Source organism: Canis aureus, chromosome 29 (assembly GCF_053574225.1).
Source record: "Canis aureus isolate CA01 chromosome 29, VMU_Caureus_v.1.0, whole genome shotgun sequence".
NCBI classification, from domain to species: domain Eukaryota; kingdom Metazoa; phylum Chordata; class Mammalia; order Carnivora; family Canidae; genus Canis; species Canis aureus.
In genome coordinates this window covers 27,955,753-28,243,422 of record NC_135639.1, presented here as the reverse complement: position 1 = coordinate 28,243,422, position 287,670 = coordinate 27,955,753, and the positions used below count along the sequence as shown (strand labels likewise).

The 287,670-nt window shown below is 44.5% G+C and overlaps 5 protein-coding genes, 2 long non-coding RNA genes and 1 pseudogene across 29 annotated transcripts; 5 read left to right on the top strand and 3 right to left on the bottom strand.

Annotated features, from left to right (window-relative positions):
- The first annotated feature begins 14,309 nt into the window (after positions 1–14,309).
- Positions 14,310–30,701, top strand: SCD (stearoyl-CoA desaturase). Its single transcript, XM_077877993.1, has 6 exons — positions 14,310–14,782; positions 15,275–15,560; positions 19,845–19,975; positions 21,846–22,051; positions 23,503–23,735; positions 26,633–30,701. Exons 1-6 carry the CDS (start codon positions 14,756–14,758, stop codon positions 26,830–26,832), a joined length of 1,083 nt encoding a protein of 360 aa, XP_077734119.1. The 5' UTR covers positions 14,310–14,755; the 3' UTR covers positions 26,833–30,701.
- A 12,597-nt stretch (positions 30,702–43,298) lies between these two features.
- LOC144301250 (uncharacterized) lies at positions 43,299–71,205 on the top strand. 2 transcript variants are annotated; one of them, XR_013368063.1, is made up of 6 exons: positions 43,299–44,196; positions 45,743–45,801; positions 61,417–61,502; positions 61,951–62,035; positions 70,070–70,222; positions 70,452–71,205. It is a non-coding gene; the product is annotated as an uncharacterized LOC144301250 (long non-coding RNA). The 2 variants fall into 2 exon arrangements; XR_013368062.1 differs by having other exon boundaries at positions 69,459–70,222.
- LOC144300732 (small ribosomal subunit protein eS25 pseudogene) lies at positions 59,401–59,772 on the bottom strand (annotated as a pseudogene).
- A 17,263-nt stretch (positions 71,206–88,468) lies between the features above and the next one.
- Positions 88,469–148,607, bottom strand: SEC31B (SEC31 homolog B, COPII component). Of its 19 annotated transcripts, XR_013368057.1 has the most exons (31): positions 148,125–148,601; positions 145,720–145,806; positions 145,256–145,379; positions 138,194–138,389; positions 137,885–137,980; positions 136,799–136,942; positions 136,325–136,467; positions 135,390–135,489; positions 135,136–135,297; positions 134,472–134,606; positions 130,562–130,792; positions 128,548–128,622; positions 128,187–128,285; positions 127,730–127,829; positions 126,844–127,022; positions 126,452–126,578; positions 125,916–126,061; positions 125,050–125,223; positions 124,378–124,539; positions 120,194–120,371; positions 119,474–119,785; positions 119,148–119,206; positions 118,697–118,843; positions 118,270–118,389; positions 117,747–117,818; positions 114,429–114,489; positions 111,179–113,060; positions 110,711–110,902; positions 103,429–103,539; positions 91,567–91,677; positions 88,469–89,612 (listed from the first exon to the last, which is right to left on the bottom strand). XR_013368057.1 is itself a non-coding variant. In XM_077877983.1 (27 exons), the coding sequence occupies exons 2-26, from the start codon at positions 145,796–145,798 to the stop codon at positions 114,451–114,453; spliced, it is 3,399 nt and encodes a 1,132-aa protein (XP_077734109.1). In that variant the 5' UTR covers positions 145,799–145,806; positions 148,125–148,601; the 3' UTR covers positions 109,011–113,060; positions 114,429–114,450. The 19 variants fall into 19 exon arrangements, 12 of the variants coding, with proteins under 12 accessions (XP_077734109.1, XP_077734108.1, XP_077734106.1 ...); XR_013368055.1 differs by having other exon boundaries at positions 110,711–113,060; XR_013368058.1 differs by lacking the exon at positions 110,711–110,902 and having other exon boundaries at positions 112,054–113,060.
- Positions 89,313–114,701, top strand: WNT8B (Wnt family member 8B). Its single transcript, XM_077877992.1, has 6 exons — positions 89,313–89,902; positions 108,903–108,936; positions 109,726–109,864; positions 110,731–110,856; positions 111,592–111,734; positions 111,943–114,701. Exons 1-6 carry the CDS (start codon positions 89,835–89,837, stop codon positions 112,486–112,488), a joined length of 1,056 nt encoding a protein of 351 aa, XP_077734118.1. The 5' UTR covers positions 89,313–89,834; the 3' UTR covers positions 112,489–114,701.
- A 2,584-nt stretch (positions 148,608–151,191) lies between the features above and the next one.
- On the bottom strand, positions 151,192–155,806 carry NDUFB8 (NADH:ubiquinone oxidoreductase subunit B8). 2 transcript variants are annotated; one of them, XM_077877978.1, is made up of 5 exons: positions 155,645–155,806; positions 155,260–155,386; positions 153,859–153,958; positions 153,296–153,451; positions 151,192–151,378 (listed from the first exon to the last, which is right to left on the bottom strand). In XM_077877978.1, exons 1-5 carry the CDS (start codon positions 155,727–155,729, stop codon positions 151,286–151,288), a joined length of 561 nt encoding a protein of 186 aa, XP_077734104.1. In that variant the 5' UTR covers positions 155,730–155,806; the 3' UTR covers positions 151,192–151,285. The 2 variants fall into 2 exon arrangements, with proteins under 2 accessions (XP_077734104.1, XP_077734105.1); XM_077877979.1 differs by lacking the exon at positions 155,645–155,806 and adding an exon at positions 155,603–155,625.
- HIF1AN (hypoxia inducible factor 1 subunit alpha inhibitor) lies at positions 155,766–239,422 on the top strand. Of its 3 annotated transcripts, XR_013368051.1 has the most exons (10): positions 160,740–160,958; positions 161,225–161,475; positions 164,289–164,437; positions 166,309–166,454; positions 167,258–167,364; positions 167,782–167,845; positions 168,082–168,192; positions 169,024–169,203; positions 228,281–228,385; positions 238,415–239,422. XR_013368051.1 is itself a non-coding variant. In XM_077877976.1 (9 exons), exons 2-9 carry the CDS (start codon positions 160,782–160,784, stop codon positions 169,066–169,068), a joined length of 1,050 nt encoding a protein of 349 aa, XP_077734102.1. In that variant the 5' UTR covers positions 155,766–155,885; positions 160,740–160,781; the 3' UTR covers positions 169,069–178,516. The 3 variants fall into 3 exon arrangements, 2 of the variants coding, with proteins under 2 accessions (XP_077734102.1, XP_077734103.1); XM_077877976.1 differs by lacking the exons at positions 228,281–228,385; positions 238,415–239,422 and adding an exon at positions 155,766–155,885 and having other exon boundaries at positions 169,024–178,516; XM_077877977.1 differs by lacking the exons at positions 160,740–160,958; positions 228,281–228,385; positions 238,415–239,422 and adding an exon at positions 155,867–155,885 and having other exon boundaries at positions 169,024–178,516.
- An 18,355-nt stretch (positions 239,423–257,777) lies between these two features.
- On the top strand, positions 257,778–261,047 carry LOC144300815 (uncharacterized). The gene is made up of 3 exons (XR_013367590.1): positions 257,778–258,049; positions 260,122–260,433; positions 260,834–261,047. It is a non-coding gene; the product is annotated as an uncharacterized LOC144300815 (long non-coding RNA).
- Positions 261,048–287,670: the final 26,623 nt, after the last annotated feature.

The window sequence follows — 287,670 nt, the reverse complement described above, 5'->3', positions numbered from 1 at the left end:
GGAGCAGCGTGTGCACAGAATGCTCTTCTACACGCCCAGCACTTCTGAGCCATGACAAGACCAGCTGTCCATCACTGAAGCATCTGGTCTCATTCAAAACTTTTGCACTGGCCAGGGAGCCAGGACTGGAATGCAGGTGCTGGCGACTGGCCAGGGAGCTGGCCTGACCCTGAGACCAGTGGCCAACAGTCTTCCTCCCAGGCAACCCCAGGTGCCTGGAATGTTCCTGAGAAGCCAGTCATTGGTACAGAACTCCTTATTTTCCCCTCTTCTCAGAGGAGGGATCCTGGGAGAGTATTTGGGGAGGCCCGCGTGTGGAAGGAGGCTGGGAGAATGCATGTCCTGCCTGGTGCAGAGCTTACTCTCATTCATGGGAGGGCACCCACAGGCCCGGAAAGACGGGGAGGGGGTGGGGTGGGGCGGTGTCGTCATGAGGGACACGTCGGTGAGGTCGGGGCATCTCAGGGACCCAGGATTCTGGGAAGGGACCTGGATTTGGGCTCTAGCATCACACACGGGGGAAGGGGAGGGGGAGGAGCTCAGCCCCTGGCTGCTGAGACCAGGGGCAAGTCACTTAATGGCTCCCTCTCTCCCCTTCCTCGCCTTTAGAAGGTTGGAGCGGACAACCCACCTCGCGGCTCGCAGTAAGGGTCACGTTAAAGGGTCCCTGTGACTGGCTGTGGTAGGAACGCGGCACCTGGTGGTTATGTGCGCTGCGCGCAGCGGTCCTCTGAACCCACGTGCCTGCTCTTCCTGCCTCTGTCCTTTAGGCGATCCCCAAGGGGCAACCTGGCGACCCGAGGGGCTCCCCAAACGTCCCGCGCACGCACGTCCCAGACGCGAGGGCACAGGGACGATTCCCCCTCCCGCCGCGCGGTGCCCGGTGGGGCCTGTCCCCTGCCGGGCGCGCCCAGGGGCAGAGCGGAGTGCGCGCGTGCAGGTCCACACACGCGCGCACACACGTGGACCTGGTGCGTGTGCGGGCCGCCGGCCCCGGGACCCGCGAGCTCCCGAGCGCCCCGAGGCCGCGGGATGCCGGGCACAGGCCCAGCGGCCGGTGGAAGCCGAGCGGAGACGGAGAAAGAGAGGGGAGGAGGAGCGAGCACTCGCGGCCGAGGGAACAGCAGATTGCGCCGAGCCAATGGCAAGGGCTGGGGAGTCCCATACCCCGGCCTTTGTCCTGTGATCTTTGTCCCCAGGTCTCAACTAGCAAGCAGTCAGGGAAATCTCTGGCCCAGGCCCTGATCCTAAGACCTTTCTCCCCAGGCCTCACTCACCTATCAGTCCCTGGTCAAACACTCTGCCCAGAGACATCACCTGCTTCTGGTCACACCATGTGCTCTGTGGACAAACCCCCTGGACAGAAGATTGGTGGAAATAACCCTACAGAGAGGACTCTATGCTGGTAGCACACCTGGGCACTCCAGCATGGGTGCGCACATACCCACACACACACACACATTCCTGTTGCCCTGTGCAGAACAGAGGAGAACCTCCAGGGAAGCGCTGGAGAGAAAGGGAGTCCGAGCTCTACAGTTAGGTGGATGCCAATACATCTGGTAACAGAGGGGGCTGGCTGGAGGAGTGACTGCCTCTTCTCCGCCAGGGTCACTCAGCAGAGGAACTGAGACACCATCTGTCTCTTGGAATCTAGGAAGCACTACACTGGAGGATCTTGTGATCAAAGTAGAGATTTTCCCCTCTGTGCTTCTAAACTCATCCACTGCCCTTCTCCATGGTCACTGATTTTTTTTTAGAGATAAATATTATTTACTTATTACAGACACAAAAAGAGTGACCTGGGGGTGGGGATGGGCTGGGGTGGATAGGTTACCCACTGAGCATGCAGTGTGACACAGGATTCTATACTAGGGCTTCCAGATCATGACATGACACATAACTAACTGAGTCATCCAGGCAATGTTCCATGTTCACGAAAAATGGCCTCATGGGATTTAGCACCACCATCTCCTCTAACAAGTCTTCTCTGATTCTCCCAACCTGTTCTTGTGTGTGCCTCTTCTCACTCTGGGCCAAACGCCATCGTCCACTCATAAGGATCTCCTCCACCATGTGACTCACCCAAGATCAAGAGCTCCTTATAGCCTCAGCACTTGCCACTATGCCTCTCAGGCCATGTGGTTTCCATAACCATCCCCTGAAGGAGAGAACCAATATAGTCATGGAGGTCTGAGAGCCCCAACCCTTATTTCACTCAAGCACATCCAGAAACCAGTGGTGCCAGGACAGGATCCAGAAGGGCAGACCAGCCTGGGCCCCTCTCCTCTGGGAAGGAGGAGGGGAGTCCACTCACACTAGCCATCCTGGATGTCTGCTACCTGTGACTCAGCTTGGGCCAAGGGACAGGGAAGATTCCAAAGCCCAAGAGGTTCATTTCCCCATCTCTTGGCACAGAAATCGGTCCAGGCAAATGCTGAGCCAGATGCAGGAGCTGGCTTGCATCCCTTCCCCATAGTGACTATATCCCGGGGGAAAGCCTGAGGTCAGAGTTGTGAGGACATTGTGTACAGTGCTGGCCTCCTGCCCGGCTGCCACGATGCCATGGGCAGTGTGGATGGACAAATACGTGGGGCTGGTTGGATCACAACTTGTCTCAGTGTGCTTGCTTATTTGAGCAAGCTGACACTTTAATCTCAGGACCTGGGGGGCTGAAGCCACAGTGTCAGGGAGGAGGCTTGGGTCTAGTACCTATAGGTCATGGGGGAAGAGAGGGGCCTGGGGACCTATGGGTCATGGGGTAGGGACTTAGGTCAGGGGAATGTATTATCTTTACTTATGTACACTCAGAGTTGACTTAGATCTGTGTTTTAAAGTGTCAAAGGGTGAGGAAAGACGAGGTAAGAAGGCCAGAGCCAGGGGGCAGCTGGGCCAGGGGACAGTTGTGAGTGCCTGAGTGCCTCTGGGATTCCCAGCCAGTCCTTCTGTGGGCCTTGCTCTCCAGGCTCAGAGCCTTATGGGTATTGCTGGCCTGTCCTTGCAGGGAGCCTGGAAGGGCAAAAGGAAGGGAAGGTCCAGTGGGCTGTCCAGGCTGCATGAAGATCTGCGAGCACACCTGCCCTCAGCTCCGCAATCCCCATTTGACATCTGGCTGGGGACAGTCACAGACTCACAAGGTAGGGGTTCCACAAAGACCACCGGACCCTATCACTGAGCTGCAGCTCCATCCTGCTCTTCCCTTCTGCAACCCGATGTGCCATGCGTCCATGAATGTGTCCCCAGGCTCCCTCTCCCTGAACCGGTCAAGAAAAGAGAAGAGGGAGGCCAAAACTGTCCCCAGTGCTGGGGCCTGTCCATGTCCTGAATCAGCATTCATGAAAATCACACAAGATTTCCTGGGATGAAGGTCACTCGTGTGCTGAAAGCCTATCACAGGGGACCTCATCCTGCCCCAAACACCTGGGAGACCAGAGCTGGATATATTGACCTCCCACCTGGGAGGGAAGCACATGATGAGCCAAGTCTGCTGGCCCCTGTTTCACAGAAGAGAATGGAGGAACAAGGCATTGAAAGAACAAATCCAAACTAAATTGGAAAAAATAAACAGTCTCTGAGGAGCACTGTGCTCAGTAGGTTCAACACCTGCCTTCCACTCAGGTCATGCTCTCAGGGACTGGAGATGGAGCCTACATAGGGCTCCCTGCTCAGCGGGGAACCAGCTTCTCCCTTTCCTGCTGCCTCTCCTTGTGCTCCCTCCCTCCCCCCCTTCCTCCCTCCCTCCCTCTCTCTCTCTCTGTCTCTCTCTCTCTCTCTCTCTCTCTCTGTCAAATAAATAAATAAAATCTTTAGAAAACAGAAACAGGCTCTGGGATCTGGCTAGTTTCCCTCCTCCCGAGTGTCAGCTTATAACCAGAGTGTCATTCATCCCCTTGCCGAGCATGGCCTGGGGAAAGAACCTGAAACCTACAAACAGTGTGAGTTTTTGATCATCCACAAAGCAATGCAGGGTCAGTATCATGATGCCCAGGACTTGGGGTCTTCAGCCCGAGTCCAGGAAGCAGAGACCAGCACACAGTGTGTGCCACACACTTCAGAACCCCTGGCCAGGCCATGTCACAGTCAAGGAGGGACTGGCCCCAGTCTTGACAGATGTAGCAGCTGGTTTGGCAGCAAAGAGTGAGTCACAGCCACAGGAGGTGGGACAGGGCTTTTCCTCTTGAAGGCCCAGGAAAGCTGTGGGAGGGGGCTACCCTCCCTCCCCCCAGGCCTCCTGCCTGGAAGGCTCCCCTTCCAGGCTTCCCAAGGAAGTCTACCCCCCTCACTGAGCTGCTTACATTGGGAATCCCAAAGCCATGCTTGGGGCCATGAGGTCATTATAGGGAGGCTGATGCCACTCTGAGAAGTGCCTGCACATTCGGGAGGCATAGCAGTCCCCCTCATCTCCTTCGACTGTGACCTGCTGGGAGTCCTGTCCTTTCTTTGTCAGGGAGAGGAATTTTGACAGACAATCAACCTCTTGGTGCAATCAGTGGTGGGAAGTTGCAGCAGAGTCCTCTGACCACTCAGCCTTCCCTCCATCAGGTGTCCCTCTGAGACAAAGATCAAATAAAGGCAGCAGGGCAAGTGCTGGGGGTCATTTGGCTGCCAGGATTCTGATGGGAAGCAAAATCAAGTAAGAGGGCACAGAATTCCTCCTAAGAAAGATCCTTATTCCTGATAGAGGTCAGGAAAGCTGAAGTCAGGTGGAGAGACTCAGGCTGCTCTGGTGAGCTCTGCCCTCAGGCTGTCCCCTGCAACTGTGTGCAATCTAGACATCAACCTCGCCTGATGGAAGTTCCAGCTACTCTGGGCCAAGCTCCGAAAACATCCAAGAGGGCGAGTCTGGATCACACTATTTGTTCCTCAGAGGGGTGTCAGGAAAGTCATAGGCCGGTGGGAACTCAGCTAGGAAATTTGTAAGGCCCAAACAGAGAAGCAGCAGCCTCACAGGGCAAGAGGACAGCAGAGGGACAGAGAGAGAATGAGAGAGAGAGAGAGAGAGAGAGAGAGAGAGAGAGGGAGGGAGAGGAAGGGAGTTATGAAGGGAGGGAAGGAGTAAGAGGGGGAGAGAGGGAGAGAGAGAGAGAGAGAGGAAGGGAGGGAGGGAGGGAAGGAGTAAGAGACAGACAGAGGGAGAGGGAGAAAGAGAGAGAGAGAGAGAGAGAGGAAGGAAGGGAGGGAGGGAGAGAAGGAGGAAGAGAGGGAGAGAGGGAGAGAGGGAGCTTTGGGTTCCTGTTGAGCAAAGGTGATGCCCAGAATCTGCAAAGCTCCTGCATTCAGTAGAACTATTTGCCTTAAATTCCCTTATCCTTCTTCCCACCCCACATCTGACCTTATATGTTCATTTTGTTCCTTGTCTCTCCCACCACGATGTAAGCTCCAAGAGGGCAAGAACATGGAGCTAACTCGCCAGTGATACCAGCTTCCAGAACAATGTCTGCCTATTCAATAGGGGCTCAATGGGTATGTATTGTATGTTGAATGACTGAATGAAGCAAACAAATTTTAGGACTCCCTTTCCTGGGTACATACTCTGCTTCCCAACCCTTCCTAGCTAAGCTGAGGTAAAATGACCATACGCTGAAACGAGCACCTCCTAAGTGTTCAGTTTGATGATCTTGACAATTGTATAGACTCAGATAACCAGCACCCAAAACAGGATATGGAACACATCAGTGACTGACTCAAACCTTTCCCCTGGCCCATATCCCAGTCAAGTCCCCCTATCCTGGGCAACACACTCTGACTTTTCTCACTGGAAGTGAGATGTTCCCGTTACCAGATTTCATCTAAGGGGATGGGCCATTACGTCCTTTCGGCGGCTAGCTTCTTTGCTGTGCATGTTTTTGAGAATCATCATGTTGCTGCACGTACCTGCTGTCCATTCTCTTCCATTCTGAGTGTCCGGGCTGGATGAATGGTCCATCAGTTGTTTATCTGCTCACCTAATGGCAGACTTTGGGATGGTTCCCATTTGGAGCAACACTGCATGAAGCTGCGATGGATTTTCTTCTACAAGTCTTCTTGTGGACATGGGTTACACTTCACTCGAGGAAATCCCTAGGAGTAGAGTTACTGTTCCTTAGGATAGATGAATGTTTGACATTGTAGAAAACGCCAGACTCTTTTCCCGAGGGGTGGTACCATTTCGTGCTCCCGCCAGCAATGTATGAGAGCTCTGGTTCTTCCACTTGCTCACCAACGTTGAGTCTCCTCAGTCTTTGTAAATTCAGTCATTCTAGTGAGGATGTAGGGTTATCCCACTGTAGCGTTTCTTTAAAAAATAGTTTTATTGAGATACAATTTGCATACCATACAGCTTACTCATGTAAGTTGTACCACTGGCGACTTTAAGTACATTCACAATGTTGTGCATCCATCAGCACAGTCTATTTTTGAACACGGTCATACCCCCAGAGAGCACAATACACTCCTTAGCCATCACCCCCCTTCTCCAATCTCCCTCATTACTCCCCCCAAGCCTTAGGCAACTCTTAATCTACTCCATTTTTATGGATTTCCCCATTCTGGACATTTCATGGAAATGGCATAATACAGTGTATGGTCTTTTATGATAGGTTTCTCTCACTTAGCATTATAGTTTTGAAGTTCGTGTACATTGTGCCGTGCGCCAGTGCTTCATCATCATCATCATTATTATTGCTTAATGACAGTCCTTTGTAAAACATGCCACATCTTATTTATCTGTTAGTCATCTGATGGAGATTTGGGTTGGTTCCCCTTTTTCTATTATGATACTGCTGCTATGAATGTTTGTGTACAGGTTTTTGTGGGGACTATGTTTTCATTTCTTTTGGGTAGACACCTGAGTGGAATTGCTGGATCACATGATAACTCCAGGTTTAGCCTTTGAGGAACTGCCAATATATTTTCAAAAGCGACTGTACCATTTTACATCCTCAACAGCACTGTACGACGGTTCCAGTTTCCCCACGTCCTCGCCAGCACTTGTTACTATCCTACTCTCCCTTTAGGATGGGTATAAAGTATCTCATTGTGGGTTTGACTTACATTTCCCTGATGGCTAATGGTATTGAGGGTCTTTCTTGTGCTTCTAGGCCACCTGTGAGTTTTCACTGGAGAAGCGTCTATTCAATTTTTAATTGGGTCATTTGTCTTTTTATTATTGAGTTGTAAGAGTTCTTCGTATGTTCTATACATAAGTCCCTTAGTCAGATATATGATAAGCAAACATCTTCTCCCATCTGTGGGTTGTCCCTTCTTTTTCTTGATAATGCCCTCTGAAGCACACAGGTTTTTAACCTTGACAAAGTCCAAACGATTTACTTTTTTCTTTCGTTGCTTATGCCTTATGTGTACTAAGACCGGTGATGTTGAGCGATTTTGATGTGCTTATTGGTCCATTTCTGTATCTTCTTTTGTAAAGTGTCTATTCAAATCTTTTGCCATTTTTCTTATCAAGTTATCTTCTTATGTACTCTGACATAGGTCTCCATTCCCTGGCTTGTTTATTTGTTTTCTTAATATTTTTTTGATACCAGAAATTCTTAATTTTCACGCAGTCTAATTCATCCTCATTTTTCTCATAAATGTTTTCTCGTTTTCTGTGTAGAGATCCTGCAATATTTTGTTAGATTAATTCCTATGTATCTGATATTTTTTACGTTATTTCAAAGAGTATATTTTAAATTCTATTGTCCACTTTTTAATAGTATATAGAATGAAATAAATTTTTATTTTGACTTTGTATCCTTGACCTTTCTGAATTCTCCTTCAACTTTGGCTTTGTGAGTGTGTGTATTCCACTGGGTTTTCCATATGCACAATTGTATTTACTGTAAATAATGACCATTTTTCTTTTCTTTTTCTTTTCTTTTTCTTTTTTTTTTTAAATCTCTATGACCAATGTGGGGCTCCAGAGTCCCATGCTCCACGAACTAAGCCAGACAAGCGCTTCCTTTTCTATGTTTTGTCTTTCAATTTCTTTTTCTTGCCAATTGGACTAACAAGGATTTTATGCACAGAAGTGGTGAAAGCAGACATATTTCCTTGTTCTCCCATCTTAGAGAAAAGGGATTTCGTATCTCACCATTAAGCAGAATATAGCTGCAGGCCTTTTGTAGATATATATTTTTAAGATTTTATTTACTTATTCATGAGAGACACAGAGAAAAACAGACATAGGCAGAGGGAGAAGAGGGTTCCTCGCAGGGAGCCCAATGTGGGATGGGATCCGCAGACCGGGATCACGCTCTGTGCCAAAGGCAGATGCTCAACTACGGAGCCACCCAGGCATCCCTCTGGATATTCTTTAGCAGGTTAGGGAGGTTTCCTTCTGTTCCTCATTTTCCAAGAGTTTTTTATTTTGGAGCTGAGAGATTTGTCCCTCCCATCCTCCTGCCCCCACTCCAGGCTGTAACAGTGCTGAACCCTCCTAGTACTTACTTCTGACACAGCAGTATGACCCCCATGCACAGTTAACTCCCTTACTTTTAGCAACCAGCTCAGTGCTTCACTTCCCTCTTACTAGGCCCAGTGAAAGAAGACAGCAGGAGCCTTGTCTCAAAGAGCTTGGACGTTGATAGGAGAGATAAGTTACATGCGGGTAATTATTCTCAAGTCTGTGGAAGAAGTGCCAAAAATGATGGAGCTCTCTGGAAGACACAAGTGAAAGAGATAGAGCATATCCTGCAATGGTGAAGATCAGGGGAAACTTTAAGAAAGGGATGGAGCTGAATTTGCCTTGAAAAGTGACTAATATTTGGACAGGAAGAGTAGAGGGGAAGAAAAAGCTGGGGAGAGGGATGGGAGCATATTTAGAACCAGCAAGGGCAGTTTGAGGAAGGTGTAACATATACCAAACAGGCAATAGGAATTAAGGTTGGAACAGGAAGGTGAGGGTCAAATCATGGAGCACTTTCAATAGGTAAAACTAAGGAACCTAGATGTAAATGAAATAATAATTGCAACTTACTATGTGTCCAATAGTGTATTGATCACTTTAATAAATTACTTAATATTCACAACACTTTTGCAAAACAAAAACTATCACCCTTTTACAAATGAGGAAATTAAAGCTTGCAGAATGAAGTGAATTGTCCAAGGTTACCATGCGTCACAGTAAATTTGAGGACCAGGATCTCAGCCTAACATTTTTTCCCTCCCATCTAAAATGTTGCACATAGTTGAGATCACATAAATATATTAAGCTTTGTCCTCCCTCATTAACATTATAGCATGAACACTTGCCATGTCATTATAAGTGCTTCTTGGGATTCCCAGGTGGCTCAGTCAGTTAAGCATCTGCCTTTGGCTCAGGTCATGATCTCATCAGGATCCTGGGATCAAGCCCTGAGCTAGGCTCTCCACTCAGCAGGGAGTCTGCTTCTCCCTCTCCTTCTCCCTTATCTCACCTTCCCCGGTAATGTGTGCTTTCTCTCTTCTCTCTCTCTCTCTCTGATAAATAAATAAATAAATTAGTTAATTAATTAATTAATTAATTAATTAAATCTTTAAAAATTGCTTCTTACACAATATTTTATTGATGTTGGCTGCATAATGCTGCATCATTGACAGTTTTTTAAAATAATTTTTAAGGATTTATTTATTTGAGAGATAGAGAGCACTCACGTGGGGGAGAAGGAGAGAACCTCCAGCAGGCTCCCTGTTGAGCATGGAGCCATATGCAGGGCTTGATCTCACAACCCTGATCTCACAACCTGAGCCAAAACAAAACAGGCACAGGCCCCTCAACCAACTGAGCCCCCCCCAGATGCCCCAATACTTTTTTAAATATTATGCTTTGTAACTTTTTTTTTAAGAGTTAGAGAGAAAGAAGCTCGAGCAAGGGGCCGCAGAGGGAGAGAAACAGTCTCAATCAGGCTCCAAGCCCAGTGTGGAGCCTGATTTGGGACCTGATGCAGGGCTCAATCTCACGACCTGAGATCAGGACCCAAACAGAAAACAAGAGTCAGTCACCAAACCTAGTGAGCCACCTAGGAGCCCCCTGTGGTGAATATGTATAAATCAATTTATCCTCCTACCAGCAGTCTAAGAGAATGCTTATCTCATCTCATCCTTCCCAGTTATATTGAATATTCTCAAGTCTTTGGTACTGACAGATACGTATCATTATTTTGTATTGAATTGAATGATTCGTGAAGCACAAATCTCCAAGTATTTGTTTGCATGTTTTCCCTAATGAAGTGCCTATTCAGGTCCTTTGCTACTTTATCATTTTGAGTTTCAGTGAAGTTTATCAGTCTGCATGAGCCTTTGTAAATAAAGTCTGTTAATATTTTGCTGTTATAACTGTTATAACTGTTGGGACAATTTGTTTCTTTTGCTGACTAAGGAATAAGCTTAGAATCCAAGTCAGTGTGTTGGTTTGACCATTGTTATTTGAGAGCCACAGTGTGACCAGTGCTTCAGGAGTGCATGTGATCTCTGCTCCAAGGAGGAACAAATTCCTAGTTAGGAAAACAGAATAAAAATATTCTCAGATTATTAACTTGAGGTAGCTGGGTTTTTTTTCCTTTTCCAGTTTAAACACCTCTAAATCTTATGCTAGCAAAGAAGAATGGAGTGGTGATTGAAATACCATTTAATTTAGGGGCACCTGTGTGGCTCAGTCACTTAAGTGTCTACCTTTGGCTCAGGTCATGATCCCAGGGTGCTGGGATCAAGCCCCATGTCAGGTTCTGTGCTCAGTGGGGAGTGTGCTTGAGGATTCTCTCATTCTCCCTCTGCCCCCTCTCCTTACTCATGCTCTCTCTTTCTGTCTCTCTCAAATCAATCAATCAATCAATCAATCAATCAATCAATCTTAAATAAAAAAATAAATAAATAAAAAAAATAAAAAACCTTTCTTTGTCCATGTATCACCAAGCTGTGCTGGTTAAGAGAACCTCAGGATTTCTAGGCTCAGAGTACCAGGATCCCCAGAGAAGTGAGAGTGAATCACAGACTTTAGCAAGCACAGATTGCATTTCCAACTGGGTCCCTAATATGAACAATTCTGTGCCTATACGAACCAGATGCAAGAACACTTGGGAAAGGCTGAAGGAACAGGGAGACCATTCTCTGTGACTTCCTGCAATTGACATCTTACTTATCTAAATGACTACAGGGATCTGTTTCTTCTTGTTCTCTTGAAGAATCAACATGAAATTTTAAAACTGCCATGGGGGATCCCTGGGTGGCGCAGCGGTTTGGCGTCTGCCTTTGGCCCAGGGCGCGATCCTGGAGACCTGGGATCGAATCCCACGTCGGGCTCCCGGTGCATGGAGCCTGCTTCTCCCTCTGCCTGTGTCTCTGCCTCTCTCTCTCTCTCTGTGACTATCATAAATAAATAAAAATTTTAAAAAAAAACTGCCATGGTACCTTGTGCCCCTTTGCTTAGAGGAAGAATTAGAACTGCATCCTCCACCCCGCAAGTTTACTTTGTCTTACACACTAAATATCTAAGTCAGTATTTAAACTCTATTGTATCCAAAGATTGATCACAGGGGTAGCCCCGGTGGCGCAGCGGTTTTGCACCACCTGCAGCCCAGGGCGTGATCCTGGAGACCCTGGATGGAGTCCCATGTCGGGCTCTCTGCATGGAGCCTGCTTCTCCCTCTGCCTGTGTCTCTGCCTCTCTCTCTCTCTGTCTCTATGAGTAAATAAATAAAATCTTTTTTTTTTTTTTTAATTTTTATTTATTTATGATAGTCACAGAGAGAGAAGGAGAGAGAGGCAGAGACATAGGCAGAGGGAGAAGCAGGCTCCATGCACCGGGAGCCCGATGTGGGATTCGATCCCGGATCTCCAGGATCAAGCCCTGGGCCAAAGGCAGGAGCCAAACCGCTGCGCCACCCAGGGATCCCAATAAATAAAATCTTAAAACACACACACACACACACAAAAAAGAAAAACAAAGATTGATCACATACTTATGTGTAACTTCCAATTTGTTACTAATACTTCTTGATACTAAAGTTCAAGCTTTTCCCATATTACTCCTACCATGCAGCTATGTCTTGTAGGCAGTAGCAAGCTATTGAGAGCGGTTTGTTTTTTTTTTTTAAGATTTATTTATTTATTTATTTGAGGGAGAGAGAACATGAGCAGGAGGGGCAGAGGGAGAGAAAGAATCTCAAGCAGGCTCCAAGCTGAGCCCAGCACAGGGCTCGATCTCACAACCCTGAGATCAGGACCTGAGACAAAACCAAGAGTTGACACTTAACCAACTGAGCCACGTGGGTGCCCCATAAGATACTAAGAGTTTTAACTTCGTGGGTGACACAGTGAATTCCACATGATATGCCCTGGGTGAACTTTAGGGAGGAAGCCCAAGCTAGGAAACCAGAGGTCACCTTTCTATCATAGGTATCAACAATGACATGGGCTCTGACCATTTCTCCCTGTAACTCTTTCCATAATCCAGACCTTCCGTTCATTCCCAAAGGTTCCCCTACAGGGCTGCGTCTTGTCTTTAGAGAAAAATACAATAGTCTAGTTCTACATTTTGTCTTGGCAGCCCTCCCCTTTTTTTCCATGGCAGAAAAAGAATGATCTAGCTCCTGGCCTAAGTAATAATGCCAGTAGAGGTCCAGGGTCTGGATGAAACAGGGTCACATATACTTAGGCAGTTAAGGAGAAGGAAAGCTGGTCTCCACGGTAGAGCCACTTTCATGCACAATTAAGCGTACGGCCCTAAAGAAACTCTGGATCTTCTCCCTTGAAGAGTAACCCTGTGGTTGTAGAGGAATTAAGTAAATAGACATTGCAGACCAAGCCTGAAGAGGAGCAGCGTGTGCACAGAATGCTCTTCTACACGCCCAGCACTTCTGAGCCATGACAAGACCAGCTGTCCATCACTGAAGCATCTGGTCTCATTCAAAACTTTTGCACTGGCCAGGGAGCCAGGACTGGAATGCAGGTGCTGGGGACTGGCCAGGGAGCTGGCCTGACCCTGAGACCAGTGGCCAATAGTCTTCCTCCCAGGCAACCCCAGGTGCCTGGAATGTTCCTGAGAAGCCAGTCATTGGTACAGAACTCCTTATTTTCCCCTCTTCTCAGAGGAGGGATCCTGGGAGAGTATTTGGGGAGGCCCGCGTGTGGAAGGAGGCTGGGAGAATGCATGTCCTGCCTGGTGCAGAGCTTACTCTCATTCGTGGGAGGGCACCCACAGGCCCGGAAAGACGGGGAGGGGGTGGGGTGGGGCGGTGTCGTCATGAGGGACACGTCGGTGAGGTCGGGGCATCTCAGGGACCCAGGATTCTGGGAAGGGACCTGGATTTGGGCTCTAGCATCACACACGGGGGAAGGGGAGGGGGAGGAGCTCAGCCCCTGGCTGCTGAGACCAGGGGCAAGTCACTTAATGGCTCCCTCTCTCCCCTTCCTCGCCTTTAGAAGGTTGGAGCGGACAACCCACCTCGCGGCTCGCAGTAAGGGTCACGTTAAAGGGTCCCTGTGACTGGCTGTGGTAGGAACGCGGCACCTGGTGGTTATGTGCGCTGCGCGCAGCGGTCCTCTGAACCCACGTGCCTGCTCTTCCTGCCTCTGTCCTTTAGGCGATCCCCAAGGGGCAACCTGGCGACCCGAGGGGCTCCCCAAACGTCCCGCGCACGCACGTCCCAGACGCGAGGGCACAGGGACGATTCCCCCTCCCGCCGCGCGGTGCCCGGTGGGGCCTGTCCCCTGCCGGGCGCGCCCAGGGGCAGAGCGGCGTGCGCGCGTGCAGGTCCACACACGCGCGCACACACGTGGACCTGGTGCGTGTGCGGGCCGCCCGCCCCGGGATCCGCGAGCTCCCAGGGCTCGGCCGCGCGGCGGGGCGCGGGGCGGGGGGCGCGGGGCGGGGGGCGGAGCGGGGCCATTGTTCCGCAGCGGCCCCGGGCCCGTGCCGCCGGGGCCCCCGCCGACCCCCGGCTCGGAAGCCCCGTCTGCCCTCCCGCGCGGCTCTGGGGGCCGGAAGGCGGCGCCGGGCGCGCAGCCGTGGGCCCCGGGGCTGCCCCGCGTTGCCGAGGACACTCCCCAGCCCACCCGGCGGCGGAGCGCGGCGGCCAGGCCCTGCCGGGGCCCCCCGCCGCCCCGCCTCCCGGCCCCGGCCCCGGCCCTCGCCCGCGCGCGCAGGGACAGCTCCCGAGCGCCCCGAGGCCGCGGGATGCCGGGCACAGGCCCAGCGGCCGGTGGAAGCCGAGCGGAGACGGAGAAAGAGAGGGGAGGGGGAGCGAGCACTCGCGGCTGAGGGAACAGCAGATTGCGCCGAGCCAATGGCAAGGGCTGGACGAGGTGGCACCAAATTCCCTTCGGCCAATGAGGCGCCGGATTCTACAGGAGCCCATTAGCATTTCCCCAGGGGCAGGGGCTGGGGCTGCGGCCGCGGAGCCGCGGGGTGTCTGCAGCATCCTGTTTTCGCGTCCGCAGCCCGCCGCACGCCTCGGCTCTGTCTCCTCCCCTCTCCCGCCCAGGCTGGTCTCCCACGGCGAGCAACTCCGCGCACTTTGCCCCTTGTTGGCAGCGAATAAAAGGGGTCTGAGGAAATAGGGGACTCGGTCACCCGCTGCCAGCTCTAGCCTTTAAATCCCCAGCCTGGGTAGGTCCGGGCACGGCGGATCGGATCCCGACACGAGCCGGCACGCGCGGCGCAGGGAAGGTTCCGAGAGCGGCGCCGCGGGTCACCGCGCAGAAGCGGGCTCGGGAACCGAAGTCTACTCCGCGGGCGGGCTGTCCCGGACTCCGCTGTGCAGTCCCAGCCGCGGGAAGGTGATCCCCGCCTCGGAGAGCCCAGATGCCGGCCCACTTGCTGCAGGAGGAGGTGAGCTCCAAGCAGTTCCCCCCAGACCGCGGCTTCGCGGGCGCTGGGGGGACGAGAGCGTTGCGACCTCGGACTGTTAGCCATCTTTTGCGAGTTGCACTGCCTTCAGTTGGTTGGGAGTGTGCATTGTAATTTGAGCACTTGATTCCTCAACTTTTGTTTCTTAAGCTTTAAAGAAAAACCCGGTCGTACTTTATGTCCGTGTGCATGCGGGATTTCCTTTGTGTGTTTTTAGGAGTGTGAGTATTTTACTCTTCCTTGCTATACTGCGCCTTCACCTTGAGGTTGCACCACTCTTCGCAACCTACCCGCCTAGTTTCCGGGGACTTCCTTCCCTTCCAGCAGAGATACCCGGCTCTCGGTTAAGGAAGGCTTGGGGGGCAGGGTCTGTGTCCACATGCCACCCTTCCCCCAGCGTGATTAGAGAGTGAATTGGCAGGGACTGCTGCACGTGTTCTCCCCTTTCCTGACTCTGCTTCGTCTCCCCTCCAGATCTCTAGCTCCTACACAACCACCACCACCATCACAGCGCCTCCCTCCAGGATCCTGCAGAATGGAGGAGGCAAGTTGGAGAAGCCTTCCCTATACTTGGAAGAAGACATCCGCCCTGAAATCAAAGATGACATCTACGACCCAACCTACAAGGATCCGGAGGGCAGACCAAAGCCCAAGGTTGAGTATGTCTGGAGAAACATCATCCTTATGTCTCTGCTGCACGTGGGAGCCCTGTATGGGATCACACTGATTCCCACCTGCAAGACGTACACCTGGCTCTGGGGTAAGAGATTCCCTTGTGCTTCTTTTTTTTTATTTTTATTTTTTTAAATATTTTATTTATTCATGAGAGACACAGAGAGAGGCAGAGACACAGGCAGAAGGAGAAGCAGGCTCCATGCAGAGAGCCTGATGTGGGACTCAATCCTGGGACTCCAGGATCATGCCCTGGGCCGAAGGCATCGCTAAACCACTGAGCCACCTGGCCTGCCCTCCCTTGTGCTTCTGACCCAGCCCCGGGGGTACTCCCTACTTATTTAATAGGGTGGGATCTTACATGGAGCAGAGGCAACAGCCTGTCCTGGCCCAGGGTTTCCCAGCCATGTCTCTTGGTGACCTGACAATGCTGGGCTGGGAATTGAGCCTGAAGGGGGTGGGGGGAAGAATGGAGATGCAGGAATGACAATTCTGGGGTCCTTCAGTATGGATGTTGGGGAGGGAGCCCTGAGACCATGTGCTGCAGGCCTTGAAGTGAGTAGACCTGTGCCAGAGAGTCAGCTTTCCCTGAAAGAGCATTTCTGTTTCAAATCATTTGCTTGGCCGTCTGTCCCAGCCCTGCCAGCCACAAAAGAATCGAGGCCAGACCTGGGAGGCAAGGGAACGGGGTGCGGTGGGGGGGCTAGAGCAGCAGTCTTAGGGAGAATATACTGAGCACAGTCAGAGCATAGCACCACAAACTGCTCAGGGAAAGAGTTAGTAGAAGAGGGAGGAACAGAGAAGGGGTTATCCACAAAATTATTTTGCCCTGGCCCTTGGCCCAGCCGGCTCCTTTGTTAAACAGACAGACGAGAAAGGCTCCTGTATAACCCAGGTTACACAGATGTGTTGCCCTGTGACTCCATTAAGTCTCCAGGGAACTAGACATGCCAACGAATGAGAATGTTCCGAGACTAAGATGAGCTGGAGGAAATAGTTCATATTCTTATCTAGCCTGCTCCAGCCCCTCTCTCCTAATGTCCTGAAGTCTTCCCCCTTGCCAGGGACCACCAGGCCAGGTCAGAGGAGAGAGCCCTGAGCAGCCCTAGCCTCCAGGCTGCTGCAGTAAGGGAGACAGTTCCCGGTTTGTCCCTGACCTGCCCTTAGCTCAGCTCTTTCAGGGATCCATGGGTGTGGGCTGATGGCAGAGCCCTGCCCCCTGGATACACACATGTGCTTTGCAGGCATTTTCATCTGTGCCACCAAATGCCTGACTTGGGAAGGGGGAAAAGGAGGGCATGGAGCTCCAGCATCCCTGGGAGGGGGGGCGGGGGGCGGGGGAGGGCTCCATGTTGCCACTTTCTGAGGATAGTGAGCCAGAATTCCCCTTCAAAAAACAACTTTAGGGTTTCCAGAGCAGCTTTGGGTATGGGGTGCTTGCCGACAGCTGCACTCTTGGAGAATAGTTGTGTCGAAAGGCTGGTAGGCCAAGCGTTAGCTGATTCCCGCACGACCTCTTTGTTTTTGTTTTGTTTTTAAGATTTTATTTATTTATTCATGAGAGACATAGAGAGAGGCAGAGACATAGGCAGAGGGAGAAGCAGGCTCCATGCAAGAGCCCGATGTGGTACTCGATCCTGGAATTCCAGGATCACAACCTGAGCCAAATGCTCAGCCGCTTGAGCCACCCAGGTGACCTCTTTGACCTAAGGTGGTAGGATCTGGTCACTGGACCCTTGTCTTGGAAAATCTTCTCGATGCCACAGAGAAATGCAACTGGGTAGATCCTGTCTCTTTGGGATCTCAATTTTTCCAGGTACAAACTGGGACAGCAGTACCTTCTTAGGATTGGGAAAATAGTTCTCCTGAGGTTACATGTGTGTCGTTGCCAAGATTGGCCAGGCCTAGGAAGAGCTCTTATATGTGGGAGGGGAGGGGGATGTGTTCTCCACCCCCTCTGAGAAGCCAGCAGAACTTTAGCTGTAGCAGGAGAGGTGGGAGAGGTCTCAGAGCAGGGATAAGGATCCCCCAAGGAGACTGGATTCCTCTCTCCACCCCTTTTGTCACCCACAAGCCCCTTCCAGCCTCAGGACCCCTGTAGGCGTTGTTAAGCCCAGAGTTTGGCCAGACTGCCACCCATAGTTCCTCACCCTTTGCTGCTGGTGGAGGGGGCAGAGTACGAACCCCAAACCCAGGCTTCGCCTACTACCTTTTTGGTGCTATGCCCATAGGTGTGTACCATGCTTTTGGACAGAGAAACATAGCACATGGGAACTGGATGGTGACTTTTTTTTCCTGGCCGTGGGCCACATGGTGGATGACTTAGTTGACCGAAGAACCAGCTGGATAAAGGGAAATCAGAACTTCTCCATCTTAAGGAACAAGTGGGATGGTGGGATGGAAGAGGGTCAGAGATCCACCTTCAGAGTTTAGTAGTTTGGCCTCACCTCTTCTTGTTTTATCCCTAAGGAGAGTGTTACATTAGCAACTGGTTGTGATTCCAGTATTTCTCATGACCATGAGCAATTTTGAGGGCCTCTCAGAAGAGCCCTTGGGGGGGGGGGGGGGGGCTGAAGAGAGATCTCTGGCAACACTGAGGGCCAATGAATAAAACTTCTTAAGTCTCTTTCTTAGAGCCAAAACTATGAGACTTTATTTAGGCTGACAATTTGAACATTAATAGAGATGTGGATCTCCAGCTGACTTGAGGTCTTCTGTTAGATACTGATAGAAAAAGGCACCAGAGTATATGGGCTCTTTTCCCAATGCCCCTGTTAATATGAGGATCTTATGTGCTTTCTGAGTCAACTTGCCAGGGCCCTCTGTGGCATGAAACAACCCCAGTAGCTTCCTTGGTTCTGAGAACCAAGCCCAAAGCTATTTTTCTTCCTCCTTGGTGATTGGTGGCCTGTGGCTCAACTGTCATTTTTCCAAGTGTGGATACAGGTAGATACTATATCTGGAAAGAAGTCACCACATGGCTTAAGGTTAGCAAATCACCTGAGGCTCTAATCCAAGCTCAGAGGGAACATGGGTAGAACTTTCACAGGGACAAACTCTGGCTCCATGGCTCTCTTCTGGATCCTGTAGGAGGAATAGGGGAGTGTGGAGGAAATAGGGTTCAGGGGTGGGAGGAGTGGGAGGGGCGGGAGGAGGGGTTGGTTGTTTAGGAAACTAGTATCTATGGCTGGAGAAGAACACAGAACAATTTGTTACAATGTGCAGTGTCTCCAACTGCAACTAAGTTCTGTGGCCACTGAGGATCCATTGTTTCTAGCTGCTTCCCTAGGAATGAAACATTGTCAACAGTTACAGCTCCACCAAGGCCTCAGCCCCTGCCTGCTAGAGCCAGCAGAGCAAGATGGGTGTACCCAGAAACCCACTTCCCAGTTAGAGTACATGATCTAGAGATTATGTCCTTCAGACTTCCAGGAAGGTGAGGCAGGACAGTGTTGGGGTGTTCTACCGAAAATGTAAGAGAATATCCCACCACTACCTAGAATTAGCCTTGCCAGAGGGAGTATAGGCTGACCAAGGCATGTGGCAAAGGAGAGACATGGGAACCATGTGCAGATCTTGGGGAGGTGGTTGGGATAGTTAGAACACAAAGTGTTTATTGACAGAAGACTTGGTTTCAAATCATGGCTCCATTTCTTACTAGCCACGTGACCACAGATAAACCCTTCAACCGCTTGGCATGTATTTCTTCAACTGCAAAGTAAAGACGCTAAACCCCATTCAAGGTATCCCATGAATCAGAGAAGACAGAACAGAATCCTTGGCAAAGCTTAAGATACCACACAGATACAACTTATGTACAGGGCAGATTTCCCCCCCACGTGGGCCATACTGCCTGCTAAAATATTTAAATACTTTCAGACTAGTTGGTAAATAGCCATTGTTCAGAAGCCTGTGAGTGTCCCAAAGAGCCCAGGGTCCCTTGAATTGGCCAGTGCTCAGACCGGACTAGCTTTCAAATCTTTTAATACTACCTGTGCTGCTGGGTACTAAGCTTTTCAAGAGTGGTCTGTGGTCCTTAAAACTTTGGAAGAGGTTCGCTGAAGGTCAGAGGAGACAGGACCTGGGATGAGGTCCCTCAAGACGGAGAATGACAAGTCGCTGGGTGAAAAATGCCCTCTTCTCTGTTCGGCCTTTCTGAAGTGCCTGTTACTCAGCTAATTCCAGAGGGTGGGAGGTGATGGTATTTTTTAGGTAGTAGAAGCAAAGGGATGGAGGAGACCAAGACATCTCTGGAGTTCAGGGTGAAAGCAAGCCTCACTCAGAACCTAAAGAACACACAGACTTGGACAGGAAAATATCACGTGAACGCCTTCCCATATGAGTAACTACCTGCACTGACTTCTCCTGGCAGTGTTCTCCTACTATCTGATCAGCGCTGTGGGCATCACAGCAGGGGCTCATCGGCTGTGGAGTCACCGCACCTACAAAGCTCGGCTGCCCCTGAGGCTTTTCCTGATCATTGCCAACACGATGGCATTCCAGGTGAGAAGCTGGCTCTGCCCAGCTCTTCTCTCTCTGCTCTTCTGATGCTCCAGGGGCGGGATGGAGAAAGAAGCTCAGCATCTGGAGGGGAGCCACAGTGGGCAACATTTCACTTTTCTCCCCCCTTACTGTCACGTCAAGTACAGGCCCAGGCCCTAAGTCCACTCTGGAAGGGGGCAGTAGGAGATACATAGGCAATAGTGTTGATGTCACGGGATGAGTTTTGATCCTAACATCCCTCTGTTATCTCGCAGTCTTGGCCGTTGTGGTCCTTTATCATCATGGGCCACGGTGCCTAAGCCAGGAACTGACCCTGGTTTCCTGGGCAGACACGGGACACTAAGTTCACTATTTTAGGTGAAAAGCTTAGTTAGGATTCCCCCACAGTGGGATTGAAGTTGATGTTTCATAGACTCTTGAACTCTGTGTTCTCAGATATCAGAGCAAATGATATAGCCCTATAGCACTATGTGCCTGAGTATTTTAAGCCCTTGACATAAACTACCTCATTAGATCCTCACCACAGGGACACCTGGGTGGCTCAGTGGTTGAGCATCTGCCTTCAGCCCAGGGCGTGGTCCTAGAGTCCCGGGATTGAGTTCCACGTTGGGCTCCCTGCATGGAGCCTACTTCTCCCTCTGCCTGTGTCTCTGCCTCTCTCTATCTCTGTGTCTCTCATGAATAAATAAATAAAATCTTTAAAAAAAAAAAAAGATCGTCACAACAATCTTAGAAGGTAGGTACTATTACCCCCATTTTACAGATGAGGAAATTGTGTCACTGAGAAGTTAGGTAGACCAACATTATGGTCCTGTTTCAGGCTGCCAGGCTGGCTAAATCAAGTATTGAGTTTTTTTGTTTTTTTGTTTTTTTTTTGGTTTTGTTGTTGTTGTTTAAATTACTTAATTAATTTGAGAGAGACAGATAGCAAGAGAGAGCAGGAGTGGGGGAGGGGGAGGGGGAGAGGGAGAGCAGGCTTCCCGCTGAGCAGGGAGCCCGATGCAGGGCTCCATCCCAGGACCCTGGAATCATGGCCTGAGCCGAAGACAGACACTTAACAGACTGACACCCAGGCGCCCCATGTATTGAGGTTTGTTGAGGCAGAAAGTTTATAGCGGAGAGAATGCCGAGAATTGGGAGAAGGGAATTCCTAGTTGTTAAGGGCTAGCAATGGACAAAAGGTGGCCTGTGGTGTGGGGCTTAGCTGGGAGCAAGAGGAAAAAGAAACCAAGTTGATCCCTTTCTTCATGGCAGTGTCCCAGGTACTTGCCACAGTCCCATAATCCCCTCTGTCACAGCACTTCATACCTTGAGAGGGCTCTTGATGTTGTCTTTATGTGGGGAAAAGGAAGAGATTGAGCACATTCTTTAAGGGATGAAAAGAATCTTAGAGGAGCCCAGAGGTCATTTGGAAATGTGGTCAAGATCAGGATTTCTATACCTGGCCATGATCTATATGCAAGGCATCAGAATGGAGTTCCCTGCAGCTTTACCCATCAACCAGAACCTGGGATGCAAGGCTGCCTGCCTCATGTTCTCCATGCCCAGGGTTTGGCACCCCAGGGTGTGGACCTTTTCCAATGTATTTTCTTGAAGAATTGCAGCGTGCTTTTCTAATGAAACTCTGAGCTCTGTATGAACTGTCTCCATTCTGTCTACCATATAACCTTCAAGAAGCTAATCCTATTCGTGTGGCCCTGGGACTTTAAATTGCTTTTCCACTTAAGCTTCAGTAGCAAGTTGGGGGCATAGAGGGGGTATTTTGTGAGTTAGGCTGTGAGCCATGGGCCCTTAGAGTTGCCTGTCCATTGGAATTCCCCTAAGAGAGTACCTCTTCCCTGGCCTTCATTCATCTTCTCTGTCCCTCCAGAATGACGTGTATGAATGGGCCCGAGATCACCGTGCCCACCACAAGTTTTCAGAAACAGATGCTGATCCTCACAATTCCCGGCGTGGCTTTTTCTTCTCTCACGTGGGTTGGCTGCTTGTACGCAAACACCCAGCCGTCAAAGAGAAGGGTGGTTTGCTAGACTTGTCTGACCTAAAAGCTGAGAAGCTGGTGATGTTCCAGAGAAGGTGAGTGAAGCGATAATGGAGCTGGGCATCTAAGTGTTTGGGGAACCCCCTTTTTTCTCCTAGAGCTTATAAACCTAAGCTGAGGAATTTACTGGGTTTGTATGTTCCAAATTAAGTTTAAAACCCTAACATTTAGTAGCCAACATGCCCATGGTTATGGACTATTGTTCTTTCTTTCTCTCAGGGCTCTCTGAATTAAACCAATTTAAATCCAATAAATACTTATTGACTTAGGGACAGTCGCAGATACAAAGATGATTGTGTCACAGTCCTTACCTTCAAGGAGCCTGTAGACTATTGGGAAGCAGAGGGAAAACTAAGGACCTGAATAACTATGACACGTGGCAACATATTTTCTATGCCAACGAGAGGCACAAAGGAAAGAGATTATGTGGTGAGGGAACATTGGGGAAGGGTTTATGAAGAAGGTAGCTTTGGAATCCACTGATGGATAGAGATTCTCACAGGTGTGTATGGGGAGGGAACATACAAACATAACAGAATGAGCATGAAAGCATGTTCCAACAATAAAGGCCTTTTGCTTGAAGCATAGGGTGTGGTCGAAGTAAGGCCAGAAAGAGGTTGATGCTATTCCTACAGAGGCTTAATAGCAGATTTAGGTTTTAATTCACTAGGCAACAGGAAACCATTACAAGTTTTTTGAGCAGGAAGGTGTGCTTTAGAAAGGTCACTCTCGGGATGGTTGAGAGAAATGGAGCCAAAGAGGTGAGAAGCAGGGCCACAAGGTAGATAGGAGCTAATGGGGATTTGTGCTTGGGAAGCAGCAGCAGGAATGGAAAGTTTGATGCAGGGAATACTAATGATATGAGTATAAGACTTGGCTGTTGAAGAAAAGCAGGAAATCCGTTCCCTAGGAATGTCAATGGCACAGTCTACATTTGAGACAGTGAAGAATGGTGTAGGGCCTCCAGAGGGTCTGCGCGCATCAAGGACACTCTGTGCCTCTCTGAGGAAGGAGAAGAATGATTTTGGGGTGGCTGGCGGAACATAGAGGCAAGGCACAAAACCTAGACTCTGCAAAAAACATGAACGGGAAAGAGAAAGGAACCTAAAGGCAGAATGGAAAAAAAGCCTGCGAAGGAGGACTTGGGTTATAAGTTGATAATTTGGACCTCACCTGTTTCACCAAGGTGGTATTATGCTATAGTCAGAAAGAACAATGGATTCAGAGGCTGGAGACAAGCCTTCTAATCCTTGCTCCACCAGTTCCTACCTGTGTGATCCTAGAAAAATCAGTTAACCCCATGTTACCTCATTTTCTAAAGACTGGGACATTCTTCAAAGGTTCCCACCCCCATTCCCTCTGGCTCTGTCTCCTGCCACACTGTACTTGAGTAGAAGGAAAGATAGCCCCACCAGTGACTGAGGAAAATCAGATGGGACTAAGAGTCCTTTCTACCCTGACACGGAGTCTGGTCTCTTTGATGTAGGTACTACAAACCTGGCATCCTGTTGATGTGCTTCATCCTGCCCACCTTTGTGCCCTGGTATTTCTGGGGTGAAACTTTTCTACACAGTGTGTGCGTTGCTACTCTCCTGCGTTACGCCATTGTGCTCAATGCCACATGGCTGGTGAACAGTGCTGCCCACCTCTACGGATATCGCCCTTACGACAAGAATATTAGCCCCCGAGAGAATATCCTGGTTTCCCTGGGAGCTGCAGGTAAGTCAACAGACCACAGCGAGACCCTTTCTGGTGGTCTGCTGGTGAGGGTTTTAGGCGAGGAGCCAGAAAAACCAGATTAACCTGTTTTATGACTTCTTTCTGTCTGGTTTTCCATTACAAAACTAGGGGACAAATTATAAGAAAGTTGGGCAACAGGTCTTATGTAGAAAGGAAAGGGTAAAAAACAACGGGGCATTTGATTATAGATTCCAGAACCTTTGCAAATGCTATGTATAATAAACCCCTTTGGGTGTTCCTTTTTCCAGTCCTTTCTGGGCTGGACTGAAAGTCTTGCGTGGGGGAGGGAATGCATAAATGGAACAACAGGATCATCTGGGTGGGCAGTGAGCCTAGGATCTTATATTTAAATACCCTATATAGGGGCACCTGGGTGGCACAGTCCATTAGGCATCCAACTCTTGGGTTCAGCAAACAGTCATGTTCTCAGAGTCCTGAGACCAAAGAAGTGCTTTGATGTCATTCGTATTGGCACCACCAAGCACTTGTTTGTGGCCCTTAACTGCCACATACCAGTCTTATCTCTTGTCCTTTCTTTTTCTCTCTCCTGCTTCTATTCTGTGCTAGGAGCACCCCCTTCCCCACAACAATGGCTTAGGGAACCACCAGTAAAGCAATTACTTTGCTCACAAGTACCTGCTTCGCTGATCTAATGCTGACTCTTGATGAATTTATTTCTATCTTTCCAGTCCCACTAGCCAGAGCTGAAGACAACAGGCTTTTGCCATCTGTCTCCATTCTTTTTCTGTCACAGTTTTCAACTAAATATAGACCTTGACCAAGGCCTGGAATCTGTTTTCCTTAAGCAGACCCTATGGCCTTTCCTCACCAGTGATCAGTGCCAGTGGTCATCCAGGATATCTAGGCAACCTCACTGTTGCACATGTTTATGCACACCATGGCCTCACACTCACTTTCTCTCTTTAAAATCTTCCTCTAGACTTTCAACCCCAATCATCTCTACTATCTGGACTAAGGCATTTTTTTTCTCCTTTACACCTTCATGCATCTCACCTTCCCCCATTGTGCCTGTCCTTACTTTGAACCACATTTGAAATCAATCTCCTCAACTCTGTCAACGTGAGATTTTCAGAGACATGGAAGTTTCTGGAATGAGATTTGTCCTGTGCCACCACGGGATCTAGAGCAAGCTTCCCGGACTCCAGCCTCTTTGTGAGCATCAGCACTGAGAGGCTGCCAACACCTTCATCTCAGTTACCATTCAGCTGTGCTCCCTGTCATCTCCCTTATCACCTCCACCTTCATTCTCCTGGAGCTTGTTTCTCTGCCACTCCCATCTTTTCTTCTCAAGTTCCCTGCCCCATGGTCACATGATCATTTTCTCTCTGCCAAAGCTGACCTCCCTTGAGCCTTTATTGGGCTCTGTCTTGCTGCCCCAGTTGCAAAGTCTTGTCCTTCTTCCATCCGTGGACCTTCCTCTTTTTTCTCTTCTGGCTCTGTGTGTATCTGATTGTAGTTTAAATCTGATAAGTAGAGGCCTGGTTAGTGCTTCTATGAAGCCCTGGTACAAAGCCACTTATGGAAATTAGTAATCCTGTCAGTACCTTTGGCCTTGTGGTTATCCCAACCTCCTACTCAGTTCACACTGAATAATCAGGTGTCACAGAGAGAGGACATACCTTGACTTGCCCTGGATGGTGTCATTTACTCTGTAGGACGTCCTTCACTTGCTTGTTATTAATATCATTACTACTCTCCTGGGGTTCTTTGATCTTCAAAGGGTTCCCCGTGCTCTTCTTTGAGCTATTCTTAATCCAGCTTTTCTCCTGGCTTTTGAAGGGTCGGTATTGTTAATTGTTGTATTGTTAATTGTTGAATATGATACAGAAAGAAGAGTCCTGCCAAGGGTTGGAGAATTCACTGTCTGTGGAGTTTCTAAAGTTTTACCTCTTACTGAAATTCTCTTGAGACCAGGATTTCTTTGTTTTCCCCCAGTCCAGCAAAGTGAGCTGCTCATCTCAGAACCTCAGAGGTTAGAGAGAATCGCTAAGCCTCTTACTTCTTATTCTGTCAGAGATTCTGGGTTTTTTGTTGTTGTTGTTGTTGTTTTTTAAGATTTCATTTATTTATTTATGAGAGAGGCAGAGACCCAAGCAGAGGGGGAAGCAGGCCCCATACAGGGAGCCCGACTCAATCCTGGGACTCCAGGATCATGCCCTGATCTGAAGGCAGGCGCCCAACCGCTGAGCCATCCAGGCGTCCTGAGATTCAGTTTTATTAGCATTCTTGCCTCCCCCGCCCCCAACCAGAGTCAAAGTTCAAAGAATTAGAAGCTGGAACAGTCCATTCTGAACCAGTAGTAGCTTTCTGAGGAAATACAGGACCCTGCACTGGGCTTTTTTCCTTCTGACTTTGGGATCTTACTATCCAGTTCTGTCCATATTGTTCCCCCTTAGGTGTGGTACTAGTGCAGTGGTAAAAGATGTTCTCCTTTGCTCATCATAGTAAGGAGCATGGCAAAAGTCCTCTATTCTGGACTCTCTTCTCCCTGCCCGGACCTCAGGGTTTCAGATCAATATTTAGTGAAATTTCCAATCTGAAATCCATCCCCAGCCTTGGCAATTTCTCTGTAGTTAGCTTATCCTCTGGAAGAAATTGCCAGTCCTCCTCTGACAAAGGCTCCTAGAAAGGCTTGGTGGCCAGGTCTACTCAGTCATTTCTTAAGATGCCTCAGGGGACCAACCTGACTCAGAGTCATAGAGATTCAGAGAGATTCATTCGTTCGTTCAACAGCAGCAAGTTTCTGCTAGGTTGGAGGTCCTCTGCTAGGTAATCAGTGTGCCAGCGTGCCGAGACTGAAAAGACTGCAACCCACTGCGTAGCTCCATAACTTTTATCCTTGCTTTTTGTTCCAGGGGAGGGCTTCCACAACTACCACCACTCCTTTCCCTATGACTACTCTGCCAGTGAGTACCGCTGGCACATCAACTTCACCACCTTCTTTATCGATTGCATGGCTGCCCTCGGTCTGGCTTACGACCGGAAGAAAGTATCCAAGGCTGCCATCTTGGCCAGGATTAAAAGAACTGGAGACGGAAGCTACAAGAGTGGCTGAGTTTTGGGTCCCTTGGGTTCCTTTTCCAAAAGCCAGCCAGGCAGAAGTTTAATGTTCTGTTTATTAACTACTGAATAATGCTACCAGGATGCTAAAGATGATGATGTTAACCCATTCCAGTACAGTATTCTTTTAAAATTGAAAGCCAACAATTCTGCCTTCATGATGCTAAGCTGATATTCTTATTTCTTCTCTTATCTTCTCTCTCTCCTAGTCCATTGTCCTTTTCTTTGCTTTGTTCTTATCACCTTCCTTTCTCTCCTCGCTCATTGCCTCCCAGGCAAACAGCTGGTCATTCAGTGGTGGGTGTCCAGCTTCCAAAGCCTAGACAACCTTTTCTATAATCCAAAATTAATGGTCTTTGTCCCACATAACTCTTTCCTTGAGCTGTCCTGAGCTTTAGGGTGGGTGGCTCATGCTAGAGGTATGATAAAATCTTCTGGGAAGGCCCCTGTTAATGATCTTCAACTCAGGCTTTTGTGAGTTGGAGTGGAAAATAACTTTATTTGGCACAAAGCTTCTAAAGCAGGTAAACTGTCAGGGGAGAGAGCGTGCATGGTATGATTGAGAAGTAAAGATGGGGTGAGATGGGAAACAAGGCAGAAGTTCAGGCTGTGATTGGACACACAGTTGGTGCCTAGTGAGGACCTCAAGCCCCATCAGACAGCATGCCTCCTTTCTCTCCTGACTCTGACTAGGGAATGGCCATAGAGCCTGGCAATGCTAGATTACAAAAGCAAATCTCAATGTCCCAATGTAGTTTAGGTTGGGGATAAAGAAGAAGCATTTAGTTTGTAGTCAAAGTGGTCTTTGCTGGGGAAGGATTTTTTTTTTTTAAATAACAGGAAGATTTCTTATTCCATATTACAAGAAATCTTGAGGTTGGTTGTTTCCAGAATTGGTGAATCTAGCAGATCATGGAATCATCAAAATTCTTTCATCTTTCTGCTCTGCCATCTTCGGGACATTGGTCAGCTCCATCATAGTAATAACGTGGCTGAAGCATTTCCAGACATCCAAAAAAGGAACATGTTTGTGGCATAGTGGTGAGCATGGCTGTCTTCCAAAAAAGGAAGGATTTTAAGAAGTGGAGTTGGGTCCGACATAAAAATAATATACATTCACTCTGCTTGGAACATTAAAGTAATTCACTTAGGGTATTTCCCTCTGGAGAAGAGGAGAAATTAGGTGGGTTGTCTACTTTCCTCTCACTGCTGGACAGGAGATGGAGAGTTCAGGGGCAGGGTCTGTTGGCAATTCCTAAGAGAAAACTTTATAAAAGAAGGGCTCTGAGAACACATTGCCAGAGGATTCAGAGGGTTACTAAGAAAGTCAATGGGTGTCCTGATTTGGAAGCTGGTTATACAAGCAAGTAAATGTTCAGTTCATTCATTAATTCCATTTCTCCTTGGGATGAGTAAAAACTAGAAGGCTTCTCCCCGCAGTGCTGAACCATTTCTCCCATTCCTTCTCTGCTAACTTTTCACCTAAAGTATAGGACTGCCTGGGGCGGGGGCGAGGTAGGAATCTAACTACTGTGGTTTTTGATTCCTGGCTCTACCCTTTCCGTCCATTTTCTCCTACCAGTTCTATCTCCTTCCTCCCTGATGTGTTCTTCTCTCTCTGGACAGGAAGCCTGCTTTGTATGTATTCCGAGGCAGTGATGATTATTGCCCACCGGGCAGCTCCCTCTCCTGCAGACAGAATGCTCAGGGTCACTGAACCACTGTTTCTCTTTATAAAGTTGAGTTAGCTGCCACTTTCACTTGGCCTCCAGAGTCTCTCCACCTACACCCCTGTGCGCCCCTGCCACACTGATGACTCAAGATGAGGCTGGCAAACGTTACTAGAAACATCCCTGGCTCAGGCACTCTCTCTCTCAGGAGGCACAGCCAGGCCACATGCTCGTGTTGTGCCAGTGAGCCAGCCACGGAGCAAAAAACGGTTTGTTTTTAACCTCCTCTGTCTGGATCACAACATGAGAGTATGCTAGATGCCCCCTGCTTGCTCAGTAAGCCTGCCCAGCCCTAGTCCGTGCTCCCAGCGGACAGTGCAATGCTTGTAGAAGTAGGAGGGAGCCTAGTCTTCACTGGGAAGCACAAGAAGCAAAGGAAAGTCCCAAAGTGCCTCATGCAAAAGGAGGCCCTGTTCCCTGGAGCCAGGGTGTATTACGAAGCCGAGACTTGGGATCTGAGATGCCATGAACTTTGCTGAACAGCATCTCTGTTTGGCAAACTAACCAGCATTCCCCACCACCCAGCCTAGGGCAAATGGTAGTGTAGAAGAGGTCTGAAAAAAAAGCACCAGTGTTTTGAGAACCTTGGACTACTCATGTCCCTGTACCTCAGTCATCAATGCAAAGGCCTGGCTTTACTCTATGAAAGATTGGAAATCTACAATACCAAATGTCCTGTGCATTGTTGAGGAATAGTGGAAAGAAAGAAGGCCTTTCTTCCTGTATTAATTGAATAGACAGAGGCTACAGGGGTTCCCTGGACTAAAGGCATCCTTGTCTTTTGAGCTGTTCCTCTCAGTAGAAACAAATCTAATGGAAGATCACGGCGTAGTGTAGATCTGCTGACTTGTGTACCTATCTCTTGGAGATCCCTGTTGGGTAGTTTTAATTCCACAGGTTAGCAGATGCCTGCTTTCTAATTTTGGACCAAAAACAAGCTTATCTTTCTATTCTAATCACGTCCCAGGGATCTGACCCATAACATGACCCTTCACAAGACTGGACAAGGGCCTCAGGCTGAGGGCTCCTATGACTATGACAATGTGGAGGTGGAGGGGTGTCTACTGAGTAAGGAACACTTATTTCAAGATTCTAAAGCTGAGTTCAATTGACACATTAATGATCCAGAAACTCAAGTCTGAATTTCTAACAGTCCTCACTTCGTGGGTATGCTGACAACTTATTTGGGTGCCTTACATCTGTTCTAATCAGTGTTGTATATGAGCCTACTTCCGCTCCCTCCTCGCTCCCCCTGTGGAGTTCCTTTGCACCTGCGACCCTACAGAAGTGGTTGGTAGAAAAGGGGGCCTGGCTGGAGAATTATCAGTATAGCTATTCACAGGATTTCCTTCTGGGCTTTTTTTTTAGGGCTGTTTTTCTTAAGTGCCCACATTTGATGGAGGGTGGAAGTAATTTGAATGTATTTGATTTATAATTCTTTTTAGGTTAAAAGATGGTGTAGCATTTAAAATGGAAACTTTCTCTCCTTGGTTTGCTAGTATCCTGAGTGTATTCTCTGTAAGTATAGCTCAAATGGGTCAGTGTGAAAGGTTAACAAAAGCAAGATGTCAATGTTACGTGGGTGGTTAAGGCCAGGGCCTCCCCTACCACTGTGCCACTGACTTGCTGTGTGACCCTGGGCAAGTCACTTAACTATAATGTGCCTCAGTTTTCCTTCTGTTAAAATGGGATAATAATACTGACCTACCTCAAAGGGCAGTTTTGAGGCGTGACTAATGCTTTTTATAAAGCATTTTGGGATCCTTCAGCAGAGGAATTCTTTTAAGTCCTGAGTATTTTTATAGTAGCAGTATCCACCGTGAACTTATGTCCACCGTAAACCACGTGTCCTATCATTAATCGATATTCTCTCTGAGAGATTGGATAAATCCATTGGATAAGTGGTGGATAACTAGCCAGACAAAATTTGAGAATGCATAAACTCATTGCCATGGAAACAATACACAGGATACCTTTTCCTTAATTGGGTGGGATTTTTTCCCTTTTATGTGGGATAGTAGTTATTTGTGACCTAAGAATAATTTTGGAATAATTTCTATTAATATCAACTCTGAAGCTTAGTTGTACTGATCTGAAATTGTGTTTGTTCATAATAAAAGTGAAGTGAATCTGATTGCACTGTGTCTGGGTGATTTTTGGCTGCGATTCAAAATTTCCTGGAACTTATCTCTATGGTCTGCCACACTGTTGATGCCCTGTTCCTGTACCTTTAAGGATAAAAAAGAAGTAGATGCTACACTAGTTGACTCATACCCCAGTAACCCGCCCTGCCCTTCCTAAGGGTAACTTTAGGTTAAACGCAGCCTTGGCAGCAGGAAATCAGGAGTCTGCTGCCATTAAGTCCAACACATTTACACCAGTTGGCACTTTGGCCCTGGGGAAATGCCAGGTGTCTGGTGTGTCACATGGTCACATGGACCCAAGACAGAGAGGAAGAGAACAGCAGGAGAGGCACTCTCTGGGAAAGCAGATCTCTGCCTTGCAATCCAGGCTGGGCAGTCCAGGTTATTCATCCAAAGAAATGTGAAGAAATGGGGGAATTAAGTGGCTTCCTGAAAATGCTGATTAACAGCAGCAGGAAGGAGGAAAAAACAATCCAAGGGAAGGTTTATAAATTCCCACAAAAAAGAGGGCCCCCTGATCCTAAAGTGGGAAAGCCTTTAGCCTTTACCACTTACCTGAGAATCACCAGGTAGAAAAGAGAATGTGGACATTTTACAGTTTGAAGAAGCTCCATCTTCCCAGTAGGAACGACCTTGACCATACCCAGACCTCTTAAGAGTTCCAGAGAACCAGCTCCCCTTGCTTGCTAATGTAGGTTGCCCTCACCTTGGACAAGAAGCAAGATTCAGAGTAGTTCTGAGCATGCAAAATCAAGTCTATGTCATTGAGGCCATTTCAGACCTTTATGTATATAACTCGAGTTACATAAGAACTTCTCTTCACCAGTATCTGGCTTTCCACCCCTCTCCCTCTATGTTGTTTAAAATGTTCAGGCAGGACTATTGTTTCAGTTACTCTATAAATGTACTGTTCCTTCTAAGTATCAGCTTTTTTTCTGATTAACTGGCATCCAATCTAAACAATTTGTCCTTACTGAACTCTGCTGTTTTCTTTTCCTTTCTTCCTCTCTGCTACCTGGCTGTCCTAATTAAACATGCTTCTCTGCTTCCTCCAGGCAGTCTGTATTTTGTATATTTGCTAATTCACCCTGTGGCAGTCTTCTGATTCCTGTCTGCAAAAGTTCTAAGAAGGGGAAAGGGGAGAGTTCTTAGAGCTTGATCAGTATGTTCAGTTGAATTCAAGATTGAGAGAAAAGGAATATATAATGAACTTACCTATAAGGGTGAGTTGTAAAATGAGAGCTCCCAGGGGCAAGGTAATGAACTCTTTCTTCTTGACATGTTTTGTGTGGGGATGAATAAAGAGGTTAAGACTCTATATAATAACCAAGGTTTAACCATGGGACAGGATGAAATAATTTAAGATAATGGAGAAGAGCATAGAGATAAGATTTCTGATGCCCAGTGGCCACCAAGTTTTCTCTCTTCCCTAAAGGAAGAACCAAGATAGTCTGTCCCTAAAAGCATATGCCAGGGCAGAAAAAGAAAGGACATCCAGATTGGAAAGGAAAAAGTAAATCCATCTCTGTATGCAAATGACATGATTTGGTGTATAAGAAAATCCTAAAGAATCCATACAGAAAAAACTATTAGCTAATAAATTCAGCAAGGTAGCAGGATACAAGATCATACCTAAAAATCAATTGTATTTCTATAAACTAGGAATGAATAATAAATGAAGAAAAGAATTCCACTTATAATAGCATCAAAAGGAGTAAGATAAATAGATATAATTCTAACAAAAGAAGCCCACAAGAATGGTACATTGTTAACTACAAAATGTCATTGAAAGAAATTAAAGAAGGGGTGCCTGGCAGGCTCAGTAGAGCATGTGACTCTTGATCTCACGGTTGTGAGTTCGAGCCCCATGTTGAGTGTAAAAATTACTTAAAAATATAATCTTAAAAAGAAAGGCTTAAAAAGATCTAAATAAATGGAAAGAAATTTCATGTTCATGAATTGGAAGATGGAAGTTGATAATACTCCCCAAATTTATCTACAGATTGAATGCAATTCTTACCAAAATTCCAATTGCCTTTTTTAGCAGAAATTGGCAAGCTGATCCTAAAATTCATATGGAAATTCAAGTGACCCAGAATAGTCCAAACAAACTTGAAAAAGAAGCACACGCTGGAGGACTGACTTCAAAATTACTTCAGAGGCTCAATAATCAAGACAATGTAGTACCAGCATAAGGAGAGATATATACATCAATGGAGTAAAATTGAGAATATAGAAATATACCTATATATTCATAGTCAATTGACCTTTGACAAAAATACTTAGACAATTTCAATGAAGAAAGAATAGTTTTTTTCAACAAATGGTATTGGGACACCTGAATATCCACATGCAAAAGAATGTGGTTGGCCTACTACCTCACATCATATATAAATATTAACTCAAAATGGGTGAGCCAAAACTATAAGACTCTTAAGAGAAAACAAATGTGTAAATCTCTATTACCTTGGTTTAGGCAATGGTTTCTTAGATAAAATACCAAAAGCCTAAGCAACAAAAGAAAAAAAAAATTGGACTTGATCAAAATTTAAAAATAAAAAAAAGGTACTATCAAGAAAGTAAAAAAGACAGTCCACAGAATTAGAAGAAATATTTGCAAATCTATATCTGATAAGAGACTAGTACCCAGAATATAAAAGGAAGTCTTACAGGAACACCTGGCTAGCTTAGTAGGTAGAACATGTGACTTGATTTCCAGGTTGTGAGTTTAAGCCCCACATTGGGTATAGAGCTTACTTTAAAACAAAACAAAAAGGAACAATTTAACAATAAAAAGACAACCCGATTTTAAAATAAGCAAAGTATTTGAACAGACATTTCTCCAAAGAAGATACACAAATGACCAATCAGCACATGAAAAGCTGCTCAGTATCAGCTCTCAAAGAAATGCCAATCATTACCACGATGGGATACCATTCACACTCACTAGGATGGCTATAATGAAAAAGACAGTTAATACCAAGTGTTGATGAGGATGTAGAGAAACTGGAACCCTCATTTACTGCTGGAAGGGAATCTAAAATTATGCAGCTGCTTCAGAAAACAGTTTGGCAGTTCCTCAGAAGGTTAAATAAAACATAGTCACCGTATGATCCAGCAATTTTATGCTTAGTTATATACCCCCAAAAATTGAAAAGATGCCCACATAAAAACTTGTACATGAAAGTTCATGGCAACATTATATACTATACGATAGCTAAAAAGTAGAAACAATCCAAATGTCCATCAAGAGATGAATGAGCACAATGTGGCATAGCCATTTTATAGGATAGGATTCAGACACACACACACACACACACACACACACACACACACGAATTACTGATGCCTCTACAACATGAGTAAACCTTGACAACATTATTCTAAGGGAAAGAAGCCAGACACAAAGGACCATGTACTATATGGTTCCATTTATGTGAAATGCAGCACAGGCAAATCCAGAAACAGAAACAGACTGGTGGTTGCCAGGGGTTAAGGGTAGAAATGAGGCATAGGTTTTGGTGGGGGGGAATGATGAAATGATCTAAAGTTAGGTTGTGATGGTGGTTGCACAACTCTATGGATATGCTAAAAACCACTGAATCATACCCTTAAAGGGCAATTTTTATGGTCTATGATTATATCTCAATAAAAAAAAGTATGAGAAAAAGTTCTGTTTTAATGTTTTTACCATTAATTATAAATGGCTGAGATTCAAACTCATGTATACTCAAAAAAGGCACTCCATATTTTATTAATTATATAGTGATGTGGTCTCTATTCTCAAACTGCAAAGAGACAGAGACACCACCAGTCACACAAGAAAAGGCATACATTATAAACTAAAGAGTCTAGGATGATATTCTTGCTAAAACAAAGTACTTGAGAAAATTCATATACCATATTTAAAGGGGTTGAGGCCAGTGCATAAACACAAATCTAACAACCTTTTGATGCAGGAAATCCAAATTCTGAGTCCACCAGACTTACACACACAACGATACAACATTTACCATATAGCTAGGCATGGTGCTGAGTGCCTGATAATGCATTACCTCCCTGTATCGAGAGTACATGCTATTTTTACCCCAATTTTACTGATGAGGTAATTGAATTTATTTGGAAAGAAGTTTAGCTGTGAGAGAGTGATTAATGGTGCTGTGATCCAGCTCCAGAACTGTGGTCATTAATTACTCTCTATTGGGTGTGGAGTAGATGACAAACCAAAGCCCAAAAGCATAAATTGCATATATTCAAGAGTACGCCCTGTAATATTCACTTATATTCAGAAGCAAATCTTGGTTTTAATGGCAGGGAGCTCAATTTAGGCAAAATCAAACTGCAGATGCATCTTTGTTCCAGAAGAACCCAACTCACTCCACTTCATGACCCATTTCAACCACACCTGAGTTAAGCTCACCTCTCAAATCACAGAAACATATGTGACATTTCCTTTACACTTTTCCAAATCGTACTCCACCCTCCTGTCAAGGTTTGAGATCCTTAAGGGCATCTTCTTGTTTTAGAATATCTCCTGCACCTAAGCCGTCAGTGGTTGATAAACTTACTGAAAGATCACATGTTTTGTTTTAAATTCTGCCTCTGCCACAAACTGTTGACATGTCCCGGGAGTAGGAGCTGTATTCTGTGACCTGTAGTTAACTTTGTGTGCCGCGGGCAGGCAGGCAAAGTGCTGATTCTTGTATACCAACTTTGAGGCAAATACCACAGCCTTAATTGCAGGCTCCAGGGAGCTGAGATTCTATACTGGGTTGCTGGAGGCAGCCCTCCCCCCTACTTTTCAGGACCAGGCCTGCTGGCCCTCCCTGGCCTGCTACACCCAGGCCACAGATAGCGCACAAAGGCCAAGTGTCTGCTGTGCTGACTCATGGCTGTTCTCCGTCCAGGCTAGGACAGTCTCAGGGGGGCCAGGGGCCTTCTCCCTCCCGGCCATTTCCCAAAGAAGCAGTTAGTAGCCAGGACCATATCAAGCCTTAAAAAACTGTGACCAACCAGAAGAAATAAACACCACGGAGAAGTGAAAGTGAAAGGTGGGGGGGCGGGTGCCAAGCTGCTCATTAACAGTCCCATATCTTAGGGAATTCTGGAAAGCAGTAAGGATTCACCCTGTATTCTTTTTGTTTGTTGGTCTTATGTGTCTATATTTTTAAATTGAAGTAAAATTCACGTCATTAAATTAACCATTTTAAAGGAAACAATTCAGTAGCATTTAGCCCACTCACAGTATCGTGCAACCACCACCTCTAACTAGTTCCAAAGCATTTTCATTACTGAAAAAGAAGACTTTGTACCTGTGAAACAATCACTCTCCATTGTCTCCCTTCCCCCCAGTCCCTGGCAGCCACCAGTCTGCTTTCTCTATCAATATACCTATTCAGGATATTTCATATAAAGGAAATCCTACAATATGGGACTTTCTGGGTCTGGCTTCCTTCTCTTAGCATAATGCTTCCAGGGTTCGTGCACACTGCGGCCTGTGTCAGGACCTCATCCCTCTTTATTGCCAAATAATATTCCATTGTACATAATCAGTACGACTGGTTTCTCTGTTCCGCTCTTGATGAACATTTGAGTTGTTTCCACCTTTGGGCTATTAAGTGCTGGAGTACCTGCCTTGCATTCATATGCGTATATTCCTCGGAGTGGAGTTGCTGGCCATAGGGCAATTGTGTGTGTGTGTTTAAGATTTTATTTATTTATTCATGACGCATAGAGAAAGGCAGAGACATAAGCAGAGGGAGAAGCAGACTCCCTGCAGGGAGCCTGAGGTGGGACCCGATCCCAAGATCCCAAGACCCCGAGATCGCAACCTGAGCCAAAGGTAGACCCTCAACCACTGAGCCACCCAGGTGTCCCACGGCAATGCCGTGTTCAACTTTTTGTGGAACCACCAAATTGTTTTCCATAGTGACTGCAGCATTTGGCATTTCCACAAGCAAGGTGTCAGGGTCACCCTTTATTCTTAACATCTGTTCCTTTCCTCTTCCGTACTTCCCACCAAGCCAGTGTCCACAGACTTTCCTTTCCTCTAGATGGGGGGGAGTGGGGGAGGGAGTTGCACCTCTAATGGCAAGGCTATCATCAGGGAGCACTGCGCAACAGGGACCTCCCTTGCCTTAAGCTATGATCCTACTCTTGTCTTTTCCACAAACAGGACACTGTGACCAGGAACAGGCAAGGACAGGCTCCCATCACCCAGAGGCACACCCACGAGAGCCATTTAAGTAATCTCATAAAACCACCCTCCTGCGCCCTCCAACACCTCCCATCCCCGCACAGAACATTCCATCAAATCGTCTGCGTCGTCAAAGCTGAGCGCAGAAAGGACGCGTCCCGGTGTGGAAGCTGCCCGCCCTGGCCCCGACCTGCAGGCAGCTCTGGACCGTCGGCTCCAGCGCGCAGATCTGGGCAGACGCAGCGCCTCGGCCGCGTCCCGCCCGCCCAGCCCCCTCAGCCAACGAGCCTGCCCGGCCGGGCCGGGCGGTGGCAGACGTGAATGGAGAGGAAGAGCCTCCTTCCACCCCCTCCCTCCGGGGTTACTGCCGGTCACAGAGCTATTTACATTTACAACAGCCCGACAGCGCCTGATCAGGCCGCGGCCAATCGGCGGCCCCCAAGCTTGTCTGATCGGTCTGCGCCAATCAGGAGGCGCTGTGCTTGCGGCCACTCCGAGTCCAGGCCCGCGTCGCCTCTTTTGGGGAGGGGAGGCTGACTCAGAGCTCGGCTCTCCTAGGCCTCAGTCTGCCGTTCTCAGGAATGGGGAAAAAGACCGAAAGAGCGAGCGTAGCTGGCAAGACGTCTTGCCCTATAGAGCTCCCGGGGAGTTTTACACAGGGATGGAGAACACCGCTCTGTTCCTTACCAGCCAGGCCCGTGCCTCTCCGCTGCGAGGGGATGCGAGGACAGATTTGAACCTCCCTCACTGCCAGCCCCTCCCTAATTTAGGGCTACCCTTATGGGCTCTTAAACCCACGGCTGGTTTTGGAGGTGGTGTGAGCCCTCGTTAACCGGGACCGACCGGTAGGCAGAGCTAGGTTTGATCTCGTCTGCAATCGTGCAAACACCTGCCATGTATGAAGCAGGGCGCAAAGACTCCGCAAGTCAGGCTGAGGATTGGGTAGTCACAGGGTAAAGCGGGAGCGCGAACGTGTTCGGGGTACAGTTCCTGGCTGATGTAACCCGAGCATAAGGGAGGAGTGGGAGAGTGGGAGGGGAAGACCAGAAATCCGGCCCCGAAAGCTTAGGCTTGCTTCTGCAAGAGATTGGGAGCCAACGGGTACTTTCAAGCAGAAGAGGAAAATCCTCTCTGTTTCAGAAAGTTAACTGGTGGGAACATAAAGAGCAGATCCAAAGAGGACCAGATTAGGGCCTGGGAGATTAGTTAGCAGGTCATGGAACCTAAAATCCAGGATAGTCCTAGCAGAAATAGGTAAGAAGGGCACAGGCTGGGAGGCATTTTGGAGTCAAATCAGTAGCACTTAATTGATTGGAAATGTGAGATGAGAGAGGACTCAAAGAGGACTTTCAGGTTCCTCTCTTCAGTGACTGCAAGAGTTAGCACCTCCAACTCACTGACATTTACAGAGGTGGGGGTGGGGAAGGGGCAGAAGGGGATCTAGGGGGAGAGAGAGAAAAGAAACAGATTTGAAAAAGGAACAGGAATTCAATTTTTGACATGTGAAGTTTGAGTTACCAGAAGAACATCCACCTGGAAATAGTTCCCAGGAGATGGTAGGGAATAACCATCTTGGTCTTCAGAAAAGAAACAGAGATGAGATCCAAAGAGTGTACGGTGAAACTAGAAAGGAAATGATCCCCCAGGAAGGGATTACAGGTAAGAAGATTCAAGGACAGAATCTTGGGAAGTACCAACACTTAACAGGTAGAAAGAGGACACAGAGTTAGCAAAACAAGAAATATCAGATATGAAGAAAACTAGATTAGTATAATAGAAATTTAAAAAAATAATAGTTCTAGGGTGTCTGGGTGACTCAGTTGGCAGAGTATCTGCCTTTGGCTCAGGTCATGATCCTAGGGTGCTGGGATCCTGCCCCACTTGGGGCTCCCTGCTCAGCAGAGAGCCTGCTTCTCCCTCTCCCTCTGCTGTTCCCCCTGCTTGTGTTCTCTCTGTCAAATAAATAAATAAAATCTTTTATTATTTTTTTTAAAGATTTTATTTATTTATTCATGAGAGATACAGAGAGAGAGGCAGAGAGATAGAGGGAGAAGCAGGCTCCTCACAGGGAGCCTGATGCGGGATCACACCTTGAGCCAAAGGCGGACGCTCAACCGCTGAGCCACCCAGGTGTCCCAAATAAAATATTAAAAAAAAAATCTAGGACGAGGGAGCTTGGACATTGTAAGAAATAGATATCTGACAAAAGGACTTTGGTTAAATAAATTATGAAACAGTAATTTAATGGACTATGATACAGACATTAAAATCATGTTGTAAAACTATGAATTGCTATCAAAAGATGTTTAACACATCATGTTAAGAGAAACATTCAAGTTAAGAAAATAGTATATACAAAATTATCCAATTAAAAAAATACATAGGTGACTACAAAAGGGCATAAGGACACTTAGGGTGAAGAAGCTGTTCTGGATCACGACCCTAAGTGTGAGGCTGTATACAATTACCGAAATCCTCAAACCACAATGCCTTACAAAGGGTTTGGGGTGGGGACTGTTGATGGTATCACTTCATGAGTTTGTTCTGGGAATTAAATGGTACAGTGCCTGGAATACAAGAAGGACTCAATCAAGAGAAAAGGAAGGGTAACCCAGAACCACTGCATGGAGGAAGAAACACTGGACCCAAGGCCTGGAAGGATGACTACAGTGGCCCTCCAAAGCAAAACCCAGAATAAACACACACACATCTCCTGGAGTAGGTCCAGACAAAAAAGTGGAAGAAACTGAGTGCTTTTAGTAGTACTGTTAGACTGAAGAAAAGGAAGAGGGACATGGTATAGATGAGAGGACTTGGAGACTTAATATATGCACAGAAGAGAGAAACCTATTGATTCTTGCTCTGGAGGGTGGGATAAAGGAGGGAAACTATGCTGCAATGAGTGTAGCCTGTGTTATTATGAAGGATACTGCTATGAATACTCATATATAAGTTTTTGTGTGTATGTATGTTTTCAATTATTTTGGATATAGATCTAGGAGAGTTGCTGGGTCATACAGTAACTCTATGTTTAACCCCAAGGAACCCGATATAGTTTTCCGAAATCACCATCTTATATTCCTACCAGCAGTGTGTGAGGGTTCCAATTTCTCTGCATCCTTGCCAACACTTACTATTATCTTCCTTTTGATTATGGCCATTCTAATGAGTACGAAGTGGTATCTCATCATGGTTTTGATTGGCATTTTGCTAATGACTAATGATATTGAGCATCTTTTCATGTGCTTATTGGTAATTTACATATCTTCTTTGGAGAAATGTCTTCAAATCTTTTGCCCATTTTAAAATTGGATTATTGGGAAACCCGGGTGGCTCAGCGGTTTGGCACCTGCCTTATGCCTGGGGTTCCTGGAGTTCCGGGGTCGGGTCCCGCCTCCGGCTCCCTGTGTGGAGCCTGCTTCTCCCTCTGCCTGTGTCTCTGCCCCCCGCCTCTCATGAATAAATAAATAAAATCTTTAAAAATAATAATAAAAATTTAAAAAATAAAATTGGATTATTTTTTAAAAACTGTTGCATCATGAGTTCTTTATATATTCTTGATGCTAGTCTCTTATCAGATATATATTATGCAGATACTTCTCTCTTTTTGTGCTTTGTGTTTTTACTTTCTAGGTAGTATCTTTTGAAGCACAGCTTTTAAATTTTTGATGATGTCCAATTTACTTTTTTTTTTTCAATTTACTTTTTTTTATTACTTATACTTTTGATGTCAAATCTATGAAATCATCACCTGATTCAAGGTCCCAAGGATTTACATTTAACTTTTCTTTTAAGAGTTTTATAGTTTTAGCTCTTACATTTAGGTCTTTGATCATTTTTGATTTAATCTTTGTCCATGGTGTGAGGTATCTCCATAATTTTAAGAGCGTAAACAGGTCCTGAGAGCAAAATGTTTGAGATTCAGTGATTTACTTCTTTGAGCCTCAGTTTCGCATCTTTAAAATGGTGACTATATTTGACTTACCATCTCCTAATGCAACTATGTCAAAGGAAATGATAGAAATGATTGGACATGATAAGCACTCTTCAAATATAAGCCATCATTACTGCCAACATTTATGTTGTCTGTCAACCTGTTGAAAATCCTTGAGCCCTTCTTAATCTCTTCCTGTCACAGCACTTTGCTCATACTAGACACATAGCAGATCCTCAGTAAATATTTGTTGGTGAACAGACTGATATAGCATAAACAATCTTGCCTGTGTTCTCAGGGAGGTAGAAAGAGAAGAATTTACTTTTTTGGCAGTCACTCCTCAGCCACTTCCTGCTATCAACTGGTTAAGCTTGCAGTTAACTTATAGTCGTTTTCACTTGAACTGTTATGCTAAATCTTCTATATGTTATATTTATGAAATTTAGTTTTTTGAAAAGAACTATGGGACTTTAAAATTATTTCTGGTAAGTTTCATTTATTTGCTAATCCTAAATTTGGAACCTATTGAGAGCATTTTGAATCCTAATTCTTTCTTCTGAGATATTAAATATCTGTTCTAGCTTTAATTGAAGATAGAATAAGCACTCCTCCCCTCAAATAAGAGGGATGTCTAGGTCAGAGCCAAGGACAGCATAAAATGTTTTGTCTTCTTTTCAATTAATCTAAAATGAGACTTTCTTCTCTCTTGAGTACTGTGCAATGAATGGATGAGCCCACCTGATCTACCACATTCACTCCGTCCTCCAACCAGTTCCCTTATTTATGTCATAGACTGGCCTTAGACTCAGAGCCAATAGAATAGTCAGTGATGAGAAAGGAAAAATAAAATATTTGAGAATTTTGTAGATTAAGGGTAATATTCTGTACAAAAATTAACTATTGCTGATAGGACCTGTCTTTTTTTTCTTTTGGATATTAGTTTCTATTGGTTGAGCAGATTATACTGTAATCGGCTTTATTTAATTTATTTTTTAAAATTTTATTTAAATTCAATTACTTAACATTCAATGTATTACTGATTTCAGAGGTAGAGGTCAGTGATTCATCAGTCTTATATAATAGTGCTCATAACATCACGTGCCCTCCTTAATGTCTATCACTCAATTACCCCATCCCTCCACCCACCTCCCCTCCAGGAACCCTCAGTTTGTTTCCTATGATTGAGAGTCTTTTATGGTTTGTCTCTCTTTCTGAATTTTTCCTCTCTTCCTGTCTTTTATCCATGGTGAAGGCAACACAGTGAGGTGAAAAGGTAACAAAAATAGTTACCCACGTGTTGAAGAGTTATCAGGTGTGGGTGTTTGCCAAAAGCAGACAGACCCTGAGGCCATTCTTGACTCTAAAGGAGGAGATCTTAGAGAAAGAAGGAGAAGGTACATTTAGAATCAAGGGTTTTGAAATCAAGACACTCAGTGAAATGTAAGGAATGAAATGCATGAGGAGAGACAATCTAGTTTTGATGTTTGTAACTTTAGTAGAAAACCTTTAAATTGCCTAGAGTTGTACACCAATAATAGATTAAAAATGACCCAGGGCTCCTAACAAGATCCTGAGACAACAGATCCCAGACTCAACCAGTGTCTCCCTTTCTTCTCTTCGTGCCCTGGTTTAGGTGTTGAGGTGTGGCAGTTTTGGGGAGAGGTTGGTGAGATATAAGATAAGGCAATAATCGTGATTGTAGATGTGGTGGTGTAGGGGGGAATGTCCCAATGGGCTTTGTTCACTTGAAAAGTCTCTATACTATAGTCTCTTTACATTTTGTTTTTATTTTATATGTAAGTTACACGTATACATAGTTTAAAGGGTCAAATCATTTTATAAGGCTTATTTTGAAAATAGCAATACCCCATCCACTTCTCTTTACCATGCTTATAAGGCTACTTATGGATTTAACTTTTTTATACATTATTTAGTGACTCCCACCATGGAAGATGAGACTTTCACCTTCTTCACAACCACTGCTACTCCCACCACCACTGCCACTCCCACCACCACCACATACTACTCGTTCACATAGGTATGTGCATGCTTCACTTTTCCTGTCCTCCCAGTACAGTTGTGTTTTAATTTTTGATTGTATCAATATTCAGTGTTGATATTACCATGACTGTGTAAATACTGTTCATACATGAGCCACATAATACATCCATGATGATTTCTCTCCTGCACGCTTTTTTTCTCTGAACCTAATGTTTGCCTATTTTTTTTCTTTTAGTTTTTCTAGGCACTTATCATTAATTCAATCCAAACTCCCTACCAGTGGTCTATATCTGTTATTACATTTGGTTACATTGGGCATTCTACCAATCTCATCTTCTAAAAGAGATATCTCCTGGAACCTTCTCACCAGCTCCACCCTGGACTGGCTGCTCTCCAAGCCTGCTGCCTAGCTTTCATTTGGCCAGTTCTCTTCAGCATCTTTCTAGAGTCTCTTCTCTTCTACTTTGGATTTCCTGCTCCTGGATCCTTTGTGTTTCTCTTTCTTGGTTTCTTTTGATCTTGGAGAAGCCCCTGCTCTAATAGTCTCATGGAAAAGATTGTTCTTAAGATATTCCCTTTGTCTTCCATTTTCCAAAATGTCGTGATAATATGCCTTTGTATGGATCCATTTTCATTCAGTATCAAGGCCTTGGAGGACTCTTTCAATCTAGAAATGCTTGTCCTTCCATTCTGAGAATTTTTAAAAATTATTTCCTCCCTTTTCATCCCCCTCTTTCTGTCTCAGCTCCAGAATTGATCCTCCATTTTTAAAAAAAACTTTCTCTTTTATTTTCCATGTCTTTTTCTTTTGCTTGGTTTTCTAGGAGGTTTCCTCAATTTCATCTTACAAACCTTGTATTGAGTTTTTAAGATCTGCTATCATACTTTAATTGGCAAAAGTTCTTTTGGATTTTCCTTTTTATTGCATCTTATCTTGTTCCATGGATGGAATGGTTTCTTTTTTACCTTTGAGATTATTAATGATAGTTTGAGGGAATATTTTTCTTCTCACTGCATAGTCTCTTGTCCTCTGAGTTTTTTGTTCCTGTTTTCTTGTTTTGGCAAATCTGTTTCTGCAGATAACTGATGACCCTTGGCTGTCTATTCATGTATCTAGTAAGGCACCAAAAAGACAATCAGAGGCTCTGAGCATGTGATAGGGCACATTCGAAGCAAGCAGATCTTTGTGTTCCTGACTAGACTGTTTCTTTGTGTCATTCCAATACTATATCATAATTTTTTTTTCTGTAGGCTGTCAGAATCTGCAAAGAAGCTTCTCTCAGTCTCCTGCTTGAATATTTCAGCCTGGCTGCCAGCATTTTAGAAGCTGAAAGAAGAGAAGAGACTGAGGAATGTAAGCTTCAGTGTATATTCTACTTAACCGTCACTTTTAAAATATAATACTTTGTAGTTTCTGTCTCCTAGTTAGATCTGGACTGATACAGCACTCTGCCCTTAGAAGGATCTGGTGTTCCCCAGTCAAGAGATTCTTGATTACAATCCTACCAATGAATAAAGCTCCAGTGTTTTGCCTGGAGTCTGGGGAATCTCGTCACAACAGAACAATTACCCTGACCTTAGCCATACCTTTACATCATTCCTTGCCCACTCCCCAATTCCAAAGGTAGCTGGTACCACCAAATCTTGACTCATTTTGGATTCTTCAGTGTAAATCACATTGCTTCTTGGGTATCCCCACTGCCTGCTTAAGCTTTAGCTTTCTGGGTTCTACTAAGGCAGTTAATCCCTCAACTGCCTGTTTTCCAGTTTCCAAAGTCTTGTCATGATCCTTTTTCCCATTTTGACCTTCTGGGATTATGCCTTAGAAAAAAAAATCCCCTTCCTGTTGATTTACTAGGGTTTGGAAAGGGAGCAAAGGCATGTGTTCAAAACTTCTTCCTTGTCTTGAAACTCTGCTGCAGCTTCTCAGAACCTATTTATTGGGTGCCTCATATAGATTAGGTACTTTTTAAACACTTGGGATACATCAATGAACAAAACAGAATATCCCTGAACTTGTGGAATTTGTATTCTACTGTGTGTGTGGAGGGAGAGATAATAAAAATTAAACCTAAATATATATATTACATAATAGGTATTATATAGGTAAACTAAAATGTGCAGGAAGCAATGGAGAATTAAAAGTAATGGACAGGGGAACAGACTGAAGAATTTAGAGTGATCAAGGTAGGTGGCACTGAGAAAGTATAATTTGAGCAAAGGCTTAAGGGAATTACAGTCATAAATATGTATATTCCTTTTTTTAAAATTTTTATTTATTTATGATAGTCACAGAGAGAGAGAGAGAGGCAGAGACAGAGGGAGAAGCAGGCTCCATGCACCGGGAGCCCGACGTGGGATTCGATCCCAGGTCTCCAGGATCGCGCCCTGGGCCAAAGGCAGGCGCCAAACTGCTGCGCCACCCAGGGATCCCCTAAATATGTATATTCCTAATAGGATGTGTTTCTACATATTTTCCACAAGTTTTACCCTCTCTTTATTCTTAGGCTGAAGGTAGACCGATGTCTTCTCTTTATTTTGCACCCTCACTGCACCTGGCATATAATTTTGCAAAGGATGTAACATCACTGTCTTCCTAAGTGCCTGGAGAGACATTTGAACCTAGGGGCTGACTTGCCATATTCCTTTAGTTAAGACACTATCGAAATCTCAGTATCTTCATTGTATGTGGAATAATAATAAACTGCTGGATCTCCTTCTCTTCCTGGAAGCTAGTATCTGCAAGCTTCTAAGATTAGTAAAGGAAACATACAATGAAAATAGAGGTATTATAATAACATTTTATTTTATTTTATTATATAATAACATTTTAAGTGATGAATAAATGACAGCCCACGTTTTTTGTTTGTTTGTTTGTTTGTTTGTTTTTCTTTTGGCAGGGAGAAAATATTCAACTTATCCTGGACATTAGATTAGATTTACGTCAGGGTACATTGAGGTAAGTTTGACCTTACCATTCCCATTCACCCATCCTCAAGCCTCAACCCACTTTTTTACAGGATGACTTCACAATCAAATGGCCAAGTAATGTTCTTCTGTTAAGAGTCACAATACAAGGAAATCTTAAGTGAATATTTACATGCCTGGCACTATGCTGGTGCTGTTGATACTCATATGCCTGATGAGACATAAGTTATTAGCCCTATTTTCTTTTCTCTTCTTTTATTTTTTTTTTAAGTAGGCTCCATACCCAGCATGGAGCCCAACTTGGGGCTTGAACTCACAACCCTGAGATCGAGACCTGAGCTGAGATCAGGAGTCGGGCACTTAACTAAGCCACCTACACACCCCCAAGTCCTATTTTCGAATAAGGACTTTGAATCTCAGGAGATAAAATAACTTGTCTAAAGTCACACTGCTAATAAGTGGCATAACCAGAAATCAACTCATGTCAGTGATTTCTGAGCACAAGCCCTTTTTGCACACGACATTGTCTTCTTAGGACAGACTCCCAGAATTGCATTTTAGAACATTTTATGATTCATCAAATGCAGATACTAAATTGAAGAATTTTTGAAATGTGAGCAAACTAAGCTTACAAAAATAAACCAAATGCTACTTTATTTAGTAGGTGTTTTAATATGGGTTCTCCAGAGAAAGAACCAATGGAATATCCATCTTTCTCCTCTCTCTCTCTCTCTCTCTCTCTCTCTCTCAATAGATAGATTTACTATAAGGAATTGGCTCACATGATTATGGAGGCTGAATAGTCAAGATCTACAAAAGTCAAGACCTGCAGTAAAGAAACTAGAGACCCAGGAGAGCTGATGGTATACTTCCAGAGTCCAAAGAAGGGAAGACCCATGTCCCAGCTTGAAGACAGTCAGGAAAAAAAAAAAGACTTCTTTCTTACTCAGCCTTCTATTCTATTCAGGCTTTCAGCAGATTGGATGGAGGCCCACCCACACTGGAGAGAGCATTCTTTCTTACTCAGTGTACTGAGTCGAATGTTAATCTCACTCAAAAAAATCTTCACAGAGACATCCAGAATAATGTTTAACCATATATCTGGGTGCCCTGTGACCCAACCAAGTTGACACAAAATTAGCTATCACAGTAGGTAATAAATTTAGAAAATTTGTTTCTCTAAGATAAACTATGGGAAAAGAAATAGACATGGTTTTTTTAATACATGGTGTAAATACTTTATTTGTTGCATTGATGTATCTGTTGAATATTGTGTGTTCTTTACATACATTTTTAAATGGTTTGGAAAAATTCATTGGCAAAAGCATAAATATCTCTTCAGAGCATGTGGGATGAGGTTGGGGGGCTGAGGGTAATCCTGATTTCTTCCCGTCATTTTGAGTGCTGTCAAAATAGTATTTTCAACTCCAATGATTTTCATTTTACCCTCTAATACACTAAAACAAATAATATAATTTCAACTTAGAGCCTCCAAGTCCAGGTTCCTTACATTCCTCATTTTCAAATCAATTTAATTAAATTTGTCTTTCCTATTGGTCTAACATGCAAGTGCTACATGAATTATGAATATACAAAATCTGCCCCAATAGAGTCAAGGCCCTTATAAAAACTCCCTGGATTACATCTCCTTCCCTACCTTCCTGAATTTAATATTCATTCTTCCCAAGCATTAAAAAGAATGCTGTTTTACAGTATTTTAATCTTTACATAAAAGACAACATAGCAATTCTCCTGCAGCCTTGGGTTCTTTTTCTCCATTCAATACTAAATTTATCATATTCACCCATATTGATATACCTGTAATAATTCACTATATGTAACTGATATTAATATAATACAACTAATGTTATTCATTACTGATCTATAGTTAACTATCTATAGTTATCCATTCTCCTCCTGATGGACATTGATTTGATTCCAACTTTTAGCAATGAACATTCTATATCTGTCTCATTGTGTAAATGAGCAAAAGTTTCTCTAGAATTAGAATTTCTGGGTCACAAAATATGAGCATCTTTCATTTTATTAGATGTTGATAAATTGGTTCCCCCAAAATGGTTGTACCAATGTATAGCCTCAGCAGCAGCACAGAAGAGTTTCCACTGCTCCACTTAACTCACCAACACTTGATAGTGTTGGACCCATTTTCCAACTTAACTTTTGTAGCTTTAACTCCCACTGCTCTCCTTCATGCATCTTTGATTTCAGCCAAATTGTAGCATTCACTCACTCACTCACTCACTCACTCACTCACTGTTCATATCCCTGAATGTATTCTGTAATTTATTTCCCTTCTCCCTCCAATAATTACTGAGTAGGTATCCTGTGTCAGAAACCCTGCTAAATGATAGGAAAACAAACGTGAAAAGACATGGTTCCTGCCCTAAGGAACTTTACAGTTTCCTGGAGACTTGTAAACAACAATTAGAATATAATTGTCACAATGAAAGTTGGTACAAATTACAGTATGCAATAAGGCAGAATGAGCACACAAATCTACCTTTGTTTGGGGCAGGGGAGGGAAGAGGGACAGAGAGATAGAGGAGAAGGGGGAGGAGATAGTTTGGCCACGTTTTTACCAAGGCCTATGTCTTCCCAGAAGATCTCATCCGGTACCTGGCCAGCTCAAAAGTCAGCTCCCTACAAAATGTCCCAAACATTACATCGTCTTGCAGTGTAGATATTTGTATATGTATTGCTTATCTCCTCTGCTACATTATAAACTCATTCGCAGATGTTATTGACCTCTTAGGAATCTATGTATCTCCCATACAGACTAGACTATTGCTGACACACACTGTGTATTCAGTAAATGCTTGCTGAGTGAAAGACTGAAACAAAGGAGTAGAGGCTACATCATTTGGCTCCCATTTGCACAGATACTTGACCCTTCAAACATTTTAGGTAATTGCTAAATCAGACTACTTATTGCTATTGTCAAAGGAAGACTTCAAAACAACCAAACAAACAAATTCTTTTTAAGGTCATCTGCCCTATTCCATGGTGCAAAAAACATGTTATGTAACATTATACAATCTGGCCAACCAAGAGGGCTTTCTCTAGTCTTCTGTTTCTTGCTTCCTTAATAAACTCTACATTCTCCTTTCAAAAGATTTTGCCAACACTAATTCATTACCACTGTACCCATCAGCAGAATGAAAAATATTTGCATATCTCTTTGGTATAGCAAGGGAAAAGAGGTCAGAAGCAATTCAGGACTTGGAAGCTATTGGCTTTTATATTCTCTGTATTAGGAGTCTCCTTCTTTCTTTTCCAAACTGCGCCCCCACTTTGAAATAGAGAATTTGACTGTGCTCCAGGATTTTGTGAGAAATATATCCTGGCTATTATCCAACAGATCTGTATGAAATATTTCTCCCCAGAGCTTTTATACATGTCTTCTTAATGATACTATCTGTATAGATAAACCAGAAAGCTATGAAAACATAGGTGAAAATATTTGTGAATAGGTGTAAAATTATATAGTCCTCTATGTTAAAAACCAACCAGCAGAGCAATGTACAGAATTGTCTTATCACAGTATATTATACACCTGAAACTAACACATTGTATGTTAATTATACTGTAATGAAATTTAAAAACAACAACAACAACAACAACAAAAACTAACCTGCAACCTTCTGAGATTTTAGGTTGGCAGAGTGACCCCAAAGAGCAAACATCAAAGTTCCTTAGATTCTTTTGCCACCTGAGCCACGCTTGTCACTTGGACATATCTGTGGAAGCCAGGTTTGGAATCAAAATCTACTATCAGGTCTACATTTATTTATTTATTTATTTATTTATTTATTTATTTATTTATGATAGTCACAGAGAGAGAGAGAGAGAGGCAGAGACACAGGCAGAGGGAGAAGCAGGCTCCATGCACCGAGAGCCCAATGTGGGATTCGATCCCAGGTCTCCAGGATCGTGCCCTGGGCCAAAGGCAGGCGCTAAACTGCTGCGCCACCCAGGGATCCCCAGGTCTACCTTTATAAAGAATTGCAATGGGAAATCTTTCATTAAGGAAGATAAAAGGCAAGTGCTTGCATATCATAGTAAGAATCTTTAGATTTCCTTCATGAGGGAAATGCCTTTTGAATCTTGTCTTAGGAGACAAGATAGGAGATTCGGGGGGCGGGGGGAGGATTCTTTTCATGAAGACATTTTCAATAACAATCACAATACTTTTTATTTTCTTAAAACATTTTATAGAAAAGGCTATTTTTGCAATGATTTAGTTACCACAAGAATCAGGAAGAAACATACAGGAATCCACTGGTTTCACTCTGGTAATGGAGGACCAGTATACACGATCTATGAAAGTTTCCAAACTTCAAGATGAGTATAATCTTTCTTTTTCTTTTTTTTATGGTGAAAAAATTTATATTTAGATTTATCACCAGCTGGACTCAGTTTAGATGGTCCCAATTTTGTTGGCAACATCCAAAGCATCATAGTCAGGAGCCAGTCGAACATATGCTTTCTTCTCTCCATCAGGCCTGATCAAGGTGTTGATCTTGGCCACATCAATGTCATAAGGCTTCTTCACAGCCTGTTTGATCTGGTGCTTATTGGCCTTGACATCCACAATGAACACAAGCGTGTTGTTGTCTTCTGTTTTCTTCATGGCTGACTCAGTAGTCAGGGGGAACTTGATGATGGCATAGTGATCAAGCTTGTTTCTCCTGGGGGCACTCTTTCAAGGATAGTTGGGCTGCCTTCGGAGACGCAGGGTCTTGGGTCGTCGGAATGTAGGTGACGTGTGGATCTTCTTTTTTTTTCTTTTTGGTGACTGTGCATGCCTTTCAGCACCGCTTTCTTAGCTTTCAAAGCCTTTGCTTTGGCTTCCGCTTTGGGAAGGGCAGGGGCTTCCTTCTTCGCCTTCGGCACCATCTTCGTGAAAGGCGAGTATAATCTTTCTATCGTTACTAGACTTATATGAAGAAAGTGAACCTCTTCATAGTTATCCAATAAGGGACCTTATAAGGATGTAGTGTGGGATAAAGAGGATGGTGAGTCTCTTCAGCCGGGTATGGGCTCTGATTCAGTGGTAATAGGCTGGTGCTGGCCAAAGGTAGATGACTGCTTGGGGCAGGAATGAATGGAAACTGCCTCTGCTCCTTCTGTCACTACTTCTTACTTTCCATCTTTTTTTTTTTTTTTTTAATGTATTCATGAAAGAAACAGAGAGAGGCAGAGACATAGAGTGAGAAGCAGGCTCCTCACAGGGAGCCCAATGTGAGACTTGATGCCAGGACCCCGGGATCACTGACCTGAGCCAAAAGCATATGCTCAACCCCTGAGCCACCCAGGTGCCCCTCTTCCTTTCCATTTTGTGAGCATATGCTTCTCTGTTCGTGATCAGTATATTTATCCCACTCCACCTTTTGTCTGGAAAAAATAGACACCAGCCCCTCAGACCCCTGACTTTAACACTGAAGAGTTTACTTTCAATTATCTCTGGCTTTGGAAATCTATACTTCTTTCTCCTCAGCCTGGTAATTAAATGAGTGACTCAATAAAAGTAAAAGGAATAGGTCAGGCTTTTTTTGATTCCAGTAAAGGGTATACTTTCTTATCTTTTGTATTCACCAGGCAAAGCCAATAAATTGTTAAAAATCCTGTATTTGTAATCCTGTGAGGCTACAACTGACTTAAGCCCAGATTAAGATAAAGTGTCAAATTCAACCTCAGACAGACTAGGCTATGCCAGAATTTTGACACTAACATAGAAAAGTAGAACGCTTCTCTGGTTCAGCTAAGCACCCCTGCTCCCAAACTCTCAACAAAATTAAAATTCTAGAATCTTAGAACTGGATGGGACCTTTGTCCTTGTGATTACCCTTCAGTCTTGGTACCCATGAGTCTTGCCTCCAAAAATGTCCCTTTATGTGAAGTGGGACTCTGGTGAACCAGAGTTTTTTGTCTGTTAACCTCTTTGTAATCAGAGAAAACACAACTAACTGGCTGAGATTGTTGTCAGTACATGGGTGTGGCTGGAAAAAAATACCCTCTGTGACCAATAGTTCTTTCTTCACTGTACTCTGCTTTCATACTGTTTCTCATGAATAAAACATATTCACATGACATTTTGTACTTTTCTTTCCTGATTCAGTCGATGCAGATAGCCACTTCCTCCTGGGCTGTACGAGAGAGGTATCAGCTCTGTGTAGCTAGAGATTAAGTAAAAGATGTATGAAAAAGCTACAGAATTTACTTAAGACCGCATGATGGGATCCACTTAGAAATGAGGTGAAAAGTCAAAAGTCCTGGACTCTGGTTGATAAGTTGGTCTGCTTTCTTCCCTACAAAAAGCTCATTCACTTTCCAGGACAAAAGAAATCCCTTCCTCTTCCTTTTAAGTTAAAAAATATCATTACTTATTGATGCCTGTTCCAATGGCAGGCACTGGGTACACAGCATATACAATACAGTTCCTGCTTTCACAGAGCTCAAGGTCTCACAGAGCTCAAGATAGGAAGCAAAGACTAACCACCTTAAATGTATCATAGTGTTAGGAGAGAAAAAAGAGCATCACGAGAGACAATAAGAGAAGAAAGGACAGAAGGAAAGAAGGAAGGAAAGGAGAGAGAGAACCAGAGCCATTTCAAACCTAAACTTTTTACAAAAATACAAACTTGTGGGTTAGTTTGAAAACAAGAGCCTTCATATTTGATCCTATTAAGGTGAACATGATATTTGTTGTTTTATAAGGTACATCATTTGGAAGGTCACATACAACAGGATCAGTGAAGTTCAATCTGAATAAAGTCAAGACAGAGACGTGCTCCTCCTAAAATGTCAAGAGAGAGTCGTGGCTCATCTAACCAGGTCATGCCACCTCCAGTCACTGACCTCTCTGTTCTCTAGAGTGGTTGCTTGGCACGTACTGTTTTTTCCCATAGCTGAATTATTCCTCTGCCAACTTGGCTTATGAAATGTTTACAAGCAGTTTAAAATATTGTGTTGAAAGGCACAGATAGGTTCAGAGGGCTTTTAAATCACACTTTCCTAATTTCTTTTCTTTTCTTTCTTTCTTTTTTAAATGAATAGGTAGAAACAAAGGTTACTGGGAGGATTTTTAATAGGTTCACCTCTAACATTTGCAGAGTAACCTGTGAGAGAATAAACAAAGGTCCATCTACTGTGTTTAAATATTGAAAATGTATAAATCAAGCTAACAAACTTAAATAAAATCGGATAAAGAGATATTTTTTCCTTTTATCTTTACATGTGCCTTTATCCTCTAGAAGGCTGGATTTCGGTTTGAAGTTCCATATGAGGAAGTGATGGTATGGAAAGAGCTGCCCCCAGGCCCCAACCTCTGGCGCCTTTCTTTCCCTACCCCCAACCTGTCCCTGCCCCATTCAGGTGAACCCTGTAACTCACCTAATTCTGTTCCAGTCATACAACCTTCAAACAGCCATCTGTGAGGTCTGGCAATGTGTGCACAGGTGGTGCGGTCCACTCTGAGAGGGAAGACATGGGCAAGTGGCCCATGCAGGCTCCAGAAGTGGGTTTAGGGCTATCTGGACAAGAAATGCTAGGGTTCTAGGTCCCCAGAGCTTAGTCTAGAAGAAGGTGAACATAGATCCATAGTGGACACATCCTCTCAGTCCCATGGATGCCTCCACATGTTGATAAAAGTATCAAATGCCACTCTCCCCCGCAAATCTGGGACTCAGGATGGGGATTCCTCTTGTCTGGGTCCAAGTACACACCAACTTTCAAATATTTCATTTACTTTTATTAAAGTAATAAAGTTTATTTTCATTTAAATAATACATGTACATCAAGCAGATCAAATAATAGACTCGTTTATAATGGAAACCAACTCTCTCTCTCTTCTCTGCAGCCACTCTTCAGAGGCAACTGCTTTGAACCACCAGCAATTCTAGCACTTCCCTCAAGATTGTCAGATTACATTTTCACCTCTACTTATTAAGTTATCAACTGTAGGCATTCTTGTTTTTACATAAATAATCTTAAAACTCCACAAAAGTTGCAAATACATCACAAAGAACTTTTTTTTTTCTGAACCACTTGAAAATAAGTTGCCAGTATGATACCCCATTGCCCCTGGATTTTTTTTTTTTTTTTTGTATTTCTAACAAGCAAAGGCATTCTTCAATATAACCACATTACAATGATCAGAAATCATGCATTGCATATAGTTATCATGTCTCTATAGTTTCCTTCAATCTAGAATAGTCTTTGGATTTTCATGATCTTAACTCTTTTGAAGATTAGAGGTCACCTTTATTTTGGAATATCCTTCAGTTTGGGTTTGTCTAATATTTCTTCATGATTAGATTCAGGCTGTGTGTCTGGTTAGAGTAACACATGAATGCACATGAATGCATATGTGCACATTCAAGTGGCACATTATTTAGATTCATCTCATTATAAAGGATATTAATTTTGTTCATGCTATTAAGGTGATGAAGGAAGGGTAATATTTAATAATTATTCTGTGGAGAAATACTTTGAGACTATTTCAATATCCCATTCCTCAGCAAATGAACACCCTCCTAACCATACTTGAGGTCCAACATCCAGTGTCATGTGGCCCTTGCATGGATACCCCCTTACCTCCTTAGACTCCAGCTCCCCACTTCAGACACCACTGACTCTCCCTTCCCCTAAACACTCCCACCATGAAGACATCTATCTTGCTTTCCTAATGGCTTTTGGATTGAAATGTTCATGAAAGGAAAGAAGGGAAGGAAAGGGAATACAAAGAAAGGAAAAAGGACGAGAAAAGTAGAGGAGGAAAAAGAGAAACAGCAATTCTGATTTATTCTCATTATGGAGAATATGGGAATAATCCGAATTAATGTTAATTCAACATTAGAAAACTCTTCTTTTGCATCTGAAAATAAGTTTGCCTCTTACACTAACCTTTAATTATTCTTCTTTTGTCTCATTGGCAAGATTAACTCATACTGTGATACTCATTTAAGTGGAAAAACTGAGAAAGAGATATGTCTAGGTCATATGGCAAATGATTTGCTGAGCTAGAATAAAAAATTTGTGGGCCAAGTATATCACCATCTCACCTCCATTATTTCACCTGCCTAATTCCTGCCTTTTGTTTAGAAAGTATAGTTAGAGTTAATGGCTATACACTGTGTCTTGAGGGCTACTTCAAGGTCCCAAATGTCTCCTGGAAAAAAGTGTTCCCCATTGATCTGTAATATCTCCATTCTCCTTTTCTATCACATTTTGTCACACATTTTGGGAAGTTAAAAAAAATTGGGATATAGCCTTCAGGTAGTCTTTATTTAAATGTACATTTATTGCTTAAAAGACAGCAAGCTTTAAAGAAAGAATCCTTTACATACTGTATTTGTGGTTTATGTAACAAGTTCAGTCAACAAATGCCTATTGAATATACCTCTTGGGCCAGGTACCGAAATGGATCTGGCGATAAATGAGACAGACATGGTCCTTGTCCTCATGGAACATCATAGTACAAATATGATGAATGTCACAAAACCAGAAACCACAGGGACTTTGGAGAGGGCACAATGTGAAGAGCTAATCTGGATAAACTTTCTGGCAACCTGAAGAAAACAGGAACTATTTAAATGAAACGTTAGTGGGAGAAGGGACAGCAGAATGCTCTATGCAAAGTGAAAGAAATGTGTTAATGGTCAAAAAGAGTAGAGAGCAAGGAGGAAGCTTGGCCAGAGATAAGGTAAATTTATAAGGAAGGAAGGAGTAGGCATAGAGGGCCTTGGTAAGACATATAGACTATTCCATTGAAGGGCTTTAAACAGGGAAAGACATGAAGATTTGCATGTTCAAAAGACCACTGTGGATATAGTGTAGTGAGTAGATTCTGGGCATAAGGATATACACAAGAAACCTGTTCAGAAGCTATTTCAGTAGCCTAAGAAAGACAGTTTAGTGGTGGTGGCACAGAGAAAGGAAGGCAAACTGAAGAGATATTTAGTAGTTCGAACTGGTAGGATAGATAGAATTGATGGGTGATACAATGTTTAAGGAAGGAAGAGTCAAAGATGACTCTTTGTCTTTCCCATGGTGGTGTTCATAATGATTATGACTAGTTATTTGTGCAATTGTTTATTTAATATCTGCCTTCCTCACTGGATTAGAAGCAACCCAAGGACAGGGACCAATCATACTGAATGTCTTATTCCCTTGTATGCATGGTCTACATAGTATGTGGCACATAACCGTATTTAAAAGCTATTTATTTGTTAAATTATATTTTTACTTATGAGCAAATGGGTTTCTGGTGGTATCATTCACTGAGTTAGGGACATGGAGGACGAAGAAGTTTAGAGAATGAGCTTTGGCTCTGCCGAGTTTCAGGCACCTGTAAAACATTCAAGGAGAACTGTCCTCTAAGCATTTGGAAATAGAAGTCTAAACCTCAGGAGGGAGAGACGGGCTGGACATATATAGGAGTCATGAGCGTAGGGAAAGCAGTCAAAGCCAGAGTATAGGAGATAGCCTAGTTAGCAAGTTTGGAATAAGAAAAGAGACCAGAGGAGAACACTGTGGACAGTAATATTTAAGGGCTCTGCAGAGGAGGAGCAGCCAACAAAGGAGATTGAGGAATAGCCAGAGTGTTCTGGTGCCTGGAGGTAGGAGGGAATTCAGAAGAAAATGGAGTCTGAGGGTTAGGGGAAGAACATCTAAGAAAGAAGGAAGAGTCAAGAGTCTCTGATGCCTCTGAGAACTCAAACACGGGAGGCACTTGGTAACCAGCTTTAGTAGAGTGGTAGACAAAAGCCAGAGTGATTTAAGTGGAAATGGGGTGGGGGGGGAATGGATTTAGCCAACACAACCAGAGCCATAATACATTTATCTGATTAGTTGTCATCTTTCAAAAACAATTATGCTCCAGAGAGGATAAAATGAAGAACCTGAATTTTTAAGAAAGGAGTGTGGAACATGAGTGGACTCAGGTCCCTGATGAGGCAATCACATGGTGGTTCAGGGGAACAAGGAGGTCTCCAGAGTGAGTGCCTACAAGTGGGAGGGGAATGGGATAGATAACAAATTTCATCATTTTGCCTGAGGTCAGCCCTAATCCTCACCTTCAAAGAATGTCAAGGGATTTACTGTCAGGACTTGGTTAGCCAATGGAACTCCACCTCTCACAGAGATTTCACTAAGGCCCTCACTCAAATAGCAAGATAAAGTTCTATTGAGAAACTTTAGGACATTTCTCTAAGCTTTTCAACTTCTTTTCTGCAAAGAAGCTATCTAATGGAGAGCATGAAACATTTTAAAAACAGCAACAGCAAAATCTCTTTTAGCTGAGAAACTGAAGTTAAAATTTGGCTAACTTCTGGCCCAGGGATTTGATTTGTTGTGTATCATCATTCTTGCCCTTTATCTAGTTATAAGGATGTTAACAGGACTAATAAAACCATTTGTGTGAAATGCTTAAAACAAAGTCAATGATAGAAATACAAGGTGACATTTCCTTTCCTAAGGGCTTATAAATTAAATATTAACCTAAAGTGTCATTTATTACTAGAGGGTTATACATTCGGTCCAATTGCTAACTAGAAAAATGGAAAGATAAATGACATTCTGCCTCCAATTTTGAAATTTCTAGGATTATAAGGTCATGAAAAGTTGGCATGAAAAACAGCTTTCCAATCCTTAAGTACAGAAAACCAGACCCTTGGACAGCCCTGGTGGCTCAGCGGTTTGGCACTGCCTTCGGCCCCGGGTGTGATCCTGGGGACCCGAGATCGAGTCCCACATCGGGCTCCCTGCGTGGAGCCTGCTTCTCCCTCTGCCTTGTGTCTCTGTCTCTGTCTGTCTGTCTCTCTCTCTCTCTCTGTGTGTCTCTCATGAGTAAATAAATAAAATATTAAAAAGAAAAAAAAGAAAAAACCAGACCCTCACCACAGCCCTGATCTCGGCAGACCCCAAGTGACCTTGAATCCTAATGCACTTTAGTTGGGAGAGTGTGCAGTCCACCGACTGCCTGAGCCAGCTCTCAGTTCTCTGCTCCCTAAAGGCCATCTCTTCCCAGCTTAAGGGGTCAGGAAGAGTCTCCTCTTCCCTGTGTTCTCCACATCCAGTTGTTTTGCCACCTTGTAATCTCTCCTACCATAGAACTTCTTGTTCGGAAGAGGTTTAAATTGATATGAATAGAATTTGAGTGCAGAGGGGCGCCTGAGTGGCTCAGTTGGTTAAGCGGCCAACTCTTGATTTCAGCTCAGGTCATGATCTCAGAGTCATGGGATCTGCTGGTGTCGGGGGTCTGTGCTCAGTGTGGAGTCTGCTGGAGAGTCTCTCCCTCTCCCTCTGCTCCTCCCCCCACTCTCTCACATAGTTACTCACACACACACACACACACACACACACACACAAATAAATAAATCCTAAAAAAAAAAAAAAGAAGAAGAAAAAGAAAAGAAATCTGAGTGCAGAAAGTTCAGGAAGTCAAATTTCTAACGAAAGCAACATATCTATGGCATATATAAGACATTAATAGGAGTGCTAATTCAGAAATTAGGCAAAATTGGGAATAAAGAAGTTATAGGAAAGCTGTCCTTTCAATGTACTTTGGTAATGGCAAATGTGTTTTTGTGTGTATGTGTTTCTTCCCAAGCTCTGTCCCCAGGGCTCACTAGTGATAATGAGGATTAAGGGGCTTAGAAGCAAACTCCAAAATACCCAAGGTGGGAGTTTCAAAAAGACAAGTCTACATTTCCTTTTATTTTCACCTCTCTCTTTTTCTCCAGTTAAGTGTTTCTAGATACCATAAACTCCTTTCTATTATTGCTTCCATCTCTCATTACAATTTAGAAAAGGGCCCTTAATTAAGTCTGTCCCTAATATTCATTCATTTGACAAAGACTTGAGTTTCTTTTGTTTTACACCATTGTGCCAAGGGCTGCAGCTACAATTGTGAATTATAATTGATCCTCAACTTTAAGGAACTTATGGTATAAATCCAATCAAGTGACTTTTCGAAAAGAAATTCGAAGATTTCTGGTAACCTAAAGCATTTTCTAGAATATAAAGGTGATAATACCTGGATCTATTTTTGTAGCTATGTACATCTTCTGATTTTGTATTAATGAAACCATAACTCCAAGTCTAAATACACCTGTGTATTCAAATAACCTTACACTGTTTACACTGTTAAATTTTAAACCGGTCCTTAAGTAGAGGGCTTTTGCAATTCGTTCATTCTTGGATTCGTTTCTGAGGTATTTCTTAATACACTTACACTGACGCACTTATCAGAAGATTTAAGCATACCACCAATTTTGAGAGTCAAGGGCAGATCTGTTAATAAGCACAGGATTTGGTGTCCATGAATGTTCTCTTTTCCCTAGTTCCTTTTTTATTTTTATTTTTTTAATTTTTATTTATTTATGATAGTCACAGAGAGAGAGAGAGAGAGGCAGAGACACAGGCAGAGGGAGAAGCAGGCTCCATGCACCGGGAGCCCGACGTGGGATTCGATCCCGGGTCTCCAGGATCGCGCCCTGGGCCAAAGGCAGGCGCTAAACCGCTGCACCACCCAGGGATCCCCCTAGTTCCTTTTTAAAAACAAAATAAAGTTTTCTTTTTCAAAATGTGCAGTTGGTATGGGATCTGTTCATGCCTCTTCACCAGGAGCTAGGATATCTCCAGGTTTGGTGTTTCTGACATAAATGACTGGAAGTCTGTGCTTTGAAACCAGTTTAAGAAGTCCTTTTACTAAAGAGCTTCTGAAGGGCTGCCGTGGCTGGGGGACCATGAATCTCCCATCTCTGAGACAACAGCCAGGCTTATAAGCTTAGAGTTGGGAACTTCCTTGCAAAATTTGTCATATGTCGCTTTGTCAAACAAGAACTTTGCTTTTAGACCATTTCTTTTTGGCCTTCCCCCCGGATTTGTTCACTAGGTCTTTGTCTTTCTTGGCTGACTTTCTGGCATCTCTCTTCTTCTTGGGCTGCATGGTGAAGAGAGAGCAGCTGCTACCCCCCATGGCCTCACTAAGATGCTGGAGGGAAAAGGACTCTTCTCTCTAGTTGGGATGGCTTTGTTTGTCTTGAGAGATGTGTTGAATTATAATATAGAATTCCCATTTAACAAACAGCTTTGCAGAGCTGAGTTGTGATGTCTTCTACTTTGTTAACTAATTTGACTATCTGAAAAGTGTTTTTACAATTTAACATCTGGCTACTTACTTCTCCCATGCTGGCTGTTTAAAACTGAGAAACAAAGTGAGACAAAAGTTTACAATGTCATACCATGACAATTTGACAATATTTATCTTTTCCTTTCATTTTCTCATTATGAACTCAGTAATTAATCTGTAATCTTCCTACCACCAGTCTTAGTGATGCTGAGTAGATGAAGAAAGAATTTGAAATCAAGTTATCTTCTGTGGAATAAACATTGCAATTTCATTTCATTCTTTAATCCTTCAAACATTTATCTAAGGCCTTCTCAGGGACAGGTACTGTTGTTCGAGATGTTGAGAATACATAAGTGAACAAAACAGACAAAATTCTCTGCCCCTAAGGAGCTACCATGTTAGTGGAGCTTGCATTCATTTAACCAAAACTCCTAAATAACCAATTTTGAGACTGGACTCTGCACTTTTAGGAGCAAGGGAATCAAATGACAGGAATCACAAATCGTTTGAATGGTGAAGTCAAAGGGCCACTGGATTTGCAATCAAGTGACATTGATTGTAGTCTAGTTGTACTAATCCTCTTTGCTATTTTCTGGGTCTTAGCTTTCTCATTTCTTAAATAATGGCATCGAATTTCATGATCTCAAAAGTCTCCTCTGGATTGAATAGTCTATTATTTTGCAACAGGTAACATGGATTTACTTACATAAGGTGAATGGACATACAGTGATTTGCACAGCTCATAGAGATTTATTTTTTTCAAGTATAGCAATATCCGGGAGTCATCTTAAACTTTTATTCCTTCTGTAGCTACAATTCAGTATAGAATTATAAATTATGTTCAGAGTAATGATCCTGAGGTATTGCAGGATGCTGAATCAGTAAGAGAAGATTTAATTATGTTCATTAGACTACTTATTAAAGCAAGAAAATACCCTGAGGCAATTTAGAGATATTTCAAACAAAAAGTGTCTTTTCATCAACCCATAGTTAATCAGAAACCCAATTACCCTGTATTCTGTATTCTAAGATTTTACTGGTTTTAGACTTATTTATTTTTCTTTACAACTGTGACCAAATCACTGATTCAGATCTCAGTCATTTCACATTTATACCACTAAAATCAATGGATCACTCTTCCCTCAAACAATATAAAAAGCTACCAAAATAATCACTTCAGAGACAGAAAAAAAACAAGAAATAGATATGAATAAAGTAATAAAATTCTGAGTTTTGCTTTAGAACACTCCAGATGTACTCTATAAGGTATACATGCAATTAAAAAGCAAGGAAAAAAAAAAAGAAATAAAGCAACAATTTTCCAAGTATGCTGATATTTTGATAAATCTTAATGCTTTCTAAATTCCAAATATCTATTAAGTATTAAAATAGAATAAGGTTCTCTGGAAAATGTAATTCATCGGTGAGAGTGTCAGCAAGACTACTTGTCATTTGAGGCTGTCTGTTTTTCTTTTCTTTTCTTTTTTTAAGCTTTATGCCCAACATTGGGCTTGAACTCAAGACCCTAAGATCCAGAATTATTTGCTGTACTGACTGACCCAGCCAAGTGCCCCAAGGTATTTCTCTTTCATTCGCTATATTTAAGAAGCTAAAGCAAAAGCAGAAATCTTTCAAATCTTAGTGGACACTAACCTAGCTCAACTGTTTTTTGTTTTTGTTTTTAAGATTTTATTTATTTGAAAGAGAGAGAGAGCACTAGCAGGGAGAGGGGCAGAGGGACAAGAAGACTCCCCACTGATGGGGAGCCAGATGACCCGGGGCTCCATCCCAGGACCCTGAGATCATGACCTGAGCTGAAATCAAGAGTTGGCCCCTTAACCAACTGAGCCACCCAGGCGCCCTAAACCGGCTCAACTTTACAAAATAATAAAGCAAGATTAAAATGATTTTGGTATTCAATATTTGATTGTAACATTCAGGAAGAATTTTAAATGTGGCCTATTAAATCTGCAGACTCATCCATCAATCTGAACCCATCCTGGAAATTACAACTTTCTTTTACAGGATATTCCTTGTACCGTTCCACGTGGTCTTCAACTGGTGAGGAAGTCTTACTTCTCCCTATACTGACCATGAACATCTTCTCATGGTATGTATAGTATAGTATAAATTACTATCATTTATAATCGCATTTTCACTTAAAAAAAATCAACAACTAGACTCTAATTTCCTCTTTATTTCCATTTTTCTTTTCCTCAACTACTTCCTTTCACTGTCCAGTTAAGTCAGTCTTTTAGAAACATTACTTTTCTCTTTCTCTCTTTCTCCTTTACTTCTTGCTCTGTCAACACACCTTTCCTCATCATCCAACCTAAACATTTATATTGAGCAAGTAGAGCACGTCTAACAATGTGTGAAGCGAGAATTTGAGGGATATCAGAGATCTAGGCTTTGAGCTTGCAGTCAAAGGCTTACATTCTAGGTAGGAAGACAGCAAACTGTCAGAGCAAACAAAACTATGAGGAAACCATTACACTAAGCCATGCTATCCTGGCTACCAGGATAACTTTAGAAACCCTTGGTTGAGAAAACCTAGAGGCTGAAGACTCAGTCATAGAGAAACAAAGTCATGCCACCATCTACCAGGAAATCTTATGCAAATCTGCAGAGATCTGAAGACTTCTAGAGTTACCTCTGAACTCTGTAGCCTATGTACAGCTATTAGAAAACAAGCAGGTAATGCAATCAGGTAGACTGGTGGATTTATATAAACTTTAGCACATCTTTTTCTAATGGTATTAATGTAGCTAGATGTCACTAAACATGACTAAGCCTTGGAAAAACATGTCTGAGTATAAGTATCAGAAAAATGTGAGTGTATGTGTGTGAAAGAAAGAGACAGACAGAAAGAGACTTAGCCTGGTAAGAATCAGTCAAAAGATGCATGATCAGTGATCCAACCTGTTCCACCAATATAAACCCATGTGTCATTGGGTGGAAATATCACCTAACAAGAGGCTTGATCTATTAATGCCTGACTTATATGTACCATTTTAAAATATAACTACGAGACATATCTTATATCAGGTACTACCCCACATATACATGTTCTTATATATTTTTAAAATATTTTATTTATTTGAGAGAGAGAGAAAGAGAAAGAGCACAAGTAGGGGGAGGGGCAGAGGGAGAAGCAGGTTCTCCTCTGAGCAGGGAGCCTGACATGGGGCTCCATCCCAGGACCCTGGGGTCATGACCTGAGTGGAAGACAGATGCTCAACCGACTAAACCGCTCAGGCACCCAGACACGTTCTTATAAAGTCACACATTGACTTGGGGATTACCATAGTCTCATCCCTACCAAGACTGTCATTGAGGTTGACTTTTAACCTCAGCAGAAGGCCTGTGCATGCCTGTGCACTGAGTGTCTCCCAAGTTTATTCTAGTTTCACAGCATGGAGGGTTTTGATTTCTGATCTGGCAAGGATGTTCCACTCCATGCCTTCTAGGGGATGTTTACTGAGATCCACCCACAGGTGAGGGAAAGAAACTTCCTCACCTAAAAACATAAGGAAGTGGTGCACTCTGCAGGACAAAGTGGCAATTGCAGCCCTAGCGATTTTTTTTTTTTTTTTTTTTTTTTTTACGACAGCGACCTGCACTTTTTGTAGCACTAGATTATTTTTCTCCACCATGTGGCGCTGCTGTTCTCAGTGTCACTTTCCAGCTAGTTTAGGGTAGAAAAATCCGGGGACAGGGAAGAGAAAGTACAGGGTGGGGGCACAAGGGATTAGGAAGTGGGAGAGGTTAAGAAAGGAAGCCAGTTCTTTCTGCCAGACAGAACTTCCCTAGCACCTCAAATAAGATCCATTGCAGTAAAGAAAGTCATTCCCTAACCCGAGTATCTCATTTTGGATCATTTAATTCAATAGTTCTCAAAGCTGGCTGCCCAACAGAATCACCAGGGGGAACACTTTAAAAGATTCCAATTCCCAGATTCAATCCTACCCAGAGAAACTCTGACTCATAAATTTGAGGAAGGGTCCAGTCATCTGTCTTTAAAAAGCTCTCCTGAAGATCAGTGGTGGTTCGTCTACACAAAATTTGGAAGGGAAAAAATAGTCTAAGAGGAATCAGTTCTTGCAGGACTCTGCAAATAGCACTTCTATTTTTCAGTTCAATAACAGCAAATGGTGAGAATCTATTCCATGCCAGTGATTTCTCTAAGAAATAAGAGCACTGTTTAATGAGTAAACTCATCTGTATCTTTTAGACGCTTACTAAGCAGACCTCTGTTTGGCATTTTCTCTTGCCCAATTTTGGCAAAAACTCTGACTCCGCAGATTCATAGTTCCCTAGCACCAACCCCCCACTGTCTTCCTTTTATGTACCAATCATCCCAGTTAGGGAACAGGGGCGATCTGGCTATTTTTGGCATCATTCAGAACTGAGTTTGATTCCTCATTTAACAAGTCATCAATGATGGGACATTTAAAAAGGTAATCTAACCTTTCTGAACCTTTATTTATAATAGGAGGTGGTCATACCTGCCTCTGACATCTGTTATAAAATTCCAATGAGATTAAAGTCCTTAGCAACCTGCCTGGTACATGGCATTTAATAAATATAATTTATTAATAGTAGCAGTAACCTGCCACCTTGATCTCTAGAACTTGTCTTAAGCACCTGTGTCATCTAATGACTCTCCATATTCATGGTTTTTCCACATCCCAAAGCGCTGTTTTAAAGAGAACTGCTGGCCTTGTCTCTAAGAACCTGTGAAGAAAGTCCAGTAGGGAAAGTGTGCTTCCCACCCCAGAACTGGCACAGGTAGACACAATAACTATATTCATCTATCCTAATTCCTTTTCTTTCTTCTTTCTTTCTTTCTTTCTTTCTTTCTTTCTTTCTTTCTTTCTTTCTTTCTTTCTTCCTTCCTTCCTTCCTTCCTTCCTTCCTTCCTTTCTTCCTTTCTTCCTTTCTTCCTAAGATTTTACTCATTTAGGGCAGCCCCAGTGGCTTAGAGGTTTAGCGCCACCTTCAGCCCAGGGTGTGATCCTGGAGACCCAGGATCAAGTCCCATGTCAGGCTCCCAGCATGGAGCCTGCTTCTCTCTCTCTCTCTCTCTCTAATAAATAAATAAATAATATTTTTTTAAAAAAAGATTTTACTCATTTATTTGACAGAGAGAGAGCAAGCACAAGCAGAGGGAGTGGCAGAGGGAAAGGGAGAAGCAGGCTCCCTAAAGAGCAGGGAGCCCAACGTGGGGCTCAATTCCAGGACCCCAGGATCACAACCTGAGCCAAAGACAGATGCTCAACCGACTGAGCCACCCAGGTGCCCCTCTAATTCCCTTCCCCCCCCCTTCTCTCTAGCTGTTAGAATGATATAGATGGAACTTACCTGAGCATGAGTTTTCAGACTTTGGTGAGCAATAGGATAATCAGGAGCATATATAAAAAGTGCAGTTTCCTAGGCTACTCGGCAGGATCCTGATGTGGAGCACAGGGGTCTTCACTTTAACCCCTAGCTCACATGACAAGATATATACATATATATATCCCTTCGGGAGTGGGGCCTTAGCGCTTCCTCTGCAGAATACAGGTCTCAGGGAGGATGGACTGTGGTGGAAATCAGTCCCAAGATGCTAACACACCTCTGAGTTGGTATTGCCCCTTGGGTCCAGGTACAATCATTAGAATTGCCTGGAGCAAGTTTAAATATACACATCTTGTCAGAAAGCTGCTGGGCTACATTGCTTTGTATCTAGCAGCATCCAGGCCTGAGGCTGTGGCCACTTGACACCAGGAGCCATTTAGTGCTGGTTTGGATCTTGAGCAGAGAAGCAAGTCCTCAGGGAGCGGGGTTTGGGAACTGATACTGAGTGCCTGCAGCATCTACTCTGTCTTCACCATTTAGAACTTGTAACTAAAATATTTAAATAAACTGATTTTAAATGCAAATTAAGGACAAATATTCTCAAAAGGAAAAATAATCACAAATCAAATCACATGGTGTGCCTTAAATGTAAACAATGTTTATATCAATTATATCTCAATAAAACAGGTGGGGGGCCTAAGAATTACTTAGTCCCACTACAAATTGAAAAGCTCTCAGAGACCATGGAGATCACACACATGTTTGAAGAGGCAGAGTGTAGGGTAAAAAGGTGTGATGCTGACCCAACAGAATTGGAAAGTACGAGTTTCTTTCTTTTTAGAAATTAAATTATAATGCACTAACTGAAATAATTTTCTAGATAGAGAAAATCTGTCTTGAAGCACAGAAAAGTGAAAGGACTTGCTCAATGATACTTGAGTGGTGGTAGTGTTGGGCCCAGAGCCTCACTCTGTGATTACTCTGGTCGCCATGCATATTATTTCACAAGTGGACTCAATAGCCTCCTTCTTCTTTGGCCCACTAAAGCTCATACCCAGTTAGAGAAAAAAAAAAATAGCATTGAGGAAGTCCAGCTCAGAGGATTACTCTAGCCTAGACTATTCGACCAAACAGAATTTTCTTAGAGAAAAGCAGTAAAAGCTCATGGAGGGGGCATTCACCCTGGGGCCCTGAGCGCCCAGCTTTGTCAAACTACAGACAGGTACTATCAATTACTTTGTGATAGATCTTAACACTCCTTAAATGTTTATTTTCAAGGCAACCAAAAGCAGTTTGTATCCTTCCTGAGAGAACTATCCACCTGGTAATGGTGATCAATAACAAAACGATCAGACTCTATTAGTTCTTAAAGATGTCTCCAACATATCATTAAGTGGAAAAACCAAATTGCAATAAAAATGTAGACTGTAGGGCATCCCTGGGTGGCTCAGCGGTTTAGCACCTGCCTTTGGCCCAGGGTGTGATCCTGGAGACCCAGGATTGAGTCCCACATCGGGCTCCCTGCATGGAGCCTGCTTCTCCCTCTGCCTGTGTCTCTGCCTTTCTCTCTCTGTATCTCTCATGAGTAAATAAATAAAATATTTTTTAAAAATGTAGACTGTAAAGCAGTGGGGGGAAATACATATAAACATATGGTGAAGGGAGAGAAAAATGTTTGGAAGGATATATACCTCGTAACAGTAAATACCTCCAGAGAATGGGACTGGGGGAGAGCATTCTTTTTATTTTATATATCTCTAAATTTAAAAAAAAATAATTGGAATGTCTCATTTTGTACATCTTCTCAAAAATCAAATATAGATATTAGATAAGTAGCAGTGATGACAACATAGTTATTTAATCTCGCTAAATCCCCACATAAAAACTGAGAGCAACAGAAGGCAAAACCAAAATCCATGGACTACATTTTGCAAAGCTAGGTGACAAGGTACCTCCATGAAAGCCAAGCAGGGGAGAGCAAATTAACAATAGTCACAATATTTGCATAATTTCAGCATCTGTGTGAGAAAGCACCAAGACATCTGATAGACACCCCAAAATGGAAAACCCCAAAATAGCCAAGAGGAAAGGGAGGTGAGTCAATTTGAGAACAGGAGATTAAATTGAGAATTTGGCCTAATCCTATTAGTGGATGAGTGCATGGGACCCAAAGTAAAATCTGAAGTTGTTAGAGCAATCTAACTGACCAACCAGGTTTCCATTCCAAGACATGGCCACACACTTAGAAAAACTTCTGAGGGTAGAATAAAATTTAAGCAAGACTAGGATAACAGACTCAAGGAAGGGAAGGTCCAGACCAACTGGGGGAGGGAATGATGTCAGGAAGCTGCAGTCAGCAAGCCACCATACTTTTAAACTATACTTGTATCTCCTAAAATTTTAGGAAATCAAACAGCACATAAAAATAAACAAGAGAGGGGCACCTGGGTCGTTCAGTTGGTTAGGCATCTGACTCTTGATTTCAGCTCAGGTCATGGTCTCCGGTCTCATGGTTATGAGATTGAGCCCCCATCGGGCTCCTTGCTCAGCATGGAGTCTGCTTGAGATTCTCTCTTCCTCTGCCCTTCCCCCAGCTCAAATGCCCCATGCACACATTCTATTTCTAAAAATAAATAAATCAACCTTTAAAAAAATTAATAACAGGAAAGTATCAAGGTTAAATCTAATAAAAGAAGGTATTCTTTTGGAAAGGAAAGGAAAGGAAAGGAAAGGAAAGGAAAGGAAAGGAAAGGAAAGGAAAATAAGAAGCAGAATAACATTTCTACAGATAATGTAAGTACACCAGAAAGACTACAACTGTTAAACTCCACTTCAAAACAAAAGAAAACCATTTAAAAATAATATAAGACATAAAAGAATAATAGAAACCAAAAACAGAAAAACTCAGAAATAAAGTGATAAAACCCGTGGAAGAATTAGAAATAAAAGAAAAATTCCACAATGATTAAACAACCAGGAACATCACAGCAAAAAATACCACCGATGATGCCTTAATATAAAGAAAAGTTGAAAAGGAGGGAAATTAACCCCCCCCCAAAAAAAAATCAGGGCATCTGATTGGGTGGTTCGGTCAGTTAAGTGCCTGACTCTTGATCTCAGCTCAGGTCTTGATCTCAGGGTCAGGAGTTCAAGCCAGCACTGGGTTTCATGCTGGGTATGGAACCTACTTTTAAAATTTAATTAATTAAAAAAAAAGAAATAAACATAAAAGAGAAAGTGACACATACCAAAGGTAAAATAAGAACATTCAATGTAGGGATAATGAGATAACCACACTCTTATAATTGGGAGAGACTCCAAGTATATTGGGAGCATAAATGTTTAGAAATTCTTAACGTTTTAGCTTAAACTAAAAAAGAGTAAATGTTTGTTTAATGTTATTGAAGTTGTTTCACTAATTAGAATGCAAACCCCCTTTTCTAGAGAAGGTATCCTTCAGCTAATTATAAAAATGAACACTCAGGTCTGAAGAGTAAAATGGGTCAGGATCTCTTCCATCCAGATTATATGGGTCCTTATGCAATGTGGGGAGCCCTCTTTAAGAAAAAAAGTACAAAAAAGCCTTCTCTTCTGCAAATTTTACAAAAACATGGCAGTTGAACTGGGCTCTAACTTAGCATGGGAAGCTCTAATTTAGCATGGGAAGTCCACCTCTGCCCATGCCTACTTCTAATACCAGAATAGGATGTCATCTAGCTTTTTTGAATGATTTTTTTTCAAAAATACTTTATTTTTCCAGAGCAGTTTTAGGTTCACAGCAAAATTACAAGCAAAATACAGAAATTTTCCATATACCCCTGTCCCCACACATGCGCAGCTCCTCCCATTATCAACATCTCCCAGCAGAGTGGTACATTTGTTACAATCAAGAACCTACACTGACACATCAAAATCACCTGAAGTCCATAGTTTACATTAGGGTTTATTCTAGGTGCTGAATAGTCTATGGATTTGCACAAACATATAATGATACGTGTTTATCATTATGGCATTGTGCAGAGTAGTTTCACCGGCCCCCCAATCTCTGTGCTCCACCTGTTCATCCCTCCCCTCCTTCCCACCAACCTCTAGCAATCACGTATACTCGTCTCCATAGTTTTGCCTTTTACAGCATTTCCTTTATTTCCTTTTTTATTTTTTAAAAGATTTATTTATTTATTTATTCATGATAGACACAGAGCGAGAAAGAGAGAGGCAGAGACACAGGCTCCATGCCGGGAGCCCGACGCGGGACTCGATCCCAGGACTCGATCCCAGGACTCCAGGACCGCGCCCTGGGCTAAAGGCAGGCGCCAAACCTCTGAGCCACCCAGGGATCCCCCTACAGCATGTCCTTTAGCAGATTGCTGTTGCTGACACAGAATAGCTTGCCTTTATTTTAAACTTTATCTTATTTTCATTTTTTTATTGTAGTAAAAAATATATAACACAATATTTACTATCTTAACTTTAAAAAAAAAGATTTATTAATTTGAGATAGAGAGAGAGAGCATACTCACAAGAGAGCACAAGTAGAGTGGGGGGGGGGACAAAGGGAGAGGGAGAAGCAGGCTCACTACTGAGCAGGGAGCCTGATACACAGCTCATTCCCAGGACCCTGGGATCATGACCTGAGCCAAAGGCAGACACTCCACCAACTTGAGCCACCCAGATGCCCCCATCTTAACTATTTTTAAGGATATAGCTTAGTAGTGTTAAGTACATTCACATTTTTGTGAAATAGATCTATTCTCTTTCCTCTTGCCCCAAACTATCTCCTTTTTTGTACTCTTTCTCTTAACAGCATCCTCATCATTCAGATGCAAAAATCTCAGAACCAATGAACAATCTCTGACAACTTCTAGTCCGCTTACTCCAATCAGTTCCACCTGTAAATTCAGTTGATTGAGTCAGCCTCCAAGATGTTTCTCATCTCATCAGTCTCTTCCTTTCCAAGGTAATAATTGCAAGGGTTTTATAAGTGATTCTCCTATCTTTAGGATCTCTCCCCAGAAACATTTTTTTTACCCAAATGAACATTTTTATAAAAGTTTTTAGTCATATTATTCCTCTGTTCAAAAAAGCAAAACAAAACAAAACTTCAGTGACTCCCCCTACAAAATAAAATGTTGTCCTTAGCCTATCATACCAGGTTCTGCATAATGTATCACAACTTATCTTTTTAGCTTCATATCCAATAAGCATGGTGTGATTTCAGGCAACTGGCAAGAGGAAAAGAGCCATTTTAAATGTACAAAACAGACAATACATCTCCACTGAGATCATTCCATAACACTACTGTGACACCGATTTTATCAGTGCTTTCATTTCAAAGAAGGCCTTTCCTATCCCCAAACAATGTAAGAGTACATACCATTGTGAAATCACAGGCAATAAAAGTAAAATGTTCATATACGTCTTGCATGTCTGCATTATTTTTCTTTTGGAAATAATAGAAATACAACTCCTTTGGAAAAATCATGGAACCAAAGTACTGAGAAAAAGTCTTCTGATCTGTCCGTTTCTCTTTATGTCCGCTGGACCATCCTTGGTCAAACCCCATCATCTCTCACCTGGACTACCACAGTAGCCTCCTAAATTGTTCTCTCTGCTTCTATTCTACACCCCTTGAGTCCATTTTTCACACAACAACCAGAATACATTTTCCTTCAATATAAGCCATACATGATACTTCCCTGACTTCCCATTGCCCTTCAAATAAAATCCAATCACTTTGAAAGCCCTTTCTGATTTAGTTTTTTCTACCTCTATGACCTCATCTCAAACTATTCTGCCCTTTTTGCTTACTATGGTTCAACCATACAGGTCTTCCTTGTGCTCTGTACACCTGCCTAACCTGTTCCTAACTCTTTCACTGGAATGCTCTTCCCTGATTTATGCCAGATGGCCCCTTCTTATCTTTCAGATCTCATTTCATAAATCGCCTTCTCTGAAATGCCTTCTATGACCACACCATCCAAATATGCCTTTTGGGGCACCTGGGTGGCTCCGTCAGTTAAGTATCCAACTCTTGATTTCAGCCGAGATTGTGATGTCAGAGTCCTGGGATAGAGCTCCAAGTAGAGCTCTGTGCTCAGCAGGGAGCCTGCTTGAGATTCTCTCTCTCTTCCTCTCCCTCTGCTCTTTCCCCACTTGTGTGCATGAGTGTGCATATGCATTCTCTCTCTCTAAAATAAATAAATAAATAAATAAATAATAAATAAATAAATAAATAAATAAATAAATAAATAAATCTTAATAAATAAATAGGCTTCTGGTAATTTCCTATTAATTACCTTGTGTCATAGCATGTATCATCTGAAATTATTTTGCCATTTGTCCATTATCTATCTCCTCCTCCACCTCTGTAATAGAAGTTCCATGACATGAGTTGGTCTCTGTTTTCTTTACAACTGTATCCCTGTCCATAGACCATTTCTAGCATAACACAGGCACTCATTAAATACATGTTGAATGAATGAATGAATTACCTTCAAGCAATCTGAAAGCAGAGCAGCCTGTTCTCTCCTTAAATATCTCCAGAGAGGATTCCACCACTTTCTGAAAATTAATTCCAGGATCCAATAACTTTTAGACCTAAGTCCTTCCTAAGGCAATTGCTGTCTCTTCTCATTTGGTCCTCAATGAAATCATTAAATTGCCTTTTTATAGTCGTAGTAGATTTGTTATTGGCCCTCTTTTTTTTTTTTTAAAGATTTTATTTATTTATTCACGACAGACAGAGAGAGAGAGAGGCAGAGACACAGGCAGAGGGAGAAGCAGGCTCCATGCACCGGGAGCCTGACGTGGGACTCGATCCCGGGTCTCCAGGATCGCGCCCTGGGCCAAAGGCAGGCGCCAAACCGCTGCGCCACCCAGGGATCCCCCTCTTTTTTTTTTTTTTATGATAGCCACACACACACACACAGAGAGAGAGGTAGAGACATAGGCAGAGGGAGAAGCAGGCTCCATGCACCGGGAGCCCGACGTGGGATTCCATCCCGGGTCTCCAGGATCGCGCCCTGGGCCAAAGGCAGGCGCCAAACCGCTGCGCCACTCAGGGATCCCCTGTTATTGGCCCTCTTAACACTAGTGCTACTTCTCACACTTTCTAACACTGTTTTCTTCTGTCCTTGTCAAAATTCCCTGTCTCAAGTTTCATTTGTGAGCCCAATACTGAATATGAATATTACTGCTTGAACATGCCTATGTAAGGAAATCTCAACTTAAAAAGAGTAGTCCTTACATCACCCCACCTCTTTCTTGATCTCTTTTTCTACAGATTCTGCATATGAATTCATAAGGGTCTTTTGTGAGGATGCTTGGACCTTCTCAAGAATCTGTAGGTGCAAATGAGAAGTCGCAAAATAGCTAAAGGACATAGATCCTAGAAAAGCTCCTCAAAATGACTGGCCCACATGTGTTTTGGCCACCTTCATAAAGCAGGTCACAGGTACAAGATCTGAAATCCCAACAATCCAGAGGATGGTTGAATGGGTAACTGTAAAAAAAAAGGGGGGGTAACTGTTAAATCACACTTTAGTGGGAAGATTAAAAAAGGGCTTTGGGGGTAAATCTCAAAGTTGAGATGCAGGAAAAGGAAAAGCAAGGATCTCGTCTTGGCTGAACTAAAGGGAGAACGGACTTTTTCATACTTGGGTCAAGATGACTAGGGGTACTGGAGGATATTGAGACATCAGATGTGATGATAGCATCAGCCATCCATGCTTGCATAGCCCTCTGGGACAATTCAAACTCATGTATGAGGAAAAAGGCAACCAAAATTATTGGTTGCACAATAGATTCCAGTAAGTCTTTGTATGAATATAGACAAATGTATATAGAAATATCAGTTACAGAATATGGCCTGAAATGAACAGAAGTCATAATGATAAAACAAAACAAAAAAATCATCACCTCTTGGAATGTGTTCACAAATTTTCTCACAGTATCCAGGTGAGTGACAATCCTACTGGCAAATGAAGAAGACAAAAAGGATAAATACCCTAGCCTAGTGTATAAGACCAAGACAAAAGGTGGACATGTAGTCTACTGAGAGGTAACAGTACTTACCTAAAGATGTATCTCGAGTCTCAACTTATTCTGCAAGAAGCAAGGCTGACACTTAAAAATCTCATGAAGTGACGAGGAGTGGGGAGAGAGACTAAATCCATATCAGCATGAAGAAACAAGAAAGAACATCACTCTTCCATGAGAAATGTTAGGGTGATTTGCAAAGATAAAAAGCAGCCAAGAGGGCAGCCCAGGTGGCTCAGAGGTTTAGCGCTGCCTTCAGCCCAGGGCGCGATCCTGGAGTCCGGGGATCAAGTCCCATGTTGGGCTCCCTACATGGAGCCTGCTTCTTCCTCTGCCTGTGTCTCTGCTTCTCTCTCTGTGTGTGTCTCTCATTAATAATAAATAAAATATTAAGAAAAAAAGCAACCAAGATAGTCACATTTAGATGGGTGAGGTAGCAAGGGAAATAAAAACACTCTAAGGCTGTTATCTTGTTTGAGAAAAGGATACAGACACTGATACCCTGATATGTCAGTAGAAAAATATAAATTAGGGGGCACCTAAAACCACCAAGGGATCCTTGGAAAAAGAAATGGCTGTTCTTTTTTTTTTTTTTTTCTTTTCTTTTTTTAACGGTTGTTTTAAGACTGGGACAGAAAGTACACAAGATAAGCCTGCAGCTTCTTGTAGTTATGGGAAGTAAGACAGTGCTCAAAACAAACAAGCAAACAATAACAACAAATCCACAATGATGGATGTATGTCAAAGGGACACAAGAGCCAAATGAAAGAGCTCCCAGCAGCCAAATGTGAAACAACTTGAGCAGAAAAATAAATAAAGCAATAATGACTTTATAACCCAAGGTATAAAATTCATATCTAACAGTCCTTGCTGATATAAATAAAAATTGATTGAATGAATGAACAAATAAATACATAAATAAATAAATCCCATCCCCCTTGTAGAAGATTTCCATATAATTTATATAACTATTCCACCTTCAAGAAGTAGATGAAAACTCCCCATTCCTTAAGTGCAGACTGCAAATAGTGATTTCTTTCCAAAGATTACAGCATGGAAAGGTGGGGCAGGTGATGAAGAACAACCTTACAATTGAACACGAATACTACTAACAAACAGTACCTCAGTCAAGTGATCAAGGTCAACATCAACAGTGATAGTCATGTTGACAGTGTATGTGTTCTTAATATGTGATGAAAATGGCACTTCATCCTCTGTGGTCTTCCTCCTTCAAACCCTTATCTCTAATATAATCATCAGAAAAACATCAGACAAATTGGAACCAAGGGGCATCTTACAAAATACTTGACTACTACTTCTCAAAACTGTCAAGGTCATCAAAAACCAGGAAAGTCTGAGAAACTATTTCAGCCAGGAAGAGCCTAAGGAGGCATGAAGACTAAATGTAATGTGGTATCCTGGATGGGATAGTGGAAAAGAAAAGGGATATTAGGTAAAAATTAAGGAAATCTGAATAAAACATGGACTTTAGTTAATAGTAAATATCAGTATTGATTGGCTAATTGTAACAAATGTACTGTACTAATGAAAAATGATATTAGGGGAACCTGAGTGTGGAGTGTATAAGAATTCTCCATATTATCTTTGGACTTTTTCTGTAAATCTAAAACTGTTCTAAAAAATAAAATCTAGGGACACCTGGGTGGTTCAGTTGGTTAAGTGTCCACCTTGGGCCCAGGTCATGACTCCAGGGCCCTGGGATTGAGCCCCAAAGCCGAATCACTCCTTGATGGGAAGTCTGCTTCTCCTTGTACCTCTGCTACTCCCCCTGCTTGTGCTCTCTCTTTGTCAAATAGTAAGTAAAATCTTTTAAAAAATAAAAATAAAAAATAAAATCTATTCTAAAATTAAAGGAATGATAAGCAGACACAAATACAAGAATGAAAAATTTGAATAATTAAACCATTAAAAAGCTTGATCTAGAACTTCCATTTCTGTTAGTAAGGCAGACTAATACCCTGAACAACTACAGTGAAAGCCTCTAAATATGCGAGATAAAATATTTTTAAAAGGGGCACCTAGGTGGCTCAGTCAGTTAAGCATCCAACTCTTGATCTCACTTCAGGTCTTGATCTCAGGGTTGTGAGTTCAAGCCCTGAGTTGGGCTCCACTCTGAGTGTGGAACCTACTTTAAAAAAAAATAAAATAAAATTTAAAAATACATCTTTATAATTATATACATATTTAAAATATCTTTAATAAATGAATTCTATGAGTCAGCAAGATAGTAAGGACCTCTTGAGGGCCAGCTGCTCAGACTGCTCCCACATGAGTAAGGGGCCAGACATGAATCCTAGGAAAAGGCCTAGACTGTACCAAAATTACCCAAGTACCACTTGTATCAGCAAGACCCAGTACCACCAGCTGAAAGCCTGGTATAGTTAACGGTAAGTCCTGAGAACCAGGATATGCTCCAGCCTAGGCTGCAAGGACCTGTCTTGTCTTAGCTTGGCTGTCTCAATAATCCAGCGTGCACTGAGGTGATGACTCCACAGCCCAAAGTTGGGATGCCAGCCCTTCTTTGGCCTAGGACTTGGGCCTCAGAAGGAGCAGGCAGTTGAAAGTTGGCCTCTCCCCTGTAGAACCAAGTTTCGGATATCTTCCCAATTGTATACCCCACAAAGACTTTGTCAGAAGAAAGAAGGAAAGAAAGAAAGGGAGAGAAACAGAGAGACAGAGAGAAGGAAAGGAAAGGGAAGGGAAGGGAAGGGAAGGGAAGGGAAGGGAAGGGAAGGGAAGGGAAGGAAAGGGAAGGAAAGGAAAGGAAAGGAAAGGAAAGGAAAGGAAAGGAAAGGAAAGGAAAGGAAAGGAAAGGAAAGGAAAGGAAAGGAAAGGAAAGGAAAAAGAAAAGAAAAGAAAAGAAAAGAAAAGAAAAGAAAAGAAAAGAAAAAAGAAAGAAAAGAAAAGAAAAGAAAAGAAAAGAAAAGAAAAGAAAAGAAAAGAAAAGGAAAGAAAAGGAAAGAAAATGACTGTTGTTAAAGAAGTTACTGCCTGTGTTTTCTTCTAGGATTTTTATGGTTTCAGGCCTTATATTTAGGTCTTTCATCTATTTTAAATTTATTTTTGTGTATGGTGTAAGAAAGTGGTCTGGTTTCATTCTTTTGCATGTTGCTGTCCAGTTTTTCCAACACCATTTGTTAAAGAGACATTCTCTTTCCCATTGGATGTTCTTTCCTGCTTTGTCAAAGATTAATTGACCATATAGTTGCAGATTCATTTTTGGGTTTTCTATTCTGTTCCATTGATCTCTGTGTCTATTTTTGTGCCAGTATCATACTGTTTTGGTTACTACAGCTTTATAATATAACCTGAAGTCTGGAATTGTGATGCCTCCAGCTTTGTCCTTCTTTTTCAAGATTGCTTTGGCTATTCAGGGTCTTTTGTTGTCCCATACAAATTTTAGGATTGTTTATACCAGCTCTGTGAAAAAATGTTGGTGGTATTTTGATAGGGATTGCATTAAATGTGTAGATTGCTTTGGGTAGTATACAACTTCTTTATAGCTATGTCTCCTGAGGCAAGAGAAACAAAATAAAAAACTACTGGGACTACATCAAAATGAAAAGCTTAGGTACAGCAAAGGAAACAATCCACAAAACCAAACGGTAACCTACGGAATGGAAGAAGATATTTGCAAATGACATATCTGATAAAGGGTCAGTATCCAAAATATATAAAGAACCTATAAAACTTAACACCCAAAACCCCAAATAATCCAATTAAAAATGGGTAGGAGATATGAATAGACAGTTTTCCAAAGAAGACATATGGATGTCCAACAGAGACATGAAAAGATGGCTCAACATCACTCATCATCAGGGAAATGCAAATCAAAACTATAATGAGATATCACCTCACAGCTGTCAGAATGGCTAAAATAAAAACACAAGAAACAACAAGTGTTGGAGAGGATATGGAAAAAGGGGAACACCCTTGTACAGCTGATGAGAATACAAACTTGGGCAGCTACTCTGGAAAGCAGTATGAAGGTTCCTCAAAAAGTTAAAAATAGAACTACCCTAAGACCCAGCAATTCCACTACTAGGTATTTACCCAAAGGATACAACAATCCTAATTCAAAGGGATACATGCACCCTGATGTTTATAGTAGCATTATCTATAATAGCCAAATTATGGAAAAAGTCCAAGTGTCCACCAACTAATTAATGGATAAAGAAGAGGTGTTCTTGCACACTTTCTGTGGGTCAGAAATTAGAAGTAGCTTAGCCAGGTGGCTCTAGCTTAGGGTTTCATAAATATCCTAAGAATATTGGTCAGTAAGGCAGTCATCTGAAGGCAGGTTGGGGGCTGGAGAATCTTCTGAGGTGGCTTACTCACAGAGCTGGAAATGGATGCTGGCTGCTGGCAGGAGGCCTCTCTGCCACATTGACTCTCCCAGAGGGCTGCATAAGTCAAACTGCCATTTCCTTAGTATCCTATGACACAGGCCCTGTTCAGGAATTGAGCTGTGAACATCCGTAGATAGAGATTGTCTGGGGGCAATCTTGGGAACTGGTTATCACAACACCATGCTGAATATCTTATTTTATGGTAAAACATTCAAACTATCCCCTTTAATTTCATGAACAAGACAAAGGTTGCCACTACCATCACTTCTATTTAACATAGGACTAGAGGACTTAGCTGACATAGAAAAGAAAAAAGAAACAAAAGGAAGAAATAGTCACTATTTTCAGACTATATGGATGTATCAACATAGAAAAAGGCAAAAGATACATATACCACAAAACATGGGAATTAAAATGAATAATGTTTCTGGATACAAAGCCAATGTATTAAAAATCAGCTGAGTTTTTATATATCAGCAACAATCAGTTAGAAAATGAAATTTAGGGGATCCCTGGGTGGCTCAGCGGTTTGGCGCTTGCCTTTGGCCCAGGGCGCGGTCCTGGAGCCCTGGGATCGAGTCCCGCGTCGGGCTCCCGGCATGGAGCCTGCCTCTCCCTCTGCCTGTGTCTCTGCCTCTCTCTCTCTCTCTCTCTCTCTCTCTCTCTATGTCTATCATAATAATAAATAAAATCTTAACAAAAAATAAAATGAAATTTAAAAAATGATTTCATTTACAATGGCATAAAAAATATGACATACTTAGGAGTAAACCTAACAAAATACATCTATGACCTTGGTGGAAAATATTATAAAACTTCACTGAAAAGCATTATAGAAGACCTGACTAAATGGAGGGCTTTATCATAGTTGTGGACTGGAAGATCAGTGTTGGGAAGATGCCAGTTCTCTCCAAATTGATGTGCAGATCTGATAAATTTCAATCAAAATCCTGAAAATGTTGGGAGGAGAGAAGAATTGACAAGGTGATCTGAAGAACTAGATGGAGGGACTTGCCATACAAAATATAAGGAATTATAAATCCCTAATAATTAAAAATGTATCTTACTGATTCAGAGACAGACAATGTAACTAATGAAATAAAATAGCCCATTCATAAATGGAACCTTGGCTTATGATAGAGCTGATAGTGAAGAGCCATGGGGAAAGGATGATAGCTTTTTGATAAATGGTACTTGGTGACAGATGAAAAATAACTAAATAACTACCTTATCCCATACAAAAAAAATCTAGTCTAAGTGAACCAGGAAGCTAATGTAAAGAGTAAACTATAACATTTTTAGAATACAGTATCAAAGGCTATATTTACAACTGATGGGTAGGAAAATATTTCTTAAACAAGACACAAAAGGCACAAGTTAATAATAATAATAAATTTGTTTGACTCTCAGATGCCAACAATTCTATAATACACTTAAGAAAGGAAAAACATTGCCAATTAAATTATGGGGCAATGTTTTCTTACTACTTAGAATTTGTAATGTTACATTATTAAAAACATTTTTAAATTTTATTTTTTTCTAGATTTTATATGCAAGCACAAGAAAGAAAATTTGAGGGCAATAAAATAGTCAAAATATTCCTAAAATGTTTTCATATTCAGAGCCTGATCTTAGAAACAGTTTTTGATTCCATTCTTGATAGATATATTCTCCACACAGTAGCACCCTCTACCATTAAGACCCCTGGTGATAACCACCTTCTTCTTCTTCCTCTCCTCCTCCTCCTCCTCCTCCTTCTTCTTCTTCTTAATTGAAGAGTATTTTGCTATGATATTGGATATTTATTTAATAAGATCTGTTTTCAATGTGCACCCTTCTCTGCGATTAGCTGTGAAGAATTTGTTGTGTCAGTCTTTGGGTCGTTTTCTGCGGGTTATTGACACTGATGGGGTTGTTATCGAGTTGTATCAGTAGGACAGGTGAGCTTTGGGTCATCCTACTCTGCCATCTTCCCTGGAAGTCTGAAGTGCTTCTTCAAGAGTGCTACATACTGTCTTCAGGATTTTCTCCCAAGCCACTGGCACCTATTTTGCAAATTTTGACATAATATTTCCTTGATTTACAAGGTCTTATCAACAGAATATTTCAGACAATAATCAGGACTTGTAGTCATTTTCTGTAGTCTTTAAATAGTCTATTGTTTGATGGAGCGTCTGGATGGCTCAGTTGGTTAAGCATCCAACTCTGGATTTTGGCTCAGGTCAGGATCTCAAGTTCTTGAGATTAAGTCCCATGTCAGATTCCGTGATGGGAGTGGAGCCTGCTTAAGATTCTCTCTCTCCCTTTCCCTCTGCCCCTCCGTCCGCTCCCCCTCTGTCTCTTAAAAAAAGAAAAAAGAAAGAAGAAGAGAAGAGAAAGAAGAGAAGAGAAGAGAGGAGAGAAGAAGAGAAGAGAAGAGAAGAGAAGAGAAGAGAAGAGAAGAGAAGAGAAGAGAAGAGAAGAGAAGAGAAGAGAAGAGAAGAGAAAATACCTGTTAGAAATGTCAAAGAGCTGCAGTTGTCCAGTATGAGATCAGGAGTCCCACAACCAGGTCCCTGAATGGGCAGGTAAGAACAACTATATCATGACTTACTGCCTGTCTGGCAAGCATGGAAGACCCATCAATTTTAAGAAATGCTGTATTAGTTTCCTATGGCTCCTATCACAAATTGCTGCAGCTGTGGGGCTAAAACAATGCACATTTGTGGAGGCTGGAAGTCTTCAATCAGTTTCACCAGGCCAAAAGCAAGTATGGGCAGGGCCCTGTTCCCTCCAGAGGCTCTAGGAGAAAACCTATTTCCTTTCATTTTCCATTTTCTAGAGCTGCATTCCTTCGCTCATAGCCTCTTCCTCCTTCTTCAAAGCCAGCTGCAAAGCATCTTCAAATTTCTCCATACTTTCATTGTCATGTCAAATCTCCCTTCTGTCACTGCAATCAAACTTCCCTCTGCCTATCTCTTATAAGGACACTTGCAATTACATTTTAGGGCCCTCCCAGATAATCCAGGGTAATCTCTCCATCTCAGAATCCTTAATTTAATCACACTTGCAAGTAACGTTAGCCATATAAGGCAACGGTCACAAGTTCCAGAGTTTTATTTTTTATATTTATATTTTACTTAAATTCAATTTTTCAACATATAGTAGTATAACAGCCAGTGCTCATCCCATCAAGTGCCCTCCTTAGTGCCCGTCACCCAGCTACCCTCCTTCCCTTCTGCAACCCTTTGTTTCTTTCCCAGAGTTAAGAGTCTCTTATGGTTTGTCTTCCTCTCTAATTTTTCCCCACTCAGTTTCCCTCCTTTCCCTGATAGTCCCTTTCACTATTATATTCCACAAATGAGTGAAACCATATGATAATTATCTTTCTCTGATTAACTTATTTCACTTAGCATAATTTCCTCCAGTTCCATTCATGTCAAATGGTAGATATTCATCCTTTCTGATGGCTGAGTAATATTCCATATATATATATCACACCTTCTTTATCCATTCATCTTTCAAAGGACATCATGGCTTTTTCCACAGAAGTTCCAGGGTTTTAGACATGGATGTCTTTGAAGAACACTATTCAGCCTACCACAGATGATAAATGTGAAAAATGTGTATCTATGAATTGACAAGATATGATAATATCAATAATAGCTAATTTGCTTTTGGGGCAACTGGTGGTGCAGTTGGTTGAACTTCTAACTCTTGGTCATAATCTCAGGGCCATGAGATCAAGCCCGAGTCAGGCTCTGTGTTCAGCATCCTGAGTCTACCTGAGATTCTCTCAGTCTCTCTCTGCCTGTTTGTGTTCTTTTTCTAAATAAGTAAGTAAGAAGGTAAGTAAATACAGAAATAAATAAATCTTTTAAAAAATAGCTAATTTGCTTTCTTTTTTAAAAAAAGATTTTATTTATTTATTCATGAGAGACATAGAGAGAAAGAGAGGCAGAGACACAGGCAGAGGGAGAAGCAGGCTCCATGCAGGGAGCCTGACGTGGAACTCGATCTCGGGTCTCCAGGATCCCAACCCTGGGGTGAAGGTGGCGCTAAACCTCTGAGCCACCTGGGCTGCCCCCCAAGTACTGTTCTATGAGTTTCACATATAATTACTTATTTGTTAAGTTCGACACGAGAGACTACCTTTACAACCTGGGGGCAAGGAAGGATTTCTTAATTAAGATACAGAGGCATGAACCATTAGTGATAATGATAATAATAGTAATGTGTATAAATTACTGTCAGTAATAATACTAAATTATTACATTTTAATAAGACAAGACATAAAGAATATAGTATACATCATTAAAAGAGGAAAGAGGGCAGCCCCAGTGGCGCAGCGGTTTAGCGCCGCCTGCAGCCCAGGGTGTGATCCTGGAGATCCTGGATCAAGTCCCACCTCAGGCTCTCTGCATGGTGCTGCTTCTCCCTCTGCCTGTGTCTCTGCCTCTCTCTCTCTGCGTCTCTATGAATAAATAAATAAAATCTTAAAAAAATAAAAATAAAAAAATAAAAGAGGAAAGACAATCTAATAAAAAAAGTAGGTGAAAGATTTCAACATATACATCATAAAGTGCCTAAAGGGGTACAAAATGCTAGTTGGAGTGTAAGTTGATGCAATTGCTTTGGAAAATAACTTAACATCATCTTGTAAAATAGAAGATGCACCAACCCTATGATCACAAATGCCACTTTAGGTATATACACTAAAGAAACTGTTGGAACGTGTGTACCAAAAAACATGTATAAGAATTCTCATAGCGCCACTGCTAAATACTAGCAAAAGGTCTGACACAATCCAAATACTATCAACAGTAAAATGGATAAATCTATGCAACTGAATACTCCGTATCACATGGAAAATAAATTCATTACAGCTACACATAACAGCATGGATAATCTCAGGAATGTAATGTTAAATGAAAAAAAGCAAATTGCAGAAGAATACATACAGTACACTTTCATTAGTATAAGTTCAGAAAACCAAACCAAACAATCTTGTTTAGGAATAAAACATGGGAACAGCAAAGGCATGCTAAAAAAAAAAAAGTAGTTTTCCCTATCAATTTTTCTTTCTTAGGCTTGGTATATTTCTTCCAATCTTGGCATCCAGTGGAAATGGCGCAGTAGAGTAAAAAGGAATGGGTTAATCAGGATCCTGGGTTACTGATGCTTCCTGCCTTGCCTTTCCTTTTTTTTTTTTTTTTTAAAGATTTTATTTATTTATTCATGAGATACACAGAGAGAGGGAGAGAGAGGCAGAGACACAGGCAGAGGAAGAAGCAGGCTCCATGCAGGGAGCCTGATGTGGGTCTTGATCCCGGAACTCCAGGATTATGCCCTGGACTGAAGGCAGGCACTAAACCGCTGAGCTACCCAGGGATCCCCCTTGCCTAGCCTTTCCATTTAAAGACTGAGAATTCTAAGTAGAGGTCATTTACTGTGAAAGAGGATCACTTCCACAAGTTACGTTATTCAGCATTAAACTATCACAGGCAGGAATCAAGTAAGTTGCTGTCATCCTTTCTTGGTTGTACAAAAGCTTATGTTCAGTCTTGGCCCCTTCCATCCACTCTTACAGGGCTTCTAGATTCTCTAAGTCATCTATTTTAGGAAGCACTTTGCTATCCTATACTTATCTTTTCTACCATCAGCATTCTTCTTCTTTTGAAAAAAAAATATGTGGAATATTCTCGAATACCCTGAGAAGCTCAACTTGGCAGAGATACCATTTCCTCTTTGTCATTTCGCTTCTCATCCAAATTCTCAGGTAAAGAAAACTATCTCAGCTGGATAATACCAGCTTATAATCATTTGTGGTGGAAATGGCAGAAGGCTGCTGTGTGGCACAAAATTGCTCCTGAATATCCCCCACTGGAGGTAGGATAGCCCATAAAAGCAGTCATTATAAGCTGGGTAGACACTCCAAAGTGTTCTACTAAAGCTATTATTTATAACAGTTCAGTGAATATCCTTGTATGTATGTCCTGATAAACACTGTCTGATTGCTTTCTTAAGATAAAATCATAAAGTTGGAATTATTGGATCAAATGTATTAATATGATTGAAATTTTATTTATTTTTAACTTTTTTATGATTGAAATTTTATTTTTTTGAAGATTTTATTTATTTATTCATGAGAGACAGAGAGAGATACGGAGAAAGAGAGGCAGAGACACAGGCAGAGGGAGAAGCAAGCTCCACGCGGGGAGACTGACATGAGACTTGATCCCAGGTCTCCAGGATCACACCCTGGGCTGAAGGCGGTGCTAAACCACTGGGGCTGCCCTGATTAAAGTTTTAAATTCATATTATCAAATTGCTCTCCAGAGCATTGGATTAATTCACACTCCTACCATCAGTGTGTAAAATGACCGTTTGACAAAACACAATATTCTTGTCAAAGCTGGGTCTCATTTTTTAAAAAATATTTTATTTATTTGAGAGAGAGAATGGGAGGGAGAGGGAGAGAGAATCTGAAGCAGACTCTATGATGAGAACAGAGCCTGATGTGGGGTTCAATCCCACAACTGTGAGATCATGACCTGTGCTGCAACCAAAGATCGGATGCTCAATCAGCTGAACAACCCAGGTGACTTGCATCTCATTTTAGAAAAACTTTTGCCAGATTTTTAAAAATTTTATTTATTTACTAGAGAGAGAGAGCATGAGTGTGGGAATGGTAGAGGGAGAAGCAGACTTCCCACCTAGCAAGGAGCCAGACATGGAACTCTACCCCAGGACTCCAAGATCATGACCTGAGCTGAAAGCAGACACTTATCCAACTGAGCCACCCAGGCACCCCAAATTTTTGTCAGTTTGATAAATGAAGGTGGTATCTCACTATTTTAATCTGTCTTTTCTCTTATAATCAGTAAAGCTGAATTTTTTCATCTGCCTTTTGGATATTTTTATTTCTGAACTTTGAAGAGCTTACCCACATAAGTTAGCTGTTTTTAAATAGGGCTGTTTTTTTCATCCTAATAGTTTGTAAGAGCAACATAGATGTTGAAAATATTTCTATTTCTGGGCAGCCCGGGTGGCTCAGCGGTTTAGTGCCGCCTTCAACCCAGGGCATGATCCTGGATATCCCGGATCAAGTCCCATATCGGGCTTCCTGCGTGGAGCCTGCTTCTCCCTCTGCCTGTGTCTCTGCCTCTCTCTCTCTCTCTCTCATAAATAAATAAATAAATAAATAAATAAATAAATAATCCTTTAAAAAATAAATAAAGAGGGAGAGAGAGAGCACCATACACACGGATGGGTGGGGGTGTGGGTAGAAGCAGAGGGAGAGGGAGAGAGAGAATCTTAAGCAGGCTCCATACTTGAGTGCAGAGCCCAACTCAGGGCTCAATCTCACAACGCTGAGATCATGACCTGAGCCAAAATCAAGAATTGGACACTTAACCAACTGAACTACCCAGGTGCCCCTGCCCTCAACCTTAAGAATAGATTTTTAAAAAATACTCTAGAGAACAACAGATTAAAATATTAACAAATAAATATTGAAACTTAATAAGCATGAAGCGCTAAGCAGATATTCAATCATAGTGGCCTTTGTTATATTAAAGAGCTAATTCCATCTTCTTCTATTCACTTAACATGGTTCAGTATTTGTCTCTTCTCACTTGGTTTTCTGCAACTGGCCCTAAATTGTCTCTGCCTCTAGTCTCATCCATGCCATCTTCCATCATTGTTAAAAAATAGTCCCTTTGGTACACAAATTTTATGTCACACATCTGCTATCACCCTTTGGTGGTTTCTGGTTGCCTTCAGGATAAAATCCAAACTCCTCAGCACAAAGTCCTTCCCCACCTGCACCTAATTTTCTGGCCTTCCTTCTATTTCCATGTTACACACACTGCAGCCAGAGAGAATTACTTATAGTTCTCCACATGTACCCTGTTGCTTCACAAATTTGTTATTCCTTCTGTGTAGGACCTCCTTTCCTCCTTGTGACTATTGATGAACTATTATTTATTTTTTGGACTCAACCAAGTCTTTACATATGCTCAGAAACCTGTCTGCTCGCCCCTGTTTCTTTAGGTACACGGCCATTATGCTTCCATAGCACCTCTTGCATTTCTTTCCCTTAGCACTTCTGAGTGTTTACTGGTCTGTTTCTTCCAGACTATAAATGTGGTGACAGATATTATAATTCAGGGTTTTACAGAGGGCTTGACACATCATAGACCATTAAGTTTTTGCCAATTAGACAAATGAACATTTCTATGTTTTCTCAGGAAAAAGTACAACAAAGCAAATGTGCCATTATCAAAGTTTTAAATAGGGATTTAAAGATACAGAATAGTGTTAGGACATTAATAATCATTTAAAAGAGTTTACCACTCAGGTGCCTGGGTGGCTCAGTTGGTTAAGCATCCAACTCTTGATTTTAGCTCAGGTCACGATCTCCAGGTTGTGGGATCAAGTCCTGTGTTGGGCTCTGTGCTCGCGAGGAGTCCGCTTGAGATTCTCTCTCTCTTCCTCTCCCTCTTCCTCTGCCCCTCCCCTGGCTTGCTGTCTCTTTCTCAAATATAAAAATAAATTTATTAAAGAGCTTACCACTTAGAGTACTTAGTATATTGTTTTTCTGCCCTGTGCCTTTATCTCCACATTTTTAGGTCTAAAAGGATATTAGCAAGCAAACATCTTATCTCTGGATAAACAAGGGTAGAAGAAGATTCAGAAATTTGATTGTAAAATGCTTCAATATATCAGTTGTTAGTATAAAATTCCAGGAAACCTAAAAAAATCTTTTCAAATGTCTACAATGTTAAAAGTTATTAAACAATGCAATAGAGTTCATTTTTAGAGGAATTATGCAAGTGCAGTTTATTTTACATAGAACCCTCTCTTTGAGGACATCGAGAGGAAATTCCAATCATAGGATCTGTAGAGATGAGAGATTGAGAAAATTACAAACTTCAAAGTTGCTAACAGGCTAGATCTTAAATGTTTTCCCCATGAAGAAGAAATGATAATTATGTGAAATGATAGAGGTGTTAGCTAACACTACAATGGTAATCATATTGTAATGAATCAGACCAACACATTGCACACCTAAAGTTACACAAGGTTATATGTCAATTATGTCTCAATTTTCAAAAAAGAAGGTTATAAAAACCCATAACACACAAACCAATCAACCAGAAACAGACTCAGGAATACAGAGAACTAGCTGGTGGTTGCCAGAGGGGATAGGGAGGGGGAGGGGTTGTATGGGTCAAATAGGTAAAGGGGATTAAGAGGTATGAAAATATATGCACATATATAATCCATCACACCTAAGACATTGAGATAACTCTATTCTCCAGGAGCATGGTGAGCAAAGCACAACATTTAAATAAAATAAAATAAGATATAACTATGTAAAAAAAAAAAAAAAGAGCAACAACACCCAAGTCCAAATTGGAATAAATTTAAAAGTTGTCAATTCTTTTGCTAAGCTGAAAACAACCCAAATGTTCTGCAAAATAAGAGCGCCAACAATTTATGTACAACAATTTATTCAGTCTTGCTCCTTAAAAAAAGAAAAGAGAGATCTTTAGGCCCTACTATAGAAAGCTGCATTAAATATTATTAAATGAAAAATAAAATAAAATAAAAAATAAATTTAAAAAATATATAAATATTATTAAATGAGAAAAGCAACTTGCAAATATAATTTATATAATCCCATTTGGGTAAACATTTTTATATACATATTTATATTCATTTATGTATATTTTAAAACCTATAAGATCATCTAAAACTTAACAGTTGTTATACTAGAGTATAGAATAGGAGGTGGATCATCAAAGAGGATTTACACTCTCTATATTTTTATCACATTTAAATTTTTACAGTGAGAATGCATTAATTTTGTACAACAGGTGTGGGAAGTTTTTCACATAATTAGGAATTAGTTCCCTAATAAGGTAAATGGAAAGAACCTTGTCCCTATTATCAGGGAAGAATCAAGATTGAAATTCAGGAATCATTACTCTTTACCTTCCTAGGACTTGGCTCTAGGTCTTAAATAGACTTGGCTGCTCGCTTTCTTTTTTCTTTTCCTTTTTTTTAAAAAAAGATTTTATTTATTTATTTATTTATTTATTTGAGAGAAGGAGAGAGAGAGAGAGAGAGAACAAGGGGAGAGGGGGTACCAAGGGAGAGAGGAAGCAGAATCCTTGCTAAATCAAGGAATGCAGACTGAAATCCAAGAGCATGACCTTACCTGAGCTGAAATGGAGAGTCAGATGCTTAACCAACTGAGCCACCCAAGTGCCCCTGGCTGCTCCCTTTCTGAATGACAAAGGACAGAAAGACCTACAGAGGGTACAAACTTTCAGTTGTAAGTAATAAGTTCTGGGGATCTAATGTACAGCATAATGACTATAGTTAATAATACTGTATTGTGTACTTGAAATTTGCTAAGACAGATCTTATTTTTCTCACCACATAGACACACACACATGTACACTCACACATGGTAACCATGTGAAGTGATAGATGTGTGAATTAACTTGATTGTGACAATCATGTCATAATATAATATATACATATATCAGACCATCACATTGTATACCTTAAATTTATACAATTTTTATTTGTTAATCATATCTCAATATAGCTGAGGGAGAAAAGAAGAGAGAGTGAGCAACCTGAAGTTGAGTGGAAGTCAAAACTGACCAAGTTCATCTCACCCTTAGGAATCCCAAATACAGGCCTGGTCTGGAAGATTCCAGGTGGTCAACAAAGTTACCCAGTCAAAATATCCAGCTCAAGAGTCCTTAGTCATCCAGCCTGAATAATTTGACAATAAATTAATTTGATAATTCTTTATTTTCTAGTTGAGTTTTCCAGTGTAGATCTGGCTGGGAAGGGTTCTGAAAAGGGAGCAACAAGGATAAAAAGAAGAGAACAAAGACAGACCATTGCCTCTGGGGAACCCTCAGGAAAGGTGATGTGGATGCCAAAGCAGAAGACATGGCCATATGGAAGTAAGTTGGGAGCCCTTCGAGGACCCCAGCACTGTGACTGGGGTGACTCTTCCTCCCTAGTGGACAGAAGGGACAGCAACTCAGAGATGTGTGAGCAAGAAGCTTCAGTGCCCTACTTGCTTCACCACCAGAGTTTTAAGAGGGTAGGGTTTTGGCTGCCTATTGAAATCTCAATCCTTCTTTGTAGTTCAAATTCTACCTTCTTTAGAAAACCTTCCCTAAATAAGCCTATATGACTTATAGTCAGTTTGTAGCAACTTAATACCTTATTAAATTACATTCTTATATTACTTACCTTCCTGGGCTGTCAAGGTCTCTAAGGGCAGAAATCATGTTTTGTTTTTTTTAAAAAAATAATGTAATTTCATGTCCATTTAATGTCCACAATGCCTAGTGTAGGGTTGAGAATGCAATAGGTGTTCAACAATTGAGTGTTCCATGGAAAAGATGAAAGGAAGAAACCATCAGGTTCCCTAAAGTATCCTAAGCTTCTTTCTAACTTATAGAGGTGGTTGGGTTGAATCCTCACATTCTCAAATCAGGGGGCTGAGGTTCACCCAGTACATAGTATATTTTTCTCTGAAGAAAGCTACTCTGAATGCAGATTAGGTCTCAAAGCCCTACAAAGGACATCGGGGAAAGCACAGTCCTTTCTAAATCCCCTTGGGGACCAGGCTCTCCTCTCTGTGTCTGGGTCTCTGTGAGTGTGCATGGGTGGGGGAGGTTGTGGTGGGAGGGAGGGCATAGGCAAGAGGGAGGACAGAAACTCCAAGCGGTGATTATGTGGAGGGGATTTGCTATGTCTCTTTTCCTCCCCCGCTTCTTTCTTTGTCCTCTTTCTCCGTGTTCCTCTCTTTGTCCCCTTTTCCTCGGTCTCCTTCTTCTGCATTTGTCTGGGAGGATCCTGGAGTGTTCTTTTGATCGACTCAATCTTTCTCTAGCACTTGAGTTCTGATTGGCTGAAGGACTTAGAAGGGAAAAAAAAAACTTTAATTAAGTAGATAATCTCTTCTTTGGAAGTTTGGCAGCTCCATTTCACCTCCTCTTAACTCTGTTTGGGATCGCTTACACACCACGAAAGTTGGGGCTTGAGGGGAATTCCATCCCATTACCACGGAGGAGTATATTTCCCCATCTTGTCTGTCTCCTAAGTTTTTAGAATTTTCTATCTCTGCTACTCCAGAGGATTATGTTGCTTACGAAGCCTTCTGTGTGCATCTTCCTTTTGACCTGTATCCTCCGACTTGGCTACACCTGGTAAGTAACCTGGACTTGTACGTGGAACTGAGACTAGGTCAATGTATGTAGTATATGGTAGAGAGCTCTTTTCATTTCCCTAAATGTAGAAAGATTTGGGATCTCTCCTAGGAAAAACTGTTCTATAGAGTAGAGGCTCTTCCTAAATTTATGGCTGATTTCAGCAAATCTTTAGGACACTGACCAATAAAGTAAAGATTTAAAAATAGATTAATAAATTGCTGTAACACAAATAATTCTAAGTAGTTTTGGGGAAAATGGACAGTACCCCCCCTTTCTCTATAACCAAATCCTGATATCAGCATTGTGGAGAAAAGGAAGGTGGTTCAAAGCAAGTTCTACTGTGTTTGAATCTGATGAGATGAGGTGAAGGCTGGAGACAAAATGCAATGGAATCTTATTTACTTTGCACTTTCTGACTTAACTTTACTTTTTGCAGAATATTCCAAGTAACTGCTCATATCATCATGTCTTAGAAATAAAAATTAGCTTGATCTGTTGAGTTAGTATTGGGTTAACAAACACATTTTAAGTGAAATATTTTAGGAATCTAAACTTCCTACAATTTTATTTGATGTATACAATTCACAAACATTTCTAAATTACTCAGAAAATGAGGTGATGTTGTTGAAAGTGCTTTGGAAACTATAAACCACCTCACAAATGATAGATGATATTATTGTCAGTTTTATTTAGCTCTTGGAAACCACATAAAGTATCTGCACATGGAAATGTTTTTTTTTTTTTTTTTTTTTTTTTATTGGTGTTCAATTTACTAACATACAGAATAACACCCAGTGCCCGTCACCCATTCACTCCCACCCCCCGCCCTCCTCCCCTTCTACCACCCCTAGTTCGTTTCCCAGAGTTAGCAGTCTTTATGTTCTGTCTCCCTTTCTGATATTTCCCACACATTTCTTCTCCCTTCCCTTATTTTCCCTTTCACTATTATTTATATTCCCCAAATGAATGAGAACATATAATGTTTGTCCTTCTCCGACTGACTTACTTCACTCAGCATAATACCCTCCAGTTCCATCCACGTTGAAGCAAATGGTGGGTATTTGTCATGGAAATGTTAACAAGCAACTACGCAATGAGATACAGAAAAAAGACCTGGGAAGTGCAGGTTACTAGGGTATATGGAGTTTTCCCCCCAATTGAGATATATAAGCTCAGTCTCTCTCTTTATCAGTTTGCATTTTGACCGTCTGTTTAACCAAGGTATGAATCCAATTGCTACATAAACTGTTGAGGAAGCAAGGACAGGGATTTCTTTGCTGAAATCAGCTTCCTGTGCCAAGAGTATATTCTTATCATAAATGAGTATAGCCGTCTTTATTACAGAGTTGGTAAGAAATACACCAAATTTATATAATGATTGGCAAGTAAAGGCAGTAATTTGCAACACTTCTGATTACAAAATGAACCACCAAATAATTGGTCAATTTTTAATTGGCATTTTAATTAAATATTTCATGTTTTAAAAAAGTATTTTTCCCCCTCATGAGAACAAAAAGACAAAAGAGAGCAGAGACTATTTCAGAGCATTTCTACTGATGCTCATGGTATTCTTCAGCTGATTCAGTATCAGCAAAAGAGAAACACGAGATTCCTTTCCCCAGTCACCAGGGCAGTGTGAAGAATTGTTCTATAAAAAATACCTTTACTGTGTGTTCCTTCCCTGCTGGAGGGGGTCATGTTCATTTCATTCCGATACTGACACAGCCACAGTGAAAGGTGGCTGGGTTGCTTGTCTGTCCAAATTCAAGTGTCTGGATTCAAAAAGAAAAAAGAAAAAGAGATGTGAAAGAAAGTTCTAATTTGAAAACAGGGTTTAAGAACCCCTTCTCGTCTTGCCTGACTTAGAGGAGAAAATGTACAAATCTCCTGTATAATGCAATTAGATTTTAATTGCTTTTTCTCTATAAGCCCCAATTTGAATTAAACATTTGTACTTTGCCAAGAATCTGTTTTTGGTAGCATTTGAGGAGTGATTTTTAAATTTAACATTAAATCTTGATTATTCTTATAATGGAACTATCAGGGTTCTGCACAAGGTCATCTTCCCCTTTTGTGCCACGCAGAGAAATTTGACCAACCACAGCCTTTCAGATGTTTCTCTTAATACTTCATTATCAACCTTTTATGTAAGGACCTCAAAAGCATTTAACAAATAGAGAACCACAATTTCTGCTTGGCTGTTCAATTGTAGGCTTGCCTGAAATTACTGTCAAAAAAGTCCATCAACAGAAAGTCTTGGGCTGGAAAGGAGGAAATAAAGATGTCACTCACAATATGCAGTTTTACTGGGGTTCTCAAGGCAAGATGACTGGAAAAATTTTTAAAAAGGATTCTCCACCATTTCTTCTTGTTGGAACAATTCTGCAAATTATCCTTTAGTAACTTAAGAAAAATATTTTCTTTGAGTTTGCTTTCCTTAATCCCAACGGCTCCCCAAAAAAAGAATGGGAACGCGTGATACAGCCAAGCAGATGGTGATGGTTATAATGGTGGCCAGAGATGAGCCAATTTGACTTTTCATCTCCAGTACACTCACTCATCTGGCATGAATGGGCCTAGAACGCATTTTTCCTTAACTTTTGCCTTCATTTCATTTCAAATGATGTCTCATAATGATCCTAGGTTTTCTCCGGTTCTGTCCATTTCTCTTCTCTTCTCTCTCTATCTCCCTCTCTCCTACCTCCACCTCACCTGCCCAATTTGATGACCAGATCAGAAGGATGCACTGGAAGACAGAGGTTAACTATGGCTCTGCTCTCATTCTTTACAAAGATCACTGCTTCTACTTATTTCCAAAGGATTTAAACAGAGTCAATTTCTTTTCTTCAGTGGTGCAAGAATTTATCAAAAATCTTTGGGTTTTAAGGCAGCCTTTGAAAAACATTATTCCTTGGTTCTGTACATTTATGTATTTAGAGTAACCTTTCTATGAATTTCTCTGAAATTTCACCTGATAATTACTTGCAGAACCCCTGATTAGCAAGGGCTTCATGTAAGGGGGTTGTCTTGCATCCACACTCTCTCCGGGCATCTACAGTTAAAATTATTGTTCTCGACATACATGTGCTACTATTTCTAAAATGTATATTATGAACAATAAAATGCAAACTTAAAATTACTGAATTCATGATAATTTGTTGTCATGTTAAGTTTCTGTTAAGTTTTTCCCACTAACAGATACAAAAGAATAAGTGCAATCAAGTGAGGATGCACTAACTTTTGTTACATTAAAAAAAATTCTCATCCTCAGAGAGGCTGGGAATCTCCGAATTTAGGGAAATAAAAGGTAAGTGAAAAATTGCTTTGGAATGTGGAAAATAATATGCAAATATCATAATTACATACTATTAGCTTCTCTGATCAATAAATTCATAACCCATGAAAAAACTTGGGATTCATGGGGTAACTCTGAAGGGGATTAGGTTAGTAGCTGCACTGTTGGAGGTCCTTATAAAGGCTTGAGACATGATCACAGAAGTTTAATTTCCAGTTTTGTCATTGATTTGTCAACAACTTAAGCCCTACATTATTCCTTTCAGAGTCTCTATACTTCCTGCCATGAATAATAATGATTGGTTAGCTAATAATAGTCAATCAGTTAATGATATTTATTAGTATCATCATCATCATCATCATCATTTACAAAAGCTAAGAGGTCCTGAGAAGAGACAGCTTTTCTTAATGAAACCAGTTTGTATAAGCAATAAGGCAGATGCTCTGTGATACGTTTATTTTGTGTGTGTGTGTGGATGACAATATGACACAAAGAAGGATCTCCTTTTTGTGATATTATGTAAACAGAGATATTAAAAAAGGAGTTTCACCTAACTCTGGGAAACGAACTAGGGGAGGTGGGCGGGGGGTGGGGGTGACTGGGGGACGGGCACTGGGGTAGGCACTTGACGGGATGAGCATCGGGTGTTATTCTATAAAAAGAAAAAAAAAAGAAGGAGTTTCAATCCAAACCCTCTCTCTTCCATGGAAAGAATTTACTTTTTTCTCTTTTTCCCAGCTGGGACAATTGGTTTAATGCTATATATTGGGCAATACTATTTTCTCTTGGGACTATAAATACAAATCCCTTTTTCCTGGGCTCTATTTACTCTTAGCTTTTTTCTTTTCCAATTGATAAGATCAAATTCTCTTTCCTCTACTGGGTGTTTACTATTATTAAAATCAGGACATTTAGGAGGATCCCTGGGTGGCTCAGTGGTTTAGCGCCTGCCTTCGGCCCAGGGCATGATCCTGGAGTCCTGGGATCGAGTCCCACATCAGGATCCCTGCGTGGAGCCTGCTTCTCCCTCTGTCTGTGTCTCTGCCTCTCTCTCTCTCTGTGTGTGTGTGTGTCTCATGAATAAATATATAAAATCTTAAAAAAATAAAATCAGGACATTTGGATGAAATGTTTTTCGGCTAAAAAATTCCAAAGATTCCATAAGAACCTTGCCATTTACTCATCTTTGAAGACTTAGTTTAGGTATTCCCTTCTCCTGGAAGTCTTTCCAGGGTAAATTAGCTACCTCTTCTCTCTGCCCCCATTATATCCAGTGGCAGGTTAAGCCATCGTGGCACCTAATACATTTTATTGGAATTCTGCCTTTGAATCTGTCTTCTTCACTAGCCCAGAAACTCCTCTAGGATCAGACATCTTGCCTTATTTGTCATTGTGTCTTTTATGTGAAAATTAAGCAAAATTGTAATAATGGGTAACTTGCAATATAGGCAGGCACCATTCTAAGTGCTTTACAAATCCTTATACTGATCCTCCAAAGTAGATACTATGGTCATCTCCATTTTATAGGTGAGGGAACTGACACCCAGAGATCTTAAATAACTTGGCAAGATCACCTAACAACTAGTAATGATCCAGGTGGCATTTGAACACAGAAAACATGGTTGTCAAGGCCCCAAGCTGAACCACTATGCTCACTGATGAATGTGTTTTGAACTGAACTTTGCATACAAAATATTTTACATAAGGGAAGAGCCATGACAGGAAACTTTAACCTTAATTTAAGCTCAGACTTTTCTTAAGTTCAGCAACTTCTGTAAGTGGGTATCAGTTCTCAGAAGTAGAGCTTTTTCATATTTTCTAGTTTAAAAGTAGAAGTTTCCATGGTTTACTTAAGTCCTTACTTCTGTATCACTATAGTCTTCTGAAAAAGGGTAACTTAGGATTAGCTTTAGCTCTGCCCCATATCCTGGGACAAAATCTATCTCAGGAATAATAATAAAGTGAACCAACAGTTAGTATATGTTCAGTCTGTAACTGGCCAAATACACAGAGCTTGTAGCGGTAAGACAGGAATTTGAATCTATGGCACTCACAGCTTTTACCACTAAGCCCTCCACCTTCAGACAGGACCTTGCTTTGTTTTCCCTGCCCACGTTTGTAGCTCAGGAGCCAGAACACTGGACCACTGACCTTTCTGGCATGCCCATCCCTCTTTCTCTGGCATTCAATTCTTCTGAGGATTTTAATGATATTAACAGTAGTCTGATACACATTTAGAAGTCTGACATTAAGAAACAAAAGCTTATGTTAAAAAATATTAGTTCTGTTAGCTTATTTAAATTATCTCTTACACTTATTTATCCAATGAATTTATATTATTTCATTCTATTATTTCATTCATCTCACTTCAAACTGTCTGCAGACTCTTCTATTTGGAGTACATGTGTAGAGTACTATCTTTTGCTAAAAACCTCAAATCCCCCCCCCTCTTTTTTTTTTTCATTGTAGTAGGTTGTGCTTGTTTGGAGATCATTCAGAAAACTATCTGTACTCTGTGCTTATGATGTTCTGATGTTAAGATTTTATGTATAGCAGAAGAAAGCTAGTTCTGATGATATTTTCCTAAGGATAAAGACCCGTTTTTATAGCACATCTTAGGATTTGCAGGAGTCCAAGAATTATTGTGGTGTCCTCCATTTCATTGTTTTTATGTAACAGCTTTTAAAGAGACACTTGGAATCTTTAGAGCTGTTTTGCCTTTTGATTCCCCTTACATTCAAAGTAAGAGTCAGTGGCAAAAACAAATTCCCCAAGAACCCTAATTCAAGCACGTGACAGGCAGATGTAGTGAATAAACATACAGTGTTGGTCTAGAGAGGAAAGAAGAAAGAAAGAAAGAAAGAAAGAAAAGAAAGAAAGAAAGAAAGAAAGAAAGAAAGAAAGAAAGAAAGAAAGAAAGAAAGAAAGAAAAGAAAGAAAGAGAAGTAACTCTGTTCTGTCTCCATCAGAAAGGCAGAGAATTCATAGGCCTTGAAGAGAGAGGTCAATATAATTTTTCTTAGGATAAACCCTTGCTTTTCAGAAAGCAGATTTTTTATCCTAAGTAAAAGACTAGCCTGGGGGAGACTGAGCTCAATTCACATAAATAACATTCCCCATTGCTTGCCACTAAAATATACCTACACTCTGAGGGCCTCTCAAAAGAAACTACCATTCACTCTGGACAGACTCTCCAGTCTCATTATAAGCCAAACTTTTATGGCTTGTTTTTCTCAATCTTTATTGTAGGCCCTTGTTATTGATTGTATCATTTCTTTGTATGCTTCTAAGGTCAGAGTTATCTTTAAGCCAAGAGCAATCAGACCATAAAGGAATCACTTAAATTCACCATTACCTGACCAGTCCAAATTCAGTTTTGGTTGTTTCCCCAACTTCATCATCCCCTGGAACCAGCACAGTATGAGGCTGTGTTCCAGTCATCCTCATAAGGTCCTGTAAGTGGGCCAGTAGTTCAGTCTTTCTGTACCACTCCATAGAGGAAATCCTTAGGTTTTCTAGGCCACACTTAAACGATCCTGCATTGTGAGAAATTTCCTCTTCGTTCTCTTTTGTTGCCATAAATCTCAGTCTTTTTCCTTTACTCAAGCTCCTCAGGCTCACCATATCTGACTTTAAAGATTCTATTACACACCAGTAGCCAGGATAATAAATAGTGAACCATAGTATCTCGTTTGACATTTCTTCACCTTAATCCAAGGTATCTGGTGGAGCCAACATTGCATACATGGTTGGTTCAGAAGTAGTTCATTATTTAATTTTATGTTATGGAAAATTTCATTTTTTCTTAAAGATTTTATTTATTTATTTGAGAGGGAGAGGGAGCATGAGCAGAGGGCAGAGGGAGAAGTAGACTCCTGCTGAGCAAGGAGCCTGATGTGAGGCTGGATCTTAGGCCCCTGGGATCATGACCTGAGCCAAAGGCAGATGCTTAATTGACTGAGCCACCCATGTGCCCCCTAAATTTCATTTTTTTCAACAGAGAGAACAGTATATACAATGGACCCCCTATAACTCTGCTTTAATAGTTATCAACTGCTAGCTCATCTTGCCTCATCTATACTTCTGTAACATTTTCAACTACATATCTTTCTCTTTGTCTAAATCTTCCAAATACTACCAGAGTTCAAAATTGGAAGAAGAGGAATAGGAAAAGAAATCTCCTATCTTGTGTCTGAGAGATCTAGAGTCAGTGATTAGAGTGACTCTTGGAGAACATCATATATATATGGCCAACTGTCCTTGGTGAGAAAAATCAAGAATAAAAATTAGTAAAAAAAGAGAAAATTCATTCAAATATATATTTGAGTTTATTTCTGTTTGAGCTGTGGTTGATTAGCAAAGGCAACAGAAGTTGATAGTTGCGTTGGATTGAGGACAGATCATTTTTACCTTCTATTTAGATTTAGTTCCATTAAATAGTAAAAATGATAAAGTGCCAAAACTTGTCAATTTCTCACCTTGAACTGTGTTCACTTGTTTTGTAGGATAATTCTTAGAGTTACCATATACACCTATCTTCTTGATCCTGAAATAAACTGGTATTGTATCCATCAATGCAAATAAGAACAGGAATATTTTCTAAAGTTCCTTTCTACAGGGACCAAAGTAACAAAATCAACAAACAAAACAAAATTCTCTGCCTCCATAACGATCCCAGAAGAGGTTCCTGTAATCCCAGGCTTTCTGGGAATAGTAGCTTGAGCTATTCCTTAGCAGCTTTCCCTTAGAGGCCACAGAACAGAGAAAGCGTACAGCCCATTCCCAGTTAGAATCCTCATTTAAATGCTAAGTGTTGAAGTGCTTTTTTGTAGCTCAGCGTTTCTCAGCCATTTGTTACAATACAAAACGAAGGAAGGAAATAAGGACAAGGAAAGACAGCCTATCATTTTATAAAATATCCTGGAATACAAATGACATTTTAGCTTCAGAGGAAAAGATTGCCCTTTCAAAATTTGTGATTTGCTCAGGAAAGAATCTGCCTAGGATTGTTTTATAGAGATCTATGATACAGAGTTGTCCCATCAGCTATTACAGGGTGTTTACCAGGAATTATTGGCATGGCCTGGATTTGAGATGTGAAATTTTATTATAAATTTTAATATGACTACTACTAAAACTGGTGCATCTGCTTAACTTTTTTTTTTTTTTTTTTTTAGCTAAGTGGTTTACAAGACTTTTATAGTATATTTTAGGGCACTACATTATAATATGGAAAATTCATATTTATAAAAAAGTTTGAGAATTATTTATAGGCCTGAATTACCTTGGAAGAAAGAGATATAGATATGAGAATAAGAAAAAAACTACATGTTCTTTAAATTTTTTTATACTTATCTTTAGAAAAAACCTCCACGTGGCCCCAGTCTTCACTGCAATTACATCTTTCTTTCCTTTCAATGCCATCCTTCCTCAGTGAGTCTACATTGGCTGCTTTCATTTCATAACTGCTCATTTGCTGTAGTCTCATTTCTGTTCCTTTGCTCTACTGAAATAGAGCTCTCCACTCATATCACCTTTGTCCCTTTGGGCAAATTTTTAAATAGAAGGCAACTTGTCTTTGAAATTCTGGATATTTCTCTTCCCTTCAAAACTTCAGATATCTGTGCCTTCTACTTTCTAATCCCTTCCCCCAGCTAAATGGGAAAGAACCTGATTTCAATTATTTAGACTTTACAATGGATAAGAATTAGTCCATGCTGTTCACTCCTTAAAAAATTTTTGCATCTTAAATTTAAGTTTTTCTAATTGTACAACGAATTGCTCTTAGCTTAAATATCCTTGGGTATTATCGGAGGGGGTTAGCGAAAATTTCAGACCAATGGAATATTATTTCACAGTGATTAGTAAAGTTTGCCTTCTGTGTAATTGTGTGTGTGTTGGTGTGCATGTGTTCTGTGAGTCAGATGCTGTAGAAGATGGAGAGAATCGCACGGAAACTTGCTCAGAAAGAACTTCTTTGGGCTCTCTCTGGCTCGAGACATCTTGTGAGTTCTAGGTGAAAAGCTGGCTGTCACACATTCATTCTAAGAGAAGTTGCTTCACTGAAGCACCTTCTAGTTACAGCTCCAGGCAGCTCCACCACTCTGGATTCTCCCTTTAACTTTTTTTTTTTTACCCCTTTCCCATTCTCTCCTCATGCTAGATCACCAGACAGAGATCAGCATCTGCATTCATTCACTGCCACTTCTCTTTTTCCCCATGCTATTCCCCCCAAGTTGTAATCAGATGGTCTCCCCTGAAGTAAGCCAGCTAGAGTTTCAGGATCCAGAGACTCTCTATGGACCTCAAAAGATGAGATTAAAGGGTAGGGAGAAGCCAAACCTATTATTCAAAGACTTGTGAGGAAAGTGAAGGGAGGGTGCCAAACAAACAAGGGGACCAGAGTGCATGGATATGAAAGTTTTGGGCCCTGAGAGGAAAACACTAAATTCTGGAGATTCACATTCAGAATTTTACTTTTTAAAATTATGGCAGTGGGGTGGGGGTGGTGGGGGCAGTGCATCTGGATGGCTCAGTGGGTTAAGCATCTGCTTTCAGCTCAGGTCATGATCTCAGTGTCCTGGAATCGAGCCCTGCATTCGGATCAAGTCCCTGCTCAGCAGGGAGTCTGCTTCTCCCTCTCAGTCTGCCCCTTGGCCTTCTTGTGCTCTCTCTCCCTCTCTCTCAAATAAATAAAATCTTAAAAAAAAAAAAAACCTAGACAGGTTTAAAAAAATATATGTGTGTGGAGAAGGAAAAAAGGGAATCCTAACTTAAATCTAAGCTACTACATTAACCACTGGGATTCTAATGTAACCACTGGGCACACTTGGCAAACTAGAAGCTTGCAAGAAGCTTGCTGCATGGAACTGGGTTCTTCACTAGGAAAGGATCCTTATACTGAGGGGAAATAGAGTCTAGCACAGGAACTTGACCTGATAACCAGGTCTGGTCATGCAAAGGAAGTAAATCTGAAGACAATATAGTGTTTGGTACTGCTGGTCCTGTGTCCATCTCTGTCCCAGACTATATAGAATCAGGCATGTCTTCTTACCACAGCTGCTAAACTGCTAACTATACAATGTGATGTGCTATAGATGGCCTCACGGGCTATGCTGGTTTGGAAAACATCCCCAAATAGGAAGAAATTGTTGAAACTAATTGGACAGCAGTTTAAACTGCTCAGCCACAATTAGACATAACTACCAAAGAGTGGGAACTTGCAATTTTCTGTGAACTTCCTAAAGTGGTAAAATAAATTCCTTCAAATGGTATCAAACAAAGAGGAGCTTTGAAAATTAGGGTGTATGGATCTATGGATCATAAATGTTAGGTAAGAAAACACAAAGAAACAAAAGAAACTTGGAGACTTTCCAAGAACAAAAAGAGAAGCTATGGTATTTGTATTTGGGTTGATCCAAAGTCCCTCCCCTCCTGTCCCAGATCCCTGGGAAAAATTTTTGCTGGTGATCAGGCTGATTATGGAATAGGCAATTCAGGGGGCAATATAGCTCATGAGAGAAGCTGCATAATGCTGAAAGCTGTGGGTGTTTGAGGAGCTATAGTGCCCTAGATCAAAGAATTTTGAATTGTGGTTAGAGTGTGGCTGATTATATCCACTGAGGTGTTGCATGGTTATCTATGGATAGAGCAGAGAAGCAATGCGAAAATGACACAAAAGTCCACAGGACTCTGCTTTAGCATTACCCATAGCTTCAAAACTACAAATGTATCTGAATCTGGATGGTTGTTTAACAAGAGATAAAAAAATTTAGTAATTAGAAGAATAGCAAGGACTTAGACACACACTGAAATGAAGGGGCAAGAACTTGTAAATGTTGACAGTAGAGGAGCCAGGCAGAAAGCAGTAAAAACAGAACAAGAGGATGATTTAACTAACCAGCCTAGATGGGAGAAGTGACAGCAAGAATGTATGCTGAAACATTATCATGAGAGCTGAAAAGGAATGATAGAGACAGATCATTTCTCTCCCAACTTCTTACTGTGGATAAATTATCTTGGGAGAAGGATGAGTGGCATTAGAAGCTTGTAGGAAAAAGTACAAACCAAAGACTGAATTACAAACTCATCGATGACAGTGGGTTGATGACAAGAATGTGGAGGTGGTCTAAGAATAAAAAATCATAGCTATGGCACTGAAGACTTCCATGAATGGGGTAGTTAGCATGTTTCCTAGAGGATAGCTGGCCCCTAGACAAACACTTAGAATCCCTGTGGGCACATTCCACCCCCAAAATATTTTATTCCTGGTATGAAAAAGGTAAACATAGACAGGTCAGTTATAATTGCTAGGGGAAAAACATAGTACCAAGAAAAACTGCAGGGAAGGAAAGAGATACCCATGATTTTAAGGCTCAGTGCAGTCAGAGACCTGGCTCGTCAAGGCAGTGACCAGAGAAAGCTGTGAGAGCTACCAAAACCAGAAGGTACTCCACCCAGAAACAAAACAAGAGAATGTCCACCAATTTGTTACTGTTAAAATTGGAGCAGCCATTTTCTAGAAGACTGAAGCAGTATTTTAAGATTTCCAAGCCCTCTGTTTATTACTTAGGTATTAGATGCCTGTTCTCCCTCTGAACCAATGTTTCTCAAAATAGACTCTGGGGGTCATCTTAGGAATGTGTATATTGAGATTCCTCCCATCCATTTCCCCCATCACCACTGCCCAACAAGAGTCTCTAGAACTGGGGCCCAAGAAACTTGATGTTTAATAAGCTCCCCAGAGGATTCTCATGGACTCTACCAACTAATCCATGTGGACTAATTTTCAAATGCCTACACTGAAGTCTATTCTCCAAGTCTCTGACATTCCAGATCATGTATGTATGTATGTATGTATGTATGTAACATTTTATTTTTATATACTTTTATACTTTATATATTTAAATTATAAATGTATTTCTATATAAGTGACATTTTATAGACTTACATTAGTTTGCAAAGAACCATGGCAGGGAAGTCCTATACACCTTTTCTCCAGCCTTTCCAGTGCTAATATCTTATAACTATAGTACCTCTTCCATAAAGCTTATTTAGACTTGACAGTTTTATAAACACCAAAGTATGCACTCCATAGACTGATAGAACAGTTAAAAAAAAAAAAAAAGCCAAAGCAAGTCTGACACCAAGAGACAGAAGGTGGGAAAAGAATCCAGTCCTGTCTAGGCCAGGCACTATGACCACCTGATAGTTAAAGGGAATTGGTGGAGCATGATTTTTGCTTACACCCTTGACCACTGGGACTCACAGAAAGGCCAGGAGCACATCTGGGGAGATGTCTTCACCAAAGCCACCTTCTTCAGACATCTGGAGACAGGAGCTGGGCTAGCTTCAGTCATAATCTTATTGAAGAATTGTCCTGCTTATCTGGCCAGACTGTAGCCCCATCTATTTGCTTTTGAGTCAATGGAAACTGCCAGCTCCCAAGGTAACAAAGAGTCTCTCCTCAGTCAGAAAGTGCACTGGTACTTATTTCTTTAGGGAATTGTCACAGGGATGGAAGAGGTCCAGTGTGGGTAAATCAACAATAGTCAGTGTGCGAAGGCCAAGGATATTGCTCTTGAGTGGACAAAGGCAATTTTAGCATGAGGTCACTGAAAGCTAAACCCAGAAAAGGTGTCAACAAACTGTAGTTGATACTTTTCTTAATCACCCATTTCTTCGTGAGGACGGCACCCTTTGAAAGGAGCATCCTTTGAAGGGGCTCCAGGCTGGGCCCACCACTTGGATTCTGCATATATGGGAAGGTCGAGAGAATTGGCAGGGCTGAAGGCTCCAGAAGCTTATCTAACTGAGTGATTATGGAGTCTTTCTGGGATAGCATTCATTGTAAGGGAAGGGAATCAAGAAGATCCAGAATGAAGATTGTCAAAGTGTAAGCAAGCCCCTCAATTTTAGTCCAGCAAAGGAGGTTGGAGGGTAACTAGGAGGGCATGTTACAGGCAAATCCTGAAAGAACTATTTTACTAAAACCCTATAAGACCTTGTACACAAATGGCAGTTTTGACACCTAAGTGGAAAAGCAAAACTCTAAAATGGGTTAAAAAGACATTTGTCCCTGTATTTAAAAAACCTAATTGTTGTTTTAAGAGAAGTTAGGTTCACAGAGAACTTGAACAGAAAGTATAGAGCTTCCACAAATCCTCCCCTTCCCCCCTACACATTTTCCCCATTATTAACATCCTAAATTAGTGTAGCACATTCCTACCTTTTATGCATTGAACCCGGCCTAAGCAGCAACAGGCCCTCTCCAAAATGTGCCCAGGGGATGTGGTGGTACCCAGATAAAGCAGAGACAAAGCCTGGTAGATACAGGTGCCTGTCAGACATACAAACAAAGGGAAGGTTGGAGCAATGGAAGAATGGAAAAGCAGCAGAGACAATGTAATATTAACTGAGTTTGTTTATGAGTGTGTGCAAGACATCACTAAGACCTCCAAGAAATACTAATCAAGAACTTTTCGGGGATCAGGGGTACTGGATTAGCAGGTGGAAATAAGAACAAGAGAAATATGGGTTGTAGAAAAGCATAGCAGTGAAGGAATACATGCTCCAGAATCACACCGACTAGCTTCCAGTCCTGGCTTTACCACTTAACTAGCCGTGTGATGCTGGTTAACCACTGTATATTTTAGTTTCTGTTTCTGTAAAATAGAAGACATGATAGTTTCTACTTCTACAATTGTGACAATTACATGAGCTTAAAACATGTGAAGAACATAAAGCATTTTGTGTGAACAGGATAAGCATCCAGTAAATAGTACAGTATCTACCCCATGGGGTTGCCTTGGAAATTGAAAATGATGATACAGGTAAAGCACTCTTTCAGAAGAGACATACTCAAATGTCAGCTATTACTGTGTGACAGAAATTAAATTTTATATATCAGTATATATAGGAAGACTGTCAAAAGGAGAAGAAACAATTACACAATTTTTATTTGGCAGTATAAAAACAAAACTGCAGTTATTTATGTAAATTGCTTACCACTTAGGTCTAATTACTATGAAGCACAATAACAATTACACATAACATTAAGTGTGTGAGACTGAATTTGCTAAAACTTTTGATTATAACACCAACCCCTGTGTACATATGCTCAGCGTTCACTGTCTGTTGCTCTTGTGGTATGATCATCTGCTAATGTAGCACGGTCATCTGCTCCCAGTGTTAGAGAATTGGGAGCACTGGTGTGCCAGACGTCCTTCTCATATCCTCCCCCAGATCTTTTTCAGTCCTTATTATCCTACAATTTTCTGTTCTTTCTGATGATCCTCCCTTCCATCTTTTTTTCAAAACCCTATAATTCAATCTGTTTTTAAAGAGCACTTATTTTGTTCAAGGTATTATAATAGGAGCTGGGGGGGGCGGATACAAGGATAACTAACCTCTACTTACAGTTGACTATTAGGGAATAAAGGGAAACCTTAATGTGAGGCAGAAGAAAGTTGCTGTGAGTCTTCAAGAAATGCTGGTTGTGGTTTTTTTTGTTTTTTTTTTTTTAATTTTTTTTTTTTGGTTGTGGTTTTTGAACTAGATACTTATTTAAACATAAGTAAGATTTTATACAGAATTGATTACTCTGGACATTTTATATAAATCGGATCATACGATTTATGAAGCAGAGAAATAGGATGGAGGGAGTTGTAATTTTAAATAGGATGATCAAGGAAAGCTTTAGGGAAAAAGACACACTGGATTTAAAGGCTGAATGCAGGTGAAGAAACAAACTACTTGGACATCTGAGTAAAAAGCATTACAGGCAGAAAGAGCAGCAAGCGCAATGGCTGGTGGCTGGAGGGTGCCTGGTATATTGGAGGAACAAGGAGACCCATATGGCTGGAGCGAAATAAGGGGAGAGTAGTAAAAGATTAGGTTAACAGGGGCCAGGTTGTGTAGGATTTTATAAACCATGCTAAGAGTTTGACTTCTGCTCTACGTGAATAGGAAATCATTAGCGGATTTTGAGCAAAAAGTAGCAAAATCCGATTTATATATATATTTTTTAATTTGTTTATTAGGGCACCTGGGTTGTTCAGTGGTTGAATGTCTGCCTTTGGCTCAGATAGTGATCCTGGGATCAAGTCCCACATCAGGCTCCCCATAGGGAGCCTGCTTCTCCCTCTGCCTATGTCTCTGCCCCTCTCTCTGTGTCTCTCATGAATAAATAAAATATTTTAAAAATAAATAAATAAATAAATAAATAAATAAATAAATAATCTATTTATTTGAGAGGGGAAGGAGGGGCAGAGAGAATTTTCAAGCAGACTCCCCACTGAGCATGGAGCCCAATGTAGGGCTCCATCTCATAACCCATGAGGATCATGACCTGAACCAAAACCAAGTCAGGTGCTCAACCAACTGAGGCACCCAGGCACCCCTGATCTGTATTTTAAAGGGACTGTTCTTTTTTTTTTTTAAGATTTTATTTATTTATTATTTGACAGAGAGTGAGCACAACCTAGGGGAGTAGCAGGCAGAGGGAGAGGCAGAAACAGGCTCGTCACCAAGCAGGGAGCCTGGTGTGGGGCTCAATCTCATGACCCTGGCATCATGACCTGAGCTGAAGGTAGATGCTTAACAGACTGAGCCACTCAGGTGACTGATCCTTAAGTGGAACAATCATTTTGAGAACAAAATGTGGGAGAATAAGGGTGGAAGCAAGGAGAACAGTCAGTAGGCTTTAACAGTAATCCAGGCAATGGAGTGTGTGGCTATCTGTCAGTAGAGTATGCAACTCTTGATCTTGGGGTTATGAGTTTGAGCCCCACATTGGGTGCAGAGATTGCTTAAAAATAAAATCTTAAAAACAAAATCCAGGCAAGAGACAGTGATAGCTTGGACCCAGTGATAGCAGTGAAGGTGTTGAAAATTGATTACAGTCTGAATATAATTTGAGCTGGAGTTGGCAGGATCTGTTGACAGAATGAATATGGGATATGAAAGAAAGGAGTCAAAGGTGACTCCAAGGTTTTTATCTGACAACTAGAAGGAGGAACTGTTCCTTAGTTAAGTGGGGGAAGACTACAGAAGGGGCAGGTTTGGGATGGTGGCAGCAAAGGTCAGGAGTTAAATTTGAGATGTATTACGTTTGAGATGCCCATTAAATGATGAAGTGGAGATGTCAAAAATATAGTTGGATATGCAAGTCTGGAGTTCAAAAAAAGGTCTGAGAATTGTTAGGAGGGTAAGGCACAAGCCTTGTGAATGACACTCAATCTGTGTACTATCTTCTGCAACTGTCCATATGGGGAATGGAAAGCTTATACCCCATCTAAGAGCATGCTGACTGTACCATGTTCTATAGAGCTGCCTCCACCTGGTAAACAAATTTTATATCTTTCACTCTTTGTTACCATCTTGCCTTCAATCATAGAACTGTCCCTAGGTAATACCCGCACAAACACTTAAATTCCTTCCTCTTTGGCTCTCTTTCCACTTCTTAACATCACACACTCAACTATGCTTTCTGTAATCCATATTATGTTTTATTCCCCAATAAAAAAAATGTTGCCATTGTCTCGTTAATTAAGAACAAGATCCTGTGATGTCTGGGTGGCTCAGCGGTTGAGTGTCTGCCCTCAGACCAGAGCTTGATCCTGGGGTCCCAGGATTGAGTACCGCATTGGGCTCCCTGCATGGAGCCTGCTTCTCTCTCTGCCTGTGTCTCTGCCTCTGTGTCTCTCATGAATAAATAAATAAAATCTTTAAAACAAAACAAAACAAGATCCCCCTCCTTAGGTGTTCACAAGGACATACAGTTATTTTTAAAGTGAGTTATAGTCAACATATAATATCAGTTTCAAGTATACAACAGAATGATTCTATATATGTACATACTACAAAAATGATCATTACAGTAAGTCTAGCTAACACCTATCCCAATTCTTAATACTGGATAGTCTGGATATGAGGAAACCAGTCATAATGGTTCAAATATGTCTGCAAATAACTCTGGGGTTAACAAAGGTTAATTAATGGAAATGTCCACATAAGGCCTACAGTCTTGTCCCATGGCAGGTGTTCAATTAAATCCAATTGATTAATCATTTCAGCTCAACCAGCAGATCATACAAATCTTGACATATAGGATCTTGAGGAAAGAATCCTCTACTGTCTCCCCCCATGGCTCCCTGTGATTCCAACTTAGTATCCTCACAGGGTATCTCTTCCTCCAGGCTCATGGTAAAGGTTTCTCTTTTGTCTGCCACCTGGTTTTTGTTTTGTTGCTATTTTCTCTCCTGACACTCTATCCTCTTGAATGGGAACTAGCCTCCATCTGGCCTGGTAAGGTTCAAAAGTCTTTGCAAATTATGCCTAACATAAAGATTGCTTTTATGAGCCAGAGCAAGACTCTCTGGCGTTACCCATTATAGCTACACCCATCCCCTGTCCCTAACCCCTGGCAACCACTCATCTATTCTCTAGCTCTATAATTATGTATTTCACAATTGTTACATGAATAAAATCATGAAATATGTATCCTTTTTTTAGAGACAAAAAAGGAGAGAGCATGAGTGGGGGGAGGGGAAGAGGGAGAGAGAGAACCCCAAGCAGGCTCCACACCCAGTGGGAAGCCCTACACTGGGCTTGATCTCACGACCCAGAGATCATGACCTGAACCAAAATCAAGTCGGACGCTTAACTGACCAGTCACTCCAAAGTATGTATCCTTTTTAAATTGGCTTTGATCACTCTGTATAATTTCCTTGAGGTTCATCCAAGTTATTGAATGTATCACTGCGTAATGCTCTGTGGAATGGATGTACCACAGTTATTTTATCCACCTACCCTTGGAAAGATATTTGAAGAGTTTCCAGTTTGGGGGTATATAATGAATGCATTGTTATAAGCATCCATATACAAGTTCCTGAATAAGGATAAATCTTCATTTCTTCATTTATCCTTATTCAGAAATGCTAACTTGAATGGCAAGTCCATTTCTTTCAGAACTGAAATAAACTATTTTCCAGAGTCAGATTATTTATTTTTGGAATTTAATTATCAGTTCCTAGAAAGACATTCTGTTTACCTCTTTCTGATTAGAGAACTATCCTTCTAAGAGTCCTATAGAGCCAGATGGACTTGGATTCAATACCACTTTAATCACTTATTAGCTGGGTGAGCTGGAACAATATATTTACTTTTTATGAGTCTCCAATTCCCTACTTAAAAAATAGGAATAATGGCCAAGACACTAAGAATTTAATAAGATCAACATGTAAAATCCTCACAGTAGAGTGTCTGGTACAAACTAGTGAGTTACTGCTCTCTTTTCCCAACCCATGGCAAAATAATGATCAAATATTACTCCTGACATTTTTGGTATTTGAAATTTTAAAAATCAAAAGAAAACATAATGTTAGCTCCTTTTTTAAAAAAGTAGGCTCCATTCCCAGGTTGGAGACCGATGCAGGGCTTGAACTCATAACCCTGAGATCAAGACCTGAGCTGAGATGAAGTCAGACCCACTGAGCCACCTAGGCACCCAATGTTAGCTCCTTTTGTACATATTCTATTAGATAAATTATCTTTAATAGATTCTTTATGCACCATTTTTCCTTGGCAAGACCATTTTCATTTCTTCCTATCAATTATGTTTACTGAGGTAATCCTTATAATGCTTGGCAACAGAAATGAGTTGGTATATCCCCATTATGATCTGTGGTTTTTCTCTTCTAGGTCAGTGAATAATTTCCTGATGACTGGTCCAAAGGTAAGAAAAAAAATCCTTTGATTTATTTGAATTTCACTAACTTTAGCTTCTTGACTGAAGACTATACATATCAATTTCTTTTCATTATATCCACATTTTTTATTAGCTGTGTATATTACAGAATGAAAAACCATGCAGAGAGAGGGTTAGAGATGCACCCAAAAGAACACAGCAAACTAGTGTCAGGGCCAAGGCAAGAACTCAAGAGTACTGATTCTGAATTTATGGACAGAATTTCCAGAGCCAGAAAAGTCAGAAGCCTTTCCTGGTGTCAGGTTGCAGCCACACATCCTTCTCAGTGCAATGGCAGGACACAGTTTTCCATCTTTAAAATGCTGTAATTGTATTCCATGATCCCTCAGGACAGACAGTTCCAGTCTCAAAATGTTCTTTTTTAAGACAGTAATGGGATGAGAACAGCTGAAAATCCATGAAGTACGGATTTGGTCTCATTTTGGAGAGGTAGAATAGTATAGTGAATAAAGGCTAGTGAGGTCTAGAGTCTGGCAACACTGAATTTCATTCCTACGGTTATCATCTGCTAGCTCTGGGACCTTGAGCAAACTGCTTTACTTCACCTCTGTAAGCTTCAGGCTCCTAATCTATAAAAATGGTACCTATTTCACGAGGTTATTTGTGATGTTAAATGGGACAGCATATTTAGAGTGCTTACTCCATCATTATTTTAGGAGGGGAGAGTGGGCATGAAAAGAGATGCTTGGCCACTTTGGGGCAAATGCCTCCCAAGTTCAGCTGGGAGTCTGAATTTTGACCCCTGTGTTTCTGTAGGCTTACCTGATCTATTCCAGCAGTGTGGCAGCTGGTGCCCAGAGTGGTATTGAAGAATGCAAATATCAGTTTGCCTGGGACCGATGGAACTGCCCTGAGAGAGCCCTGCAGCTGTCCAGCCATGGTGGCCTTCGCAGTGGTAAGGAAAGCCTTGGCCACAGTTCCCTGGACCCCCTGGCCACAGGTTAGAGCCCAACTCTTCAGGGATGGCCCCCTGCTGCTTCTATATCCATATTCTAGTCCTCACCTGGTCTCTACTCTCAGGTGATCTTGTCTCTGGGATCTTCTCTGTCCCTTCTTTATCACCTCCTTCCTACTTATAAAGCTTTTCTTTCTTTCTTCCCAAAACCCTCACTGCTCAATGAATGGACCTTGCCTCATCCCCAACCTTAAGCCATCCTTGGCCTCCCAGTTGGCTAAAGGCTTCCTCACAATATAAAAAGCATCAGGAGGTAGGTGGGAGTATTAATTCTTCAAGCCTCTTAGCCCTCCCTTCAGCAGCTCAGCGGAGAGGTACAGGATGAACGGGGACTGACTTGGACACCAGATTCCCAAGAAGAAGATAAAGAGTGGCCATGCCACTAAATGAAATAGCTGCCAATCAGAAGTTCTTTTCAGGACTAGCTGGCACGTGCCTCTCAGGCTTTAGTATTTTAAGAAAAAAGAAACATGGGTTCTTTACAACCTGGCCTTCAGATTCATCTCCTTCCCCATTTCTTCCTCTGGCTCTTCACCACCTAAGTCCTTTACAACCATGTATGTCAACAATAATCCAGCCACCTAGTCACAATGTGTGACCTGAAAAGATGGGAGGGGAGAAGCATAGCACTGAGACCAAGGCTGGAACAGACCATGGAAGCAAGTAAGGTATATTATAAGGGTGGGGAAACAGGATGGAGCCGGAGATGGAGAACATAATGATAGCATTAAAGGCAGATAGCATGACTGGTACTTCTTTGAGTTGCAACCCCTCCCTCTAACTCACCCATCTTTGGTTCCTGCCAGCTAATCGGGAGACAGCATTTGTACACGCCATCAGTTCTGCTGGGGTCATGTACACTCTGACTAGGAACTGCAGCCTTGGCGACTTTGACAACTGTGGCTGTGACGACTCCCGCAATGGGCAGCTGGGTGAGTAGTGGTACTGTGGGTTGCCAGGCCAGGCCAGCAAAGTTCACTATGCATGAAAAATTTGGTGAGTAGTTTGATGGGGTGAAGAAGAGTTGTATTCTTCTAAATCTGAAGAAAATCAAGGCCAACCAGTTTAAGCCGAAACCCTAGAGTGACAAACTAGGCTCAATGTAGCTTGGGGCCCTCCTCTCCCAATTGAGTGGTTTCCTTACTTTAAACACGATAAAGGAACAACACCCTGTGGCTTCAATTCTGTTACTCTCTCAGAATAGAGAGAGTATTATTCCATATTGCCTGTCCCTGTTTCCTTCCCACTCCTTACCTCCACTGTCCTCTCGAATCCTCTCTGTCCTCCAGCTCAATTTCCAATTTGTTAATATTTCTATTGTGCCTCTCTCTCCTCCACAATGCTGGCACTTTCCCTTCTGTTTTCCTGCCATTTTGTGGACATCAATTGCTGATCAGGCATATATACACTCTGCTCAAAGGCCAGCAACAGGGGCATGGCACTGGCAGCTTGCAGAGAATCCACTCTGCACTACTAACCTCGTGGAGTCCTGAGCAGAGGATTGGCTGAGGCTGGAAGTGGAAGTGCAAAAGTGGCCCAAACAAATCTAAGCTGAAACTGATCTGGAGACAGGGCACTTGCCCAAGGCCAAACTCAATTAGAAACAGTAGCCCAGGAGCCCAAGCTCGCCTGTTCAAAGACCTTTCCTCCCCTTGCACTCATCCCAGGTGGCCAAGGCTGGCTGTGGGGAGGCTGTAGTGACAACGTGGGCTTCGGAGAGGCAATATCCAAGCAGTTCGTGGATGCCCTAGAGACAGGACAGGATGCCCGGGCAGCCATGAACCTGCACAACAATGAGGCTGGCCGCAAGGTGAGTCTTGTAGCCCTTGGGGTTAGGCAGCTGGCTCCATCCTCTACCAGCCCTAGGTGTGGACAGCTCTTGAGTTCATTTAACAGATTGGAAAAGTGAGGGACAAAGCCCGTGAGCCATATGGACTAGCTAGACGCCTCGCAACCCCACAGAGGCCGACTCCCCACCACTTAGTCCCTGGCCAGCTCACTCCTGGCTCTCTCCCCAGGCGGTGAAGGGCACCATGAAACGCACGTGTAAGTGTCACGGTGTGTCTGGCAGCTGCACCACGCAGACCTGCTGGCTGCAGCTGCCTGAGTTCCGCGAGGTGGGCGCACACCTGAAGGAGAAGTACCACGCAGCTCTCAAGGTGGACCTGCTGCAGGGCGCTGGCAACAGTGCTGCCGGCCGGGGTGCCATCGCCGACACCTTCCGCTCCATCTCCACGCGGGAGCTGGTGCACTTGGAGGACTCCCCGGACTACTGCCTGGAGAACAAAACGCTAGGACTGCTGGGTACTGAAGGCCGAGAGTGCCTGCGGCGTGGGCGGGCCCTGGGCCGCTGGGAGCGCCGCAGCTGCCGCCGGCTCTGCGGGGACTGCGGGCTGGCGGTGGAGGAGCGCCGGGCCGAGACCGTGTCCAGCTGCAACTGCAAGTTCCACTGGTGCTGCGCCGTCCGCTGCGAGCAGTGCCGCCGGCGGGTTACCAAGTACTTCTGCAGCCGCGCCGAGCGGCCGCGGGGGGGCGCGGCGCACAAACCCGGGAGAAAATCCTGAGGGTCTCCTTTCTCCCCACCTCTCCCTCATTTGTCCTTGGCTTCTTTTAGAGACCCCAGTAATAGAGGCACCTAGGGAATGCTCCCCGCCCCCCTATCCTGCCCTGCCCAGGGATCCCAAGAAAGAGAGACGCTGCAGTCTCTCCAGAGCTCTCCACTTTCCAACTCTTTCCCCCAATTCCTCTGAGATCTCAAACTCCATCTGAGTCATCCTCATAGTCCACACTTAGGTCTGAGGACTCCCAGTCCTGAGATTTTGAGCTATTGATCTTCCTTGGACTAGGATGAGAACAGGCATCCCTCTTCCCCTTCCCAGCTGCCCTAATGCCTGACCTAGCCTCTGGAGCCTTAGGAAACCAGAAAAACACTTCCCGGATATGCAGGGTCAGGGTAAAGCCATGCTTTTCTCTTTTTTACAATTTCCTGCACCCCTCCCCCATTTTTCTGCTGCCAGGTCTCTACCATAGCCACATCTTTTTTCTGCAGAGCTCCTCCGGTGCTACTGTTAGTTCCCTGCTAACTGTTGGCAGACACTCCAGCAATCTCTAATGCTTTTTCTCTTGTTCCCCTTTCCTGAAAAAAAAAAAAAACTGTGACAAAACTGACCCAGGAAAAAGCATGTCTTTGGGGACTATTTCCTAAAGGCAGGGCCTGAAGATGGAAGAAGTGGGAACCCTAGAGGGCCGAGTTGCTCGTGATACTATGTCTTCAGTGGACTTCACCAGTCAGGCTGTGATCTTCCTAGACAATCACCTGAAGAGCTCCAGACATAATGTCTAGGAACTATGTAAGGGCAGATTACCAGTCATTTTCTATCCCTTAAAGGAAACTTCTTGCTCAAAACCTATTTCTTCCTAGCAACCAACTTTACCTCTCCTCCTGCCCCAAAGGATCCTTGTTCCTCTGAGCCAAGACTGAGCTAAATAAAGCCAATTTCCCATTCAGACCCCAGTTTGCACCTCTAAAAGCAGGTCATAAGGAAGGAGAAGCTGGACCCTTCCTTTTCACAAAACTGGATCTCAAATAGGCAGGATTCAGAGCATTGGATACTTTTCTTCAATAGGTAAACTTCCTGCAATGAAACTTTCCAAATGGAAGCTCAGCACCTTGAACTTTAATTTATTACTGGCACTGTGGTATGTGCCTTCTTTTCTAGGTATTGAACTTATTCTTGGGGACGTAAGGGAGGGTGGGTGGAAGATACGTCTAGGCCCTCTCTTCCCTCCCACCTTGCCAGAACATGCCTTACTCCCCCCATGGCCTAAGTAGTTATGCTGGCCTGACTGAGGCTAATCTGCCAACAATTAATGAATCATCTACGTAAATCTTACACCAATACATTCACTCAGTAGCTATGACTCACTGCTTGTGGTGCTTGAGACAGAAGCAGTATAGCAGGGACTTGCTTCTTAAAGAGGGCTCTGGAAAGGGAAGAGTCAATCCCTGACAGACTCTCTGTAGCCAAGGAGTTTCCCAGCCATCTCCCTTCTCCTAAGCTGGTCATGGCTCTGGACACAGAACTGCTCTTTAGGAGAACTGCTCAGATGCCAGACCACCTCATCCTACCTTCCAGAGTAGAGAGAACACAGAGATGTGGCTCTAAGTAGGTGGGGGGAGGGGGAGCTGAGGCTTTAGGGGCTGACCCATGAGAGTGGAAAGACTCCCTTTATATTCCAGATTGGGACAGTGGCTGTTTTCCTGGTCAGACCCCAAAACCCTGGCCTCATCCCTACACATCCTCTGGTCGACTAACACTTACTGAGGAGAGAGGTTACCTGCCCTTCCTCACAGGGGACACACTTCCCTTCAGCGTGTTCTGGTGCTTCATTTCCAGTTCTATCAGCAAAAGGCCTTTTTTGCTCCATCCCTCAGCTTTGATCTGGGCCTTTTGAATCTCCCAATGTGTCCTTCTTCCCTAATCAAACAGCAGCATATACTAACCTGGCTGTCCCACTTGGCAGAATTACTTGACAGTGTTCAGTAAGAAAATCTGGCAAGACAGCTAGAAAATATAAAAGTACAGAGTTGTAAAGGAAAACTGCATTCTCCAAGAGGTCTCTCAGCATAAAAGTAGGAATACTATTGTGCTTCATATTTGATCATTCCAGGTCAGTACTTGAAACCTGTCATGCTGCCAGAAAGTTCTTTCATAGGTTGTTGTTCTGTATTCCCAAATGGATATGATTGATACCAGATTCATCTGAGTTCTATAAAGAAAACTTTATTGAGCTACCTTAGATCTGTATTGCTTTTTTTCCTCTCTTGTATTATCCATTCATTCATTTGGTCATTCAACAAACACTGGTGGGCAAACAGAGTGGTGAACAACACAACAACCTCCCTGCATTCATGGAGTTTAGGTTCTCTCTTATACTCAACCACCAGGGCTGTGTTCCCCTTTGCAAACATGGACAACTCCAGAACAGTTGCTTGGGAGGACACTTTGGAGGTCAGCTAGACAAACCTTTTGTTTTACAGACTAAAAGTGATGCTAAAAAAGATGTCTGTCTTTGTTCAGCCAACTAGTAAGTTACCATGGGGTACATACTGGAACCCTGGTCCCTTCCCTCCTCTTGTGTCCTCTTTAAGGCCCATCTATCTCCACCAGAGAGAAGCAGAAGGAGATCCTGAGAAGTGACAAGGACACTGGGTGGGGGAGGAGGGGCGCAAAACACTGTCCTTCCTGTCCCTGGCCTGTGAGCCTACACACAGGCAGGGCTTTCTTTCCTTGAAAAGAATCCCAGCCTCAACTGGCCTTAGCAGCAGGTTAGGGCAAAGACAGAGCCAGGGTCGCGCTCAGCCCTGGTGGTGCTGGCGGTGGTGGGAGGGGAGGGCAGGCCAGGGCACCCTCCTATTGTGGGTCTGGATTGGATGCTTCCACTCATTCATTTCCTTTTAATTAACCCGCATTCCTGGAGGAGAAATATTTATGTTGGCTCCCATAGAGGCAATCCGCAGACTGGAAAGAAGGGGGAAGAAAGCCTGCCTTAGCAAAACAATATCTCTAAAGAGCTCAAGAAGAGAAAATAAGAGAACAAAATGCCATTAAAATAGCCTTCTACCCCCACTGGAGTCAATGAAAACTTCATTTCACATGCTAATCCCCCCACTCCGCCCCTTCTCTTCTCACAACACCTTTCCCGAAAGTGTTTGGGAAAAGTCTTCGCAGTCAGTACACAGCTCCCTGCAGCTCAGACTTCTCCTTGTGTTAGTTCAGGGCCCCAAGTGGGGCTCTCGCTCCAGCAGCGGCTTTTTTCTCCCCCCCTTTAATTTAAACAAAGACTTCGGAGTTCATCAACCTCCCACTGAAATTCACAGCTGCTGAACAAACTAATCCCCTCTCCCTGCCTTTCTTCCCTTCAATGGGCTCTTGGCTTCAAAGACACTTTGGGAAAGGACTTTGCTGGGGCTCACACTGCTTCATCAATAGAAGTTAGTGCAAGTATTATCTGAAGAGCAAGTGGCTTTACAAACAAATACTGCCTAACAATCCCTTCCTCCCAAACACACACATCTAGCCCACAGACATGATGGGATCTACAACAGGATTAGAGATAGTACCCCCGGCTTCACACCCAGCCCCTTTGTGTAGCTGAGCTCAGCCCTGAAGTGTTGTGGGGAAAACCCTAGAGCTGAACGTCAGGCACAGATGGAGACAGACAGACACACACACACACACACACACACACACACACACACACAGCAGAGTGGCCACAGAAGCTGCAAGGCTTTCTCCTTGCATCCTCCTTTCTTCAACTTTCTAGACTCCCCATCTGTCCTCAAGCCTCTCTCCTGCTTTATTGGGGTGCAGGGAGCACAAACAAAGAGGCTAGGAAGAAAGATAAGGGCAAAATAGGATCTAGAAGAGATAATAATTGGAAGAGGACTGAGGAAACCAAAACAAAGCAGCTTTATTGCCCATTAAGTACATCAGTGCTTCAAATACAAAGTCCAACCATGAAAAGTACAGCAAGAGAAGGCAGCCCTGAGACATGTAGGGGCTGAGGAGAAGGGCCTCCAACCCTTGAGGAGCAGTGCTAGAAAAGTCTTTTGTTAATATGGCTCCAATTCCAGAACTGGGCTTATGATCACAGAATGAATGGTTGAGGGCCTTGGGCCAGGGCCCAGACAGGTCAAGTCAGGACCATTCCCTGCAGGCAGTGGTCCCTCTGCTCCTGTTTCACAGCCTAGGACAGCTCCCAGCAAAAGGCAGTGCATCCTTTCTATATTCCACCTAACCTAGCCCACCCTTACAATACTGGTAGAAGAGAAGGTCCTTGTAAAAGGCCAAATTTCCTCCTTTTCTGCTCAGCACCAACCCCTCATAACCTTGACTTGTTCAAAAAATCAACAAGAGTTTACTCTACCCCAGCCTCTGGGGCCCAGAGTATAAAGGACCTGGAAATATTAAGTCAGAGCCAAGAAGGTAAGGTCAGGCTCATAACCCAGAGAAGGGAAAAAACAAAAGTCCCACAAGATGGGTACAGCAGAGGTAGACTTGGAGGTACTGATCCTGCTCATCTCAGAAGCCACTTAAAACAGAATATCCCTAGGAGAGAAGATGAACTGTCTTGGGTCCTGTCAGAGTACAGCATCAAGGCAAGTGAGGCGCCAACTCTGTGTCTGCCTCAGAGGCTGAGAGAGTCTTGGCAGATTCTAGAAAGCCAGGCATAAAGGGGTGGAAAGCAGGCACTCTGCTAGTTTAGAGGCAAGCCCATAGCATCATATACCTGGCAACAAGGGAAGAGGGGTGGGGAAAACAAAAAATCTATTCCAAAATTCCCCCTTTTCTGCAGGGAGGAGTTAAGTAACAGCAGAAGTAGGCTCCTCGCAAGAGAGGCTGCCTGGTTTACACGTGCAACTTATGAGCAATGGTGAGGACAGACTTCAGGACAAGCATGAAGCTGGAGACCTCGCTGAAGCTGCTGCAGCCCACCACCTGGGCATGCACCGCAAGGCCCTGCTCAAAGTTTCCTGCGTCCACACATCGGGCAACCTCATGGAGCCCAGCCAGGACATGAGGCGAGAGCTGTGGAGGGATGCACGCTTAGGTCAGGGAGCCCAACCCAGCCCTTACCCTGGGAGCATGGAAGGGTAAGAGATGATTTAAGTTCTGGAGCCCAGTCTGGGCAAAATGTGTATGCATGTATTTTGTGGGGAACCAGGTCGGTGAGACCTATGGGAGAGGACACTGGGGTCCCTTTGGCCATGGTGATGGTGGAGGGCAGGGGGCAGAGGAGTACCACTAAGTGTACTTACTGTGCCCTGGCAGAGCTTATCATATAGACATTCTAGACGTTGGGCTGCATTATCCAGCTTCCGTTTTGTTTTCTGCAGGGAGGAAAATGGATTCTGACTCCAACCCCTAAGACTAACACTACAAAGGACTATAAAGAATCACAGTGTATCAGAGCTGGAACCACTTAATGCTATTGCTTTCATTTCACAGGAGAGGAAATGAAGGCCCAAAGAGGATAAGTGACTTGCTTAAGTTGACACAGCCGGTGCATGAACGGCAGGTCTCCTGACTCCTAGTTTCACCCTCCCTCCAGTGCCCCGTACTGCCTTTCCAAGAGGTAAGCCTCAATGTTGCTGGGGCCCTAATACCGGCTTGCTAGGCTCAGACCAGACAAGCCCCTCCTTGCCCCCAAATAAGTATAAGATGCAAACAGGCCCAGAGACCATGAGAAAAGAGTCAAAAAAGGAATTGATCTATAGCTCAGGAGTCCGGGGAACAAGCTAATGGTGTGAGGAGGACATCATGGGGAAGGCTCAGACTTACTAAATCAGTGGCAGACAGGGAGCAGCACTGTAGAAGCTTCTCAAAGCTGGTCTTCAGGGACTGATGCTCTGGAGGCAGCTCCTTCCTTCCCACCTTCTCAGGAGGCCACTGCTGAAGTTGCTAAGGAAGGAGCAGGGAGACAGGATAGACGGGTAAGCTGACCTTCTCATAGCTGCCCTATGGACTAGTCCTCAGTGAGTCAATGTCACGCTGCTCCCACTCAAGCAGAGCACAGCTGGGGAGTGGGGTATATCCCTCTTCTCTGCAGTAAGGACATTTGGCACCTGCCCACACCCGTTCCCCAGTACAGAATCTGCCTCCCCCCCCCCGTTGAGGAATGAGGCCCAGCCACCATGCTCCCTGTTTTTCTACACTCAAGGAAAGTTGGTGAGTTTCCAAGAGGAGGGGAACATGCTGCTCCTGTCACCTGCAGGCTGAGTTCTCCTGGTGCTCCCGGAGGAGCATGGCCCCCAACAAGGACAGAAGGCTGTGAAGAAAGGACCCCTCGTGGCTCAGGGGTGAGGCTCACAACTGGAGCAGTAATCGGTGCTGGGGGCATAAATGTCCCTGGCAACTAGAGACAAAGAAAGAAAGGCATATGAGTCTAAGTTGAGCGACTTCCTAGACCCTGCTTTGAGAGAGTAGCAGAAGATCTGAGTGAGCAAGGGAACAGAGCAGCATGTCGGGAACCAGGAGAGGGAGAGACTGATACATGTATGCAAGAAGGAAAGAGGAGAGGGATGAGGGGAGAAGAATGAGTAGAGAAAGGGACAGGACTGTGTGTGTCCCTGACTAGGGGATGGGCTAAATGCTGGAAGAAACTAGAATACAGGTCATTGGTGAATGTATGAGGGGCAGGTAGCAAGAGACACACTGACCTCTTTCCTCTGGAGGTTTGCCCTGGGCATTAGGGCATTTTTCAAGGAATCTTGAGGTCCTGCATAGCACAAAGATAACATAGCACATGAGGTATATAGGGGTACAGTTAGGAGCACTTGAAATCATCAGTCTGAAGATCAGCAAGATCATTTTAGTTGGAGTTGATCACACTTCCCTCTGCAAACCAGCCATACTCTCAGTTGACATTCTCCAACCCAAGGCCCCCAGTTCATTGGCTTAAGGAGAGACTCCTAAGGTGGTAGTGGAGAGGGAAAGAAAAGGAGGCAATGACCCAGAAGAGAGAAGCCATGGAAAGAAGACTGACCTTGTTGAGCACTCGAGGGGCCAGTGGTTGGGAGGACGCTAGAGCATGTAGTACCTGGCCCTCCTGGAGGATGTGTCATGGGGAAATTGACAGGTGGGGCTAGAGACTGGAAGCTTGTAGGGCTGACACCTGGTAGTCTCACAGGAAGCAGAGGGAATAGTTGGGTAGTCTCAGCTATAGAAGTAGAGCCAGGCTGTCTGATGTTTGGAGTTGCCATGGGTGGAGGTAGACCAGGAAGAGGCCATGTTCCAGGGAAACCCATGGGGTTAGGAACTTGGGCTTTTTGCCTTAACAGAGGTGGCTCAAATAAAGCTGAAAAGGAACAGAAACAGGTCATTTGCCACCAAACTTCACCTTGGGAGAGACTCAGAGCATTTCAGGTAAGAATAAGGCAGCAATAAAACAAACCTAATAATGATAATAAAAAATTAATATTTGTGTATGGAGATCTACCATACACAAAGTACTTTTAACTATTCCTCACTTGACCCTAAAAGCAATCCTGTGGGATTGAAATGACCAACATAACAGCTACTCTCACTTTTCACAAGAAACAGAGTGCCTGAGTCTGTTGCCCATAGATACAAAGCCAGTAAGTGATAGTACTGGGGATTCAGAGCTCCTCTCACTACAATGTAGACGTAATGCCCCCCAAATCCATTCTGGTCATGCCAACTCTTTGCCTCTGTGTTCTGCCCAAACAAATCTTCACTTACTCACCAGGCCTTACACCAGGGCACAAGGGCAAAGGCGGGGCTTCCTGGGGCCCAGGTGCCTTGTAGTCACTTATATTCTGAGTTTGGGAGATTTGATAAGGGCTAGGATGGGAAGGAGTCAAGGGTGTCACTAGTGATGACTGAGGTGTGAAAATCCTTGGCCTTGGAGCTGAAATTGGAACCTGTGAAGAGAAAAAAGGGTCAGCACTTGGAAGGGAAAAGAAAGGTAAGTAACTGAAAATAGAAGAACAGAATATGAAACAAAAAGCTAGCTCCTAAAATAAAAATCAACAAAACTGATAACTCTATAAAAAGCGACAAAGATGAAGAGAGAAGACGCAAATCATCAAGATCAGGGATGACACAGGGAATATTACAACAGTCCCTGCAGCCATTAAGGAGATAATAGAGGAATATAAGTAATAAAGTTACAAATTATTGTTAATATGTATTATTAACAAATTATGTTTTTGTTTTGTTTTTTTAATTTTTATTTATTTATGATAGTCACAGAGAGAGAGAGAGGCAGAGACACAGGCAGAGGGAGAAGCAGGCTCCATGCACCGGGAGCCCGACGTGGGATTCGATCCCGGGTCTCCAGGATCGCGCCCTGGGCCAAAGGCAGGCGCCAAACCGCTGCGCCACCCAGGGATCCCAACAAATTATGTTAATAAATTTGACAACTTTGAAGAAATGGCCAATTCCTCAAGAACCACAGACTACCAAACCTCAGTCAAAATTAAATAGACAACTAGAATAGTTCTAAAATTATTAAAGGAAGGGACACCTGTGTGGCTCAGTGTTGAGCATCTGCGTTCGGCTCAGGGCATGGTCCTGGGGTTCTGGGATCAAGTCCTACATCAGGCTCCCTGAAAGGAGCCTGCTTCTCCCTCTGCCCATGTCTGCCTTCTCTCTCTGTGTCTCTCATGAATAAATAAATAAAATCTGGGCAGCCTGGGTGGCTCAGCGATTTAGTGCCGCCTTTGGCTCAGGGCATGATCCTGGAGACTCGGGATCAAGTCCCATGTCAGGCTCCCTGCATGGAGCCTGCTTCTCCCTCTGCCTGTGTTCTGCCTCCCTCTCTCTGTGTCTCTCATGAATAAATAAATAAAATCTTTAAAAAAATGTTTAAAGGGGATCCCTGGGTGGCTCGGCAGTTTAGCACCTCCCTTTGGCCCAGGGCACAATCCTGGAGTCCCGGGATCGAGTCCCACATCAGGCTCCTGGCATGGAGCCTGCTTCTCCCTCCTGTGTCTCTGCCTCTCTCTCTCTCTCTCTCTCTCTCTCTCTATGTCTATCATGAATGAATGAATGAATGAATGAATGAATGAATAAATCTTAAAAAATGTTTAAAAACAAAACAAAATTAATAAAATAGTAAAAATATATGACAAATTTTGACAATAATTCATAATTCAGCATATCAGGAATAGAGGGAAACTTGCTCAGCCTTATAAAGAGTATCTACAAAAAAACCTAGCTAACATCATAATGGTGGAGGACTGAATATTTTTCCTTTAAGATCAGAAACAAAGCAAGGATGTTCACTGTCACCTTTCTTAGTTTAGTACTACAATAAGAATAAGGCAGAGAAAGAAATTAAAGGCATATAGACTGGAAGAAAAACTATATTTGCAGATAACATGACTGTCTACATAGAAAATCCCAGGGATCCACAAAAAACTCCTAGAACGAATAAATGAGTTCAGGAAACTCATTCCTGAGCATTGAAAAGTCACAGGATACATAACACAAAAATATCAATTATATTTTTATATACTAACAATAAACAAATGGCAACCAAAATTCAAAATGCAATTACCATTTGGTTGCAAACTGCTCAAGAGAAAATTAAATACTGATGTCTGAATTGAAAAAACATCAGGATATGTATGATTAAAATTATAAAATGCTGATGCAAACAGCATTGGAAAGACATACCAAATTCATGGATAGGAAGACTCAATATAGTAAAAATGTCAATTCTCCTTACATTAATCTATAATTTGATAAAATTCTTGCCAAAATTTCAGCAAGTTTCTTTGCAGATACAGACAAAATTACTTTAAAATTTATGTGGAAAATGCAAGGTCCTAAAACACCCAAAGTAATTTTGAAAAAAGAAAACCAGGGGTGCCTGGATGGCTCAGTCAGGTAAACCTCTGCCTTCAGCTTAGGTCATGATCCTAGTGTCTCAAGATTCCAGTGTCAGGCTCTCTGCTCAGTGAGAGTTGGATCCTCCTTTCTCCTCTGTCCTTCGCCCTGCTCATGCTCTCTCTTGCCCTCACTCTGTCTTTCAAATAAATAAAATCTTTTGAAAAAAAGAAAAAGTGCGAAGAATTATTCTTCCCCATTTCAAGACTTACTATATAGTGGTAGTATTGAAGTCAGAGTGGTATTATGAGGGAAGGACACACAGATCAATAGAATAGAAGAGAGATCTGAGAAATAAAGCCATACAAATATGCCCAGTTAATTTTTGACAAAGGAGCAAAATTGATTCAGTGGAGAAGAGACAGCCTTTTTATACATATCCATTGGGGGAAAAAAAAAAAAGCAGCAGCTTGACCTAAACTTCACACTATATGCAAAATTTAACGCAAAATAGAACATGGACTTAAATGTAAAACATAAAACTATAAAACTAAAAAAATAAAATAAAATAAAATAAAAATAAATAAATAAAACTATAAAACTTTTAGAAAAAGAACACTGGAAAACTTTAGGGGACAGTGGACTAACAAAGACACAAAAGGCATGATCCATAGAAGAAAAACTATAAATTGGACCTTATAAAATTAGAAATATTTGCTTTGTGAAGGGCCCTGTTTAAAAGATGAGTAGACAAATTCTTACATAGTTATACACACATACACACACACACACACAGGTGAAATTTGAATCTATGGATTGTATTAATATCAGTTTCTTGGTGTGGACATTGCACTATGGTTGTGTGGGACACTGGCATGAGGTGGGGTGAGGATGTGATGCATGAGACTTCCCACTACATTTCTTTGCAACTTCCTGTGAATCTATAATTATTTCAAAATAGAAAGGAAAGAAGGAGGGGTGGAGAGATAGAAAGAGAGAGAAGGAATTGGAGTAGAAAGATGAGGCAGGAGAAAGAAAGAAGAAAGAAAATTAGGGTGAGAATCGAAGGTGGGACAGGATGAATCATCTGATAACTCCATTTACCATCTTTCTGGATTTTGTTCCCCAGTCCCTCCAGTAGAATCCTGGTATCTTAAGTTAACAACACCCTAACCAACTGGGCACTGTGGCCAGGAACCTAGGGGTCAGTCCCACCACTTTACAGATTCCTCTGTAAACCATCACCAATTTCTGTCAATTCTACCTATAAATATCTTAAATGTAATCTCATTCTCCAGCTTTAGATCATCTCATGTTCTTATCATCTCTCACCTCCTAAGTACCTCTAGCCTTGCCCTTCTCCTAAATACATAGCAAGTCATTCCCCTGAATAAGACCATTCAATAGCTCCTGACTGCTATCAATTTTAGGGTCAAGTCTAAGGTCTCTAGCACAGAATTCCAGGTCCTTCCTGATCTATCTCCTACCTGTTACTCCAGTTTCATCTGACTTTACTCCCCTACCACAAACACCTGTTTTGCAGCCCCATTAAAATATCAGTAGTTCCTCAAGTGGGCTTTGCTTACTCTCCCTTCAATGTTTATGTACATGCTGTTCCCACTACTTGAAATAGCCTTTACCTATTCCTTCCCTCGCCTAAATGTTTTGTAATCTTCAATACTCAGATCAAACACCATACTCATTCAGAAACATTCCCGAAACTTCTCCCGCTCCCCCAAAGACTAAGTTGCTTTTTCCTGTGTGATCCCATAGCACCTTATCATACCCCAATCACAGCATTTATGAATTTTACTGTACTAATTTTTTATACATCTATCTTTCCACTAGACTATGAGCTAATTAAGGGCATGAATCATGGTTTGTCCCTGTTTCTGGTCTAAGAGCCTAGCAGTTGTTTGATAGCAGTTATTTGAAAAATAACTTAATCTATGCTCTACAAAGTTGGGAATTTTCATCATTTTTGTTCACTAGTATATTCCAAGAGCCTAGAATCATGCTTGGTACCTAGTAGACATTTAATAAGTATTTTTGAATGAGTGAGCAAAGGAATGAACAAACCAAACCATGTCTTACCTGATGAGAAGGCTGGAATCCCAATCTGTAAGATGATGTTTCTTTAGAGTGGGGGGTAGCTCCCACAACCACCCGAGGGAAAGGGAAAGTAGGACACTGTTGGCCCAAGACACCAGAACCCTGGGCATGAAAAATCCGATCTCTCAGCTGCTGAACTGATGGCTACAAAAGTTATAATAATGAAGAACTGTGTTAATTAAAATTAAAACAAGTAAACATCTTTTCTTATAAGCCTAGCCCCATATAGCATCCAAACTTCAGTTGACCCTCTGCACTTCAGCCACCTTAGATGACTCAAAGGTCCCCAATTCCTGCCAAGCCTCCCTGCCAAGCCTCCCTCTTTGCTGTTCTTTCTGCCTAGGATGCCCTACATCTGCTGGTAAGCTACTTCTCTTTGAAGGTCCAGCTCAACTGTTTTAACCACTGGGAAGCCTTCCTTGACTGCTCTGGGCAAAACCAGCTCCTTTCCTGGAGTCCCACAGTGTTTACTATAAGCTTCTAACACTATAAGTTATTGACATCTGATTTCCCTAAACAGACTGTGAGCTTCCTGAAGGACTAGATCTCATTTACCCTAGAATTTCAGCATTTGCATAGTGCCTGGAATATAGACGTGCTCAGCCAGTGTTAGATGACTGAAATGGTTTGCTCTCTCTACATGGTCCCACTCACCTGAGTACAGTCACTGGGTAGATAGCTCATGGCAGTGGTCAGGTTGCCCTGGGCTGCCAGGAGATTGGCATACTGACTGACCCTATAGATTGTGGCAGGGCCTGAGATCACCCCATCAGGACCCCGCAGTAGCTCCAAGCTCCTATTAAGGACCATAACCTTCTCCATCAAATCCTATAGGAACAGGAATAAGGGCAGTCAGATCTCTTCAAAGCACATCCTGCTCTCTAAGCCCAGGCAGTTCACCTAGAGACTTGGTGACAAGTCATATCACATAAGAGATGTGACGGTTACAGAAGGGCCATTTGGCTTCACCTCCCAAGCTGTTAGCATTTGCTTCAACTGGGTTCATCTGGGTCTTAGATTCTCATACATTTCTGCCTCTTTTTTTGCTTCCTTTACCCTTTACTCTGCTAGTACATCATCAATTTTAGCCTCTGTTATGTTATTGTTTCACCTGTGACTTTGTCTTCCTATGAGTCTTCTCTGGTTACCTGCAGAGTGTCTGGTACAATTTAAATCCACAGAACTTTTCATAGCAGCTAATAGAAGGCCCAGGCTCACAATTACTCAAATAGAGAATAAATTTGTATAACCAAACCTAAAGTGGGGAAAAAAATTATGAAGGTTAATACCTAAACAGTTGTTGCTCAGCTTCCCCTGACTGAGAAGGAGAGAGGGAGGTGCTAGCTCATCCATGGGAGAAGGTGCCAGATATTGAAGGCCTTTTTCTACTCCCTAATATACTGATTTCAGCCTGGGGACCTCACTGGAAGACTCATCTCTGATGTCCCTGCACATCTCTACCACTAGCTTCTCCTAACAGCCCAGTATGGAGTGACTAGTGCCCTGCAGAGAAGGTGTACCTGTAGAGCCAGGGGGGATGAAGCCTGGTGGCATTTTGCCCAACACTCCACTAGCTGCTCCACACTCCCTGAGCACACATAACAGAGTCTAGCTTCAGATGTTAGTACTCTGCCACCCTCCTGCTCCATGCGAGTACCCAGCATGTCTGCAGAGAGATGGAAAGTTCTTTAATGGCATAGCTTTCCTGTGCTTCTTCTCATTCTCCTGTTTGAAAATAGGTGAAGGACCATGAGCTACAGTACAAGTAATCACAGTGGCTTTGGACAATACTGAGGCCAATTTTGCTCTACAACAAAGGGCAGAGCTCTTGCATCATGATGTAATGAGAAAGAGTAAAACAGGACAAGAAATTATCCCTACTGAAAGTAGGAGCAAGCACGGTAGTCCCTTGCCTCCCAGCTGAACCAGACCTTGGCCTTGACAACATGGCCTAGCCTCCCAGAGTTCAGGCTGCTCCTCTGCCCCCTCCCTCAGCGTGTCCATTAACTCCATGCTGGAGTCACACCACTCCAACCTGAAACCCAGGGCTACTTACCACAGAGCTCAGGAAATTTCTCTGGCCCACAGTAGGTCAGTAGCAAGGCCAGTGCCTCTTTCCAGTTCTCCAGGCTACAGGCACACACCATATCCTTCCAATTCTTCTGTACAACACAGGCTAGCAGCTATAATGGGCAGAAAGGGAAGGAGGCCATCAGCCATCCATCTAGCACAGGCAACCAGAGTCACGTACAGGGGGATATGCTAAGAAAAGTGACTCGTGAGCAGGTTTCCTATTAGATCACTGACTAGGGGTGGGGGGTGAGGTAGGGATAGTTGGAGTGGGAAGAGAGAGAGCCTGGCAGATCTTCTGAACACCAAGGTATAGGCATCCACCTGACAAAGTCCAAGCAATCCCCTCCCCTCCTCTCCTACACAGTGGACAGTTACCGAAGAGATTCTGGTTTTCCTCTTGGCCCAGTAGCACTCCTGTGTTTGCTTTAGCAGATCTGCACCCCCAGCCTGGGCCAGGATGATGGCATCAGCAAAGCGCTCTTCCTTCAGACACAGCTCCACAGCAGAGCGCAGTTCTCCAAGCAGGAGAGCCTGGCTCAGGAGTCCATCAGTGTCTGCAGGCAGAGACATCCTCCATGTTTGCCAGCCCTTGGACCCTAGCTTCCTATCCCCTCCAGGGCCCATAGTACCCTTTCTATCTCTGTATCACTAAGCCTCCCTTACCCCAAACAAAACTCCCAAGTTTCATTCCTCAACAAAATGTAGTGGGCTGTCCCAGCATGCCAGCTCCAGTGGAAATTTTCTAAGGACAGGGCTTAAGATGAAGGAGGGCTTCATATGGCAATATCGGAGATACAGTGTGTGTTGCTCAGCAAGAACAGGGTCATAGTCTTTTAAGTAAGAAAATAGAAGGATAGCAACACCTGGGTGGCTCAGTAGTTGAAGTCTGCCTTTGGCTCAGGGTGTGATCCCGGGTCTGGGGGGATCAAATCCCATATCGGGCTCCCTGTGAGGAGCCCGCTTCTCCCTCTGTCTGTGTCTCTGCCTCTTTCTCTGTGTCTCTAATGAATAAATAAATAAAATCTTAAAAAAAAAAAAGAAAACAGAGGATAGAAAAAAAGTATCTTGCCAGAAGGTCTTCCACAGAAAAGACGTATCCATAAAAATCCAGAGAGAGCTCTAACCAGTAACAGAACCACCCAGCATCTGTGATGGTGGGAGGGAGGCAGGAGGCGGGGAACAAGAAAATGTTCTCAAGTCCAAGAACTCTGAGCCCACCTATTCCCACACAGAGCATTTCTCTCACTCAGGATCAGGGTACCTTCTGTGATGGGGATTTCCCAAGGAGCCATATTCTGAAGGATCAGTTCATCAAAGAAGGTTGAGGAGGCAGAGGCTTCTTCTGTGATATGTTTGGAGGTCTGTGACAAGAAAGGACAGAGGTGGCTATTTTGGAAATGAACCCAAAAACAGAGAGCTGGCTTGGTAGCTCTCTCTGGGACCTCTACTATCTGGCCCCTAATAGATAAAGTTAAAAGAATAAACCAGATAAGGTTTGGGAAGGGCTCTAGTTCCATGGTTAAAACATAGCTCCTCTCTCAGCCCAAAAGCTTATGCATTCTGTGTCTCACTGTGGTTCCAAAAAGTGAGTAGTTTGAAGGCCTCTAGAGATGCTGAGCACTTTATGAGAGCAAAGCAAAGGGCCAGAAATGGGCAGATGCCCTGAAGGCAGGTCTCCTGTGGTACCCTAGGTCCAGCTACCTGGGCTCCAACCACACCTGGCTGCAGAAGGCCTGCCGTCTGTTACTGTGGAGATCATCTCTCTTGGACTGAGGGCTCTCACCCAGCCCCAAGTCACTCTTCAACCACACGGCCACCTGCAGGAAAAGACCTATGAGTACCCTCTCCCCAGCACATGGTCAAACACATTATTATGCTTTCTTCCTACCTCCACCCCCCACTGACTGCACTCTCTGAGATCCTTGGACTATTTGCCTGAGGAAAAGCCTACCTCCAGAAAGTAAAATGTTTGTATATACATTAATGAAACCCAGAAAGAGGTCATCGAGATAGTTTCTACTGACAGCATTCTCTTCTTCTCTGTCTCAAGAACATGCTCCTGATGTGAAAGCAGCTTACCTTCTTCTGAAGCTCATCTTTACTGTATCCTAATAGTTTTAGAAATTTCATTCTGGAGTCTTCCTCTAAGGTCACCTAAGGAACCACAGAACACACAAGTCTCCATTAAACCAATGTGAATGACCTTCTCCTGCATAAGCCAACACGTGCCAGTGTACCCTCTAATATAGTTCTTCATACTACCAGAAGTACCCTACTGAGGCCAACACCATCTCTCCCCTTTTCCTCCCCAGAGTTGATCCTGCTGGGCTGGATGCACGGTGTTAACAAAACCTTCTCCCACTTCTACATGAGAATTGGGCCTTCCATTGACTTACTCGATCTGTTTAGCCTGGTTACCTGGTAAGAGTAAAATGTCAGCTATGTTTCCAGGCAACATTGCTTGTAATGGATAAACTGCATCTGGTCTGGAACTATACAAACTATAAACAGCCTCTGTGAACACCATGCTCTAGGCTTCCTGATTGCAAGGACCTTGTAACTGAATAGATCTCTTGTAGGGACTCTAGAACCTACATTTTTGGAGCCAATGTCTCTTGTAGCATGAGTCTTCTAAGCCAGGGCCACTTACACACCTGCCTTGTGCATCTCATCTCTTGCACCTGAGTGGTCTTCTTCTGAAGCTCATCTTCTGGGGAGGTGGAGAGGAGAACTCTGAACCACTGCATGGCTGCTGCAAAGACGCCCCCAGAGGAGAGTGCCACCTACTGCTACGTCATGCTGCCTATAAACTGGTTCCTGTCCTATATCCTGAGGAGACTGATGCCAAGTGAGGAGACTACAGAGTCTTGTGAGTCTAAATACCTAGTTGAAAACAGTTCATGATTGAAGCTGCACAGATACAGTTACAAAGTCAGCTTACCCGGATACTGGGGGACAAGCCTTCCTGAAGCCCTACCCTAATCTGGGTTAGGTGACTGGGCCCTTCATTTGCCCTACACAGACCCATGAATTCTGACCGCTATCTATCTCACAGTCTCTCAGGGTTCCTTCCTTCTCTCATATTCATCCTTTGGAAATGTTCAGCCACATTCAGCTTCAGGACCATCATGACGGACAGCTCTTAGGTAGCTTTTCAATCAGACTCCCTTCTATCCTTAAGGACTGCTGCCTCCTTTACTCAAAAGAATAAAGGTTCAACTCCTGATGGTGCCCTCTATTCTCTTTCTCATTCCACCATTCCTGGAGCAGTTGCCTGTATCCTGCTTACAACAAAAGTAACACTTCTTATTCTTATCTTCCCACACCTTTTTTCTAGCTTCACTCTACAGTTGAAGATCTTTCTCAAATCCTCTCTCCTTCCCAGATTCCTGGTGTCTATCATCACTAAGTTCTATTGTTTGAAGCATAGACCCCAAGCTTTTCTCAGACTCCCTGGGGCCGGTTCTGTCCTTTTTGCGTTATTTGCTACGATCTCAAAGTTTTGAATAATCCTCCCACTGCCTAATTGGTTATTTCTCTTTCTCCCTTTAGTTCTCTCATCTACTCAAGTCCTTTGACAGGTGGAGCACTCCTAATGTCATGCACAACTTGAAATTTCATTAGTACTGGAACTTGATCCATGCTTCAGAGTAAATTGGGACTTAAGTCTAAAGTCCCATCACAATAACTTGTCTTGGATTATCTGAAAAAAACTCAAAGCCTTCTCACGATGATGCCCCCTTCCAGCCAATCCTCTTTTCTTCTTTTTCCTTCTCTTCTCTCTTCCCATTACCTTATCTGCCCTTTGGAATTACATAAAGCCTTCACCTTGTCCTTGGTAAAGTATCTAGGATGTCAGCAATAGAAGCAAAAAAATGCAAATGTCACTTGTACCCCTCAGCTTCCTTAACTGCAAAAGGTCTCTGAGCCACTGGTATAAGGTGAAGATTCTGTATCCAATGGGTGGTGTGGTATAGGAAAAAGCCTGAGAGGTCAGGGCCTCTGTAACCTAGGTCACAGTGTGGTTGTCCATCTCCTGGAGTTTCTGGCTCCAGGGAAATGCTTCAGAGTAGCCAGCCTTCAGGCTTCCTACCTTCAAGAATCGCCAGAGCATTTTTTCACTTTGCAGTGACGTTTGCTCTATCTTGTTTTGGCAATAATTCAGGAGATTTCCTGATCCCAGGGCCTCCTGCAGCTCAGCTGATCGTCTCAGGAATTCAGATTCTGTGGTAACTTGACTGATGAAGACAAGGCGGAGGCAAGGCTGTGGCACCTGATGGGCAGGGGTGTTGGGGAGGCCAAAGGTAACCAGCTTCCCCCCAAACTGTTGAAGAAAAACAAGAAAGGTAAAGGTTGTATCTTCAAGCTCAAAATTAACACCAAGTCCACATCACAGGGAAGGCTATTTATTGGTTGACCCTAGAATAGGAAATCAACAATAAGAACTCCTGGGGGTGGAAGGGGATCAGGAAATGAGTAGCAAAAGTGCCTCCATACCAAAACCACTTCCACATTTTTAGCACCATCATCTTAAAACTCTAGCACACGGTACTCATCTTCTCACCTGTGCTGGTAGCACCATTCTCCCAGTCACCTTGGCTACATGCCTTGGCATTATCACAGTCTTTATATCCCCCACACCTACAAAACAGCAGTCTTACCTCTTCTTGTGCAGTGTCTCTCATGCAGGGCTCTTCTGTCCCATTCCCAGTGCTAGCACACCTAGGTTACTGGAATAGGCTGCTAGCTTCTGGGTTTTCCTCCTTCCAAACCATCCTCCAGTCCAAGCCTTAGACTACCACCCTGTACCTATTGCTGCTCAGGAGTGTGTTATGGTTTCATAAGGCCACAGAAGAGAGCTCAAGCTCCTCTGCCTGTAACGTACAAAAGCCTCCAAAGTCAGGGCCAGACTCGCTAGCCTCTCTCTCCCTGCTCATTTATGTAATTGCTCCAACATCCCCAAAGTGCCTAGTTCATTCCTGCCTCTGAGCCTTCACTCACCAAGACACCCCCCACCCGAGTACACTTCTTGCCAAATTAACGATCCTACATAAAGCATCTGTCACCAAGCAGAGCTCAGTAAAGTACCTTTATTCCATCAGTTCTCCACCTTGAATGCTCATTAAAACCACCTGAGGAGCTTTCCTGCATCATCAGGCTATACTCCAGACAATAAAATCTGAATCTCTCAGAGCGGGACTGGGTATCAGTATATTTTAAAGTTCTTCAGGCTGAAGCCATAGTTTACTACTACTGCTTACTCCCCCAACCCTTCACTATTTCCCTTCCTAAGACCTCTTCCTTAATGAACTTTCCCACTTGGAATTCTTCACTTGACTCCTACAGCGCAAACCTATACTACAGATTAGTGCCAAACAAAACAATCTCAACTTTTGATTTGTTAGCATTTGATAGTCTTACAAAGTGCTTATATATATTCCTATTTGATGTTCATGCCAATTCACTAACATAAGCTGAGCAGGTACTACTATCCCTGTTTTACAGATAAGAACACTGAAGTCCTGAGTTAGTAACTTGGTCAAGGCTACCCAGCTAATAAGTGACAGAGCTATGATAACAATGCAGGCCTCGGGCACCTGGGTGGCTCAGTCAGTTAAGCTCTGACTCTTGATTTCAGCTCAGGTTGTGATCTCAGGGTTGTGGAACTGAGCTCCATGTTGGCTCTGCACTTGGTGGGAAGTCCACTTGAGATTCTCTCTCCCCCTCTCCCTCAGCCTCTCCCCACCCCCCCAGCCTATGCATTTGCACTCTCTCTCTCTCTCTCTCTTTCAAATAAGTAAATAAATCTTTTTTAAAAAAATGCAGGCCTCTCCAGACAGACTCATAAATACAGAGAACAAACTGGTGGTTGCCAGAGAAGGGGGTAGGAGGATGGGCAAAATGGGTGAAGAGTGGAAGGTACAGGCTTCCAGTTATGGAATGAATAAGTCACAGGGATGAGAGGCACAGCATGAGAAATATAGTCAATGGTACTGTAACAACTTTGTATGGCAACAGATGGTAGCTACCCTTGTGGTGAGCATAGCATAATGTATAGACTTGTCAAATCATTACATTATATATATTGTACACCTGAAACTAAATGTAACATTATGTGTCAACTGTACTTCAATTTAAAAAGGCAGAAAATTAGCATTGGGGCTGATATACAGAAAATGAAACTCTTAGGCATTGCTGTTAGAAATATTGTACAGCTGCTGTGGAAAATGGTATGGTGATTTCTCAGAAAATTAAACACAGAATTGTCTCTTGAAACAAAGAACCAAAAGAATGTACCCCTTTCAACATCAGAATTCTTCACTGCACTGCCTCCTGAGAATGTTAGCCTTCCCTTCACAATAAAACTGGTGGCTCCAAACACAAGAACTACTTCTTTGATACATCGGTTTTCAATTCAAATCAGAATTTAAAGCACTGGGTTAAGTGCTTTAGGGCCCTGCCACTCCTCAGACCAGCAGCAGGAGCATCACCTGGGAACTTGTTGGAAAAGTAGAGTCTTGGGGATCCCTGGGTGGCTCAGTGGTTTGGCGCCTGCCTGCCTTTGGCCCAGGATGTAATCCTGGAGTCCCAGGATCAAGTCCCACGTCGGGCTCCTTGCATGGAGCCTGCTTTGCCCTCTGCCCGTGTCTCTGCCTCTGTGTGTGTGTGTATGTGTCTCTCATGAATAAATGAATAAAATCTTAAAAAAAAAAAAAAAAAAGGAAAGGCAGAGTCTTGGGCCCTATCCTAGACTGAATGAACCAGAATTTGAATTTTAATAAGATCCTCAGGTGATCTGTATGTGCATTAAAGCTTAAGAAGCAGCTGCTTTAGAAAAGGAACAAAATGAGGTCCCTATCTTCAAGGAATCTATTACTTAATAGGGTCTCCACACATATATATAAATAACCTTAGTACAGTTAGAATGTATAATTCTAGGACTAGAAATCTTTGAAGTGAAATTTGATTTGGGTTTAAAGACAGGCATTGTGGAGGGGTGGTATTTAAGACAGTAGAAGTCTGTAGTAGGATTCAATGGCTCAGGAGAGAGGTGAAGGGCAGGGTATGGGCTGAAGCAGCAAAGCTGAGTAGTTATTTGTAGAATAGAAAGGAGTCATATGTATCTGAAACCTAGGGAACACATAAGAATCAGGTGGGAATAAAAACTGGAAAGGTGGGCAGCCCTGGTGGCGCAGCGGTTTAGTGCCACCTGCAGCCTGGGGTGTGACCCTGGAGACGTGGGATCGAGTCCCATGTCGGACGTGGGATCAAGTCCCATGTCAAGCTTTCTGCATGGAGCCTGCTTCTTCCTCTGCCTGTGTCTCTGCCTAAATAAATAAATAAATAAATAAATAAATCTTTAAAAAAAAAAACTGGAAAGGGAAGTGAAGCCCTGTGTACATGTGGTCTGGAGTCCATAGGGGGATGGAGGCCAAAGGTTTTGAGCAAAGGAGTGACAAGATGGAACCTACATTTTTTTCTTTTCTGCTTTGTATTCTAACCCTTACATGTCTGGACTCACTACCAGTCCAGACATGTAAGGGTTAGAGAAAAATTAGGCAGAATCACAGGAAGTTCTCTATAACTGAGCAGTCTAAAGCAACCAATACCTTTTATTTTTTATTTTTAAGATTTTATTTATTCATGAGAGAGGCAGAGACACAGGCAGAGGGAGAAGCAGACTCCATGCAGGGAGCCCGATGCGGGACTCGACCCCAGGACCCCCGGATCACACCCTGAGCCAAAGGCAGATGCTCAACCCCTGAGCCATCCAGGCATCCCGCAGCCAATACCTTTCAGACAGGCCTGGCACAGTAAGCAAGGTGAAGCGGTAGAGAGAAAAGCTATAGAAACTTTGAGCACTAAAATGGGACCTGATCTGAGACACAGGCAGTAGGAATAAATCTCCTATAGAACATAGCTATACATTAGGCATACGAGAGGCTTCACAAACTTATGCATAACCACACACACACACACACACACCCACACACTACACTTACAGCAAATGAAACACCTGCTGGCCTTCTCATCCATTTGGGGGGTTTTTTTAGAAGAGGTATCAGTGATGCTTGGGACACTTGCTCTGGTACCTGCAATGGTGGGAGAGGCTGGCCTTTGCTGAAGGAAGAATAAATCTGAGGGCAAAAAGACACCTGTATCACCAACTCAAAGTGGTGCTGCATCTATAAACATTTATTCTGGAAGAAATCCTTGAGATACCCAATCTAGCCTACAAAGCCTTGATTCCTGTTTTCTAGGGAACTGGTAGTGAGGGTAGGATGCCCAAGGCTCTTGGAAGGCCTACTGTATCCAAGGTTTACAGTGGAGGGTAGACACAAAATGGATCTATAGGAGAAAAGGAGATAAGACAGTTCATACTTCCAAAGTAATGGTCCCAGCATGGAGGTCCAGTATCCCTGAAATACCACAGAGAACATCCAGGAGCAAGAGTTAGTCAACATGAGGCCTCTTTTGTACTATGGCAGGAACTGACATCCTCCCAGGAAGATGGGCACTAGAGCAAAGGTTGCAGCTCTCCCAACCCAGGGCCCTGGCTTCCCAGTTTCCAAAAGTTCCCACTTCTTTCCAGGCCATCCCCAGTCTCCTCTTTCTCTACCCCCCACCCCAACATAGAGATAGCATTCTCCACCAAGCCATTCAAACCTTGTCAGCATGTCTCATCTGCTGGACTTCCCAGCTCCTATCCATCACAGAGTACAAACTGATCCAGCCGTCAAAGGAGGCAGCAGAGAACACTGGAGGGTCCCGAGGGCACCACTGCACATCAAAGCACCAGCTGCTCTGTGTGGGGAGCTTATATACTACCTGTGAGGGAACCCGACCATTAGGGAAGCCCTGACCTACGTGAGGCAACCCAGAACACACAGCTTATTTCCCCCACAGAGGGGTCAGCCTACCTCACTGCTCCCCAGGTTCCAGCACAAGATCTGGTTGTCCTTGGCACTACTGAGCAGCAGCTCAGCATCAGCCTGGCTCCACGACACAGATAAGATCCCCCTAAAAAGGAAGGGAAAGAGGAACTAACATTTGTTGAATGCCTACTCTAAGTAGGGTACCTTAGAGATCTTGGATAAATTTCATCCCTATAAAATAGGCAGTCTGATTTCATTTTACAAACAAGGAAAATGAGATTTTGAAAAATTAAAAGCAATCATGCAGCCAGAATCCAAGTCAAATCCCAGAGCCCATGCACTACACACTGTATCACTCTGCCTCCCATAGGTCCCCTCACAATGGCCTGTTCTTTTTCCCTGACGATAGAGTAGAGGCTATGAATTAGCATGAATCAGGCAAGCATCCATCCCCATGGGTGCTTTTTAGCCCAGGAGGAAAGTGAGGACTCAACTCTTCAAAGTCCCCAAGAAGGAAGAAAGGCAATATAGCTCTTTAGTAAGAATGAACAGCATGGGGTTGCTTTCTCTGCCATGGGTCCAAGAGCTACAGCTTCAGGGGCAAGCCTGTTCAGATGGCTAGACAGGTGCCAAGGTTCTCTTATTAAGGAGAACTCCTGGAGGAAGCAATCTCACAACCTAAAGAAATGAACATTATCCTTAGATCAGAGCCTGGGGACTCCAAGTATTTCTCATGCCTCTATCTACATTCCCATTTCTGGAACTTAAACGTAATCTTAGGTTCTTTTCCATAACCTTGGGATCTCAAGGAACTCCTCTTTGTTGGGGCTAGAGTTAGGACTGGGAGACTGTGTGTTCACTGGGAATGGCTCTGAAGACAGGGAGGATGTTTGGTAAGTAAAGTGAGGCATTCACTGCCTCCTACCCAGCTCAATTATGCCCCATTATCCAGCAAGGATGTAGACAGTTTGAGGTATTACCTGCTGTGGCTCTCTAGCACCTTCAGGGGCAAGGAGGCAAAGCGCAAATCCCACAGTTGAATCACTGGGAAACGATCATCTTCTGAACAGAGCACCAACTGGGTGGCTATGTCTGGGTGCCAAGCCAGCCCTGAACTGTGCATCTGTGAACAAAGCAGACCCCAATGGGTGATGTAACCTGACTCTTCTGATTATGAACCTTTTCTTCCCAGTTGGAATAGGACCTCTGAGGGCAAGTTTTGTGTCTCTTCCATGTGATAAGTGATGACCATGAGTAAATAAGGAACATTAGAAGCCTTCAGATCACCTGTTTAGCTTCCCTAAGCATTCACTCTCTATTGGAAATCTTCTAAGAGGTAGAATCTACAAGTGCAACGGCTGAAAACAGAACCTTGGCCTGGGGAAGAGCAGCTCCAAAGACTAGGCATGAGGAAGAAGCCAGAGCTCAAGCCTGTATTCTGCCCAATAACTCACCCTGTTGCTATGATCGCTGACTTTGATGATGGGTTCATTCTTCCTGAGATCCCACACAACTGCCTTGCCGCTGGGGTGAGCAGAAGACAGAATGTGTTGAACTTGTGGGTTCCAAGCGACTGTCTTGATGTCTTCTGGAGGCTGCTGAGGCAGGAATGGGGGAGGGGGTAGAGGACAACTTGTCATCCCCTGGACCAAGAGCCATTTGCTGTTCCACTGATCCCAACCACCCACAGAAAGCCCAAGAGTAGACATGGGGCTTCCCAAACCCAAACAGTGTCAGGGAGCTGGGAGTTGAATTTTCCAGAGAGGATCCTTTAGGGTACTGGTGTGGAAGCTAAGAGAATGGCAGGCACCCTTGGATTTTACTCCTATCCCAACGTGCCCCAGAGAGGATGCAATCGAGACTTAAAACAGCCCTCTTATCTATGACAAAGAGAGAGATAGAGGAGGAGGAAGGGAGGAAAATACAGACACATAAGACCCCAGAGAAAATGAAGCAGAAAGAAAAGCCATTGCTATTTCTAGAGCATTAGGTGCTATCAAATTTTATATTTAACTTACCTCACGATACTGTAAGCACAAGACAAAGAACCAGGAAGCAAAAAGATGAGGCCAGTTACAGACTGACAGGTAGGTACACTCAGAGACAGACATACATAAGATCCCCAACTGCATGACAGAACCAGATACAGAGGCAAAACTGACCCACCCCGCAAAAAGGACAAGGATGTACCTGAGTGTCCCCTCTTGGGCCCACTTCACTGAGCCCCGGGCCCTACTCTACTCTGCCTAAGCTCTACTATGATAAATAGTACTCTCACTCCTTTTCTCAATGTCTTTTACTGCCTTTCTTCATCTTCCTTCTAGAAAGCCTAGGACAGTTAATGACCACAGACCACCACATACACACCCTCCCCTCCAGCCCTCCTATTGTTTGGCTGGTAACATGTTAGTCTGTAGAGCTTTATTGCCCTCCAGTGGTAAAGTCCAAAATCTCCTGCGCTCTGGCTGCCTCCAGAATTTAAGACTTTCCTGGGCAAATCAGGTGCACACGCTAATCAGCAGCCCTGGGAGCCTCCTTACCTGTAACTTGCATCCTGGGGTCATTGGCACATTTAGGTTATTCAAATCCCAGATGAATATTTCAGAATCACTGGCCCCTGAGGCCAGGAGATTGCCCTGTATGAAGAAAAGGCCTTTGGAGATACCACCACCCCATGAAAAGGTAGGAGCAGGAAAGGGGAAATAGACCTACATCTGGGGCTTCCAAAGCCTCCCCCATAACAGCCTGGGAAGGGCTCAGAATTATAGACTGGAGGTCACGAGTGAATGCCTCCACTCAGATCTGTTGCTCCATGGCTTGGCCATGTCCAACCAACTGAAATGTAGTACCTGGAAAGGATTAAAGTCAAGGGCTCTGACAGCCCCTGTGTGCTTCTGTCTCTGGGCAATCACAGGCTCCTTCCCGGAAGACAGGATGTGGGTCACATTGTATAGAGTAAGCATGCCATTGTCCCCGCCGCCTGCAATGACCCCGGACCCTTCCAGAAGCCCACTGCCAAAGCTCCCCCAGATGAGCTTGTAAAACCTGAGGAGGTAAAAGGTAAGGTAAAAGGTAAGAAAGGGGAGGAACTGGCATCAGTACCAACTCAGAAATATGTCGGTAGGCAGAGAGGAGGCATCTCTGTCAGCCCCTGCCATTATGCAGGCATCCCCACCATGAGATGGAGTCTGCCTGTCTCCCTCACTTACCAGACACATAACACAGGTTTCCTTGCTTAGTCCTGCCCTTTCTCTGAAAAAGATTCCATCGTTGTTACACTAGAAGTCAGGAGGCCTCTGACACAGAGTTGTGTAGGCATACTATTTTTTTTTTTAAGTTAACACTATCAGGGCTATTTAGGCCCAAGAAACACATTTCAAATACTAATTACTTCACTTAATCCTCACAACTCAAAAAACAACTACTCACACTTAATTGAAGACTTCCCATGTGTCAGGCACTGTTTGAAGTGCTTCACATATATTAGCTGATTTAATATTCAACAACCCTATGAAGTATTATTATTAACTCCATTTTCAATTGAGGAACTGAGGCACAGAGAATTTATGAAACTTCTGAATACACATTTAGTAATTTTTATCCCTATTTGACAGCTAGGAAGTGGTAGAATAAAGGTTTAAAGTCTGGCTCATCTTCTATTATTTATTTTCTGTTTTTTAGAGGTGAGGAGGGGTAGAGAGAGAGAGAGAGAGAGAATCTTAAGTAGACTTCACATTCAGCATACAGCCTGACATGGGGCTTGATCTCACAACCCCAAGATCATAACCTAAGTTGAAGTCAAGAGTCAGACACTCAACTGACCGAGCCACCCAGGCACCCTGGCCCATCTTGTTTTTAGAGCCTGAGCTCTTAACCATCATAAAATAGTGTATTCTATTTAGAGGAAGATCTAAACCCTTTTGTACCTGACTAGAAGCAGGCTTCTTACACCAACAATCACTGTCCCTTATTCCCTCTCAAGCTGTAAGTGAGAAAAGACCCAAGGATCTCTCTACCCTGTGTCTCTTCTATGTGACTAGCCTATGGATCTGCTATATGGCTGCAGTGGGCCAGCCCTAGAAACATACAGGCATAAAAAATAAACATATCTCTTGAGAAACATTTAAGGCTTTCTGAAGATGCTTCTAACAAGACACTATCAGTGTCTTGCACAGAAGAAAAAGATGGACACTGGGCCCCTACAGACAAAGATGGGTCTTCTGCAAAGCCCCTAGGGAAGCCATGTGAGTCCCCAAAATAGAGGACAGGTAATCTGTCCTCTATTTCACAGCTGCTAGCCAAGGGTATTTCCACAGCCCTACAGAGAAGCCAGATTTCACATCAAATGATGTCATAAGATCCCTAGCTGAAATGAAATGTTCCCACACCCTGGGAATAGTCAGCCAAGAAACGGAGTGGAGTGACTGTGCAGGAACCTGTTTGGCCAGTCATTAGCACAGCAACCACCTGTTAGAAATGAAGAGAAGAGCACTGGTTGAGACCAGGTCAGCAACTGAGATAAAACAGCAGAGCAGATACAAACAGCAGTTCTAAAGCTACTGTCCAAAAGGCTATGTGTTCTAAGGTTGCACTGATCTTAATAGGGCAGAAGAATGTGTGCCATATTAGCTCAAGAGGCTGCCATGTTACCCTGGGGCGAGAGGTTAGTGTGGGCAGAAGGCAAGTCAACAGAGTAGCTAGAGAATCCCTGAATAGGTCTCATAGGAACCAGAGGAGTATGGCCAGAGAAAAACTCACATGGGGATGGTAGAAGATGTTGCGGTAACCTCAGTATGGTCACAGTATATGATATCCAGACCAAAGATAAAGGTACCTGAAACCTCAAGGGGGAGTCACCAAAGAGCTGGAAAACAAAGCCCAGTTAGAGTAACCAAATGTAGAACACAGAGCATGACAAAATAACTTTCTTTCTCTAAGCATGTAAAAAGTATAGTCCTATGGTTAACCATTTCACTAGTGAGGGTGAAGCTGGAGAGGAAACAGGCATGATAGAGAACACCGGGGAGAACAGGACCAGCTGGGACAAGATAAGCAAGGACCTGGACATGATTATTCAATGGGTTCAAAGAGTGTCAATCATCTCTGCTCTGCAAATGGACAGGGAACTGTGTGTGTGTACACGCAAGTGTTGTGCATGCAGAGAAAGAGCACAAGCATTTTGACAAACACAACAAAATATTAACAACTGATACATCTAAGTAAAGGTGTATGATTATTCATTGTACTATTCTACTTTTCTATGTTTGAATCATTTAAAAAAACTTAAAAATAAGATGGCCTCTGGCTTGAAAATAGGATTTTCAGAAATTAGAAGGGATTTAAGGAGAAGGTATAGGAAGAGTTTGTATAGGGGAATCCCAGGGTGGCTCAGCGGTTTAGCACCTGCCTTTGGCCCAGGGTGTGATCCTGGAGTCCCAGGATTGAGTTCTGCATCGGGCTCCCTGCATGGAGCCTGCTTCTCCCTCTGCCTGTGTCTCTGCCTCTCTCTGTTTCTCATGAATAAATAAAATCTTAAAAAAAAAAAAAGGAAGAGTTTGTACAGAATGGGAACTTTCAAAACATGAGAATAACAGGGGAATTCTCTGAAGTGGTTCCCACGGAAATGGAAACAACAGATACCACAGAGCATCAAGAATGATGGGTGGCACCTAAAGAAAATACAGATTATTTACATACCTATCTAGGCCATGCAAAGTAGAATTCCCAGAGACAGGCTCTCAGAATCCACATTTTTAATGAGCCCCCAGGTGATTCTAATAAGCAACCAGGGTTGAGAACCCCTGTACCAAATACATCAGACTGACACCAGCCTAGACCAAAAAAGACATTGAAATTCGCAAAGATAGAATCAGCCCTAAGAACCACCTCATGGCTATGCTTCCGGAGGAAAGAAAAAGACAAGGTTCAAGAGGGTAAACTGAGGCCTGAGAGGTCAGAAGGTCATCCCTGCTAAGCTCAGCTGAGGACAAGCTTTAGCTGCTTTATTTTTAGGAACATGTGCTGTGTAAATCCTTGCTTCTATATGTACTTCTTTATCTGGGATTTTGCTTTTATTTGCTTAGTTAGGTTTCTTTTTAAAAATCCCAACCTCATGTTAGTGAACTCAAGTGAAAACAAGTCAAAATAGCTGAGGGAATCCAAGTTTCCTTAAAAGTCAGAGCAATGCAGGCAGTACTCCAAGCTACAGAATGAAGCATGGCTGTGAGGGAAGTTTTGTCCTGATGCTCACCTAGTATGCACCAAGAAACTATATGCCTATGTATCCTGAAGTTACAGCAGAGAAAAACAGGGCCAGAGAAGCTAAATAATGTGCCCAAGAGGATATTAGATGGCAGTGCTGGGTTCTGAACCGAGGTCTATCCAACAACAAAGCTCATGTTTTCTCTACTCTGTGATCTTGATGTAATCTCTAAAGAAGGCAACTGGGAAATGGGAAAACTAAGAGAAATACATGATCTTTTTCAGCTTGCTGTTCCATACAGAGGCAGCCAAAGAGGGGTCACAATGCTCCCCAAGTAGCTAGAACTGCTATAAAGGTACTAGAAGATAGATCACCTACCTTCTTCATGTTATGAGAGGATGGGTCATACAGAGGCTACAGAGACCACAAGGAGATCTAGGTCAGTGTAGACAGAGGATGGAATATAGCACATTACACATCGGCCTCTGATCTTACTCAGCCACAGCAGCTAAGTCCTCAATTCACAAGTCAACACACAAATCATGTATTCTTCTCCCCAAAACCTCTTCTTGCATGAGATTCATCTAACAAACCAAATATTGCCAGCTTCAGTGTGCATGCTAATCTGTACTGATTCTGACGCATCCAGTGGCATTTATCCACGCATTTCCAATCTACCTATATAGTCTGAGACAGTCTCCTATCCACATCTGTATCAGTGTTTCAGAGCAGTTCTCTTTCAGTTAAGTATTTCTAAATATATGACATTTCTCTGATGCATCATGGCTTGAGGATAAGGGGGTCTTCAGGATTCAAATGTGGTTAATCCATGGGTCTGGTGAAAAGGGCAGGAAAAGGAAGGGAAAAGATTCTGAAAAGTATATTTTTATGTAATAACAAAGGGGGGGCACCTGGGTGGCTCAACTGCGTAAGCGTCCAACTCTTGATTTTGGCTCAGATCATGATCTCAGGATCCTGAGATTGAGCCCTGCTTCAGGCTCTGTGCCCTATGAGGAGTCTGCTTTTCTCCTCTCTCCTTTCTCTCTCTCAAATAATAGATAAATCTTTGGGTGGGGAGAGAGATTGTGCTATAAAAAAGAAAGGGAAGGAAAGACTGAACATAAGACCTAAATTCAGAGTTCAGTAGGTTCTCAGCAGGCATCTTACACAATCTCTTCTTTAAACATAAGTGAGGAAACTGAAGACCAGTGTCAGAATACCATTTGCACAGTCATGTATCTTTAGTCAAGGATGCAACCCAATACAACTGTGCATTCTGCTAAACCATGCAAAAGATGACATAGAAAAGAAAGAGGGAGGCATAGAACAAAGACTGGGCAGCCCTCTACCTACTCTGATCAATAGTTTCAGATATGAATTTCTGAGTAAGTGACCGAATCCAGGCTGAGAAGAAAGTGGGTGTCTTAGACCCTGGGGTGTCCAAGATGATTTCTTCAACAAGACTCTAATGATCAAGGTCTAGGTCAAAGGTAATTCCTTAGGTCTTTGGACACAATTATAGAAGTGGAAAAGAAAGTAAAAATGAAATACTCTCAATAGTGTTAATTGTACTATTTATTTGGGTTATAGCCCCCAATCCTTGCAGGATGGAACAGGGTATGAAGTGAAGTTTATGATTCATGAATTGAGTATCAACATTTCAAAAAGGGTCCCTTCAACATAGCTGGCTGCAAAACAAACTGGTCATCACACTTGAAAAGCTCTCAAGGAACTAAGGTTAACTGAAGAATAACTATAACTAACCAAAATGGTGGATATGAATGCTCAGTTTGGTAATTCCGACATTTCTAATGTCACTCATTCATTTAATAGATATTTATTAAACATCTAACACCAGGCACTGTTTTAGGAGCTAGAGATACAGCAGTGAACAAAACAGACAAAAATCTCTGCCCATAGGGTTCTTAGGATTCAATTTCAAGATTTCTTTTTTTTTTTTTTTTGTAAAGATTTCATTTATTTACTCATGAGAGACACACAGAGAGAGGGAGGCAGAGATACAGAGGGAGAAACAGGCTCCATGCAGGAAGCCCGACGTGGGACTTGATCCCAGTCTGTGAGACTTGATCCCAGGTCTCCAGGATCATGCCCTAGACTAAAGGCAGTGCTAAACCACTGAGCCACCCAGGCTGCCCCAATTTCAAGATTTCTTAAGCAATTATATTGCCTCTTTCTTAGGAACTCTGCCCTAAGGAGCCACTACTGTGCTGAAGCTGCTAATGTGCTGGCCAAGGACAAGAGTCCTTGCCCACTGGTCCTATTCTTTAACTCCAGAAGTATAAATGTAGTTGAATTAGCTCCACCCCTTTCAGGGGCCCTTTCTGAAATGCTTGCTTAGATGCTAAGAATATCTCATCATTATTGGTAAACCCTTCAGTGGCTGCTCTTCAAAGGGAAAGGTGCTGGAAATACAGAGATGTAAAGAACTCTGAAATAAGGGATACTGTCAGAAAGTCATAAAGGGGCTTCAGAAAGGGAGGACAATAACTAGGCTAAACCATGAAAAGAAAAAAGAGGATACTTCTGTCTAAATATCTTAATTAATCTCTCAGATGAAAAAATGCACAGGAGAATACAAAGCTGCATTTTGACCAGTAATCTCTAAAGTGGGATGGGCAAGATAATTTTCAAAGTTGTAGGGAAAAGATTTATATTTTTAACCTATAAAATCATACAAATTGCATTTTTTAATAGTAGAGTAACACATGTATATTACTTACATTGCCTATACGACTTGAGTATAGTGAAAATTCACATTTTCCCTGGTGGCATCAAAATTTGGAGGCCACTACTTCAGAATTTAAGCCACATCTTTATAAAACCTATAAAAGAGGGCAGCTGGGATGGGTCAGCGGTTTAGCACCACCTTCAGCCCAGGTTGTGATCCTGGAGACCCGGGATCAAGTCCCACGTCTGGCTCCCTGCATGGAGCCTGCTTCTCCCTCTGCCTGTGTCTCTGCCTCTCTCTCTCGTGCTCTGTCCTCTCTCATGAATAAATAAATAAAATATTTAAAAAATATAAAAATAAAAAAAATTAAATTAAACCTATAAAAGAGAAGTTAAATAATAGAAATAAGGTAGATTTTGGAGTTAAGCCTAGATATAAATCCTAGGTTGCCAGGGTTTCAGTTTCCTCCTATGTAAAATGGGAATAATGGTATTTATGGCTCAGGCTCATTTTGAGGGATAAATGATATACAGAGCTCCTAGCATAGTCCCTGGTCTGTATACATGTGCTCTGTGAATCCCAGTACTTAGCTCTATAAGCCTGAGAGAGCCATGAAATCCATGAGTACCCAATCAGTTCCTAACCACAATGAGAAGATGCTCATTTGTTCTCCTCCCCTTGGCAGAAAAAGAGATATTGTGTAAGGTTATCTTCACAAGAGCCAATGGAGGAAGGAGCCAACATCTCTAGGCTGAGAGAGAGATCAGGTACTTATGGGTCCAGGTTTGTATGAGGCATCTCTATCACATGATTCTGCTTGACACTGCTGCTGCTGCTGCTGACCAAAGAGGTGCAAGTGGTGGTTTTAAAAAATCCTTTTGCAAAATAACCCCAGGCTTAACTTGTTCCCTCATGAATCTCCTCATGAACCCCGAGAAGCACACATTACCACCAGGATTCCTCAACAGGGTCTATATCAGGATCTGCCCCACATACCCATCACCAATTCAGACATAGTACCTGTTTGAGGCAGAAAGGACTCCCTTGTGCTTCAAGTCCAAAGAAGGGTCCCTGAAATCAACCTCAAAGATTTCCAATGTGCCACTTGTGCTAAAGGAGGCATCTAGCTGCTGGGCAGATGTTCCTAGGCACAAGAAAAGTTAGGAAGAAGCAGCATATAAGCAAAAATACATGCACAGATTTGGGGTATAAATGGTTAGTGAGTGGAGAGGTAGAAGAACAGGAGAGGACTGGGTATACCCTTTTTCAAATGATAACTCCAAAGGAAACAAGAAAAGAGAGGTGTCCAGGCTTGAGGCATAGCTCAAAGCAAACACCTAATGTCCCCTTGCTTGTGCTGTGAGCAAACCCCACCTTTCCAGGACTCTAAACCTTTCTCTGAAGCTCAGTAAAGAATTCTGGATAGTAAGTCTCCCTTTGACTTGTGTACTTTCAGTAGATTGTAGTACACAGAATCATCATACCTGTGGCCAGATACACAGGGTACTGGCTGGCTGGGCTCCACGCTTGGACAGCTGGCCGTTCTAGTTCCTTTAGCTTCATGGTCTGTCCTGTGTGTGGCAGAAAATTGACATGGCCCTTGGCCTACTGAAAATAGAAACCTCCAAACTTAAGGGCCAGGTCTAGGGCATAGCTGTAGACACGAGATCTTGTTTCTCTCACCCCACCATGGAATGGGGCATTTCAGGGCAATACAGGGTGACATACACATGACCATCTGTAGATTGACAAGGATGGTTCACTTACCCAATTACTGAAATCTAATGCTTTAACCCAAAAAAGATATTCAAACACAGTGGTTGCCAAGGCCTAATGGTGATGATAATTATCAAATCAGATAATCTCTCAGTGACCTCATCTATTCCCTTGGCTTTACATATCATCCATATGCTGATGACCCCCAAATTCATACCACTAATACATATCTCTCCTCTGACTTCCAAATTCTTACATATAACTGCTAATCAAATATTTCCATCTTGATATAGCAAAGATACCTGAATTAGTCTCAAACCGAATTCTCTATTCCACTATGTCCTCGCTTCAAATCTGTTCTTCCTCTAGTTTTCTTCATCTCAGTAAATGGTACCACTATCCACCTAATTGCTTAACCAGGAAACCTGAAAATCACCCTTGGTTCCTCCTTTTCCTTCTAATTCATCATTAAGTCTTCCTGATTCCACGTCCAAAATTGTATCTCAATCTGTTTACTTTTCCCCATCTCCACTACCACTACCACTCTGTTTGAAAATACCATCATCTCTCACCTGGAATACTGCATTAATCTTCCAACTGGTCATCTTCACTCTACCATCACCCAATTAACTCTACATAGCAGCAGAAGTGAACTTTTAAAATCATAAACAGGATTTTGGCATTCCATGCTTAAAACCTTCCAATGACTTCTATTGCACTCAGACTAAAATTGCACTCAAATCTTTTATGACCCTGCTCAAAGGCTCTAGCCTACACCATCAACCTCATCTCTTGCCACATTCCCCTCTTACTATGCTGCAGCCACATTCGCCTTTTTTTTTTCTTTTCCTGGCTTTTTACCACCACAGAGCTTTTGTAAATTCTGTTTCCTATATTTTGAATGTTCTTCCTTTCATTCTCTGCATAACTGGCCCCTTATCACATCTTTCCGGGCTCAGCTTCTCACCCCCTCAGAGAGGTGAGCCACCAAATGAAAATTAGACTCATTATTTTTTCTTCTTGGTAACTTATGTTTATTTACACTTACACTGTTGGTCTCATCCACTAATAAGTGAAGTCCAGGGGAGCCTGTACTGTGTCTGCATTGTTCATCACATTATAAATAACCAGTGCCAGAACAATGTCTGATATATAGCAAGTGCTTGATAATATTTGTTGGATAAATGTAAACATCCATTTTAATTCTGTGGTTTCCAACCCAATTCTAATGCATATTCAAGGTGCCATCCCAACAGAGTAGCAAAGTGGCAGACAAGTGTTTTCTTTGTTTCTAAGGTGACACTGAACTTGAGGGAGGACACTTGGGACCGTTGTGACCTGCTTAAGGAGTCCACCGTCAGGTTAGCCTCAATCTACAAAAATAGCAGGTAGTATTACTCAACCTCTAATGTAATCTCCAGCCTGAAGAAAGTTTAAGGCTGCCAATTCAGCCAAGATTCTCAGGGGGCCTCTAAACACTTGAGGCAACATCAATTACCTACGGACTCGCTGCATATCATATTATATAGTCACCATTGCCACCTGCTGGTCAAAGCTATTTTCACGTTTCTGGGGAAAGCCCTTAAAAAAGTAGGGGCTGCGTTTAGCACTGCTCATTTAACGTGCACATCTCATTTCTCACAATGGTTCTGTGCGGCAAGTCCTATTACTATCCCCATTTTAGGAGGAAGAAAACAGGCTGGGCCGAGATGTGAACCCCAATCAGCCCCCACGGCCCAGTGTGTTTAACCATTATATTAGTTCAAACTAAGCTAGTTCAGGCACTTGAGGTGTCAAATCCCCGACGGTCTAGAAACCGGGAACATGGGCTTTTAATCCACATTCAACGGAGAGCCGAACAGACTCCTGCAGTGATGGTGTTCGGCAGCGACCTCCGGGGCCCTGGCCCTTTGGGCGGCACGGTCTGTCCTGCCCACCCTGTGCTCCAGGCCGGGGCCGGGAGCGCGGACGCAGGCTCGAGGGCCGCGCTGAAGGGAGACCCTCGTCCGGCCGCAGCACCCCCGCGCGGCCGGGAGCGCGGAGCTGGGTGCGACCCGAGGGCGGCCGCGGTGCTGCCCGGGCCGGCGTGCCCGCGGGGGGTGAGCTCCCCCGAGGCGCTCTACCGACGGCGGAGCCGCAGTCCCCGACTCCAGACAGGTGGGGGAAGACCCACCTGCACGGAAAGCCCAGGTCAGGGTGGCGCGGCGCAGCCGGAGCCGATCTCCTTACAGGGCCTTTGGGCTCAACAGGGTGCTGTGGACGGCAGCCGCCGAAGGCCAAAAGTAGTCCTGGCAGGGCACCGCACGCGCAAAGCGCAGGGTCGAGGAGCCGGCGGACCCGCCAAGGATGTAATAGGATTCTCGCTTTTACTTCGGGATCCGTCGCCTGTCCTGTGATTGCGCAGTTCTGCCGCAGTGGGTCGGATCCTGCGACCGCTAAGTTCTAGCCTGTTCAATTTGAGCCAGGCTCCAGGACAGTCCCCAGAAAAGGGAAAATACTAATTCGTTGTTTGTTGAAGTGGAGAAGACCTGGTACTAGTTCCAGAAGCTCTCAGTGTTATCCTAATTGACAAGGTAAATAGGAATCCCGGCCGTAAATAACGGCAACGCACTACAGCCCGGCAACAACTGGTGCCCAAAAGCTGTTGGCTGAGCTAATTAAAGGGTATAGGCGTGCAGAGGACTACGTACTGTAGACCAGGGCCTTCCTGGAAGGTTTCAGGGACAACAGACGGATATCACACCTTGCAGCAGCAACATAGGCCGTGTCTCAGGAGGAAGGAAGGGCCCAACTGGATATAGGCCCCCTGGCATCTCCCGTACAACGAATGAAAGAGGTCAGGTACAGATTGGGAATACCAGTTCAACAATGCAGGTAGTTGGGAGTTAGTGAGAATTATGAGTTTGGGTGCAATAAGATGAAGATTATATTCTGAGACAAATAATATGGACTCCCTTGAAGAGAAAACAGACCTGGAGGCAGGGACTCAAATTAGGAGACTAACAGAATAGTCCAGGTACCGGGTGATGAATGTCTGGATTAACATAGTGGTGATGACTGTAAAGGAAAACTGGACAGGTTCTTGTGGCTGATGAGGTAAAGGGTTGAAGGAGGAAGTGAAAAAATCGGATGGATTTTTTTATGTTGACTGAGGAACATTTCCAAGCAAAAATGTCAGCACCTGAAGACCTTAGACCTGTTGATTCAAAACTTTGGTTTAATGCATAAGTTCCACTGTGTTTTTCCAGTTACGTCTCCAAAGATGAACTGGTTCAGTTATTTTACAATGGAGCCCCTAATCACTGTGACACAAGTCTAATTCCCTTTTCATGTGGACTAGAGGGTTTTGAAGTCAGGACAACACAATTCAGGGCATTGTCTGTCCTGCCCACTCTGTGTACTAATTACCTACTAAACATTTCTTGAACATCTAAGCACCACAACAGGGGATTAGACCTGACAGCAAATAAAACAGGGCGGAAACCTGAACCTTAGACTATACCTCGAATTAGGGAATGAGGCAGAAATGTCACTGGTGGGAGTGCTCTGAAGGAAATCTGAACCAGGGGATCCCTGGGTGGCTCAGTGGTATAGCGCCTGCCTTTGGCCCAGGGCGCGATCCTGGAGTCCCAGGATGGAGTCCCGCGTCGGGCTCCTGGCATGGAGCCTGCTTCTCCCTCCTCCTGTGTCTCTGCCTCTCTCTATCATAAATAATAAATAAATAAATATTTAAAAAAAAAGAAATCTGAACCAAATGCTTAAGGTCAGTTTCAAGAATAGAATTAAAAAAATAAAAAGTACAGGGGTGGCTAGGTGGCTCAGTCAGTTAAGCATCCGACTCTTGATTTCAGCTCAGGTCATGATCTCAGGGCTGTGAAATTGAGCCCCATCTCTGGCTCCACGCTGGGCATGGAACCTGCTTAAGATTCTCTCCCTTGGGGATCCCTGGGTGGCGCCGCGGTTTGGTGCCTGCCCTTGGCCCAGGGCGCAATCCTGGAGACCCAAAATCAAATCCCACGTCGGGCTCCCGGTGCATGGAGCCTGCTTCTCCCTCTGCCTCTCTCTCTCTGTGTGTGTGTGACTATCGTGAATAAATAGGAATTTAAAAAAAAAAAAAAAAAAAAAAGATTCTCTCCCTTTCCCTCCCCTCCCCCTTCCAAAAAATAAATTAAAATTAAAAAAATTAGAAGTACACTCTTCTCTTTCAGCTCACACATCTCTTAATTCTTTTCACTCTGTTTGGTAACTGCCAGTCTTACCTTCTAGGTAAATACTTGAAGGCAATTATTTTGTCTTGTCCAATTTTATATCTACAGGATCTATCAGTTTCTGATACATATTATACACAGAGGTTTGTTAAATATATTATCAAATGCGACAGAGGACAGAGTGTGAAGAAAGATAAAAAGCCAGTGGAGACACTGAAGTAGAGGCATTTTAGTATCAGTATTCATCCCCTGATCTCATAAAAGTCCCTTTCAGGGCCTGGACAAAAACTAACTTGGATGAATTTGCTTTCATAGGTCATGTTGAATGTGTGATTTTTTTGTGGACAGGTTTTCGGGTAGCATGACTGTTATTTTAAGAAAATGTCCCCAAAGGGACAAAAAAAAAAAATGAATTGGTTCACTTAACAGATACATTGAGACAGACCCTCAAAAACAGGAGCAAAAGCCATGCATAGGTTCAGAGTAACTCAATGAACTGTCCTCCAATTCACAAATGTAGCATTCAGAATTTGCCTTGGAACAAGAAATACACTCTTACAACAAAAATAACATTAGAGACAGTCACAGCCCCAAGTAAGTCCAAAAACACCTATTTACCCTGGAATATACTTAGAACATGTTAAAGTGCAATTTAAAAAACAAAAAAACTAACCACTATAAAAAGTTTTTTTGTTTTGTTTTGTTTTTGCACCACCGGGGCTGCCCTGTTTTTTAATGAGAAATACATCTTGTCCCAACTTGGGAAGTCAGGAACGTATCTTCCTTCTTCAACCCTGTAAATGGGAAAAGGAGCTACCCTTACCGCCTGCCACACAACTGGAACCTTCAAATACCTTCACAGTCGCAGCAAAATTAACAAATTTACTGTTTTCTTATGCTTAACTCCCCCCACCTCCCATCTTTCTAATCTCAGAAGGGGTAGGGGGTAAGAACAGATAGCAGACAAAAAAAAAATGAAAAAAGGATGAGGTCCTCAGGGCAGTGGCTATTCCTGGGGAAATGAGGCACAGATACCACAGCACTAAATTTTATTAGGGATTTCATTAAGGTTAAATCTCTAGAAATGAAGGAGTCAGTTAAGGGGCACAAAGCTGATGAAGCCACTTCAGATCTCATAATGAACCACTGGCTCAGGCTCTTTGGTGGGATCGCCGCCTCGTTCCAGGTACAGATTATTATAAGGATACTGCTTTGGCCCCTAAGGAAAAAACACAGGTCAGCAAGACAGCATACATCCCAGCCAATACCTGGCTATACCCCACTCTGAGTTAACAATCACACATTGTAAATGGGTACAAGGTAGCCTCTGGTCAGACCCAGCTGGGCTAGAACAGCAGGAACAGCACTCTTCTTCCCTCATCAGCCCAAGGCAGAGAGAAAGCCTAGATTGTGAGAGAAGTGGTGCCTATACTTCTGTGTGTATGAGTGAGTGAGAGAGAGAGAAGGAGGGAGGGAGAGTGCTTTCTAAATGAGACGATGCATCCATCCATCCCACTCTCTCCTGGGGTTGAGACAGACTCAATCTCCTTTAAGTCACTCAGCCTCTAATGGTTCCACCACTAAAGTGGCCTAGCAAATGAGGCGTGCAGGAGCAGCAGTGGGGGAAAGCACAGAGGAGACACGGCTGGGACGTGCTTTAGGGGCTGCTGGCTTTACCAACAAACAGCTGTCAGAGAACACAGCTCAAGGGGAGGAGAAAAGGGTGATGTGCTTACAGAACTGAAAAATGGAAGAGCCACACTGTGTTTCTTGCTCTCCTGAAGTGAAGTTAGTGCTCACACCAGCCCTACGTGCACTCTCCAGCCTGGAGCCCCTGGGGCTTGGTAGGAAGGCTCGTGTCAGTGCACACAGACATACCAGCTACCATCAGGACATTGATTATCTCTGCAGAGGTAGCACTGAGCAGCCAACTGCAAACATGACAGTCTGCCTGCTTTTAGTTCCTTCCCGTACAATCTACCCTGTAGATTAATCATCCTAAAATCCTAGCCTTCGTTATGTCACTTGGCTGTTCAAAACCTCAACATAGCTCCCTGCTGCCTAGAGGCAGACCAAGTCATCACTGGATCCCCAACTTCTAGCACAATCTGTACTTGGTACATAGAAGAGTTTTCATAAATATTTGTTGAATTAATAGCTTACTATACCACTAAGTCCAAATCCCTAGTTACATAATCAAAGCTTCCCAACCTAAATTATCAACTCACCTCACAATGTTTTTTAACAGGCAATTTCCACACCTAATTTCCCAGAACATGAAAATTACCTGTTAAATACTGATTCTAGAACCCTACCATGAGCTACTGAACCAGGAAATCTGAATTTTTAGCAGCTCTCTTTAGGTAACCAGTACGGCTGGTTATCTAGGAATATTTTATGTGCCTATTCCACTCCAGCTAACTTACTCTCCTTTTCCTTCCTTCTATTTTCTCTTGTCCCAAATGTTCTCCCCAACTTCTCCACACCATCAGAAGTCTATACATATTTTTAGTATCTAGCATGATCCTTCTTTTTTAACAGCACCTCATACCCATTAACACAAATGTTCACTACATACATATGGACATTAAAACTGCCACATTCCTATATTTCAATGTTGCTCATTGTGTCATTTATCTACATTTTATTCTTATCCAAATCAAACTTCCTTATAGTCAAAGAGTATACTTTCCATGTCCTTTACACTCTCCAAAATAAAACTGTCTGTGCTTATAGTAAACAATTGCTTCCGGTACCCTACAGGAAGTGCCCTTCACATCTCCAGCAAAGAATATGGTTTGAGGTCTAGATTCCTTGACTAAACCTTGAAAGATCACTTGCTAAAATATAATTGGTAAGTGTAGTCCCCAAATGGCAACTCTAGAAGATTAGTTGACTTAACACATTCTCATCTCTTACCTAGTCCTAAATTGTTTCTTCTCACTCAGAATGACCCAAGAAATAGGCATGGAGCAGTGCTCTGATACTTGCGCCAGGTCAATGGGTAAGGCTTTCCACGGGCCTTAATAGGAAGCCAAGCCTGGCATTGGCTGGATCCCTACTGCACAGAAATTTCATTCTCTCAGGAAACAGAACTAAGTAAATGTGCCTACTGGAGCATTTCTCAGATACTCACCACAGGCTGGTAGGTGCGGTAATTCTCCCCAACCCAAAACATGAACAGCATGAAGGCCACGAAGCCGAAGAGGTGCTTACACATGAGATTCCAGGAAACGGGTGTGGGTGATGTGTCCACACGGTTCCTGATATACATGTCAAGGTCCCAGTGCATCTATGGCAGAAAAGCAGTTACATGTCACATACTGCTCTTCCTACAAAAGGCAGGCAGTGTGCAAAAGAGCCTAACACAAGTTTCAAGAAAGGTATTTTACTGCCCTGGGGCAATATTCTGAGAGTCAAGTGGGAGCTACTCTAGCACATAGGACTAGGTGCTAGCTTAGAGCTAGGTTCTGCTGACCAAAGACAGCTCAATCAAAGTACAGAGCTCTGATTATTTCCAGAAGTCCCACCCTATGTATCATACATGGACCCTCAGATCTCAGACCACTGGATCTTGTTTCTTTGGGCAGAAAACCTTAATGTTGCTTAGGCAGCAAAGTGCCATTTAAGCTAAATAAAGAATCCTCACGGGATATTAGAGAGAAGGAAGAAAGGTCAAATGGGATATGGATCTCTCACCGGTTCACCCCAGTTCAACCTCAGGTCTGAGTGGTCCCAGTTATACCATGGATCCCTCTCCTGCTGTGAGCGGTCAGGGAGCTTCGGATAGTCGCCATACCTGAGAGACAGAAAAACTTCTGGAAGGGGCTCTGAGCAGCCTCACTCAGACAATTCAAAATCCCCTCATGTTAGAGATGAGAAACCAAGTAATAGAGATAACTGACTCACCTAAAGACAGAGAAACCCACTTTCAAATCAATTTATAGTCACTAAGCACAGAGCTAATCACAGAAGTCCAAAGTGTAAATAAAAGACTGTGTCAAACTCTGAAGTATTATAACATACATGTTTTTCTTACCTTCTTTCAACAATAAAAAAAGTCAAAAGAAAAAAAACAATAAAAAAAGTCATGCAATGTTATAATGTTAGAGCTGGAAGGGAATTTAGCAATCAATCACTCTGATTCCCTCATTAGATAGAAAATGAAACTGAAGTTTAGTCTGAACCCAGGGTCACCCAGCTAATTGGAATACAAACAACAAGGGTCCAGATTAGAAAAGCATTCTCTTCATAGTAACTGCTTCCCAACCACCAAGTTAGCATACATCTCCATGTCTCAGACACCTTATGGGACTTCCTGCTAAGCTGGGTCTTCCCCAACAAATCCAGTTTCAACTTTTACACACTGCTCCTAAGGTTACTCTTGTCCACAACAAAAATCAGAGACATAGAAAATGATGACAACTAGTCGTGTGTCACAGAAAATGATTGGAAAACAACAAGAGGAATAGGAGCTGCTAAAACCACTATTGGAAGAGTGATGTATGAAAGAAAATAAACCTGACAGTAATCACTTCAGATAACTAACCAAAGGGATGTTACGTAAAGGACGGATGGATAACATCAATTGGAATAGAGAAGTTGGCTGTTTAACCTGATTGACAGTTACAACTTCCATAGCCATAAGAACAAAGATTTTTTTTTTTTTTTAAGAAAGATATACAGACGAATATAGAGTACTACATCTACAAATAAGGCTCTCAAGACAGGAGTCCGGTTCCAGTCTGATCACGTGCCTGAATGACAGCACCTGAGCCCAGCAGATGCTCAATCTAAATGAAACCTTGTGCTCTGGCTGAAGCCAAGGAAAGTTCCTGCTATTCAGGGGTCCTCAAGGGAGCTATTAAAATCTCGGCTTCCTCATTTGAGGAAACAGCCCGAGCCAAGGAGAAAATTGAAGTCCTCTAGGCTGCAGCTGCTCACCCATCACTTCCCACCTCCCTCCCCCGAGAAAGTCACCCATACCATTGACTCTGAGGGGTCACGAGAAGGTTCAGGGAAAATGGTCTGAGTCAAGCCGCCCAACCCAGCTGGCCATCTCCCGTCACTACCCGGCTTCGAGCCGACTCTGCATCTCACCCCATGCCATCATCCGGGTACGGTTCGTAGTCCTCTACCCGCATATTATATTTCTTGGCGGCGGCGGCCCGTTCTTCCGGGGTCTTGGGATAGGGCCCCGGGAGCATGTCCTTGGTAATATGCGAAGCTGGAGATCAGAAGAGGGCGAGTCAGAAAAGACCCCGTCCCTCCTGCCGCCCCGAAGGCTTCAAGCTGCGGTGGCTGCGGCGACCCGGGCTTCAGGGAACCAGTGAGAATCCTGACACCTTTTTCTGGGTATACTGACTCCTCCTCCGCCCCTCGCCGGACACGGCCCCTGCGGTATCCGCGATGTCCTCCTCCCCCAACCTTCCACACTCCAAACCTCAGGCATCCCCACACTCGGGCCTCGCCCGTTCTCGCGGACCTGTCCGTGCACCCAACGGCACCACGGTCCGGGTAGCCCTTTGCAGCCTTCGGACTCCCAGGACCCAAGCCCTGGCCGCCGCCATCTTCACCTTCCTCCCCGGGTCACCCTGCACATGCGCAGAGGCCTCGTCACGGCGGCCGAGCCGGGCCAAACGCGACGAGGGAAGCCAGTAGCGAAGGAAAGTCGTTAGGCTCCCACAAGGGCGGGGCTTAAGCCGTGTTGGGAAGCTGCAGGGAAGGTGAGAAAAGAAGATGGATAGAGACGGAGAGGGAAAGCGGGGAGGACAGAAAATCAATCAGGTCACTACTTTGACATCTCATATTGTGTCCCTTTCTCCATCAGCTGACTTAGACACTTCCAGGGATAATGGGGACACCGAACCCAAGCATATCAGATGCAGTACAAGTCAACTGAGCCTGTCTTAATCCCTTCTCTTGACTGCTTGCCTTTTTCCTCTCCTTCACTGGCACTTCCTCCTTTAGTCCCCAAACGTGATCATTCTTCAAATTCAGCCCGTGGTCTTCCTTGCTCTTGTTCTGTTCTGCAAGTTGGTTGATCTCGTAGAGGAATGATGCAACACACAAATCGGCCTGGAATTCGCTCCTCAATTTTACTCCGTGTTTATATTTGAATGTCCCACTCACCTCAACCCAACAAATGTAAAACCAATCCTAGCATCTAAAGCAGCTCTTCTCAGACTAGCTAAAGCCTCAGATTGGCTAGGACTTACATTTATAGCTATCAAGCCAGACCACAGTTAACAAAGTAGCTTAATAGAAAAATGGGGGATATTATCGTGTTTGCATACGATTATGTTTTCACTTTTACACAAACAGGATTTGCATAATTTACACAATATAAATGTACATACATCTCCAACAACTTTTAGGGTGATTAATGTGTTGCTGCAGAATCCATTATTACAGACATTCTCAAATATATACTAAAACAATAACAATTATATATACCACTTGCCATATAAACAATAACAATTATATATACCACTTGCCATATAAATATACCAATTGCCATACTTCACAGCAACTTGCCCTCTTGTAATTAAGCATCACTAGTTGATGTTGAAAATAATTGTACAATATCTGCATTCAATCAATAGCAAGCCCTGACCTAATTTGGGTCAAGAAATAAGAGTGGCTATAATTTATTTACTATTTTTTTTAAAGATTTTATTTATTTATTCATGAGAGACACAGAGAGAGGAGAGGCAGAGACACAGGCAGAGGGAGAAGCAGACTCCTCATAGGGAGCCCGATGTGGGACTCGATCCCGGGGCCTCCAGGATCATGCCCTGAGCCAAAGGCAAACGCTCAACTGCTGAGCCACCCAGGCATCCCTAATTTATTTACTATTATCAAGATATAATTCACATACCATAAAATTCATCTCTTTAAAGTATACAATAAAATTGATTTTTAATATATTTACAAAGTTATGCAATTATCACCACTAATTCTAAACTGTTTTCATTACCCCCCCCCCCCCCCCCCCCCCCCGCCAAAGAACTCCTGTCCCTGTTAGTGTATCTCCCCTACCCCTGGCCCCTGGCAACCACTAATCTACTGTCTGGATGGATTTGCCTATTCTGGACATTTCATATAAATAGAATCAAGCAACATATAACCTTTTGTGTCTGACTTACTTCACTTAGCATAATATTTTCAAGGTTGGTCGAGGAGGGATCCCTGGGTGGCGCAGTGGTTTGGCGCCTGCCTTTGGCCCGGGGCGCGATCCTGGAGACCCCGGATCGAGTCCCACATTGGGCTCCCTGCATGAAGCCTGCTCCTCCCTCTGCCTGTGTCTCTGCCTCTGTGTGACTATCATGAATAAATAAATAAAATCTTTAAAAAAAAAAAAAAAAGGTTGGTCCAGGGTTGTAATATATATCAATTCTTCATTCCTTTTTATGGCCAAATAATATTGTCATATTGATTGCAACTTTTTGTTTAAACACTCATTGTTGATAGATATTTGGGTTATTTCCACGTTGAGGCTATTATAAATAATGCTGCTGTGAATATTCTTGTACAGCTTTTTGTGTGGATGTATGTTTTCAATTCTCTGCAGTATGTACTTAGCAGTAGAATTACTAAGAAAGAAAGATCATAGGATAACTCTGTTTAACTTTCTGCAGAACTACAAAACTTTCAAAGAAACTGCACCATTTTACATTCCCACTAGCAGCATAAGAGGGTTCCAATTTTTCTACCTTCTTGCCAACACTTGCTACTGTCTTTTTAAAATTATTATTATAGTCATCCCAATGGCTGTGAAAGGTATCTCATTGTGATTTTGATTTGCACTACCCTGATGACTAAAGATGTTGAGCATCTTTTCATGTGCTTATTGGTTACAGTATATCTTCTTTGGAAAAATGTCTACTCAAGTCTTTCATCCATTTCTTAATTGGGTTTACTTTTTATTGCTGAGTTGTAAGAGTTATTTATGTATTCTAGATACAAGTCACTTATCAGCTATATACTTTGTAAATATTTTCTCCTGTTCTATGGATTGTCTCTTTTACTTTCTTGATGGTGTCCTTTGGGACCCCATTTTTATCCTTTCAGGTGTTGGAATTTGTCAAAAGCTTTCTGTCATCTATTGAGATGATGTGATTATTTTTTTCTTCTACTAATATGGTTAATTTTCAGATATTGAACTAACTTTGCATTTCTGGAATAAATTCTACCTGGTCATGGTATTTAATCCTTCTTTTTAAAAAAAATAATTTTTTATTGGTGTTCAATTTACCAACATACAGAATAACACCCAGTGCTCATCCCGTCAAGTGCCCCCCTCAGGGCCCATCACCCATTAATCCCCATCCCCCGCCCTCCTCCCCTTCCACCACCCCTAGTTCGTTTCCCAGAGTTAGGAGTCTTTATGTTCTTTCTCCCTTTCTGATATTTCCCACACATTTCTTCTCCCTTAATACGGTGCTGGATTTGGTTTCCTAGTATTTTGTTGGAGATTTTTGCAACTATATTCATAAGGGCTATTGGTCTGTAGTCCCTTTTTTGTGTGATACCTTTGTCTCATTTTGGTATCAGCTTTTCCCATAGTTGGGGAGTGTTCTCTCTTCTATTTTTTCCAAAAGTTTGTAAAGGATTGGTGTTAGTGCCTTTTAAAATGTCTGGTAATGGGGCACCTGGGTGGCTCAGTGATGAGGCATCTGCCTTTGGCTCAGGCCAGGATCTCGGGGTCCAGGATCAAGTCTGACATCAGGCTCCCTGGAGGGAGCCTGCTTCTCCCTCTGCCTGTGTCTCTGCCTCTCTCTGTGTGTCTCTCATGAATAAATAAATAAACTTTTTTTAAAAAATAAAATAAAATGTTTGGTAAGATTTATCAGTGAATACATTTGGTCCTGGGCTTTTCTTTGTGGAATATTTTTTTATTCCTAATTTAATCTCTTCACTTGTAAGTCTATTCAGATTTCCTATTTCTTCTTAAATCAGTTATGATGGTATGTGCCTTTCTAGGAATTTGCCCATTTCATCCAGGTTATCTAATTTTTTGGCATACCATTGTACATTGTATTCCCTTGTACTCCTTTTTATTTTTGTAAAGCCAGTAGTAATGACTCTTTCTTTCTTGATTTTAGTAATTTAAATCTTCTTGCTCTAATTATTCTTAATTCCCAAGGGTATATATTAATATGCTCTTGTAAAAATCCAAACATGCAGATAAAACTGAAGCCTTGGTTGGCACCCACAACCCTAAACCCTCCACAGAAGTAATCCCATTATCAGTTTGGTGTAGCATAGTCACTGTACCATAATTATGTAGTTAAGTTAGTGTATTAGTTTTTTATTGCTGCATAACAAATTACCATAAATTTAGCATCTCCAAACAACACAAATTAATTGTCTCACATTTTCCATGAGTCAGGAGTCCAGTCAGAGTTTAGGTGGGTCTCATCTCAGGGTCTCACCAAGCTAAAAGTAAGGTATTTCTGGGGGCTGTTGTCCTCATCTGAAGCTCTGTGTCTTTTTCCAAGCTCAGTGGTTGTTGGCAAAATTCAGTACCTGCAGTTGTAGGACTGAGGCCCCTGCTTTCTTGCTGGATGCCAACCAGGAGCCTTTTTTATCTTCTAGAGCCTACCTACCATTCTCTGCCACATAGCAACTTCTCCTTCAAAGTCAATAGGAGAACTTCTTTGGCTTCAAGTCTTTCTGACTTCTGTCACTGACCTCTAGACCCAGATTTAAAGAGCTAGAGTTATTAGATCAGGCCTACCCAGGATCAATCTCCCTTTTGATAAACTCAAAATGAACAGATTAGGAACCTTAATAACATTTTTGCCATATAGCATAACCTCATCGCAGGAGGATAACCTATCATATTCATAAGACCTGTTCTTATTCAAGGGGGGAGACCTATACAGCATGTATACCAAGGGATGGAAATCTTTGGATCCATCTTAGAATTTGGCCTCCCACAGTCATTCATAAAAATCGCCTAAATACTCCATTGAAGTAATTGATAAGGCCTTTTATAGCCAATATAAATTGTTTGAAAATGTCAGAACGCTCATGGTTGGCCATTAATAATAAGCTTGGTCCCATGGCCTAAACATCTTTAAATGGTAAAGAGAAAAAAAGAGAGACAAATAAAATGATGCTAAAAACAGATAACCATCTTTGATTTTAAAAGAATTCAACTTGCCATCTATCTTTTGTCTAGGCCTTTAGAGCAACCTTTGCCCAAATCTATCAATCTGACTAATTGCTTTTCCTTCTGACTTCCCTAAGTAGGTCAAGTGTTCTGCTTCGCTCCCCATCCATGACGGTAAAGTTCAATGCCCCACTAAACTGGCTTTCTTCTTGTCTTCTTGTATAGGCCTGGGCACACTGACGCAGCAGTAATATTTGGGGGATTCGTTAACCAGGTGATCAGTGATTGAGTGGGTCTAACTTCTGTGCCCCAAGTCTTCACCGGCGGAGCTCAGAGTGTAAAGCTGTCGGTCACCTCCAGGGGGAGCTCCCCCACGCCGGGTTCCGCGTTCTTTGTGTCTCTGGACTGCTCTCGCGCGCAGTCCATCTCTATGGTTTCCGTTGTGTTTTACCCGGAACAGGCGGGGCTTCCGGTTCCGGTGGGGCTGTCTGTAGCGACGGACATGGCGGCGACAGCAACGGAGGCTGCGGCCTCCGGCTCTGAAGAACCCCGGGAAGAGGCTGAAGCCCCCAGCCTCGCCTGGGATGAGTCCCAACTGCGTAGTTATAGCTTCCCGACCCGGCCCATCCCGCGTCTGAGTCAGAGCGACCCCCGGGCGGAGGAGCTTATCGAGAATGAGGTAGGGGGCGGGGCCCCGTCCGAAGGGGGAGGGGGAAGGGACCTGGTTGAGAGAAGTCAAAAGCGAACGGTCACACAAGTCGGGCATTGGCCGGGCTGTGGACTACGGCTCAAGGGAAGATAGAGAAGGAGGCGAGGAGAAATGGGACTTACGGAGTTCGTGCTTTTTCACGGGAGAAAGTGTTCCGAATTGGGGAAGTTGTTGGAGTCATGGGACAAGAATCCGCCAGCTCCTTGGGATGATTTCATTTGTTTGTTTTCACTTAGGAGCCTGTGGTGCTGACAGACACAAATCTTGTGTATCCTGCTCTGAAATGGGACCTTGAATACCTGCAGGAGAACATTGGCAACGGAGACTTCTCTGTGTACAGTGCCAGCACCCACAAGTTCTTGTACTATGATGAGAAGAAGATGGCTAACTTCCAGAACTTTAAACCCAGGTCCAACAGGGAGGAAATGAAATTTCATGAGTTTGTTGAGAAACTGCAGGATATACAGCAGCAAGGAGGGGAAGAGAGGTAGGTTCCCAGATCTGGTTTTCCATTGAATCAAGGGTATCCATTTTCCTTTCTTGTAATTATTTGAGCATATGGAGGAGTTGGATGAGTTCTGTAACTTCAGAGATGAGACAATTATTAGACTTGAACTGTGACTCTGTAGTTTTTTGTCATCTTCGTTAAGTGACAGTCACAGTCACATAGAAGGGTTAGGTAGGCGAACAAAATGAGTGAAATTGTTTCGGTGAAAACTACAATGAATCTGAAAGCATATGCCCTGTCAAAATGAGAAGTCATTACTTGACTCTTGTTTCCACTTGGGAGTGAAAGGTTGCCAGATACAGTCGTATTTTTTGAGAAACCAGGAATTAGGATGTTTACTTTAATTTTTTTTTTTTTACTTTTAAATGTGGGCAGCTAATTCAGATTTTTAAAAATACTGTGAGGTGCCATACAAAAACGAAAAAATAACTATCATTGGATTTAGCCCTGAGATTGTCAGTTTGCACCCATATCATGGCACATTCAGAACTGACTGTTCTCTGTGCTTTTATCCTTATATGTGAGGATAGCCTCTTTGATAGGTCCCAGACAGCCTTCAGTTCCACACTATAACATTGCTTCTGGGGAATTGTTTTCACTGAGTATCTCCATCTCACACGTGGTGCCCAATCCTGGGCTTGTGTTTAGTCTCCTGCCTCAGTTTTTTTCCTGACTCTCTGCAAATCCATTCGCTCAGCAGCATGTGGCTGAGCGAATGGATTTGAAATACCGTGTGTGTGTGTGTGTCTTCCTGACATTTAGCAGCTATCATAGTGCTAGAACTTTGACCAAAAAAGAATTTCCAGGGTCTCAACTGATTGATCAATTCCTTATGTTTTAAAAATACATAAGTTTTCTGCTTAAGTTTCCTCAAATTTTACATAGCATGGTGCTGGTGGAATGTAACGCATCGAATGAACATTTGCAATGGAAGGAGCATGAGAAAAGACACATGATTCCTCATTCCTCAGTCACTTTAAGTTTCCTGCCTCCCAAAGGAAGAGTAGTTTGCCTCACTAAGTATATGCTATGAGTGTAGTCTGTACTTGATGAGTGATTCAAGAAAAATTTTTTTCTTATGCACAAGTTTTGCCCTACCAGCTGACTTTACCACCAGTCAGTTCCACTGTGGAATTGGGCAGGTTGTTATGATTCAAGGAATTCTGTGATTCCTCTTTGAGCACTTTTGACCATTTACTGTAGAGATGTAATAGGAGTTGTTTGGATTCATGTTTGGTGAGTGGTCTGCCTCTTTCAAAGTTACTTGGCAAAAGTTTTGTATGAATATTTTATTTCTGGGGAGAGTACAAAGGTTGAGTTCGAGTCTTGAAGGTTCCTTGTTTCCCAAAAGGTAGCTACTGTTTAGAACTTATCAAGATTTCTAGTAATATTGCCTTAAATATCCTGATTCTAGGCACTCAGATACCTTTGAGCCCTTTGAAGTAACATTCTCAGGACGAGAACAGGGCTCCTTACAGGGCTCCTTTTGTGTCTTGTCTTCATGTTTGCCCTTTTATTAATGTTCCTTGTGGGACTTGAGCAAATGTGTCTGGGTTTTCATATCTGTTAAGTAATTTCTGGTCTTCCTCGGTGTATTAGGAACCCTGGGTCTGCTGAAAGCCTGATGAAGCCTTCAGCTGTAGGAGGCTGCTACAGAGAGGTGGCTGAATTAGTTAAGATAAACTAGGCTTCAAGCCAGAGGCAGTGACTTGAAACAACAAAGGTTTATTTAGGTTTATAACAACAGTTATGCTGCATGTCCATCGTAGGTCATGTATAAGCTCTGCTGTTAAGCCATCTTTTTCATTTTGGGACCCAGATTGCCCCAGCAGTTACAGTCTGAAACCTCGCAGCTGATTAGCAGAAGGAAAGAAATGTGGTGGTAGTCAAATTACAGTTTGGAAGCAACACAAATAATTTTTGTGGACGTCTCATTGGTCAAAACGAGTTAAATAAGCAAGCGTGGCTGCAAGGGGATACACGAGAATTAACTCCACAGGGAGGGAACTAGCTCTTCGTGAACAGTAATATGATCTGTCATAATAGATAGAGCCCCATTGAGAGCCAAAGAGGATGTCTGAAGCCCTGAGAGTCTCTGGAGAAAGGCTGATTGATCATTCTAGACTCTGAATAGGTGTTGAGGAATCTGTGAAATTGTATGAAAGTCTTATGTGTATGTAAACTTTTATGGAAATGTTCCTTGGGGATCCCTGGGTGGCGCAGCAGTTTAGCGCCTGCCTTTGGCCCAGGGCGCGATCCTGGAGACCCGGGATTGAATCCCACGTCGGGCTCCCGGTGCACAGATCCTGCTTCTCCCTCTGCCTATGTCTCTGCCTCTCTCTTTCTGTGAGACTATCATAAATAAATAAAAATTTAAAAAAAAATAAAAAAAAAAGAAGTGTTCCTTGGATTCTTAGATTTATGCTGTGATCCAGAAAAGTTTAAGAATCATTTCTTCAGGGGTGCCTGTCTGGCTCAGTTGGTAGAGCATGCAACTCTTTATCTTAGAGTTGTGAGTTCAAACCTCACTAAGGGTGTAGAGCTTACTTAAAAAAAATAAAAGGAATCACTTCTTTTTAAAGTAGCAAGTTAGGTGTTGAATAGAATTCAAAGAAGGATAAGCAAGGATTGACAAGGATTCAGTTCTGTGAGAATCTGTCTTGGTTAAGATTTGCATGGCTGCAGCTGTTCTCTGTGGAAGGTACTGATGTGGATATGGATTTCCAGGTGTGTGGAGGCCATGCCAAAGGACCGTATGTGCACTAATGGCATTTTATTCTCGGGGAACATAGGTTGTATCTGCAGCAAACACTCAATGACACTGTGGGCCGGAAGATTGTCATGGACTTCTTGGGTTTTAACTGGAACTGGATTAATAAGCAACAGGGAAAGCGTGGTTGGGGACAGCTGACATCCAACCTGCTGCTCATCGGCATGGAAGGTAAGAAGTCTTTCAGAAAGCAGCATAGTTTGGAGTTACACAAACCTGATTTCCAGGCCTGTCTTCACCACTCATTTGCTTTATGACTTTGAACAAGTCATTTGACTTTCTTAAACCTCAGCTTCTTCTTCTGTGAAAGGAATATGATAGTATCTTATAAATAGCTATGAAGGTTAAGTGAGAACACATAAAGCGATTTATGCACTCTAAAAAGGAAAATTAGTTCTCTCTTCCCTTCCTCAGTTGCTGCATGAGCATGTATACTTAGGTATTAGGAATCTTCCTGCAATATTATTCTTTATTGAATTTTCTGTATTCAGAACATTTTTATTTCAGTAGAAGAGGAAAGGTTATTTTTTCAATATAAATTGGACCTTACTTCTTGAAGGTTAACGTATTTATGGAGTTAAGTCCAAAAGGTATAAATAGGCGTGTAATGATAAATCTCTCTTCCACTCCTCTATTTTCCAGCCTTCCGATATCCCTCCCTGGAGGCACCATACGTTATTAGTTGTTCGTGTATCCTGTTGGAGGATTTTATGCATACACGAGCAAATATGCGAATATATTCTTTTTTTCCCTTCCGTTTGAATGAGCGGAGAAGCCTTTGAACTCCAATCATAGGAAGGAGAGCTGCTTACTAGCTCTTTCTTACTTTTATTTCTGGTACTAGCTCAAGGCCAGACCTGTAAATGGTACTTAGTAAATGGTGAATAAATTGGATTAAACAAAGAAGCAGAGTAATTATTTGTTGTCATTCACTACTGGGTTCTGAAGCCTTGTTTCCTCCTTTATTGTCCTTTCTTCAGATTAGGATCCTTTGCTGTCATTGTTAAGATTTCTACCAATGAAGCTTATGGATTGTACCCCTAACCTGCCTCTTAGAAACCAACTCTTGATTAACCCGCCAGGAGCTAGTTTTCTGACTTACTTAGCTATGTTTTTCTGTTACCTTCCTCCCCTTTGGTAGAGTGCACAGAAGCAGATCCCTCAGGTAGGGTTGAGAGAGCAAATCTCCTTTGAGGGTACACTTGGACTCTTAACAGTAAAGAAGGCCACGCTGTCTTGGCCTACCCAGGAAGACCTGGGGAATGTTTTTTAAACTCCATGCCCTGCAGAGGGCCCCTTGGCTCTCAGGGATTGTGCAAAGGATAGACAACAGATGAGATCCCAGTTAAAAAGAGTAGATGGAGCATACATACACTAGGGTAGAACTAATTCAAGTTAGCACCTTAAATAATTTGCCTTATTCAAATTATAGAACACTTCAGGAATCTGATATGCTTTCCCCATGCCTCCATGAAAATTAACAGCCCATTGTTGTTCTAAGAAGTGTTGCATTCCACAGGTGTATTAAAGTGGGAGCAAAGGTTGAGAATCTCTGAGCTCCAAAACAGCTACCCAAAGCAAGTATATATCCATACAACTTAAAATGACTGGTTAACTGTCAAAGAAGATTATGCATGTGTTGTTGATACCAGTCATTTCAGTTGTTTGTAACTTGCTTTGCTACCCTTGAATTCTTGCTGTAGTCAAGAAGAGTACAAGTATGCACAGTATATTACTTTGCCAGACTTATGAATATCATGTTGATGTGCTGCTGCTTCCAGTAAGGACAGAAGCATCATTTATGAAAGTTTGCTTTGCTCTAATCGATGGTGAACTCTTAGCCAGCAATGGTTTCTGAACAACCTATTACTCACTGAAAGGGTAATAGCTAATTTGCTAAGAGTTGTAATTGTTATCAGATCTTCCTGATTCTGCTTGAAATTTTGATTGGGAACCCTTAGCTGAGAGGGCAGGCTGGGTTCCCCTCCAGCCTATGCAGTAGAGCCATTGCTCTGAATAAGAAAATGTCTTTCCTCCTACAGGAAATGTAACACCTGCTCACTATGATGAGCAGCAGAACTTCTTTGCTCAGATAAAAGGCCACAAGCGATGCATTTTATTCCCTCCGGATCAGTTTGAGTGCCTGTACCCATATCCTGTTCATCACCCATGTGACAGACAGAGCCAGGTGAGGAGGTCTGAGGAGGGTATAGAACTCCTTTGGGATCTGGGGTTGGCATGTCTTTCTCCTTTCTGGTGGATAAACTCAGGATAATTTCACAGTGTAGCTCATATAATCCAGGCCCTTGTGGTGGTCCCTAGGTGTTTATAATGATAAACAGCCCCATTGAGCTAATTCTGGAGGGCAGACCCCATCACTGCTGCTGGTGCACTCTGGTTATCCTGTTTGAATGTGTATGTCTCCGTTGGATTTAATAATTGTTTTCTGTGTCATGGATGCTGCTACTTTTTGATAAGGAGAACGCTAGAATTGTCATATGTTACTTACTGTCTTTCTTGGATTTGAAAGAAGTATCTGGTTGATCTTATGGCCAACCAGAGAGGTCCTCTCCTTTCTTGAGGAGAAAACTGCCTAGCCACTTCATGCAGGAGTTTTTGCTGGCAGGACTATATGTGTGAGAGAAAGTTTCAGAGGATCTGGTTGAAGGATACATCCTCATTCCTCATATCTGCAGGCCATGAGTAGGTTTTCTAACCTGCGAGCTGTGATGATTGGCTTCTGACCTCAGGAACACTGAGGCCCAGGTTTCTTTATCACTTAATCTTCAAGCATGGCCTATCTTACACCGTTTTCTGAGAGAGAGCGTGTACGTTTAATGTGTATATGGTATCTTCTGCTGAATATAATTTCTAAACACATCTTTTTTCTTAAAGCCATCTTTTTATTGCCACCAAACTAGCACATCACAGTTATCAATAAAGATTTGGTGATTGACTGATTTTTTTTTTTCTTTCTCTTGAACCTCTCAGGTGGACTTTGACAATCCTGACTACGAGAGGTTTCCCAATTTCCAGAACGTGGTTGGTTATGAAACAGTGGTTGGCCCTGGTGATGTTCTTTACATCCCAATGTACTGGTGAGGAGGGGATTAGGACTGGGGGCTTCTTGAGAGCTTTCTTTCCCATTCCCAGAAAAGCTGTATCTGTGTCCCTTCTGAGTTGTGGCAGGATTAGTTTTCTGTGATCTACAGGAAGGTTGGCATATCCAGATTTGAGCATACTGAACATGGGGAAAATGACAACCTAATCTCTCAGACAAGATGACAGTTCCTCAGGTCCAAAGAGATCCCAGAGGCTTGAGGCTGGAGAAACTATTCTTGGCTCTTTTGTATTTGGAAACTGAACACCACTGCCTCTGATTCCGGGGTCTGTTTGGCAGGATGAATATAAAGATAATGTCCTTATAATTTGTTTCAGCTGGACTTTTCCTAGTTTTCCATCTCTCCTTCTAAAGAATATTGGTGGCAAACAGGAGCATGTTTATTTTCTTACAGGTGGCATCACATAGAGTCATTACTAAATGGGGGGATTACCATCACTGTGAACTTCTGGTATAAGGTGAATATGGGTTTTTTCCTCTAGATGGGATTGGGGTGAGGTAGGTGTAATAAATGATTTGGGGGCAGGGTGGGGAGGTTGGCTGTCTCTAAAAGTGATTCCTAGGTCTTTGGGGAGATGAAGGAGGGTTGGGTTCAAACTGGGTTTCTTAGAAGGGGTGAAGGCACTGGAATCATGGGTTATACTGAAGCCTGCTGCTGCTAAAGGCATTTCCTGAGCTGCTGCTTCCTTTGCAGGGGGCCCCCACCCCTAAGAGAATTGAATATCCTCTCAAAGCCCATCAGAAAGTGGCCATAATGAGAAACATTGAGAAGATGCTTGGAGAGGCCTTGGGGAACCCACAAGAGGTATGTGGCTGCCCCAAGGTGGCACTCCTGTGGCCCAGTGGGCAAGAGTGACCAGGGAAAATCAGGATTGGTGTCACATTCTCCATAGCTCTGTTTCAGTATCTGGTGTCCTTTCTCTCCATAGAGGTTATGGGCGTGTTCAGAAAAATCTTTGTTTTCTGGTGAGAGCTGGGCTTGACTGGTGGATCAATTATAATCTGTTCCATGCTAGTGGTAATGTTCCCCATGGGGCTTGTGTGCCAGCTGGGGACCCCTGAGGGGATTCTTCTGGAATGGGAAGTGAGCAGTAAAGCATCTCCTCACGCTCTCCCAGCTGTGCCAAGGCTGCTCTAGGTAATGTTGAGACCTGCTTCCCACACAGGTGTGCCAGTGGCCCATTGGGTACCCAGGGGAGGTATTTGTAATGCTCTTGCCTTCTTTCTATGGATAGCCTCAGCATCCAGAGGACCTGTGGGATTGGGAGGTGGCACCAGCCCCAGTTGCAGGTGACCGTTTCGGGATACAGACGCATTTAACCTTCTTAAAACTCATTTAAGAAGCATGCAGGCACTCTTGGGTTTTGGGGGATTATTGGCTCCTCTGACCTCTGTCTGTCAGTTTGGTGCTGTTTACAGGGTATTGTGAGAGGGAAGGTAATACAATATGGGCCCAGAGGAGAGGGCCATGTCCTGGAATATTCTCCAGGAAGAGAGTAGGCTAGGGGGTTTACAAGATTGAATGAAAGCCTTGTCCCTCCCCTTGGCTGGACATACAATGCTTCAAGACACACCATGTCTGGCTCCAGGGCCAAGGGACAGGCAGTTCTGACTGGCTCCTCATGTCTCTTCACAGGTGGGGCCCTTGTTGAACACAATGATCAAGGGTCGATACAACTAGCCTGCCAGGAGTCGAGGCCTCCTGCCAGGTGACTGCTAGCCCGTCCACACCGCTTCATTGATGAGGACAGGAGACTCCAAGCGCTAGTATTGCACGCTGCACTTAATGGACTGGACTCTTGCCATGGCCCTGGAGGCAGGTGTTTGGGGCAAGGCAGGGTGGTTGGCGCTCCACTCCCATTTGGAGGGACTTCTTGCCCTTGCCTCTGTGCCCCAGCATCTTCCCTCTCTGCCCCCCCTAAGGTCCTGCATTCAGTGTGTGGAGTCCCAGCTTCTGGTTGTCATCACGTCTGTGTGTGTCCATCTGTCACCCTCGGGATGTGTGTGCGTGTGTGTGCATGCACACGCGTGTATGTATCTGTTCCTTGCTTTCTCCTTCTGGGTCAGGATGCCACTGCTGGCTCTCAGTCCTGTCTCCTGCAACCTCAGTGCCTCAGCCTGAGAGTTAGATGGTCTTGGACGCCCACTATGTTTGGGCTGCAGGGCCAGTCTTCCTCCTTCCAGTTTTCACAGTCAGGCTCTAGGCTGGGTGGGAATGGTTACTGGGACTCCTAATGGTGAGAGTGAGAAGGAGGCTTGCCTCTAAGAGCCTAGATGACCTTCCTGTGAGAGAATTAGAGAGTTCCAACTTGAACCTTTAAGCTCAAGCCATACATAGAAAAGAACCTTGGGACATGAAACCCAAGGATCATGCACAAGTTCCAAACTAGAGACACATACAGCTTCTCTCTTTCGGCACCAGCTCTTGCTCTCTGTGCTGAGTACCAAGGGAGTCCTCCTAGTAGTGGCTTCTCTAGGTTCTAGGGGTATAAGCCTGTGTGTGTGTGTGTGTATGTGTGTGTATGTCTGTATGTGTGTGTGTGTGTGTGTCTGTGTGTCCCCATCCACACTGGCCTGCCTCTCTGCTTACCAAGTTTCTCCACTGCTTAACCTTACCCAGTGGGACATACAGTGTAAGCCCCAGGGAAGTACTGCCTGACCTAGCCTAAAGCTTTTAAACTCAGTTTTAGCCATTGGATGTTGGTCAGGTCTCACTGCAACCTGCTTGAGGCTGACTGGCTAGAGCCTCCAGGTCCTGTGACCCTCCCTGCCCAGGCCACATCCTCTCTTCCTTGGAGCTTCCTGGCTGAGTAGATGAAATGGGGTCCAGCTTAGGTAGCTAACTTACCACCTGTCATCCACCTCAGGTCAAGGACAAAAATGTAGCCTTGCCTCTTAAAGCCAGCACCTCTGCCAGACCCCACTGTAATGTTCCACAAACACCCTTGAAAGTCAGGGCAACTGACGGAGCACAGAAGTGGAATTTCCTTTTCTGTTCATTGTTACTTGTGGGAACCCCTCTCAGGGCTACAGCTTACAGCTGGGCACTGCACAATGCAAAGGGCCATCAGTCACATGATTCAGTAGAACTGGGGCCACTGGAATTGGGCAGTATGGTGGCCTTATGGCCCTTTGTTTTCTCACCTCCACTTCCATCTCTATGCCCCTTCTCTCTGTCTGGAAGGAAAGAAGAGTTGGAAAACTCTGGGGTTTTTCCTTTTTTTTTTTTTTTTTTTTTTGCCAAAGGTTTACTTTCAGTGTCTGAGCTGTGGCTCTAACCCCCAAAGCTCAGTTTACAGTTACAGCGCACTGATGGACTGAGAGGGTGTGTGTGTATGCATGTGTGCACCTGTGTGTGTATTTTGGATAGGGGTGTTTATTTTTAGTGCCCCATTCTGGGGTTCTCTGATGCAGTGTGGGTGTGCAAACACGGTACCTACCTTCTCAAGTGTAGTTCTTTCAAATATAGCCAATGCTGGAAAATGTGATTGCAGTGATCTCCATCCCTCCATTTCTTGGGAAAGAGGAGCATTAGCAAAGAAAACAAGGCAGAGGATAAACGTGACTACAGTCAAACTTTGAAAGGTAGCAGATTATTTTTGTTCTCCTTAGCAGGTCTGCTGTATTCCTGGCTCAGCCCTCAAAGATGTGGGTGATGTGCAGCAGGGAGGCATGTGCCACTCAACTGATCCTTGTTGAGTGCTGTGCTGACACAGATCTGACCTAAGGTGACATAGGAGGAGGGCCCTTTACAGGATTGGTCCTGACCCTTGGGTAATATAATAGTGACCCTGATTATTAAGACACCTAATAACAGCCTAGTGCTTTTATCTTTGGTTCTCATCCTGCCAGGTAGGTATTTTCCTTTCACAGCTAAAGAAATGGACTCAGAGAGGTTTCAGTGATTAGTGGCAATCAGGATTTGAACCTAATGTTAATTTGACTGCAAACCCCCTGCTACTCCCTATCCACAAAACTGTTGGTTCTCCTACCTTGCCACTTCCCTTGAACTATCGTCCGTCCTCAGATCTCATGCCACTGGGCGTTGTCCATGAGGGTCCACAAGGTATAGCTTAGGGTAAAAGCTTTTTTGGACTCTTGGGAGAACTACTGGGAAGCCCTGTTCTAAGTTAAGAGTGCTGGAAGGAGTGTGGGGAAACTGAGTTCTAGATCCCAGTGCATTTTTTTTCCTTGAATAGGACCCATAACTTTTCCCAGCTTGCTTCTGCACCTGTAGGATTGAAGATACAGTTCTAGATGATAACTAGGAACATTTATTCATGTTCTGTTGCCTCCTTTTCCCCCAAGGAAAAGATCTAGTCTTTTCACTTAGGGCTAAGTTAGGGTTGTTTAAGCTCAAATTCTACTTGCAGCTGCAGAAACATATCTGCTCTGTTGCTTACTACCATGCTAGCCAGCAGAGTGGAGCCAAGGGAAGGTGGTGGGGCTCTGGACCTGAATGGAGGTCTGCCATGTTACAGGCTCCCATTTTCACATCAGCAGGTACACAGGAAACTGCTCTTTTGTGAAGTCAAATATTTGTTGGGGGGTTGGAATTCAGGGGAGGGAGGAGGGGCTGTTCTGGGCATCAGTTGAGCAGATGCCCAGGATGCCTGGGGGAGACCAGCTTCCCCTACAAATCAGAGCTCTAAATTACAAGGTTTTTACCAACGCGAACAGTTGGGGGAAGTCGTATGCTCTCATTTGCGTAATGGTTTCTGTCACTGGTGATTAGACACAGGATGAAGGAAAAGAAATTTGACAATTAGGAATGAGCGATCATTAATCTGAATCTGTTAGGAGACAGAGAGGGGAAGGATCCTTATCAATGGGCTAGCCTAGTATGGGGACACCCTCCCTCTGCCCCCACCAAAGACTCTTGGGCCACATACCCTTCCATTTTTCCCACAAGCGGGCTGGGCTGATGTTTCTTAACAAACCCTAGGTAGGCACAATCCTCAGTCTGAGCTGGATACAGTATATAGGCATAAGCCATCAGAGAGGTGGGTGTCAAATGCAAGTGTTAGGGCAAAGAATACTAATGGAATGGTTTTGACGTGTTTGCTGTTTGTGGAAAAAATTCTTTCAATCAATACTCCAGACAGCCCACCTGTGACAAATGTTTGTTGCATTCCAGCACTGCAGGGTGTGGAGAAAACCTGGTTTTTATCCCCTAGAAGCTTCTACTTAGTTGGAGAGGAAACCACACAAAACAGCCAGAGGTTATGAGGCCATGAATCTTGTGAGAACAAGATGAAAGATTGTGGAAAAAGGAGGAAGATAGTAGAGAGCAAGCTCTCCCACCAGGTTCCTCCAAGGCCTGGGGCTCCTCAGTGGGGGGACTCTTCACTCCAGGCCTCCTGGCAATGTTGATTTTTCCCAGTCCATGCAGCCAAAGTAGTTGCTGAAGGGCACTGAGGCACCCCACCCAGGAGTGTGCACAGGGGATGAGATGACATCCTGTGGCCTGAGTCCTAAGGTGTGGAGGATCCCAATTTGTATCTTCCCAGGTCTCCGTGGCACCTTAATATGCATTCTTTCTGTCTTCACACTTCAAGCACTATGTTAATTTGCACTAGTTGCTGTTTGTTCCTCAGTTTTGTGACTTGCATGTGGTGGGTTCCTTAGATCAGAGGCTTCCTCAGAGATTGGGGACAGGGACGGTTCTACGGTTCTCTGTCTCCTCTTAAGAGTGTGAACTTCCCACAGACAGGACTGCATCTCTCTGAGGCTTCTACTCTTCCAGGTTGGGTATGGAGTTTTTAGTAGGGCAGTGGGGAATAGCCCTCAGTGACTAGTTTTACCCAAACAGAATGGATGCGGGGATGCACCTGGAAGTGGCTCATGAGGTTCCAGAGGCCCTGGCTTTTCAGCCCTTTTCTTGTTCTTCTCTGGAAATTTCAGTGCTCATCCTTCAGTCCTTCTGAATGCTCTAGTGTCTTCTCAAGCTTCCTGCATGAAGAGATATTCTAGCTTCCGTTTCCAGGGCTCCCTCAGTTTCTCCCACTCAGGCTCCCTCTGTCCAGTCTCGCCCTCAGCCAAGGACCTTTTTCCTAAACGGTTGTCCTTTCTTCAAAAGCCCTATGGCTGCAAATATTTGGATAGACTTTCTCTAGGATCTCTCTCCTCTAGGCTTGACCCTGAGCATCTTTGAGTTATCTTCCTTTTTTGACCTGCTCATTTGTTCTGCGTCTGCTCTGCCCTCTTAGCATCCTTTTGCTAATTCTATGCAGTCTGATTAGCTTTTCTAACTTTGGTGGCCCTTTTGCTAGTCTTCAACTATCTCTGTTTAATCATCATAGGTCTGGGTCCTCAGTGTAGCCAAAACTGAGCACTTTCTGGTACGTTTCTAGGGGACGAGGCCTTAGACACTGGCAACATTGAGGCCCAGGGACCTGCAGTCTATGGGGCCTCCAGAGCTGGGTGAGGGGAGGGTACCTAGAGTCTTAGATAGTGGAGAGCCAGTGAGGAGGGATTGGGTAGGAGAATCCCCAGGTATGGATCCAGGCCTGGCAAGCGAGGGTGGAAAAAGCAGTTCTGTGTTCCCATCTAAATGCATCTGTGTGCCTTACAGTCAGGGATGGTGGGCATTTTGTGAATGTCTCCTAGTTTATTTCAGGTGTCTTTGGCAATGCTCTGAGTCACCAAGTTTGGCTGGCCTCTGGATTTCAGCAATTACTGGAAGAGAAACAGCATACTGAGTAGTTGATACCAGGAGCAGAGGTCTTATGAGAAAAGCTGTGGAAGCTGGGGTAGCAAGGCAGGGACCTGGTGATCAGCTTACCCAGGCTATCTTGACACCTCCAAGTATTTACAAAAGCTGACTAAAGTGAAATAGTGAGGCCTCACCTTCTTCCTTACCTGAAGTCTGGGTTTCAGGTAGTATTTGGGGAAGGAGTATATGTCCTTTAACTTCCAGTGAGAAACAGTCTCAGATAATGTTTTAAAGCATGGATTTTAGAGCCAGGTGTCTGGTTCAGATTTCTAGCTTTACTACTTAACTAGCAGGTTTAACCTTGATAATTGACTTATCTTTTCTGAGCCTCAGTTTCCTCAACTCTAATGATATGTATTGAACTGAGGGGGGATGTTGAGAATATCTACCTCAGGGTTGTTGGATTAACTGAAACAATGTAAAGCTTTAGCACAGTACCTGACAAGCACTTAATAAATGGCTGTGGTGGTGGTGGTGGTGGTTAGATTTATTATGTAACTTATTCAAAAACTTGATCTTAGTGGTTTGTGAGCAGATTTCCAGTGATTTCTCTTCTCTCAAGAAAACTGTAGCAAAGAACAAGGAAAATGTCCTGTAGACACCGTTACTGAGTTGAAGGCACACAAAAGGGCCTTAGTACCTAAACCTTAGAGGGAGGGAAACAGGCAAGTGTCTGATGCCTTCTGCCTGGTCGACCAGAGTTTATCATTCTCCACACCCACCCAGGATTAGGGTAAGAAACCATCAGGTATGAGCTTTTCTTATACCATTTGAGGGGTGAGGGCAGCTGAATGGGTTCCCGTCACTCCTGGAGCTACGCTGACTTCACATTGTGAGATACCACAGCAGTCATGTTGGGCTCCATTGGTTCAGTTTCATTCCATTATCCGCAAAGTATTTAAATTATATGTAGGTTAAGATGGTTCTGGGGTAGAGGGGTATTCAGAAGAGAATTCAGAAAAATAACAGACTGGAATGGAATCTTAATAGCTAGCATTTTCAAAGTGTCCTGGAGCATTTCTGCTTTGGACCCTGTACTAGTTTGTACCCATGTGCTCTCAGTTCAGTGGGGACACCAAGCAGGCAAGTTAGCATCACAGATGTGCAGAGGAGAAATTGGGTGTTCACAGTAGGCTTCCTCCAGGAAGTAACATAGTCTAAGCTGGTATCTGGAAGAGAACCAGGGGTTGGGAAGTAATAAAGAGCATACATTTCTCCTCTGGCTGCTTTGCCAGTTCCCAAACACTGCTCCTCTGTGTTTAAGGGTTTTGTTAATAACTCCTAGGAAGGAACCAGATGATGGGCCCCAAAAGAAAACCCTTTGGTTAGTCACAGAAATCTTTGGAAATCATTTTGGTTACTGGTCTAGGTTTGCCCTGGAGTACACATGGATTGGACTTGCTCCTTTGTAGCCCTTTCACTGTCCTCTTTGTGAGAAGTCTATCTGCATTCTGGCCTCTGGAGCCACTCTGCCACTCTACTTGGAAGAAATGCTGGTACGGTTACTCAGATGTCAGCCTGCGATACATTCTGGCTGCCTGGAATTCTCAGCCTCTTCCACACTGAGATCTCCTGATCACAAGTCTGCCCTAATGCCCAGCCACCCCACTATGAGCCAGGCTTCTCTGCAGTGCCCCTATATAGCCATGCACAACATCTTACATCTGACCGTGGTCCCCAGCCTCATGGGTGGAGAAGACCCCCTCTCTAGCTTGTGCCAAGTCATTTCTGTACTGTAGACCATCCTGTAGTCACCTTGTATTCACCTCTTTGCTTCTAGATTTCTTTGGCTCCAGGCCTTGGAAGCCTTTCTCCTTGGCCCCAGAAAATGTTGCTGTGCTTTATTCAGTTTGCTTAAAACCTACCTGGTCATTGAGGTCAGTTCTGCCCTTGAGAGAAGCCCTGCTCCTTAACCCAAAATCTCACCTATGTCTGGACTAGGTTTTTATTACCTCTTCAGTATATAGTGTATAGTGCAACATAGGATAGTGGTTGAGAACGAGGGCTTTGCATATCTGGCTTTGAATCCTAGATCTGCGTTCTGTATAACCTCGGGCAAATGACAAATTGCTTGTAACTCCTTCATATTGTCCGAGGATAACATTATCTACCTTATCAGGGATGTGTGAAATACAGTTTGTAAAGAAAGTCTTAGCAGAGTAAATTCCATAGCAAGGCTCAGCCCTTCTGGTTCTCAAAGCCTTCACCTCTATTCCTCATCTAGCTCTCCAATTAAAGTCCTGCTTCTAGTCTCAGGGCAAGTCTAGTTATTGACTTGTAGGCAGAACAGAGCAGAGGTATGAGTATAAACTTTCCTGCACATGTTAACAGTCCCTACTCCTCAGTGACCGGATTCACAAGGACCCTATCATACCACTGTCATGGGGAATGATCTTCCAAAATCTCTTTTCTGGAATATTAAAAATATCCGAAGCACAATGTCAGTGACAATAGAAAGCATCAGAACTGCTGCCGGCAGGGATAAGAGTCACTGAAGGTGTGTACAAGGTGGCAGCAAAGCAGACAGGGACACAGGAGACAAGGAGATTGGTGCAGAGGCCACCATACTATCTAGAGGCAGCAGAACCATGGGCTTAAGAAGGTTTCCTCTAAGTTTTTAAGTAGTGAGCTTTTGACTTATGTTATTTGAGCCTGACTTATGACTTATGTTATTTGATCGTACCCACTTCACTGTCAGTGTGATCCTTGCTTTCACAAGGGTTTATGTGATGTCCTGATAAGAATAGAGGCATTAGATGTGCTTCCTGGGTTTGAAGTCCCTATTTGCTGCTTCCTGACTCTATCTTTAGGTGAGTTTAAAGGCTCTCAGTCTTGGCCATTTCATCTCTGAGGGGTGGGAAATAGCACAGGACTTGCATTGTTGTCTTAAGTATATGTGGGAATGTTTTAAAAATACTCAGTTCAGCATGAATTCTTAGGAAATGGTTTATTATTAAGACTCAGATGTCTGTGAACAGTGTTTAGTTAGTGCTTGGAGCGAAGGAAACTGCTGGCATCAGGGCTTTTGGGATCCTACTGTCTCAGGACACAGTGCTCAAAGCAGAATCTCAGAGGAGATGGCTTGTTGGGAGAGCAAAATGGAAAAGACCATAAGTCTTTGTAAGAGCCTGAATGCCTGAAAGGCAGCACTAGAGATAAAGATGGTTATGCCAAGGTGGGGTCTTGAGAAACAGAGGCAAAGACCTAGGCACTGTTGACCACCTAATCCCCAGAAGAACAAAGGAAATGGGACAGAAGAGTGTCTGTGGAGGACACTGGCTGAGTGGAAAGAACAGAAGGATCAGGGACAGTGAACTTATGTGTGAATCTTAGGTGTACTTTTCACAGGCTGGGTGACTTTGAGCATGTTTGTCTCGGCTTCATTCTCATCTTTAAAATTGGCTAGTAACTGCTGCTACCTTGCTTATAGGATAGATGAGACAACATATGTGAAAATGCTGTCTAAACAGAGCACTGTATGTTTGTTGTTGGGGTGAGGGTTTAGGAGAGCTTTTCCAGAGTGAATGGGCTACAGAATTGCAAGTGGTCACAGAGTAGTGCCCCCCTCATTTCCAGTGGAAATGGTAAGGTAGCATTTCCCACCAGGACACTATTCTTTCATTTGACTAGGAAGGATTTGATTGAAGAAAGAAAAGCAGTGTAGTGAGAAGGGCAAGTTTTGGAGTTGCATAGACTGGGTTTGAATCTTGGTTTCACCATTCCCAATATTGAGATGGTCAGATCACTTGCCATATCTGAGCTTTGGTTTCTTAACAGGCCCTTTCATGTGGTTATTGAGAATAAACGAGACACCTCCCGTGAAACAGCTCACTGCACAGTGCCTATTAAGTGCCCAGTAAATGTTTGTTTCCTTTCTTTTATTTCTTTACCCCTTAGGAAGTATCTAGTTTACCCAGCATAAAAGGTTCTTCGTTATCCATGCCTTAGTACGAACAAGTAATATCAGATTTCTCTTCCTTTCTAGAGTGAGATCTGTTGCCTTAAAGAAGTATGACTCGGGGAGAATTGAGAAGGGGGCAGAACTCCACAGTATTGGGGATGGAGTAGGGGTACTCTGGTTATCTGGTCAGCATGGGGGTGAGTAAACAAAAGGTAATGTTGAGAGGTGAAAATTTTTCAAGAAAAAAGCTGGGTGCTGAATGCTAGGGGGAAAGCCAGTTGCGCAGGGGCTTTGGAGTGGAGTGGAGAATGGAGTGGAGGCAAGAAGATCAGAGTTCGGGCAGCCCTGGTGGCACAGCGGGCCTGCAGCCAGGGGTGTGATCCTGGAGACCCGGGATCAAGTCCCACGTCGGGCTCCCAGCATGGAGCCTGCTTCTCCCTCTGCCTGTGTCTCTGCCTCTGTGTGTGTGTGTGTGTCTCAATAAATAAATAAAAATATTGAAAAAAAAAAAAAGATCAGAGTTCAACCAGGAGAGCCTTAGGAATTGTGACTAAAAAGTCAAAGTTATAAAGAAGTCTTGCACTTAACCAACTGTCATTTTAATACCTGTAGGAGTTGTGATCCTCCCAGAAAGGAAGAATATAAAAAGAAAGCAAGAATTCTCAAGATGGAAATACTTTTTATTGTTTTTTAAGTAATTATTTATGCCCAGTGTGGGGCTCAAACTCATGACCCTGAGATCAAGAGTGGCATGGTCTACCAACTGAGCCAGCCAGGCACCCCAAGATGGAAAGACTTTAAACTGTTTTCAAATCCAAGGATATGCATCACTCAATGAGGGTATATGACATCCTAGTTGGGGTTCTAGACTTCCATGAGAAAATGCAGTTAGGTACTAAAGAGCATAGAACCCAGGTATATGAACTGGGTGACCGCTTCTGTAAGTAGTGGAGGTCCTTCAGGCTTTCAGAGGATGCAAGTAGGACTTTCTGGGTCCTTAGAATCCAGTCACTGATCCAACCAATGTTTCTGCAATGTTTCTGGTTTTATATCTTCAGCCATCTGGGAAGGCAACCTTGAAATTATCAGGGCAGCATCAATTGCTTCCTTTGTAGTCTGCATCTTAATGGTAGAGGACTTAGGATGAAGGATGGATATGTTTAAGAACATCAACGCCACAGCATTACTACATTTGCTTTAAGGAATCTATGCCATTTGTATTTTCAATCCTTGACATGTGGAAGAGAGTTTGCTTCTTAGTTTAATAGGTTTACCTTGTAACATCAACTAAAGAATGTTGAGTAATTGATTTAGACTTGAATTTTACATTGAAATCTTGCTAAGTGTCTTTACAGTTTTGGAACATTTTAAATGATTTAAGATTTGCTGTATTTATAAACTTAATTTATTGGATATATAATTATTTGGGAAGGTTTACCTCAGTCAGATAAATGAAGTACTTGAGGAAATCAAATACATAACCTTCCATTAAATCAGACTCCTTTGTTTTATAAGCAAAATAATAAGGTTTGTAATGTGAACTTAAACGTTTAGACAAGAATTAGGATTTTGAAAATGTAACTTTGAAAACTGAATATCGCTTTTACAACTAATTTTTGGTTAATTATTTCTGTACACAAAAGTCACCCTTGTGGATATCAAAAAACTCAGGGAATGTAGTATTACCACAAAGCCAAATCTTTAGTCTCTCCAGATACCAGGCAACTGGCAGCAGTTAAGAAGACCAGCATGGGTCAAACCAGAGCTACAGACACGTTCTTTGAAAGCTTTTTAAGTTCTTTGGCAGCATTTAAGATAAACTTTCACCTAAAAAGCCAGATTTTGGCTTCTCTGGAAAATTGGAAGATCTGACAATAAAATTACATTTTCTGTCTGATGACAATTGGCTGGAGCTGAGTAGCTACCACCCATGGGGGAGGTGGGGGGCTGTTCCTTCCAGTTTGCTATAGTCAACTCTTCTCATTTTGGTACCTTATTCCTGGTTTGTCTCATTTCTGTGATCTCACTGGCCGATAAGAATTTTTGAGTGCAAGACCTCTGAACTAGAGGTTCTGAGGTTCCTAACAGCTGGTGTATAGCCTGGGTAAGGGCTCAGGAAAAATGTAGGCCCCACCTTTCTCTCTGTCTCAGTGTCTGCACACCAGCTAGGCTGTCTTCCCATCTGACTTGGCTCCAGGACTGGGTTGAACCCCTATACAAAATATGCAGGGACTTCCCTGTGTTTGCTGCTCTTTTCTGTGACCAGACCAGTTCTAGATCTTTTCTTGCCCAATTTGCCTAGGCTCTTACCTCATGTCTCAGTTCCTGTGAACTTTCTGATTACCTTTACAATTTGACCACAGTCTCACTTTGTTAGGGTGAGGACCACCAGGCTCTCTGCTTTAGGTTATAACCAATATCTTTGGCCTGGTTGTGAATCTTCTGACTTAGACTCCCAAACCCTAATCCATCTCCACCATCACTGCTCACTGTCTGGGCAGTGTGGTTACACAACTGAGGGGTGGAAGATTGCTGAAAGTTCAGGGAATGGAGGTAATGTTGGAAGTGTTTGATTTTCCAGAGAAAGAGGCAGCTAATAGAAGGCTTTTTAGGGGAGGAAGATCACTACACATACTTGAAGGTAGAGGAGAAGACAGTAGGAGAGAATTTAAGGTCTCAGAGAAGACACAGGGTAGTAGGATAGGAAATGGCAGTAGTTGCTTCTTGGAGATCCTGAAGCTCAGAAATACTTGCAGAGGCAAAAGATGCAGGAGGGAGCACTGTTGGGAGTCTATAATCCCCTAATGTTCTGGTTATATAAATAATACTATATACTTTGGAAAGAGGGCGTGGTTATGTTGGGGTCACAGCCTGGAGCAAGAGAACTCTCCAGCAATGCAGCCGATAGCCTTTCACAATATCTGTAGACGTAGCAGAAACATCTAAACCGAATGGTCTTGTAGCTTGGTGAAAAGCCAGATCCAGTGAGGGTTGATTAATGGATCCATGTCATCTTAGACCAGAGGGAAGTCTCCAGCAGTATACTGTAGGGCTCATTCTGGGCCTGTGTCCTGTCTGACATTTTTATTGACAACTGACCAAAGCAGCAGGCTCATCAAGTTTGCAGGTGATAGAGCTAGGAGGGGCAGCTAATACTTTGCATGAAAGAGTCAGGATTCAAAATGATTTCAACAGGCTGGAACACTGGGCTGGAACCAACAAGATTAAATTTAACAGGGATAAATGTAGAGTCCTGCACTTAGGTTAAAACAAAATCAATGACATAAGTACCGGGTGGGGGGCGGGCCCAGCTTGACAGCAGTTCGTGAAGAAAAGACCTGGGGGGTTTAGTTGACTGCAAGCTCAATATGAGTCAACCATGTGATGTGACTGCTAAAACCTCTAATACAATCATGAATTGCATTAACCAAAAAGGAGCAGCCAGATCAAGGGAGACCATTACCCTGCTGCTTTGTCAGATTGTCAGGCCACCTCTGGAATACTGGGTCCAACTCTGAGGTCCTTTTTTAAAGGAGGTCAGTGACAAATGGGAATATTTTGACAAGCAGCCACTGTGGCAGTGGGCCTGAGTACTGCCAGAAACTTGGCTAGGAATTATGGTGCCAAAGTTCTTGGATGAGGGCAGGGATGGATAATCCGACTGCAACAAGCACGGTTGAATCCAGAGTACTTTGGGAGGTTGGGAGAAATGTGGGGTCTGCATTTTTCCATTTCCTAGGAGTACCCAGAAACATTGTCCCAAGCCTTTCTGAAGTTGGAGAACTAAGGGTTACTTAGAAGATGGGGATCAGCATGGGAGTAAGTAGAGAATGGGTTAGTGAAATAGGAAGGAACCTGTGCATTTTACCTAGAACACCCACCTTTCCATCGCTTCCCCTCCCTCACCTGGGATGTGCAGTCCCCACTTTGGTCACAACGTGGCGCCCTCACTCCGCACGGATCCTGAGCCAATGGTGGGCGCGGAGTGGGCGGCCTAGCGGTACCAACACTTCCCACACTCGCCACTACGGGGAGCCCGCGGGGCTGCTCCAGTTAGTCGCAGTCGGCCAGAGGCTTCTGTGTGGCAAGAAGACAACAGAAGTGTGGAAAAGCTTGCCCACGAGCTTTTTGCCTACGGCACAAACACATGGGATCCAGATGTGTCTCCTGTTAGGAGCACGTATTCCGACCTGAGCTACTCTGCACATGCCTCTTGTCTGCTAACATGGAGCCCACGGTGCAGGAGGGTTTCTAGGGCACCAAGAGCTGTACCCTGTGGGGTCAGGGATGGGCCTGAATTCCCTTACAGTGACTGGCTGTATTGCTGCTACCAACTTACCTAAGCTGTGTATGTCTTGGGTTCCTTAGCTGAAGTAGAATAACACTGCCAAGTTCATGGAGTTGTTAGGATTGAAAGAGGCACCTAGGGCAGTGATTCTGAACTGGTGTAAGAATCACGAGAAGGTTGTTGAAAATAGGATTCTGGCCCCACCATCAGTCATTTAGTAGTTCTGAATGGAGCCCAGGAACCCATCTTTCTAACCACCTTCCCAGGTGATTCTGATATACATAGTTCTCTGTTTGAGAAACTGACCTAGGACATGCAAAGTGACCTACTTTAGTATGCATTAGTTCTTAACTCGGAGCCTATGAGAGGGACAGTGGGGATCTTGGGGCTGGGATGACAACAGTACATAGGCTTGGTCTCCAGATGACTATAGCCTTGATGGAGAAGGAAGAGGTCTGGAGGTAAAGACATATATTAAAGCTCAGAATTGGATGTTTGAGACCTGACAACCTTGGATATACTAAGGGCCATTGATACTTGGAGTGCTGGCACCAGGGCTGAGGGACACTTGGTGGGGTGTGGGGGTGTGTTGGGTGTAATGTGTTGTTGCAGGGAATGGGGTCAAAGTGTACCTGGAGGGGAAGGAGCTGAGAGGATGAGGTGGAGTATATTTGCATTTTCTTAGGGGACCGGAGATGGAGGTTTGTTATATCATCATAGGGCCAAGAAGACATAGCAATGGAGACTGCGATGCTCAGTGAAGCCCCGTGGGGGCAGCCGTGATTTGTGATTTGTGATGCAATATTGAACCCATGCCTCTGACTATTCCTTTTTTTTTTTTTTTTTTTTTAAGTAAGAGGGGAGGAGGATGCTCCTTAAGAGCTTCTAGGGGGACTTTCCTGCCCCCAGGGGCATAGGGTGTGTGTGTGTGTGTGTGTGTGTGTGTGTGTAGGAGAAGATTAGCCTATGCAATGAAATTCTGTCAAAAGTTCCTTTCTGGATTTCATGACTGATTTTTGAGAAGAGTCACACACTTCTCAGGACACACTTGTCTCTTTCTCCACACACATTGACCTGCCTAATTTCTCTTGGGACTCATTTCCCCAAAAAGGGGTACTTTTGTCAGCAGCTCATGAGCATGTGGATGTCTGCCAACTGAAAACACCTTCCAGGAACTCCGAAGACCTTCCCGGAGGAACATTCTAGAAAGAATCCTCAAATTTCAAATCCTTGAACACTGGAGCTGGAACTTAGATACCATCTGATGCAGTCTCCCTCAGCTTGGTCCTGGGGGATAGACACCTTGTGTGGACACTGTGCTTTCCAAGCTTCTGGGGACCCCAGAGTTGGTGTGGAAGACAAGACTCACTCATTACCTAGCAAAAAGGGAGACTTAGTAGAGTAGGGTTGTGGGTTCTGCTGGTAAACACTTAGGTCAGAGGTGGGTGAATACCTACGAAAGAAGCCTCCTTAGAACAGGAAAGCTAGAGCTGCACCTTAAAATGGATGATTTATTTTTAGTTATTTTTCTTCCGTGACTTTATGAAAAATAAAAAATATTGGATGAGAGGGTGGGGCATGGTGGTCTGCTACAGGGGCACAAAGTCACAGAGGCCTGGATCCATCTGAGGTCTGGAGGATAGTAAAGAGACCACTTTGATAAGAGGATAGGTAGTGACCACTACTGGGGGAGAGAAGGGCAGAAAGGTATGGCTGTAGCTGGAGGATTGAGGCTAGAGGAGCAAATGAGAGCACCCAAGGAGACAGAAAAGAAAACCCTGTACGGTAGCAGTCATGAACATGCCAAAGAAGGGCTTGCCAGGGAAATGGAACCAAGGGAGTGGAGGTCACACAGGAGGAGTGGTCAGAGGCTTGAACTCTGAATCAGACTTTGGTATTGGAGTTGGGGATGAGTAAGGTCATTAAAATCCGTGATTAACAAGTCAGCAGGATGGTAGGGGTTACAGAGTGAGTTGGTGGGGAAGAGATCGGGGTAGCAAGTGTAGACAATTACAGGTTATTTCTTAAGAAATACATGGAGAACTGGAGACAGGCCTGTATTTTGAAAAGCTACAGCATAGCTTTGTTAGCCAGAGGTAGAGAAGCAAATTTGTGGACAGAAGACAGAAGTCATCATTGGAGGGGGAAGAGATTGAGGTCACTAGAAAGACTAGACACTGGGAAGAAACAAGTTCTAGAAGAGAAAAGGACAATGAAAGCCTCAGGAAGAAAGGGGTGAAGTGAGGGACTCCAGTTAGACACAAGCTTTGATTTCCTAAAAGCAGGAATCCTGATGGAGGTCAGCTTCTTCAAGTAAAGGTGGCTGGGATGGGGCTGGTCTGGAGTTACATAGAGGAAGGCCACGGAGGAATCTAAGGAGCAGTCTAATGTTTGACATGTTGCCTAAGGGGGCTGGGTCGCACTGGAGCTGGGCTGGAGTTTGTCTTGGGCCAGGTCTGATGCTCTGCCTCTGGGAGCAGGGTGGAGCGAACAAGCTACAGTGTAACCTTCAGATTACAACAACAGTGTCAGAAGCCTGGAGGCCAGGACACCATGAGGGCAGTAAGGAGCCTTCCTGGGGGAAGGGAGGCCAGCTGTCTGGGCGTGACCTGTGAGGGCTTGATGGAAGTTTTGACAGCCTGGGGGGTCAAGGGCCTGGATTCAAATGTGAGGAATTACTATTAGTATTTTTAAGTTTCTGAGGTGGGCTTTGAGTGGAGAGAACATTAGGAGATGCTTAAAGGGAGCATTGCTTTGTGCCAGATACTGTTTTATATTAACAAACTTAATCCTCACAAGAACCCCCCCCACACACACACACACACACACACCCCGCCATGAATTAGGTGCTATTATTGTTTCACAGATGAGGAACTTGAAGTTCAGAGAGGGAAAGTAACTTGGCTGAAGTCACATAGCCAGTTGGTGGCTTTTGAATTTGTATTTGAAAGTTTTTTCTGAAAAAAAAAAAAAAAAGAAAGAAAAGAAAGTTTTTTCTGACCCCAAAGCCTATGTTTTCTACTGTCCCTTTTTATTAGCTAAATGGGTAGGTGACCTTAAGTAAGTTACTTAATCTCTCCCTCATTTTCCTCATCTGAAAAGTGGGGGATAGTAATACTATCTTATAGGTGTTTGTGAGGTTTAAACGAATATATGTAAAACATTTAAAACAGTGTCTAGCACATAGAATGCGCTATTGAAGAAGGTGTCATTTATTACCATTATTATTGTTTTTTATTTCTTACAGCCTCTTAACAAGAAGCTGAGGACTTTGAGGAAAGTGAAAGAAGGTCCTGGGGCATATTGGTCATTTAGAGAGGGTCAAGTAGTGGGGGGGGAAAGGTGAGAGAACAGGATCCAGCCAGTGGTTCTCAGCGGGGGACATGTTTATCACAGTGGCCTGGGTTTTGGTAGGCAGGAGCCAGGAGTGTTAACAGTAGGCAGTCACATCCCAGTTGAGAATGTGCAGGGGAAGTGCTGGAAAGGGTGCTTGAGATTTTAACTCCTCAGAAGAGTAGCAGTTCCAGAGACTGGAGCAGGTTGAGCAAGTGCTGAGTGTTTGGAATGAGCACATACATCTGTAGGGGACCTGGGAAGAATCAGATCCTGATGGAGGCAAGGTTCCCTGGAGAGAAGGGTGACCACAAAGGTAGGCTGGGACCAAACCCCAGAAGGCCAAGCTGAGGGGTCTGGACACTGAGCAGCAGAGCTAGAGAGCTGTGGGGCTCTGGATGAGGGGCATGTTCTATTTAGGAAGATACTTATACAGCCAGGGAAGAGGTTGGATGAGAGGGGGAGAATCTGAGGACTCCTTAGGGTAGTGGGGCCAAAACATGGCAGGAAGGGCACATAAACTGGACTGAGTTTGGGGTTGGAGTGAGCAGATAAGTGGAAACAATAAGGAAATTCCCAGTGGGAAGAGGCATGAATGAGAGTGGGCTGGGGAAAAAAAAAAAGAGAGAGAGGGCTGGGTTGGATCTGGCAGGTACTGACCTGAGAGGGAATTCTGGAAGAGGTGGCCTGGTTTGGGACCCACGTCTGGTGTTTGGGACACAGTAATCATGGTGAATTTAAGGTGATGATAGGGAGTCAGGAGAGGTCTGGTGAGGAGCTGCTAGTCAAAGTCAGATCTGAAGTACAGGTTTGGGAGTTAGTAATCCACATCTATTGAGTGCCCATACACATGTGAAATAGGGCCCCTTTGAGGGTCATTCCTGTGGGGTTGCTGGTTTAATTTCAAGACCCACTTGCGGATACATTGGTCATGAGAGAGTGTGGAGGAGAAGCACTGAAACCTTCAGATAGCCTGGGCCTCTGCCCATAAGAGAGAGTCAGGCCAGGGTACCAGGCCAAGAGCTTGTAGGAGGGCCTCACCAATGTCAGACACGATGGAGGAAATGCTCAGGGGCTGACTGCTTCCAGAGCAAATGACTTTAGGACAGCAGCAGAATGGAGGGCAGAGACAAGCAGTGGGGCCGTTGAAGGAAGGAGGCAGTGGGTGAGGGTGGCTGGAGGTTTTGGAGTTCAAGGAGAAAGGGACAGAGGGTTCTGAGGCCAGATGAAGAAGGTGTATTTGTGAGAGAGGAAGCAGTGAGGCTGATGGATGGGAAGAAGTAAGATGAGGTTCTCTGACCTAGGAGTTCCCAAGGAGCTATCCTCGTCTTGGGTACAAAGTAACAGATTTCTCCAGGCTCAATTCTGTAGCCTTTCTTTGTACCCCCATTCCCTCTTAACCCCCAGTTTAGGCTATTTCCTCTGCCCTTCCTCAAGGAACACAGAACAGATAGCCCATGTCCTATAACTATTCTAATTTATCTGGCTTTTTTATGCTGCCCTCCAGACTCAGTGATTCCTGTGCCTTCATCCTTCCCTTCCCAAGGATAAAGTTCACTCCCGTGAGGTGATCTGACCATCGAGTTTTTTTCCTGTTTGCTATCCTCAGTGCATTTGGGCTTTTTCAGGAAGCTTGTGGACCACCCTGTGCCCCTCTCTCCCTCCCCCCATAGTCTTTTGCTACTCCAGTTCAGGCCAGACTTACCTTTTTTTGGCCATTGCTTTGATCACCATTCCTTCTGGGATATGATGCCCTGATCCCTCCCTCATCAGCTCCTTGGTCTCTTTGAATCTGTCACCAGAGTTAGGAATCAGCACAAGATGTTGAAAACTCTCCTCTTGGATTTCTCCAGTTAGGCACATTCACTTCTTATTGCTTCTTTCTTCTGTTGATTCTGCAGATGGGTGGTCCACTTAAATAACTTTGCAGATAAAAAGCACATGCTCTAGTATCTTACTGTTTGGGAACCATTTTGCTTTTGTTGCATTGTAATATTCTGGAAGGGAACCAGAAATCACCTCGTCCAGAGATTTCAAGGAGTATTTTTTTTTAAGGAGTATTTTAAACTTTAGAATCTTCTACTCAATTCTGAAAACACAGAGCTAAAAGTAGAAGTGGCTTTTATCAGCAAGCTTCCGCATCTTCCCCATAGAAGCCTTGGATGTTCCTGAGAACCCCTAGAGCCCCACAGACTACATATTGAAAGTTTGATGCCTTCATTTCCTTTTTTTTTTTTTTTTTTTTTTTTTGCCTTCATTTCTTTTTTAAAAGATTTTATTTCTGAGACAGGCAGAGACATAGGCAGAAGGAGCAGGCCCCCTGTGGGGAGCCTAATGCGGGACTTGATTCCAGGACCCCAGGATTACATCCTGAGCCAAAGGCAGACATTCAACCACTGGGCCACCCAGGTGTACCTGCTTTCATTTTTTAAAAAGATTTTATTTGGCAGAGCACAAGCAGGGGGAATGGCAGGGAGAGGGAGAAGCAGGCTCCCCGTAGAGCAGGGAGCCCAATGTGGGGCTCCATCCCAGGACCCTGGGACCTTGATCTGTGTTGAAGGCAGACGCATAACCGACTAAGCCACCCAGGTGCCCCTGACGCCTTCATTTATAGGTGAAAATACTGAGACCCAGAGAGATGAAGGGACTTGCCCAGGGTCACACAGCAAGAGCAAAAACTCAGAATCTCCTCAGATCACTCTCAGTCCTATTGCTCTAGGAATTAACTTCTAGCTGAGCTATTCCTCTAGTGTTCTTTTGTATGCTTTGTATTTGTCATTCATTTGCTTAGCAGATGTTTATTGAGCACCTACTATGCATTGAGTACACAGTAGGCCCTCAGGACTATTAGGTACCAGTCCTGGGAGTTAATGGAAGCAAAAGCAGTCACTGCCTGCCCTCATGGGGCTTTCAGTCTAGTGGTGAGGGCAGGAAAACTATATCTGTGGGAAGTACCATGAAGGAGATCAGTGGTATGGTAAGAAGGACTTGTAAGTGAATATTAGTCCATTTGGGCTGCTAGAACAAAAATACCAGGGACTGGGTGACTTATAAACAGAACTTTATGTCTCAGAGTTGTAGAGGCTGGGAAATCTTAAGATCAAGGCACAGACAGACTTGATTTATAATGAGGATGCACTTGGATCACAGATGACTATTCTCTCACTGTGGCTTCACAGAGTGGAAGGAGTGAGGGAACTCTCTGAAGTCCCTTTTATAAGGGCACTAATCCCATTCATGAGGGCTCTACTGTTATGACCTATCACTTCCCAAAGGCCCTGCCCCCAAATACTATCACATTGGGAATTAGGTTTCAACATAGGAATTTGAGGAGACACAAACATTTAGTCTGTAACATGAGGGATGTAACCTAGGTAGGAAGTGCCCTGGAGCCCAAAGCTAAAGGTGAACTAGGAGAATAGAGGACAGAAGTGTTGGAGGTAGAAGGAGCAGCATACACAAAGCCCCATGGCAGGAGCGAGTGAGCAAGCAAGGTGGCTGGAGCATAGGAAGTGGGGAACACAGCCAGGCAGGAGTTGGGGCCATACACCTGGCAGGGCTGCACAGGCTGTTAAAGAGTGCTGGGGCTTCTTCACTCAAGGATTAGATTTGTGTTTTGAAAAGATATCTCCAGTTGTCAAAGGTAAATGAATGCCCTGTCCCCAACCCTGTCTCAGCTGAGTTCCTTTCATTCCATCTCCTTCTGTCTGCTTTTCTGACTTCAGTCACATGCTGTTTGGGGTGCTCTCAATGGGTCTGGTTTCCACTTTTTGTGGCTCTGAGGTGTATGTGTGCATTTGGTGTGTGAGTGTGTTGCTATCGTATCACTTATTGATTCAATAAATACTAAGTTATTAAGTGCTACTGTGAGCCAGGTACTGTTCAGTCATCACTATGGGCAACCAACATGATGGGTGATAGTGTGCCCTTGTGTGTGATGTTGATGCATTGTATCATTATATGTGAGTGCTTGTATGTAAATGTGTTGACCATGTGCTCTAAATGATGGCCACTGTGGGTAATTGTAAGGCTCCTCTCGGTGTCATTATGTGTGCCTGCATTGTGGGTGTTGTGTCTAACTCGATGTGACAACAACAGCGGGTGTGGCCAGCATTATGGGTAGTAGTGTGTGTTGCCGTGCAATGTTAATGTAGGACTGTGATGTGTCTGTGTGTCTGGGGGGCCCCTTGGGAGACCTTATCTCTTGCAGTAAATCTAGCAGAGAACGAGCTTCCTGGGACTGTTGGAGGCACTCTCCACGCCACCTGGGATGATTGGTGCAGGGAGTGGAGCCTCCCCTGCTGGTGCTGGAGCAGAGGGGAGGTGAGGGCGCCTGGGCAGGCCTGGCTGGCCAGACGGGGCCAGATTAATAAAGCAGGACCTGGGAGAGGGCAGGCCAGGGCGGGTGGCTTTGGCAGGAGGCGGCTGAGATGAAAGTGGCCTGACTGGCAGGCAGGCAGGTGGCCTCTCCCCTGCCCTGTCAGCACTTTTTAATGTCCCCTCGGTTAGAATGTGTGGGAAGAGTGGGGTGAGGGAGGCTGGAGCTCACCTTTCCCAGGCCCTAGAGGAGGGGCTGGAGCAGCCAGGAGGTAGGGTGGGAGGAATGCAGTTCTAGGTGTAATGGAGAGCAGGAGTCCTAGCCTCCTCTGTCCTGTCAGCACCCCTTAACTCCAGCTCTTCAGAGAGGCAGGACGAGGAAGCAGCTGGAGAAACAGAAACCAGGAAGTGGAAGGGGTGACTGAGCCTGTGCGCCTGCACACAGGTGACAGGATATGACTGGGAACCTGTGTCAGCAGATGAGCATGAGGCTGAGATCATAAGAGTGTGAGCAGGACTCTGTGTGTGTGGGAATTTAAATTTTAAAATAGGAGGCTTGCCTCCTGGCTTTGGCCTGCTGCTGGTGTGTGGCTTTAGATGGTTCATTCATCTGCCCTTAGCTTTGTTGCTTCATCTCTGAAGTAAGGATGGGGCTACCTGTTCCACAGAAATGATCGTGGGGCTTAAATAGACTGAAATAAATAGACTGAAATAAATGGTCAACTGTAAATCTGTTTATAAACATGTGGTATCGTTGTTAATAATGGCACATGGGGCGTGTTGGGTGACTGTGTGTGATGGTGTGGGTGTGCCTAGGGCCTGGATGTCTATGTATATCAGTCATGGTGTCTGGGTGAGAGAACAGGATGTTGGCAAGTGTGAACTCTATTTGTGATGAGTTTGTTATGGGAGTGAGTATACAGGTGTTAGATATGTATTTAGTCGTTGCATATGAAAACGTTTGTGTGGATCCAAGAGCAGTGAGGGTGGGTGCCTTTGTATGACTATAGAATGTGTATGTGGGTGTCTGTATCTTTGTGTGTATCTGTTTGCAATAGATGATTTTGTGTCTTGGGGTATCTGTTGTTGCTTGGCACCTTAGACGTGTGCATCTTGGAGAGTGTACTGGCTATGGGAAGATGTGTAGAGTGGGTTTAGTGTGTCCATGTGCCCTGTGTGTGTCTCTGGGTGTGTGTCCCAATGCAAATGTGGTTGAATGTGCCTTTGTCTTGGTCGTGTGAGTGTGATGGCGGTATGTGGTGCCTTGGTGTGTGTGTGTGTGTGTGTGTGTGTGTGTGCATGCGTGCGAGTGTGTTTGGTGAGCGGCTCTGCTGCCTTAAGCACCTTTCGAATACATTGGCCACAGCTCATTGAATCCTTTAACAATCTGACTCTGCTCTTCCTTCCCCGTTTTTTCTAATTCAGTTCCTCTTATTACAAAAATAAAAAATAAAGCGCTGCCCCTTTCCAGTGGCTGGCCCCGCGGAGCCCCCGCCTCGGGACCAGCCTCGTTTCACTCCATTTCGGAGAAAACGGGAAGTCGGTAATTTTAAAAAATATTTTCTACTTTATTTGGGATTTAATGTTCTTACAGAATCCTGCTGCCTTCCTCTGTCCCCCCCCCCATCCACCCCCAGCCCCACATGCAAGAGGCGTAATGGCCCATTCAGCATATTAGGGGAGCCAAGTGCCAAGTGCGTGTGTGTGTGTGTGTGTGTGTGTGTGAATGTGTATACACAGACATACTTTGATAAAAACACACAGAGACCTACAGCAGACACACATAGGAACACACAACAGCTCAAATGTATACTCAGATAGGAACTCAAACATTCTAATATGCAAACATTACACAAAGACAGAGACCCAGCTCCAGACAGTGTCACATTCTAAAAGGAAACACAAAGGCAGGAGCACTGTCAGGGGGACCCTCTGGAAACAGGGAACCAGACAGGCTGAGGGGAAGAAGGACAGAGACATGTTTCCAGTGAAAGATTGATACCACAGAGGAGTGTGAGTAGACTGGTTAAGAGAATGAGAGTTGAACATCCCTGGGCCAGACATTGCCCCTTTTGTACAAGAGGATACCGTATGGTCAAGAAGTGATGAGTCAAGTTCATGCAGGGAGTCCAGACTGGATGTGGGATCAGAAATAAGAACCCTCTGCCACTTTGCTGTGCCCTGCTGTTGGAGTCCCAGGGCAATAAACTGGACATGTGTGCCATACATGTATTAGGCTCAACAAATATTTGCAGAGGTCGGCAGAACCTGAGTGTGGCTGTGTATGTCTGTATATAAATATATATTTGAGAACCTGTGTGTGCCTACACATGGGAGCATATATCATGATGTATATAAGCCTGTGTAAGTGTGGCTGTGGGGATATGTCAACGCATAAGACCATAAGCCCCATAGGGGCAGGAACTATGTATCCCCCTTGTATCCCATCACCTAAGAGAGGGCTCAGCACATAGTAGGTACTCAGTATATTCATTCAAGAATGATGAATGAACAAAATCAGTCTGGGAACTCAGATAGCTTAGGGAGGGCCTGACTACCACTGGTCGAGATCATGAATAGTCCAGCTTCTGGGAAGGACCTGGGAAGAGGGGAGATGATACACCATGGGGTGGTAGAGTAAGGACTCTGGCGACCTTTCCCTGCTGCCTTCTCTACTGCTAGGAGATATGGGCCCTGAGGTCTTGAGGTTTGTCCAGAGTGATGAGTTTCAAGAGTTTTAGACTATTATGTGATGAAAAAAGGAAATGAGCTATCAATTTGTTAAATATGAGACAGGTGAGGGATACCAGGGCAGTAGTGGGCAGAAACTCAAGATGGATGGATGGACAGAGATAGATAGACATACTGACTAAACACACAAACTGATTAATAGATTTATTTATAGACAGACCGAAAGACAAATGGAGACGCAGATAAATAGATGTACAGCTAGGCACACAGACTGACATGAATAGTCAGGTAGGCAGACAATCTCTAGGAGTGACTGACAGACCAACAGACAGACAGGCCAATCAATACACAGATAGATGGACAGCTGATTGCACAGAGAAGATGGATGTATACCTCAACGTACAAAATGGGCCTATAGCCATGCCCTGTATTCTATCTTCCCACCTTGCTAATAGAACCCATTCTTTTGTTTGGTGTTTAGAGACCAAGTGCTTTGTGGGGTAGGGGTTGAATCCCTCCCTTGTCCCAGAGGTGAATCCTGATTGGTCCAGGAAAATAATGGTAATTCCATTCGACTTCCTAGAGATTGATTTAAGAATGACATAATTCTGAACACTGAAATGTGGGAAGAAGTCTGTTAAGGATATTTTGGAGAAATTTTATCTCATACTCATAAAAAGACCTAGGGAAGAGATATGCCCCTTTTCTCTTTCTGGATTTCGGACTTCACTATATAAAAATGTAATGTGCTGAGCTGCTACAGCCTTTTATAAAACCTTGAGTTTCCTTCAGTCAAAAGCTGACATGACAAAGATGGCAGAGGAGGGACAGGAAAAGAATCTGGGTGTTGAATGATGCCACTGGGCTACAGTAATCAATTTTGGAATCTCCCTACTCCCAAACTTTTTGTTATGTAAGATAATATTTTTCTTATCATCTAAGCCACTTTTGGTAGGGCCATCTGTTACTTGCAGCCAAATGCATCCTAATTGCTACACAAATCAACTGACAAATCAGCAAATAATGGAGAATTGAAGAGATTACATGAATGGAGAGACCAACCAATAGACAGAAAGACACAGATAGATGAACAATAGATCAACAGAAAATAAACGGATTCTTCAAACTGAAAAAAAGGCAGATGGTTTGTAGATAAATATGAACTAAGCAGGCAAATGAACAGAGGTGAATTAGACATGGAAATATGGACTGGGACATGGGATAAATGGGAGGACTGGCAGATGGAGACATGTATAGACAGATCAGAAAAACCACTGCCAGAAAAACCTTCCCTGACCCCTGTCCGACTTGGATTCTCCTTCTCAGTGTTCCCATGGCCACCTGTATAGAACACCCTATCAGTCCTACCCATTGTGTGGTGAAATTGGTTTCCTCATCACTCTTCATGGTGAGTTCCAGGTCACAAGTTCCTTGAGGACGGGAATCACATCTTACCTGCCTTCAGTATCCCCAGACTAGCAGAGAGCTAAGCACACAGCAAGCACTCAAGAAATATTTATCAAATGAATGACTGAATGAACAGCTATAGATGGGGGATGGATGGATGGATGGAAGGGAAGAAGGGAGAATAAAAAGATGGACAATAAGTTGTACAGATAGATAAATGGAAATGAATAGATAATTTGGCAAACAGGTTGGACAGACCATCAGAGAGGCAGATAGTATGTTTCATGTAAGAACCAATAGATGAACAGAGAAACATAATAATCAGGTAAATACAAACAGATGTGTGTGTGAGAGAGGGAGGGAGAGAGGGAGGGGAAAAGAGAATTAGAATATGGATGAATAGATCACTAATAGGTAGGTATATGATGGATGAATGGTCAATCTGATGGTTAGATTAAAAACAGAAAAACAAATGAGCAGGTGAACAAAGACAGGTCATCAAGCCTGGGACATATAGATATCTGGCTAGTTAGGCAAATTAAAAAGCAAAAATAAATGTATACATGGATGGATAGATGGATGAATGGCTAGAGAGATGGGCAGAGAGATAACCAAATAAACTAGAGGGCAGGCAGCTCAAAAGACAAACTCCGTGACTCTGATATTTATGTTTGTTACTTGTTAGATAATTATGTCTACTTATGTAATTAAATTACTTGGTTAAAACTCTCTCTCTGTCCCTATCTCCACTCCCTCCCTCCCTCTCTTCCTCTCTTTTCCCTTACACCTATCTTACCTCCTTTCTCTTCATTTTCTCTCCCTCTCCTCTTCTTTTCCTCTTCTTATCCTTTTCCTTCTGCCATGTCCTCCCCCTCTGCCTTCTTCCCCACTCCTTACCTGTTTTTGTCTTTAAGAGTCCCCATACCCACAGATGGCCCTTTGCTTTCCAAAATAAGGCATGTATTTGTGTGACAGAGGCTGCCTCTGAGCAAGGCCTGGATTTAGGATGATGAAGGAACATGAGAACCATGGGAAGGTAGAAAACATCTTCTCACCCCCATTCCTACTCTCAGCAAACCCCCCGGGCAGTCTTTCCCCCAACTCTAGCAACTAAGTCTTGGCCTAGGATTCTTCATGACCATCCCTCCCCTTTATCCTCCCTGCCAGAGATTCCAAGAAGCTGAGGTTAGGCCTTTGTTTCTCTGAGATCTGATTGCTTTCCAGTCTTGAAGGAAGGGAGCAGACTCGACTTGCTTTTTTGTTAAGGGGCATGGAAATGGTAGCAAATTATAGAGGGCACCAAGGAAAGAAAGGTCTACCAAGCTCAACCCAAAACCTTTGTTCTCTCCATCTTTTATGTACATCTCTGTTATTGGTGACTTTCTGAATCTCCTCTGAGTCTCCCAATTCAACAAGTGATTCCTGGGGTCCCATGGGGTACCAGGTACTTCCTGGTGCTATGGGGACTAAGAGGAAGAAAGACAAGTCCCTTTTCTGGAGGCCTCTTCTCATTTGCTTCTTCCCCTTATGTGCATCTGTCTTTTGGTATCTCTGTCTTTCTCTTAGTCAGTGGATCAAAAACTAATCATAAAGTAGCCACTATCTGCCATGCATCTGCACTCTCTTCTGTAGCTCTGCTCTCTTCCCACACCATTCCCACTTCCCACAATCTCCAGTTCCCACTTAGGCTGCAGCAGGAACTTTCCAAGAACAGAAGACCCAGGAGATTGATGACTCTGTTGGTGTCCCCTCCTCCTTTCCCCAGGGATATCCAGTCTATTAAGGAACCAGGGGAGTGGTAGAGGTGACTTCACACAGATACAGGCAGTGGGTGGCCCCTGGGGTATTCCTCCTGGCTGTTAGAGCTCCTTTCCCATTGTTGCCCTTCATCTCCTGCTGGCTAGTTATTCTTTCTTTTTTTTTTTTAATTTTTTAATTTATTTATGATAGAGAGAGAGAGAGAGGCAGAGACATAGGCAGAGGGAGAAGCAGGCTCCATGCACTGGGAGCCCGACGTGAGATTCGATCCTGGGTCTCCAGGATCGTGCCCCGGGCCAAAGGCAGGCGCCAAACTGCTGCGCCACCCAGGGATCCCCTAGTTATTCTTTCTGAAGCATTACTCTGAGCAAGTGCTATGTTGAAGAGGATTCAGGATGGCATTCCGAGCTCTCCACTATAGACCCCAACTTATCTCTTCCAATCCACTCCTACTCCCACAAGCCCTTCAGGACTGGTCACCTTCCTTGACAGGCCTGTGGTTTCCAGCTTTTCCACCAACCACATTCTCCATCTTTTAAAGCCATACTCAGATGCCATCTGTTCCAGGAAACCTTCCCTGATTGCCCCTACAAGAGGCTCCAACTCAGACCTACATGCACCAAATACACCCTTATGTATGTACACACTGACCTCCAACTACAAATGTTGACACCAACACCAAGAAATTCCACTGCCACGTCTTGTGCTTTCTACCTGGCTGTGGTCAGGGTCCAGGCTCTTCCAGGCTTATGGACAGTTCATCCCCAAGAGCTTTCACATTCTTGGTTCTACTATCTCCCAGCAGGCTTTGTATGTCCTTTGGGTTACCTGTTCCCTCACCCTTCCCCATTACTTGCCCAGACATTGATTCTTTTTCTTCTCCTTCACTGTCTTCCCTTCCTCCTTCCTCCTGAACATCAGCAAGCTTCCTTGAGAGCCTACTGTGTACTGAGTATGCTCTTCCCACTCCCCCAGGGAACAGATCTGGAGCCAGACTACCTGTGTTCTAATTCTGCCTGCACCTTTTTCTAGCTGTGTGATCTTAGGCAAATTACTTCTCTATGTTCCATTTCCTCATCTGAAAAATGAGGCTAATAATGGTATCTACCTCACAGAATTGTTGAAAGAATTAAGTTGGTATAAGCAGGGTGTTTAGAACATTCCCTGGCACATAATCAGTACTATAGACATGAGAGTTATTATTCTATTATGCTTTGGCTCTGAGAATTCAGATCAAGTTTAGAGGAAGAGAACTGTCAGGTACCAAGTGACTTCTGTGTGCCAAGGGTCTTAATGTGGTGTCTCAATTTTAAAAAAGGCAAAATCCTTGTTAGAAAGGATTATTATCACATCTGTTCCACGGACAGGGAAATGAAGCTTTAGGTAGTTGAAGTGACTTGCCCAAGGTCTCACAGCCAACATAGAAGATTCAGGAGTTGAATTCAGATTTACTTGACTGCAAAGCTGTGCCTTAAAACACCATGCTGTTTCTTTACAGCAGATTAGGACCAGCAGATTAGGAATCAGGGGTTTGTAATCAAGAATGTGAGGTCTGAGAGTGCTGGTGCTTTGGGGAGAGGTGTCCACATTATGTTGGCCAGGAGTAGTTTAAGTACAAGTACCATTTTCGGAATGGTCACAGTATGTGACAGAGGACTGGAACCTCATTGCCCTACATCCCCATTTTCTGCCTTCTGAAATCAATGCTCTGGCTTCAGAGTATGACTTGGGGGCTTCTAAGGGGTGGTGGTCAAGTGTGTCCTGGAGAACAGCATGAGTCACCAAATTAATGAGCCACCTGGGGTCAGGAAGTCCAGGGCTACCTAGAAATGAATTATCTAGTTAAGAAGCCATGACCAGGGGATCAATGGAGACAGAGGGTTTATCGCTTACTGCCCCACATTTAAAGAGCTACACCACTGGGGCTGAGGTTTGTGGGGATCACTGTCTTTCGCCTGTACTGCCCCAGCCCTGTGTGACTGAATCCTCAGGGAGCTTGGAGTCTAGTTGAGGAGTCCAAAACACTGAGGGCTTCCCCAGAAAGCAGATTCTGAGATGGAGATTAATTTGTGAGGTGCTATCCCAAAGCTTTTTGGGATCAAAACCTGTGGGAGGAGAGGAAGGAATCAGGATTGGGCAGGGCCAGCCTTTTGGGCACCCTGGAGATAGAATGGCCCTTCAATTTTTTCCCAAGTTGGAGCCAGAGGGCTCAGCATATATGCCCCCCACCCCATTGATGAGTCATAGGGTGGGTAGCTCCAGGAAGCAGGTGTGACCTTGGGCTAGGCAGCTGTCTTCAGCTGAGGCCACTCTCCAGCAGGAACTAATGGGACTTTCTGGTAGCACTCCCAGCAACTGGGGTAAGTCATTGAAGGGGATCTGGGTGGTACATGACAGTATCCATCACAAGTGCCTACCCAACTGGGGAGGGTGGGGCATTCAAGGAAGGCTTCCTGTATGGGACAATGCATGTGCTTTTTAGAATAGGTAGGGGTTATGAGGGGGGAAAAAAGCAGCAGCTAGAAGGGGGATGTGTAGAGAAAAGAGTTTCTGGTAGAAAGAACAGCATTACTAAAACCCAGAGGCAAAACTGATGCAGAAGTAGGTAGAGCTCAGATCTGAAGGTCTGCATTGCTATGATAAAGAATTTGAGGTTTTGTATTAAGGGGCTGGGGAGCCCTTAAAGATTTTAGGGCAAAATGTGATAAAATTAAGATTTGTTTGCATTTTAGAATAATCTTGGCACCTCCATTTACTAGCTGTGTTACTAACAAGTGACTTAACCTCTATGTGTCTCAATTCCCTAGTCTGTAAGATGGGGATAATAATAGTGCCTGCCTGTTAGGGTTGTTGTAGGAGTGAAGCGAGGTAGTATGGGTAAAACTGGTGTGTGTCATGCCTCGGTAAAGATGGGCTGTTGTTATTAGCTATTACGGGCTGGCCTGGGCTGGGGAGGAGAGCATGGAAGGTGTAGCACAATAGCATTAGCAAGTAGTCAAGAACCTATGATGAGGGTATAACTAAGACAGAGGCAGCAAAGGTGGGAAAGAGCCTAGTTTAAAAGCTTTTAAGAGGTCAAACTCACAGGGCTTAGTGATGGCTTGGATGACAGAGGTGAAGAAAAAGATGGCATTTACAGTAACTTTCAGATTTCTGGTTTGGGTGACTCCTGGGAACACATAAATGGATTTGGGTCAGGGGAGGTGATATAGATTCATTACGGATGTGGATGCGTTGCAATGGAGATTCTTGAGGAATCCAGCTGGAGGTGCTAGTCAATTGTTCAGAGTTGAGCTCTGAGAAAGGGTGGGTGGGAAAACGTGTAGGGACCATTTGTATAAAGGTCAGTGGAGCCGTAGGCCTGGGTGAGGCCATGGAGTGAGTGCATAAAGGGAAGAGCTGTGGGCTGCAGGTGCAACTGCGATGGACACTACCCACAAAGGGAATGTGAGAGACGGAAGAGATCCCAGAGAAACAGGGTATGTGTGTGAGGGGGAGGGGGGATGAAGAGATGCTGCTGTCACAAAGGCCAGGGAGGAAAAGAGACCCAAAAGGGCCCAGCCAACACAGTTCAGTGTCACAGAGACAGCAGAATCTGTTAAAGAGGGCAGGGGGTTCCTGGTGGTTGAACTTGAGGAGAGCATTTCCTCAAACTGGTAGGTGGAAGACAAATTGTGATGGCCTGAAGAATAAAGATGAAGCTGAGGGTTGTACATCTCTGAATAGACAAACATGGGGAGAAAGAGATTGCTGAGGATCAGTGCTGGGCCAGGACAAACACAATCTTTCCAGACCTTTGCTTGTGCCCCTTCTTTCATGTTTCCCATCACAGACTGTCTATGTGTATCATAGTTTATCACTGTCCCTGCCTGCCTCTCCTACCAGACTATAAGCTCCTTTGTGATAGGATCCTCATCCATGTTTGGGTCCTTTCTGGAACGAGAGATGGAGGGATGGTGCCGATTAGACCTATAGGTAATTGGCAGCTGCTTATGAAGTGAATAAATGGTCTGAGATGAGACCATGAAGCAAGTTTCCTGGTTTGCAGACTAGTCAGTCAGCAAGGAAGTAGTGAAACTATGTTCTGGAAGAAGATATGTGATGGGAAGAGGGAGGGCTGAGGATTATGGGGTGTAAATCAAGGCACTTAGGGAAGAATGAATACAACTCACTTTTTTTTTTTAACTTAAGTAAACTCTACCCCTAACATGGGGCTTTGAACTCACAACCCCAAGATCAAGAGTCACATGCTCTACTGACTGAGCCAGCCATGCACTCCTAAATAAAACTGACCTTTGAGCAGAAGTATTTAACCATTTCAATTCTGGACTCTATGAAGAAATGCCAATGTAAATAATAAATACTTGCTCCAGGAAAAACACATATCACACACTCAAATCTAGTCTGCATATGATTTCAGCAGTTTCACAGACTCCTGAGGCCCACCATCTATGGACTTGACCAGTGGTCCATGAATTCCAAGTCAAGAATGTACTTCCAGAATGGAGTATTTACCAGTCCTGTGACCTATGGTGTATCATGTACCTACTCTGGACCTCAATTTATCTGTAAGATGAAGAATCCTGGGATAAAGGTGGAAAGTGTAAAGAAACACAACTTTGTTAGTCATCTGGTCAAGCATTTTACATAACACAAATATTCTACCTTCTTAGTGGGTAGAATTATCCTCATTGGGGAAATAGGAAAACAGTTCAAGATTTGGCCAGATGTACACATGAGTAGGTGAAGGAGCTAGATTCCACCCAAGTCTGTCCAGGTTCAAATCCTGGCTCTCCTGTAGATAGTGCTGCCCAGCAGGTATAACATCATCAACATCTGTCTGCCCTCCCCTGGTACAGTTAATGTACCAACATGCATGAAAAGGATTTGAAAACTGGACAGCACTTGGGCAAATACCACATTGGTATCAGCATTGTTGATCACCTCATATCTTAAAAATCTCTTCATGTGGCATTTTCTTCCCAAAACCTCAGACCCCTTCTTCCTTGCTTCTGTCACCTGCTCCTCTTTTTCTTCTGTCTCCTGAGTGTAGGTTTTCTCTGGTCCTACCTCTTGCTTTTTATTCTTTCCTCTCTAAATCCCCTCATGCTGTAATTTCAGCTATGACCTCTAAGCAGGTGACTCTCAAATTTGTACTCCAGTCTAGAGCTTTATTTCAACCATCTGGTAGGAATTTGTCACCTTAATCAGTGGTCTCAGACTTTATTGAGCATCAGAATCACCTGGAGTGTTTGTTTAAAAATGGGTTGCTGGGCCCCATTCCCATAGTTTAAGATTCAGTAGGCCTGGAGTGGAGCCAAAGAATATTTTTTACAGCAGTATACGGGCATAATTGACATATAATAAACTGCACATACTTAAGGTGAATAATTTGATAAGTTTTGACATGAATAGATTCATGAAACCAGCACCACAATCAAGATCATGAACATATCCTACCCCAAGTCTCCTTGTTTCTTTTATAATCCTGTTTTTCCTTCTTCCTTGAATGTCCTCTCCTATCTCCAGTTAAACTTTGACTTGTCTGTGTCACTATAGATTAGTTTGTATTTCCTGGAATTTATGTAAATGGAATAAAAAATGTACTTTTTATTGTTTCTGGCTTGTTTCACTTACATAATTACTTTGAGATTCATCCATGTCATTGCATGTATCAGTAGTTCATTCCTTTTTATTACTGAGTTGTAGTCCATCATATGAATATACAATAGTTTGTTTTTCCATTTACTAGTTGATTGACATTTGAGTTTCCAGTTCAGGGCTATTACAAATAAAGGTACCAAGAACATTTGTGTAAAAATCTTTGCGCTCTAATTTCTCTTGGAAGTAGAATGGCTAGGTCATGTGGCAAATGCATGTTTAATTTCTTAAGGAATTGCCATATTGCTTTTCAGATTGGTTGTACTATTTTACACAGCCATCAACAGTGTATGAATACTCCCAACTGCTCCATATCTTTGCCAATATCTGGTATGATCAGTCTTTTTAATCTTAGACATTCCAGTGAGTATGTGGGGTGTATGTAATGTAGCGGTAATGGTATGTAGTGGCTTTAATTTGTATTTCCTTAATAATTAATGATCTTGAGCCAGGTGTTTATCTGCTACCCTTATATCTTCTTGAGTTTAGTGTCCAAGTATTTTGCTTATTTTAAAATTTGGATTGTCTTTTTACTATTGAGCTGTGTTTTTTATGTATTCTAGGACAGATATAGTTTGTTGGGTATTTCCTTTGCAAATAATCTCTCCTAGTATATGGCTCACTTTTTCATTTTTTTAAATAATAAATTTATTTTTTATTGGTGTTCAATTTGCCTACTTTTTCATTTTTTAAACAATATCTTTTGAAGAGCAAACATTTTAACTTGATGAAGTCAAATTTTTATTATTCATTTATTTATTTATTTAAAGTAATCTCTACACCCATTGTGGGGCTTGAACTCTCAACCCCAAGATCCAAGAGTTACATGCTCTTCCAACTGAGCCAGCTAGGCTTGATTTTCTTTAATAGTTTGTACTTTGGGGGTCATATTTAAGAAATCTTTGCCAAACCAAGGTCACCAAGATTTCTCCTATGTTTTCTTATAAAAATTTTATGGTTTTAGCTTTCATATGAGGTCTATGATCCTTTTCAATTCAATTTTTGTATATGGTGTGAGGTAAGGATTGAGGTTCTTTCTTTCTTTTTTTTTCTCATATGGCTATTCGATTATTCCAGTATCATTTATTTGAAAGATTCTCCTTTCCCCGTTTAATTGCTGTGATACTTTTGTCAAAAATCAAGTGATCATTTATGCATAAGTTTATTTCTGGACTCTGTATTCTGCTCTACTGATTTTCTATATTTATGCCCATAGCACACTGTGTTGGTGTACCTTTTTTAAGTCTTAAAGTCAGACAGTTTAAACCTTCTAACTTCATTCTTTTTCAAAATTGTTTTGGCTATTCTATTGTATTTCCATATGCATTTTATTTATATTTTTTAAGTATTTATTCATGAGAGACACACAGAGAGGCAGAGACACAGGCAGAGGTAGAAGCAGGCTCCATGCAGGGAGCCCGACGCGGGACTTGATCCCGGGTCTCCAGGATCAGGCCCTGGGCTGAAGGTGCCTGAAACCGCTGAGCCACCCAGGCTGCCCTCCATATGCATTTTAGAATCCATTTGTCAGTGTCTAAAAATAAGCAGCCTGCTGGAATTTTGAAATTGCATTTAATTTAGAGATCAATTTGGGGAGTATTGACATCTTAACAATATTGAATCTTCCAATGCATAAGCATAATATTTCTTCATTTATTTGGGTTTTTTCTAATTTCTCTCAGCAATAATAATGTTTAGTTTTCAGAGAAGTCTTAAATATCTTTGGTCAAACTAATCCCAAAACGTTTAATATATTTTGATGCTTATTGTAAATTGTATGGTTTTTAAATTTATATAGCCTATTGTTTATTGCTAGTATATGAAAATACAGTATATGTTTGTTAAAACAGTTGGGCCTCCTCAACCCTACAGTTTTGGATTCAGTAGATATAGCATGTGATCTCAGAATTTACATTTCAAAATCAGGTTATGCTGATGCTGTTTGGGGCACACACTTTGTGAACCATCAGCATAAGTGTTCTGCCTGAATCTCTTGTTTCAAACCAAACTCATCACTTAAAGCATTTCTTCAGATTTCTATCTTTTAAGAAATGGTCCCTTCATCCAGTTGGGGCCATTGACATGTTCATTGGTCAACTGTTTGAGTTTCCCATTGCAAAATCAATCTGTGGTTTATTTTAACACCCTTACATCCAGCCAGCTGCCACCCTAATAATATACTCCTGAAATGTCTCCCTTTTTTCCCCTTCACTTTCCATCTCATATCTTCATCACTTTCCTTCTTGACCAGCGAAATCACCTACTAACCAATCTCTCTGCCTCTAGTTTCTTTCTACTACAACCTGTTCATCACAGTCCCAGACTAATCCTTCTAGTCGGCAACTTGGATTGTGCCGGTCTCTTCCTAAACAATCCCTGACAGGGCTCTTACTACCGGATTAATTAAGTCTAAACCCTTTACTCTGATGATGCAGACTTCTAGTTGCCTATTTAGTATCCTTTCATCTTTAGTAATAGGACTTGTATTTTATCTGGGACAGAATATGCCCAGATTTTTAAAAGTTTATTTTTCTCAGCAAATAAATGGTATATTATCTTCTTGCCGATAAATAGCCATTTGACTAAGTTCTGACCAATAAGGGTTTTGTTTCCGTTTTTGCCGATAAGATGTTAATACAAGTCGTTGTGTGCCACTTCCTAAAGGTTCCATAAAGAGGGAAGATAGCTGGATACATTACCTGTCTTCCTTTTCTTTCTCTCCATGTTTGGAATGCTGGAGCTCCAGCAGCTATCTTGGACTATAATGCAACTTTAAAGATGGAAGCACTTGCTAAGGTTATAAGGAGCCTGGGTCTCTGGTAAGGTAGAGCTGCCATACCAACCTGAGGTCACCAAACTCTGAAGTTATTTTACTTAGAGGAAAAATAAGCCCTTGTCTTTAATCTACTGTAACCTGGGTGCTTACAGTCAACCCTAACCCTAACTGACATGACACCTGATTCAAAGCTCTCCAAATATCAGCCCCAATATACTGTCCAGTCACCATCTCACTCTGTCTCCCACCACACATATGTTATAGCCATATCATACTATTTTCTGCTTTCCAAGGATAGTTTGTACCTTCTTTTCTCTTTTTCTTTGTTCATCTCTTGCACTACCCCCATGTTTATCTATTGAAGTCAAATTCAGTTGTGCCCTTCTTATTAATTCCTCCCTAATTCTTCTATCCAGATGTGATTTCTCTCTTTTCTGAGCTTTCAGAGTATTCTGATCATATCCTTCTTGGCACATAGAGTCTGCCTCAAATTATCATTACTTAGATGTCTATCCTGCTAGATTGTAAGCCCCCTTCATGTTGCCAAGCACGGGGCCATTGTTCAACGAAGATTTGCTGAAGGATTTATGAATAAATAAGGGAATAAATGAATGAAAACAAATAGTAAACATTGTTCCCACCCATCCTGTGCAACATCCATCTCAACACCTTCAAAGAGACTGCATGAAGCTAAAAAGGTTCCCACAATTGATAAGAGACAGTAGGCACAGAATAAGCCAAAAGATCTGCTCTGTCTGGAGAGAATGAGGCTAAGGGAGAATTATTATACCTGGCCCAGCCTGCCTTGTAACAGCAGCAGCATTGACAGCAATGACTAATATTTAGTAAGCACTTGCTATGTGATGACATCATGCAGAGTGATTTACACACACTATTTTGTTTAATCCATCAACAGCCTATGATATTGGTACTAATCTTTCCCCTGTTTTACAAGTGAAAAGACTGAGAATCAGAGAGGTTAACTCACTTATCCAGGGTCATAAAGCTTGGAAGTGGCAGAGTTGGAATTGAGACTCAGTCCTGATTCCAAGCCATGCTCTTAACAGTGAGTCAGACCATAGGAGACTGGCTGTCTGTCCCACCTAACGGTGAGGTTCTGGCATACAGGAGCTATAATCTATAGATTATGCTCACCCTGAAGTGCCTACACAATGCCTGCTATGTCTTAAATGGCAAGTGGATGTATCAAAATCATCAAAAAGAAGTTTCTATCCTAGAAATATTACAGAATAGGTAGAACAGATATACTTTCCGCTATTCCTTCCATTAAGTACAACTAAAATTCCTGGGCATTATACATAAAGCAAGCATAAGATGACACTGAAAGGTAGAAAGAAGACAGCAGATTGGTTAGGGACCTTGGAATCCAAGGAATGACATATTGAGTTCCCTGAGTTTTCTTTCTTCTCACCTTATTTTTCTCATACCTGAAGCTGAGGAAGCTGGCAACTCAGAAACACCAATAAGTGCAGACAAAAAAACAAACAAACAATGAAAGGTGCACTCTCTAGTAAAATGAACCAAAAAAGGGGCAACCTAATAAGACAGCTTTTAGACAATAACTGATCTACTTAAGCCAAATTCCACGGAAAAACCTATGGCCCCAGTCCCACCCATGCCAGCAAGGATGAGGGCTAAGCCTAAACTCCTATTCTCAGTAGGTTGTAATGAAGCATCCCAACCACTTGCAGGATGGTGTAACAAGCCCAAGTAGGGAGTCTGGACACTTGTGCTTGCCAGAGGTAACAAGCTCCCCACACCACCCACAGTGTCAGTGGAGACCAAATGGGGTCCTGGACTTACACGCCCACCCAGCAGTTATGAGATGACCCTTCTCCTCCACATTGGGGTGGTGTTGGAGGAGGCCTAGTACAGTTTAAGGACTTTCATTACTTCTGTAATATCAATGAAACGTATGTGGGTAGCAGTAACAAAGCTCTCCTAACCCGTCTCAGCCAGGGAAGTTTCAGAGAAGGCCTAGTGGAGAGCTGGAACTTTCACCTCCACCCAGCAGTAATAAGGAGAGAGGCCAAGTGGGGAACCTGGACTTCTATCCCACCTTGCAGTAACAAGGAAATGCTCTTCTCATTCCTCTACTAGAGGGGCATCAGGGGAACCAGCTAAAACAAAAGGTTGAAATAAAATCAGGAGTCTTATAATACCCCGAATTCCTAGTTTCAGTAAAAAACCACTTATTCCAAGAACCAGAAAGATCTCAAACTGAATGGAAAAAAAAGAGGTAAATAGATGCCAACACTGAGTTGTCAAAAATGTTAGAATAATCTAACAAAGATTTTAAAGCAGCCATTACTAAAAAGTGTTTTAATAAACAATTGTGAACACTTGAAACAAATGAAAAATACAAGAAGTCTCAGCAAAGATATAGAAAGTCTTAGCAAAGAAATAGAAATAGAAAAAAACAAACGGAAATTTAAGAATTCAAAAATACCAGGACACCTGGGTGGCTCAGCGGTTGAGTGCCTGCCTTCGGCCCAGGGTGTGATCCTGGAGTCCTGGGATCAAGTCTCACATTGGGCTCCCTGTATGGAGCCTGCTTCTCTCTCTGCCTGTGTCTCTGCCTGTGTGCGTGTGTGCGTGCGTGTGTGTGTCTCATGAATAAATAAATAAAATCTTTTGAAGATTTTTTCAAAAATACCATATCAGAACTAAAGACTTCAGTGGATGGGCTTGAAAGCAGAATGGAGAGAAAAGAGGAAAGAATCAGTAAACTGGAAGATGAAACAGTAGAAATTATCCAATCTGAACAACAAAGAGGAAAAAAATACTAAAAATAGACTACAGGACTATTACAAAAGATCTAATATTTTTATCATGGGAGCCTCAGAAGAAAAATAGAGGGTAGGGCTGAACAAATATTCAGAAATGGCAGAAACTCCCCCAAATTTGGCAAAAGATGTAAACCTACAGATGCAAGCAGTTGAGTAAATTCCAAACAAGATAAACCTAAAGAAGTCCACACCAAGACACATCATCAAAATACTAAACACTGAAGACAAAGAAAACTCTTGAAAATAATAAGAAATGACACCTTACCTAGAGGGAACTCAATTCAAATGGAGTGGAGTTTCATCAAAAAATTATGAAGACAAGAAAGAAGTGACACAACTTTGAGTCCTAAAAGAAAAGAAGTGTCAACCAGAATACCCACTGAAAATATCCTTCAGAAATGAGGGGAAAATCAAGACATTGTCAGATAAAGGAAAACTAAGAGAATGTGTCACTAGCAGGTCTACCCTAAAAAAATGGCTAAAGAAAATTCTCCAAACACAAAGGAATTGATAAAAGAAGAAACCTTGAAACACCAAAGAGGGAAGAAAAAACATGGTAAGCAAAAATATGAGTAACTACAGTGGATTTTCCTTCTGTTCTTGAGTTTTCTAAATTTTGACTGTTGAAACAAAAATTACAACAGTGATGCATATAAAGGAAATATTTTTTTAAGATTTTATTTATTCATGAGAGACAGATAAGAGAGAGAGGCAGAGACATAGGCAGAGGGAGAAGCTCCCCTCAGGGAACCCCATATGGGACTAGATTCCTGAACTCAAGGATTAAGCCCTGAGCCGAAAGCAGAGCTTAACCACTGAGCCATCCGGGCATCCCTAAAGGAAATATTTTAGATGATATTATAAATGTGGGAAGGTAAAGGGATAAAATGAGATATAATATCTACACTTTGCCCAAACGAGTAAAATGACAATAATAGTAAACCATGGTAAGTTTTGCATATATAATACAGTACCTAAAGAAACCATTTAAAAAAAGAGATACACTCAAAAAACACTAAGAAGAAAAGCAGAATTCTAAAAAATATTTCAGTAATCCAAAAAAAGAGAAAAGAAAGGAAATGAAATAGAGAGCAAAGAGAAAACAAAAAGTAAAAGGTCAAACTTAGACTCTAATAGATCAATAGTTACATTAAATGTAAATGGCATAAATATGCAAATTAAAAGAGATTGGCAGAATGCTTAAAAATCATGACCTAACCATTTTTATATATGGAGAGAGAGATGGGGAGAGAGAGGAAAAACAAAAGGATGAGAAAATATATATTATGAAAACATTATCAAAATAAAACAAATCCATATGTATATCAGTTCATATACTATTTTAGTATACAGATAAAGTAGACTTCAAAGCAAATTAAATTACCAGAGACAGAGAGGGATATGATATAATGATTAAAAGGTCAACTTATCAAGAATATATACAATTTGGGGATGCCTGGGTGGCTCAATGGTTGAGCATCTGCCTTCAGCTCAGGGTGTGATCCCAGAGTCCAGGGATCAAGTCCCACATCAGGCTTCTTGAATGGAGCCTGCTTCCTTTCCCTCTGCCTATGTCTCTGCCTCTCTCTGTCTGTGTCTCTCATGAATAAACAAATAAAGTCTTTTTTAAAAGAACATATACAATTCTAATTGTGTAGCATCAAGCAACAGAACTGCAAAATACATGAAACAAAGACAGAAATGAAAGGAGAAACAAATACACAATTATAATTAAAAACTTCAACATCCCCTCTCAATAGTTGATAGGACAACTAGATAGAACTCAACACCACCATCAACCAACAGGATCTGATTGATATTTACCGAACACTCCAACAACAGTAGAATGCATATTATTTTTAAGTGTACATGGGACATACACCAACATAGACCATATCCTGGGCCATAAAACAAACCAACAAAATTAGAAGAGTTAAAATCATACATGGTATATTCATTGACTACAATTTTTAAAAAGAATTTATAACAAAGATGACAAGAAACTCTTTAGACACTTGGAAACAAAACAACACATTCGTAAATAATCCATGAGTCAAAGAGGAAGTCTCAAGGGAAATTTTTAAAAATTCATTGAACTCAATGAAAATGAAAATACAACATATCAAAATTTGTGAGCCCACAGTTAAGGCAGTGCTGACAGGAAATATATATATTAAAGTTAGGCATTGGAAAAGCCAACTGGGTGACTCAGTTGATTGTCTGACTCTTGATTTTGGCTCAGGTCATGATCTCAGGGTCATGAAATTGAGCTCCATGTTAGGCTCCATTGTCAGGGGCAGGGAGTCTGCTTGAGATTCTCTCCCTTTCCCTCTGTCTATCCCCACCATGCTCACTCTCTCTTACAAGTAAATAAACAGATCTAAAAAGAAGAAAAAAGAGGGGCACCTGGGTGGCTTAGTGGTTGTCTGTCTTTGGCTCAGGTCATGCTCCTGGGGTCCTGGGATGGAGTCCTGCATCAGGCTTCCTGCAGGAAGCCTGCTTCTCCCTCTGCGTATGTCTCTGCCTCTCTCTGTCTGTGTCTGTCATGAATAAATAAATAAAATCTTTAGAAAAAAAAAATAAAGAAAAGAGGACTGGCTGGCTCAGTTGGTAGAGCATGCAACTCTAGATCTCAGTGTTGTGAGCTCAAGTGCCACATTGGGTGTAGAGCGTACATAATAAAAATATTTTTTAAAATACAATTTATAAGGCTTTAGCAAGACTGATTTAAAAAAAAAAGAAGATATAAATTACTAGTTTCAGGAGTGAAACAGGAAATATTACTATAGACCTGCAAACATCAACTGGATAAGGAAATAGTATGAACAACTCTATGCACAATGAAAAAAACAAACCACCACAACCCACCCAATGTGAAATAGATCATTTTATATTTATTTTCTAACTACTAAGAAAGTTGAATTAATCATTTTTTAATTCTTATAAAGGAAATATCCAGGCTCAGACAGTTTTAGTGGAGAATTCTACCAAATGTTTAAAGAAAAAAGAACAGCAGAGCTACACAATCTCTTTCAGAAAATAGAAGAGGAGGTAACACTTCCAACTAGTTTTATGAAGTTAATATTAGCTGGATATGGGGATCCCTGGGTGGCTCAGCGGTTTGGCGCCCGCCTTTGGCCCAGGGCGCGATCCTGGAGCCCTGGGATCGAGTCCCGCATCGGGCTCCTGCATGGAGCCTGCTTCTCCCTCTGCCTGTGTCTCTGCCTCTCTCTCTCTCTGTGTCTCTCATGAATAAATAAATAAAATCTTTAGGGCGGCCCAGGTGGCGCAGCGGCTTAGCGCCCCCCGCTTAGAGCCGCCTGCAGCCTGAGGTGTGATCTAGGAGACCTGGGATCGAGTCCCATATTGGGCTCCCTGCGTAGAGCCTGCTTCTTCCTCTGCCTGTGTCTCTGCCTCTCCCTCTCTCTGTATCTCTCATGAATAAATAAATAAAATCTAAAAAAAAAATAAAATAAAATATTTAAAAAAATTTTTTAAATGGTAATACCAAGTTCTGGCAATATTAAGAGAAATGATATAATGCTGGTAAGAATGTAAAATGATATAGTCACTAGAAAAATAGTTTAACAGTTACTTTAAAAAATTAAGTAGACTGGGGATCCCTGGGTGGCGCAGCGGTTTGGCGCCTGCCTTTGGCCCAGGGCGTGATCCTGGAGACCCGGGATCGAATCCCACGTCGGGCTCCCGGTGCATGGAGCCTGCTTCTCCCTCTGCCTGTGTCTCTGCCTCTCTCTCTCTCTCCCTTTCTCTGTGACTATCATAAAAAAAAAAAGAAAAAAAAATTTAAAAAATTAAATAGACACTTATCAGTTGACCCAGCAATGGTATATGTAGGCATATGTAGCAGAGAAATGGTATCTTACGTCCACACAAAACCTGTGCACAATTGTTCATAGCAGCTCCCAAACTGGAAACACCCCAAATATCCTTCAGTGGGAGAACATTCTTCAATAAGAAAATAAATTGTGGTACATTTACACTATAGAATACTACTCAGCAATAAAAAGGAATGAGCTACTAGTACATACCACAAGCTGGATGACTCTCCAGAGAATTATGTTGAGTTTTAGAAAAACCAATCCCCAAAGGTTATATACTATGTGATTCCATTTGTATAATATCCTTGAAATGATGAAATCATTTAATTGGAGAAAAGATTAGTGGTTGCCAGGGGTTAGAGAAGGGGTAAAGGCTGGAGGGAAGTGGATGTGGCTGTGAAAGGGCTGAGATCCTTGTGTTAATAGAAATGTCCTATACCTTCCCTGTATCAATGTCAATATCCTGGTTGTGTTATTGTGCTATAATTTTGTCAGATATTATCATTGGCCAAAACTGGGTAAAGAGTATTTTGTTATTTCTTACAACTGCACATGAATTATCTCAAAAAACGTTAATATTTTTCTGTCTCCCTCTCTAAACCATACGTTTCTTGAGGTCTGGGATCATCTCTCAGCTTGCCTCTCCATACCTTAAATGTTTTATGTTTAGGTTAAAACAAATAAAAGACTATATACTCTCATTTTTAGATGTAGGGCCAAGACATTTCTTTATGTATGGGTGTACTGATTGTGATTTTACCAATATCTTTCTTGCATGAGCTACACCTAGAATGCATTGATTGCCATTTTCTGTTTTGATTTCTTTAACATGGATTGGAAACCGAAAGCATTTGAGAAAAACTATCTGGATGCAGAATCCTAGACTTTTTTTTATGATTTTTTTCTGCTTTTTCAGTTGTCTCGTTAATACATAATTTGGTAAAATTAAGCAACTTGCTGTTACAGAGTCTTTCCAAACAGAAACGTGAGTTTAGTACTTATATTTTATTGGTTTATGTAACATTTAGTTAAATTATATAATAATAATATGCACAGCTGGCATAAACAGGCTGAGTTAAAAACAAATGACTCTTGGTAAGCATGCAATTCAACCAAATGGGGGAGCACAAGTGCACAGCATCCTAGCCATGAAGGCTTGATGAGCCATGAGTGTAAGTCAGTATGTTTTACAAAAGAATTGATGGTGTCACTTAAGCCAGTGAGCCAGGTAAGTATAGGTTGTTTAAAATTTTATTTTAATAGTATGTAATAATAACTAACTAACACTTTCTGAGTCCTTGATAAGTACCAAGCATCATGCTAAGTGCTTCTATACATATCTCAATTAATCATTCCCTGAAGAAAGTGTTATCATCCCCATTTTACAGATAAGGAAATTGAAGCTCAACAAAGTTCAGTAACTCTCCCGAGTTCTCCTAGTTGTTAGGTGGTAGAGCTGAGTTTCTGTTCAATTCCAAAATCTGTGCTTTTATGCACTACAATATGCTATTTCTATTATTTGTCTTGTGGATGAATGAAAGACTTCAAGCAAGTATCCAGAGCTCAGGGAGAGGCTGGGAGTTGGGAGACATGTTCCTACAGTTGGGAAAGTGTCCCTTGGAGAGCAACTGGCCCTTCTTGACAGTTTCCTGAGGTGAGAAGAGTTCCTAAGAAAAGGGTTGAATGTCCTTAGAGAGTTTGGAAGTGGGGAGGAGGCCCACAGAGAATAATGGAGGAAGCCTAGACCTGTTGCCGGGATGGTTTAGTCCCATCTCCTGTATCTACTCCAGACTTCTGACCACCATCAATATTGCCCCCCCCCCTTTAGTTTAATCCTGCCTTCTTTTCTTTCAGTTGAATCTGGCTGGAATATTTAAACTTTTTTTTAAATATTTTATTTATTTATTAATGAGAGACAGAGAGAGAGGCAGAGACACAGGCAGAGGGAGAAGCAGGCTCCATGCAGGGAGCCTGATGAGGGACTCGATCCCAGGATCCTGGGATCACTCCCTGAGCCAAAGGCAAATGCTCAACCGCTGAGCCACCTAGGTGTCCCTGGATATTTTAAACTCAATTACAAAATGAAAAGAATACAACAAAGCTACACTCTCAATGCCTGGACTCATGCTCCCAAACAATAGCAACTGAAACCGACCAGTTTGGCTGCCAAAGCTCATGAGCCAAACACCTCCCCATTTCAGTTTCTCACCTCAGCTCTAAGTGAATCAAACATGGTGGATTCAGGCTGGCACAATGGCCTCAGTTCTTCCCCAGACCTCCTTCTTAGCTGCCCTCTCTGAGCATCTGTCCTCTAACCAGTTGCACACCTCTGTATCTCAGAGCTGCCTAACTCCAGAGGTCCTGGTCTCCAGGTCAGGAAGAACAGTCAAGGTCTAACTCCTCCTATGTTGGATTTCAATCCCTCCTCCCTCTCACCCCTCTCCATCCCAACATCTGCTTTCCTGGGTGACTTTTACCCTTATAAGAAGAAGCCCTGCTCCCAATCTCAGGATCATTTTTCCCTACCATGTTAAATCCTGTTATCTGAAGCATATCTACTGGCTGAGATTTAGGCTACTTCTTCACTCAGGTACCCAGCTGATATTTGGGTCTTGTTTCTCCTCTACTCTGTGCCTTGGAGAAGGCATTATACTTCCTGGCACTTCACTGTCTCCTCTTGGATCCCTCCCATGGCCTGGAGCAGATTCCTCACCTCCTGCAAATTGTCCTTTCTGCTTGGAATGCCCTTCTCTCCATTCTTACTTGGCTACTTTTTAATTATCCTCTGGATCACAGCTAAGATGTCACCTCCTCTAAGAAGCTCTTCCAATCCCACATATGATCTGTGTTACGTGCCTTTTCTCTGTGTTGGGTGCCTTTTTAGTTCTTAGGACACTATACTGAGGGGCACCTGGGTGGCTCAGTGGTTGAGCATCTGCCTTTGGCTCAGGTCGTAATCCCAGGGTCCTGGGATCGAGTCCTGCATTGGACTCCCCACAAGGAGCCTGCTTCTCCCTCTGCCTATGTCTCTGCTTCTCTCTGTGTGTCTCTCATGAATAAATAAATAAAATCTTTAAACACACACACACACACACACACACACACACACACTATACTGAAATTGACTCATTACTTGTATGTTTCCTCCTCTGGGCTCTGAGCCCTGAGAACTTGCATCTTGTTCACCAATGTGTCCCAGCACCTAACAGTGTTTGTCATGTGGTAGGTGCTCAACGAATGTTGTTTATTTAGCTTTTTAATCAATCGATGATTAAACCCCTTCTGGTTTGAAAGCCTGATCTACTACCCATCAACTTTCATCTGCTGTATAAGGATAATTTTGTCTCCCTGGTCATGTGTGGGGCAGAATGACTCTAGTGAATGAGGTCACCCAGTCACCCACCTCCTTGATGGACCCATCCAGGTTCCCAGAAACCTCTAACCTCCTATCTATAGATTTTCCAGTATCAGAAATACTGTATATGGACAACCCCCTGTCAGTGATTTAAGCAAGGAAGGTTTATTCCTCCTTCACACCATGTGTGCATCATGGTTGGGCTGGGGACTCTGCTTTTCACTGTCATCATTCAAGGAACCAAGCATGGTTCTAAGAAGTCTTGTGGTTAGGGGTGCCTGGGTAGTTCAGTTGGTTAAGCGTCTGACTCTCAATCTCAGCTCAAGGGCTATATCATGCAGCCCAGCATGGAGAGCCTAACAACAACAACAAAAAAAAGTCTTGAGGTTAAAAAAAAAGTTAAAATCCTGTTTACATGTGTTTAACCTTCTGTTCCTCAACTTATTTGACCTTAAAACCCTTTCTATTACATAACAACTATTTCTATTCTATGCGCCTCAAGCTCAGAAATATCGGTCTACAGAGGTTGAAAGCATAACAGATTTCTTTTTTCTTTTCTTTTCTTTTCTTTCTTTTTTTTTTTTTGCATAACAGATTTCTGTGGCACTTCTAATAGGTGATAAAGTATGAGTAAAGCAGTCTCTACTCAGATTTATTGATGTTTAAAATGTGTTCAAATATCTGTGGAGTCCTTACTTTGTGCCAAGTGAAGTACCCTGCCAGGTGCTGAGGATACAGGACTTGCAAAATGTATATGGTCCTTGCTCTCATCGAGCTTCCCTTCCAATGGGGAAGACACATATTAAACCACTAACAGCCACCCTCGCTATGCACACAAAGTAAATATGCTCCAAAGTGCTATGGAAGAAAGGCACAGGGTATTCTATGAGAGTGTGTAAATGAGTGACCTTACATAGTCATATAAAGCTGCCCCAAAGAAATTAATCTGCTATTTACAGGATGAGTAGCTAGGCAAAGTGAGGGTAGAGAGTAGAGGTTGTGAGTAGAGGTAGGAAATGTATCAGGCAGAGAAAACAGCATGTTCAAAGTCCCTGAGATAGGAACAGAAAGGTCAGTAAATTTGGAATGCTTTGAGAAAGGGGGAATGAACAAAGGGCCATCTTCATGCAGGCCTTGCTGGTGAAGTAGACATTTTGAGTTTTATTCCAAGAGCAATGGGAGCCAAGGAAAGGGCTCCTAATCCAACAAAGAAAATGCAGATATGTTCAGCTAATTAATTGTATGGCTTTTTAGAATATTTCATTGGGATAGAATATTATGCTTTCCAAAATATTTTCATGTCATTATCTTATGTCTTCCTTGCAGCAGCCTTCTGAGGGAAATAGTCCAAGTATTAGTGTGGATGGGAATGTGAGGCTTAGAGAGATAAGCAATGTGTTCAATGACCTAGCCAGGGAAAAGACATCCACATCCTGGTCATTCTACTTCTTAGGCCAGACATACAGAGAAAGCACTGGTTCTGCAGGAGTTGGTCTTGCAATCTATATTCTTATTGGCAGGGAGGCCTTTTACTGAGGGCTATATGGTGGGAATAGTAGTTAAGTGCTCAGACCAAGTATCTGCCAAACTGAAGTTCAAATTCCAGCTCAGCAACCACTTACTAGCAAGTTCATTAATCTCTCTGACCCTCACATTCCTTATTTGTAAATTGGGGGTAATCATACTTACCTCATAGGATTGCTATAAAGATTAAATGAGATAATGCAAAAGATGAGAATGTCTGACAGTAGGAGCTCAACAGTTATCAGTTTGATTTTTTTAGAGAACTAACTTTTATTTTGGAACCTTGGGATATACTGAATGTGAAACTTAAATGAGGCTAAAATCCTTCATACCGGGGTTCATTGTATATGAAATGGGTTGAATCCTTGTGTGATTTGTAGACATTCAAGATGGTACAGAGGAGGAAGAAGTTCTGGGGTTCTTCTCAATAACAACGCTGATGCTCAAAATGAAGTCTTTATAGCTGGCACGTCTACCTTCTATACTGTGTAGGGGAGTTCTGCACATAATAATTTCCCTGGGAGCTAAGTGCAGGGGAGTAATTGCCCAGGTGTTCTCCCAGGTGGATATTTAATGATAGCTTTGAGAGCCACATTCAAAGAGCTGTCTAGGGGTCAAGACTCTGGAGAAAAAAACACTTATGGGTCTCAAAGTCTTGCTAAACATCAGCTGATAGGCCTTCCCAGAGAGTTGATAGGGGTATTGAGGTGAAGTACAGAAGCCTGGAGCCAAGGAATATCTGTGATTCACTGGGTAACCTTGACCATTTGTGGGGCTTCTAATTCAGGGCAGCATAAACCTTTGTGGGACCTTTCCTCCTCCCTGAAATATGATGCTGTATTCTAAGAACTTCATATGGAGAAGATAGGCCTTGAGTTTTCCTAGCTTTGCAATTAATCTTTGCTCTTGAAGATCGGCCACCAGAAATGCATGGTAGGTTGAGTAGGGTCTCAGAGAAAAGTCTAATCAGTGACTCTCAAACATTTTTACCCTGACTCACAGCCTGAAATGTATTTTGCGTGGTGACCCAGCATGCTTGCTCTCATTCTCTCTCTCTCGCTCTCTCTCACACACACACACACACACACACACACTCACACCTCTGAAACAAAATTTCAGTAAGCAATAACTATACTTACATATGTGATTCACCTTGGTATTTATTTTCTCTTTTATTCTATTTCATTCAATTGATTTCATGACCCCACTAATAGATTGCAACCTGTGCTTTGAGAAACATTGGTCTTATAGATGATGACTTGTCCTTGAAGGTGATTGAGGAAGACGTTATCCATGAATAATGAAATTCAGATGAGCAGGGCCAAAGGCTGAACAGACTAACTATATACTTTAAATGCTCATAGCAGATCCAGAATCTGGCTTTCTGTCACTTCTGAACATTGAGATTAGAGACAGTAAAAGTAATAACGATAAGAAAAATAACAAAGGCACCTAGTAAGGACCTTAGTGCAGAGAACTGGGCTAGGTACTTGAGCAGGATAAAAATATAAATAGTAAATACTCTCTCTGCTTAAAAGTGTTCATAACCTAGTGGAAAAGATGGACTGGATCATAAACCCAAGAATATGAAGAGATTTCAGGCCAACATATCCAACTGAGCTGATGTAGAAAGATGTTTCTCACTAGAAATGTAAACTTCATAATTGTTTAGGATAAATTTAAAAACATATAAAATATAACAATTGAAAAGTATAAACTAAATTTTTTTTAAGATTTTATTTTATTTATTCAGAGAGAGAGAGAGAGAGAGTGAGGCAGAGACACAGGCAGAGGGAGAAGCAGGCGCCACACAGAGAGCCTGATGTGGGACTCAATCCCGGGTCTCCAGGATCACGCCCTGGGCTGCAGGCGGTGCTAAACCACTGCGCCACCGGGGCTGCCGTATAACTAAATTTTAAAGCAGTAAATGGAAGTCTCTAAGTGCCAGGAATGAAAAGAAAACTCACAGAGGCCTTGGATCCAGTACTATGTGATAAGAACTAGAGTTTTTTTGTTTTTTAAAGATTTTATTTATTCATGAGAGACACACACACAGAGAGAGAGACAGAGACACAGGCAGAAGGAGAAGCAGGCTCCATTCAGGGAGCCTGACGCGGGACTCAATCCCAGGTCTCCAGGATCATGCCCTGGGCTGAACGCAGCAGCGCTAAACTGCTGGGCCACCCGGGCTGCCCAGAGCTAGAGTTTAACAGTGATGAGGATAGAAGAGTTAGCCTCAGTCTGCTGCATTCTGGGAAGCTGAAACTGAGCTCCCTTCATAAAATTAAGAGCCATAAAGTATTACTTATCCATGAAATGGGAACCAGAAAACTCCACTCAGGATGAGGACTCAGTAGAGAAGCTTGGCATTTTTCTGTGGCTGAGGGTAGAATGAAAGTTATTTTATGAGAAATTAGAAACCCAAGCCTGTGCCAAACATGGATTTGCAATGTGAATTTGCACTATACCAAGGTGTAGAAAACTCAATTCAAGAAAATAATAAATAAAATAGTCCACAAATAGTGAGACCCATAGAGTTCCAGCAGAGGCAAAGCTAATTGACATGGTGCCTCCTCCATGGCCAAGGGCATGTAAGTCTCTCACAGAAACCAAGTTCTGCTAGAGATGAGTCCACAATAAAGAACTTCAAACCACAAGAAGAAATGAACAACTACAAAAAAAAAAAGAATCCCCAAAGGCAATACATTGGAAAATTCAAATAACTGTATAGGTAACAAAACAATATGGAAAATACTCTTAAATAAATATGTTTTAAATATCCCCCCTAAAAAGTAAAAAATAAAATCTAAAAGGCAAGAATAGGGCACAATAGAAAAAGAAAATTAGACTTTAAAAAGAACTAAATAAAATTTCTAGAAATAAAATATTGAAATAAAAACAACTCAATGGAGTGAGCAGTTGATAGCACTGCTAAAGAGAGAATTAATGAATTAGAAGGCAAATTGGAAAGTACCCAAAATCCCCCTCACAGAGTTGAAAGTCATAGAAATATGAAGGAGAAGTTAAGAGACATGAGAAATAAAATGAGAAGGTCCAAGAGAGATAGTAGAAATTCCAGAGGAAGAGAAAAGAGAGTAGCAATTTTTAAAGATTTGATGGTGGCAAATTGACCAACATTGAATGAAAAAAAAAAAAGTGTTCTCAGTAAGAAGAAACAAAACTGGTTTTCCAAGCAGAATAAATAAAAATATATTTACACCTAAACACATTAGTGATTCTGCAGAACATTAAAGACAAAAAAATCTTTTTTTTTTTTTTAAAGACAAAAATCTTAAAAGCTACCAGCAGAATGACAGACAGACAGCAGGCTTCTCATAGGAGCAATAAAAACCAGAAGACAAATACTCACACCCTCAAAATGCTGAAAGAAAATAACTGTCAATTTAGAAAACTATAGCCCCAGATAATTATCATTAAACACAGAAAGGGTGAAATAAAAATAATTTCAGATATAAATGAAAGAGTTACGTATTCACAGATCCTTGCTGAAAGAATTTCTAAAAGTTTTCAGTAAGAAGGAAACTGAACCCAAAGGGGTTCAAAGAATTGGGCTAATAGAAGCTATAGTGAGCAATGAAACTGATAAATATGTAGGCAAATCTAAACAATAATTAATAATAATAATTTTTTGAAAGAGTATAAAGATATGATAGAACTAAAATACCAATCAGTAAATTATATGAAAAATGGAAGAAGTTAGTTTACATTACATTCTAAGATCCTTCTATTTAACAGAACAGAAATACACATTCACATTAGTCTTTAAGTAACATATGCATGTTTAAAAAATTAAGAGTAACTAATTGTCTAGAAATAGAGTGTTGACTTCCAAACTAGTAAAAAAGAAAATAAAAAAATAGAATAAAGAAACCTTAGCAATGTTGTAGCAGGCATGGAAGAGGGAAAAGAGGGAAAGCAAGGAAAAGCATCAAAATAGAAAACACAAGGATGCCTGAGTGGCTCAGTGGTTAAGCTTCTGCCTTCAGCTCAGGGCGTGATCCTGGAGTCCCGGGATCGAATCCCACATCGGGCTCCCTGCATGGAGCTTGCTTCTCCCTCTGCCTATGTCTCTGCCTCTCTCTCTCTCTCTCTCTCTCTCTCGAATAAATAAATAAAATCTTTAAAAAAAACCTTAAAAAAAAAAAAAAACAGAAAACAGAGATGATAGAAGTAAGTCCAAATGCATTAATCACAACAAAGGTAGACATATCAAATTTTCTGATTAAAAGAGACTTTCAGGGATCCCTGGGTGGCGCAGCAGTTTAGCGCCTGCCTTTGGCCCAGGGCGCGATCCTGGAGACCCGGGATCGAATCCCACATCGGGCTCTAGGTGCATGGAGCCTGCTTCTCCCTCTGCCTATGTCTCTGCCTCTCTCTCTCTCTCTGTGACTATCATAAATAAATAAAAAAATAAAAAATAAAAAAAAATAAAAGAGACTTTCAATTTAGATTATTTTTCATTTATTTATATTTTTTAAAAGATTTTTAAAATTTATTTATTTGAGAGAGCAAGCACAGAGGGAGAGGAAGAAGCAGACTCCCTGCTGAGTAGAGAGCCCAACGAAGAGCCCAATACCAGGACCTTGAGATCATAAGCTAAAGGCAAACACTTAATGGACTGGGCCACTCAGGAACCCCAATTTGGATTTTTTAAAAATCCAGGCATAGGCTGTTCACAAAAGACTTGCCTAAAATTTAAAGTCATGGAAAGATTAAAAAGGAAGATATAAAACAAGATATGCTAGGCAAATATTAACCAGAAGGAAGGTAGGCTAGCAATATTAATATCCAACAAGAATTTAAAAGCAAAAGCACTAATAAGGATAAAATGGGATGTTATTTATTGATAAAAGGAACAATCCAACAAAGAGATTTGCCATATCAGCTGGCTGGGGCGGTCCTGCCTAAGCAGCTTGAGTCCAGCCTAGAGAGGCTCCTCTGTCTTGAAAAGCCAAGGGACAGCTCCCTGCTCTGACTGCATTTGGTTTGGCTTGCACCTGCCTAGGCTGGGTAAGGTATACCAACACAGTGCACTGCTAGGAAAAAACATGCTGCTTTTCTCAGGTACAGCTTGTAATTGATTTAGGTACTTGTTTATTGTAAATTTTTAGTATTTGGATTTTGCAAATTTCAGGGGCGAGAAGAAACTGTTAACCAGGATTCCCCAAAACTGGGCTGGGGTAACAACACTAGACTGAAATAACTAAATCCTCCATGGGACTCAAAAATACCAAATACCACTGGTATGCCTTTGGGATTTCTCTCAAACTCATTCTGTGAGTGGGAGGGACCCAAGGGGCTCTAGGATTTGAGACCAAAGCAGAGGGTTTGGTGTATGTCCTTTAGTGGATCAGATGACAGGAAGCTGAATGAGACTTACAATTTGGAGACCTGGTGTCATGTCTCTATTTGTGAAGCCAGATCAGCATTTGGTGTTCCAGCTTCAAGGTGACCAGACATCTACAGATACTCAGAACTGCACCTTCTGGATATACTTCCCCTTGTATACTGTGTCCCTCCAGATCTTTTACAGTGTGGTTGGTCCATGGGACTTGGCTCCATCTTTCAACTCTTGCCAGCACAGCCTAAAGCCAAGGCCTTCCCCTTTATGATGGAGTTGTTCTCAAGAGTTTTTATTTGCCTGTCCTTTGGAGAGTTTGTGAGTTTATTTCTGTGACATGTACCCCTTGAATGTCTGCCCAGCATCTTTGGGAAGGATTCTCTCCAACCAAAGGGGTGGATTCCTAGAAAGGATTTTTGGCCACAGTTGACTGAGGTAAGGTCAGTTACCTTGTACAAAGGCCAATCAGATTCCCACTCTTGGGAGTTGGAAATTTGAACTGATGGGGCCAGGGGCTGGGATGCTTACAAGCAGGGTCACATTGACAGCACGATGAAGGAGTAGGCCAATGGGCTTCAGTTCTAGGGACATAGACCTGCTTTGGTTTCTGCCTTTCCCAAGCCTAAACATCCCTTTGTGCTTAACCTAGCTTGGACTTTTTTTTTTTTTAAATTTTTATTTATTTATGATAGTCACAGAGAGAGAGAGAGAGAGGGAGGCAGAGACACAGGCAGAGGGAGAAGCAGGCTCCATGCACCGGGAGCCCAACGTGGGATTCGATCCCGGGTCTCCAGGATCGCGCCCTGGGCCAAAGGCAGGCGCCAAACCGCTGCGCCACCCAGGGATCCCTAGCTTGGACTTCTTTCTGCCGCTTTTAGCTTTTTTTTTTTTTTTTTTTTTGTAGCCTTATAAACATGGATTAAAGAAGGGATCCCCTTTTCAGTAGGAAGGGTCTTCTCCTAGCAATTCATTTAACTGCCAATTCAGAAGCTTTGAATTGAAAGACTAAAGGCTCGAAGATGTAGCTTAGGGGCTCCAAGGTGGCAGCAGGTCAGCCCACTCCAGAACAGGTACTGAGTCTGCCTGTCCAAATCATGTCCCTGCCCCCATCATAATGTTGTATTCAGAGAGGGCAAAGGGCACCCTTACAATGGAGAAACTTGGGATGATGCCACCTTAAAAATGATCAAACTTATCACCACCAATAATGAGAGAAACCGATACCTTATGCCTCCTGATAAGATGCACTGAGAAAGAAACATCACCTATGTGGTATTCCTGTCCAAAATATTTAGCCTGAATTTAATCATGAGGAAACAATCAGACAAATCCAAACTGGGGGACATTTTGTTGCCTGGGTTTTCCAAAACTCATGAAAAAAATAAAAATAAATAAATAAAAAAGCTTGAGAACTATTCCAAAATAAAGGAGATTAAAAATACAAAATAAATACAAGGAAAGATCTTGGATTTGGGGTGAGAGAGGGCAGTTATAAAGAACATTATTGGGACAATTGAAGGGTTTTGAATATGAACTCATACATCAGGCAAATGTTAAAGTTCCTGAAAGTGATCATCACACAGTGCAGTACAGACATGTCCTTGTTCTTAAAAGATAACTGCGGAAGTATTTCGGGATGAAGTGTCATTTATATCAGCAACTAACACACAAGTGTTTCAAAAAGAGAAAGGGAGAGATCAACCCAGTGTGGAAATAGTTACAAATTGTTCATCTGTGTCAGAGTACACAGCATTCATTGCAACAGTGAAATTTGCTGGACAGTTTTAAATTCTTCAAAATAAAAAGCTGGAAGAAAAGAAACAGTTTCAAAACAAATACAGAAACACCTAATGAAGTAATGGATCTAGTCAATGATAGTAAATGGCTGTTAAAACCATTAAGTGAAAAGCTGATGGAAGGAAAAAAGCTGAAGGGAAACTTTGTAATGGATAGATCCAGCTGACAGCAACTGAACCCACTGATTAATCTTAATATTTTTTAAAATATTTATTTATTTATTTATTTATTTATTTATGATAGAGAGAGAGAGGCAGAGACACAGCAGGAGGGAGAAGCAGGCTCCATGCTGGGAGCCTGACTTAGGACTCGATCCTGGGACTCCAGGATCGCGCCCTGGGCCAATAGCAGGCGCTAAACCTCTGAGCCACCCAGGGATCCCGATTAATCTTAATATTATAAAAAGAAAAGCGACAAGAAATTATGTATTCCTGACGTGATGCAATAGGAAGTTCACGCCACCTATAAAATATTCTTGCCAAAAATTAAATCTGAAGCCAAGGGACTCTGGAATCTACCAATTTAAAAGGCAGAGAAACATGTTAAATGATACCACAGAGGTGCTATAACAAAATCCTCAATGAAGGAAATTCCATAGGACAAATGGCCCATAGCTTCTTCAATAAATAAATTTTTGGGATCCCTGGGTGGTGCAGCGGTTTGGCGCCTGCCTTTGGCCCAGGGCACGATCCTGGAGACCCGGGATTGAATCCCACGTCGGGCTCCCTGCATGGAGCCTGCTTCTCCCTCTGCCTGTGTCTCTGCCTCTCTCTCTCTCTCTCTCTGTGACTATCATGAATAAATAAATAAAATCTTTAAAAATAAATAAATAAATAAATAAATAAATAAATAAATTGCAAGAAGAAGAGGGAAGAAAGTGTAGCTTAAGGAATAAAAGAAGCTTTAGAGCCACATTGACCATGTACAGTATGTGGACCTGGATTAGAAACTGATTCAGGGAAATTTGAATACCGAATAGATATCTGATGAGAGTAAGAAATTAGAGTTAATTTTTATTTAAGTGAGATGATGCTATTGGGGTAATGTTAAAAGAGTCAGCTTTTAGAAATGCATGTTAAAATATTTATGGTGAACTGATTTTATGTCTGTATCCAAATAGTCCTCATGAATCGAAGACATAAGATTGGCTATATGTTGATAGTTGTTGAAACCAATTGATAGGTATATGGATTTTTAAAAAATATATTTGAAACCCTTCAGAATAAGCCTTTAACAAATAACTAAACCCAAGCCACTCCGATATTTCCCCAGTATATTCTCCCAAAGAAGGCTCTTCAGTGTTAGAAAGAATGGCTGCTCCCTCACAAGTAGAACACAGGTCAAGTCAGAGAGAGAATTCCAAGTGGAGGGTAAAGCCAAGGGCCATTGTGGGAGTCCTCATCCTCTTTCAAGTGGAGCACCGCTTACTTGGGGGTGGGGGTTCTGTCTTGTGTGTTTTAAACCAGACCGTTCCTTTTTGGGTGGAAGCAAGTTATTACATCTTGGTAGCTCCCTGCCCCAACCTAGGTTAGGGAATGGGGTTTACAAAGGCTAGTAGGTTGGATCCAGGGTAGAGGGAGGAGGTGAAATTAGATGTTTCTTTTTGTGAGGCTTAGATGAGGTTGAGGTGTGAGATCAGAGGTCAGGATGGAGCTGGAGGGATGGATATGTCACTAAGTTGTGTATGCCCTGCTGAGACCTAAGAGGCTTCAAGAGTAGACCTTTCTGGCCTTCATGCCTTTATCTTTGGTGCCAGTTCTCTGGGATGGAGACAGAGGTCCCGCCCATCTCTCCCTACTGGCCCTCACACAGCCCCATCCAGGGACCCATCTCCTTCCCACACCATTCTCCTCTTTTCTCTCTCCAGTTCTCTGACCCGTTTACATTCTCTCCCTCCTTGTCTCTTTTCGCCATTCCCTGTCCTCCGCCCTACCAGACACCCCAGTTCAGGGTCCAAGAGAAGGACAGCTTTTATGTGGCTTGTAAAATTCTATTATATCTGTATTCAAAACCTAGCAGCTGAGAAACACTGGTAATAAGCGTGTTATTAAGCGTGTAAATACACTTCCACTCCAAGGCCTCCAAGGGGCAGGGGCCGCCGGATTCTCAGCCTGGGCATCTCCCCTGCTTGTAAGTCCCTCCCCACCTGGCCTCCACCCCAGACTCAGACCTTGTGCTGAGGCCCAGGCCTCCTCCAGTCTCCAACTACCACCGTCCTGTAAAACCCAGACTCTTGGAGAAAGGGGGCGGGGGAGAGGGCCGAAGAAAAAAAACATTAGGAAAAAAACTCCCACCCAGAGAGCATTCTTTCTGCAGCACTCAGGAAAAAGGATGTCTCACAGGGGACGGGAAGGCGAAATTTTTTCACATCCAAATGGATTGCAATTTCCCTCCATTTAGCACCTGAAGGTAATTAGCTCGAAGAGACTGCCGAGTGCGAAACACGTTCACGGAACATTAACTCTCACACATTCTCCAGTTGCAGGGAATTAATAGGAAAGATTAAAGTTTAAAGAGAGCAAAATGCCATTACCTCGCCAGCCACCTCTCTCCGCGGCAGTATCCAGCCCCCGAAAACCTTCGGCCAGTGCTTGGGCTGGGGCTCGGGTCTCAGCCTCCAGCCTGGTTGGCTGGGGCATCTGGGTGCACCCCATGAATAGGGTTAGCATGTGCTGATATGCACACATGTGTGCCAAAAAGGGCAGCTCTGACCCTTCACAAGGCCAGTGCAACCCCCTTCCCATCACCAAGAAGTTTGGGGTGGACGGGGCAGGTGGGTTCCTCTAGGCTGACTCCTGGCATTGGTGTGTATCGTGGCCCTAGGTAGGGGATGCTAGAAGGGTTAGTAGCGTGGGTGTGCCTGTGATTTTGGTGCAGAGGGATGAGATCCGGCGGCTTGGCTGGCAAGAGAGAAATGGAGGGTGTCAGTCCCACCTTGGGTGTGTATAGAGGCACTGGGTGAGGGGAAGGAGGAAGTCACTACCACTCTTGTGCAGCAGGCAGGAGCCACAAGCATACATGTACACACATATGCAAGCTCCCACTGCCACATACAGATGGCCTTTGTCACTCTGCTTTTTTCAAAGTTTATGTAGGTTTCCAAATTTGTAACGTTTCTATGTTGTTTCAGTATTTTAGGAAAAGATGAAAGACAGAGAGAGGGAGACACACACAGAGAGAAAGAGAGAGAGAGAGAGAGTGGGGGAGAGAGAGAGTGAGGGAGAGAGAGAGGGGCAGAGGCAGGCAGGAGAGAGAGAGCGCGAGATGAAATTGAGACATGGAAGAATTTATTGCCCAGAAAATTCCATTCTGCTATCTGATTCAAAAAGTCCAGTCCCCCCAGCTTCGGAAAATCTATTTTCCACATTTTAATACCCTGCAGAACAGTCCTCATAACTCATCCGAGTGTGTTAAGCACAGTTTTATTAGATCTGAAACAAATTTTGGTGGGGAGATACTATAGGTCATTAACCATGGAGTAATTTTATCCTTGTTTCCCTAATGATGCCATAATGGCGAGCGAATTTCTTAACTAAAGACCAAAGAACATTTTGAAGGTCAGTTTCATCTGTGAGCTCCTTCAAGCGCTTCTCAGAGAAGATTGGAAAACTCGCCGATTTTTTGAAGAGTCATTAATAATGTGAAAGCTGAAAGCACCCTCCATTTGCGTTCCTGCTTTTTACCTTTTAATTTTATATCGTCCCCGCTCAGAGCCCCGCTCCCACTCCCTCACCCTCCTCTGGACCTCCCGCCTGCCTACCCGCCCCACGCAGGGAACAAGGCTGCCCCGTACCAGGTACCAGGCTAGCTGTGAGGCGCAGATGGGGGCAGCAGTAGGGGAGGCAGAAGAGTTAGAGGCCAGGGCCCCACTGAGATGGCGGGCCTTTGCTATATACCCAGAATGTGGGGCACCATGTGAGGAGATTGTTATAGACATGGTACACACATGTGTGTGTGTGCATGTGTGCAAATATGTGGTGCAGGGGACTGGGGTCTCTGGATTATGTGCTGGCTGTGCACACATTTGCTGGGGACCAATGGGGACTTAGTAGTCTCTATAGGTGTATGCCCTGTTGGAAGCAGGAAGGGAGAGGGAACTGAAAACTAGCACTGGGTCCAGTGGCTGGGTAGTGGGTCAGGGGGGGGACTTGTGTCTCCTAACGGAGATGAACACCACGTAGAGTGCATGAAACAGTTTATAGCATGTTGTAAGCTCTGCTTACATGTGTGTGCAAACGACTGTGTATGTCCTGGGGCGGTGAGGTCATCAAAACAAGAACCCCAAGGACCCACCCCACTGGTAAATATTTAGACACTAGAGACAGTGACCATTGGCTGCCCATCCCTCACTCCTTAGACCACTCACCCCTTGCTCCTCAGGCCTGGAGCCCCTCATTTGCCCACTTAACTTGCCTCCTGGTCTCCAATCCCTGGCTCCTTGGACCTCCCACCCTTGCCTAGTTCCATCCCTCCCCCTGAACCCTTATCCCCCTACCTCTTCACCCATCTGGTAGCTGTCATTGCAGGGTGCCCAGCCAGGAGCTGGAGTGGGACAGCATTTCTCTGTGTGTGCAGGTTTGGGGAGGAGGGGGCGGTGTGGTGACACTCCATGCTCCCAGATGTGGTGGCAGCGATAATTCCAATTTTATGCCTTTGTTATGGCTTTAATCACTTTCTTTATGCGTTTTGTTCCAGCGATCAGGGAGAGACACCTGATAGGCAAAGAGGATACCAGGGGAACCATTTTTATTTGGAATGTGGTGAGAAGTCTAATTAGAATCTGAATTCTGCTGAGCCTTGAAATGGCCAGCACTTTATCCTGATCGCCTTAGATATTGTTTCGAGTCAATCATCTGTCATGGTGCAGCAGGAGAGCCTCTCCCTTCACACCGCACCCCTCCCACCACAGGGCCAGCCAGGGGTACACTGGGGGAGGGGCGGGGAGGGGAGGCTTCTGCCCTAGTAGGGGTATGTGCCTCCTTCTGGGGGGGGTGCTGTATGGCTAACCCTCCCCTGGTGAGGGCTGTCTTTGCTGGGTGCTGAGTTTGAGCTCATGGAGGGTGGAAGGGGGAGAGGGGCTGCAGGAAGAGGGTGCTGAGGAGTCTATTCGAATTAGGAAATATTGAAGGGAAGCCAAGCTAGTCTGGGGCACCCCTAAGTGTTCCCAGCACACTGACCACCCCATCTCCTCTCTATTAATGGCCCACAGGGGCTCTCATCTCTTTACTGTTCCCTGGACATATTGTATCTCTGCCACCTGCTCACTGTTCCTCAAACCCACCACTCCCATTGCCAACTCCTCCCTGACCCAACATTTGCCACATGTTCAGCTCCTTTTCTCTGACTTTCCTTACTCCAGTCCTGCCACTGGAATGCCGCTCTGGTTTGTTGTGCCATCTATCAAGCCCCAGGACTGGTTCTGCTTCCTCCAGAAAGCCTTCCTTGACTACTTGAACCCACACAGGTGAGCTCCTTGAGGGGTGGGCAATTATAGCATCCTGTGATGGCCATGCTAACAGCAGACACTCTTCTGACCAGAACCCCCATCCATTTATCTTTCTCCTGCCTTTAAGTGATTTCCAATTGTCCTCTCTCTCTTTGCAAACTGTTCTGATCCTTGCATGTGTGTATGTGTGTGTGTCCTAAATCTGCACAAGCCCCTTTTGACCATAGCAGTGTAAGTAGAAATAAATATTACTCTTAATAACAATTTCACCTCCCTAACCACATCTTGAGCTCCCCAAATCCAACCATTTCTTCCTTATCGCCTGCCTTTTCCACTATGAGCATGTAAGACCAGGCACCGAATGGGGAGCTGCAGCATCACCTCCAAAAGTCACAGATTCACTGAAGCTTTCTGTGTCCTGTTTCCCCTCACACACTCTCCCCAATACATACCTACTGTGTGGCAGATGTGGGCATTGTTGGGGAATGATTAGTAGCCAAAAGAAGTGCCATTTCTGGCAGGGAAGAGGAACATGTGCTCTATGAATAATGTCTCCTTGGGAGATGGCCTGGATGACTCCTTGGAGGTGCAGGGATCCACATATGGTCAATGTGGGTCTTTTTAGATGGTTAGGGCACTCAGTGGCCCTCTAGCCAATTAGTGTGCCCCATAAAGCAGAGTGTCCTCATGGATGTCAGTATCACTAAGCCTCCTGAATGGTCACTGCCCTCTCACGATTGTCTACGTAGCAGCAGTACCTTATGTATGGTCCAAGGGGCAGTGTGACCAGATGCCACTATAGAAAAATACAGACTAAGGGTCCCCAGAACGCTTCTCAACCTGCTCACTTCCCCATCCTTATCTAGATCCATTCTCGAATGCAATCCTGAGTCGTTTTATTCCAGGATGATTTCTTTTCTTGTATGCACCTCAGTTGTCCCTGGTCCCTGAGCTCTGGGCAAGGAGGGGGATGGCATTAACCATAATCTAGTGAATCATGGGGCTTGTGGCCAGGAACCACCGGTGGTTGCCTGGAGTAGAGTCCATGGCCAGGACTCTAGTACTTTCTCCCTCCCAATAGCCCCTGTCCAGAAGGCATGGCTGTATTGATACCACATAGATAGATGGAGAATAAAGAGATACAGGGAGATGAGAGGGAATCTATAACTGGGGTCCTCATTTATAGGGGAAGGCAAGACAATGGTTGGAGGGACTTAAGAGTTAACTTCCTAGTGGGAAACTGCAATCCGATATTAACATTTAGGTACAAGTTAATATATCAGAAGGTGTGTGTGTGTGCACATGTGCACACAAGTATATGCTGGAGGGTCTGTAGGTGAGGGGCTCAGGCCCCCGTAGGGAAGAAGCAGAACCCTGGCACACTTGGTCTGCCCATACAGAAAGGTGGGAGTTTGAGGGTGGCTCATTCTCCAACTGCTGCTTTCCCATCTACACATGGGAAGATGGAGCTCCCAGGCCAGGGAGCACATGTGCTGGGTGGGGGTGGCGGTGGGAGAACAGAGATGCCAAAGCTGCCAAAGGCCTGGTCTCTTCCCATCTCAGACACCCTCAAGGCACTGTCCTCTCTCTACATCCAGAGCTTGGCTGCAGCGGGGGTAGATGAAAAGGAGGAGAAACTGTTGGATAAAAAGAAATTCAAAAAAAAAAAAGTAAGTGAAATATTCAAACTGGAAAGTGATATTATAGAAACTGCAGCCCACGGCTCAGTGCATTCAAATTTATTCAAACTCGGCGCCTGACAGTGATGGATGCAGCAGCTTTTCCCACAATATGGAGAAGGCGCGGGGGCATTTAGGACTGTGGGCCCCCTCCGGGAGGGTGGGGGCCCGTACCACCTCCCATGCCTTGCTCCTCCTAAAAGGGAAATGAGGTTCTGGGTCCTGTCCCCTCTACTTCCTAAACCCCACAGTTCTGGGGATGCTGGGGGACCTAGGTGTTAGCAGCCCCAGTGCTGGAGTATGGCCCAAGATAGAGGTAGGCAGCTGCAGAACAGGGTGATTCCCAGTGCCCAGAAAGAGGATGGTCAAACCTGTCCAGGGGATGACCAGACAAGGGTGCCACCTGCATCAAAAAGAAGAGGACAGGGATCCCTGGGTGGCGCAGCGGTTTGGCACCTGCCTTTGGCCCAGGGCGCGATCCTGGAGACCTGGGATCGAATCCCACATCAGGCTCCCAGTGCATGGAGCCTGCTTCTCCCTCTACCTATGTCTCTGCCTCTCTCTCTCTCTCACTGTGTGCTTATCAAAAATAAAATTAAATTAAATTAAAAAAAAAAAGAAGAGGACAGCTGTGTGGTTTTTATCCAAATAAACAGCATGAACCTAGTAAGTCCCTGAGCATGCTGAGATCTGAGGGTTTCAGGAATCCGAAGTTAGGGAGCGGCTGGTCTCACTGGTTCCCACTTGCCTCCCCATTGACTCCCACTTTTGTTTGCTCCATCCAGAAGAGGGATAAGAGTGCCTCAGGGGAAACCTCAAGTCTGGGGGCTTGGTCTGAGCAGTGGGCAGGTGGTGGAGTATCCCTGCATGCTATGCCCTGGAGTAGCCCCTGCTCCCAGGAGCACCTTCTAGCCTCACTTCTCCGCACAAGGTTATTCATGACCTCTCATTCAACCTCCTGACCACCAGACCCCACTTAGGATTCTCAGGCCCCATCCCATGGAAACCTAGGAATGCCAGTCACTCAGGGAAAACTCACACATCTCTTGGCTGCCTGGCCCACTGCACTCTGCCCCCGACCCCCACAGCATCTCTAACCCTCCCTGTCTCATTTGTCCCCTACACTCTCCCCTAAATGTAGCCACAGCACGAAGCTCAAATTCCAGTTCTCCGCTATTCTCTCCAGTCTCTCAGGAAGTCTCAACCACTCAGGAACTTTCCTCTCTCAGTGCAGGTAATAGAAGCATTGATCTCTAATTCCAAGCTTCTCTTGAGATCCAAGCCCACAACTCAGACAGCACAAGCCATTTAATACTTGACAAGCAGACTCATGTGTCCCTCCTGAAGTTAGCAACAATATGTGAGTCCCTACTTTGTTGGTAGCCCTGCCATTCACCCATTCACCCTCAAAGAAACCTTGATGCCTCTGGCTCTTCCCCTGTCCTCATTTCTACCTTCAGTTAGCATACCAATTCAGAGAAGCTTCCTGATTTCTTTGGCACCCATCTTTGCCTTACCATCACCACTGTCCCCAGGAAGGCCCTTATCACAGCCTTCCTAGGCCTCTTCAATTCAACTGACAAACCCTATGGAACACCAACCATGCACCAGTCACCAGGTGTGGCATCTTCCTCCCAGCAGGGCTCTCTGTCTCTAAGTTCCATGTCTCCAGTTCTACACACTGCTGCCAGATTCATTTTCCTCAAGTGCAGCTCTGATCCCATCATCCCCTACTCAAAACCCTTCAATGGTTCCCCATTGCCTACTAAATAAAGTACAAACTCCTGACTCTGATATTCATGGCCCTTTGTAATCTGGCCCCTTCCTACCCCTCTCTCCAAGAGTTCCCATTACTCTCCTTCATGCCCATACTTACCAGCCAAATTGGACTCTGGGTGGTTCCCCTGCACACTTCCCACCTAGCAACTTCCCACCTCCATGCACTAGTTCATACTCTTCTTCTGCCTGTGACTCTGTCCTTGTGCGATGGCATTACTGCCCAACACCCAGTTCATCTCTGGCTGTCAGTATCTTAATCTTCTGCAAGACCTGATTCAAGTAAAACCATCTTCTGAATACTCCCTGTAAAATGCTCAGGAAGGTGCCTGCTCGATTTTGTTGTTGTTATTATTATCATCATCATCATTATTATTATTATTATTCACCAGCAGCAGCAGTGGTTTCTCTTCCCTGGGAACCTTCTAGTCCTCTTTATAGCTTTCCTGATTCTCGCATAATTTTCTTAATACTGTCATTATTAGTATGTTTGCCCTACAATTGTCCTGTCCTATAAACCTCTTGAGAGCCAGTACTCAGTAATGTTCATTTGAGTCATCCTTAGCCCTGGACCCAGGAGACTCTGTAAACACCTGTTGAATACATGAACGAACAAGTGAATGAATGAACCAATGCAGAAAAAACGGCTTGGACATGGCTATGTGACACAGAACTGGCTCCTCTGAGCCTCCAGTTCTGGGCAGTGACCACCTAAGAATTCCCTGTCATTACTCTCGGCCCTCCTGACATGTATCTAGGTGAGCTGGGACATGCGTGTGCAGGCGGTATGACAGGTGTGTCCTCCCTCCAGAGTGAGAGGGGAGTGTGACAGGGTTCAGCCTTCCTGACTCATCAATCAAAGGGCACTTACTGACAGGCAGTTCCTTAGAGCTGGCTCCAGGTTCTGCTGGGTTTGGGGGCCTGAGTGAGGGATGAGGTCTGCCCTCTGGGGGTTCACAATCTAGTTGCTCCTTCACTCCTCCTGTGACCTTCAGACCACAGGAAGTCAAAGGTCTCCCCAGTGACTGTGGACAGGGATGTCATGCTGATGGGTTGGGTAACCCCTTCCCTCCAAGCTGAGCTGAAATGTTTCTTACTCCAGAAGTGGCTCTTTTACCCTCTTGGTTGAGCTCTTAGTGCCCCATCCGGACTGGAGCTCCCCTGGGAGGTCTGTTGCCTTCTGCAGAATTCTCCACTACAGAGCCGGGAGCCACACAGCCTAAAGCTGCTGGAGGGACCGATGGGTGTACGAATGCTGGGAATAGCTGACAAACTAAACGACTAAATGAACAACTAACTAAACACATGGACGAACAAAGTGCTGGGCAGATTGGCACAAATCACAGAGTCAGCACGTATTGAGCATCTACTATGTATCAGGCACTGCGCTAAATCCTTACCTGCACGACTCATTTAACCTTCCCTTCAGCTCTGGGAGCAGGAACTCTTACGATCCCACTAGGGAGAGGCACCTGCTACTCAAGGGAGTGAAAGAACCGTGTGAGAGCCCCCAGCCCCGCTGGGGGGAACCTTGGCTCCCCGCCCTAAACTCTTCCCGGTGGGGGGCTGCTGGAGGGTGGGGGGTTGGGGGGGATGGTTCGCACGTAGGGGAGGGCGGATTGTAAGGTCTCTGTCCCGCGCACCGCTTGGGGGGCCTCTGGGCTCTAGGTTTTCACTCCTTCTCTGCCGGTCGCCCTCGGGGATTAGGCGAAGTTCAGAAGAGGCGCAGCCGGGGAGCCTCTTTCCCAAAAGGCGTCTTCCCGGGCCCCCTTCGCTGCCCCTCACGTCAGGAGGGGGTGACGGCGCGTCCGGGGGGCTTCCCGGCGGCGGTCCCTCCCCTGGCCGCCGGCTGCAAACAAGCGCGCTAAACTCCGGGAGATTTACAGCGGGCGGCTGGGCGGCGCGGGCCCGGCCGCCGGTGAGATATCTCCAAACAGCGCACTAACCACTTTCCATTTTATACCTCACCAGCTTTATAGCATCTTAAGGATTTCTGTGCACGGCTGGCTTCCCGCCCAGGGAAAAAACCCAGCCTTGTAAATAAATACTAAATATATATGAACAGAGACGACAGCGAGAGCCGCGGAGGAGGGGGAGGGGCGGGGTGCCGCGGGGGGGCGGCCCAGGGCCCCGCGACCGGCCGGGAGGAGGGGGCAGGGATACATTGGGGTGTCCGAGACAAAGGCGACAGGGAAGAGGACGGGCAAAATGAGGGAAACTGAGACAGCGCCAGAGAGGGGCAGAGAGAAAACGGAAGATGAAGGCTGGCTGGAAGTGTGTGTGTGTGTGTGTGTGTGTGTGTGTGTGTGTGTAGGGAGGACTCCTTTAAAGCCTAGAGCGAAAGAGAAGGCTCTTCCAAATCTCTGCCTCCCTTCCTTCTTTCCTTCTCACAATTTCAACCGGGCATGGGACTGCCATCCGTGTGTGTGACAGATGTGTCATGATGTGCTCCAAGCAAAGAGGCTGTGTTTCTCTTTGTGAACCCCTGTGTGTGCAGGTGTGTTTGGGGTGTTTGGCGTGGGTAGGGCTGTGCGCCATGCGTACTGGGGTGTTGGCAGGAAGAATGTCTGTGGTGTGGGGTCAGGGCACCAGCAGGGTTAAGGACTGGAGTAGGTGAGCAGACAGGTGAGTTCTGAGAATGTGTGCAGCTTTGGGGTTGAGTTGAGGGCTGAGCAAGGCAAATGTGATCAAATATATGTGGGTGTTTGGGGGAGTGGAGGTCTCAGGGGAGATGAGTAGTGAGGTCAGGTATATTCTAATACCAGGACAAGCCTTCAGAGGAGTATGTGTTGGATCTGGAAGCAAGTATCCACTTGTGTGTTGGGGCCTGTCAGGGGTGAGTTTTGACAGGCTACCAGGTGGTTACACCACCTCTTCCTCATCCTCCCTCTCTGAGTCTTTCTAGAGGCTCTGGGACCTTCTCTGCCATGGCCACTACAGAGAGGGTCTCCTGTGCTGATTAAAGCCCCCAATCTACCATAGCCCCCAACTCTGAGGTCCCTGGACAGGAGCCAGAGTTGAATTGGCGGGCAGGAGGGAACATCTTCTCCCCTCTCTGGTCCCCTCTGGGGACCCAGCTATCCCTTTTTGTCCCCCCCCTTGTCTCCGATATTAAGTATTCAAACCTCATTTACATCCTTATTTTTCAATTTGCTGCCACAGTAGTTTAATTTATTCGATATAATTTCTTTTTCTGAGGGGACATTAATCATTGCCCTGTGCTTTTGGGCGCCTGTGGGATCTCTGCGTGTGTGTGTGTGTGTGTGTGCGCGCGCACACGCGCACATACGCATCTGTGTGTGAGTGTGCGTCTGCACCCATGTGTGTCTGTGCCTATGCACACTTGTGTCTGTGTGTGAGGTGCAAATCTGTCTGTCATGTGGGGTGTGTGTATATATGTAAGAGAGTGTGGGTCTTTGTGAGAGGGTTTTGAGTGTGAGTCGGAGTAGGGGAGGAGGTGTGGAAGGGTGGTGCAAGTGTGCTAAATTGACGAGGTCTTCTTTCTCCTGGCCCTTCCTTAGGATGTCTATAAGAAGGGGAAGTGGGAGGGCAACCCAGGTGGCTCAGCGGTTTAGCGCCACCTTCGGCCCAGGACATGATCCTGGAGACCCGGGATTGATCCCACATCGGGCTCCCTGCATGGAACCTGCTTCTCCCTCTGCCTGTGTCTCTGCCTCTCTCTCTCTGTGTCTCTCATGAATGAATAAAATCTTAAAAAAAAAAGGGGGGGGGGGAGTGGGGCTCCTTCCACTCCATCCTGCCAGTTTTCCTTTCTTGAGAGTGTGCCCTGGACAGTTAGAGCTGGAAATGTTCTAGAATCCCTGGTTTCCCAGGAAAGAGAGCTGAGAGAGGCAGAGATACACACAGGGAGAGACAGACAGATGAGAGCAAGGCAGGCTATGACAGGGAAGAAAAGAAAGAGGGGGGAAGAAACATGGAGAATGATGGAGAGAGGCAAGGGAGAGAGGGAGAAGTGAGCAAGCCAACAGCGTCTCAGCCCATAAAGTCCCTGGAATGGGAGGAAGGGGCGCGAGACTCTCGCATCAGCTCAGGCCCAGTCATGGCTCAGTGCAGAGTGATGGGGGGCAAGGGGGGGCTGTTTGCTCCCAGGAGCTGAGATGAGTGAAGTGGGTTGGGGGAGGCTTGTTTGGAGACAAGAGGCAAGAGGAAAGGGTAAGGGAGTGGGAGGAAGAGAGAAAACCCCTCTTGGCAATACAACTCAGGGGAATGAGGCCAAGGAAAATACCCAGGGATGTTCAAGGTGCAAGAGGGACAAAGCTCTCTGACAACCAGCTCCTCTCCCCACCTTCAGTGCATCTGGGCAAAGCCATCGCTTTCTGAATCCCCTATTGGTCCTGAACCCTAGAACCCCTCACTTTTCCTTCTCTGGCACATTTTTGGAACTGCCAGGAACTGATGGGAAGGCCATTGTGACATCCCATTTAATCTTCTTAACAACTCGAGGTAAGAGTCATTCTCCCCACTTCGGAGAGGTGAAAGAAGAGGTCAGAGTTTGCCCAAAGTCATGTGGAGGTCCAGAGCCAGGACTGAAGTCACATCTGCCTGAGGCCACGTGCTGAGATCCCTCACTCGCCTTGGCTGCCTCCTAGAGTCATGGCCACCCCAACCCTCCTGTCATCACCACTGCACAGGTACAACACACACACACACACACACACACACACACACACACAATAGGATCTGGGATCCAAGGGTAAAGGCCTTTGGAAAGCAGGAGTCAATAGGCTGGGGGTGATCTACTACAGCCTTCTCCCGGCTATCCCCAGCTGTGAGGACTTTGAGGCCCAGAGCCTGAGTGCTCCCAGGGCTCCTATAGACCCTGTCTTCCCTCTCATCCAGGGATCAGAGGCCCCTAAGGACCTCTTCTGGAAGACGGAGGCCAAAACCCACTCGGGCTCAGACAGGCTGACTCCTTGGGGCCAATTTCTGTGCCCAGGACCAGTTTCAAACAACTATGACCTGCTCATTTTAACCTTACCGAGGTAGTTGTCCAGAGCTCAGGGTTTAGGGAGGAGAAGCTTCTTTCTCTGAAATTCTGAAAATGGAATTTTGAAACACGGTCTGAAACTGCGCTTCATGGCTTCATGGGACCTCAACATGTGAGCCTCCATATACCTCCAGAGATCTTGAGGTCTACAGAGTTAAATATTCTAATACCAAGCACCTGTGATCTGAATGCCCGAAACAACAACAACCAAAAAAAAAAAAAAAAAAGAATGCGGGCAACATCCAAGCATTTGAGTACATAGGCGGAACACCTAGGGCTGATGATTGAATGTCTAGTTTGGAAACCTGAGATGGAAAGGAGTCAGCCCCGCCCCCATATTCCTTCCTCACTCCCAACTGAGAGAGGCCATTCTTCCCTCTTTCCTTATCCTCCAGGAGACTGGCTGGGGCAGCACACCCAGGCCCCCAGCACAGACATGTCACACAAAAAAACCATCACCCACTCAGGTCAGTGATAACTGGGTGACGAGACAGGGGGTCCCTGGGCATGTGGGGAGGGGGCAAAGGGACAGGCCTGGGGCCGAGAAGAAGGTAGCGCGTTCATTTGAATAATGGGCAAAATCAAATTAATTCTACATTAAATAGTTGTGAATAAAGGGTTGAAGTCAGCAGTTTCAAACTTGTTTTCCTTAATTACTTTCCGTGTTTAATGTCATTAAGAAGATTAAAAATTCATTAACAAGAGTACTAAAGTGGCAAATCAGGAAAGCGATCACTCCAGGTTAGAAACTCCGCTGAGGCCGCACAGCGAGCCTTCTGCAGGGGGCATGGGTGGGGGTGGGGGCCGAGAGGGTTGGGGACAGACATGCAACTCACACACTCACACACTGATACACAACAGCACCACAGCACACGTCCACATCGATGGGCATCACACATCCACAGTCACACTCAGTCATTTCCTGCTCTTCCGCACCCAGGACTTCAGTGATAGTGGGAGACAGTGTATGGCATCTGTAGCTTATCAGGCCCTACCTTCAAAGGCCCTCTTCTAAAAACGAGGATTCAAGATGGATCCTGACAGGCAATACACGGTCATAAACCTCAGTGTCAGCTCGGTGGTGTCTGAGTTCACTCTCTTGTCTCTTGGTCTTGTCTGTCCCTGTCTCCCCTCCCTTCACCATCCCTCCCGCTCTAAAGGGCTCTCTCAGGGCAAACCCGATCAGTTTCCTGGGAGGAGCTGCTGACTTTGAACCTTAATTATCCTGCAAAAGGATTCCTTTTGTCTCCTGAGCTCCTAGGGGAAGGCGAGGAGGAGTCGTGTTTCCTCTAGGGAGCAGGAGCCAGGAGACAAAGGGTAGGCTGGGTGGGGGAGGAAAAGGCAGGAACAGCGGCGTGAGTGGGACCCAGATGTCCTGGTGTTCAGACCAGACCAGACCAAGACTCCACCACCCATCGCTAATCTCACCTTCTCACCCTGCCTCTTCACCGTCTTGTTGACGGACCCCCTTCCTCCCCAATGCCAGACTTGACCTTCTTTGTGAAAGGACCCTCCCTGAGTCAGGACGATCTTCCCTGTAGCTATCACCATCTCTGACTGCATTTCTATTTTGTTTTTCTCTAGGCCCCAAACTCAGGACCAGGTCCCTGACCGGGTTGAGGCTGCCTTGGGTGCACCTATGGCTATGTCACATGTCTGGTGGCTGTGTTGGTAATTGTGTGTGTGAGCATGTGTGAGTCTGGTCACATGAGGAGAACACCATGTTCATTCATCATAAATGAATGCAACTGGACAAGTCTGTGAGATTCTGATGGAATGAGCTCCCTCTCATTTCACAGGTGAGAGACCCAAATTCTGGCAAGATCAACTTCTACTCAAGAGAAATGAAGACATGGGCCCACATAAAAACTTATATGACAATGATCACAGCGGTATTTTTCATAATGGCCAAAAAGTGGAAATAATCCAAATGTCCATCCACTGGTGAATACATAAATAAAATGTAGTCTATCCATACAACGGGATATTATTTGGTCATGAAAAGTGATGAAGTACTGATTCATGTTATAACATGGATGGATATTGAAGACTCTATGTTAAGTGAAAGAAGCCAGTCACAAAAAACCATGCATTCTTTTAGTCCCTTTATATGAAAATAAAGAATCAGCGAATATATAGAAAAAATATATTAAGAGTTGTTTAGGACTGGGGGTGAGAGGTATTTTGGGGAAAAAAGAGACTGCTAACGAGAATGGGGCTAGTGGTGGGGAGATGGCTCAAATGTTCTAAAATGTCTGACAGCGATGGTTGCACAACCCTGTAGATCTACTAAAAACCATTGACTTGTGAGGTGCCTGGGTAGCTCAGTCCAACAAGCGTTCAACTCTTGATTTTGGCTCAGGTCATGATTTCAGGGTTGTGGGATTGAGCCCCATGTAGGAACTAGTGTGGAGCCTGCTTAAGATTCTCTCTCTCCCTCTCCCTCTACCTCTCCACACCCCCCCACACTGGCTCAGACTCTTTCTCTCTAGAGACAAAACAAAACAAAACACCATTGACTTGTACACTTTAAATAGATGAATTGCACTGTATGTGAATTATATCTTAATAAAGCTGTTATTTTAAAAAAGTGATGTGACTTACTTAGGGTCTCTCAGGAAGTGGGAGGTGTCACTGGTACTAGAATGTGGTCTTTTGACTCTACGCTCAGTGCTCTTTCCAGAAGCCCTACAATGCCTCAAAAATCTTGCTGTGGAGATTTGAAGGCCAAATCCTTCATGTATGGGGGTACCCACATAACATTTTGGCTTTTCTGTAGGGTTGTCACATTTCAGTGTGTAATAGTGTCTCTCATTATATGTGTGCACGTAAGGATTTGTGGTCTTACAGCTCTGTGTGTCTCTGCAAGTATGACTCTGCACATCTGTATCTAGGCCTACGGATCTCTCAATTGTGAGTGTGGAGTGTACCTGTGAACTTCTGCTCACTGGCTGGGTCTCTGTGTGTTTGCATTCATAGGTATATTTGGTTGGGCCCAGGTCTCTGAATGTCAGTGCTAGGTCTGGATCTGTGAGGTCATGGGACTTCAGGGGAGTCTGTGTTGCATGTGTTCTATGTATGACGGTGTGTCTACCATCGTAATGTGTCTCGGTGGGTACCCATGGATTTCCTATTGCATCAGCTTATGGGTTTGGGTTCATGTGCCCTCACCTCAGAGTCTCTGCCTGTGATACATGTTGGCACCTCTCTCCACATGTCCATCTATATGTTGGCATTCTGGTGTCCACACAGGTTCATCTCTGGGACCTTGCATCTATGTGGCGGGGCCGCTGTCCATCTGAGTCTGCGAGTCTGAACCCCTCCTGCAGGCACCAACCCCAGAAGGCGCCTGCCTCCCCACCCCCGCCCCTGACAGCCGTGGAGAGAGCTACACAGTAAATTCATGGCCGCCTGGCTGGGAAACAGGCGGCTGCAATGGAAAGGAAGCATGGATTTGCATATTGAATTAAAATTAAGAGCTAATTATGCAAATAAATTATGACATTTGGCAGGAGAATTTGCTTCAAGATCATTTATTACGTTCTTTTTATAACAGTGTGAGCATTTAACGGTCAAAGACAATATTTTAAGGGAAAATTAACGCAAGATTATTAACCTAAAAACAATTCCACATTAATGAGATGGTGAGCTGGTCCCCCCCACACACCTGGGCAGGTCTATGCCTAGACGGGAAGGCCTTTCTCTCCTCCTCTCCTTCCCTCTCCCAGTCTGCAGGGGTGCAGGTTTGGAAGGGGCCAGGAAGAGGCGAGGGGACCTAGGTGCCTGTCTTCTCCATGGGGAGGACCTACTGAACCAAAGCGCCCACCTGAGAGTGGAGCATGGGGTGAGTTTAGGAGGCCACCCAGAGGGTGAATGAACCCCCACTCACAAACACGCCTAGGCCAATGAAAACCATGATGCTGGCCTCGGGAAGCCCCGTTTCAAGGAGGAAAGAAAGACAGAAGCGGCTCTGGAAGTGGCTGGAAGTGGCTCTGTAAATACCAGTTGGGATGGGACCCGAATGAATGTAGAGTTTCAACAGTGTGGATGTGCCCCACTGCCCCCAGCTGCTGTTCCCTTCCTCTCAGGTTGCAGAGCACCGCATTCCCTGGCATCCTCCAGGATCTCAGTGCTGCAGAGCTCCCAGCTCTACACCCCTGGGTCCCATTGCCTCGATTTTCCCTACAGCCTTCATCTGTCAGCCTAGCTCTCCTTTTTTTTTTTTTTTTGGAAGTGATAAGGGAAAGTGGGGCTCTCATCTGAGTTTCCCTGGGATCCCTTAACACACTTTGTATCACATGGGGAGTCAGCCCCAAAAGAGGTGGTGGGTGATGTCCTATTTGGGCCCCGATTCTCTCCTTCCCTGCGTGCGTGTGATATCTATTCTGATGCCTGCTAGCTTGCCTTGTGCAGACTCTTAGGACAGATCTTTGTCTGTAGTGGGCCCATGGAAGGGAGCCCAAGGTCTCCCCATGGGCTACTCTGCTGGGTGAATGCCTTGGGTTTCCAGAAGGCCCCTGCTCTAATGCAAACATGCTCCTTGGGAGGCCAGATACTGTTGCCTGTCATCACTTGATGTCAGTATTTGGTTCTTGCTAGAGTGGCCATAGGGAGGGACAGCCATTCCTCTTGCCAGGTTATACCTCCAGGTCCAGCATTTCACTTGGGCTATGCAAAACTCCTGTGACACAGGGACCAGGGACCGCTGGGGCAGAGCAGGGTGGCAGGAAATTCTGTGGCTTTGGACTTGGGAGGCCCGAGATCATCTCCTCTGCCATGTACTGCCATGTACTGCCATATACTGGCAAGTCCCCTCCCCTGGCTGCGTGCCCACCTATCTCCACACTGTTGTGTGCTTGGGAAGCTGGCCTGCAGTCTGCATCCGCTGGTCCCTTGGGTTTGACCAAAAGGGGTCGCCATTGAGAGATGGGAGGGAGGGGAATCAGGGTGCTTACTGCTTGGTTCCCTTCCGGCTGTTACTGGCCCAGGATACTCCACCATTACCTGTACTCTTTCTAATCCCTGTCCACATCTTTGTAAATATTTGTCTTATTAAACTCTCTTCAGATGACTCAACAGAGGATGTCTCATGTTTCCTGTTGAAACTGCCTGGGACATTCCCAGAGCCCCTCAATCGCCTCATCTGGAAAGCGAGGTGGTAATATTCAGCTGACAAATTACCAAGACCCAGCTAGTGAGATCATGTGTATCAAGGGACTTTGAAATTTATAGATCCCAAATCCCAATGCTTATTTCCAGGGAGGAGCTAGACCACAAGTTAGGCTGACGTCAATACCATCTCTGCTATGAAGATTTTGTGCGGCCTTAGATAGCTCACTTCACCTCTCCTGGTCCCGCGGATAATGGGCAAGCGCTGAACTCCTAACTTTGAGGTTCGGTTGCAGAAAGTAGTGATTTATGTTCGTCTTGCTGTTGAGAAAGGAGAGGTCAGGTGATGTGCCCAAGGTCACACAGCAGGTTCATGGCCCCCTGCCTGAGAATCTGTTTGGGGCACAGGAGCCTGGGTGGGGCCCCCTGCTGGACCTTGGAGACCTGGTGGAGCCCAGGGTTGGGGTCTGTCCCCTCCCCGGGCAGAGTGGACCATCCCCTGGAGAGAGAGAGTGGGATTATTAATAACAATGCTAATAAGAGAGAGAAAACAAAGCCAGCAGGGCCTGAGCATTTTTTAAATAAAGAAATTTCCCTCATCTCGTGGTTAATTTAAAAGGTTTATTTCTTGAAATGAATCCTCTTCATCAAACCCCCGATCCTTGAAGATCGGAGGCGACTGCGAGTGCCGGTAATGAATTGATTTGTAACGTGAGCGACACGGCGCCCTCCCGCCCGTGCCCACTGCGGGCCCTTAATCTGCTGTGTTTAAGAGGAAATGAGCTTCTCCATCTTTCGGCCTAAAACCCCGCACCAGGCACTGGAGCCAGCAGGCAAGGCCCAGGGACAGTAGATGCCCCCTGCCCACTGCGGGCCACCGGCTCCCGGCTCCCAGAACCTCTCCCTTTTAGGGAGGAGTCAGAAGAGCCTCTGAACCAATATAATCCAAGCCACACAGACCCACAGACATCTGAGCAGATGGACCGCCGTGCGCACATGCATAGTTGCACTGACCCATCATCAGACCACCGCTGCACTTAGCTGCACAATCCTCAACTTCATAGAAAGGGTCTTGCAGAAATAGCATTACACAAATCCACTCTACTGGGGCACCTGGGTGGCTCAGTCAGTTAAGCGGCTGCCTTTGGTTCAGGTCATGATCTCAGGATCCTGGGATCAAGCCCCACGTGGAGGGTGTCCCTTCTCAGTGGGGATTCTGCTTCTCTCTCTCCCTCTGTGCTCATCCTCTCTTTCTCTTGCTCTCTCTCAAATAAATAAGATCTTTTTAAAAATTCCCCATACTTAACAAGGCATCCATAGAACTGCAGCTAGGCAAAAAAAAAAAAAAAAGATCTGCAGCTAGGCTTGGACATCCAGTCACACAGAAGCATACACCCTGGACGTGAAACCCAGATATCTATAGGCATGACATTTAATTTGGGGATATTTAGCAATGTGGGGGTAGTGGCATGTTGTGGTAGAAATTGAAAGAAATGGACTTGAATCTAAGTCTCATTATTTCCAATCTGCTAGACCTTTCTCAGTCTCGATTTCCTCATCCGTGGAACCAGAGAAACATCTCCCTCATGAGATTCTTGCGAGGACTACATTAGGTAATACATATTAAGTTCCTTTTTTTTTAAAGATTTATTTGTTTATTTGAGAGAGAAAGAAAGAGTGGGGGAGGGGCAGAGAGACAATCTCAAGCAGACTCCATGCTAGGCATGCTAGATCACTTCATGATCTGAGCCAAAATCAGGAGTCAGACTCTTAACTGACTACACCACGCAAGCCCCCTGAAGTTCATTTTATTTTTATTTTTTTAAAGATTCTATTCATTTGTTTGAAACAGAGAGAGAGAGAACGCTAGAGAGCTTAAAGCACAAGTGGGAGAGAAGGGTAGAAGGAGAGGGAGAAGCAGACTCCCCACTAAGTAGAGAGCCTGATGTGGGTCTTGACCCTAGGACTCTGAGATCATGGCCTGAGCCAAAGGCAGACGCTTAACTGACTGAGCCACCTCAGTGCTCCTAAAGTTCATTTTAAATTATTAGCTTCAAGGGAGTGCCTGGTTGACTCAGCTGGAAGAGCATACGACTCTTGATTTCAGGGTCATGGATTCAATCCCTGTGTTGCGTGCAGAGATTACTTAGGTAGAAGGTAGTATTTGGAGAAGCTAAAATTTTTAGCTTCACGAAGGCAAAAACATGTGAGTGAAGTAATGTATGTTTTTTTTTTTTTAAGTAATATATGTTGAGCATTTAGTAGAACTTTGGTATAGAGTAGGTGTTTAATAAATGCTAGCTAGTAGCATCCTCATCATCCACTACCATATCCTCAACACTTACTATAGTGCTTGATATACATATTTTTAAGATTGTATTTATTTATTCATGAGAGACATAAAGAGAGAGGCAGAGACATGGGCAGAGGGAGAAGCAGGCTCCCTGTGGGGAACTGGATGCGGGACTCAATCCCAGGATCCTGGGATCACGACCTGAGCCAAAGGCAGATGCTCAACTACTGAGCCACCCAGGCGTCCCTTAATATACATTTTATAAATCTATATAAATATAAATTATATTAAATAAATATAAATTTATAAGTTTATAAATCTTTAAAGATTTTAATATACATTTTAAAGTGGAACTTGTGTTAAGTGATGCCTAGCACATTGTTGATGTGAATGGAACGGTAATTATGAGAAGGAGAGAGGTAAAGAAACAAGGGTCCCTTAGTGAGTGTTTGCAGTGTGGCAAGCTCTCTGCTAAAGAGAAACAATAGGTTATTTCACTGAATCCTCTCAACAACCCTCTGAGATTGTTCCAACATATGCCGATTCACAAATGAGAGGTTAAGGGGTGCCTGGGTGGCTCAGTGGTTGAGCGTCTGCCTTCAGCCCAGGATGTGATCCTGGGGTCCTGGGATCGAGTCCAGCATCGGGCTCCATGCATGGAGCCTGCTTCTCCCTCTGCCCGTGTCTCTGCCTCTCTGTGTGTCTCACATGAATAAATAAATAAAATCTTAAAACAAGCAAACAAATGAGAGGTTAAGCGGCTTGCCCATGGTCACATAGCTGATAAGCGGAGGGGAAAGGATTTGAACCCAGGGAGACTCCAAAGCCTGCTTGGGTTGTGGGTAATATTGAAAAAAAAGTGAGAACAGCCTTGCTCTTCAAGGGGACCCATGTGTCCATGAGGCAGAGCCAGTTACACCTTGAGACTGCCTCCTTGAAAGTCACCTTTGAAGTCACACTAATCCCCCTTCGAGTCATAGGGGACAGAGGTATGGTGACATCTTCCCTGCCCAGGTGTTGACAAAGCCTCCAAACCTGGCTGAAGCTTCTCTGTGCCGCCAGCTTCACCACCTCCGGCGCCTCTAACTGATCTTCGATGCCAATCTGGACTGCTCTATTTTGAAATATCTTTAAGTTGGGTGAACCCAAACTCAAAATGCTCCTGGGCATGTGCACATGGCCAAATACTGCCTCCTACCTTCCACCTTCCTGCTTTGGCCACTGCCATTTTTGTCACCCCCACTCGAGGGCCAGGAGAACCACAGAGCTTCTCCTTATGGCCCTCTTTTTGCCCAGGGAATGAGACAGCTAAGACAGTGGCTTGGTCACAGGCTGGATTCAGGATGAAGGCGCCACAAATCTTCCACATTCTTTTTTATTTTTATTTTTTTATTTATTTATTTTTAAAAATTTTATTTATTTATCCATGAGAGACATTGAGACACAGGCAGAGGGAGAAGCAGGCTCCGTGCAGGGAGCCCAATGTGGGACTCGATCCTGAAACTCCAGGATCACACCCTGAGCCAAAGGCAGATGCTTACCTGCTGAGCCACCCAGGCTTCCCACATTCTTTTTTTTTAATCATAGTCTGACTCTCCTGGGCTTCTGAAGGGCTTCTGTCTTCCTCCTCAATCCCTGATCCCCTCCCAACCTCAGCCCTGAGGACAGCAAGGGCTTCCAGACCTTCCTGAATGGCCCTCCAGGAATCCGTTCAACCAGACTCCCCAGGCAGCCCCAAGAAGCAAGACACCTCCTGCCCACCCTGGGCAGTGTCTGGGGGCCCCCAGGGCCTCTGCCCATGCATGCAGCACAACCAAGTCTCTTCTCACTCAGATCCATGATGCCGACCGGGCACGGGGCGGGGGCAAGGGGTACATGCTTCCCTCCTGCGACTTCTTAGAAGAAAATCATTTTTTGTAACTGTTGGAATCCTGATTGAGCTGTCAAAAGTACATGAAACCAGCCACATGAATGGTAAACTATCCATCAGTCACGGGCCTATTTGTTCTGAGACAGTATAAACATCACACATTTTTCTTCAAAATAGAAAATAATACTTTACCCCATCACATCCAGGTAATTTGGCCCCCACCCCAGAAAGAAACTTATTAGTCCCACTGGTCTCTTCCCTTCTTGTCTCCCAAATCTTTTTATTCTTTTGTCCACCAATCCCACTTCCCTTCGAAGCATTAATTCGGTTCTGCCTTTCAGCTTTCTCTCTATGTGTTTAAAACCAGATTTAGCAGGACCCGCCGACTTCTACCCCCCATAAGTTAATAAGTATTAAGGAGAAACATGAAGAAAATTACTCTGGAAGTGGCACCCTAGTTCAGATCCCTTTGTACAGATTTTGGTCTCCTGGATGAGTGCTGAACAGATAGATATATAATCAGTCCCGATTTGCCTTTGGAGAGTGTGATGAGGCCCCCCTGCCCTCTGTGCCTGTCTAATACCTGCCCACTGGCCTGGGGTGATGGGAACAAGGAAGAGGGTACATCCACTCTTTTAGGTGGATGTCCCCTGCATACCATGGCAGGCTTTGTCCCTTACAGGCACTCTAGACTCAAGGGAACACATGACAGGAACTCAGGTATTTTTTGAGCCAACTGAAAGAGACCACAGTTCCCTCTCTTATCTCTCCTCCAAGCCCCCACAGCTTGGTTTCCAGAAAACTCAACCCAGGATAATGACCCCAGGTGCCAATAATAGATACTTAGGGATGGATAGGTGGATGGACAGTAAAGGAGGGAGACAAATGATAGCTAAATAGAAAGGCAGATACTTACGTGCAAACACACCCTGACTTGCATATCCCCACACTGATCATAGAGACACACTCAGTACAGCATAGAAGGTAAGAGCAAAGGCTCTGAAGGTATCCATTTAAACCCACCTGCTCCACTCATCTGTGGATGTGTGACCTTGGGTAAGTTAGTTGGCCTCACTCAGCATTCCTCTGCAGAAAATGAGAGTAATAATAGGATCTATCATGTGGGGTACCGAGAACTCAATGATAGTGTTGCTCATCATCATGCCTGGCATAGAGTAAATGTGCAATAGCTGAGTACCATTACTCTTACGTTGTATATACTTTGCACACACTTGGAACCACTTCCAGTCTCTTCTAGACTCAGATAACACATACGTATGCAGAACATGCACATACTGGCAAAGCATAGGCCACCATGCAGAGGGGGCACAGAGTGGTGGTGAACAGTGCAAATCTGCGCTCTGCCCTTTGCTAGTTGTGTGATCTGGAGCCAGTCACTTAATCTCGGTTTCCCCACCTGTAAGAGGAGAATCTTCCTCCTCCTCATCATCAATTCCTCCTCTATAGGATTATTGTGAAGGTTAAATGAGTTAATATTTATAAAACACGTAAAACACTGTGTGACACATAATAAACACGGTGTGATAAACACAATAGATCTCACAACATTGTAAACTAATAGCTGTCCCACTCCTAGAGTTTACAAAGTGCTTTCATATGCATAGTCTTATTAGATCCCCCAATGAACTTGCAGTCAGGATCTTACCATCCTTATTTACAGAGGAGGAAGCTGAGGCTAAGACAGATCATGGTTTGTCTAAAGCCTGGCAGCCAGTGAGCAGGTGGGTGATGGGTAATCTAAGTCTCTTGGCTTTAAGTTCCATGTTTTTTTGTACTAACCAACACACAGCTTGAGTATGTCTGTAAGTCTGTTTACCAGGAAGGACTTTGCCTTTGAATGGGCCTTCTCAACCCTCTTCACACCTATCCTCTCCCCCTTAAGGGTCCCAACCCTAGGGGCTGATCCAAATCAGCTGTTCTCCAAGTGTGATCCGGGACCTACAGCATCACCATCTTCTGGGAACTTGTTGAAATGCAAATTCTTATGCCTTCTTCAACAACTGAGTCAGATACCAGGGGTGGGGGGAGGGGAACCTGGAGGGAAGCTTCTGGAAGAAAAGAGGCTCAACCTGGACCTTAAATGATAGATGGATAGAGGAGACAACTCTGAGGAGGTCTGGATGAACACTTTGGTGAGAGGAGGGGTGGATTGGGACTTGTTGGAGTGAGGGTTTCAGGTTGAGGGTGTGTTGGGGGATGAGGGTGAAGCCTCTGGGTGTGTATCTTCTGGTCTTTCCCGGACACTGTATCCAGCTATGGGATCTGTCCTTGAAGACCTGGAAAGAGGCTTTGTGGGAATTTATCTTCTACAGATAAACCCCAGTGACCCTGTTCCTGCAGTATCAGAGCATTGCTAGAGTGGAGGATTCAATTCCTCCTCTCACCCCACTCCCTAGATCCACGCCCAGTGTGGCAGCCCCAGACCAGAATGACTGCAGGGGCTCCAAGCCTCATTCCCATCAGACTAGAAATCATAAAGTGAGGGGGTGTTTTGCCAAGGAGATGGGGGGCAGCTGTGGCCTTCTCCTCCCCACTTCTCCTCTGGGGCCTGAGACAGGGCCAGCAGAGTCACCAGTGCAGCGGGAGGCCTGGCAGCGGGCACTCCCTCCGCTACCCCCGTGTGAGCACTCAAGGCAGAGTATCTGGGCTGGGAGGAGTCCAGGGTGAGCTGGCCAGGGGCTCCAGGCTGGAGTAGAGCAAGCCAATCCCAGCCCCTCCCCCAGCCCCCCGTGTCCTGCCCCGGGCTGCCACTAGGAGGCTAATGAAAAGGGAAGAGGCAGGCCGGGGCTTGGGCCAGCAGGCGACAGCAAGGGGACAATGTGAGGCAGGAGGGGGGCGGCCCTCAGGCAGGGACAGACAAAGTCCCCATATGGGAAGCAGACGGAGCCGCCCCGCCCCCCCTGGTCCTGGGGCCTCGGCGGCGGCAGGCCGCCTCTCGGCTAAATGTCGGAGCCGGGGTGGTGAGGGCCCGGGAAGCCGAGCCCACGGGGCTGCAGCAGGACGAGGAGCAGAAGGAGGGGAATTCTCCGCGGGAGGGCCGGAGCCGGGCGCACGCAGCGCTCCCGAGTGCGCACGCACAGGAGCCGCCCGCGGGCTTTCCTAAATACTTGTAAAGTAAACCATCAGATGCGCCCAAAGTAGAAGAGTAAACAGCACAGAAGTGTGCAGAGTAAAAGGTGACACTCCCCAGAGCCTGCAGCGCCACCGACTTCCTTTTTCAGAAGCAATTACTTGGAATACTTGCCTTCAAGCAAAGGCCACTTTCTAGCGAAAATCCGGGTGAGTCTGTTGCCAGTCACGTTCTCATCAAGCCAGGCCTCCTCGGAGCAGAGCCCCGCGCAGGGCAGGGCGGCTGGAACAAGATGCGCACACAGCCCTGCCTGCCCCTGACCCGAGGTTGTAAATCATCTGGAATGGTTCCGTTTCTACCCAACTTTACCATCTCTCCAGAATTTAAAAAAATCTTGTCTTTATCTATTAACACCAAGCTCCCTTTTTTTGTTTTATGTTTCTCCCTGTCTTTAAAATTGAGTTCCCCTTTTTGGGTTTTGCTCATTAATTATTTTGGCTAGTAATCAAAAAGTATGAATGAAATGTTTAGAATTTCACAGTCGGTTGAGGGCTGAAGCCTTTTGAGCATCAAGCCCCAGCCAGGCTATCCCTTCATCTTCCAGATGTGAAAATCTGAAAATTGAACAGAGGTTCTGCTCCTCTCCCAGAGAGCACTAGGGGCACCCTCTCTGGTGGGATTACTTTAGTCTCTTCCCTGGAGGAGGGATCTAGCAATTACTGTGTCCTTACTGTATGTAAGACCTTTTATGTGTTATGCCAATCAGGACTCACTGGGTTGCAAGTGATAGGAACCCAATTTGAACCAATTTAGGCAGGAGAATCTACTAGAAGTGATGCGAACACCTCAGGTAACAAAAGCAAGGTTCAGGGACACCTGGGTGGCTCAGTTGGTTAAGTATCTGCCTTCAGCTCAGGTAGTGATCCCAAGGTCCTGGGATCAAGTCTTGGGATCAAGTCTTGGATTGGGCTCCCTGCTCAACAGGGAGTCTGCTTCTCCCTCTGCTCCTCTCTCTTGCTCATTCTCTCTCTCTCTCTCTCTCTCTCAAGTAAATAAATAAAATCTTAAAAAAAAAAAAAAAAGCAAGTTTCAAATAATCAAAGAGCAGGAAGGTGAGAGTTGGTACCGAGCTTCAGGAACATACAGAGCAGGACCTGGATGGACACATGGATGCTCTATATTTGGGCTTTTACCTGAAGCTCTCCCCAGGGAAGGATCAACTCTCAGTTCCAGTGTGAAGGATCCCAGAGAAGGACCTGATTGAGTCCCCACAGGTCAAGTGTATAGTCTAGGACCAGGTGACTCTGGCCAGGGATAGCATAGGGTCAGAATAGGATAGGGTCAGGAGACTCTCCCTGAGACTACATGGTGGTTTCCAGAAGAAGAGATCACCAGTGGGGCTCCTGGATGGCTGAGTCAGTTAAGCATCTAACTCTTGATTTCAGCGCAGGTCATGATCTCAGGGCTATGAGATTGAGCTCTGTGTTGGACTCTGAGATATGTGTGGAGCCTGCTTAAGAGTCCCTCCCGGGGGTGGGGGCAGCCCAGGTGGTTGAGTGGTTTAGCACTGCCCTCAGCCTAGGGTGTGATCCTGGAGACCTGGGATCCAGTCCCACTCGGGCTCCCTGTAGGGAGTCTAGTTCTCCCTCTGCCTGTGTCTCTGCCTTTCTCTGTGTGTGTCTCTCATGAATCAATAAATAAAATCTTAAAAAAAAAAAAAAAAAAGAGTCTCTCCCTAGGGGCGCCTGGGTGGCTCAGCGGTTGAGGGTATATCTTTTGGCTCAGGGCGTGATCCCAGTCCTGGGATGGAGTCCCGCATCAGGCTCCCTGGATGGAGCCTGCTTCCCCCTCTGCCTATGTCTCTGCCTCTCTCTGTCTCATGAATTTAAAAAAAAAAAAAAAAAAGGCTCTCTCTCTCCCTTTCTCTAAAAGAAAAGGAGAGAGAGAGAGAGAGAGAACGATGCCCAGTGGAGCTTGGCCAACAGTACCAGGTATCTGCTACAATAGGTCAGTTCTTCTAATTTTCACAAGTCTGTGAGGTAAGAATTGTTATCATCCCATTTTACAGGCGAGTCCATTGACACTCAGGACATAGACTAGTTAGCCTAGAATCCAGATAGAAAGCCAGGTCTGTTTGACTCCAAAACCCATGCCTTTGTCGGGTATAATGCTGAGTTTCTTGAGGAAAGGAACAGCACGCCAATGTGAAACATATTTCTAGTACGCCAGCTGCATGCCAGGCACTATGCTAAGCTGTGTGGGGCGCGCAGAGATGGGCCAGACAGGGTTGCATCCAAATAAGGTCACATTCACAGGGAGCAGGGGTTAGTACTTACTTGGACATATTTTTTCTTGAGGAGAGGGAGGGACACAATTCAACACATAACAGACATGGTCAGAGCTGTGCTTTAGATGGACTGCTGAGGGGCGAATGGGACAAACTATATCCTAGACAGGGGACAAGAAGGCTGCATGGGAAGCAGGAAATAAGGGAGTCTGACTTGGGCCGGTGGCAATGGGGATGAAGATTGTATAGGACCTGACAGTACTAGGATGAGGAAGGATGAGGAAGTGGGGAGAAGGGGCTTTACCAGTAGAAGGATGAAGGCATAAGGAGGGGGGTCCAGTAGACTCTAATCTCATGGAGGGCAGGGACTGTATCCCCCACTTGGTATCCTTGATGCCTGGCACAGCGTCTGGACATCCTAAGTGCTTGAGGAATGTTTGCCAAAGAAATGAATGTGTTCGGTTTTGTGCATGGTAAATTTGACATACCAGTTGAATCAGGCAGGGGAAAATTCAAGCTTGTCATTTGGTAGATCAGATTTGGGGTTAGAAATCTCAATTGGGTGTTCATTTCCAGAGCGATTACAGGTCAAGTTGGAATCAATAGAGCCTAGGAAATGCAGAGAGGGGAGACAAGAGGTTTGGGGGTTGAATCATGGGGGCACGGTTACATTTAGGGGATGAGAGAAGGCAGAGGAGCTGGTGGGAGGCCAGCAAAGGGACTTGGGAGGTGGAGGAGGGGCAGTAGGGAGGTGCAATGTCATGGAAATCAAGAAAGGAGACCGTTTCAAGGAGGAGGGGTGGAACTGCTGCCAAATGCGCAGAGGTCGAAGAGAAGAAATACTGAGAGGAGCCTGTGGATTTGCTAATTAGGAGACTAGCAGCAGTGTCCCCACCTGGTTAGGGCAGGAAGGGGTGAGGGGAACCTATTGGGCCAAAGAACCTAAGGAGGGAAGGAGTCCCTGTACTTGCACCTGCGCACATCTGGGCCTCTTGCACTCTTCACAGCTGTATGCACCTGGGCGGGCTCCGAGAGACAGAATAAAAACAAACAACAACAAAACCCTGGGCATCAGCCTGGCTTAGTTGGTGAGCGTAGGACTCTTGATCTCAGGGGATTACTTAAAAATAAAATCTTTAAACAAACAGAACAAAAACAAAAAGCTGGGGGAGAGGTTTGCACATTAGGGCGTACAAGGGGGGAGATGACTAGACGTGGGGTAGAAGAGAGATGGCCCAGGAAAGGGGAGAATAGTCCTTGCCAGATTGATCTTCTTTGAGGGTGGAAGGCAATGTTGGCCCAGGCAGATGAGAAAGCAATACCCAGCCCAGCCCTCAGATCCCAGAGGTGGCTCCTTGGCTGAGGTCCCTGTTGCATCTGCCCCTGGGGGCGGGGAGTGGGGTGGGGATGGGGCTTTTTCCTCAGTCCTTCAGTCCACACGGAGTCCCACCACTGTCAGTCTCCTTTATCACTGTATCGCCAAGGCCTGAATTTGTGTCTGGCACATAGATGGCACGCAGTAAAACTTGTTATTGGAAATAACAATGACAACACCACCACGTACAAAGATCAGTCAAGCACCCACTATGTGCCAGGCACTCTATGTTTACTATCTCATTTGATACTCACAACAGCTCGTGGATAGGTAGGTATATTATTCTCCCCACTTAACAGTTGGAGAAATAGGAATTCTGAGTGATTTTGTTAGTTTCCCAACCACCCAGCTAGGAAATGGTAGAAGCAGGATTCGAACCCGGATCTGTGTAACCCTGGAACTCTCACTCTTGACCATGATGATTATTACACTGGAGGAATGTATGAGTCTGGGGTAGAGCTAACACATGTATGTGTTCTGTGCTCTTCTGCATGTATTTGTGGGTGTCCACAGGTGCATGCATTTGTAGGTCCTTGTGTGTGTGTGTTCTTGTGTGAAGGGTGTGTCTGTATTCAATTGTGTTCTTGTGGTTTTGTGAGTACAGATGCTGTTCCACACCCTGCCCCCTGGTTTAAGCTTCCAGTTCATTTCTGCTTGAGGTGGTGATGGTTGAATGTAGCTCTCTGGTGTGTTCAGAGCTCAGTCCTGGGCCCACCTGCCCTTCAGAGAGCCCATGGGGGTTCTCTGCCCCCCACGGTTCTGCCCATAATTCTCCTTCCTTGTTTAAAGGGGCCAGTGGGTTTAATGATTAGTTACCGCCTTGTCGATATTCTCACTCGGGGAGAGGATGAATGTCTAGGCGCTGCCCCAGCCATACACACACACACACACACACACACACACACACACACACACATCCTGTGGCAGATTAAGGATGAAGAAAGAGACCCTTTGGCAAGGAGATTTGGGGGAAGGGATCTTGGAAGGACCTTTCCTTGTGATTCTCCAGTTGTTTCCACAAAGGCAGTGGCTTGCAGGCAGAGTGATTCCCCTCCAACCACTCCTGCCCCAGTCCTCTTCTCTCCAACTCCTCCAAATTCTGAGAAGCAGTGGGAAGAGCACCTCTGGTGAGGGGAGGCCCTTCTTAAGGAGGGAAAGCATGCCTGTCCAAGTTCTCATGGTCACTCCTGGAAGGTAGGTGTGGCATAACTATGTTCCTGTGTCTTTGTCAGTTTCCATTTTCATGTGCTTTGGTGACCGGCCATCCATGTAGTCAAATGTGTAACACAGCGCATAAACATATCTGGATCCTTCTGCCCTCCATGGTTATAGGAGGCTGCATATGCCCATGACTATGTGTGTGCCCACACATGTGTCCATGGGCAGTACATCTGTGTGATGTGTGTATGGGTGTGCACATACAGATGTCTGTATGTGGATGGGGTGTCTGAGTCATGCTATGTGTACTTCTGTGTCTCCAGTTGTCAAGGGAGGGCTTCTTCCCATCCTGTGTGGGTCCTGAACCCCAGTTCCACTTAGATCTGAAGCTACCCCATATCCATTTAGTGACTAGCCCTATGACATAAATGTCTCTGGGGGCAAATTCCAAAGTACCCCTTCATAGCTTCTGATCCCTAACCACCCTAACCATTAACCATTAACCCTACAACTTTGACTTTAGCTTCTGGTCCTCAACCTAACTTCACTGGATCTAGCCCTGGAAGAAGGGGAAGGGAAGGGGGAATCTGAGGCCAGTTCCCTTGTCAGTATTCAGAACCTGGGGAGGGGAGCCTGGGGGCCTGGGGCAGCTGAGGGGAGGAGCAGGAGGGGCTGAGCCTGGTGAAAAAGAAGTGCTGGGATTCATGTCCATCCTCTTGCAATCCCCCTGCCCCGCCACACACACACTCACACACACACTCACACACACTCACCCTGTTGGAAGGTGACATTTGCTATTAACCTTATATTGGGCCATTTTGTAAATCAATGTCACTTACATTTAATAACAAGTGTAATCAAAGGAATTATGCAAATTTAATTTGATGCTTCTTGAATTATGCAAATCCTCGGTGCACATAATGTTCTCTGACATGTGCCCGTTGGAGAGGGAGAGAGAGAGCAAGGGGGAAAGTGGGGAGGGGCTAGAGAAGGGAGGAGGATGGGGGTGGGCTGAGACTTGGGAGTGGGGGAGAGGAAGTCAGGGTAGCAGAAGGTAGCAGAGCAGCTGTGGCCCAGGTGCCCGCCATCATGGATGGAAAGGGGTGGACAGGTCTAGAAGCTCCACCCTCTCCCTGATTCCCCCTTCTGCCCTAGTATTCCCTCTCCCCTGCCCACTCTCAGCACAACCTGGCTGACCATTTGTCCTCAATGTCTCCTTCTGTGAAATGGGAGTGGCTCAAAAGTGCTGACCATTCATGGGACCAAGGCTCCTGATATAGCTTGATCTTCTCAGAGGTCATTTTCTCAGCTACCCTGGCAAGGTGACCTGTTGTGGCACCAAGCAATATAATTGCCTTTTTTGTTCTTAATGGTCTTGAGATCCCAGCAGAAGGAATTGCACCATCTACCATGTGACAATAAAAACCTGCTGACCCACCTACTCCTAGGCATGCATCATGACAAGCTTAACATGGTGACGATACACTTGCACTTATATCCAAGATAACACAGCCACACACATACTATCAAAATAGTATGTATAAACATACAAGACAATCAACCTTGGACCCAGTTACTCCCAGAGACCCACATAACGATAAGGGTGTGGTGGTAGCAGTATACTTGTGCATAAGTGTTCCTATGTATCCATTATGTGTCATTATGTCTTAGAGTGTTTTTCCTTGTCATTCATGTGTCATTGGGTTATTTGCACATCCATGAGTTAGAGTATGTTTGTGTTTACCATTTCAGTTGATCATTTTCTGTATCAATGTACCAGAGTATTTTGTTTCAACATTGTCTTCATTTGTGTCATATTCCATGAATGTGTCTCACTCTCTCCAGTGAGTCAGTACGTTAGAGTTGTCACAGAATGTGTGTCCCTATGTTTTATTCCATACAACATGTGAATGAGTGGACACTTGATATGTTGAAGTTGTACAATGTTGAGTTGCCAAAATATGGATGTCATCACTTGGTATCAGGATGGTATCAGGGTGTCTGAGTTGATTTAATGTGTGCCTAAATCTATCTCACTATGTTTGAATAGCCCCAGTGTGTGTTTCCATGCTTGAGTTGTCATCGTGTGTTCTTGTGAGCAAGCATGTTTCAGCGGGCAGAGTATGAGTCATTATGTTTAAATAGTCACCATGAGTATATCATTGTATTTGCATTGTTGCAATGTAAAGCTATATGTGTTGCCAGCCTTGAGTTATCGGGGAGTATCACTGTATCCCCTGCATCATTGTACATAATTGGTTTTGAGTTGATACAATATGCATAATTGTGTCACCTTTCTTTTAATTGTTCCCAAATTGTGAGGACATCACCAGGTTTGAATGCTCCCAACGTGTCTCTGTATGATTCAAAGTTTGAATTGTCACGGGTTATCTTTGTGTGGCAATGTATTTGCATTTAACAACATGGTATGTATCTCTCTGAGTTGGTACAATGTACATACCATGATGTTTGAGCATCGTGTTATCAAGTGTTGACATTGTTACAATGTGTGTCTGTGTGAATCATTGTGTTTCAATTGTCACAATGTATGATTATGTATCACCATATATGTGTTATGCATCTGTATTTATGTTACAATGCTATAATATGTGTCTATGACTATCATGATTAACTTGTCACAATGTGTATTACCATGTAGGAGGTGTTACAAAGCCTGTTTGTCACAATTGTTGAGTGCATTAACATGTTTGGGTTGTCAAAACGTATCTATGTGTTGCTGTGTTGAAGCATCACAGTGTTTTATCCTGTGGGTTTGCATAATTGTGTCTTTGTGTGTATCTGAACACGTTTGAAGCATTACAATACCTGTGTGCTACCATGTTTGAGGTGTTCCTTAAAATGTGTCTAACAACCTGGTTCACAGCATGGGTTCAAAAGTGAGAGACTAAAAATGAGAGGGAAAGAGGGAGAGTTGGAGAAGGAGGCTGGGCCATAATCTAGACAGGGTGTGATGGGGGCTGTTGGGGGTTAGGGACAGAGTGAGCTCTAATTGGCCCGCGGTGAATTATTCACATGTATAATCCTCACAGAATTTCAGCGCGGGCAGTGCCAGTAAATGCTGTGCATGTTTAAAAGTCATTTCCATAAGTAAGTGCAATTTCTCTACTGTTTGCCCCTGTTTAATGAAGTGAAATCTTGTTTGCATTCCTCCCAATTTCCCAACGAAAGGCGCCCAACCGTTCGCACCAAAATTACACCGCCCAAATTAAAACTCGGGCTCCAAGGGAGGTGAGGGGACGGCAGCACTGGGCCCTTCTGGGAGGCCCACAGAGGGCGGGGGGGTGGGGGGTGCAAGCAGGAGCTGGGCCTGGGTGTTTCAGCTCATTGCTTCCCTGTAGTTCTTGCAATTTCAAGTGCTCCCCCCGCCATGTTCCCCACCCCTACTTACCCCCATCGTGTTCTTGCTCTCCTTTGCTTTCCCCTTCTTCAGATGAATCCCTGGGGTACAGGGACTGGGCATGATGTTTGTTCATGTATATGTAAATGCACTCCTAAATACATTTATACACATGGTCATCCATGTACTTGTAAAATTGTGATATACAATATATACCGTGACCATCAAAACAATGATTCACACAAACACATGATGTAACAACAAAACACAAATGAGTACATGTGTTTAAGTATACATCCCTGCCTGTGTATGTTTGTGGATTTGTGTACATATCTAGCTTCTTATGTTTGGTGTATTGTATCTAAGATGGATGGTTACATGGATAGTACAGATAGAGAGAGGAGAGGAGATGGTGGGTATTTGTGTAATTTCTCTGGTTGCCCAGTGTGGAATGCTCAGCTCTGTTGCCTAGGATCCACCGCTTTCTGAGAGGTGCCTGGTCAACCCCTCACCTACCCAACAGCTGGCAGCATTGGGGCCCTCCTGCAGGATCAGAGGAATTGCTCCTTCTACTCCATACATGACAGCACCCTCTGGACCTGTGGGGACCAGTGAGATGACTGAGGTTCCAGTTCATGCTCCAGCTCCTGTATGCTCCTGGATGGCACCTAAACAAAGGTGCTCCTGAATGGGCTGGTAGGGGACCCCTCAAGGCTCCACTTCCTCAAAGCCCCCCCCCCTTCCTAGTGCCAAATGGTCACTACATGAGGGTCACTTTAGAGTGGAGCCTAAGACAGGTTTGTGGATTGCCTTTGTTTGGATCAGCTCAAAGAGTACTGGGGATGGAGTGAGGTGGTATTGAGGAGAGGAGAGGAGAGGAGAGGAGAGGAGAGGAGAGGAGAGGAGAGGAGAGGAGAGGAGAGGGTGGTCCCACCCACCAAGGTCTTCCAGTGGCCCCTGGAATCCCAAGGGCTCCTCCTGAGGTTTTAGAATTCTGAGAGCCCAGGCTCCAGAGGCAAAAGAGTGGTATTGTGTCCCTGTGTGAGGTTGTGTGTCTTTGGTCTCTGTGGATATAACCACCCTCACCAGTTCAATCATCTGCTGCCACCTTCTTCCAGTTACCAGTCAGCCTGAATAGGACAGATAAATAAGTTGACATGATTACAATGATACTGTCACCCACATATCCATAGACATTATGACCACTCCCTTCTCCTCAACACATCACTGCAGGATGTTGATGGAATGCTTGGAAGAGGTTCAGTTGTCTGCTGAAGGTCTGGTGGAGAGAGTCATTCAGAGGTGAAATCCTAAGGGAAAGGAATTCAGGATGGGTAAGAAAGGAATCAGTTGATTAAAGAGTCAAGGGGCACCCCTGGAGAGGTCTTCTTCTCTCACACTTCTCTGATGTCCTTGGGAGTGGACATCCAGGCACAGGGGCAAAGTGTCATCCTGGTCACAACCTCCCCACCTTCTCTTTTTCCCTTATGTATTCTGCTATTGATGTAATCAGCCCCAAGCACAGCTCTGACTTCTGCTTCCACAGTTTAGAAACCATTTGTGGCTCCCCACTGCCCAATGAGTAAAGTCCACAATCCTTCTGCTGTCAGGCAAAACAAGCCTTCTCAAGAGGACATTCTCCTCTCCTTCGGCTTGCTTTTCTAGCCTTGGCTCCCAATGATATGCCTCCTAAGCCACATCCCAGCAAGTAGGGAAACTAAATATTTTCCCAACCTCCTCCATGTTTCCCCTCTCCCTCACTTTTGTCCATGCTCTTCCTTCTGCTTCACATGCCTCCCTTAGCCTCACCTCCATCCCAATTTCTGTTGGGTAGAGTCCTACGGATCATCAAAGCCAGGTTCGATGCAACTTTCTCCAAGACTTTCATGCTGGTCCCCACCATGACTACCACCAATAGCACCCTGGATTCCTGGAGCATGGTTTCTCTGCCTCTGTGATACAAAATTCTTTGTCCCTCTCTTTGCTTGCTGAGGATCCATCTTTTTGAGTACCAGGCTTTGAACATTCCTGAGTGAGGGTAGGGAGCCACTCATAAAAGCTTTGTGGATGAGCTGATGGTTGACTGTAGACCATGTGTGGAGAGTTAGGATGGGTTTGAGTGCACATGTCAAGGAGTAGAGCTCATGTTCGTTCCACTCCCTATCCTAACCCAGAACAATAAAACCCCAGCCCCAGTTCTCCATGGCCCCCATCTTTATCTTGTTTTTCTCTCTGTAGCAGCATGAGCTGTCCACTCCATGCCCTTTGCAGGAGAGGTTAGGGGCTTTTTGCTAGCTGAGAGGTCACCATGCTGGTGAGGGAGACTCTGGATGGAACTGACCCCGTCCTTCCCCCCAGGAGACCCTGCCAGTATTATCCAGGCTGCTACTTTCATTAGTAAGGTCCTTCCCTCTTAATAGGGGAAGACTGCAGTGAATGTGATGACAGCCCTGCTTCTTCTCTTCTGGGCCTGCCTTCCATATTAGCTACACCATTCCTCCCACCAGGGATTCCCCCAGGCCGATCAGGAGACCCTCCACTATATCCCCTTGGCCTCCAAGCCCCTCTCACTGATTTCCTCCATCAGCCACCCCTGATCCTTGTTACCCACCCCCAACCTCCACCATTTAACCCACTCTCCTAGAAGAGCCATCACCAATTTCCATTAGCCCTTCTTGCCTCCTCTCTTCTTTCTTTCTAATCATCTCACAGAACTCCCTTCCCTCTGACCTCTTCCTCCAACCCCACAGACATCCCCTGGCCAGTCCGGAGGACCCTGCAGTCAAATTCCACGGGAAGAGGGCTCCAGCTCCATTTCTGGATACGCCGCCCTCGGGCCCACCACTCTTCCGGGCAGGGCTGGACATCCTCCGCGAGGTGCCTGGGGCAGGGGCTGGGGGTCGGGCTGGGTTCCAGACAGGAAGGAGGCGTGGACTTCAATCTGGAAGGTCTCTGTGGGCCTTTCCCCCTCCCCTTAGCAAGTCTGGGAACTCGGCCCGAGCCCGGTCCCCTCTCCCCCGCCCTCGCCTCTCCGCGCTTTCATCAGAATTCAATTTCCGCCGGTAAGTGACTCCGCGGGCCCCTGATCCTTCCCTTGACGAATGAGCCGCCCGTCCCGGCCCCGTCCGTCACCGTCACCCTCGCCTCGGCCCCTCCACCGAAGCGGGCCCGACCCCCTGCAGCTCCCACCCGGAGCCCCGCGGCCTGAGTCCCTTCGGGTTCCTCCCCCACTTCCAGCAGCCCGCCCCACCCCCCATATCCGGTGGCTTTCTCGGGCCAGGTCTCTGCCTCTCTCTGTGTGACTCTATCTCTCCCTGTCTCTGTTCTCTCTCTCTCTCTTCCCCTCCCTCCCTCCTTCCTCCTTCTCTCCCTCTCTCTCTCTCTAACACCTCTATTCATCTCTGGGAGCAACATCATTTATTTTGCACTTCCCAGATAATTTACTTTTTTTCCCTTCTACAGGAATTCTCCATTTCCCTATAAAATGAAAATTCATCTAGAATTACATCTTATGTCATCATTATGTTTATTAAGCGTGGATGATGTATATGAACAGGACGGGCTTGCTGCTGAGTGCTTAATGGTGCATAAGATTAAGCCGAGGCTCTCAGCTGCGCAGCGACTCCCCTCCGGTTCCCATGTTGTCGAGGCATGCTGGGAGTACAAGTTCCGAGCGCACGGCCAGGTGAACGCGCCGCCGCCGCCGCCGCCGCCGCCGCCGCCGCGCGCCCCTCCCCCTCCCCCCTCCCCGGGCCGCCGGGCCCACCCCGCCCGCCTGGGGGCGCCAGCGCGGCCCGCGCCTCCGGGATCACCCCGCGCGCACCCGGGCGGAGGGCCTCGGGGTGCCCCTCGTCGGCCCCCCCGGCCCCCCCGGAGCTCCGCGCCTGGATCGCGCGCCCCCCGGGGCCCAGTCCCCCTCCCGGGTCGGCCGCAGCGGGGGAAGCTGCGAGCGCCCCTCCCGCCCCCGTGCTGCCCGCCTCGCTGGGTTTCTGCCCCTGGTTTTCGCTCTCCGGCCGCCTCCCTTTCCCTCGGTCATATTTCTTGGGGCTCTTGTCTTTCTGTCTGCCACTCTGCGTCTCGGTCTCCCTCGAGCCCTCCCCTGTCTCTCCCGCTTCCCCCCGCTTCGCCGTGTCTCTGCGCGCGTCCCCCTCTAACTCTCTGGCTCTCCCCGCTGCGTGCGTCTGTGTGTCCGTCGGTCCGTCCGCCTCGCGCGGTCTCCCGGGCTCCCCCGCTCCCCTCCCTCCCCTCCCGCTGCCCTCCCCCCTCTCCCGGCGCTGGCGGCCACCGCACTGCAGCGCGGCACCAGCAGTCTATGACAAAAACATTATCCTTCTGCTGCTAAACAATCCAATAAACCTCTCCACAGGGAGAAAGTTAACCTCTTGTCTCTTCGGCTGATGCCTTCCCGCCCACGTGACTGCTGCCACAGTAAATTCAAATCATTAGTCTCCTCACCCCATCAAAAAACTTCTATTAGTAATGGAGACCTCGCCGGAGACCTTCCGCGGAGAGCGCTGCCTTCCCAATTCCCAGTGGAAAAATTCTGCGCGAAAAACTAATTCTACTTTTAATAATCTGTCATCAGGACCAGAGGCAGTCATAAATTATATGGGAGCGCGTGCGAGAGCGCGCCACAAGAGGGAAATCAGGGCGAAAAATCAAAGCCCAAGTTTGACAAACTTTCCTGAAGATAAATAATAACTTACAAACAGGATTAGTTGTAAAGTCACGCTCCGGCGCGCAGCCACGGCGGCAATCACGTCTGCCGAGGGCCGCCACCGCGAGGCACCTGTCACCGGCCGCCACCGCCTCCGAGCCTTCCTCCCCGTCGTCCTCCTCGCCTTCCTCCCTGCGCCCTCCTCCCTTCTCCTCTTCCTCCCGCTCCAGCCTTCCTCTTCCCTCCCCTCCTCTCCGTCCCGCTCTTCTTCCCCCTCCACATCCTTGTTTTCCTCCTCCTCCTCTCCCCTCTTTCCTCCTCGTCTTCCTCCTCCTCCTCTCCCCTCCTGCCATCCCCGGGCCTGCCGTAGGGCCGCCGATCCTGACTCCCACCCTCCCCCATCCCACCACCGAGGGGCCCCCGCGGCCAGGACCAAGGTCAGAGGAGGGTGAGAGGATTCAGGGGAGAACCACCCGTCGGGGCTCTGACCTCGAGGAGGGGCTCGGTGTGTAAAGGGGAGCGTGGGTGCGACCCAGGGGCCCTGTTTCTGCGGCCTCCCCTACCTCGGGGCCCTCTCCCAAATCTCCCTGTTCCCCGCCCCCACCAGCCCCAGCGTAGGGGGACCCGCGCGGGCCGTGGGTGCGGGGGGGCGTAGTCCAACCCCTAAGTTTATTTGTCTGTGTTAGCGTAGGGCGGCGGCGGGGCGCGGCGGAGGCCGCCCCCCACCCCGCCAGCGCGACCCTCCCCCACCCCGCCCCGCCCTCGCCCCGCACAATCTCGGCGCTGACAGCCGAGCGGGTGATAAATGCCGGCGACGCGGGGAAGGAATTGCGCAAAATAAAGAAGCATGTTCCAACAAGTCCTGTCAGGATTGTATTGATTTAATCATCTGCAGAAATACACATTCTGGATTACTGTAGCGTGCCGGGGCCGGGGAAGGGGCGGGCCGGCCGGTGAGGGCCGTGAGGGGAGGGGCGGAGCCGTGGAGGGAGGGCCGGGCGGGGCCGGGGTGGCTCCGCCCCTCGCCCCTCGCCCCGCCCCTCGGCCTAGAAGGCTGGGCCAGAAACTTCCGGGGGCTGGCGGGGGAGGTGGTGCTTGCCAAAGGGGCTCTGCGGCCGGGTCGCTTTGTACCGCTGGGCACCTACTCCTGCACCGGCCCAGCAAGGTGGGCCCGCCGCCCTTCGCCCCTCGGAAGGGCTGCATCGGGCCGTCAGGGGTCTCCAAAGCCGGACGCGCCTCAAAACGGGCGGTGGGGGTTGGGGTAGGAGGGTGCGGAGAGGAAATGAAGAGGGGAAAGAAGAGTAAAGGCCCAGGATGGGGCCTCTCCAGCCATGCGAGGGTTTTAGGGTGGTTCCATTCCCCATCATCTCTTTTCCAGGCAAGACTTCGTTTTGGGGGTACGTGGCAGGACGCAGGGCACTCCAGTACCACCTCCTCACAGGACGAATCCGTACCCGCAGCTACTTGGGAGGCAGGGGTAAATGTGAGCCCCTTCAGGCAGCCCTCAGGGATCTGAGCTCTGCTTGGACTACTTAGGTGCTCAGTAAAGATTAAACAAACCAACATTTTAGCTTCTGACTTCTGCCCCACAATCCAGACTCAGAGCCCCAGATGAGGATTTAGGGCAGCATTGGATTTTCTTCATTTGAAAACTTGGCCCTTTAAAAGAAATATACCCCAAAAGGAGAGGTGGGGAAGGGTGGCAAAGAAATGGAGAGAGTGAGCAACAGCCTGAGCATGGGGGAACCTAAATGGAAATGGGGGAATAAAAGGGAAAAAAAGAAAGTTATGTATTTATTTAATGATTGATTTGACAGGTTTCAGGGGCGCCTGGCTGGCTCAGTGGGTAAGAGCTTAAGACTCTTGATTGCAGGGTCCTGCATTCAAGCCCCACCTTGAGAGTAGAGCTTGCGTGAAAAGAAAAAAGAAAGAAACGTGTTTTATCTTCCAGGATCCAGCAGGCTAAAGAGGTTATTACTATTAATATATCCCATTTTAGGAACGAGAAAATAGAAGTTCCCCAGGTTGAGTGATTAACTCAAGGTCACAGTGTGGGTAGGTTGGGAAGCCTAGTATGCAGGCCAGATCTCTCCAACCTCTCCCATGAGCTCTTTGGGGAGAGACCACTGTGGGGTTTTTTTTTTTAAAGATTTAATTTGTTTATTCATGAAACACACACACACACACACACACACACAGGTGGAGACACAGGCAGAGAGAACAGCAGGCTCCACGCAGGGAGCCTGACATGGGACTTGATCCTGTGTCTCCAGGATCATACCCTGGGCTGAAAGCGGTGCTAAACCACTGAGCCACCCAGGCTGCCCCACTGTGGGTTTAAAAACTGGATAGTGGTGGTGGTGAGACAGTGTGAGAAGCCTAGGGATAGGATGCCTGGCTGCCTCAGTTGGTAGAGCATGCAACTCTTGATCTCAGCCCCACACTTTGGGTGTAAAGATTACTTAAAAAAAATTTTTTTTTAAATCTTTAAAAAAAGAAGAAGCAGCACAAGGTCACCTGGTGAGCAATGAACCTGTCCATCCCAAAGAGAGTTTGAGGGAGGGGTTCAGAAAACAGAGAAGGGCTTTGTCCAGTGTATGTGTGGTGGGGGTTGGGGGGGGTATTGCCAGGAAATAATATTAGGCAATAATTTCTATAGGTGCTTATCGGTGCATTAATCCTGGCTTGGGGGAAGGAGACATGGATGGGGGGCGGGGAATAGGGGTGACAAATGTAGACCAGTGAAGGGAATGGAGCTTTATTATCTCAAATCAGAGACTATGAAGTTACCAAGGGTGTGGGAATGAGGCCACTGAGGGTGGGAGACAGACTTCATTAGAGCACCTTCATAGTGAGAGGCACAGCTCCTCCCCATGTGACCCTTCAGCCAGTAGAAAGCCAAAAGGAATCACCTAACTTGAAACACAAGTATGACAGGAGATCCTGCAAGACAGACAGACCCTAGGGTCCCAATGGACCACAGCAGAGTTGGATAACTGAACAGGACTGAGAGTGGGAAATGAAAATGCACTTTATTTCTTTGTATGGTGGGAGGAAGGATGTAAGGAAAATGGGCTGATAGAGGGGATAGAGGAAAGAAGGGAGCAGAGGCCTTCTTTCTGAGAGGGCTGAGGCATCTGCCCCAATCCAGTTGTTAAGGATGGTAGCTCACCCATTTCTCACCATCTGCACCCATTCTGCCTCCACTGGAGCTTTCCCTTTTGTGCCTGTCCCCCACCACCACCTCCATCAGCCCAGGAGGGATAAAAACACAAATTTACTTAATCAACAAACACTTTTGTACAACTTACTTTGTGCAAGGCACTGTTCCAAGCACTTTATGCATACTAATTCACTCCTCCGGAACCAGGCTGTGAGATGGATAATAGCATATCTTTATTTTACAGAAAAGGACGCTAAAGGCACAGAGAGCTTTATTAATTTGCTCGAGGTCATGCAGTTAGCAGTGTCAACACAAGCATACTCCCAGTCTCTACCCTCATCCTCAGAGCCAACACTGACTGGGAGTCAAGGCATGGGGACCTAGCTCTGGTCCTGCCAGCATCGTGTTGTAGGATTTTGGTCAAGACCCTTACCGTTCTGAGCCTCAGTTTCCACATCTGTGAAAAACGAGAGGATGTGGCCAATGCTCTCCTAAATCCCTTCCAGACCCAAAGCTACAATATGTGATTCCTGCCTCCCGTGGACCCCTACCTCCTGCCCCCTCCCACACCCCATCCTCTTCCAACCCTCAGCCCCAGTCCCACGAGGAGCCCCGCACTCGCCTGCCCCGCCCGCTCCCCGCGGGCCCGCGCGTGACTTTAGCGCGCGCGGCTCGGCCCAGAAGGTCACCTCCTTCATCACGGATTCTATTTGCATCCGGAATCGCATGTACATGAAAAATGTGTCCGCGTGCGGCCCCGACTGCAGACGCAGATGAAATTCTGTGCCGAGCCTGATGCGCGGTAACCTTTGCAGATGGCGCCGCTATTGCTGAGAAATGGATTGCTTAATAAAGCGTATCATCCGGCATATTTGCTGCTTGGCTAGCCAAATAGAAGTTGTTTTTTGCACAAATTTCCTTGTCAAATTTGTCAATGTTCATGTCATTTTTGCTTTAGGTCACAGAGCAAGGTGCAAATTCCTGGCATCTTTACTAGTTGCAGCCAATTTCGGCGATTTCGGCGGTGACGGGGATTCTCGGAGGAGTCGCGTGCTCGCGCGCGCCCGCCTGTCGGCCCCAGCAAAGCGCGGCCCCGACGCCTCCTCCGGGAAGCCCGCGATTGGGGAGGAGAGGCTCCAGGCCGGGGGCGGAGGGTATCTTCCTTTCAGAGCATCCGGGACGGCCCGCCCCTCCAACCACCAAGCGAGTTGAAGGGCAGGGGTGGGAATAAGGGGCTCCAGATCTAGCTCTCCCCGTACCGCCTCCTCTCCCAAGCAGTGGCTCTTTTCCCTTCTTTTGCCTCCTTGGCCTTACGGTGGACACTGAGGAATAAAGTGGGAAGGAAAGGGAGTCCTGTTCTCCTTTCATAAGAAATTCAGCTTCCCAGGGACCCAAGACTCCACCCACACCCATTCCAAAGTTAGACTTATCTCTTCCTACCCTACCAGGGATTTCCTGAAAGTGGGAGAGTGAGTGGAGAATAGTGCTCCATTCCCTCTTTCCACGGGCTCCAGACCCACTCTGAGGGATGCCAGGGCCCTGCACTTCCCCCAGGGGAATAGTGGGTAAACAGGTGTATGTGGAACAGGTGAGGCTGCAAATGAGCAGAACTTCCTGAGGGGCTATGAAAAGCTGGTCACTCTACCTAGATTTCTACCATCTGAGCTTCAACCACTAGGGTTAGACCAGGCCTTCTCCAGGCTAATTTTATTTAAAAATAGATTATCCTAAGGTATGTGGGGTGGGGGGGGGAATCCCTCAGGACCTTGGTCAGTCCAGAGCTCAGTGTGGGGGAGTTTATCGGATTATTTCTACCCAGCAAGTCAACCACCAGCACTGGGAAGTGCTTCCAGGTGCCCTTTGCCTGGATTATCTCACGAAATCACCATTTCAACAACCCCATGAGGCATTTACCAATATTATTCCCATTTTACAGATGCAAGAACAGCTCTAGGATATGCAACCATTTGGAAAGTTTGGGTAAGGCTTGTGGGACTGTGAGGGTAGATAGGTGGCCTGATGAATGGAGGGACAAGCAGGAAGGAGGAGGGAGGAGATGCAGGGAGAGGGTATTGGTGAGGTCGTCCTGACAGTGTTACTGAAAGCCTGTAGGTGGTGTGAGAGGAGAGGAGCAAATGTGGGGGGAGGGGCCTGTGAATAAGGTTCTTTCTGGGTATTGGGTAGAAACTGGCAGGAGATTGGGGACATGTATGGGCAAATGGGTGCTGGGGACAGGACTATGGGAAAGGGCATATTGTGGATACAAGTGTGAGTAAGACATAAAAGGGACAGGTATGGGGAAAGGGCATGAGGACAGGTGTAGAGGGCAGGCAACTGGGGAAGGTGTAAGAGGGCTGGTATGTGGAGTCAAGCATAGGTGTGGGTATGTGGGGACAGCTGCAAGACTCAGGAACATGAAAAGGGTGTGAGGGGCCAGTTGAATGGTGACACTAAGCTCCAAGACGCTGGCTGTGTCTGTGTTGGCTGCTGTATTCCCAGGTCAAAGCCCAGTGCCTGGCACACGGTAGGAGCTCAGGATATATTTGCATAATGACTCGATGGGAAGAGAGGTTGGTGGGGGACAGGTTCTGTCCAAGGTATGTTGTCGAGCTGGAGGCGGGGGGCGTTGATTTATCATGAGATATTCTAGGGGAGTTTGGATTCTCCCTACAGCCTCTGCGGGCGCTGGGGCAGGCTAGGGAATGGTCAGGGCCTGCTCCCCCCAGCAGGAGACCAGCCTGGGATGGGAGCCCAGTGAACCCAATGGGGGCTGCAGAGCGCTGGATGATAGCGGGTGGGGGTGGGGTGGGGGTGGGGGAGGACTGCCGTCAGATTATTAATGGCCATGCGTTGACTCAATTAAATCCAGCCTGCTTTTGTTGGCAGGCCTCCGCAATTATGCATCTCATTACGGGCGGCCGCCCAAATGCATCCTGGGAGGAGACCAGAACTCCAAATTAACTTTTCTTGGCGCTGCGGGGGCTGGTTGGCCGGCACAGCCTGCATGGCAGCCAATCAGTGTTGGCTCCAAGGGGGGCGGGGTCAAAGGAAGGGCGAAGGTGGGGGGAGGGTAGGCTGTCTGGTCTGAGGAGGGTCTAAGCAAGATAGGCTGAGGACCTGCAAGTCCATCCAGAAGTTAAGCCCCAAGCTCCACCCCCACCGAGCAGCCTGCCTGGGTGTTTGGGCTGTCTTGGGAGGAGTCTTAGTCCCGGTCTTATTCTCCCTGTGGGCAAGGTCACCTCAGCGCTGAGCAGAGAACCAGGGGCTCCAGGTCCCATTGGTTCTCCCCACCTCTTCATCCATGCATGACCTGCAGAACTGCACCAACCCTACAGGAGCCCTGGAAAGTGAAGAGCAGAGGTGCAGGGAGAGCATCCTTGTGGATGCGGGAGACTGGGGGGAGACTGGGGGTTGGCCAGCCCAGGTCCTGCCTTGCTGAGTGTTGCCTCTGTGTGTGTGTGTGTGTGCCTGCCTGCTCGAAGCCTGCCTCAGCAGTTACACTGCCGGCATAAAGCGCTTCATTAACCTGTCAATCAAAGCCCGCTTCTCTCCAGCTCTCTTCTCTGCCCTCCAACAGCCCATATGTATGCGTGTTCCTGCACGCGATGCCATCCTGGGGCCACTTGGCATGGCCCAGCCTCTTCCTACACCACGTGGCTCCCGTTGCCTCCATTGGAAACTAAACATTCAGGTCTTACCCAGAAGGATCTGGGACCCAGTACTCCCTGTATGTGTGATATGGAGATGTATTGAACTTAATCTTACGGTGTGAATGGCCTTGCTCCAAGCCATGAATTCATGAGATGGCTGTTCTGAAAACTAGAGCACCGAGGACTAGTAATGAGGAGATCTAAGTCTGAGCTGTGGGACATGGGACTTGTCACTCTCCCTCTGTGTTAGGTAATCTGGTTTGGACTAGATGATCTCTGACATCTTTCTTCCTTTTGGCCTTCTGAGTTCAGGTGAGTGTGGCTGATTCCCGAACTTCAAAACTGGACATATGTGTGCATGGGTGCATGTGTCCTTTCTCAGCTGTTTTCCTTCCCTAGGAGGCAAGAAGTGCGGGGGGCCAGAGGCTGGTGCAGCAGACTACCAAAGCTTAGATGCTGCACCCAACCTGGAAGGGTGTGCCTTTCTGAGATTCCACATGCAGCCATCAACCAGCGTCCACTCAGGGAAACAGACACCCTCGTTTACTTTGACCAGACTCCTACAGGGCCGCAGATGTGCATGTCTAAGGTGGGCACCCATGTCTACCCAGGCAGGCATGGGCCCAGGCAATGCCCACTTTGGCAGACACACGGCCTCTATATTCAGGGTCATGTGAAGATTCCAAAAGTCTCAGTCGAGGGGTCTCGGCCTTATTCCCACCTGCCAGCCCCATCAGTAGGAGAAAGAAGGGATGTTTCTCACAACAGGGGAGGGCTCTGTTCACCCCACTTGTGGTTTTCTTTATTGTGTGTTAATGAAGCCCTGTTTCTTCTTGGGCGTTTAATTCTTTCCATCTATTATGTTTAGACAACTCATTAACAATCATTCGTTATAATTAGACTTCAATTTTAGGCTCCTTTCTCCAGGGAGGCAATGCAAAGCTTTTATACATATTTGCATTGTAAACTGCTTCCAAATCTCTGGGTGCCACCCTTGCCCTGTCCCACTCCAGCTCTTGTTCCTCCTTTTCTCTCTGCCTTCCCTCCCCTCTGCCCACCCCCTGTTCTAGTGTAGGAGTGAAGTGGAGAAAGGGGAGCTGAAGTGGGCATAAAGGGCACTCAGATCCTGCTGCTCCCTAAGTGCCTCTGGCTTGGGCTTGGCCCTCGCTGAAGGACACTGATGTGGCAGCAGGGAGGGTGGGCTTCCCTGGAACAGACGCTTCTCCATGATCATGAAAGAGTGGCACTAGGCTATGTCGCTCTCCAATTATCCCTGCTCCCCGGCTGCTGCATGTTTGGGTGTTCCCAGGCGGATTCACACACTCACAGAGTTGCTCGCATGGACACACTTACACAAATGTATACACCAGACACAACCTCTGAGGGGGTGGTGGAAGAAGGTTCCTGTGAGGATTTTTTTGTTTCTGTTTCTAAACAGAGACACTGGTTCCCACTACCACACTCCTTCCAAATTCCTTTGAGGATTACTGTCACTGGACGCCTGGGTAGCTCAGCGGTTGAGCTTCTGCCTTTGGCTCAGGGTGTGGGAGTCCCCGGATCAAGTCCCACATCGGGCTCCCTGCCTCCCTGCATGGAGGCTCCTTCTCCCCCCTCTGCTTGTGTCTCTGCCTCTCTCTTTGTGTCTCTCATGAATAAATAAATAGAATCTTAAAAAAAAAAAAAAAGGACTACTATCACTTTCAGTCTTTACTTGCAAAATCATAGATCTCTGTTCGATGAATGAACATCTATTGAGAGAATGAATGGATGGGTTTTAGTGGAAATTGCATAGGTGTTAAAGTCAGACAGAATTGATTCAAATCCCAACTCTGTAACTGACTAGCCATGTGACCTTGGCACCTGGTTTAACCTCTTTGGGCCTCAGTTTACTCATCTGTAAAATTAGGATATCTCCCCCTTCTAGGAGTTTTGTGAGGAGATAGCTAAAAATGTAAAGTACTTGGCATTTAATAGACACTAAACCTATGGTAGCTATAATAATTAATACGAGTGAATAATTGTATTAATAATTCATGAGTAACTATGATAATCATCCCAGGAAGAGCCTCATGGGTCATTCTATGCAACCTCTCTTCCAGTGGGGCAACCTTTTCTACAGAATCTTCAGTGGGTGCTGTTGAATATGCTAGTGGTGGGCAGCACAGCACTGGCCCTTCCATTATTGGGTAGATCTCATTATGAGAAAGGTTTTGCTTAGATCCAGATTCAATCAGCCTCCTTGCCACCCTGGATCTGGCCTCCTCTGCCTCTGGGAATCTGCCTCCGCTCATCAGTGGATACTCTGGGAAATGCCCCGCCCCCCCCCCAGCATCGGGGAAGTAGAGGGCAGGACAGAGGGCAAATGCCATGATGGGATATGACCTTTGGGTGGAGGCAGAGAGGCTGATGGGAGAGCCAGGAGATGGGTATGGCTGGGCCCCTCAGAGGCTGTGGGAACCAGAGGGAGCCACAGGAGGAGAGACAGAGACAGAGAGGGGACACCAGAGGAGAAGGATTTTCTATCAACAAAACAGCAGGACAAATTCTGGCTGGTCTCTGGAAACATCTTCATCCGGTGCCTGAGGCCAGCTCTGAGCTCCTTTTAGCTCATTACTAGCAATTAGTCCTCTGGGCCCAGCCTGGGGGAGGGGGGCACTATTAGCTTTCACTCCCCTGGACACACACACACACACACACACACACACACACACACACACATCATGAATCACGTTGACAACTTTGCCGAGGCCTGCCCTCCTTGCCCTGCTCCTTGTGTGAGTGGGATGCACATGTCTACATGGATGAGATTGTGAGTGCACGTGCATCCACATGAAGATGTCACAGGGCAGAATCCGAATGCATGTGCACATCCCCATGTAAATGTGAGATTGTACAAATGAGCAGGAAGCATGTATGCACTTGAAGGGGTATGTATATCTGCATGCTGTGTGGGAGAATGTGTGAATAAATGAGCCTACGAGGATAGACAGGATATGTGTATGCATGTTGGGGACGGGCACTAAGAGAGGATAGACTGGATGTGAGGACCCATGACCGCTCATGCACCTTCCTTTCCTTAGGTATCCTGGCCCAGATGGCTGATCTAGGGGACTGGGTTTCAGGAAATGGAAAGGAAAAGGCAGATCCTGGAGTTTCTGATCACTTGCATCTCAGAAGGGCTACTGTTTCTGAGGGTTCCCTGCCTCTGAGAAAAATAGAGAACTTATTGAGGTTGAGGTGACTCTGGGAAGGGACACCCAGAATTTTCTCCCAGCCAAACCCTGTCTTTCCTAGGTGCTTTAGCCTAGCACTGTCGGAAAGAAATATAATATGAGCCATAAATGCAATTTAAATGTTCTAGTTGGGGATCCCTGGGTGGCGCAGCGGTTTGGCGCCTGCCTTTGGCCCAGGGCGCGATCCTGGAGACCCGGGATCGAGTCCCACGTCGGGCTCCCGGTGCATGGAGCCTGCTTCTCCCTCTGCCTGTGTCTCTGCCTCTCTCTCTCTCTCTGTATGACTATCATAAAAAAAAAAAAAATTAAATGTTCTAGTTGGCTATATGTTTTAAAACATAAAAAGAGGGGACACCTGGGTGGCATCTGGCTCTTGATTTCAGCTTAAGATATGATGTCAGAGTCATGAGATCGAGTCCCATATTGGGCTCTGCACTGGGCATGGTGCCTGCTTAAGATTCTCTCTGCCCCCTCTCCCTACCTCTAACAAAAAAACAAAAACAAAAACAAAAAAAACCAAAAACCACAAACCTTTAGGGACACCCTGGATGGCTCAGTTAGATAAGCTACTGACTCTTGATTTTGGTTCCGGTCATGAGGTCATGATCTCAAGGTCATGAGATAGAGCCCTCAACCCCCTCCTTGGGCTCTATACTCAGCATGGAGTCAGCTTGAGGTTCTTTCTCTTCCCCCCTCTCCCTCCCCCTTTACTCCTCCCTCCCCCTTCCATGTGCTTCCTCATGGATGCACTGCACTCTCTCTAATAAATAAATCAAATCTTTTTTTTAAAAAAAAGTAAAGCAAAACAGGGGAAATCAATTGATTTGGTTTTATTTTATTTTATTAAGGATTTTATTTATTTATTTGAGAGAGAAAGCAAAGGAGCACAAGTAAGGGGAGTGGCAGAGGGAGAGGGAGAAGCAGGTTCCCCCGCTGAGCAGGGAGCCCAATGTGGGGCTTGATCCCAAGACCCTGGAATCATGACCTGAGCCAAAGGCAGACACTTAACCACTTAACCAACTGAGACACCGAAGTGCCCCTAGTTTTTATTTTAATGTCATTAAATTTTAAATTAATATTTAAACATTTAAATTTAAATAAGTACTTTAAATACAACCAAAATATCATCTTAACATGGAGCCAGTATTTTTAAGAGTATAATGAGACATTATACGTTCTTTTTCAATACTAAATCTTCAAAAATCAGTGTGCATTGTTCATTTGCGGTGCATCTCCATTGGGATTGACCACATCTGAAGTGCCCAATGGCCATATGTGGCTAGTGGCTACCATTCTGGGCAGGATAGACCTAGAGTTTGGCTTAGCTGGCTCCCCACCAAGCCAGTGAAGCATCTGTGCTAGTGGGAGGACCAGGGAGAAGTCAGGATTGGAATCAGTGGTGCTCTTCATTCTTACACTGTCTCAGAGCCTGCTCTTGCAGCATCTTCAGGCTCCTCTCCACTCACTGAACCCAACCCATGGTCCCAACAGCCACAGTGGAGACCCCTGGATTCAGTCTGAGTATTACTCTAGAAAGTTCTTCCCTTTGTCTCACTTCTGTGCTTCCTACTGCAGGGGACAATGGCTCATTCCCTTCGGTTTTGCTTTTTTTTTTTTTTTTTTTTTTTAAGGTAAGCTCTTCTCGTAATGTGGGGCTTGAACTCACCACCCTGAGATCAAGAGTCGCATGTTCTACTGACGGAGTCAGCTAGGTGCCTTTACCTTCAGTTTTGAATCCCTTATGCAACCCACTCTCATGAGCGTCCCCAGCCCCAGGGCCCATCCCATTTCATCTAAGAGGTTTTGGGATGAGGAGAGAAGCTTGCAGGAACTGAAGTGGGAGGAGAGATGCGAGAAGGGGAAAGCCTAGAAAAGCCCTAAATCCGTCGTCGGTGGAGTGGGCAGGGGGGTGGCAGGGGTGGATAGACGGGGAAGTGATCACAGAATAAAAGCAGAATTTCTAGGTGACTTTCCAGCACCTTTTCCCCTCAGATTTTCAATCCCCTGAGCATCTCATATTTCTTGGGCCCATATCAACCACCCACTATTTTCACCCCATCCCTTTATTTCCTTCACCCCTCAGCATCTTATCGCCTCCCCCTCTGGGCGTCTCTGTCTCTCTCCCGGCAGCTTCTCAGCCCTTTACCGCCTCAGTTCACTTCCTGCGCCCACTCGTCATCTGCCATCAACCCCTGGCCTGGTGTGTGGGCACCGGAGGAAATTTGGGGAGTGGAGACCTGGAATGGGGTGTGAGGGCCTGAGCCGGCAGCACCTCTGGGAGAGAAGGCAGCAGGACCCTCCCAGTCCCCTCCCATCCTCTTACCCCCCCCTCCCTCCCCCTCCCCCACGGGGCTGCAGTGATTCCACAGTCTCAGGGCTTGAGGGTCTCGGGGCCCCTCGCTAATGTAAGGTTATTGTAATTGATATGAAGGTAATTGATAATGTGTTACGGTGAATAATGTCTTCAATTTTCTGCTAAATCCCATTTTTGTAGCCATCTGGGCTCCTCCAACTGCCCCCCTGGGACGCTGGGTAATAGAGAGTAATTATTCTCAAGTCATTTACTTTTTCAAAGTGTTTAGTGCTTATCTGTTTTACAATTAAAATGGAAACGACCCTGATTCACTTCCTTTCTTTTTTATTTAAATAGCACTCACCCCCCCACACCCCCCACCACACACTTTCAGTCACACACAACTACGCGGGCACACAACCCTCCAACACACACACGCACACGCAGAGAGTCTCCTTGGAGGCGGCAACACGTCCACAGTCAAAGACACAAAAATGCACGCACAATTTCTTTGTCACTGACACACACAAGCGCACATACACAACTTTACATTTGGACAAGGGACATAGCCTCAGTGACCTAGACAGGCATACCCTTTTGCCTGTAACCTTCGTAGCAAGAAGATTGGAGGTGGACTTTGTCAAGGTGGAGGACAGGGGGAAGGAGTCACCTTGGATGTGTGTCTGAGTGTGCGAGGTTCCATTTGAATAAGGAAGGTGAGCATCCATGTGTCCACATGAGTGTGCTCTGAATGTATATTTCAGAGTGTGGGTTCATGTGAGGCTGACAGGGTGCAAATTAAAGCGGCAGTGTGAGAGCAAATTCATAGCCTTGTTTCTGTGCTTGCATGAGTTATTGGTCCAGACAGGTGTATATAGAGCTAGTGTTCACACCCAGTTACACACTAACGAAGTGTCCTGGTGTGTAGCCCCAGGTCCTGCACGTGTCCTCAGGCGAGTGGTGAAACCAGAACTCAGAGGCACCTGGCCATGCAGAGTTGGCCCAGGACCTAGAGCCTTCACCTCACACTATAAAATCTAACCCATTTATTTTCACTGAAAATGTCACAGGAACATGTTCTATGGTAGACCAGGAGATGCAAGGGTGGGGGGAATCAAGAAGCGAAAAAGGCTCACACTAACTCCTCACTTGCTCCACCTCTCCTACCTCCCTATCCCACGGACTCCTCCAACTGTCCTCCTCCCTGTCCAAGGACCCCTTAACTGGCCTCCCTATTGCTTGACCCCTAACTGTCTCACCAGCCCTGGTTCTGGTTGGAGGCATGGAGGTAAAAGTGGGTTACCAGAGAGCTTCCTACTACCCCTCCCTTAGACTGTTCCCCACAGGAGGTGCTCTGTGGACACAGAAATCACTGACGGTGAGGCACTGACCTACAGGGAGCCAAAGGACAAGATCATACACACCCCAAATCCTTCTGCATGACCAGGCAAGACATCTTTCAAATGTCACACTGGCCCATGGGAGACAACTGAGCCATTGCACTCATTAGGACATTTCAGTCTGACCTATGGATTGGAGGTCCAGAAATCTGCTTCCCATTGTACAGATGAGGAAACTGAGTCACCGCATGGGCCTGGAAGGCTCTAGGGCTCCACAGGGAGTCACACCTACAGCAGGCCCTGAGACCTGTCTGCTTTGCCCAATGCCTGTTCACCCCAGGGTCCCGGGTCTGTAGGGGGGAGGCGGTGAGGGGCTCTCCAAGCCTCCCAGCCACTCTGCTGCTGCTGCACAAGGGTTGGCGAGGGGGGGGGGGGTCCGCCGGCAGAGCCCTGCTTCTGGGGGCCCAGCCCAGGCAAGCTGCCTCAAATCCAAAGGAAACCAGGCTGTAGGGCAGGCCGCGGACAGGGAGCGCTGTTTGCAGAACACACGCAGCTCACCCCAGCACAGCTCTAGGAAAGGCCCAGGGGTTCTGCTTTCAATTTTACTTTAAAAACAGGAGGATGGAGGCCCTGGGGGTTGGGTGGGGGAAGGAATGCTTCTTTCTGCTTTTTCTCATTTCTTATTTTATGGGCATCGGCGGTGGCTCTCCTTCCTCGTCTCTTGGAGTCTGTGTTTTCTGGTGTCCACGGCTCTGTGTGTCTGTGGCCCTTGGCCCCTTGGCCGCAGCCTCCCTCCTGCCCCCCCCCCCCCCGCCCCGCCCGGTGCGGCTCCCGCGTTCCCGGGTCGGGTCGCCCGCCCCCGCCCCCGCCCCCGCCTCTCCCGCGGCCGCTCCCGACTCCGGCCCCTCTCACCTTCGCGGAAAAGTAAACATTTAATTTTTTTTGCTGTTAATAGATTTAATGTTCATTTGTTGGTAGCCCAGGGGCAGAAACGCGTGACATTTCAAATAATTGTTGTTTCAGGGGTATCCTCTGGAGGGAAATGCGGCAAAAGTGTGGAGAAGATTTAAGCAAATGACTGTGTCAGCTCCTATTTACTCCTGACGGGATCGCCGGGGGCGCGGCTGCGAGATAACCATTAGCGCGGCCGCCGTTAAAGCGGGGAGGCCGCCTTTCCAAAGCTCCGCGGCCATTACGGAAAGTTAGTGTGAAACATGTTAAATTATCCCCAAAGTGGAGGGAGCGGGGGAGGCGGCGGGGGAGCGGGCGCCCGGGAGAGCCGCCGCGCCTCCGCGGGGCCTGGGAGCGAGGACGCGCCGCGGCCCGGCCGGGCCCTGGGACCTCGCCGCGCTCCGCCCCCGCCGCCCAGCAGGGGGCGCCCGCCCGCCGCCCGCGCCTCAGTCTTGCTGCCGGGAGGGTGGGTGCAGACCGCCGCGGTCAGAAAGAGGCGAATTGCGCGGCCTCAGACGGTTGGGCGTCCCCACCCTGAGTGCCTTGGTGCGTCCCTGGACAGCTCCCCCGGGGGTGCGCACGCAGCGCGCCGGCAGCTGCCCGTGCGCCCCATGCGCCGCGGAGGCTGGGCTGGGGGCTGCCCCAGCTCACCTCTCAGACCTGCCCCCCCCATCATGGGGCGAATCATCTTGGCCTCAGTGTCCCCATTTGTAAAATGGGAATAATACCTGTCTCCTTCATTCCCTGAATATTAGTTGAAGCAATGAGGCCATGTGAATGCAGTACATTTACCATTTAATGCAGTACAAATGAGAAGTACTGCCACTCTTGTGCATTGGGTTATTATTAACATCCTGCTGTGTGCGGAGGAAATACCTGTGCACAAGGCCACAAGCGGAGGCCTCAATGCACTGGCAAATAAGCCTCCCACCACAATGAGCTGAGGCATCTCTTCCCCTACACTCCTGATTTCCCTGCTGTTAAACCACACTTGGGCAGAAAACAACATCTCCGGGCTAGTCTGGAAGTGGAAGCGATGCTTCAGGCTAGCCCCTGCAAAAGCGACTTTTACAGCCTGCCTAGGCCAGAGCCCTTGGCAGTGCTGACTGAAAGCCCTGTCCTGTGGAGCAGGAGGGAGGAGACAGAGGGACCTCCCTTCCTTTTTGTGATCATGGTATGTCCAAGCAGAGTTTCTTTCTTTCTTTCTTTCTTTCTTTCTTTCTTTCTTTCTTTCTTTCTTTCTTTCTTTCTTTCTTTCTTTCTTTCTTTCTTTCTTTTTCTTTCTTTCTTTCTTTCTTTCTTTCTTTCTTTCTTTTTTTTTTCTTTTTAAGACTTCGTTTGTTTATTCATGAGAAACACAGAGAGAAAGTCAGAGACACAGGCAGAGGGAGAAGCAGACTCCATGGAGGGAGCCAGATGTCGGACTCAATCCCAGGACCCTGGGATCACAACCTGAGCCAAAGGCAGATGCTCACTGAGCCACCCAGGTGTCATCGTCGTCGTCATCGTCGTCATCGTCGTCATCGTCGTCATCGTCCTCCTCCTCCTCCTTCTTTTTCTTCTTCTTCTTCTCCTCCCCCTCCCCCTCCTCCTCCTCCTCCTCCTCCTCCTCCTCCTCCTCCTTCTTCTTCTTCTTCTTTCTTCTTCTTCTTCTTCTTCTTCTTCTTCTTCTTCTTCTTCTTCTTCTTCTTCTTCTTCTCAACTCAGGACTTGAACTCACAACCCCGAGACCAAGAGTTGCATGCTCCGCTGACTGAGCCAGCCAGGTGCTGCGAGAAAGGTTTCTTAAAGGAAGTGACATTTGATCTAGGGCCTTTCAGGGTGGGCAGAATTTTCCAGGTGGGAGAAATGAGCCACTACATAATAATGACAATAATCCCTGTGACCGCTCCAGACAGAAAAACAATGATAATTATAGCAATTAATCTGTGGCAGGCACTGTATCAGGCACTTCACACTCACTGCTACCTTTGATTTATCACAACAACTCTGGGAGGCAAATACTATTATGTACCCCCACTTCACAAATAAGGAAAATAAAGCTCAAAGCAATCCCCTAACTTGCCCAAGGCCACACAATCATCCTAGCATTGAGATGAGATAAAGTAGAAAGCTTCCCCCCTCAACCCCATCATTCCAAGACCAGCTTTGAAAAAAAGCTGAATTTGCCTTTGGCGAAGGCTATGTACACCCCTTTAAGCATTTCTTCAATCACTCAACTGTTTCTGCATCTCTACCAGGTGTCAGGCATTGGGTTGGCACCCAGGGTACAAAAAATTAGATACAGACTCTACCTTCAGGTAACACATAGTTCTAATGAGGGAGGAAGTCCTATGACTTAATCAACCACAAAGCATGCAGCATGCAAGTCTGAAAAGCCCAAGATGTTCTGGGCCAACAGGAAGGGGTCAAACTTGGATGTAGGCTTGGTTTGGAAAGAGTTTTGAGTTTGGGCAAAAAGGAGGAGTTTAAGGAGGTGGGACATGGAATTCCAAGCAGAGGAGGCAGCAAGTGCAGAAGAGTAGAGATAAGGGAAAATGGGAACTTCTGGTGTGTAGCATCTGAGGAAGGTGGGGGAGGTGGAGAAGGGGAGACCCAAAAGATTTGCCAGGACCCAGGTTATATCATGTCCACCGGACATGCTGAGGAAAGGGGTTGAACTCTATAGACAGCTGTATTATATTTGTGCAGTAAAATCAGGTCACATAAGGAATTCCTTCTTCTTTTATACAGGATCTCAAATCTAAAGGGATCTTTTAATATCTTATAAAAATTAGGAAGTTTTTTTTTTTATTAATATTTTTTATTTATTTATGGTAGTCACAGAGAGAGAGAGAGAGAGAGAGGCAGAGACATAGGCAGAGGGAGAAGCAGGCTCCATGCACCAGGAGCCTGACATGGGATTCGATCCCGGGTCTCCAGGATCGCGCCCTGGGCCAAAGGCAGGCGCTAAACCGCTGCGCCACCCAGGGATCCCGGAAGTTTTGTTTTTAGTATGGGCCACCAGCCCAATGGATGACCAATCCAATGTCACCTTAATTCATAAGTAATTTCACTGGGATTTGACGTCATTCACTTCTGCTGTTACACTGTTTCCCAAGTATTCCTGGGATTTGCTTAGCCTTTTTCCCACAATGGGATTATCTGAGCCCACATATTGGCCTACATGTTGGCAAGATGACAGCTGGGGGGCACAATCCTAGTGGCTAGGTTGGTTTCAAATTGTTTCCTTCCACTGTCCCAGCTCACACCTCACTTTGACCCCATGGTTCTCAGTGGACATTACTTTATCTTCTATCACCATCCATGAAGAACATTTCCTTTGTAGGGGCAGATGACAGATACCTTCTGGGGGTGGGGGTGGGGTGCAAATTTGAGCTCTTTCCTTAAGAAGGAAATTTCTAATCATTAAAGCTGCAGGAAATAGAAGAACCTGCCTCAGGAGGGAGAGAATCTCCTGCTCTGGAGGTGTTTGAGCAAAAGTTCCCTGGAATGGGACCATTGTGGGGGGTGGTGAAACCCTTGGCCTCTAGATCATTTGCAGCCTCAAGGCTCAAAGAAGTTCATCCCCAGAGGGTAATGATTTCAGACACTTTCAGAAGGATTATTTTGACCAAGAAAGTTAAAAAAAAATCCAGTGTGGACATAGGGATCCCTTATTATGGGGAGGGACATTGAGGACAGAGGCTGCCCTGGGTTTCCCTCCCCAAAGGGTGTCTCCACAGTTATTCAAGCCTTGTCCAGTGATCTCCCTTTTTCTACTGCCAATCCCACCGGCTCTCAAGGGGAATTCACATCTTTTCACCGTGCTTCCCAAAAATGAGCCCAGATCCAACAAGGAGCAGGCAGAGGGAGGAAGATGACACAGTTCGTAGATGTAGGATATTTGGGATGTAACCATCAAATGCACTGCTATCCCCAACACTTTTGAGGTGTAAACCTGGACAGTCCCTAAAGGGATCAGTGCCTCATTCATTGCTGTGTCCTCTGTGCTAAGTACAAGAGAAGGCATACAGAAGCATCCTTCCTTTCCTTTCCTTCCTTCCTTCCTTCCTTCCTTCCTTCCTTCCTTCCTTCCATCCATCTTAAAGAAAGAAACATATTCACTGTAAAAATTGTAAACTATACAGAAAATACAAAGCAAGCCAAAAATAAAGCCCCCATATAGGGAGGATAACCACTGATGCTATTTTGTTTATTTATTTTTAAATTTTTTATCTGTTCATTTGAGAGAGAGAGAGAGAGAGAGAGAGAGAGAGAGAACAAGGAGGGATGGTGGCAGGGGGAGAGGGAGAAGCAGACTCCCTGTTGAGCAGGGAGCCCCATGCAGGGCTCCATCCTATGATCCTTGGATCATGACCTGAGCCAAAGGCAGACTCTTAACTTACTGAGCTACCCAGATGCCCTCCACTAATGCTATTTTAGTGACCATCCTACTAGGCAATTCTTTCTGCCTCTAAATAAACATAGACACAGTGTGTAATTTGATATAAACAGGATCAAACACTATGCTCTGTTCTGTAATCTGCCATTTTCATTTTTAAAAATGTCATAGATGTCATTCTATTTCAATGAATGTAGAGCTATCGTTGTCATAGTTGCATTATATTCCACAGTATTATGTACTAACAGTCTTCTGTTGATAGATATTAAGTTGTCTCCAGTTTTGCACTATTTTAGATACCCTGAAATGAACATATTTGTGAACCTACCTTTTCACACTTATACAATTATTTCCTTTTTAAAAAGATTTTATTTATTTATTCATGAGAGACAGAGAGAGAGAGAGAGAGAGAGAGAAAGAGGCAGACACCTAGGCAAAGGAAGAAGCAGGCTCCCTACAGGGAGCCCAATTCGGGACTTAATCCCAGGACCTGGATCACAACCTGGGCTGAAGGCAGATGCTCAACCACTGAGCCACCCAGGCATCCCTATACAATTGTCTCCATAAGGTAAATTCTTAGAAATAGAAGTATTGGATTTAAAAAATACATATTTTATATTTGAGCACACATTGTCAAACTGCCTTCTCAAAAGTCATCTATATTCTATATTCCCATCTGAAAAGGGTATTGTCAGTACTTTACCCTTTGCTTAAATAAATGAGCTCTTTTTTCAAAGACAAAACAAACAAACAAACAAAAAAAAAACCCTGATTCTTCAGAACAGTTTCTGAATGTGTGTGTGTGTGTGTGTGTGTGTGTGTGTGTGTGTGGCAGGGTGAGTGTGGGATTATGAAGGTCTAGGTAAGCCTTATATACAAGTATGACTGTATGTCTATGTGTGTTCTCTATATGATTTCTACTACTTAAACTGAAGCATAAAAATTCTCAAGAAGGGATTATCCTTCCACCAAATCCTCTCCTGCCACCTCAGTGCAGGGATGAAATCTGTTTCAACCTCTCTGACATCAAGGATATTCACCCATTGTCAGGCTGGCCACTATCTCTAAAGTCTCCTGGCCAAGATTGTTAGGCATAGGATAGGAGGGAGGCCAGACTGAGTTTGCCCATAGTGGGACTTCAAGTGTTAATCCAGACTCTCCTCAGAAGGCGCCCCTGACACCACAGCTGAAGAGCATAAGACTATGTGTCTGCATCTCTGTGTGGTAGAAATAGTGAACAGGTCATCCCAAATCAATAAGTCTGAGTTGGCCATAGATCACCCCAGAGGGCCCCAGAAGGGTAAGAGAGTGGGGAGGGTGATGAGGCTCAGCCTCTTCCTGCATGTGGTGCCTATTTTACAGAGCTCTCTGACACTCCTCCCTGCTTATCAGCCCTCGGTCAGCCTTTCACATATATCACCTCTGCATTCACATATTCACATATAATCCACAACCCATATAATTCCCTTACAACCACACTTACATTCTCACATAATTTGACTATAATAATTTTCATACCATTACACCCACATCCTTGCATACAATACATTCATAGAATCTGATGCTTGCATGCACCCACTTACATAAACACACCCAGTCACCCAATTTTCACTCCTACACAGTCTCACACTGTCATACATTGTCTCAAGGAAGTATCATCACAAGGTCCTCCCAGCCATTGTCATTTATGTTGTTGCAGCCAGAACTCCATACCCTACACCCTCACCAACACCTTCCTTTCATATACTCTTAGAGTCCCACAGAATTCAGTTATACTTTCACATATTACTCAAGTCTCTTGAACACATAAAGTTACCCAGAGAATCTTATAATGTCATAGCTCACCCAGTCTACTTTCCTTACTTTACAAGTCGGATAACTGAGATTCTGAGAAGAAAAATGTGACTTGACCAAGTTCACACAATTAGTTAATGGCAAATCTAAGATGTCAACTCCAATCTCATGACTCCCACACTAGTGCTTTTCTCCTATGCCAAGGTCCTCCCCCCTCTTAGTCTCCCTTCAGGTCTTCTATGCCAATCCCCTTACTGACTCTCAGTAATAATTCAAATAATACAGACAAGCTCTTAAAGAGGAAGGCAGCCAGAAGAACAGAACAAGTATGAATTTGGAATATAAAATAGTTTGAGTTGGAAAATCAAGTACTTTATACTTTGTAGGGAGTAACAATCTTCAGAGAGAATGTACTTAAAGCACTTGGCACAAACTAACGGAGTGTTTACTATGTCAAGAACTTTATACATCATCTCATTTAATTTTTACAGTATCTTTAAGTATGATTATTTCCCTATCACAGAAAAGGGAAGTGAGGCTCAGAGAGGTTAAATTGTTTGCCCAAGATCACTTAGCTAGTGGATTTTGAAACCAAGATTATACCCTGCTCTGATTCCAAGTCTGGTTTTCATGCACTATATTACATGGTGCTTCTCCTCTTGATAACAAAGGTTATTCTTTATTGAATCCTATTCTGTCCCAGACACTGTGTATATATTCATAGTTTTGAGGTTCACCATCTTTATAGACAAGGAGATTGAGACTTGGAAGATGCTCAAAGGGTGGTTTTATCAGTATGAAGAGGAAGATTCTGGCTCCAAAATAAAATTGAGATCTATTTTGTCACCAGGTAAATTCTTCATATCATGTAAATCTTTAGTGGACCTGATCATACCCATCGGTTAATTCATTTCAAGTTGACCTTCCATCCTTGCTGACTTGTAATTCCCTGCATCTCCTACCCCAGGGCATTACTAGGAGAGGAGCCCTGCTGTGACTATATACATAGTTGCTCACTTCCACTCACCAGATGAAGTCACCCTCAGGCACAAGTCTTACACACACTAATAAGGCCACTCTAGTTTAAGCAATTGCCAAGAACATTGGGAGGAGATTCAGAATAGTTAGATTCTAGTTCTATCTCTTACTAACTGTACGACCACAGGCAAATTATTTTCTCTGCCTCAGTTCCTGCATCTGCAATACTGGAATAGCAATTACTTCCTCCTAGGATATTGTGAGTTTAAAATGCTGCAAGATATCATTATAGAAAATCTGGCATACAGTGGGCACTCAAAATTTGCCATTCACAATCTCACCCATAGAGCTACAATACCATCATCACTCATATCAACCCAAGCAGAGACAGACACATGAACTTGCCATATCAATACACCAAGCTGTTGACATGCTCAGATCTGCTGGTGATGGGCTGTCAGAATGCTCGAAAGAAGGGGCTCTTAAGTAACTTTGGATAAGTCACTTAACAGCTCTTTTTAAGAAAAAAAAATTAAAGACTTAAAAAAAATAGAACCACAATGTTATTATCACACCTAATAAAACTGGCAATAACTCACTAATATCATGAACTATCTAGTCCATATTAAAATTTTCTTTCATTTTTTTTTTTTTACATTTGGCTAGTTCAGATAAGGAAAAAACAAGGTCCACCCAACAATGAATTTGATTGTTATCTCTATTTTTCTTTTTAAAATATATTAATCTCCCTTCTCTTTGAACAACTTTGGTCATTTGTCCAGAAGAACGTCTCACATCAAGGGGGAAAAAATCACATTAAGGAATTACTTTTATTTATTTATTTTTTAAGATTTTATTTATTTATTCATGGGAGACACAGAGAGAGAGAGGCAGAGACACAGGCAGAGGGAGAAGCAGGCTCCATGCAGGGAGCCCGATGTGGGACTCGACCCCAGGACTCCAGGATCACGCCCTGGGCCAAAGGCAGGTGCCACACCACTGAGCCACCCAGGGATCCCTAAGGACTTACTTTTAACTCACAAGTAATACACGAGTGTATTCTTGGTTGTGAAAAAAAAGAAAAGAGAAAAAAAAAAAACAGATAAAGCAGATGATGGATAAAGCGAAAGACTCTCTTGACCTTAGAAGTCTCCTGGTAATGATTTTTAGTTATGGTAGTCACTGTTACGGTCCCAGCAAACGCGGAAGAGCCGCCCAGCCCTGTGCGCGTTCAGCACCTCGGACAGAGGTAGCGGCCGGGCAGCCTCCCCGCCCAGCCTCGGCCCGCGCTCCGGGAGGATCTGTAAATAAAGCCGCCCGGCTTCCGGCGGGCCCAGCGCAGCCGGTGAAGGGGAAAGAAAGCTGGGATTTTCCGAGCCGCCTGCTTCGGCAGCGCGTCTGGCGGAGACAATTACCCGGATACGCTCGGGCTGGCCTCCCCCAGGCCCTGGGTCATTTCAGACCTGGGCCCCCGTCCTTGAGCAGGAAGCCGATGGGGGCCGGGTGGGGCTAGAGCGGGTGCCCAGATCTCCTGGGTTGGGGAATAACCAGTGGGGAGGACTACCGAGATGGCCACGGGAGAAGCCTCTAGGGAACCTCCGCCCCTCACACAGCCCCCAGCAGCACCTACCCCAGCCCCTGCCGTCCTCGGCAGTGGGGTGGGGGCTGTGCGGGGTGTGTGGAGCGCGGCCTCCGGAAGAGGGCCCAGGGCACAATTAGCAGGGAGCGGAGACGCCCGCGAAGGCTGATTTAATTAGGTGACACGGTGCCAGGCAGGGATGCGGGGGGAGGGGAGAGCAGGGTCAAAACATTTTGTAAAAATCTGTTTCACAAACGCTGCCGCTCCCCTCGGGGCAGAGAGAGATTACGGAACCTTCGGTGTCGATCATGGCTGGCAAGAGGCGCCAGGATCGTGGGGTATTTCCTCCTCCTCAGCCTCTCTTTGTCCAGTCCCCCCAAACAGTCCCAGGAGCCATCAGCTCTGCTGGGTTGCAGGGCTATGGGAACAGGGGAGTAGGGAAGAAAGCGAGGATGCCTTGAGAAGGGGACTCCTATAAGGGGAAACAAAGTGGTCTTGATCTGCTGCACCTCCATATTCACAAGGACAATATTAGCAGTAGTCACAGGAAGCACCTGCTTTGCATATAAAGCTATCGTTTGGGAGCAGGAACCACACCTTTACTAGCTGTCTGATCTTGGTTATTTATACTCTGCCTCAGTTTACTCATCTTTAAGACAGTAAAGACCCTTACAAAGTTAATGTGAAGAGCGAAAAAAGTAAAAACACAATAGTAAGCACCTAATGATTTATTATTATTATTACTATTACTTCTATTATTTTATTGCTATCAAGTGCCAAGCTAGTTGCTTATCTTTTGTCCCTACTCCTTAAAACAACTGTGTGCTGGGCAGCCCCGGTGGCTCAGGGGTTTAGCGTCACTTTCCACCCAGGGCGTGATCCTGGACACACAGGATCGAGACCCACATCAGGCTCCCTGCATGGAGCCTACTTCTCCCTCTGCCTGTTTCTCTGTCTCTGTCTCTAATAAATAAATAAAAATTTTTAAAAACCTGTGTGCCATAGATATGATTATCCCTATTTTACAGATGTGGAAACCGAGACTCAGAGTTTCAGCAGCTTGCTGTGTCACTGATCTGATCAGGGGCAGATCTAGGAATTGAACTGAAGACTGTTTGGTAGTAAAGCCTGTGTCTTTTCACCATCTTGCTGCTAAGCTGCTTTAGATCTCCATCTGTGATCTCATCTCAGTTAACCTCACTGGACTCACCAACATAACTGTGCATACCTTGCCCCACCCTGTCTGGCACAACCAAGCCTACTTCAGGCATCTGCATGTTTGTGTGGCACTAAGAAAAAGGAAGCATGGAGCACGCACATGCATGCATGTGCATACGTCACCAGAGACAGTCATACATGGTCACCCTCCCAAAAAAAGAGGCTCCCACACTCACCACATCACTCAGAGCTGAAGCAACCCACACACAGGTATGTACCAGCCATTGGTCATATTCAGAGCACCTCATCACAAGGGAAAGGGGATAAGCATATACACAATCAGAAACAGTTACACCCAAATTCACAGGAGAGATATATTGATGTACAAATACACAAAATATGTAACACTTTCACATGCAAATAAACCAACATAGCATGACACGAATAATTATACCATTGTCATATAGACAGGAAGATAGTTTTTTTTTTGCAAGACCCAATTTATACAAATGTACACAGAGACACATAGTTACAACACACCCACTACAACACACTATCACACACCATCTCATAGAGAAGTATAGAAGTATAGCTACAGGCTCACTGTAACGTACATACTACGCCCGCACTTGAGAGATGTAGCCAGGTATAGTATGGTACAGAAAAAAAAAAAATCAGTCGAAACCTAGTGCATATTCTCAAACCCCCTCGACACACATAGATCAATAGAGACAGGGAATCATAATCTCACAGGCATACACAAACACACATGCTCACAAACATATACACACTGAATCTCTCCCTAAACCAATTGGGAAGCTGGCTCCAACCCAAGAGTTTTCTGCCTCCTAAAGTCTTCAGGGCATGGGGTCAATTGACTCCCTTCCCCCCTCTTCTCCCAGCTGAGCCCGGAGCAGTAGGGACACAGTCCTCCAGCAGACATGGGGAGGGGACCCTTGATGGCCAGTCTTGAGGACACCTTATGTAGCACCATATCCAGCCCAAGCTGGGGCCAGCCACTGGGACTTGAGGGCTGTTCTCCCATCTCCCAAATTCATTCCCAGTGCCATCCCAGCCTCGTGTCCCAGCATTAGCTTTGGGGAAAGGGCAAATGGATTC

Excerpts from the sequence above, each read along its gene's own strand:
- NDUFB8 (XM_077877978.1), bottom strand. The coding sequence starts at position 155,729 with ATGGCGGCGGCCAGGGCTTGGGTCCTGGGAGTCCGAAGGCTGCAAAGG. Across the intron at positions 155,387-155,644 it reads GCCGTTGGGTGCACGGACAG|CTTCGCATATTACCAAGGAC; the intron begins GTCCGCGAGAAC and ends TCTGATCTCCAG. Across the intron at positions 151,379-153,295 it reads ACCGCACCTACCAGCCTGTG|GGGCCAAAGCAGTATCCTTA; the intron begins GTGAGTATCTGA and ends TTTTTTCCTTAG.
- WNT8B (XM_077877992.1), top strand. The coding sequence starts at position 89,835 with ATGTTGCTTACGAAGCCTTCTGTGTGCATCTTCCTTTTGACCTGTATC. Across the intron at positions 109,865-110,730 it reads CCATGGTGGCCTTCGCAGTG|CTAATCGGGAGACAGCATTT; the intron begins GTAAGGAAAGCC and ends GGTTCCTGCCAG. Across the intron at positions 110,857-111,591 it reads CTCCCGCAATGGGCAGCTGG|GTGGCCAAGGCTGGCTGTGG; the intron begins GTGAGTAGTGGT and ends CACTCATCCCAG.
- SEC31B (XM_077877980.1), bottom strand. The coding sequence starts at position 145,798 with ATGAAGCTAAAGGAACTAGAACGGCCAGCTGTCCAAGCGTGGAGCCCA. Across the intron at positions 130,793-134,471 it reads CAGCAGGTGTTTCATTTGCT|TTTGGGGGGAAGCTGGTTAC; the intron begins GTAAGTGTAGTG and ends TTTCTTCAACAG. Across the intron at positions 125,224-125,915 it reads CATCCCCCCTGGCTCTACAG|GATTTGATGGAGAAGGTTAT; the intron begins GTACACCTTCTC and ends CTGTTCCTATAG.
- HIF1AN (XM_077877976.1), top strand. The coding sequence starts at position 160,782 with ATGGCGGCGACAGCAACGGAGGCTGCGGCCTCCGGCTCTGAAGAACCC. Across the intron at positions 161,476-164,288 it reads CAGCAAGGAGGGGAAGAGAG|GTTGTATCTGCAGCAAACAC; the intron begins GTAGGTTCCCAG and ends CGGGGAACATAG. Across the intron at positions 164,438-166,308 it reads GCTGCTCATCGGCATGGAAG|GAAATGTAACACCTGCTCAC; the intron begins GTAAGAAGTCTT and ends TTCCTCCTACAG.
- SCD (XM_077877993.1), top strand. The coding sequence starts at position 14,756 with ATGCCGGCCCACTTGCTGCAGGAGGAG. Across the intron at positions 19,976-21,845 it reads CCAACACGATGGCATTCCAG|AATGACGTGTATGAATGGGC; the intron begins GTGAGAAGCTGG and ends CTGTCCCTCCAG. Across the intron at positions 22,052-23,502 it reads CTGGTGATGTTCCAGAGAAG|GTACTACAAACCTGGCATCC; the intron begins GTGAGTGAAGCG and ends TCTTTGATGTAG.